Genomic DNA, 210,000 nt, shown 5'->3' with positions numbered 1-210,000 from the left:
GATAACATAAGACAGATAATATATCTTAATATATAATAACCTCATGATAATATTATGTCAAAATAACGCAAGCATAACTGGCCAACCTGCTTCATCTTGTGCAAGTGAACGCTGCTTGTATAAAGACGCATACTGTTTATAGCACAGTGCAATAATCCATCTCTGGTGTGTACGCAGAATTAGTGGATGCATCGTGTGTGGTTGTGTGTGTGTGTGTCTGTGGTTGTGAGTAGGTTTGTGCGTGCGTGTGTGTGTGTGTCTGTGTCTGTGTGGCTGTGTGTGTGTGTGTGTGTGTGTGTGTGTGTGTGTGTGTGTGTGTGTTCCAGCTGTGCCTGGTTTAGATTCAAACCCTCAGACGTAACATTAAGAGCCTTCACATTAACAGACTTCACGCTGTTTTACTGGGAGAACCCATCTACGCCCGTGCACCGTTCGCCTCACACACTAATAGACGGCTCAAAGACACTAATAGACTCTAAGACATTCAGCAGATGCCAAAGCAACACTATAGCGGTTTGTGGAAGAGCCCGGGGCTTGTCTGGGGGAGGATTCTGCTCATCCTTGATGCGTCACGAATAGATACTATACAAAACCAAACATCCTCGCAGCGCCTTGTATGCAGACAACCCCACAGAGACACAACGTACAGCGCTTCATGGGACCGCATGCTGCAAAGAGTAGAGTAAGAGAGTGAGAGTAGGAGTAAGGTATGGGGTCACTCACGTCTCGGCACTGCAGCCAGTCCAGAAGGGCCCGGGCCGTCTCCTCAGGCAGCTGGCAGCGCAGGCCCTCCCGGTCCCCCTGGCTGGGCTGCAGGTCCAGGGACAGCCGCAGCTCCTCGGCCAGCTGGACCACCTGCAGCGGGCCGCAGCTGACCGGGGAGCCCAGGTCGTACACACCGCTGGAGAGCTCGGTGGCAGAGGCACGGGAACCTGGAGGAGAGGGGGGGGGGGGGTGGAGAGAGGAAGAGACACAGTGTCAGCAGCAGGGAGAGTACACCAGATAGAGGGGGAGAGTGAATTGATTTTGAAGAGCTAAAGCACTTTAGAGCATGTGACGCTCTAATGCAAATTAAGGTTTTAAAAATGTGTTTTTAAGTCATCTATTAAATATACGAGTATCCACAAGCAACTTCATCAGTAAGGAGCAAATAATCCTAGCTGAGTGTCTACCCACAATGTGACAATGTGTATCCTGGCTCATTTCATTTTCGCTTTCTCACACACAGGCCTGCACACACGCATTCCTTTTGAGGAATTTGTGCACAATGATTGAGGAACCCTCAATCATTGTACGCTGTATCAAGGCCAACATTTAATGAACAGCAAATGATGGAAGAAAAGCATAATTATATTCTTTGTTTAATGCCCTAGAAGGAGTGAATATTCCAACAGGCCTGCATAACAACAGAAATAAATGAGACAAGAGCAGCAAGCCTTTTAAGAGGGGAAAATAATTATATAAATAAACAGCAAAAAAAAAACACTAATTATATAAATTGTTATGTAGCCAGTTGTACACGTTGTTCATTTTAAATGTTGGGGTTTGTATGAACTTTATGAGAATGTAGATCATCAACTAAGTTAAATCAATTTAAACTTGCTATTTAATTAATTGAATTAAGGTCAATGTTTCAACTTATTAAAATGTGTATGAAGCTTGAGTGTGTTAATTGACCTAATGAAACCGTCAATCATCATGTCTCCTAAGACATGTCCAACGACCCACCCTAACCCTAACCCTAACCTACACGATGGTCTACCAACAAACTTTGGATGAGTGAATTAGCTCAATGAGTCAATGATGTTAAGGAGTATTGCTGATGAAGAAAACACAGACATGTAGCAGGATCAATCATTGACTCACAGATAAACAGAGATCAATCAGTCAGGTACTATTTCATCCCCGGGGTCAGTATGAGTTGACCCAACCATCACAACCTACCATATCAGTAATCATATTACATTTCCATCATTAGACAAGGGAACATCTCTCAGGTGCAATAATCTATCATAATCTATTCCATCACACCTCCGACAACAAACTACAATATGTGGAATGAAATGAATTTTTTTTTATTTCACTGCTTCTCCTTTAAAGGGACACTGTGTAACATTTTAGGTCATTTATTACCTCAAATCAACGCATTCATTCATAAATAAGTCCTCATTGGTGTAAAATTATCTCTGCCAAAAATCGCACTTATCCTCCTGAGCGAAGAATAATTAATATGTAGTTACATAGGACGGGTAAGCTTCATGGAGGCTTCCATGTTCTTCCGGTCTGTGAACTGCCGAGAGGGACAAAAAGCCCTACGTGGTACAGGAAATGCAAACGCGTTTTCACTCTGAGCCAGCTTGAATGATGACTGAAATAATTCACTATCTTGCTCGAGGAGTAATTACTCATACATCATTAGCTTACATTAATGATTCACTGCAGTTTGAAATTTGTTTGAAATAACGAACCTCATCATCACTCGAATGACTCGATGAGGTAGTATTGGATGTCATGACACATCTTCTTGGCACATACTGCCCACCGTAGTTTTTGAACAAGCGAGCACTATTAGTTTGAATGCAATATACAATTGTACCAATAGTTGGGAGTAATTTTTACACAGTGTCCCTTTAATGTTCCTGTTCTATTTCCCAGCTGTTATATGTTTGAAGCACGCCACTAGATGGCAGTACTCCAGCATATTCTGTTCTCTATAATATCCAGAGTGTGGACCAGATCGGGGATTAAACATCATTTTGAAATGCAATTTGAAAAACATATCAGATTACCTCAGATAAGTGGTTGAACTTTTCTTGTTGGCCATTCTCTAATTATGAATCTAATGGGATTTGTAATGCACTTATATTTCTGGCTGCTGAAAAGGAGCATCAACTCGATGAACTAGATGAGGTCACACATGTTCTGCATCAAGAGCATATTTACGAGGGATAAACCGGTTTTCACTATAAAATAAAGACAGTTGTGAAGAAGCAATTGCCAGTTATTGAAGGGAAACTAACTGTCACTCTCCATTTCATTCCAAGTGTTTATCTGATTGGAGACTCTGGTGTTATTGGCTCATGAGATTGTTTTTCCTTGGCAAACACACACACACACACACACACGCATACACAAACACACACACACGTCTGTTAGTTGGCCACATTAAACATTAACACCTCATTAGTCAAATCATGTTGGCAATGGCTGAGTTAACTGGAGGATACTACCCCCGCAATGCAAACCCAAATACGCACACACACACACACACACACACACACACACACACACACACACACACACACACACACACACACACACACACACACACACACACACACACACACACACACACACACACACACACACACACACAGCCCAAAACATGTCACCCAGCCTTTAACCAACGCTTGACTCTAATTTGCTCATGTTGTTTTCCCCATCGCACATGCACAGACACATACACACAAACACAAAGACACATTGAAAATGGTAAAACAAGGAAACCCGCCCTGCCAACCCACACGTCAATGTGGTATATTTATTCATCCCAAGGAGACAACAGCCCACGCCCCATACACACACACACACACACACACACACACACACACACACACACACACACACACACACACACACACACACACACACACACACACACACACACACACACACACACACACACACACACACACACCACACCTGTGAGGTTGTCCCTCCTACATCCTTACCTGCGATGATACCATCCATCTGCTCCAGGGCCGCCTCTAGCATGTGACTGGCCTCTGACTCCATGGCGATGGATCCAAGCATCAGACCTCCACTCCTAATGTGTCCTACAGAATGGCGGAAACACCACAAGTACATTTCTGGGCTTCATGTCACACAAACACAAACACACACACACACACATACACATTCACACACACTTACAGTAGACGTTGTCCTACTCATCACGACACAGAGCTGAACAACACAATGATGTGCCTTAATGCGACTGTAATCAGTCGTGCTTCACTGACGTGCACACACACTGCTCACTCAGATCCATCATGGCCAGACACTAAGTTATTCCACAGCAGGTGGCAGGGACATTTTGAAACTTAACAATATTTTTCTAACAGAGCATCCTCCAGACATGTTTAGAAAAGTTCTTATCGATGTACAGTCACAGACACTGAAATGTATAGGATGCCATATTTTCATTATTTGTTCACATTGAGAGGAGACAGGATGGTGGCAACTTAAATGTCTTTATTACTCTTGATAGTATTGTAACCTTGTTTACTGTGGTTTGATTTGTAACTTGACGTTTGGATACATAACTGATGTCAGCAGTTCATATGGAGGGCAGATTATGACCTAATTTATGTAATAAGCTTTGACCTGGGTGGTTGACCTTTCGAGCAAGTGGCATTTTCCTTGGGTAAGAGATATGACTCGCTCACATACACAAACACACACACACACACACACACACACAAAACACACACCATCTTTGTCGTCATGGCCTCACCTATCTGCCCCCGTTGTAGCTCCTCCTTCTCCCCCCTCAAGGAATTATAATGTGGGTGAAATCCTCCCACCCCCCCACCTCACCCCCTACTGCTGTCACCCTTGATCATGGCTGTGCTAATCTCCCATATTCTGTCATCCCTACTGGAAGCCCCGGCTGCCAGCCTGACTCACAGAGAGAGGACTGTGACATGCAGGCGCTAAAGTCAAGAGGACAGTGATATAATGTACCGATGCAACAGCCTCCAGGAACATAAACACAAGCACACCCCCGCAAACCCACACATCCCCCCTCCCAAACACACCCACATTCAGACCCGCTCAAAGACACAATCTGCACACACATACACTAGGGGTGTGTAACGATACATCGATGTAGATCGATACATCGATTGATTGGCGAACGATCCAGCTGCATCGATGCAACGCCCAAACATCGATGCATATCGCTGTATTACACGCTTTTATTATTATATATCTCCTTTCGCGGGTGTTTCTGCGCAAAGCGCCAAGCCGCTCGTATCCATTCGCCGGTTAAGCAACAGCGAGCACATGTGCGAGTGCGAGGATGTCTAGTTTCGTTTTGTGTTGCCAGATTGGGCATACGTCCCGTTTTTCCAGCCTAACGTGATTAATTTTTCAGCCAAATCGGGCTGAAAAATGTGCCCAATCTGGCAACACGGACGGCTTATCTTTACAGCCAAGATGATTTCGAGGGATGTTTTGTTTTTAGAAGAAAACTATCCACACAGATCGGTTGGGAATGGTCTACGTTCAAAATGAAAGATCATTACAGGCTCTTTAATTTAAGCCATAAAAAACCTTTGGCACTTAAATGCAATTATGTGGCACTTTATTATTTGTATTAAAAATTGATTGTTTTTGTTTTAAATATCCGGAAGAGCAAATAAAATGATGAAATTATAATTAAGTTGATGTGAGTTGATGTGATTGTAAGAGGTTTTGTTAAATGGGCATATGATATCGTCTCATATCGATCGCATGCCCCTGAATCAAATCGTATCGTATCGTATCGCGGCAGACTTTTGATATCGGCAAATATCGTATCGTTGTCCAATGAATCGATATAATATCGTATCGTGATGAAACCAGAGATTTACACCCCTACATGCACACAACCACAAACACACTCAGCCCCCCCCAGACTCGTTCATGTACAGAGCCTAAAAACACACACGCATGCAGCCACACATACACACACGCACACACAAATATATACACACAGAGGACACTCATGCTTGCGTTTTATCAGCTAGTTAAATACAGTGTTTGCAGTCAGGAGTTAGTTTTAATTAATAACACAGAAGATTGGGCATGGCCCTCCTCAATTACATGTATAAATATACCATCCAAAATATCATATATTTCAGAGTACACACACACAAATGCACACGCACCCGCACACACACACACACACACACACACACACACACACACACACACACACACACACACACACACACACACACACACACTCACTCCCCACAGAGTATCCTAATGCACATTGTCATTAATGGCTCTTTCCCGGAGAAAGAAAATCTCAAAGGCAGACGCAGGCGATTTTCCCTGCAGAGCTGAAGAGGAAGTGCATGTTCCCACTAAGCTGCCGTCGGGGCAGTTGTGTTGGTCGGTTTTTGCATGTGTCACATCATGCAATGCATGCTGGGTGTCATGTGTATGCACACATGCTTGACCGCCACATCTTGACTGCCCTGACTTGTATGCGTGTGCACTGTGTCTGTACATATAGTACTGTGTAATGGGCATACGTGCCTCTGCATCACTGTGTCTTAATGTGAAAATTCTCAAGAACACCCCAAGTATTTCCCCGTTTATGCATTCAACCCTTTCCAGGAGCCTACACACAATAACCAAAGGTAACACCCTGGTGTGCATTCATTGGAGTGTCGTGATGTTTTGCGTGCATGCGGGCATACGTATGCATCTCTACAATACTTAAAATACCTAGGCATCTCCATTGTTAATTGTGAATGGGTCTATGTTTGGAGGAAGAGGGGAGAGCCCTATTCAGCCTACATGACAAACTGACTCTGTTCCACCACACAGAGGAAAACTTAACAAAGCTTGCTGTAGTGTTTATGGATTTGGGTGTGTCAGAGTGTGGAGACAAGAGTAAGAGGAGGGAGAAGGAGAGAGAAAGAGAGAGAGAGCGATAGAGCGATATCTTAAAGTAAATAAAAACGATGGGTTTTGCCAATAAACATGTATACTCCCTCCTGAATAACATCGCAGTCGAGTTTAGCTCAGTGTAAGTTGCTTTGGATAATAGCACCTGCTAAATGACTAAATAGTAGGCTGAATAGTATTATGTAAAGCTAAAGAACAGATGACCTGATATTTGTGTCTAGTCTGTCCCTCAGCATGCATGTTAAGACCCTCCTGATTAGGGATTAGTGGTTTTCTAAAGTCCAGAGGGTGTACACTGACTCAAAAGACATGTGGGGAAGATTGAAGATAACTCCCTTTGTCTCCAAACAACATTTTGCATTGTAGAATGACACAGCAGCACACGCGGTACCTTCCATGCAATAGTTAAGTGCTTGTGCAACACACCCTTTCCGAGAGTTAACAAAATTCACGAAAGCTAGTATAAAATACATTTTTGAAGATTTCTAATGATGATTGTTACAGCAAGTTTGTGTTCTGAATGGTTTTCTGTGTATGCGTATTTCTATGTGTGTGATAGCATGTGTGTGCGAGAGTTTCCCAGTCAAGGATCGGTCAATCTCTTCATTATCTCCAACACGGTGTGTCAGTCTGTGTCATACACATAGCTCTGCGTGGATAAGGCTGAACAACAGTAGGCTGAACACTAAAGCTGACATTAGAACCATTGTCAGCTGCTCCAGACTATTAACTGAGGCCATCATTTCTGTCTTTCTTTACCCTAACTGGGTTTTGTTATAGGTTTGTCTTGGTTATCTGTGAGATTATTAAAGAGAGCTCATGATAAACAAGGTTAAATAGTTCACATGCAAAGCTCAAACAATGGTGGTAAGAATTCCCCTGAATAAACTGTTTGAATCAATTTAATTAATACTTCTTGAATTACAAAATTATTTGTACATCAAATATATTTCAGTACATCAGCATAACTTATTTTGAATATTCATTTTGTTTTCATACTGCAATCTTCCAGACAACATTGAGATGGCACTGTGGTCGAACAGGTAAGATAGGCATGTTTCGAAGGACTGAAATACAGGCAAGAAAAACTTGTTTGTCAAACGGCTCCACAATGTTTGACTTGTTCCTGCCAGCTCTGTTCATTTAATTGACAGCACTTCTTGTGCCTCTCCCGAAGCAAGGTGGACACTCCTGCTTTACGTTGCCTTCGCCAACAAGAGTATTTTGCTAGCTGATAAAACGTTGTGAGTTAGGTAAGCTTCTCACTAAAGACCCTTTAAATCCATCACCCTGCACATCAAGCACATTTCTCTCATGGATACAAAAAGCCCCCCCCCCCCCCCCCCACCCACCACCACCACCAACACCACCTTGCTGTGATAGCTAAATGCTAGAATGCAGCTACAGCAAATACTCTGAAGTGTCCGTCGTAGGCAAAGGTAGAGTCAGAAACTGACTTTCTGCTGTGTGCTGCCATTTTCTACATTCCCCTGGCTCTGTTCTTCAATGCTTTGTGTTCTTACAGGATCCGCTTGAAGACTTTTGTGTTATCCTATTTAAATCTCCACAGCTGTAAATCATTCTTGCTTATGTGTTTTGTGAAAATGTTCTCAGCGTGGAACAGTCCAACTGGAGAAAACAGCTGATCCTGTGTCATTTGAGACACGCCTATCTGTGGCGCTGCTGATAATCAAGGAAGCATCAGGAACATGTTCAGGCAACAACATCAAACGTGTGTTTTGTTTTAATCCACAGGTGTTATAACTCTAACTTTTTTTTTATTGGTTAGAAAAAAGTGTGTTAAAAAATATAACCAGCTCTATATAGCACATAATGGGAACCTGAATTTATGAATTGGTTGGAGTCATGGAATAAACAGGTCACGGCTTAATGCTTCCTTATGTCAAAACTACAAGACTAATCTAACGCTCCAACTTCATATTCATCTTCTAACTGATACAAAAAACACTATGATAGAAGTATCTTATTAAATCCAGTTGATATTTTATTCCAGGTAAATTGTTCTGCTTTTATAGTTGTTTTTGAACACCTTTTGTATTAGCTGTGACTGACATTCCTGAAATTTCCAAATGGCAATATAGTGATGTTATTGCAACAGCGACAGGCTAGGCAGCAGAAAGTCTCACTAATGGAAACAACTAGGAAGGGCTCCTTGTTGTCCGACAACACCAAGCATTAACTCCATCATCCTGACCGCACACAATGACATTACTCACCATCAGACAGAATAACAGTAATTACAATAGGGAGGGGAGAGGAAGTAGGAGAACAATATTATGCTGTATTTCTAGCACTTTTGTAAGCTTATTTTTTGTAGTCGCCTCATCATTTGTTGTTATATGGTGTACGGCAGGTAAGCACACGTTTTGGTTTGATTGATCCATTGATAAAGGGCATCTGATGATCAGACTCAAACCAGGTTATCATCACTTCAAATCAAGTTGGCAAACCGGATGCATGCTGTTCAATTTTGCCATACAATGAGTTCTGCCCTTAACTGAAGCCAAAAACCCCTACACTACTATGAATATGACACATTACTTCTATTACTATTACTAATTTTGTTATAAATCCTGCAACTGCAACTACTACCACCACCACCACCATCAATACTATCCACCCCATTTACATCTCAAAAACACTACAGGTCTAAAGTTCAGTTCACACAGTGAATCAAAGGGAGCTTTGTAATCAATAACATGGGAACAGATTAGGGTCAGTTTTGGATTCTCACAAAGTTAGTCATTGAGTGAATCTTCTTGTCAAACATCTACAAATTACGTTTTTCCTGCTTTTTCAAAACAGGAGTCCTTGACACTAAACCGCCCCACCGAAACCTGGAGAAGGGCTTCTAGTCAGATAGGTCTGTGAGAACAAGAAATACCAGAATGCATGCAAACGAGCAGAGAAAAGTGCCTACACACACATATATCCACACACACACACACACACACACACACACACACACACACACACACACACACACACACACACACACACACACACACACACACACACACACACACACACACACACACACACACACACACACGGTTGTGTGAGTTTGCTGTTCCTCTTCATTTGGCTTAGGCTGGGCCTGTTTGGATTAGTGTCACCCGGCCAGACTAAAGCCTCACAGGACCCCAGTCGATTGAGGTAAATAAACATCCGTGTGCACCAGAATGTCAGTGTGTCTACGTGTGTGTGTGTGTGTGTGTGTGTGTGTGTGTGTGTGTGTAGGTGTGTGTGTGTGTGTGTGTGTGTGTAGGTGTGTGTGTGTGTGTGTGTGTGTGTGTGTGTGTGTGTGTGTGTGTGTGTGTGTGTGTGTGTGTGTGTGTGTGTGTGTGTGTGGAGAAACAGGGTGGGAAGGTCTCAAAGCAGGCTCAGAGGAAACACCAGAATTTCCAAAATTACAATCAATTTGGAACTAAGATTGATTGTGACATAAAGGATCAGTGGATTATTCAAATAGTTCAGTCTTCCGCCCTATCCCTCGATTCTTAATAGTTTTTCAACTATTTGGTCTTTCATTTTACTCACCATCTTAGTTGTTAAGTTCACACAATAACATATAATTAACTAAAACATAATATTTCCATTTGATTCTTCGTAATCTCTGTCTTTGTGGTCCATCAACAGGAGTTGTTGTCCATCTGTGACCTCAGCCAAGGTCTAAGTTTATTTGATAATACATAAGGTGGCCCCACACAATATAACAGCTTTTGGTTTTTAGATATAGAGGGCTCTCTATTTCCGGGCAGAGAAAACATACGCTTACAAATAATATGTATTTTTTAATTTCCGTTGAGGTAAGATATCAAACAAACATCACATGATATGTCTGCTAAAGTAAACACTTCTCGGTAACACAACAGGAGAGAGTAAACTGTACTTAGCATTCACCATAAACCGCTTGCCAAATCCTAGTCACTCCTATTATCCTTCTATTCTTGTCAATATGTTTACCGCTTTCAATGACTGATTACACAAACGCCTCAAAATAAATCAGAAAGGTATTGAGTCATTCTGAATACAACTTCATAATGCAAATTAATCCGAGCAACCCCTACCTGTACATCCTGCACTCAGGGACAGAACATACAGTTAACGACAAGAATGTTGTCATGCCAAATTGGTGAGGGGCAAGGGGTAAATACAAAAAAAAACTATGACCCACTTCAACAGCCCTGGGTCTCGAAACCAGAAACCAGTGAGAGACTCAAACACCACCACCAGCAGGCCAGCCGAACGACATGTCAACACCACTTCATACATACACATCACACGACCTGACAATTTGAGCTAACACAGGGAGCAGCCAACTAGCTGCCAGCTTGAGGAGCAAAGCGCCAATCGGAAGCCCTGTGACGAGATGAACAACAGACCCACTTCTAAGTGGTCCCATTCTGCCACCTAGACATATCAACGTTCTGTGATGTTCCCAACCTACATCGCTATTAATAGGCTGATAAGCGACTTTGTCATCGTCTCCGTGAAGTGACGGGGTGTATGGCGAAACAGTTTGTATACGCAGCACAAACAACACAGACAACCGGCTCAACTGGAAGGGAGTCTCGAGTTACAGAGTCAAAGTATCAACCCTACAAAAAGGTATCCAGACAAGAACCCAGTCTCCTATTGCATTACTGGATAATATTTCAGATAACCATGTGTGTGTGTGGGTTTGTGTCAGTGTGTGTGTGTCTGTGTCTCAGTGTGTGGTGTGTTCATGGTGTGTGTGTGTGTGTGTGTGTGTGTGTGTGTGTGTGTGTGTCACACGCTTGCATGCATTTGTGTGTGTGTTTCTCAAGTAGAGCAGATACAAGCAAATGTCATCCAGAGGCAGGTACAGACAGATGAGTCATACACGAATACATGCATGCACAAACACGCGCGCGCGCACACACACACACACACACACACACACACACACACACACACACACACACACACACACACACACACACACACACACACACACACACACACACACACACACACACACACACACACAGAAAGAGAAACCAGTTCACATGAATGATGGACTTTGGCTAGATCCGGCTTAGATGCCATACACGTGGGGAGGACAGGGCAAAGGGATGCTGATGATGGCTAGCATTGTCTCCCCCTGTATGGTACTCAACCCTTTCTGGTTAGCCCCTTCCACTAACTGCTCGTTCTCCCTCAGCAGGTCCTTGCCTCCCCTGCCCTTGCTGTCGGCGGTGGCAGATTGCTCTGACACTTCTGGGCCACAATAGACTGCAGGGATGCTCCTCACAGGGCCCTGCATCAGGGAACGTTGCATGAGAAGAATTCTGGTGCGAGGGTATTAGTGCAGCAGGCTCTAGGTGAGATATAGATGAGCCCTTTTGACTAGAATGATGTCTTGTTTATAGGAAAGCGTTTTGATCCTAGAGCCCCAGGGGGAGACCCTTGTAAGCAAATAAGTGTGTGAACAATGGGCTGTGTTCCTCACACACTGACTGTGTGATGAGCTGTCTTCCTCACACACTGACTGTGTGCTGCAGATCTTTAAATTTGTGTGCCTGAATATAAAAAGTGTTAACATCTCAATGACGGCCGTGTTCTGCCGAAAAGGTATTTAACAATGCTTACTCTTTCCCTCCCTATATCCCTCCCTATCTCCCACTCTCTCCCACTTGCGCTCCCTCCCTCTGTCTCAAGCCATCCATCTCTCTCAATCTCTCTCCCTCTCACTCTTTCCCTCCCTCTCTCTCTCATTTGTATCATCTTGCACTCGCTCTCTCTCTTCTCTCCCCCTACAACCTTCTTCATGCTCCTTTATTTCTGCAAACTGAGTAAATCAGTCTCCCACCAAACACGCACACACAAATATACACACACACAAACACTGGATTACTATGCATTCTTTCATTTTGTCATGTCATATTCATATTTCTCCTTACCACTGCTGTTTTTATTTCTAACTCTTCTCCCTTATGTAATGGACACCCTTGCGACACCCTCTCTCTGATGTCTTTCTGCTGCCCTGACTACTTCCCCCTGGTTATCAGAAAATAGGGATTACCCTTGATTCATGCAGTAGCAGTTTCATTGTTAAGCATGAGCTCAACAGTGGTTAGTTGACAGAGCAATCATCTCAACCTTATGCCACAGGAAGAAGAAGAAGGAGAAGAAGGAGAAGAAGAAGAAGAAGAAGAAGAAGAAGAAGAAGAAGAAGAAGAAGAAGAAGAAGAAGAAGAAGAAGAAGAAGAAGAAGAAGAAGAAAATAATCCAATGTCTTTTTGCCCATGTGTGACCTATGCTCAGATGTGTCTGAGTCGAGAGCACTATGTACAAGAGACACAGGTTAACAGTATGCCCACCTGCACAATGACATGCATGCATGCATACGCACCCTCGTTACCCCTGAATATATATATATATATATAACAAAAAAACACTGCTCACACCACATGTCTCCTGCACGTCACTAGCCTGCAAACGATCTTTGTGTACTTGAGCTCTGGGCAGCACATGAACAAAAGTAATATGCATGTCAAGGGCCATGTGATCGTTCTAAAATGTCTCTCCCTCATAATGAGATTTGCAATGGAAAAGAGACACCAGCGCGTGGCGTTAAGTAGCGGGAGTCTGCAGCTCAAAGGCCTTGTTCATATGAAAGTATCCCTCAAGTAGCAGAACACACACACACACACACACACACACACACACACACACACACACACACACACACACACACACACACACACACACACACACACACACACACACACACACACACACACACACACACACACACACACACGTGTGTGATGCAGCAGATGTTTCAGCCAACGGGAGTCACATATCTGACATCATTAGCATACCCCCAGCATACCCGCTAAAACGGATGATCATCCATTTTCACAGCATGTCTCTAAAAAACTCATCAATTATCAACAATACACATGTAGTGAAAGGCCAACCATGGGCAAATAGAACATAATTTAATAGAAATAGAAAGGCTAGTGCAATTTCCTGAGGACCGCTTATTGATGAATTCAGCGTAAGTTCAGAGTGCATAGGACCTTATCTACTTGCAACATATCGATCAACATTTTTTGATATTTTTAACCCATAATAGTAGTTGAATCGTTAGTTACGACCAATTACTTCATATCGTTTATTACGCTCAGGTATTCGGAATATGACAGTGAAACACCTGTAGATCAGTCTATGCAAACCTATCCCGCGGTTTGTAGGGTTTTGTGTTAATTATATTCAGTAAGAACAACTCAATTCTACTTATAACTTTAAACAAAACAAAAAGGTGGGCTATATTAGATATTCAGTAATAAAACAGGTACATTTACGACCAGGCTTATTTGAAAGTAATAATAAAAAGAAACAGTCCCAGTCAAGGTAGGTCACTTACCTTATCTGACCTATGGGAAGATAATCCGTAACAATGCTCCAATGTTGGTGGATAAAAGCCGAACCGTACACTTATTTGAATAGCGTTAGCACAACTGCACCCGGCTAATAAAAAAATGTATGTGCGTCGTATCTCCAGCGCTCCCTCGGACGCTCCCTCGGCTCTATCGCGTGTCCTATACCCACAATGATCACCAGCCTGTAGGGGCGGGCTACCAACTTTTCTTCCCCCCTAAAGACCAAATCCTCAATGCACATTGTAAATTTAGATCACTATTATTTACGGTTTCCTGCTTAACTTGTTTCAGGAAAAACACATTGAGAAGTCACGCATTTTTTTCTTCTTTTATGCTTATACCTAAAATAGGCCTCAATCGTTTTACACTTTGTCAGACATTACAAAAGTTATACATATTTTGCAATAACATCTATATTTGTACGCTAAATTTGTTAGGCTACGTTATTATTTAATATTTCAAAGGACAACTCAACAGTGCCATCTGTTGGTAAATTATATATCCACAGAGTTTTACATGCAAGATTTGTAGTTGTTTAAAGTTTATGTTTATTGATTATTTCCTACTGATAAACAATCATGACCTCTAAAATAATAAAGGGAATATTTTTTATAGAAAAAAAAAAAAGTAAGGTCAAAGTTTTTGGTAGGCTTATAAATACGTCTCAACATTGCCATCTTTTGGACTATCAGTAAAATTCTGTATGGATATTAAGAAGCAGAATCAAATTCACAACATATGAACTAGGTAACGAGAACGAGATAATTAATTTATAGGTTGCATCTTATTTTGATTATTTTATAGGAAAAACAAAATATCCCCATCCATCCATTGCAAGCTTTTCAAAAACGGTCGTATAGCCATCATGATGGCTCAAGCACGTGTATTACTGTGCATACCGGCAAATAATTGGGATGGTTTCCTTTGAACTGTGAACGCATTTGTGATCTACAGTTTACCACAAAGTTGTTCAACTCAGCGACGAATTTCAATTAATGAAGGCAGGAGGATCCCAAGCCCCTCATGACGAGTTGGCTGGCCTAAAAACCCGCAGACCCTCTGTGGCAGAGTATAGTGTGTTGGCGGATGTGAGTCTGTTAGAATAAAAAAATACACTTCAAGGCCGCTTCTCTTCTCAGACCCTAGTTTGCCCTTTTTTCAATTGTGTAGTCCGTTTTCAGATGTTTAGACAAACCCTCTGCTATACTGTAGGCCTATTTGTTTCATAAAGGGGATTTTTTTTTTGAATTTTTGGCTTCATTGTTAAACTACACCAACATAATTCAATAGGCCTACTACATTCTTAAATAAATTATGCAAAAATTACAAAAATCTCTAATATTTGCGCAGAACATTTTTCACGCAACATACAGTAAGACACTCATTATTGCTGTCGGATTATTGTTTGTAGGGACAAATTAATGCTTATGCGAGTTTTTTTGTAGTTGTATTATGCAAGATACATATGCGTATTTTTCTTTCGAAAATGCTTACAAAAATTCTACGTTTTTGTAGCCTAATATTATTATTATTATTATTCAAAGTATACAAAGTCAATTGTAAATTAAATCTGATTTTATTCCTTAATGCCCTGCGTTTTGTGGTAATTAGCCTATTCTTACATCCTTATGAAAAAAATGATATGCAAGGCAAATCTCAGGCCTTCTTATAATAAAACCATGGGCCGACTACTTCAAAGAGAGCACACACGATGGCGCACGCACCAGATAACATATTTGCCAAAAACTCTATGGCTGCATCCGAATACCTAGTACATACTATTTCTGTCTAGTGTCTACTACTTGACCATACTACACTTGACTGTGTAGTACGGTCTACAGACATGCGTAGAATGCCTCCGAACGCCGCCGAAACTCCACCGGATGTTTGGAGATGACGTATCTCCCCCCAGATGGCGGCAAAATTTACCTGTTTTCCGTCTTGTTATCGTTGCTATTAAATAAAAAAATGTCTCTTTCTACGCGAATGTCTCTTGAAATGGATATCTCTGCTAGAAGGCGTCGTCGTCGGTCATCTCGTAGAGCGACTTACCGGCAGGTTATGTTGTATATATGTGGAAATTTGGTAAGTCATTTTTTTGGAATAATAATAATACATTTACAGTTATTTGTTACTCCGTGAAAAAGACGATTGAAGTTCATTTTTCCTTTTTTATTGAACACACACACACACACACACACGAATAAAAAGCCGCTGTTGGTGGTGTCGGGTCAGCCATCTCTTCTTCGTTTGTTACCAGACTCCGGTTGCATTGTGGGATAGCGTAGTGTGGTCCGTGGTTCACTTTGGCGGTAGTATGCATTCGGAAATGACTTCCGTACTACAGAATGCATACTACAGTATTCGGACGCGCTAGATTTTTCGCATACTACAAAATGCATACTATATAGTATGCAAGTACGAGTATTCGGATGCAGCCTATTTTACATAGACAACAAAATGTAAAGTTCCTTTCCCGGCTGACTCTCATTGGCCTACGTACACGCCCGTCATATTTTTCTTTGCTGAACTTATTTCTAATTGGCTAGAGCCCTGCGCATAGTAGTTCCCATAAGTCCATTGGTTGAAAAACTAGGTTAGTGGTCCGACAGGCATGACGGGGAATAGAAACTAGGTCACCGATTGAAAAGCGTCTGTGTCACAGTTGTAACGTTGCAATTACATTTTACCTAGCGATTTATAATGGACAGACCTTTCTCCTTATATCTAATGTAAGTATACTTAAATAAATGCATTGGATGTCTTCGTTATGTATCCTTGTAGCTGTGATAGTTTGGTTGGTTATATATGCTCGTTATTTTCCCTGTGCGGTGGTCATGTCAGTGTGATTCTGTAGAACAAGAGGAGGGACATAGCCTTGCTTGCCAAGTATTTTCTCTTGACAGTCTTCTGTAACTAGCAAATGGGCTAACGTTAGCCAACTGCGCAAAATCTGAAGATGTATTTACGGTTTTGAATTCATAAACATGATGTCAAGCGATGTTGCGGGAGCCAGGAATAGCTGCTTTGCAATGTATGTGACCTATACTAGAACTATACGTTGTGTTATCTAAGCAGCGAGCGCCATAGGTGTACATGTCTACCACATGCTATGGACTTCTATGTAAACAGGCCTGGTCACCGTGTCTCCCCTCCTACTCAAGCCACTGCGTAGCCTCTATCCTGGGGATGTTGTGGCAACAGCTACGGATCGCTAACATATTCAGTGTAAAATCAGTACTACTAACACACATGTTAACATCATGGGCTATGGCGGACAAATATCCTCTTGACACTAATGTAATAGTATGAAGTGGTCGTATATCTGGACCACTCTGGGTCTCCAACGTGTTTTCTAAACGATGAGTATCACACGCACCTGGCGTGAGAGATCCGCTTGTTCTGGCTTCTTGCGGCACGTCGTGTATGTGTACACTCTTTTCATGCGTTATCATTATTCCCCCACCTCATTGGCATATGTTTAGCAATTAGTTTAATGCATCTATTACCAATGTCGATGTATTTGTTTTCAACAAATGTATTTGCTGCTTGTTTCCTTAAAATGGCTGCTCCACATCATTATCAACAATTTTGGTAGGCCACTACAGATTTATATGTGAGAATTTAAACACTTATTTTTAAATTGCTTGATCTTCATTGTTTCCTCAGCAGACGGGCCAACGTTTTCAATTCTAAATGATATGCCTGTTTGGGGAAAATGAAGCTTATCAGATCAGCTTTCTAAATACCGTACCGTTAAAGACTCTTATTCCTGCATCCTTATCCTTTAAAAATGAAATAATATAGAATCTTGAAAGGTCTAGTCAACTTAATGAATGTGTGCAATAATTTTGTGTTGCTAATTAACTAATACAAGCAGGTAACCATGGCTGCTCCAGTCGTGATTTTAAAGCCCAATGAGGGCATTCAACGCCTATAGGCTAATATCAAAACAACATATTTTAGAGATTAAAATGCGTTACAATGTTAAAGTTGACATTATGTGAATCATCATTTGGGCAAGGTTTATGATAGATCAATTTCTTCGGGGCCGAACTTGATCTCACACAATATATTATAACACTAGTTGGTTTAGAATAATGTCTCGGTGCAATCACATTTCAAGGGGTAAGCCTAATGTATTTTAAACAGCCATAATCACTGGCCAGTTGCCTCATGACTGACTTGAGTTTGTGCACGTTATCATTTAGGTTATGGAAATATATAGCCTCATGGCTTGCTGACTCACTTACAAAGTAGTGGAAGCTGAGTTGGTGGATGAAAATGAGGCCAGCCTTTTGAGACTAAGAGTGACGAGCTGACCCACTTTCCACTCCAGCACAATTTCCTTCCAGCAAGCTGTAATGACAGTGGTTTTTTTCTCCTGGCCAAGAGCTTTGTCCCTGTAAAACATCTAACCAAGCCGGGCCTGACCAGGTATCGTGTTAAAAATAAATAAATAGCTGAGCTCACACATTCCCAGCATGCATATGTTAGATCAAAACAGGGCAATTTTGTCAGTGGTTCAGCAGTTATCAGTATTGTTCACAATGATAGCCCCTGCTTGTGTAAAGAGGAATGTTTACCAAAACACAAATTAGTGGCTTGGAATCCATCCAACCAGGCCATAAAACGGGTGAGAAGTGAATATGTGAAAAGATAGAGTTGAGAGTTGGGATCCTACGTTTAATAACTCGATAAGATTCCTCAAACCTGTCCATTGTGTTCACTTTAGCTGCTCAAACTATCTTAGTCTTGGGGTAGTCTATCTGGCAAAGCTCTGACTTATAGACCCTGATTAACAGAAGATATCTGCTGCTTCACTATGGATATCATGTGTGCCAGTAATATTTAACCTATTCTGGGTATTTTATAGAACATCATCGATTTCCAGTGATGAAGTGGTGAATCAATGCATTTATATATGATCAACATATTCTAACTAAAAGTATTTGTTGTATCTCTTAAATTGCTTACATTTTGATCCTTGCTTTCCTGAAGGAAACGTTGTACTATAAACCAATCCGGATTTAGTCATATAAACCACTGCCTCTGCACAGCCACGCAGAATTGCATGCACTGATGCCTCTTGTCAGCTGTGCCGCAAATAAGATCCAAAAAAGGAACTGTAAATAGTTGAATTTGCATACAAAAGTTAAGTGTATTGTCCATTATTTGTATTTAATTTTTATTTTGTAGTGTCTGCATGTTTGCACAACATTTGTACCTACTGTTGTTTATTTATATGGAAATAAACAGTCGTTTATTTCATTCATGCGTACTGGCATCTTTGAGCAAAATACCCCCAAAATTTTTCGGCGCAGCGCGCCAACAACACCACCGACTGCTTACCACCTTGACTGAGACATTTACTGGGGGAAACACTGCACATGTATACGCAGAGCCACTTAAGCTGCCAGGCACCATATACATTGAATGGTAGACTGTATGAAAGACAGAGTTTAATGAAAAGGATATTGAAGCCAAATTCTCCTGGTCATCACACTCCTTCTCATGACACACCTATTCAACAAAAGCATAGAGATCTTCTCTATCCCGTTAGTCAATGGTGTATTTTGTATTAATTTTTTCTCCTGTCTTTATATCTCATGTACTTCGAACTCTAATCAATTGCTGGGTGTGTACATTTGTACAAAATAATTGTTAAAGAATTTGCCGGATTCGATAGGCCTTATTTAAGGCGCTCTCTTCCTATCCACAGGTAGACCAGATATGCAAGGGACTAAGAGAAACCGATGAAAAAAGTTAATTGGAATTTTTCCATTTTCAGTCCAGACCAGTCCAGGCTGGAACAGACCAGATTGATCAAGGCATTTTCACACCAGACCGAGAGGCTAGATTTTGCTCTCTAACAAGGTACTTGTTTGTTTTTTATTCTATGGATGTGCAATGAGGCTTAGCCAGCTCAGGCAGTACTTAGAAATCGATCTTGCCGTTGGTGTTGTCTTGCACTATGGAATTCCAAGAAGTGAAACGATAAACAACTTAGACGCTTCTCCAGGTTAGCACTTAATTTTGCCAAGTGCTGAATAAGGAAGTCATCAACTATTTATTAATGGCATAGGTGGTGAGAAGGGACAATGTGTATATAAAGTGAAGGATCGAACACTGATCTGTTTCACTGTGCTCACAAGTCTCAAGTATTAAATATAATCTTATCAAGTATTGTTTGTAACATTTGACTCGAGTGTTTGTGATATATTCACTGATGGAAATGCTTGTAACCGGCGACGCCAAGCCAACCATCAAAGGGAGTCCGGGGCTGCCTTTTTATTAAAGGCATCGGAAATAAGCAATTTGGCTGCCTAAAAGTGGGTCACGATCAGCGACGGGAGTATGAATGATTTTTATGTGTCTGTGACCACCATCACCAAAGACATGGTCTATTTCTACTTTAAAACTGATATGGAGTACCCGTACACATTATAAGAGCGGGTTAGAAAGGTAATTAATGAATTCCTGTTATGTCCAACGTTCTCATACCGATCAGTGAGGTGTTCCCATGGTGATGTTGTGCTCCTTGGATGTGGGCCCACCTTTGTGTTGTGTCTTCTGTTGCTCCATAGTGCTTAATGTCTAATTCAATGAAGCAAACCTAGTTTTAACTTCTTATATCCGGTTTATTTGTTTTGCCTCCACAGTCAAGGTCTTCAGAGTGGATGGAAGGAGATGATTTTAGTACAGATGCAGTGATGAACATCTGTGGTGAGTGTGACATCTTTTTGTTTCATTCAAAGAGCAGCTGTTGTTACACCTCTTGAGCTTTGGTCGCCCCAGTCAGAGGATTTACCCAAATTGGGGTCTCTATCCTCTATATTTTAATTAATTTTTTTATGTTAAATATATCACTTATTTCGCCTATCAGAATCATACAATATTTATATTTGATTGGCCTTCTCTATATTGGCAGTTAAGAAATGGTCCATTTCATTGTTTTCTCTTTCAAAAGCTGTTCTCCTAGCAGAGGTGTTTGCTTCTTGGCTGCAGATGATCTGATGGCTGACCAAAGGATGGACATCTCGTCTACCATGACCGACTTCATGTCTTCCGGCTCGACCGACCTCATCTCCAACACCACCAGCACACCCGGCCTGGACTACACCCGCAAAAGGAAGGGGAGCACCACTGACTACCAGTACGGACACACCAGATCAAAACACACACACACACATGCTCATTTTTGGATTGGAATACTAGGACAAGGGCAGAGCTGTACTGCTCAATTGCTTATAATCTGTAAAGAGTTTTTAATAAAACTAAGCTTTCTTCTAGTGTACAACCTGTAATAAACTAATAACCGTTTGTATGTGTTGTTAATTGTTCGATGTTCTCTTGCAGGATCGATGGCTTTTCTTTTGAGTAAGTTGTAATATGATTATACTGGTCGAACATTATTTCAGTAATGGAGAAAAAATGCATTTATTTATAATAATAATAATAATACATTTAATTTAGAGGCACCTTTCAAGGCACCCAAGGTCACCTTACAGAGCATAAAGTCATCATAAATCGTTTAAAAACAAAACATTGTGAAAAAATCAACAATAATAATAAATAAATAAATACAGTGATGATCAGATTTTATATTGAAACTTATTCTTACTAATTGTATTACTTGTTGTATATCCTTAGTGACATGGACCCGGACAAGGATAAAATGGGAAGGTAAGAGTCCTGTTTGTGGTATAAACAAAATACAAATGTTAGTCTAAACAAAGCCAATAACCCAGCAGCAAATGCCATAATCACATCAAATTGGATTTTACAGACTTGGGCTAGATTTTGCTCTATGGACTTTTTCCAATTTCATAATTGCGAGTCCCTAAGAGGCCTAATTGCCTGATCCGGTTTCATAATACATGGTTGAGCTGCAGCTCACCCATGATGGATCCCCGCCAACATTCAGGCTCATAAGGGGTTAATACATCTGATTCATCATCCGGATGATGTCAGAGGTCGTCCTTTAAAGGTCTCGCAGATTCAATCCCATTACCATTCAAAAGGGTAATATTTTCCTAGTTCTAAACCCATGACTACTCTGGTAGGATCACTTGGTTCTATGTTCTGGTTGATGGTGAAGTGTTAGTTTCTAAATAAACCTGGAACATGGTATTCCAAAAAGGAATGATCCGATTTGTATTGTTCTTTTATGATAAAGGCATTATCAGAAACCTTCCTATGGTTCTACTTTGCCTTATTTATGTCATTGAGTGTGTCATCGGGGGCATTAAGGCATAACATTTGCACCATAAATTAAATTTCCATTGCATCACTGGTGTTACAGCTAAATTTAGCCTCAAGCTGTACCCTGTTGCACAAGCATTGTTCATTCAGCAAGCACAGTTCCAGGAGAGAGCGATTTTGTACCTTCTTTCTGACCTAGTTTCTTCTTGTTCGCCTTGCCCAACATCTGCCCCTCCCTTGACCTTTCTTTACCTAATACTGCCGCTGTGCTAGACGGCTTGTGTAATAGTCTTGTGTTACTTACTACCTGGGTAAGAATCTGGCGGTAACCCTCCTCCTTTAATCCTTCTCTCTGTTTTTCTCCAGTGACCCACATGGCCGGATAAAGAATGCCAGGTAATTTGTGGCATGTTTGTGCATGTGTCTTTGTGTGACAGCACTGCAATCACCTTTTCTTATGTATTTGTACGTTCGGACGAGACAATTAGTTGTATTACTTTGCATCTTTCAATTTCATAAAATATAAATGATAACGTCAGAAGGGAATAGATCAGAGTATAGCTGATGGCTAACAGTAAGATAAGCTGTAATTACTGTAATAATTTTCTTGGAGAGCCGAATGGTTGGACTTTCACAGAAGTCATGGAGGGACAAAACACTTAACACTCCCCCTCAGCTCCTATTAAATGCCCCCCTTGGTCCAAATTATAAAAACAATGATATCTCCTAACCCAACTATGCAGCTGCTCTGCTGCTCTACACTGGCTTCCTATTGGCTGGACGATTGAGTTAAAGACAACAACTTATAGTCCATAAAGGACCCCACAGTTCAGGAGGCAAAAAAACATATCTGCTCTGTTTGTGTGTTATGATCCCGCTAGAGCTCTTAGGCCACCAGAGACCATAAATAAACTTACCATGGCTCCATTCTCCCACGCCTTGTCCCATAGGGAGGCCCACAGTCAGATTGAGAAACGGAGGCGGGACAAGATGAACAGCTTCATCGACGAGCTGGCGTCATTGGTGCCCACCTGCAACGCCATGTCCAGGAAACTGGACAAGCTGACGGTCCTGCGCATGGCCGTGCAGCACATGAAGACCTTACGGGGTAAGGGGGAGAGGTTCAGAGTCAAGGGGAATACAATTACCTATAGCCTAGATACGTATGGGCTAGAGCAGAGAAGGTATCTTAGGCTTAGCAGTGTTAAATAAATAGAAGACGTATCACTCTCTTTCCAAGAGGATGATCCGAGATCTTAACATGGCGGCAGGTACTGCCGCGCAGGGAGAAAGGCTCGAGTGACACATGCCTTTGTCCTCCTAGGTGCAGCCAACCCTTACACAGAAGCCAACTACAAGCCCTCGTTTCTGACAGACGACGAACTGAAGCATTTGATCCTAAGGGTGAGTGCAACCAGGGATTCTTACTATTATCAGAGGTGAGGGGGCAGGGGGTTGAACACAAGTCATCATGAGGATAATCAAACGTTTGGTTGTTGATTATTATTATTTTTTCTATGTGTACATATAGGCTGCTGATGGGTTTCTGTTTGTGGTTGGATGTGACCGTGGCAAGATTCTGTTTGTCTCCGAGTCTGTCTACAAGATTCTGAACTACAGCCAGGTAAGAGTCCAAACTTTTGATGTGATTTTGTTATATCAAGTTGACTCAAATGTAACTAACAAAATAATCTAAACGGCAGATTTATGAGAAAAGGTGAACTAACTAAAAAGTGAACTAAGTTAACTTGCCCTCTCAAATTTGAAAGGACACGTTAACTTTTAGTAACCCAACACCAAGTCAAACAGTCTACATAAGGAGAACCTGTCCCTCTCTTGTATTAACTCCTCCTCCCCATGTGTGGTCCACTGCAGAACGATCTGATAGGCCAGAGTCTGTTCGATTACCTTCACCCCAAGGACATCGCCAAAGTCAAGGAGCAGCTGTCCTCCTCGGACACAGCCCCGCGCGAGAGGCTCATCGACGCTAAAAGTAAGTGGCAGCGTCTGACGCACGGGCCCGTGTGTGTGTGTGTGTGTGTGTGTGTGTGTGTGTGTGTGTGTGTGTGTGTGTGTGTGTGTGTGTGTGTGTGTGTGTGTGTGTGTGTGTGTGTGTGTGTGTGTGTGTGTGTGTGTGTGTGTAACTATACGACATAACAAAAACCTCACAAGCAGATGCGTGTACATCGGTGCTGAACTTGAATACGCAACAAAGGATCAGCAACTCACCTTGGTTTAACGTTAACAGTTCAAACCAGAGTTAAAGCCCAATGGTCCCAAAGGAGCGACCTGGAGAAGAGCCACTGCGTTCATGTGTCAATCTCATGGCCTTTTCTTGGTGGTGCGTTGCAGCGGGTCTGCCGGTGAAGACGGACATCGCCCCCAGCCCGTCCAGGCTCTGCTCTGGGGCCCGACGCTCCTTCTTCTGTAGGATGAAGTGCAACAGGCCCTCGGTCAAAGTAGAGGAGAAGGACTTCCCTTCCACCTGCTCAAAAAAGAAAGGTACTGACCATAGTCTCTCCTCTCCCTCTCACTCACCCATACACACATCATGGCTATCTGTGGGCATCCTTTCAGTGATAGTGTTGCAGATTGGTTAATTGGGTATTCACAGAGTATCTGTGGATATACCTATTTTTATTGTTGTAATTATTACTTTTATTTGTTCAAGTTTCTCAGACCCTTAGGTATCCCTCTAACTTAGTTATTGGAGAAGTTTGGTACTGAATTTCCCATAGAGGGAAATATAACTTCTGATCTTAGTTAAACATCCGTCACAGCTGCCCCAATGGTGAACATGCTGAAGATTGCCATTGCCATTCCATTGGGACCCATAATGTCCGTCAGGATATATTTTGCTGCACAGTGAAAATTTCATAGACATTTCGTGCACAAAATTGCATACACATGATCTATGGACACGCTTTACCCAACACTATAATTTAAATTCGGAGGGCAGAAAAAGTAATATTCATTGCACGACGAAAGCTAAAAAGAATGAGGTCACCGTGTCGATTTGAATAAATGCAGATCTAGCTCTAATGCTCCTTTTTTCCATCGCAAGTCTGCGTATAAAGGAGGCAGGAACTGAAACTTGCCAAGAATGTAGAGGACAATTTGCCCACAGTTTGGAAAACGTGTTGTGTTGATAGGTCATTCCACGACGCCCCAGTGTCCAGTACAGTAATTGCTCTTAAGAGAAACCACTTTGCGGTGCGTGCGTGCGTACAACCTACTACAACCGCGATTGGCTTGTAAAAAGGGGGCGCTGGGATAGGCGGTGCGTGAATACCTCTGGGACTGCTTTCAGTCTCAGCATTGCTGTATTTTAAATACTTTCTTGAAAAATGTTGCCGTGACACACCCTTTTTCCACATACCGTTTTCCTTGTAAGACACTTCTACATAGTGAAGTCGTAGCCTTTGTGTTTGCCTTTTGTCTATACGTTGTCATCCGCTGAAAGCCTTTCACCTCTGGTTTAGTATTTTAAGAAAGGTTCTATTTAAACCTCTGTGTTCCACTATGTTCAGTGGAGCGTCCTCGGGATGTACAGTCCAGTAACCACAGGAGAGAGCCTTATACAAGCACCAAGGAAGTAGCCTCACTTACACTCGCTTTTAAATCTAACACAGTCTCCCTGTGGATTTCCAGAACTTAAAAGGCCATCTCTACGTCCTGAACTTTCCCTAATAAAGTCAACAATCCCTCTTGTATTTGAAATACTTTGAGCTACTCAACCCCTCCGCATATTGCCAGTTGTCCTTTTAGTTAGTTAAGCCTCTGGGCTCATCAGCTGTACTGTGACGTTTCCCAGGGCCTCAGAGGGCCACATTGAGATGACGTCTATTGCTGGGCTCTCTAAAGGCTAAGCACATGACTGCTGCTTGCACATTTGGCATGCCACTTTTACTCAACAGCTTGCTTTTATTTTTATTTTAAACCACCAATTGGTTAAGGAATTTCAAAGGCATTTGGAAGCTGTTGCACAACTCACAAAAACTGTCACGGCTGTTGAATATTTGATGAAGCTAAACTTTCCCCTCTCTTTTAATGTGCCATTTTTATTTTACTTTGCGCTTTGTGAAATGTAAAGGTTAACTTCACAATTCACCACAAGAATCTCACCATCTTAGTGCCAGTATAAGTTTGGCCCGGACCCACATCTCTTGTTCTGTACTCCCACTTCAGGTGCCAGCAGCAATCCATTTCATATGGTATATATGGTATATATAGTATACACACGTTGTTGATGGATTCTAGCACCTTCTGTCCTCCTTGGTTTTACATCTCACCAACATGCTATTTTGAATCCAATCCAAGTTCAGCCTCTTTCCCTCAATAATTCTATGTGTGTGTGTTTGTGTGCATATGAACGACTAAATGTCGACTGCTCCATCTCTCTCCGCAGTGGACCGCAAGAGCTTCTGCACCATCCACAGTACGGGCTACCTGAAGAGCTGGCCGCCCACCAAGATGGGCCTGGACGAGGACAACGAGCCCGACAACGAGGGCTGCAACCTGAGCTGCCTGGTGGCCATCGGCCGGCTGCACCCCCACATCGTGCCTCAGCCCCCCACCGCCGACATCCGGGTCAAGCCCACCGAGTACGTCTCGCGCCACGCCATCGACGGGAAGTTCGTCTTCGTCGACCAGAGGTGAGATCCAGCGCTCGGTGGCTCAGTCCGTGTTCTTCTTTAAATGGGATGTCTGTAACGGCTTTCTTTCACAATAGACCCGGCACAGAGGCGCCATCGTAGGATTAACAATCAGTGGCGTCTCTGGCCTTTCTGGCACTCTTGGCAACATGTGCTGAATTAGTGCCCCCTCTCGCCCTGCTGGTGGCGCCCTAGGCGACCGCTTAGGTTGCCTAGGTATGCCTGGAAACGCCCCTGACAAATTAATTATGACTCTATTATGTACCAGGGTAACATAATAGCATTATGAGCAATGATATAACGCCTCTGTTAAAGGGTTCTATTATTTCAAACATATTAGGCCTAATTATTTGAATTGAGATCTAGAATTTGAGATCCGTTAACACCGTCTCTGTCTCTTTCCGCTCTCCCCATCTCTTCTGTCTCCTCGTCCGTCTCTCTCTATCACACTCCCTCTCCTCCATCTGCCTCCCCGTCTCGTCTCCAGGGCGACGGCCATCCTGGCCTACCTCCCCCAAGAGCTGCTGGGGACCTCCTTCTACGAGTACTTCCACCAGGACGACATCGGCCACCTCGCCGAGTGCCACAGACAAGGTAGCGGTCCACCTCATGGATCCCCATGAGGTGTATGAATACAGATCTGTATATGAGTAACCAAACGTTTAGGTTTAAGTGTAGCTATGAACAAAGTGGGGGTGTGTGTGCGCAGTCCTCCAGATGAGGGAAAAGATCAACACAAACTGTTACAAGTTCAAGATCAAGGACGGCTCGTTCATCACACTGCGGAGCCGCTGGTTCAGCTTCATGAACCCCTGGACCAAGGAGGTGGAGTACATCGTCTCCACCAACACCGTGGTCTCGTGAGTAGTCCCTGTGTGTGTGTGTGTGTGTGTGTGTGTGTGTGTGTGTGTGTGTGTGTGTGTGTGTGATCATATTTATTCAAAGTTGTGCTTATTAAAAAGGGTTGATTTGGACCTTGATTCTCTCGGACGGCGTGTGATCCAAGATGATCTGTCAGCGTTGCTCTGCTAATATGATGATTAACAACAATAAAACACTCCAGTTAAGCGTTTGAGTGTAATTATCCTTATTCATTGATGCCAAGTCCAACTTCACGAGTTAACCGTCTGGGGTCAATGCTAGTATGATGATTACTTACCTGCCTAAGGTGAACCTTGGTGTTGACGGCTCTCCCTCTGTGTTCAGCTGTCCTATGGTGGAGGGATCAGACTACCCTCAGTCAGCCGCCTCTCCACAGAGCATGGACAGTGCGCTCACCTCTGAGGGTAAGGCTCCAGCCCATCCCACCACCACCACCACGGTGCTTTTACCTGCTGCTCGCTTCAGGTCCACAAGCACAGCCACTGTTACTTCGGGAAAACCTGCAAGTCGACCAAAAAAATAAATCATTTAGTTGGATTAACTGTAGTTTAACTGAGACGGTAACTTGTAAACATATGAACATTTTATGATCTCGATTTTAGCTGTTGCGTTCAAAGATGCACATGTATGGCACATGTTTCCCTGGCCTTGAAGTGTTGTCTTAAGAGTTTGGATCATTATTACATTGTAATGAATGGACTCTCTCTCCAAGCATGCTGCTGTAACAATGAACAATGTCCTCCTGGTTGGTTCTGTGGACGTAGGCGGGGGCCGGAGGGTGCTGCAGACAGTTCCTGGAATCCCAGGGGGCACGAGGGCCGGGGCCGGGAAGATAGGACGCATGATCGCAGAAGAGGTGATGGAGATCCAGAGGTGAGACACGACCGCCGGTCCAGGCCCCGAACACAAAGTGATCTCCACTCATCATTCCTGTCCAGGTTTTCTTTTTCATATGCTGTGGCACCCAGCTGCCCCAATGGGCCGAGTTCCACGTATGAATCACACCTTGAGCGAGGGTTAAGCCGCATTCGGCATTTATTGCATACAACTTAAATCATAAAATGTAATTGCGGTCTCTAGGGCCTCCGTGGGCCTCTAGTCGCTCGCGGACCAGAGCGCTTCCTTCTTCCTCGCTCCCGCCCTCCAAATGTCAGTCCTCCTGCTCCTTTTAAAATGGCTCCTCTGCCTCCGGCCAGGTGTCCCCCAAGCTCGCTGATTGGGGAGAGAGTGATGCTCTTCGTCGCCACTCAGTGGGTAGCTGCGGTACACGCCGTCAATCACCCCACCTCAGACCCGCCCGGCCCGAGGTTTAAGTGGCGGAATGCCACAACGCTCGCTTAGAGAAGCAAATACAGAAATGTTGCAACGAGGCCGGGTTATTTTTGTCAACACAATTTCAGCACTTTTACAGCATAAATGTTTTAGCGCTGCCTTTTATATTGTATGTGTTGCATTATGTGTGGAACAACATCGGGGCTATTTTGAACCTCTTTGCTTATTCACGTCGTTAGGATCAGAGGCTCCTCTCCTTCCAGCTCGGGCTCCAGCCCTCTGAACATCACCAGCACCCCGCCTCCAGACACCGGCTCCCCGGGCGGCAAGAAAGTAAGTTGAAGTGAACTTGGTTATGATTGCCGTTCTGCATCGAGGCACTTGCACTGTGATTGTTGCCGTGTTTCAAAGCTAATCCGACGCCACTGTCACTGTAGATCCAGAACGGGACTCCGGACCTGCCGTCAACCGGGATCCTCACCGGACCCGACTCCATAGGGTACCCCTACTCTAACCAGTCCATCATGAGTAAGTGGGAAACGCACACGCCCGCAGAGACAGGCGCAGAGACAGACACAGACACATAGACACACAGAGATGTCATTTCACAGCATTGTGTAATGCTCTGGTTTTCAAACTGGGGGGGCGCGCCCCCTAGGGGGGGCCCAGAGTTATGACAGAGGGGGGGGAGCTGCGCGAGGTGGGACACGGCGTGCGGCACGCGAGGCTAAATATAAATTATATGCGCACATTTTTCTTCTTCACGGCTAGCTAGCAAATCATGGAAAGGTTTGTGAAAGTACTGCCAGGTGAACGTAAAGCAGAAGGTGAATCCACACCAAATGACTCGACTACTGAAAAGAAAGACAAGAAAATATGATGAGGCATATCTCACCCTCGGTTTCACCAGTACAACGGTGGATAATGAAGAGAGACCGCAGTGGGTTGTGTGTCTCCAAATATTGGCTTCTGACAGTATGAGGCCGAACAAGTTAAGACCCCCTTTGGAGACTCACTAATTGCTTTTCTGCAAACGTGTAACTACCAGAGCAACTGCAGACAAGTTGTTCAAAATCATTGACTATTTCTTGATAGATGCTGATCTGAAACGGGAGCACTGTGTGGGGATCTGCACAGCTGGGGCTCAGGCAATGGCAGGGAAACTAGGAGGGCTGCAAGCGCTAATCAAGCGCGTCTCCCCCAATGTTCAGTGGACACACTTATGATACACCGAGAGGCGCTAGCGTCCAAACAATTGAGTCCCGAGCTGAATCATGTAATGACCGACATCATTGCCACTGTAAACTACATTAAAACAAGGGAGCCCCTCTTATAATGGTTTGGTGTGTGTGTGTGTGTGTGTGTGTGTTTGTTGTGGTCTCATCAGGCGACAACTCCCACCTGAGCATCGACATCATGGACGAGCCAGGCTCCAGTAGCCCCAGCAACGATGAGGCGGCCATGGCGGTCATCATGTCCCTTCTGGAGGCCGATGCCGGCCTGGGAGGACCAGTAGACTTTAGCGACTTGCCCTGGCCTTTGTGAGACCCACCTGTGTTTATGTGTTTGTGTGTAGGGGTGGGGCAGGGGTTCTACCTGTGCTACCTGCTGCCCCTCCCCCCTCCCCACCCCTACGTACGTGTGTCCAGAGGGTGGGTCTGACGGGGGCATCGCCACGTGCCGCCCCCCCCTGCTCTCATCTGGTGTGTACCGTCACATGCAGGACAACAGCCCCTCCATAGACGGCGCAAAAAGGGAGTTTTTCTTGAACACGTAGCTTCACGAAAAGAAAGAAAACCGTATCGACTCCACCAGATGTCCAGAACGGCCTCCTCCTATGAAGGTTAGCGGGATATGACCGAAGAGTGCTGTGGCGAAGAGCAAGGCCCCTCTTCAGACTGTCAGAGGGGCAGCACACATACCCCCCCCCCGCCCCCCACAGGAGCCTCCGCACTGAGGACGGATCTCTAGGACCCCAGGGCTCGGGAACAAGAGCCCTCTGCTGCCGTTTTGTTTTTATCAATGAAACTGTCAAGGTTTGTTTGGAGTCCGATGCCATATTAACTACTACCTACCTAATGCTACCTGTTGTATTCTTTATCTTGATGCTATCCTAAGCTAGTCAGTAATACTATTTCCAGATGACCTACTTTGTTCTTGCGAAGCCCTTATAATGAGTCAATAAGTGACACAGGAAAGGTGGATACTGATCGATTGGAAATACAATATCAGAGTTATGAGTGGCATTGTGTAAATTGCCAAAGTGCTGTATTTTCATACCTGGCAAAAACCTGCATCATTACTGTCAAGGTTTTTACTGTGCTTGTATTAAACAACGCCATCCCTTGACAACAGGGTATCTGTGCATTTAAGAAAAGGATTTGGACTATTTTGGTCAGACAAACTAAGCAACATGTGTCATAATAAGCAGGGTCAAAAAAGGGCCACTCCTTTGGAACACAGACCTTCATTCAACAGAAGTATTACTAAACTGAGTATCCCTAACAGTTGTTCTCGTGGGAAGGGAACAAGGATGAAGAGATCATCCTTGGAACAGATTGTTCTTCCTAACTGATTACGTTGTTTTTTTTAAATGAAAGGCAATTTCTAACAGCTTGTATGCCTTGGCCAGGTTGAAAATGTGTTTATTTGGAAGTTAAGATTACTAGTCAAAATGTTAAAAAATTTAACCTGAACATGATACCTCTTTTAGTGATCTTATTTGTTGGTAAATTATAATCCCACGAGAATCATAAATCAGAAGGGACATTTATGAGCATCTGAAAATATTTCTTAATTTCTGTGTTCCCTTTTCAAATTGTAGATTTGTATTTGCCAATATAACCATATGCTCAGAATATCTAGAGTTAAATCAGAATCTCTATGTTCCTACTCAGCGATGTTCTATGTTCTAATCCCCCTGCATGACTATCAAAGGTAGTCACTTAGAATCCATCCCATATAGAACAGGACTGAGGCCGAAGCTCCATTTAGGGTCAAATGAAACCCGCATGCCTTTTTCACTTCTGTCTCATCAGATTGGTATCCATGGTGGTAGAAAAGGACAAATTTGCCATGTCAAATTTCCTCAAAGGTCACTCAAATATTAACTTCAAGATGACGTGAATTTAACCAGTGAGTTATTGAATAAAATGATTTCAATGTTTTCACTTAATTTGATTTCAATCGATATTGTTGTAATATTGTACAGTTTTTCTACCTCTTATAAATGGTATACAATGCTACAAGTACCGGTCAAAAAACAGTTTTTGTTGGACAAAAATCATTACCATCTTTTTCACCTTGCAACGATGTAACTGAACAGACTTAAGTGGTTTTATTCTTGAATCAAAAATGTGTTTCAACAATTGCTTCTTAACCAGGTTAGAGAAGTATTGACTGAAGGAGTTTGAACGGGGTATGTATAATGTTCAAAAGGTGATTGTTGCCGGCGTCCTCACACACTTGCTGGTGATGCTGTATCTCCTTGTCTCTGAACAGTTCTCTCGCAATGCTTTCACACTACACACAACCAACAAGATTTACCCTTGTTAATATACTGCCTCTTTCCCACCCCACAGTAATGTATCAGATCTTTAAATTTGTTGAGAGTATACTTTATGCAAATATATATATATATATAAGTATGATGTGTAATGTATCTGCTGTCAAATATTTTTCAAATAAAAATAGGTTTCTGTCGTTGAGCCAGTTAGTGTACTGTTTTTTTGAACGCTATTATTTTAAGAGAAGGATCAAACATAGAATCACTAATTTTATTTCATGAGTACGATAGCAGCAAATTATTCACATCTATATTGTTTGCTCCTTTCATGAGCACATGGCTTCAAATTTTTCACCACAAACATTAATTTGGCTTTTTACCTGTCTAGGAACTAGGGATTATACTCAATACCCTCTCAGCTTGTCAGTACAATGAAACATGTTGATATCCTAGCTAGATACGTCACACCATGTTGAGGCGCTCCCGAGTTCTACGGGACACTATGGAGAACTAATTGGTAGTCTTGTTGTGACCCAGGTGTAAACAGCATTTTACTACTACAATGTGTGTATCTGTCTGTATGTCCCCAAACATAAGGCTGATTTATGTTTCAGTGAATTAAATAACTACATTATCTCTTGGGGTGAGCATAAAAAAGCATTTGGAAAACAAGCCAACATGAGTTTCTGGGATGTAGGCCAATCAAAGCCGTCTAGAAGGGTGGCCATGTGTCGAAAACTTGGAATAGAAAAGTGAACCATCCCATTCAGCGAACTGTCGAACAGCATAGTGATCACCTCAGTGTAAGGTACGGTGTTGCGTATCCACCCCATCTACCGACATGCAGACGCATATCCAGAGTATCACAGCATCCTAATTCCGAAGTACTACTTACATGCAGACGCATATCCCAGGTAATATCGAATCCTAATCTGAGGAACTTTCTCCTTCCGATGTGGACGTACAAACAATGCTGCCAAAAACATCTCCTTTGGTCGGTAAAAAAAGTCGGCACAAATAAAACATAGGGTGGGGGTTTTCCATGTGCGTACTGTGCTTTGATCCGTCGGCGGCGGCGTGTGTCAAGTGCTAATTCCTCTCAACAGTCTTTCTGCTTTGAGGTCGCATGTGTGCAAGAGAAGGCAAAAGGGCCGATGGCCAGGCGCAATGGGGGGACATGGGGGTGGGGCGTGGTCGTTGGGGGGGTAGTCCGTTTCATGCAGAGGGTGACGGAGAGTCAGGGTCTGGCTCATAGTGGTAGGCCGACTGAGAGGGGGGGTTGGGGCTGTGTTGTTGTTGCTGCTGCTGTTGGCTACTGCTAGCCAGGGGGTGTGGCAGCAGGCCGGGGCCATCTGCAGCCGGGGGCTGGTGGTGGTGGTGGCTGCCCATGTCGTGAGCGTGCACCGGGGGGTGGGCGGCCGCGGCTCCTCCGCCCTCTGGGCTGGCGGGTTGGAGCAGCGAGGCCGGGGGCTGGAGGCCCACCGAGACCGCGTCGTGGCCCGGCACCCGCTGGTGGAGGTAGAGGCTTTCAGAGCCCGGGGGGGGCAGCGGTGGGGGCAGGGGGGGGTGGTGCCCCGGCAGGGTGTCCAGCTCGTCCACCGGGGGCCCGGAGGGCTGCAGGACCACCAGCTGGTCCTGGGGGATGTCGGCGGCCGCGGCCGCCAGGTTGGTGGTGGACTTGGACTTGACGCACTGGAAGTCCACGTGGCGGCTCTTGCCCTCCTCCTTCTCCCAGGACATGCGGATGAAGGGCCGCTGGACGTAGTTGTAGATGACCTCCGGGCGACCCCCGGGCCGCCGCTTCACCTTCTCCTTGTAGGTCGGGTAGCCTGGGGGAGAGCAATTAGAAAACATTGCATAACTTGACTTGGACAAAAAATAAATATGAAATGGTATGCAAAAATTAAATATTCAGAGACATACAAGCATTTAAATCTTGTGCCGACACGAATGGAACTATAATCATCTCGTACATTTTGTTTGTATAGCACCTTTACGTTGGGGACTATCCAATAAATTGGATAAGGCAATATTATTTAGGGGGAGACAGAGCAGACTGCTGATCTGTTGAGCAGAGCTCGGTGCTGGGTGTGTGGAGGGGAACACGGTGAAGGTTTGTTGCAATGGATTCATAGGAAGGTTAATAGGAGGGTTTGGCAGATTTTATGCTCGACCAAACCTATCTCAGAAAATCAAGTCCAGGGGGAAATGCGGTCCAATGACCATGGCTAGATTAATACATGAGCGTTCTTCATATAGTGCCACCATCTGGCCGATCTGGATCATTTTAGTTTAAGAAGCCATTCACTGTAAATATATCTATGAAAGGTTCATCACTGTAGCAAGGGAATGGCAAAATTTTAAGCATGATTGTAGTGTCGCTTCTAGGAATAAATGAAGCAGTGTGCGTGCGTTTGTTGGCACCTTCTATGCCCAGCCGGATCTTCTTCAGGCCCCTGTCCTTGAGCACAGACTTGGCCACATCGCGGTTCTCGATGTACTTGAAGAAGCGGTACAGCTTGGTGCTGTAGATGACTGGTGACAACACAGGAAGAGAGGCAACTCTTTAAAACATCATCCATCACATTCTCTGTTGAACAGCTGTTTCTACCCAGTGGGTATGTTGGTTTATAGTGACCGTTTTATTCTGGCGATATTTTGATTTATGTTGTTCCTTTCATGCTGAGGGAAAAGCTTGAGGGGATAATTGTGTGACCATGAAAATTTAATTTGCTTTTATGGCACTATTTAAACCTGCATCATAAACTTATTTTCTACAGCAGTCATCACTTTTTGTAAATTAGATTTCACTCCAAACAGCAAAATGATAAAGAGCGAGGGGTTTAGTTTGGTTTCAAATTAAAAATGTGCAGTGAAAAGGTGACATAGATTAAGGATTTCCGCCTTTACTAGAAGAGTCTACTCTCACAGGACGCAAAATGTGATTCTTTCACACACACACACACACACACACACACACACACACACACACACACACACACACACACACACACACACACACACACACACACACACACACACACACACACACACACACACACACACACACACACACACAATATAAGATGGCAGTAATTCAATCAGCAGAACGATGCTTCACAACAACGTCTACTCTCCTAATGTCAACTCCTGGTAGGGCAAGTCTATCCTCCCGGGGGGAGTGCCACTACCGAGCAGGAAGCCCCACTCACTCTGAGAGTACTCCTCTCCCATCTGGGGCGGGTACTCCTCGTCCCAGTCCACCACGTCGTCGTCCGTGAGCACCACCACGTGACACTCGCGCTCGCCGCTCTGAGCGCTGGCCACCATCAGCGGCAGCACCATCTCCTCCAGGTAGCACTCGAACTGACGCCGCGCCCCGTCGTTGGACAGCTCGTGCATCAGGGCGCCTGGGGGGGGGGGGGGATAAGAGACCGGCTGTTAGTGGTTGGTGGCCCTGGAGGGGCCGGGGGGAGTTCCAGGAATTGACGATGCTGCCGGTTCTTTGAACGTTTCCATGCAAAAGGCTTGTGATGCACTTCAGGGCCTTGATTTGCTCCAGCCTAGCGATGGCGATAAAAAGCACGCTGAACTTGGGACGTTGTTCGGTTATCTTTTCTTTATGGAAGGAGGCATTCAGAGAGGCAGGGTGGCTAATGCTGCAACACCACTGCTCTCTGTTTGGTTTCAGAGAATTCAGCGATTACGGCTGATTCTTTGCTTCCTCAGCCACGTTTAAACCTCCATCATCCGATCAAATGTATACTTAACACATACTACTACAACATAGTACTTGTACTACTTCTGTGAACTTCCTTGTTTGAGGAATGTTTTATTGGGAATGTGAAAAAAAAATTATACAGACGTGTTAATATGAGGCGAAGACAGAAATGGACCAAAGAATTGGGAACAATCAAATATATATATATATAAAAAAGCAGAAAAACACTTATAGCCCAAAATATCTGCCAGTGAAAACCAACACACTGTTAGGGTCAACAAGCTTCTGCTGCGGAGAGAGTAATTCTCAAAGCTAATCATGACCTACTTAGCACACACACACACACACACACGCACACACACACACACACACACACACACAGCTTAGCAGGGTACAGCTCCTCCTCCTACTTACACCCCTGTCCACTGGTAGAGCCACAGAAACAAACAGGCTGCTGCGCGCACACACATACACACACACACACACACACAAAAACACACACACAAGCACTGTGTAACAGAGCAGTACGAAGAAAACAATGGCGTCAGGGATCGCGGTCTGCCTCGTCTCGGACTCAAACCACAGTAGCGGGATGAGCCCTGCCCCGCATCATCTCTTCAGAAGGATTGAAACAGCTAAAAATAACTTCACTATGTAGGCGCGTTTAAACACACACACGCAGTATCCTCTGAGCTCTGCTTACCATCTAGTGAATAATTCACCATCGTGACTATCGGCTGCTCGCTTCCGTAGCATTATCATCTTAGAAAAGTAATTAACGCCTGTGTTAATTCCGTCAACAACAAACACGTGTTACATAACCACAACAACTCACCCCGGTGTTTATCTCAGCCCGCTACATGGTGAACACGGAGCCTCTACATGCTATCCCTTCGGTGTCGATGATGAGCGTGCTGGGTGGGTGGGTGGGTGGGTGGGGGGGGGTGGGCTAAGGGTCCTCCGAGCAACAACTTTGTTCGCCGGTACTCACTGAGGTCTCTGCACTTGATGGTGCTGTAGTTGAAGGAGATGCAGAGGTAGTCACACGCCTCCCTCAGCTCGGGAATGGAGACGCCATCCGGGCAGCGGATTATCCCAGACTTGTAGTAATCCTGCCATGTTGGCCCGGCGCACGGACCCACACACAGACGCAGGCATACGGCACGCACACACGCGCACACACACACGCACAACGCAAAACATGAAACACCACGCGGCGGAGCGGGAGAACCGAGGTCGTTCACGCACGCACGGGAGAGAGAAAAAGACAGCGCCATTAGTAACGCTGCCGGAACGCACGCACGCACGCACGCACGCACGCACGCACGCACGCACGCACGCACACACACACACACACACACACACACACACACACACACACACACACACACACACACACACACACACACACACACACACACACACACACACACACACACACACACACACACATAAAAGAGAGCGAGAGTGAGTGAGTGGGCAAGAGGAGAGAGAGTGTGTGGTGGGGGTGGAGGTTGAGTGAGAATGCAGAGAGAGGAGGGGAACAGAGCAGGGACAAGCACGATGGTGAATCGAGCCAATGGAAGCCAATACGGCAACCGTTTCTCCATTATGACCATGCTGTATGGCTTGTTTACATGTTGCGTTGCGAAATGTACAACTTTAATTGAAACGCCTCCTGCTCCTCAACCCTTCCTGCTAGATTATACTACAGAATAAAACCTCTGCGTAAGGACTACCATGTGATAGCATCATCTGCGTCATTGCCTACGTAGCGTTGTGAAAACACGGCACATACCAGTATTAAATACTGATCCCCGGTACGCGCACATCATAGTAAATTAACAGGTAGCCGTTCTTCTTCTTCCTAGCATGGTTATTATACACGCCCACTGATTGGGGTGATTCTCCTTCCCTAGGAGCGCTATCCCGGTTGGCTGATCTATTGCCACTGCTATTCTAGATTAATTGGAAACCCAAAACAAGCTGCGGGTAAACCCCAAAACAACCAGGGTAATATAATGATTGTGGAACACATGTGGTCGTGTGAGATCGGTCACTAACCAGATTGTGGCACCATGCACAGATTTCAGAAAATTAACAAGGACGAAAACAATAACCAGTGTTTCAGATGGGGTTGGGCCACCTCCTGTGACTACATTGTAGGGGTTAACCTCGCTGAGACGACGGGTGACCCGGTTAGAATTGTAGGTAGCACCTGATCCAGGAGCCAACATGTTCAAATGGAGCTATTAGTACCACCACTAATTATTACCAGCAGCTGTTGGACAGCGAGCAGCTTGTTGACACTTTTCAGCTGCGTCATGAACAGACCAGAAATGGCCACTGGGAACACTTTCACTCAGAATTAGTTTTAGGATTACATTTCCACGTTAAATATTCAGAGTTTCGCAATATCCAATTCCTACAGTGAGGATCGTTACTCCGTTATGCCAACAGAAAGCAGACATTCAGCCATGTACAAAGGACATTTTTTGGGTCCTTACCCCTGAACCAGCTGACTTGAACGAACAGATGAGTCTCCAGAAAAACACCAAAGGTGGCTATATTGCCAAGCCCTGCCGAAACGGTAAGACTTATCCTGGGATTAGACGCCTGCCAATGTCTGTATGTTTTGTCCACTTCGCCAGTGCACTTCAGTCAAGTCCACAGTCGTGATCTTGACACCACAGAATATAGATATGAATGCACGAGCGAAAGAAGAAAGACATTCAAATCAATGGAGCTATCGGTATATTACGCAATGTTGTTGCAACCATCAACCTTCAACAAAAAAAAAAAGAAAAGGGAGAAAAGGGGCAAACACTAACCCTGCCGAGTTGGTAGTGGAAACAGCGGCAAGGCAACCAGATTGAAAAAACTGCACTGTCAACACTCAAAAAGACACTAGATGAGCACTTGACATTTTGCTCCCTCACAACAGGAATAGACAAGGAGTATTGTCTGTTACAGACAATACGCATTCTCTGTTGGAGTACACAACAATATAATTCTCAGTTTGATTCCCATTTGATTTGATATGTTGCCCTTCCAACAGCATTGAAATCAGAAAATAACAGAGGAAGGAAGGAAAGAAGGAATGAGGTGTTTCAGGAACAGTGGGTGTGTCTCACGGAACAAGCATCCAATCACAATTCAGAATGATGTGTGCTACACCTCATGGAACCATAACAAAATAAATACATGGAGGCAATGGGTGAGACAGCTAGAAAGAGTGAGGCAATACATAATACAAATAAAGCACAGCAAAAAGTATGAAAACATTCAAATAAATTCCTTGTGAAAAGGAATGAGGTCAAAGCCCTCCTTCTTACCAGTATAGCCCTGAAGACTGTGGAGCTGATTCCATCCGCAACCTCAAACTCTCCTTTCTCATTGGGTCGTGTGAAGTTGTGATCTCGCCCAGAACCAAACATCCTATAGAAAAAGGAGTAAACGTTAGAGATCAATGCTTGTGTTATCGTGTCCCTGCAACATTGGAACAAGAAATAATTCAAAACCAATCAATTATCAATAATCATCTCTGCTGAGATCATCTGCGTTCACATCAAATCTTAAACTGATCACGACGGCCTTAGACGCAAGGACAAAGGAAAAAACTGGGTGTCACGCTGGACCCCCCCGCTGGACCCTCACCTGCCCAGCATGGTGTTGGGCTGGGCCGTGAAGATGGCGGGGTCCACCACGAATCGGGTGTTGTCCACGATGAGCGTGACCCTCTCTCCGGCTCGCAGCACGCCGCGCGGACCCTCCTTGGGGCCCACGTCGTACACGTAGATCATGTCGCAGGGCCCGTGGGCGAGGGACACGCCCAGGGGTTTGGGGTGGGGCAGCACGCCCATCAGGGCTCCTCCGATGGGGGAGAAGGGCAGCTGGGCCCTGGGGGGCCGGGGGCTGGACGACCTCGAGGAGGAGCCCCCGTCGCCGCGCTCGCGGTCTGGAAGAGACCAGGGAGACGAGGCGACATGTGAGAGAGGGTAGGTGGCAGGGCTCTGTGGAATGGATCAAATATCTGCATCTTTGACCAAATACCTCAATACTGAGACCATACTGCAGGGAGGACTATCTGTGTTTTCAACAAATATTTACACAATGATTTTGATAAATAATTTAGGCCATGTGGACTTAATGACCAAGTTGGATAAGGCAAATGATGTATTTTCCAACTCTGGTGAGTTCAGAAACCAACATCGCTTTTCCGTAATTCAGCCATTAAAACAAGGGAAAGTCATGTTACGATATCCATAAACTAAAAACTATATCGGGTCTCATATCAAGTTATCGATATATCGGCCAGCGTGCACCCGCTATTAAATCCTGCCATAGTCTGCAAGCCTCTTTTTTTACACACCCTTTTCGCAGTCTTTCTGCAAGCTCCACCCCCCGAGGTCTCATCTCTGAGTTAGAGTATCTTCCATCCCTGGTAATTCGCAGGTGTCCAGCAGTAGTACTCAGTGTTCAACTCCCGCCCGAAAAAGGTTCTTGGGTCAAACCTCAACCCCCATTGTCTGCAGCCTGCCTCCTCCTTGTGCAACACGTCCCGATGCTTCATGCCCTTCACTAAATCCCACACAGGTGTAATGGCTAAACCACAACGGACTGATGCGTCCCGCTGCCCCTCACCGTGCTGCCGCGTCGGCGAGGTGACGTTCCTGATGCAGGGCGTGAGCTGGCACTCTCCGCGCTCGTGGGAGGAGTCCCGGGAGCGGTCGCCGGAGCGCCGCCGCTGGTGCTCCCTGTAGTGATCGGCAGCGCCGCCGCCGCCACCGCCGGCCGCACCGAACGCGGACGCGCCCGCTCCGTACGCACTCATGCCGCTGGCGGGATGCTGCTGTGGGTCGGGATGGTCCGGAACGGACGAGCCACGATGCTGCTCACTGTGGAGAGAGAGGGGGGGGGGGGGGGGGGGGAGTTTTACTGTTCAGTCGCGCGTGACGGACTGGTGGAGGCGGCCTCAAGCGGGAGACCAGTTCACTTCGTCTTTGCTCCCCCAGGCCAACAACTGGCACAAAAAGACACGAATGCACGCCATGCCAATGCCTCAATGCAACGAATGACCAACTTAAATATGTGGTAAGGAAATAGATTTCTCAAGAGTTTTTTGCCTGTGTTTAGGAAGGCATTTGCGCAAACATACAACCAGGAAGGAATTGAATATCCTGTGTTGATAGGAGGCCTGGTGCAGCTTCGCCTCCTGACTGGTTAAGAGACCTCTGAGCAGGACAGTAACCGGTGCTGCCTTGTCAGCACATGGGGGCCTGAGAGACTGACTTCTACATCTGTACCTGCTGCAAGGTACCTCATCTCAACTCATCTTCATCCGCTTATCCGGGGTCGGCTGTAAATGTGATGATGCCCATTGGAGTACCATAACCAGTACGTGACGGAAACTCTGGAGCGAGTAAAGGTGATCCATGCTTTTATGTGGTTTTTACACCAAATGAAGATGGAGCACCTAATGAGCATACTCAGATAGTGGCCAGGACTATCTTTGCCTTCTTCGATTAAATCTTCCACAGGCACCCGTTTCGCAACAACAGGGATAGACATGAATCCAAACAATGTCGACATGAACTGGAAAATGGCACAGTAAAACACACAATCATGTAATTAAGCCCATCCCTCTCACCATCAAATCATGAAAGATCAATATGAATCAATTGCTCATCGGTTCTAGGTTAACACGTGCCTGCATAAATCAAATCATATCTACAAAAATTCGCTTTCAGTGTATTTTTGGTAACGCGTCTTGAATTAACGAGACAAAGTCTGGTTTGCTTTTTACAACCATACAGTAAGAAATGCGAACTTGATATAAATGCAAACCACCTTGAATTGCTTTGTGCAACTCACTGTCCAGATACACTATACCTTTCATAGTGTTTCAAAGTAAGTCATGCATAGCTGGCTTACTAACTTAATGTGTGGATCCAATCTTTCAGGTTGCAACCTTTCAGGATGGATCTTACTGTATTTTGAAAAAAACAACAGTAAATTATCGTGATTTACGTTTTTAGCTGCAGAAGCACACCCATCAAGGTCCAACATCGAAGACGAACACTCCTAGCCCAACCCCCAGATTAACATCGGGTATTATATGACATGTCTGCTAGAATTAGATACACTGAACTGGGCAAACAAAGAAAAAATAAAGATCTGCTGCAGTCTTTAACCAACAAATGCAAATGACTCAGTCACTTGGCCACCCAATTGTTGATAACCTATAGAAAATCTTTTTTTCTATCTTCCCCCCAACCGTGTGCCCACTTCATAGTCTGTGCCCACATCATAGTGCCAGATGTCCATTGTGCAAACTGGTGGTGTCCTTGAAGATTAGGGTCACCATAGCAGCACACACACACGCACACGCACACGCACACACACACAAAATGAGTAGGGCAAGTGATTCTAGTTATGACATATCAATAACTCGCTCATTGTCCTATCCGAATGCGGATCGTATAGCATATGCTGCGTCCTGCAGCTTGCCAGGAACTCGGGTGCTCTTCCATCGGTCATAGAAAGAACAAAGGAGGTAGGGGAATGCTCATCCTGCAAAAGGTGTTGCAAAAACACCGATAGCGAGATTTTTCAGGACAAAAAAAAAAGATACATCATGTTTTTACATTTTACCTCGCTGCCGGGCCGACCTACGACAGGTGTAATGTATAAAACCCAATATTAAGCCACTAGGCAAAATCAGGCAAAGAAATATGTCGCTCCAAGTCTATTTTAAGCACTGGTCGTGAGCAGTGCCAGTGAAAGTAAAGGGTCCCATTCAATATTTATACTGCTGACACTGCTAGCGTTGAACCGAAAGAAAGGTGCAGCTCAAATCCAAATATATTGTCAACGAAGATACAATTACCACAGCCATCGTTGTCATTTGAATTTGAATATATAATTCAAGTTCAAACATAGGTAGTGAAGGAGCCTTGTAATGATCCTAAATGCTTAACACATGACAATAAAAACACGATGTACAGAGCGGCATGTCATCCACCTACCAGTCAGGATCACCGGGCAAACTAAAGACAAAGCAGCAGGGGACGAGCTGCGGAATGACAGCGGCGCAGAAGGCTTGTGCTCCTCCGAACAAAGCGGGCTTGCCAGCAGGTTCAGCATCCTCGCTCATTACTTGCCAACTTCTGCATTATTTCACAGACTCCATTGTGCCAAACTCATTCGCTGTTCCTACGCATCCTCAACTGCAAAGGCTGGTCTCCGATTCTGACAACAAAAAATATACAAGGAGGCGTGAAAAAAAGAGAGGGCGCCCCTTGCCATTCAGAGTCACTGGTACCTTCAAATATGAATGGCCGCGTGCTCGGCGGGGCAATGTGGGCATGCATGCATGCACGAACTGAGCACATCCGCTGACGTAGAGTGCCCGACCTCATTGGCCGTCTGCAAATGATATAGCTCATTGACAGATACCTTATTCTCCTTCTTCCGATTGCATTGTGCCTCTGCAAATTATATGGTTGATGTGGCCATTTTTTTCTTTCAGATCATACCTATTTTTCGTCCGCAAATAGCACTGAGTGAGACACTGGTCTCACTCCAGCATCTATACGTTTTACCTTTCCTTATCGGAGACCGAAACGTTATACTAACTTTCCTATTTTTCCTTCAGCAATGCAGGGTCCATTTGTACATTTAACCTAAGAGACAAACATTGAAACCCCACACGAGCCGACTAGTACGTTCTTACATACCGAAGGCTGCCATTTCAGGACCCCACTCAAAGACTGCTTTATTTATTTATTTATTTCGTTTATTTTACCATGGATGGCGAAAAATCGAAGTGGTTCATTAAAACTTGATGAAACACAACCAGTTACCCTTATCTATATTTTAAAATACGTTAACTTGCATTAACTATAACCATCTCTAACCTAATACCTAAACATAACAATCTCTGACAACCCAATCATTTCTAACCTAACAATTCTAACTTAACCATCCCTAGTATAATATTTAAAACCCAACCATCCTTACCTAATACCTGCCTAATCTTCTGCCTCCGGTATTGCAGGAACTTACTATTATTACTATATTATTATAGTACTACTATTGCACGAGCCAGGGCAATGGCGTCGTTGCGACACTAGGGGACTGTTACACCATCGTTTCTCCAGCCGGCAGGGCAATACAAACAGGTCATCCCTGTCACGTTCAAACCCGATTAAAGTCGTTTAACCTGGGTTAACCGCGGCATTTTTTCCCTCAAATTCAATGTTCAGGTTCCAAGTTGTTTTAAGTGGACCACTTCGGCCAAGCTATTCTCTAAACAAGCTTGATGATTATCGGGAAGCCAGATAAGGCATGGAGAGGATTATGCTTCAAAACATCTGCTACATTCACACACTGTCAGTTCCCCTGACAGTATAACGAATCTAGTGGGCAGATCACCGATGTTTTCCTGCTCTTGCATTGGGAATATAACACACGGTAAAGCTGGTATAACATTCGCATTTTTGATGTCACCAACAGGCCATTCGATTCAGCCCACTATGGTAGCGAATATACATTCAGTGTCCGGTTAGAGATACAAAATTAGACAAGTAAAATACAAAAAAAAAAAACGAAAAGCCCCGTTCCCACCGTCTGCAGATCATAACATTGATGGGTTTTAAAATATTAGCAGAAACTTATGTTCAGAAATGAGCATGGGCGATATTGAGCTTTTTAGACACTATTTTGAGAGGCAACACACCAGTCATAGCAACGATCAACCCTGGAAACAATAAACAGCAAATTAAAGTTAAGTTAAATCTTGAAACGTAACGTTATGACAAACAAGACTAACAGTAATGTTATATAAACTAAAGACAGCCTACAGAGCTACGTCGGCTAGCGCTAGCCAACACATACATACGAGAGAGTGTGGATTACCTCTTCGAGTTACATTCCAAGGAAAATATGTATGTTGCAGTCTATAATCCCATATGCAATTGCTGAATTAGTCAATGAGGACTGACTACCCCTTTTTGTTTTTTTCCTCCAAAAACTTGCCGAAGACCATTTGTTTGGGTTTTAAAAGCGGACTTGGTAGAATAATATCGCGAGAACTCAAAGTACCGAGAGAACCGTCGTGGTTTTGTTCCAGTTTTATTTTTATTTTGTTCGACAGGGTTTTTTCGGGTTCTCTCAACGTTCAAACAGATTTTAGCTATATTCTTGTTGAACTCAAATGTAGCATCCCTGTCAACTCATTACTCTTTGTAAAGGTTCGTAAAGCAACAAATCTCTCTGTAGTAAAAGTCTACATTCGTTATAATTAAGTATAATAGGCCAACATAAATATACAAACACAGATATGACATTGAATATCATCGCTGTAACAACTGGTCTAACATTCAACGCTATCCAGCTGCGAGTGCAAAAAAATATTAAAAAAAGTATTGGTATATCAGACGCGTCTGCCACCTGATGGTCTACAATAATATAAGTAGGCTAAGAAAAATTACCTTTTTTGTACAGACCCACAAAAAAGTTGGTCCTAGGAGTGTTTCTCATAATCATTTGTGTAGGCATATTCTATTTATTATCCAATAATTTCCTGCTTATACGCCAAATTCAGAATTCTGACGTATTTGCAATATGGATATTTTTCATGTTCAAAAGGCTCCCGATTATATCCCCGTTATCAACAATAGACACATATAAACTCTGCTTAGAAAATAACACTAGACATAGAAAAACTAAACTAAAAACAAAAATCGTATTTTCTCATTGGGCAGCATAAAAAGGCTAGGCCTATTATAAATAAGTAGGCACATTAAATAAATCGGCCAAGTATAGGCCTAGCCTATGCTTTAAGTATTTCAGGGGTTGAATCATGGCATTTATGGTTGGTATTAATGCAAGTGTCTTGAGTTCAAATCCAAAAGGTTCATATCCAATGTGATTTGCTCGGGCGATAGGTCCTTGGAATCAGGGGGGGTCAAAAGAAGAGGACCTTTCCCCGTTCGTCCCGCGCTGCTGATCGATCCGGTGTGAATGTTTCCCAGTTTCATTTGAAGCCAATCCTGACGGTCTAGCGCGTGCTTGTGCTCCCACACGTTGTGCATAAGTTGAACTTCACTCACCGACCTTTTCCTTTATGGAGAAAAAACATGCCAACGTGAAGGTTAGTTGAATGTATTCAATTGGCATTATTTCATCACAAAATTATTCCGGGCACCTTTATGTGAATGTGGAATTGAAATTAAGCAAATACCTGAGTGGTTGTGCCCCGCAATGTGCCAGAATGTACAAGCCAACGAAGAGGACGATATGCAGCCTTTTAGCCACATCTTTTATTTGCATCTTGATACTCATGTTCTGAAAAAAGAAAGTGCTTTAGCATGAGAACCACAAAATCCGTCTGATTGATTATGAAATGCTTATTAATAACACAAAGTAAGCTCCTACGTTTAGGTAACTTAGAAAAATAACAACATACCTTTGAAAAAAGTACAGTCTCTGTGCTGGTGTCAATATATGGTTTAAAAAAAAATCTAAAGAAAGAAAAATGCTTGAGTTTGTTTCATAGCAGATCGAATAAGCACTGAGCTCCTCTAGGTTCTTTTATAGTGAGACCCTTCATTGTTGCTGCTGATGTCACTCTTACAGTCCATGATGGGGATAGGGTAGAATAGGGTAGGGTGGGGTAGGGTATGGTATGGGAACGAGAACAGGAATGGTCATATTGAGATGGGGTAGCCGTGATGCCCGTAGCCTGAAATGGCCCAATATCTTTATTGAAAGTTGACTTGACGAATAATAGCTTTCTGGTAGTTTAATGGTGGGCCTTTATTTTTTTAAAGGCTTCATATATCTATATTGTATTATATCATAATTATGCATTATAGAGATAGTAATTAACTGAGTTTTATGGCCCAAACATGTGTTTTCGTCATTGCCCTTCTTAATCATTGAAGAATCATTACCCTTAATACCCGTGGTGACACCTGGCTGACCTATGGGCATCTTCCTTTGTGTAGCTACGCACGTCACTTTGGAATTCCGCGCACGCTCCTTTAATTTTGCCACATATTAAAACCTACCGGAACTATTTGTCTACTTCTGATGTGCTCTTTAAGGTTGTCTTCCCGCGTGGGCCAGGCCATGGGGCCAGGCCTTCTTCACTGCATTAGGGCCAACATTTCAGCAGATTTACGACCCTCGTTGGCTATTATTGTATAGCCATGGTAACACGCCTGATTCCTTGGGAATTGACGTCGTTCTAATCTGTTCACTAAAAGAACCTTTAAAAATCGAAGACGTCAGAGAAAACGTCATCAAAGGCACCAACGGAATTTCGGGTGGCATGTAGGGGTTCATGTCGTCATGCTCTTATGGTCATTACAGGTTCAATGGCTGAAACCGATGCGTGCTCTGTCTGGGCTGCATTTTTGTGTGGTCTTTGACCATTTGTTAAATTGGGACCATTTCTATTTCTTTAATTCTGGATCTCGGAATATCAAAAATATATTCTATTGTTTATAGTAAGTATTTAATTGGTTACAATATATCATATTTTACTAAATACAAAGTAGGCTATACAATTAATACGAGTAGTATTATTTTTCCTCTCAAAAATAGTGGAGGTTAGGCCATATAATGGTTAGATTACAATATCTTTATTGTGAGTGCGATTGTGACCGAAAACACAATTGCTTTTTTAATCTAACAAACCCAATCTCTCTCTTTCTCTCTTTTTCTCTCTCACACTCTATTTTTCTCTCTCACACACACCCAAGGTGTGGGTGTATCATAAAACATAAGCGTTATTTGCATCATGAAGTCAGGGAAGTCGCCTCTGGTCTTCTGTTTGAGCCAGGGACATCCATCCCTTCAATGGGCTCCAGTCACGGTCATCCATTTTATCTCTCTGCCCCCTGCCTTCTCTACCTCACCCCTCACCCTCAGGTCCTCCCAAGGGGACCATTCCATGGGACCGGGGTTCTAAAGAGGAGTGTACTTATTTTTGTCACAGCCACTACATTAGGTAACCATAAGGATATGAATTTTCTAAATATGGAAGAAGGTAGGAATGACTGTGTCGTGACACATAGTCTCTGTTTACACAGGATCCTTTTTAGTTTTTAATTTATTTGTGGAGTTGAGACTTAAGAAATTGTACCTGGTATCTTAAATTGTATCAGTCATGTTGCCTAGTTTTTCTATCTTATGGTCATTTAGGCGGTTGGTGGGTTTGGTAGTCTTATCAAAATAAAGACAATATATAGGTATTGATTGATCCAGGGGAAAGAGACAGACCTGCCAAACCACTAGGGCCTGAATAGAAAACACACCTGATCATCCGCTGCCAGTGCACCTGCCGGTGTTAGCACAAGTTTCACAAAATTGATGATGGTCAGAGTTGCCTGTCCAGCCCAAGGTGACCTATTAACCCTACCTCGCTTTCCCAGGATACTATTACCAACTGGGTTAGCCCTGGTCTATTCAGATGACACCCACCAAACATAACAACCTTTGAACTTAGGATCCTCAACCCTGTAATGGCATTACCTCATGCTGGTTCAATCTTGACTATGCCGCCAATGGCATTGCCTGCGGCATTGAGCATGAGAGTCAAGCAAACAACATTTGGATCCTTCAGAACCAGAGGTAAATCGGAAATGTCTAATAGCCACAATGTTTTTCAAGCGTGACTAGATTTTAACATCACTCAGTAACTATTTTAAGGGACACTTTAAGAAAGAACTCTCAACTCATGTGCTCCAAATACTCATTAGGAATACATCACATACTCATCGTTAGTGTCTGCCAATCATTTAAAACTCCTGTCAGTTGCACCGCCAAGTTAGGCTGGTCACGTCATTTCAGGAATAGTCCCGGTGGTGTAAATAAAGACTGCTCCAGTTCTATCTCAGTGTAAACGTTGATTTTTATTGAATACTGGCCTATACCAAGCCGACCAAGGAAGATATATAAATAAGCAGAAATGATTCTCTTGGGTCTTTCAAAATAGACAGAAAACAAGCAAACCTTCTAAAGTACATGGTTTAACCTCAAATTTAACTTGGAATCAAGAGTCAATTATTAAATCTTGAGTTGTTTTGTGATGTGTTTGTGTATCCTTCTAAGGAATTCTGAAGACACAACTTCACATTTGATGTTCAAATTCGTTAAGTCGGTTGACAGCAGGTGCTTGTAACGTGCAAATAGTAACTGAAATAAATACAATGTTGATACAAATATTTTGAGCCACTTTTACTTTTCAAATATTTTATTAAATGTTTTTCCAGCAAAAAGCAGATTGTTTTCAAGAAAAACTTGAAAATATTGATATGGATTATCCGGTTGCCCTTCTTTTAATTAACCAGGATCATTAAATGTGTTTTCCAGGTACATTCAGGTTAGGAAAAGAGCTTACAGTGACTGTGATTGCCTTAAAGGTCCCATGACATGCTATTTTATGTATTCTTTAATATAGGTATTAGTGGGCAACTAACACAGTATTCAAAGACGTTCCCTAAATTCAGCCGTGGTGCAGAGTTACAGCCACTCCGAGCCAGTCGCACATTGAGCTTCCCCCAAATGCGCTGTTTCGGTGGGCGTGTCAAGGAGGAGGGTGGGGGTGTGGCCCTGAGCAGCTTGCAGCCATCAACGCTCTGTTTACAGTGGATGTATCGCAATGGCGAGGCGCACACAGCCTTTAGCCGTGTTCTGTAAATATTCTAGAACACACGGGAGTCCTGGAGCTCTATATCTAAATATTATCATATAGCCTACACAGATATCTATATCATATAATATATATTATCACGGCCAAAAGCTGTGTGAGCCGATATTATGAATCTCAAACGAACGCGTTGGGTTCTCCGACGTTCCTGGTTCTTCAACGTCCACATCAATGTGAATACACACACTGTAACGCAAGTGTTTCTTGTCGGTTCTTTGACGTGTCTTGTATTTCCACAACGAGACTGTCATGGGGGTTATCTGAGCCATGGTTGAGAAGGAATTGGGGGAAAGGAACTTTGGTTTGACTCGCTGAAGTACATGAACTGCGACGTGCCGCCGGTTGCCGCGAGGCACCATCGCCCGGCAGCGGGCAGCCGGCAGCGGGCAGCCGGCAGCAGGCGGCGCGCGGTTCAGTCGACTTCAGGTTGATGTGAAAGTGGAAGAACCAGAGACGTCGCAGAACCCGACAAAGTCGTTTGTGATTCATAATATCGTCTGGAGGCGCACACAATATGTTATATGATATAGATATCTATGTATTATATGATATTATTTAGATATAGAGCTCCAGGACTGTGACGCAAGTGTTGTACACTTCCTTGTTATTTGGATAACCGTTCTGCTGTTGGTGTGATGGCGCATAACACGTCGGACTCTCGTATCTGGTATTTCTATCTATGTATTATATTTCATATAATACATAGATATCTATATCGTATAACATATTGTGTGCGCCTCCAGACGATATTATGAATCACAAACGACTTTGTCGGGTTCTGCGACGTCTCTGGTTCTTCCACTTTCACATCAACCTGAAGTCGACTGAACCGCGCGCTGCCTGCTGCCGGCTGTCCGCTGCCGGGCGATGGTGCCTCGCGGCAACCGGCGGCATGTTGCAGTTCATGTACTTCAGCGAGTCAAACCAAAGTTCCTTTCCCCCAATTCCTTCTCAACCATGGCTCAGATAACCCCCACGACAGTCTCGTTGTGGAAATACAAGACACGTCAAAGAACCGACAAGAAACACTTGCGTTACAGTGTGTGTATTCACACACACACATGTGGCGCTCGCACGGTCGAGTCTCATTGGCGGGCCAACGTCTCTGGGCGGGCCAGGCAGAGTAAGGGGAGGAGCTGAGATTCCTGATGACGTCATGAGCACAGACATTCCAAACCGCGCGCTTGAGCCTCCGTTTTTTCAAAGGCGAGCAGAACAGCTAGTGCTAGTTTTACACCAAACGCAAGTTTTAGCCACTGGGGGACCATAGGCAGGCTAGGGGAACTCATATTTATGTTAGAAAACCTCCCAAAGTGAGATTTTCATGTCATGGGACCTTTAACAGGAACCACTATGGGAGGATTTATGTCACGTGGGTCATGTATAGCAGTATTTTAACAGTCAGTGAGCTCATCCAGGTCTCACTTACAAGCAGTCCGTTCCTCTTGCTGTTGTGGACTTAGAACTGGTTTCCCAGACATGGTCATTCACCTCATATGTAGACGGGCAATTACCATTTTGAGTTATTTTGTCAATGTAGGGCAAAATGATGAGAATGAGAAGAATTAGCTAAGAGTGTTTCTGTGTGTGTGTGTGTGTGTGTGTGTGTGTGTGTGTGTGTGTGTGTGTGTGTGTGTGTGTGTGTGTGTGTGTGTGTGTGTGCAGTGGCGTTTCTACATGTAAAAAACAGGTGGGGCTAGGATAATATTTTTTATTCCTTTGAATGACGAACCAGTGTGACGTCACCCGTTTATTTTCACAGTCGTGACGATCTTTGTAGACGTTGACTCCGCCTGCTCCCGGCTATCCTGCACAACACAGGACTGTATGTGAAAATCTAGTTCAACACCTGCCCTGTGAAGGGCAGTCATACGCTAATCAGCGTCTAAACTGCCGAAATCTTCAACAAAAATGGTAGACCCCTTCACTTTTATTATTGTTTCTACTGGCTTTTCAGGCATACAGACATCCATCCAAACAAATTATGGGGCATTTTAATTTTGTTTGAAATTCATTTTTGGAAAAAGTTACAGCCCTAATATATTACAAATAAAAATGGTAATTTTCATAAAAAAGCAAAAGTATTTCAAAATAGAGATTGAGCTTCCTTCATTGGTCTTACTTACTCAGTGTCCCACCATGCTGTTTGTAGCCCTGGCTTGGTGTTTCCCATTCTCTATTCAGCCCTCAGCTCCACCCACAAGGACCTGCCAGGACAGCTGGGGCCATCACAACCATTACAAATAAAAATATACTTAACACTATTCAGTATGCTGGGCTTTTTGTTTTTTAACTAAGTGACTGTTTTCCATGTATCAGATATATATATATATATATATATATATATATATATATATATATATATATATATATATATATATATATATATTCAATTAATAAAGTACATTAGTGCAGCTTTTAATCTTTTATTGATGACATCAAAACATTGCAATAATGAAAGTATAGTTTTTAAAAGTTTTTAAACTTTAAACTAAGCTTCCGTAAACCTCAGAATAAAATTAAACTACTGCAAACAGCTGTAAGAGCTACTATAAGAACCCAATATCATTTTACCATGGAGTACACCTCCCATAGGCCTAAGCAGTGTCCTGAAGGAGAAATCAAAGAAAAAAAGTTGTGAAAGAAAAGATTCAGAATGGCCTGCCTTGGTTTAAAGCCCACTCGCCACCACGACAAGGCGCAGGCCAGCAGTGGGTACATATAAGACTGGAAAAACATGAATAGACTGAAGAGCACAAGACATAAGGCGTTTACCTCCAATTTTTCCTCCAGACTAAGGGTCTCAAATGCTCCAATGATCTACCACATTCATGTTGTCAATTCGTTTTCGTTTGTGTGCCTCCGGCATGTTTATTTGCAAAGTTATCATTCTCCTTCTCTTCTTCGCTACAGGGCTTCTTGCGCACGGCACGTGACGTAAGGTAAGGTGGGAGGTCACCGTCCATGGAGGTCACTCGAGTCATGAAATTGACTCATCACGTGCCTCACCCTACAGCCAATGAACTGTGAAAAACGAAATGACACTGTAGTGGAACGAATCATATATGTCCATGGCGGTCCCGGTGGGGCTAGCCCCATCAGCAGTAAAATAATCTCCGTTCACTTCAACAGAGAAACACTCTGAGCATGCGCATTTCAAATGTTTCAAGTCCAATACATTGCATTGGGCTGGTGGGGCTAGAGGCCCTCTTGCCCCTCCGGAAGAACTCAGCCGGAAAAAGCAATCCAGGGGCGACTAAAAATGAAATAAAAGCGCCGAACTTATTATTTTACAGTACTTTCAGGGGCCATACATTTTTTAATATATATATATATATATATATATATATATATATATAAAATAAATTATATTATATTTTTTATAGATTTTTTTTTTTTCTTGCCCCTAATGACCAGTCGCCACTGTGTGTGTGTGTGTGTGTGTGTGTGTGTGTGTGTGTGTGTGTGTGTGTGTGTGTGTGTGTGTGTGTGTATTATATATATATATATATATATATATATATATATATATATATAAAATATAATATATTGGTTAGGAAACTACATTCAATCTCTTTCTTAACCTACTTCTATAGAGGCAGATCAATGTAATAAAAAAAATAATTTAGATGAAATTAAGCGCTTCTGACAAGTTGACAACGACCACCTCACATTGGCGCGAGACATCGCAGGGCTTGCTCCCTGGGCGATTTTTAAACTCAGCAGGTTTACACCCTGGTGGATAATATACTTTTGTGAGGTAGGTTTTCGACTTTATTTCCTTTCCAAATGTATTTCGTGTTGATACAGTATGTACAGGGTCTGTGATACAGTGTGAACATACTCCTGGTGACATACATACTAGCTTCCTCTGATCTGATGGTAAAGGCGCGATTTCACAAGCCTTTTTTTCGTCTTTACTCCTTTGATCTTCTTGTTTGAGCTCATAAGTTTATTTAGACAAAAAAACGCATATCTTTCGTAAAAGTAAGTACAAAATTAAACTGTGCTAAAATATTTGAAACACTTTGCAGTGCTACGGACAGCTCGAGCTAACTACAAGTGACCCAGTCCTTCAATACGATACAATGTTCAACAATTTATTCATTTCTGACATGGACGTCTTTAAAAGAGTATTAAAAGGGTCAAAGAAAAAGTATACGAGAATGTAACGATGAAGCAAAGTTCTCTGTCTGGTCTGTGTAGTGACTGGGGCTAATAGTGCTATTTATTTTTCTTTTGCATCACCCTTTTGAGTAATTAAGGTTTTAGTTTTTTTGTACAACGACAGTTACTCTGTTGACTTTTTGCACTATTACAAGTAATGCTTCCTGTAAATAGCATTTTAAATATGATATAATTAGGCCTAGTAAGAACTAAGGCAGGTTTCAGAGTAATTCAGGAAGTGCGTATTTTTATTTGAAGGCCCACATTATCTTTGTTATCCTTTGATACAGGATAATGACTGATCTTGAAGTCCGCGATTTCGAGGTGCCCGGGCAAAACTACACTTTACCCAGTACTGGCAAAAAAGTTAAGAAACCAAAGAAGGACCACAAGCGGAAGGACAAAAGTGGCGTAGCCATGAAAAAAGAAGGTATCCAAAAGAAAAAGGAAAAGAAAAAATTAAGAGAAGCAATGAAAGGAATGAAGGACAAAAAGAAGAAAAGGAAAAAGGATAGGGCAATGAAATTAGCAGTTGAAGTAGATTTCATTTCAACACAAGCCAACAGTGCATTACAAGAAAGTCAGCCGTTGCCTAAAACGGATGAAACATTGGTGAAGAAATTGGAAAGCTCCCGTCCACATTGCTGTGATCTACCATCTCAAGACGGGTCTCCCAGTATCCTTAGACATCGGAAGGTCACCAAAAAGAAGAAGAAAGTAGCATTTGAATTGGGGTATGGTTCCTTTGTTGCCAAATATCCCAAGGTTGTAGCTCCATCCACTCAATCGCCTGAAGTTAACGTCAGCTCCTCCATGCAGAGTGAAGGGTCCATGGGTTCTGACATTTTGGTGGAAGGTGCATTAAATAAACATTTTAAGACTGAGCCACAAAACAACGATGATTCTCAGTGCACAAGTGATGATATAAACAGCCAGGATCTTTTCATAACCCAGAAGAGGTTCAGAGCACCATCCCTCGACCAGTCCAGTGAGGAAATCACAGAAGAAGGTATTGGTAGAATGCGTCATGTCCATCAATATGGAGAGATGCGAGAGAAGGTTAGAGCTAAAGTACCCAAAAAACAACAGGGACACCACAGGCTGGCACTTGAAGAACCCTCCGAGCGTACAGAGAAAGCCTCAACAAGTTTCCAGAAATTGGAGATGATGTTACTAGAGGAGGACATGAGTCTCAAACCAATATCAAGCAGGTGTATTGCATTACATTCACAACCCAAACAGGATGCTAAAACAATACAGCCGGCACCCCTTACACCCAAAAGGATGTCATATATAGTGAACCCGAAACCATTGAGCTTGTCTAATGAAGTGATGAAGTCGCCAGAAGTCCTTGTTTCCGAACCAGCCATTCTTGAGCCACTCCCAACTTGCAAGGTTTCTACCTCGGACACTTCCACACAGACTGAGAACTTCTTCTCCACCGAGCTCTGCAGTTACCTTAAGTTTTATCAACAAAGTAGATTGGATAACAACCGATTGGACTTAATAGCACTAGACCTAAGCCTACCTCCGAAAATGAGAACAGACCCTGGAAAGTCCTTGTTGGACTCGGTGAAGACGTCAGCTCTCAAGGTTAAAAGTGTAGTTGGGGCGACAGGTACAAAGACATTACCCCCTATTCGATCAGCGTTTAGACCTGGGAAGCATAAGGACTTCAGTGTGCCTCCACCAAGCTCCACTCAAGTAAAAGTGAGTAAGGAAACCCTTGCCAGTCAGGCCCCTTGTACTGCTCAAGGTAAAGTTGAAACAACTCCAAGCCCCCAGTCGGAGGCAGAGCCAAAGTCTTCAGACACAACAGTGTCCAGTGAGGAAAGCATCCGCAGTGGCAGAGCTGACCTAGTCCAGGTATTAAAAATATGTTCTATGTGTAAGAGGAAAGTTTAAGAGACAATTGATTCAGTCTCCACTGTTGTTAATGCAATGCTGATTTTATGTGCATATCTTCAGGTGAAGGCAGTCCAGATGAGACTCAACGAGTCATTTTTCTTCAGGTCAAAAGGAGAGGGACTTTCACCCAGACCAGAGTCACCACTGATGAAACTCATACAAGGCAGGGAGAAGAAAAGCAGAAAGAAGCGCTAAAGCTTTGTTACATATGAATGATTTTATATATTAACAGCTACAACTTGACTGATGCAAACAGTATAAAGTAGCATGGCTGAGCATTTTTTTCAGCCATAAGGTTTTTGCATATTTATTCAGCAGTAACTGTTAGCATGAACATGAGGAACACAGTATTGCAATAGTTGTTCATTTTAAAGTCTTTCTCATGTGTTTAAATCTATAAAGTTGTTAAACTCAATTTGTTTATTTCAAATAGATTCCCATTCTTGCAACATTAACACATTTTGTGTTGAACTACAAATAAAGTTAACTACACACAAAGTGAACAGGTTTTCAATTTATTTGAACTGCCATCACATAGTGAATCAACTGTCACACTAATATACCACATTAGTATACATTTGTGTGTGTTTTTATTTACACCAGATTTAGTTACCATAAACAAGTTTCCACCATATCCTCTTTACAACACACATTAATTTGAGAACAAACAAAGACACTAGTTGTGTCTGAAGAGCTTAATTCCCATCCAGCTCCAGAGGTGGAAGAAGACGAAGACGGGAATGGTGACTGGCAGCAGCAGGCTATAGAAACACAGGCTGCTGCTGCTAGTACATCCCTGGGGGAAGTTATCATCCACCGCAGCGGAAAATAACAAACCACACAGTGAAACAATAGGGATCAGCACCACCAGGTTGGCGAGGGAAAACATGTTAGCAGATACAAGTTGAAAGTGTCTAGTGTCTACTATGGTTGTACTAACACAATTGTACAGGCAAATGTATAGTCTTCAAGGAGCATACATCCACAAATGACAATATAGCAATAAGTATAACTGTTATTTAAACAAAATAAAAGTATCCCAATTGTAAAGTAAAGATTAACTATAGGTGATGTGCGTGAGGTCCTGTGTTTCTATCCCTGAGTGGGGTCAGCGGGCATGTCGGTGTCCTTCTGTAAGAGTCGAGCATCCTGGGGTATCATATTGGGAATGCCATCAATGATGGGGTAGGCAATGCCAAGCTCCTCGTTGATTAGCTCATTGGTCGTCACCTCATACCTAAGGTAACAAAGCACAACACATGCAACATGTTTCAATAAATTCAGCTTCTAATATCGTTCAAAGCTAAGCTAGATTGCATATACATAAATCAATCATCGAAATGACGCTGTACATGACAAGGACAAGGTATATTGTATTTAGGTAGCGTTACAGCTTTTGAAGATGCAGAAACATTTATATTAAATACATCATATTTAGGATGTTACGATATTCCATTGTATTGTTCCTAAAGCGCTGACACTCACCTCAAGGGCTTCTTAGACAGCGGGCATACAAGGAAGTCGAGGAGCGAAGTGTCAAACGGCTGCTCCCCGTCGTCCTTCACATTTGTAAAGTTTCTGGTTGACACAAATGCAAATGGTACAGAATGGAAGGAAGGCGCATATCTTACATATCGTTGAATACTGCGCGTTTCAGTCGTCAATCTACGCAAAGCATGTTGAAACATGACCAAAACAATCGAATAACTCCTGGGGTACCAAACAGGAAGCGCTACACGATATTGGTGTAACAAAAATATATCTCCCTCTTCAAACACACATCATCGAGGACTAATAGTCTTTCCACTTCCCGATTTAATTTAAATTACCAGGTATAATATTATTTTTTTTGCTATTTTCTCATCATTTTAATTCCATGAAAATTAACAGGGTTAGGAAACTGTCCGTTTTATATATACTATATATATGGGCAATACTATATCTGCCCATATGAGGGCAGCGTTATACAGTTGAACATGACAAATCCCGCTATCGCGTTGATGTAAATGTAATGTGATAATAAATAACGACTGCTTGCAGTGTCACACATTAATGAATATTCATGTGTGCATAATTTAATTATAACTTCTTCAATATTTGGTTGAGCACCACACACAGCTCGCCTAGTTATATACACAGCATCCTTCCATTACACTGAACACACACACACACACACACACACACACACACACACACACACACACACACACACACACACACACACACACACACACACACACACACACACACTATTCACATATTTCTTATATTTTTCATTGAAGGCTTGCACATGTCCTGAACATGATTTCCTAAATCTATAAAATATAAACGTTTTCAGTGCTTTATTCCAGGAAGAACAGACTGCATTCTTTGCACATCATGCAGGGGATATTGGATACTTAGAAACCTTAGAAACGAGAGAAATGCTCCTAGCTTTGATACATCCCAGTTCTCTGTGGCCTGAAAAACCTGTTAATATATAGTCACTGCTTCCACTGTGTGATATACAAGTTAACCAATGCTGTATACCTACAGCAGTGGTTGTTGTCCTCTTTCCAACCCCACAAAGGGATCCATAAACTCTGGGTAGGCCTATAGACATTTTTAAGTGTGCATAAGTTGATAAGTAAAAGAGAGAAGTATCATTTTCTTCATGAAGGTGACCCAGAAAAAAGGGTGGCAGACATACAAACAGACCGATCAGTATTATCCTTAGGGGATATTAGTTTGATCTGGCTCACTCTCTGGTTTATGAGTTTGTTCAAAGTGGACAAACATTCTTTGTGCATCAAGGATGGTGACATGAAGTACTGACTGGAGTATAGTATTGAGATCAAACCACTGGGGGTCCTAGTCACCAGTATTTGATCTCAGGGTTCAAGTTTCCAGAGAAGTAATTTCAAAAGTCTCCACTTCAGAGCTCCCACACTCTTATACCTTACGGCACAAACAGGAATGCTCTTCTCTCTCTCTCTCTCTCTCTCTCTCTCTCTCTCTCTCTCTCTCTCTCTCTCTCTCTCTCTCTCTCTCTCTCTCTCTCTCTCTCTCTCTCTCTCTCTCTCTCTCTCTCTCAAGTAGCGGGTCTTCCACTCCATCTACGTCTTGTAAGTATACCACTGATATGTTTCTGTCCCCCTGTGTTGGAGGAGGGTCAGAAAGATCTGTGCTTTGACTTTTCACCTGGAGTGGCTCTGCTCTCCGAGCCTCTTTATCAACCACATGCTACGGTGCATTTTAAAACCGCTATTCCCAAAGCCACACTCCCGCAGCTCTCCAGACCTTCCCCAATCAGTCACCTGTACGGACAGAACCAAGGTTATTCTCCTGTACGGACACCGACAGCCGTGCAGGGCCCATAGAAGCCCCATTCGGTCAACGTCCCGCTCTTTTGTGATAAATATTTGCTTTTAATTGTGTTATAGTTATCCCCTGTGTGTCTATATACATATTTATTTCTTCAAGATATCTTGGTAGGTATGCGTGCCGTTGTTGTTATGATCCTTTTCTTCAATGGAATTCTGCTGTCTGGTTGGCCAGGATAATATAATATGTGGGCCTACTTGTTTTTTTGACTTTGGGTTGGATGCATGAGGTTTTCATGTATAAAAACACTTACATTCAATATCCTCTCACATCACGTTTAAACGACAAAAAGGATTAAAAAAGCGAGACTCAGAGGAAAAACGTCTGGATAATAAGAATGGGTTTAACCAGGGGTGCAGCAAAAAATCTGGGCCCGAAACAAAAACAGTCTCTGTGGGACCCCTCCCACTCTTGATCCATGTTTGCAAAAAAATATCTCAAATAATTGGGCAAACAAGAGCACATACATCTTTCCTCACATCCTCAGTAACCCTGGAGATGAAGAGGGACCTGCCACTGTTCCACTCTCTGTGGCTGGGCTGCTTCTGAAACTAAGGGCCATGTGTTTCATTATGTTAAGCTTGGCTAGGTATTTTATTTATGCTAGGTTTTTGTTTATTTGATGGATATGGCATATGACATTGTAGCTATGATGCTGATTGATCTATGATATTGCATTAGCAGTCACTCATCTCAAGTTTAGTTGCATTACTGTTTTCGGGAATCCTTGTGCAGTAGTTCAATTAATTTGCACCCTCTGTATTGGGTGACAGTGAACCTCCACTGTTCATTTTTTAGAAACAAAGTTCAAAACCTTTTATTAAATTTATTAAAAGTGTCAATGTCATCCCAGGCTTTTCGAGGGTCCTCCCCCCATTGTAGCGCCCCCCCCCCCACACACACACACACACTATGACACCCCTGGTCTTACTAATAGGTAAAAGGGTGGGGGGGCGGGATTCAAAATACCAGGAACCATAATAATCTCTAGAGAACTGCTGGGGCGCTTGATCCAAAGAACAAAGACTGACTGGCACAGAGGGAGGAACGCACTGACTAAATACACAAGGAGGGGAATATTAATGAGGGACAGGTGAAAACAATGAAGGTGAGGGAGGACAATCACAGATGCGGGAAAACACAAGTGCAGGGCGTGAAGTACAAATTAGATTCAATCGCTTTTTATTTAAAGTCCCAATGTATAAGATTGAACAACTTCCAGTTAGTTCCAGTTCCAGTTGGTTAGCAAGCGGGAGACTTTCAGAATATATATATTTTTAATAACAGTCTTCTGTCCACTTCAATTGGTTGGCTAATGTTTCCTATAGCGTAGCTAAGCTGGCTCGGTGGTCTTATTAGGAGGGGTTTTGGGAGTGTCTTGTGAAAAAAGAAAAGGGGGGCTGGCCAGTCATTTATATTTGAGTAATAGGATCGTTTGTATGCTAGAATGTGAATTTATCGATCAAATGATTGAAATCCCTATCAATCAGCATTAACTACAGATGTGTCCAGGTTACTTTAAGCAACGTGCTAATTGAAGTGTGATGTTACACATTGTGACTAGAATTTTATTTTGGGAAGAAATTAATAAATTAGACTGTGTGTGTGGATACAATGTCACTGTAGGCAGAGCAGATCATAATGCTCTAGCTCAGGTCAGGTTTTATCCAATTAGAACCAGGAGATTTTGCCTTTCCTGCCAGCGAGCTCTTAATCCCTTGATAAAAAAGACTACTGAGCCAGCATTTACTCCTTCTGATAATCAGATCCCCAAGGGCTGCCTTTCCTCCCGCTCTCGCTTTGCACCTTTAATCCCCTTCGCCCCCTCTCCAGCTCTTGCTCTCTCATTTTAGTTCTGAACCCCTTATCTTCCTCTGACTGAAATGTTTCCCTTTCCGATTGAATTTATCAGCTCACCACAAACCTCCTTCTCCTTAACCGTCCACAAACTCTGTTTCTGCCATTGTCCTTTCTTATGCCCCAACTTCATACTATTATTCATTTTTAATTATCCACCCATCCCAAGAAATGCTCAGAATCAAAACAGACAGAAAAGCTTTATTAATGACCATGGCCAATGGCTTGGCCCCACTTCTAATAGAACAGCAAGCTCTAATTGTCTCTCCCCCAGTCACCTGGCAACGGTGTTAACACAGTGTAATCATCCAATTAAATCTTGACAGTTCCTCACTAGGAGGGAGAGTGTGAATAAGCCGAGGCCAGGGATCACCAGCGCATCATTATATCTCATCCATACACGAGGGGAACTTGCCAACACAGCCTTGTGACTACACTTCATGCTGGTTCCTGTGCCCTTGAGTTTACAAGTGTGCACGTGCATGTAGGCCAAGCATTGTATAGGACATCATCCCCTCCCGGCATTGCCTGGTTAATGAGGATTGCATGAGAACTCTGAGTTGCTTATTACGAGAACCAATAGTTGTCATGTTTACATAGTTGGAAGGGTACAGTGTAAAGTGATCCATATTATAGATAGCTAAAGATAGCTCAGAACGTGCATTAGAGGGGAGAGTGGGGGACACACGGAGACAGATCCTGAGTGGGGAGAAGAAAAAAAAAAAGAGATGCAGCCAACCTTTCAGTGTGCTAATGAGTGTGTAGCATAGGATGTCTCCAGGGTAGTCATTATTAGTTTATACTCACGGGCACTTGAGCTGCATTGTGCCAGACATCTGACATGAGATTTGTCTCACTACAGATGCTGCACAGAGAGCGAGAGAGAGAGAGAGAGAGAGAGAGAGAGAGAGAGAGAGAGAGAGAGAGAGAGAGAGAGAGAGAGAGAGAGAGAGAGATTTTTTTAAATAAGGGAGGTAGAATCACAGAGATGTGTAGAACATTCCTGTGTCTGCTTTAAGGTATATGAGTGTATGAGAGAGTGTAACCATCCAATGTAATCCAATACATAAGACAATAGATGCTTACTAAATAATGAGTTTTAAAAAAAAAAGTTGTTTTTTTAAATTACTTATTTGTAGCAGACGTCATAACCCTAGCACCAATGAAGGCATTCTAAATATGCTCTGAAACTGTGTTTTAAAAAAATAAATAATTTTAGCTTAGCTTTGAGTGTGTTTGGTGATATTACTATTACCATTGCTAGCTATGTTCACAGAGTAATCATCTTATTTATGTTTGTTTGAGCCAAGCACTTTAAGTTCAACAATGACAAGGAATGCTTAAGAGGTTTCAGCACTTTAACACTGTCCATCATTCAAGGTATTTATTGTAGAGGCAGTCACATTACTCTGCAAAGGCAAGACTCTGCAAATATCTATGCACATTCATGTTTCGTATACACTTGAAACAATGAATCACTGTAATTAGTTTACCCTTGACTGATATTTTCATCACATCTGTACAAGTTGCTAGCAATCACCATCATAACAAAAATAAAAATGCTTTTGAAATCTATAGCACTATAGCAAACAAGTACTTTTCTTAGCACCAAATATGCTTTACAGGAAAACATAAAACAATGTTTAATATATAAACTTGAAATTATGTGTGGTTGCTTTCTGTGTGACAAGCTAAGATCAACAAAAAAAAAGGCTCTGGGAACTTAAGGGTTTGTTGTCACTGCATGGCAGGTCCACACACATTTACACACAAATCAGTAATCTTGTTGACACCCTATCACCTGGTGTCATTTTGTTTACTGCGAAGGGGGCACAGAACAACATGGTACATGGTGTCAGAGTCACTTCCAGTGTTCTAGAATGACAACCACCCAGACAGATGGAAAACACCAGATTGACATCAGTAGTTTGTAACACAGTAATTGTTTATTGGTATATATTATTTTTTATAGATAACACAGGTATCTTTAAGTAAGATCTTTTTTAAATACAATAGCAAAATATCTTAAAGTTATGTTCAGGACTTTGTACAAGAGCTCCCCAGGAATTGAGATAGTAGCCAGATTATTCAGGTTTAACATACCTGACAAATAGCTCAAAATAAGATGAAACAAAGATAATAAACATAAATACAACAATAAGTCGTCATAGGTAATAGATGCTACACGGTAGCAGAAGGTAGATCAAAAGAAAATAACAATGACACACACAATACACACAATGAAAACCCTCATTAGGAAAATGCTTTTATTTTTGTCTTGTGTTGAATTATTGATATTCATTCTGGGGGTTTTGTAATAATTGCGAGACGCAAACGATACTAATGGTGTTTATAAGTGGGCTTTTTATGCAAGAAAGATTGCCAAAGATGAATAGCTGGCCCCGCAGGGCAAGCACAGCATTAAATATGAGGTTTGCCTGGTGGGTTCCACACTCACCTTGAGACAGAGGATTCAAAGTGTGTACCAAGTGAACCTGGTAACTAGTTAAATAAAGATTCTTTATCAAGAATCCCAATCTCCACAAATAAAAAAACACTGTATATCAGAATACAATTGCACACACATACACACAAACACACACACACACACACACACACACACACACACACACACACACAGACACGCACGCACACGCACCCACACGCACCCACACGCCTTAATTCTGAAAGACGAGTTCAAACTGTCTTTTTAGGGTTAAAGTCTCTGATAGATTAAAGAAATTGCCTTTTTTTTCTTTTAAATCAAATTAGAGGAACGTATTTTTAATTTGGTCGAGGCGGGCCTTGCAATGCACTTGCATCACCGTAACCACTAGCGACAGAGGCAGTCAATGATTAAAGACATCTGGTTTAATTTACTTTCCTCTCCCTCTGCAAGTGTAGCATGAGTTTATTTTGCAGAGTTTTAGTTGGGTTTTCGGGTTCATGGGCATCCTATGGAAGCCTAACTTAGTGAGTGCTCCACTGTCAGCTGGAAACACACACGACCAGGGAGGTTACGGTAGCTTAACATGGACATCCACCACGACGCCTCACCTCCTCCATTCACTCGTGTTGTAAGCAGCCTCTGTTCTCCTCCATGAGCTCCCTGTCCGTCGTCACGGTGAGCCCCGTTAACAGACGGTCCACATCTCCCTGCCGCTGGTCCCACCACGAGGCTGAGGGTAACCTTCAAAATAATAAGGATACATCTGCTTTGTTTTATTGCAGCGGGTCAGGGGGTCTTCCGGAGGAGGTCAGTGGCTCAGCTCCGTCCCTGTGGGCAGCACCACTGTCCGTCCAGGCATCCACCGAGGGGTCCCTGCTGATGAGCTCGGCCCCCCGGCCTCGGGACCCTGCGGACCCCCCCGCTCCCCGGACAACCTGCAGTGTGTTCAGGGTGGTGGGTGCCGGGGTCACTGCGGGAGGACCGTCAGTATGTTGGTGATGGTCCACTTCTGACCAGAGCAGTCCTGAATGGCCAGCTGGTAGCTGAACTCTGATTGGCTGCTGTTCACCAGCTCCAGACACCGCTGGGACTCGTTGTTCTGAATGGAGCCGTCCTGGGAGAGAGGGGGGAAGAGGGGGATTAGGAGCACGAGAGTTCATACCGGGTGAGTGTGTGTGTGTGTGTGTGTGTGTGTGTGTGTGTGTGTGTGTGTGTGTGTGTGTGTGTGTGTGTGTGTGTGTGTGCGTGTGCGTGCGTGCGTGCGTGTTGGTGATTTAAAGCTTTGTTGAGAGAAAGGGTGTTCTATATTAAAATCAGTCCAAGCTTGATTTACTGTGGGTGCACATTCACAAACTTTAGTTTGAACAAAGCACCACAGTTTAATCTGTGAATCGGTCAGGATTCAGCACCACACACATCGGTAAGCAAATAGCAGAGCACCTCAGCTCTCCAGCACCAAGGCCAGCTCTGCCCAGCGGAACTAAAAATACCAGCCAAAGCCTCTGGAGAGGAGGCGGGGAGGGGAGAGCTATTCCTTCCAGGCCTCTGTTGTTGTGGTGGTTGTTGTTGTTGTTGTGTCTCCAAACAGAATGCTCGGAAAACTCAGCTCACACTCACAAAGAGAAGGGAATGGAAACAATGACGTTTCCATCAAACAACCAACATCAGTTATTTCGATTTTGCCAGCACAGAATTCCTCCGCTTTGCTCTGACAAATTTAGGTTGGAGTCATTTGCATTGTATTGTAGTCAGAGCCCTATATACACTATATATATAGCACTAGGTCTTGTGCTATATATAGCACGGCTAGGTCTACCATAAGGTAGTCTGTAAAAGTTGACAATCTCCGGGAATGCAATAAAAGACCAGCAGAACAATAAAATGACAACTGTCCGTTGAATATACATCCATTTCAGGTTTTCCTGCAAAGTGCACACACACACACACACACACACACACACACACACACACACACACACACACACACACACACACACACACACACACACACACACACACACACACACACACACACACACACACACACACACACACAAACAATAAAACCCTCTGGCTTTCTTGGCAGTTTGACACTGTGCTTCCAGTGTGTTTTCTCTCTAACAGGCAGAAGGACCGACAGGCAGACAGATTAGATGGACAGATGGATAGAGGCATTTGGCCGGTGTCCTCTAGCTTGTCCTTGATGTGGCCACTACAGCAGCAGAGTGCAGCTGAACTATCGATCTCTTCATATTAAGGCGGGAAGGCCACATATTCAGGCTGTCAACCAGCCAGACAAAACTGTCATTGGTCACTCAGGCAGGCAGTTCACATTCAGCAAGCTGCTTAGTCATCAATGACTTCACCTTAAGGAAAGGTGTGTCCCTTCGGAGCTCTTGTTCAGAACACTTATCCTAATGCAAGTCATTAAGGCTGCAAAGAACAGTCTGCAATACCTCGTCTCCATTTCCCCATCCCCATTAACTCTAAGTGCCTTTCTAAGGCAGCCTTCTGTATTAATTGCATTGGTCCTTGCATCTTTTGATACCAAGAACTCACTATATCAAGTTTCAATACATTCCCCTTTTCAAGAACTCATGTGCAGTCATACTCAATCCAAAACATGATCCGATCATATAAGCAAGCACGATCTACCGCTGAGCCTACATCAGCACTTGTACACCGAGGCCTTGTGCGCATAAAGGTTTGTGAACCTGGAAGGCATTTTTCCCCTGCCTGCTATTTTTACTGCAGTTAACGGTCCATGAGGCAGCGGATCAATATCCCACCGCCGCAGAGCGCTGCGCTAGTGTCTGCTCTGAAGGAACATGCTAGAGCCGCGTGGCGCCCCAGAGGGGGGCCTCACAGCCATCTACCTCCTCCTGAGGTCCATACAGTCCCGTTAATCCTGTCTGAGTCTAAGCTGTATGGTCGTCGTCGTCCCCCCCCCCCCTAACCCTGCATGTCAATGTTTTTTAAGAGCACAGCTTTCTACTAACATCTAAAAACACATCTGTCAGGTGCACTGGAACTCCTCTCTGTGTGTGGGGGGCGGCACTAGCTCAGGAGGTAGAGCGGGTGGACTGGCAACCGGAAGGTTGCTAGTTCAATCCCCGGCTCCTCCTAGCTGAGTGTTGAGGTGTCTCTGAGCAACACACCTCGCCCTAACTGCTCTCGACAAGCTGGCTGTCACCCTGCGTGGTGGACTGGTGTGTGAATCAGTGAATTAAATGTTGTAAATCCCTTTGGTTAAAAGTGTTAAGCAAAATCCCCTAAATGTAAATGTGTGTGTGTAGTCATGTAGCGAACTAGCACCTTATCTAGGGGTTCAGTGAGTCGTTCTCACTAAAACCACCAGCCGTTCACAGGTATCATTGTATTGGGCTACTGAAATGCCAGCTATACTTCTCTGATTGTATTTAAAAAGTATTGTATTGCAAGATACGCTGGATGTGTGCAGCTTTTATATTTGTAACCCATCAGCATTAATCGATCATCGACTTCCTGTAATTTCAACCTAACCAAACTCTATCTCTCTCTCTCGTTCTTTCTCTCAATCCAGTGTTCCCTCGGGGTCAGGCTCTGTTCAATATGGTTAAAGATCTATGGATCAATAATTCACACTTACAGATTGACCACTCTCTCTCTCAAACTGCCTCTCTCTCTCACTCGTTCTCTGACTCTGCCATTACTTTCTCATTCCCTTCCTGTTATCCTCTTATGCTGTCCTCTATTCGTCACCCCCCATCAACTCTTCCCATTTCTCACCCTCCTCTGTCACACATCATCATCCTTTGTCTGACTCCCCTTTGCCTGCTCCCTCCCCTCCCGGTAGAGGGAGGGAGACCTGAACCCTGGAACACATCTAAGCCCTGTGTCAGATCCTTAGGCATGGGAGGGCTTAACATTCTCCCTGGAGTGGTTGCTCTGTTGCTAGACACAGAGCAAACTGACACTGTGACACCCACACCCACCCCCCCCCCCCCCCCCCACACACACACACACACACACAGTGACTGACGCCAATTAGAAGTGTCCCTGTCAGTACATTAAGTCAGTCACTAATGTTGCCCAGGGACTGAAGGATGTAAGATGAAGGTAGACACTCATAGTTATAGAGTGGGAGCAATAGAAAAAGTAAGCAGAGGTCTAACAGGGTCTGATATCTCAATGATAATCTACCACGCACACAAACCCACACATGGGGTGTGAAGATTTCCTTTGATGAAAAATATGAATGATTGAAAAGCTGAAATTAAATAATGTACATTTCAGTGGATACGTCTGAATTATAAGATCACTGGAGAAGAAGGACAGGGCACTCAATGCGACATAATTAGTTTCCGTTTGAATATTGAATCTAAAAAGATATTGATAGAAATGTGATGTTCTTTGATAGAAACATGAACCTGCCGACATTGTACGGCATAGGCTTCAACAGAATACCAATGAGGGAGACTGCATGGACAACTGGGGTGACCATGGACTAAAGATATTAAGTGGAAGAATGAGAATGTTGCAAAGGCTTTCAAGCGACAGAGAGATGACCGACTATGGTTCAACAACCGTCCATGAAAAGCATTCTATATCAGACGGACACCCTAAGGTAATGCAATACAGGGGTTCAGTCAGCTGAAACTGCTGCATTTCTGATAGGTTTTCAGCTGTTGCAGCGTATTTCTTAGTGGCCTAGCGACATACATGTTCAAATGGTAGACAGACTGCATTCATATTGTGTTTTTTACTGAAGTGCTTAAATGACTCACGATCTGTGTGTGTTTGTGTGGTGTTTTTATTAGTGGCAGCGGAGCGCATAATAGGAGAAAAACACTTGGAAAGTAATTTGTACGCTCCGAATTAAACAGACAACAACAAACAACAACCAGGCGCACGAGGAGGCCATGGAAGTGCTCTCGGAAAAGACTCGGCACGCTGTTCAACTACATTGTCTTGCCCGCATTCTGTGATTTCATTTTTGCGCGTGTCTGTGCCAAGTGTCGGCTCTCCCTAGACACATGTGGCTCCTCGTAGCGCCCGGGTAGGGCGGGGGTTTTATGATTGATTTGACGATCAATTTAGAAGACGATAGAAGGTAATGTGCAAAACGTCCGTAAAGGTGTGGAGTGCCTCTTCTGAGCGGGAGGCACAAGGGAGATGACTCAAAGACTATCGCCACGGAAGTTATCCGTGCTGCGGTCGGTGACACTAGCCAAGCGGCACCAAGAGCTGGGCGCTGATGTTCAGTCTCTGACGGACACAAAACATGTGTGTGTGCGTGCGCTTGCACGTCCCTGGGCTGTGCATGTGTACGTTTAACATAGTGTATATGTTTTCATGTATGTATATATTGGTATATATTTGACAATAATTGTATAATATTGAATGTTTAATTAGATATTATTAAAAGATAACTTGACAATATTATTAGATAAATACGAAGGTGGTAATGAATTGTATCATATTGTAAACTAATGTATATTAATATATAATTATTTTTTGATGATCATTATATAAGGAAGCTAATACTCATTATAGATAAATAAATTAGGGAGAAGGGGTCAGATTAAATAAGTTTTCTTCTTCTCACCCCTTTTCGAACAGGTAAAGCAAGTGTAAGACAGTTTCTTCTTTTGTGATTTTCATTGTGTGTAAACATTACTTTATTGTAACTGTCCACTTGTTTCATTTATTTGATTGTTTATTATTGCATTTTTTTTTATTATTATTCACTTGTTTGAAATAAAAACTTTTTCAATTCAATTCAATGTTTGCGTGTGTGCGTGTGTTACCTGAGTGAAGGTCCAGGTGAGCTTCAGGTGCTTGTTGGAGGCGTAGCTGCACTCCAGCAGCCGGGGCCGGCTGTTCACCTCCACCAGACACTTGTTGTCGTCATCGTCGATGGTGGGGCTGAGCACCCCCAGGTGCAGCTGCTGGGAGCTGGTGTAGTACACATTCTGAGGAGAGGGACGGGACGCGTCAACAGAGCTGTCCTCTCCCGCTTCTCTTCCTAACTCTCGGGAGGTTACTCGCTCCATTCGGTTCCATCTAAGGTCGGTGTGTTCTTCGAGCTGTGGATGCGTCTGAGACGGCTCTTTTGAGGAGAGGGAATACATTAACCATCCCTGGTGGCAACGGCTCGCGGCCGGTAGTGGAGGCAGAGGACACCACCGGAGAGGAACTCCAGAATACTGTTCATTTTCTACCTGCATTGATACTTTCACCTGAGCCCCGTCTTATGCAAATACATATACACAGTTAACTAGTGAAGATATAAGGGCTAGGAATACTGATGACAGATCTAGTTGTTTTAAATGGTGTTTTGGATCAAAGCCCTCAGCATTAGAATAGAAGAATAGAATGCAAGAATACAACAGGCCGCATGCATATCTCACCTCAATAAAGAAACTGCATAGTAAGGGATTTAACGATCCAATTATGCGATACAAGACAAAACCAAACACAAAATAATTAAAAAGATTAGAAACAAATACAAGCAGTGGTTGAGACGATAAACAAAATATTAGTTAGTATGAGTGTGTGTGTGTGTGTGTGTGTGTGTGTGTGTGTGTGTGTGTGTGTGTGTGTGTGTGTGTGTGTGTGTGTGTGTGTGTGTGTGTGTGTGTGTGTGTGTGTGTGTGTGTGTGTGTGTTGCTGAATAAAGAGTGCATGTCTGTTGTGAATCCTCCTTGTCCCTGGCATTGCAGCCACCAGCAGAGGTTATACTTTACAAGGCCTCCTCTGCTGCAACAGTCTGTCCAGGTAGCAACAGTCACACAGAGCTCTGGGGAATCTGTTTAACAGTGCACAGCAAATATTGTGGACAATAATTTAAGTGTTTGTGTGTGTGCATGCTATAGTGAGAGAGAGAGAGAAAGTGTGCGTGAATTTTCACCACCTTTCTTTAACCATGTAAAAAGCCACTAGATAAGGATTAGGGCAGAATATGTGTAAGAGTGTGTGTATGTGTGTGTGTTTGCCTGTTCGTGCATGCGTGCGTGTACACCCATTGCAATAGCAGTATCTGACCTAATGGTTTGGACAAGGTAGGTGTCAGGAATGTGTGTGTGTGTGTGTGTGTGTGTGTGTGTGTGTGTGAATCTAATAGTGAACATTTGAAACCTCAATAATGACGGTGATTAAATGCCCATCTGTCTATGCTGATTGCCCACTGTTCAGTGGAGGGCTCCTGCCAGCTCCCCTTCCGCTAAGCCTCTCCGGGAAACCTTAAACGGGAGGATCAGTGGTGACATCATGTCAGATGGTTTACAACATCTGCTGACACAAGTCCATTTGTACACCCTCTTAGCATACGTCCAGTCCCGAGGGGGCTGGCATTCTGTGAGACGAGAAACGATCCCCTCCTAGCCCAGCGCCCTGAAACAGCAGGGAAAAGCCCTGCGAAACCCAGTGGGAATGCTTTACAAGATTAGACATGATATCACTATTGGCTTTGATATCATATCAAAAAAGAAAAGAAAAAGAAACAAAGGAAATATAATTGTATTAAAATAAAATAATATTGCATTCTTCTCTCCGGTTTAAATTATGACAATCAACACCTGAGTAGTTGTCAAATAACAAACAGCAAAATTGCTTCTAGATGGATTCTAGCTAGTCCTTGGGTGTGTCCTGGGGCCTAGCAGGGGCTCACTGCGCCGTTCAGGAGCCCTGCAGAGGGGAGTCTGGGGAGCTGGTTGGTACACGAGGCGTGGGTTCCAGTCCCTCGGGGCCGTGCGTGGGGGATGCGGTGTTGTGACTCCAGCGACTCCTAAAAGCAGCCTTCAATGATCAGAGGAGCTTGCAGCTCCAGGGGGCTAGTGGAGCGAAATGAGGGGAGGCGTAACCCATGCATGCCTCACTTGGCTGAAGAGCCAAGACGCCATAGCTACTTTGGGAAATATAGTCTGCATTTATATAACTTTAAACCTCGGCAGAACAGCCTCCTGGATCCTTGGTAACCAAGGACCGAAGACAGAAAATATAATATTCCTCCTGACACCTCCTTGATGCTAAAATGTCAAATGTCAACTTTGACAGAGTGCTGGGTTCCAATGAGATATGGCCATGGTTATAAATCACAGAGGGTGATAGGCCAGGGTGCTCATTAGTGCTACACTGCTGCACTTCAGATTGAAAAAAAGAAAGGAGGTAACCAGAAATGTCCCCAAGGACATCAATCTTTCTAGCTGGGTCATTGGCTAATTGTGGTCGTAAACCTTCTTGCAGCTCGGTTATATCCAGGGAATGATCGATCGGTTGAGTCAGCATCTGACATTGTGTATCGCTAGTTTACATAGCGGCCATGCTGGTTTCTCTCACTGGTATTCACTTGGCTGTAGCTTGGAAACAATTCATGTGAGCCGTCGTACGTTGTTCAAAAATATCCAGCCAATCGTATTTAATAACTAAGTGACTCTCATACTCTCTCTTCATTCCAGCTGAATCTGGTTGGAAGTAAAGCAAAAATATCTTTCTCCCATGATGAAAGCATTCCGTGCACATTTCTGATCATCCTGACATTGTTTTTCAACTGTTGCGCTTCTTGTTTGAAATGAACAGAAAACATCTCCCCAAAACACTGATCAGTCCCATCACACAAGACTGGCCTGCAGAGAGAAACATAATGTGAACTCAGGATAGTCCCATGAGGCTTGGGGCTAGCAGCAGCTGCTATAAGTTAAATATTGATTTGAGAATTATTGTTATTCAAAGGCTTAAGCCATGGCGACTGGTACACACACAAGTGCACATACACAAGAATGCCTGAGTGTGCATCGAAAGGCTATACATTACACAGCTACTTGTTGCAAGAATATCTGAAAGGGGCAAACAACCAACTTGTCCTCATAAATAATGAAGATACACATCATAGTGAGAAAGAGACCAAGTGTCGGGAAGGTAGAGATAATATAGAGAAAACATGTGAATTGAGATTGATTGGAGCATTTCAAGTGGATCATTTGGGGAAGGCAGTTGCCTTAAGGATGCAATCAAATTATTTATTGTAATTCATTTTTAATTTCTCTCTCTTGGTCCAACTCTCACAAAGCACATCCAAAAACACGCACACACACCTTAAAATACCCTATCGATGAAGCCCAAAATATATATCTTTCCAGACACCCACACTACTGAGGAAACGATCAACAACAGCTATTTTTAAAGCTAGGGTAGGCAATTTGGAGAAACCAGCCAGAGTTAGCAAGATTTAGAAGAATATTGAAAGATTTTTTAAATCTCACTCCTCTCTTCAGGCCTTACTCCAAAGCCATTCCCATAAAAAACATGACTAGCTAACTAGCTTTAGCAACAGGTCTGCCCAGCCTTGTGAGAGACTCCAGTCGTGCCCAATGAGTGAACAGGCAGTGTTCACAGGTAGCCGGATAGGTAGGTAGACAAGACAGCTAGGTAGGCCATCCAATCATTTCCTTTGGGCCGAATTAAGTGATTACATGCTAGCATTTGATATATTGATGGCTGTAGGGATGTAAAGGCAATTTCAACAAATATGAAAAAAAAATGCTTCTAGAATAAAATGCATTCTCTAGCTTTAAGTTATCGAAAAAATTTCTATGTCCTGGAAAAGTGAGTGATTAATACGAGTGAGAAATTGAGAGTTTGCAAATACAGCAAGGGGTTAGAGCAAAGGAAGTGTATTTAGTCAACGATGTCAACTGCAACACAAACTTTATACTTATTGTGTCTTTAGGTTTCCAGCAGTATAGATACACAGTTGTTAATCATGGCTTTTCCTTTTTTGCAGCAGCAGCAATCGTTTTAGAAACTACAAATAGAAAAGAAAAAGCTAAAGAGAGAATACAACTAAATAAAAAAAGAGAATAGGGGAAGCATTGGTTGTCTTCTGCAGGATGAAATCAATCGATTCAATATCCAATATCATTCAAATACATCCGGTTGTAGGTTTAAAGAAATGCAAACGGTTCCATTTTAAACACTAATAAGAGCCTATATTCGGTTAGGCTCAAGCGCCATCTCTGCTGATTTCAAGAACTATCACTAAATCCTTTTAACAGAATATAACAATAACAGGGTCAGCTACGTCATGGAAAAACAAAATGTCATGCCCACTTCACTGCATGGCCAAATCCGCACATTGATTTAGCTTTTCTCTGTTCCTGCCTGTCCCTCTATTCGTATTCCCTTGATTTCCTGGTCTACGGGAACCACAGATTAATATTATGCATTGCTGACATTCGACATCTCATCAAGTATTCATAAGCACATCCCTCTATCCCACGGGCACCCACGGGCACACACACACACACACACACACACACACACACACACACACACACACACACACACACACACACACACACACACACACACACACACACACACACACACACACACACACACACACACACACACCAGCAGCAGCAGCAGCATGGCTTTACTATAACAGACTGTAATGAACGCATAATAAATACAATTATACCTAAAGAATACAGGAGGTATTGGTTCCCCAGTCTGAATGTATCTTTTATGGCCTACAGACAGAGTTGATAGGGCTCCATTATAAATGGTATATTCTCACAGTTATCAGTTTCTTTTGCTTTGATCGTTGGATAATGTGATGACTTAATCCAAAAATACTCGTAAGGATAACTATAAAATAAAATAGTAGACAAATGTCGGATAGGTATCACGGAAAACAGGGAACACATGTACAAGTGTGTGAGTGTGTACATATTTTTAATTGCTACATATTGTTGTGATGTATAGAGATGCGTGATGGAGTGAGTTTTCTACAGCTGTCACAAAACAAAACACAGGCCTCACAGGTAAAACACAAACACATACTGACAAACAGTGAACGAGAGAGAGAGAATGTAAAAAAGTAATTGGGGTTTGTGGGATTGATAGTGTATGTGTCGCAGGGAATGCCTGGCACTTGTGTGAGAAACAAAACAATTCACAATGTGTATTGCAAACAAAGGTTTTCTTTTGAAAGGGAGCATCAACAGTAGAGATTAATCTATAACATTGTCTGAATTCTAACCGTGTCATTTCAAAGTCTGTGCTGCCCTGCGCCTGTCAACATCATGCTAATGGTATTGGAGACAAATCCAATGAGATCCCATTTAGACTGTTACCACTCTCTGTTCATCTGCAGACATCATCAGACAGTTCATCTACCAGATGAGCCTTTCTACTCTTTGGAAGCCAAGTGTGACATCAGCCCACCACTTCTAACAGAGACTCTCTAACAGAGAGATCTGTAGAAGTGTTTGTTGTTCATTGATCATCATCAAGGTCATCTTGCTGTTTGGAGAACATATCACTGCAGCATGTTGAAAGTATTCCTTCTTCTCGCTCAAGAAGGCATGCAGTTGTGTTACATCAACTGTATTTTGGATGCCAAAAAGAAACTTCAGGCTTCTCTAGGTGGACCCTCAGCCTATTGCAGGAGCCTTTTCTATCCGAATGAGCTCCCTGCCATGGGGTGAAATCATTTACCTGGAGTGTTCTTTTGTCTGGTGTCCTCCTCCCCACCAACCTTCACCATTAAATGCTACAATAAAAACAGCAATCTCTTAATCAGTTAAGAAAGTTTGCAACACGGTAAAGCACTCGCCTTTGTCTCAAAGATTCTAGGTTCACCATTGTTAAATCCCTGTGTAAAGATACGGAGAGCCCATTCAACTGAAGACAACCAATCTCAGGCCCCAGCTGAAGAACACCTTGGAGCCATTGTGCTAACCCAGCTAATATATAAGTATAAAGTTGTAAAATGAAGGGAATGAAGGTAAAGAAGAAAATTGTCTGCAACGAAAAGTCCCCCATACAGCGCCTTTCACCTTCTATTGACTACTGCAGTAAAAAAAGACAATTGCAAACAGCTATTCCACCGGCTCACCAGTGTCTTGATTGACAGGTGGAGAATACGTGGTCTTCAGATATGGAAATGGAGATGGACGAAAATAGACGCGAGGACCCAGATAGCAAGTCAGAGAGGTTTGGAACAACCAGCTGCGGCAAAAGTGTTGGGAGGGGCAACAGTGACACATGGTCCAATCACGACACTCTCAGAAATGAGTCTCTATGGACTGTCAAGCCAGGCCCCATCGCGTTTCCCATCATGCCGCGGTGTTTATTGTTCCCGGGATTAGAGTGTGACAAGTTGTCACATTGCAGTTGATAGAGAGAGACATGGAAATGACAAATTATGGCGAAGCAGAATTATGTAGTCATTTGACATGCACAGCGGGCGTCTGGGGGAGCGGAGTGGCTTACACATTCACCAGGCCTGGGATTAGCATACCCATTCAATGCAATTCTGTCGCAAAAATAAACGCCTTGACTGCGGCAGCAAAAGGGGTGTATGTTGAAATACGAGGCAGTGCTGAGGACTGCAGGATGAGGCCTCTTACCTGGGGGGTCATGCCGTGACACAGGTACATGATGGGAGCGTTGTCTGTGTCGGGCCCCTGGTCCAGGCAGAGGTCCCCTCTCAGACTGTTCTTCACCTGGAGAAGACGACGACGGAGGATGAACGGCGCGCAACATGGAAGGAAGAAGAAGACCGACATTGAAAACACAAACACAAGGAGGACAGAGACACAGAACTTCAGCACCGCAGGATGCGTTAATTAAACACAGAGGAGGGCAGACTTCTTTGTTTTTCTCTCCTCTTCAGCTGTGTGCCTGTTTTTCTGAATACGTTATCCAGAGTGTTCAGAGGCAGCTGGGGTCAGAGGTGAAACTGCTGCAATGGACACCGGCTCTTTCCATAACAATACAAAAACCCCTTAGAGAGAGAGAGCGAGAGCGCAAAAGAGCGAGAGACATTCTTTAGAAAGACAGGGTGAGAGAGGATGAGAGGAGAGAGATAATACAAGCATTGGCCGTTCCAGCAGCCTCCTTTTTATTGCCGACACCCTGTCTGGACAGCATCTCCTGTGTGACACAGGAGAGCGATACGTCCGCCTTGCCCATCGATATCCAGGGAGGAGAACACGGGCCGACCTTTGGGGAACGCCCATTGAGCTGTGCTCCAATAGGCAACGGTTCACGTGGGATTTTGTGGTGGTTAAAGTAGTTAGGCCCCTGCTCCGTGCATACCTTCCTTGCGCCAAAGGTGCAAAGACATCTCTGTGCATCTCTGTTGGACATACAGAGCCGCCATCGCATCCACACCAAGGATTTGCGCTCTCCCCCCCTGCGTCCTCTCAACAACAACGTAGTCCGGCGTGCTCACAGTCGTGCCCATGTCTTCCACTGCTGTGACCAAACACGTACCCACCACATACCGACGCTCCACGTCCGTGCCTGGCGACTCAAACCCAGCCAAACAGAGTTCAGGAGCATGGAGTACCTGGGCGTCTTCCGCCGGGAAAACATCTCTGGGTATCCCCCCCCACACGTGGTGCCAAAGTCGGACGGCGGCTACCAGCCGTGCATCGATTACCGCCGTCTCAACAACTCCACCACCCCAGACAATCCAACACATCAAGGACTTTTGGGCCCTGCTGGCTTGACAGGTAGTGTTCTCCGAGGTGGATCTGGTCCGGGGCTACAACAAAGTACGGGTTTGTCCAAACAACACCCCTAAGACTGCGGCCATCCCGACGTTCCGTCTTTTTTCGTGTTCATGCATAGGAAAAAAACATGCAGCACAAGCTCTCCAGTGTCTAATGGTCCGTGCTGAGTGAACCCTCCTTCCTTTTCGACAAGCTGGCCGACATCCTCATCGCCAACACGTCCAGGATGGAGCCCTGTCCCACCTTTGGATCCTCTTTGAATGCCTCAAACAAGACGGCCCTTTTGTGAAGGTGCCATCGACTTCCTGGGGCATTACCAGGGATGGAGCTGTAACACTGCCTTCGGAAGAGGCCCAGTGACAGATTTCCTAAAACCCTGCAAGACCAGCCCTGCATAGACATCCTGCTAAGGATGCTGTTGCCTGGTCAGAGGAGATTGTCAAGGAGTTTCAGACATGAAAGGGGCCCTGGCAACGTGACGCGCCCATCGCCCTCACGACCAACACATCGGATTACGCCATGGGCGCCTTCCACCAACAGCCTGGCAACCGCTCGCATTCTTCAGCCACCAGCTCCGCCCCAACCATCGGGAACATAGTGCTCTTGACCGCAGGCACTTTTTGACCGCTGCTCCCTGTTTCCTGCTGGAGGCCCGCCCATTCAGTGTTGGTCAGCCACAAGCCCCTTGTGTTTTCATAGCCAAGGTCGCTGACCTGTGATCTGCCCGCCAGCAGAGGCACCTCGCTTTCATCTCTGAGTTCACTTTAGACATCAGACATAACGTGGGAAAAAAATGCCGTTGTGGACCGCCTCTCCGAGTGGTCTTCGTTGCTGTGAATTTGGACATTGACTAAGCCAAAATGGCTGCTGGCCAGGCCTCCAGCCCAGAAGTCAAGGCCTACAGGACCGCCATCACGAGTCTGCAGCTATCTGTCCAGAGCGCTAACGTTTCGCTGCTATGCGACATTTCCACCGGTCAGCCACGCCCCATCATTCCCGGGAGTGGAGGACGGCGGGTTTGCGATGTGCTCCAAGGGCTCTCATGATGGTTTCACTTAACTCCCCATGCTGCATAGGGGGCCGGAGCTGATGGCGACTTCATCCCCGAGGCCAATGCTCCCTGGTCGGCGACTGTGCTGTGCTCCGCCCCCTCCGGCCTCTTCCGGTCCTGCGTCCCACATGAACTGCTCAACGCACACAGGAGCCCCCTTCAGCCACCCTACGACGGGCCATTCTGCGTTCTGGAGCTAGCTGATAAAACCTACGTATGGGTGGACCGCCTAATGCCCGCTCCCCTGGACTTGGAACAACCCGTTGCTTCGGCTCAGTCCCCATGCCACGGACGTCCTCCCTCCCGTTCTCCCAGCGACAGTGACCCCAGACAGACCCAGGGCTCTTGTGGTGGCTCAGGCGCTACCTCCAGTCCCCGCCCAGGGGTTCACCAAGAGGTTTGGCTGCGTAGTCCGGCCCCCTGGTGTTTGTGAATTCTGGGGGAGTGGTGAGCAAGCACACAGACTCGAAAGACATGATTCACCACAAGCCTCAAGGTCAGGAATTACAGAGAGGCTGCCCGTGTACATTGCCTTTCGGAGCGTCTGTAGGCAATGAGGCGTTGGAGCGGAGGTCATACAGTGTGTTTGTGTTGATTGTTTTTTTTTGTGTTCAAAAGCCACGGTACAACGGCTTCGGCTCACGCTGTAACCCAATTCACTCGGCATTCATTTTGTTTTTATAAACCCGCCTCACTGGCAAAGATTCATCTCCATGTTTAGCAATAATCTGCCAGCTGCCGGAAAATCAGAAAACCCATAAGAATACCTGTGTTATGAATAAAACTCTAGCTTAAAAAATGTATTCGCTGCATTCGTCAGGGTTGCCTTTCTTCTTTCATGTTAGAGTGATGCACTGATTCCAACACCGACATCTCTCTCTGTCATCTGAAGGAGTTCACAGGCAGGAGTTTGTTGTTTTCCTCCAATATGTAAACTTCTAACCCATCTACATTCGTCAGATGCTGCTCGGCAACAACTCTTTCATCTCTCGAATCAGAGCAGGGCGCGGCGGCCCCACACACACACTTACTGGAAGCACCAAGTACGTCCATCTCCCGCGCTCCTGCACTGGCGAGTGTTTATCAGAATAGCAAACATTAGAGGTGAGAGGAGAGAGGCTCTGGGGAGCGAGAGAGAGCGCATCGCAAACGATGGCGCTGAAGACGTAACAGGAAACCGGCGGATGACCCGTTTTCAATGGAATAAATTCTTCTCCCGTAGTGCCCTTTATTCAAGCTTCAGGGCGACGTCTACAGCAGCCACAGAAAGAAGGGAAAAAAAGCCCTCTTTTAGACTAGAAGCATATCGCTTATTATTGAGTTACTTTAGCTAAAAAGGTTGAGAACAACTGAATCCAAAGCTCTTATTTTTCCCATTAAATGCAGCATTAAGTGCAAGGGATAATTTTGAACAAAACAACATGTTTATTTCCAACGCCTGCCACACATCCCCAGAGATGGGCTATGATAAAATGATGCTAAGAGGTTCAACACACTCCAGAAGCCATCAGCAGCTGGCTCTTTCACCCTGCTTCTCACACCACAACCTCTAATGTTGATGCAGAAGACAGTGTTAGGAGTTTTAATGGGAATATGTTTAGACAGAGGTATGTGTGGTATAGCAGCACTCCATCAGTGGCCTAAAGGAATGAAATATAGAAATGGGCATGCAGAATTGGATTGTGTAGGTTACTAATGCATCATCCATGTTATGTTGCGTGGAGCATGCTTCAATCAAATATAACAACAATGAAAAAGTTGAAAAAATAACCTTTTCCTTCTTATTTTTTTCGGAAAATGTAATAGTTGTATATGATCTTCAACATAATTATCGATGCCATTTGTCACTGTAACTAAAATAAGGCCGTAATCTATTTATTTTATTTTTTTAAAGCTCTCACCTTCTGCAATTTAATTTAAGTCAATGAAACAGACAGTATTGTGAACACTTCTTCATACAAGATGTAAAAGTATTAAAATATCCACAGCAGTACTGCTATGTTCAGACATGAGATAAAGTCAAATCCATGCTGGTAATAGCCACCAGAATGTTTAATTCTTCCTCTGTCTCCGTCCAAGTTTGTTAGAGATTTAAGAGCTCTTGCATACTTGATCAACTGTACCAACAAGGTTTTGTGAGAAGGACCAACTCTTTGGTAAAGATTGGATTGGGTGGATGTAACATGAGATGGCAAACCTTTTCCCCGATGTATCATGCACACATTAGAATCTTTCCATCTTGGGATCTTTTTGCCGAGAGATTGAGACTGTGTGATAAGAGCGTAGCACTAACATCGATTCCCACTGGCGCCCACCATGCCGAGGATGAATGCACTCACATCATCCTGAGAGGCTTTGGATGAACGCGGCTACCAAACGGCATATCTGTTCTATATTTGTTTGTTAAGAGGTTGCAAGTTTCGAAGAAAATATGAAGGACAAAAAAAGAAAATAAAGCAGAACTCACTACTCCGTAAGCGAGGGTGTCTCTGTAGGAACGCAGCTCAGGATAGATGTTGGTCAGAAACCAGGTGAAAGGTCGACAGCCGAGGCGAGCACGCAGGGCCTTCCTCTCAGAGAGGTCCCCTATGTCTATGCCTGAGTTCTGCAGAGAGCGGACAAAAACATACAGACTGAAGTGGAGAGAAACGACATGTCTACTGCAGAGAAATAACAACAAGTAAGGGATTAAGACATGCGTATCGTATTTCATTTTTTTTTTAACACAGTGAGATCCTTCGAGCTGCACTGGTTGGGTAGTAGGGGGGCAGACAAGGCAGTGCTGCATTGTTCGGTCCTCTTCTCCACATTCACAGGTGGTTTGGCCAGTTTCATAACTCCCTCTGGCCATGGCAGCTTTTGACCGCCCTGTTCCTGTTCTCAGGCGGTTGAGCGTCTTCCCTATGGATCATATGGATATGATCCAGGTCATAAAGACATCCACAGATAACTCCCTACCTGTTGAGGGATGTTCCAGGCCATGTAGACGTGACTCTTGTGCTGGTCCATCCAGACCTCCGCCACCCTGAGAGCGTTGCGGCGCACATGGGCGGTCAGGTTGCTGGTATAGGGCTTGTGCGCACGCTCAATGTGCGCAATCCTGGAGCAGGGTAGGACCTCCACACTGCCTCCGCACTGCCACACCTTAGTGCAAATAAAATACGCACACACACACACACACACACACACACACACACACACACACACACACACACACACACACACACACACACACACACACACACACACACACACACACACACACACACACACTTTAAGCAAATAATTAAGAAGCACTCTGATTGAAAATGCAGGTTTTGACAAGAGAAAGGCCGGGGGACGAGCTCATGAAGCTAGGAGGGGACTTGACAGTTATTATCTCCTGCAGCATGATGTCCCAAGGCAGGGGCCTGGCAAGCTCATCAGGAGAGCTGCCTCTTTTGTTGGGTTGAACAGAGGTAAATCCGCCCTGCTCTGGAGACAGAGGTCCTATCAAGTGTTTTTTTTCTTAGACAGGGGATATAACCGTAACTATAGAAACGACTCAGTTTACATTATTTTCATTAAAGCTACCCATGTATTCCATTGGTCTGGCTGTAAATCATCCACTGATTGTGAAGTGGAGAATTTAAAAGAAAATCTCAAAAGTTGAGGGCAAGTCAACTCAGGCCAATGACACGGGCGGGTGGGCTTCTGTGTGATGGGAGGAGCAGGCAGAGAGCTCTGAGGAGAATGAGCCCCCTTCTGGCTCCGCTTCTCTGACTTGCAGCCCCGTCTCCATTCCCCGCTTGATTGATCACTGCATATTAATAGAGTGTGGGGCTGGATTACCGTTTCGCCGGCTAAAAATGCCCTTAAGATAACTACAGTCCTCAATCTGCTGCGCTCCCCGCTGCTGCTGCCCACTTCACAGTAAACCAGCAACAGAGTTTCCGAGCATGCACTCCATTCCCTTTATCTCCTTAACTAGCCTTACCCCAGCACCGAGCCATCAATGTGAAACCATCGTCAGGTCTGTATAACGTTTATCCCCTGCTGCGTGAAAGCACATTTAAACCACTGACGGACAGGCGTCCGTCTGTGTAAGCCAGGCGGCCGGAGCTAAAGGTTTCTCTCAGCAGTGAACCAAACACTGAAGTGGTGCTCAGAAGCCTCAGCTGGACCTCATGAGTAAAGGTCTCCACACATTCAGGAATACACTTCCTCTGGCTCCCTCTGGTCTCCTCGAAGAGAGCGGAGGAGTGCACTGCTGGACAAGAGCTTTGAACGCACAGTCAGAGCATTCATGAATAAATCAATATACAAACTAACAAAGGAAAAAAGGAAGGGCCGGACAGCTCAGACAGCGTGGATAGGAGATGTGGAAGAATCCCAAACACAGTCAGGGGGTTGGAGGGAAGGGGGGGTGACACTGCCAGGGAGAGCGGGTCAGATGCCTGGGAGACACTTGGCAGAGGAGAGCCAGGAGGCTGATAGACACTTGTTATAAAGAGTCTTTATAACCATTACAGTCCCAGAGGTCTGACTCACAGGGCTGCTTTCCAATCGGATTTGAAAGAACCCTCTCACCCCCATCAAAGCTCACAGAGATAACCACATACTGGCTAACCGACTGGACATGGTGATAACGGAGAAAGAAGAACGGCAGCGGAGATAAACGCAGAGATGTGATTGCACCGTCAAAAAAGGAGGACAGGGAAGAGGCTGAATTTCTGGCTGAAAGAGAAAATAGAAAGGAAAAAACAAGAATTGTTGCATCTCATTCTTGCCATTTCTAAAAGGTAAGACCAGACAAAAGAACCTTTTCTGTCTTCACGTGTTCACATTATCCAGAAACCATGCTGATCTCTCACTGCAGAAAAGCGTTTTTCCAGCAGCAAGGAAAGGAGCAGACTCCAGCCAGTGGCCTGTTGCCCAGAGACGAGCCGACTTCCTCGCCAGCCCCTGAGTTATACTTCACGCTTGGCCTCAGAAAGCAGGGCCTCAGCATATCCTCGCAAGGATTTACCACGCAGGGTTTACGGTGCAAGGGACCGCTCCGACAGAGAACATATCCTGTCTCCGGGCATGGGGGTAGTGCAGGGGAAGGATAGAGACTCGGGAGTAGAGAGACAAAGAGAGGCGACAGAAAGAGGGATGGATAAAGAAAAAAAAGAAGATAATAAAAAAGTAAAATACAAAAAAAAGAGAGAGTGGGGTGGTCAAGACGGAGATATAATAAGACCGGGAAGCTGTTGACAGGTAGTATTCAGCAGCAACATTCTCATCCATTTCTTATCAGAGTTTGTCCCATCCCTTTGTGTGTTTGTACATGTGCGGCTGTGTCTGTGGGCGGGTGCCTGTGCGTGTGTGTGCGTACATGGCGAATCGCGTAAAACTCAGCCAGCCTATTACATATGCTAATCGTTTTTAAGTCTGTCTTCCTCGGTTTCGGGCAAAACAAATGAAGTTCTTCCCCCCATGGGGTTTATAAATCCACAAATGAAGTTGTAAATTATTAATGACATGCTTTCCTAGGGCGATAAAGGTTTTCAATCAACACAAACTAAAACAATGGAGTGGCATGGCAGGGACTAAACCAAGAGATCCATTGAGTAGCTTCAATCACAATAGAAGCTTGTGGCCAACATAGATAGGATTCCTCTCTGTACAGACCTACCATACAATGCAAAAAAAACACAAATCATTAGAGCTGGGGCGATACCACAGAGACTAATGTGAAGAAATAATTTGGTAAAAGGACATGATGGATTAATATAAGCATGGACTTGTTGCAGTGTGTTAGACTTGCTCTTCTTTTGCTGTCTTTGCAAGTGCATGTGTGCATGCATGTGTATCTGTATGTCATAGGGTCAAATCGGTCGCATTGCTTCAGAACATGAGTTACCCAACTCTCATTACTACCGCACTTAACTGCTAAATTATATATAAATTATCTTTTGAAGATAAATTATCTTTTGCACGTATAATCCTACCTTGTCTCCAAAGGCCCTGGACTGCAAATCATCAGACTCCCAAGAAGCCATGCTGGTGTTCAAATAATTTCCCCGGACATGTCTCCATGTCGGCTCAATCAGAAATCTACCATTGCTGCTTCTGTCGCAAGGTTGGATAAGCTCTACTGCGCAATAAAAAGATTTCTCTGGAAATCATTCTTACACTGCTGCTGTACCACTTTTAAATATGGAAATATGTATATATTTCTGTCAAAAATGCTGTAAAATAAAACTGAATCAATTGAAAATCAAGGTTAGGGTTAGAATTCAAAATCACTGTTAATTAGCGATCCTGTACAGTACGTCCCACGCAATGAAACGGGCAATGCTGCTAACCATGATATCCAACAAACAAAATAAGTACACCTCTACTATTGGATGGTACCAGTTGGTTCAATACAAACAGCCCATTTGAAACGAGTTATTGCAGTGTGTATTGGGCATTAGACAACAAACTGAAGAAAAGGAACGTACTCTGATTCCCAGCTCCACGTTCTCCCCTCCGTAGATCTCCATTCCTTCGTCCAGCAGGCCAATCTCCTCAAAGTACTTCCTGTCCACGACAAAGCAGCCAATAAGGGCAGGGCTCCTGAAATGATAAAAAAAAAAAAAAATTGATCGATCAAGTATTTCAAATTCAAGCGCAGAGGATAAAGGAGTTTAAAAACAAGGCCAAAGGACTTGATGGTGACTGGAGACTCGGGGTGAAAAAGAAAAAATATCATTAACATTTTCTATTATCATACATTGGAGTCATAATTAGTCATTAGTCAGTTTGTGGTTTCATGCCACCATCAACATAAATCTAAAGCTTTTTCTAAAGATCCAGGAGAAAATAAGCAAACATGCTAAAGAGATGAATGGATGTTTTTATTGCTATTACTCTATCTGTGACTTATATTCACCTTCTTCTCATGTTCCTGTGCAATATTAAAGATATAAAGAAACTTGACAGCTTGCGTGTCTTATTTTTTACCTCTTTACAACCATCTCACTGTCGATGAGTGAGTACTACTTCAATGATGGCAACTTGACGGTCACACGCCATTATAAATCCTTTTCTACTGCACAGCGATGACACCTGTATATGTTTGACTGACATTTTGTGGTTGGGTGTAAACTGTATGTAGAGTAGCTTCATTACAGCCATTGTGGTGGGTTAGGATTTATGCCATTATCCTGTACAAGCAGATAGGATAGTGTAGTAGCTAGGGTGTTTGAATCCCTACCAAAGGCATTAGGTTCGATCCCCAACATCTTAAATCACTCCATTTTGGATACAAGCAATACTCTACCCAGTTTAATGACTTCAGGAGAACAAAACCACAAGGCTTTATCGCACGAAGCTCCAAAGCCTCAGTGATGAGCTGTTACCTTATGGGGGCCGTTTGGTTCCGCAGAGCCCACCAGGACTTGGGTGGGTTGAGGTAGCGGCACCACAGCTCCCAGTCGAAGCCCTGCGCAGACAGAGGGTACTCCTCCACCTCAAAGGTGTCGAACTTGATGTTGTCAAAGGACGGCGACACCACGCGCGTGCGGTCCTCTTTGATGCGCTGCAGAATGGGCTCTGCCCTGGGGGAAGGCACAGGAGTTAAAACCCTGCGGGGGAATGGTAGCCCTGATCATGTTAGCGCAACGGTGATGTAAGATGATCCTTAATTGCCAACATTAAAACGGGCGCAAACCATTGGCGAAACCCAACCTCTTTCCAGTCGTTACATCAGTAGCAATGTTGGTCATTTTGTGGGTAATTTAGGAAGAATGCAGCAGTGAAGGCAATTACAGCGACTGCAGTGTGACCCGAATATTACTGCGAGGAGTAAACTGAATTCAAATGAAACACATTCAAGAAACTAAGCGAGGTGAAAGCCTGCGGACTGTAGCAATTGGAGATGTGAAACTCTTCTTTTTTTTTAAAAAAACCCAACTTAGAATTATTGAAGCCAATCAAGTTGTTGAGCCAAGGAATGTCCATTTGATTGACTCATTTGGCAGAGGGGTCAATTGTAGCTTTTGTCCTGCACCTCTTGGTCTCTTGCAGGGCTCTGTTTTACGGATGAGTTTGAAAATCTTCTAAGGGAAGACCACATACAACCAGCTTTGGTTGTATTTCTTTAGCTGGAATACCTTCATCTTCATGTCAAATACTCTCCAACTTATTCTTTATTAATAAGTACTCAGATGACAGAATCTCTGAATTCCTGATCATTAGGATCTATTAGTGTTTCAGAAGTTTAATCAAAGCCTTGAAGCCAAATTTGACCTTTCCACTAGACATTAAATTTCCAATGGCACGGCAGGTAAACACCACTAGATCATGAATTATCCATGACTATTAGTTAAGCTGCATCTACATTTTTGTAGAAAATGAATCAATTATAACGAGATGAATTCTGCCAACATTAAATCCCTCAAATGGGCAGAAGAAACCCTCTGATCTAAAACCCTGCAGAAGTAAATACGCCATTGGCTAGACAGTGAAACCCGATAGCAGAGTTCAGCCTTTGTAACTCAGGCATAGCCAGTTTGTTGAATACATTTGAGGTTATTCATTCAATGTGGGTCACTGGTGTTCACTTTGTAGCACAAGCCACATAAACAGCAAACTATTTTATGTGAAGAACTACCTTTGAGTGTTCTAAAAGTAAACGGCCAAAAAATGAAAAAAAGCAAACACACAAAACAAACAAACAGCTAATGTGTTTTGGAGTTTCTCTTTGTTATCATTAGTCTCTGATTCATACTTAGGCAGAGCAGCGTCCACCTTCAGCTGTATGCTCAAAAACACCCTCTCCCAAGCTCCACTGATGAAATGCATTCCACTGAGGCCCATGAAACCCAGGAGAGTCATCCAATTAGCTAGACCTTTACATAGGAGGGAGGCCGTACCACTCGGCAGAGCAATGTAGCACCCACACGATTTACTACCCGGAGAGTTACTCTGCTAAATGTAGAATGAAACCGCGCGCGCACACACACACACACACACACACACACACACACACACACACACACACACACACACACACACACACACACACACACACACACACACACACACACACACACACACACACACACACACACACACACACACACACACACACACGTTAAAAATCACCGGAAATGTATCATGAGGGGTTGGCACACATTCTAAAGATTATTAGAATTGCAGTACATTTCTGATAAATCAAAGTTACATTATTATTTCACGACTAGAAATTGCAAGAGTGAGATAATTGCATAGTAGAGAAGGAAGTTGCACAGGTCTTTTGAATATAGCAAAGTGCTTTCAAAATCTCTTCCTGCTATTATGCTATGTCTATCTCTCACACACACACACACACACACACACACACACACACACACACACACACACACACACACACACACACACACACACACACACACACACACACACACACACACACACACACACACACACACACCATCCCCCCCCCCCCCCCCGCCCCCCCAAGAAATTGACACAGAAGGATAAGAGCACAGGAACAGAAAGAACCAGGTTTGAGGAGAAGGAGGGAAGCACACAACTGAAAAGGAGATCTTGAGAAAAACAAGTGTGATGTGTGTGTTTGTTCGTGGTCATGTCTGTTAAGTTTAATGGAATATCTCTAGGAGAGCTGTGTGTGGAGTTCAAACAAAGATGAATAAGTCATAATCAGATTAAACACACATGGGGGCCCTATTTTAACGGTTCGAAACGCAAGTGTGAAGTGCCAAGCGCAAGTAGCTTTGTGGGCGGTTCTATGGCGATGTTGCTATTTTATTGGTGCATAAATGGCTCTTGCGCCCGGCGCCAATCTAAAATGGGGTTGGTCTGAAGTAGCCTAATAACCTGTAGGTGTGGTTTGGGCGTAACGTGCAATAAACCAATGAGAGTGGCAGCTCCTATCTCGTTTAAGAGCCATTAGCGCATTTGAATCTGACGAGTTGATATTTTGACCGATGAGACAGATGCATGACTACATGAATTTCAAACTTCAAATGGCTCAGTCTATGGCCAAATAATATGACCTAATTCACACATGAAATAGCGTTTCCTTCCACAAACTTCAGAAAAACTAAATCCTCAAATAAATTTAAAATAAGAAAACTTAACACACATATGATATTCAGTAACTGTGGTTCTATTGAATGATCGCAATACATTAACAAACATTGTTTCTTACCAGTATTGTATGCATTATCGTTATCGACTTGTGTTCCTAATATGCATGTGTAGGCCTGTCGCGATATGCAATAAATCAATTAATTGCGCGATAAATTATAATGAGCGATAATTTTTTGCCGGCCGCAATAATTTCCATTCGCACTCTTTTTTTAAATCATTGCTTTATTGGCCTAATCTGAGAAGAAATCTATGCCATAAACATAAATATTATAGGCCTTTATTACACGGGTCTTCTCAATGCCGTGGAACGCTCCGTTCACTTGCATAGATAGTCCGGTAATTTTTTGTCAACCCCCACGTCTTCGTTTGCTAAGCAACGTCAACGTCTTTGAAGGACTATTTCTTTGCTGATCAACACTACGAATGCTGCTAACGAATAAATTGTAAAAAGACACACCATGTGAAGTTATTTTTTCGTCTTGGCAAGTAGCCTTGTAATAAGCGGGATGATGTAGGTTTATTGATCTTCGAAAGGGTGTACTTAATCATTATATTAGTTGAAAAACGGCAATATTATCGCTTATTGCAATAATTCCTGGGGCAATTAATCGCCCAGAAAAATTTGTTATCGTGACAGGCCTATGCATGTGTCCCCCCGTTAATATAAATTTTCATGTACTGTATTATGCGTTCCGTGTTTAGTTTGCGTGTGTTTAAACAGATGGACGCACACACGTGCGCCCGCTTTCATTAATTATTGTACACATACACACACGTGCCCGCATTCATTAATTTTTTTTAACACTCACTCGCAGCAAAACAATGTTTTCTCACGATCCAATACTCATCAATCCTAAAAGTTATGTGCTTGTACACGATGTCTGTGTCTAGAAGATATGTGTTTGCTGTACGGTGTTTGCAGATGCATTGATTTAAAAGAACAACGTATTACCGCTGTATCAGCTGTTCTTTCCTTTTTAAACGTCTTTTTCAAAGATGACGTTACGTATACAAATAATTTGTGATCAACAACTCACATGTGTGTTCTCTTAGTTACAACTGTAATTTAATATATATGTTGGATGATTGAGCTGTTTTTTAACTTTGAACGTAAGTCGACATCTTTTCAAACGTTTCAAACGCCCCGCCTAGTCGGAACGTTTGAAACACATCCGTATGGCAAGCCGAATTGACATTTATTAACTAAGTTTGACTATCCGGAATTTACACTGTAGATATCAACAACTTCATTCAAGATATCTGTTACGTAGTTGTGACTAGTCGAAACGACAGTTAGAGATATCTCACGGAAAACGACATTCAACTCGTCACACATCTTAAATGACAATTGCAGATATCTGTAATTCAGTTTCGCCTAGGCAGAATGAAAGTTAAAGATATCTCAAACGTCATTTGAGTGTTGGGCATTACGTTTTAGATATCCAGAAATACGTAATTTCCCCTTGCCGCCATAATCAAAGAAGAAGTGGGTTCATTTCCGAATGGAATAAGAAAGGAGCAGTCATGGCGTTGGCTGTGATCGAAAAGATCACGAGAAAATGCCATGAAATTGAACAAGCCCACACACAGGGGATGTGTGGAGAGAGAGAACGTCGTTCTATTGAAAGCTGTCAAAGAAATATATGCTATATGGAGCGATGTAATCAGTGTGAATGATGATTGAACGAGGAGATGCTCCGCTCCCGCTTAAAGTAAACGCTCCTATAATATGTCATTACAGATATCTGAAACGTCATTACAGATATCTGAAACGTCATTAGAGATATCTGAAACGTCATTAGAGATATCTGAAACGTCATTTCGCCTAGTCAAAACTCGAATTCAAGATATCTTTATTTCAGTTTCGCCTAGGCAGAATGAAAGTTAAAGATATCTACAATTGTAGATATCTCTAATCAAAATTCCTTTCAAGATATCTATAACTTGATATTAGATATCTACAACGTCATTTCGCCTAGTCGTAACTCCAGTTAGAGATATCTACAACGTCATTTTGACTAGTCGTAACTCCAGTTAGAGATATCTACAACTTAATTTCGCCTAGTCAAAACTTAATTTAAGATATCTGAAAAGGGACATGTAGATATCTTGAATTGAGGTGAATTAAAGATATCTTGAACTGGAATTATGACTAGTCAGAATCAAATTGTAGATATCTCAAACTGGAATTACAGATATCTAATTCACAAAGTGGATATCCGCAACTGAATTGTAGATATCCGCAATGAGAAACCCCATAGACATGAATGGCGAAAATGACGTCATTTCGCCTAGGAGGAATGTCTTTGTGGATATCTGAAATTACAATTGCGGATATCCGAAATGTTACTTTTGACTAGGCAAAACTGAATTGCAGATATCTGCAATGTAAATTCCGGATAGTCAAACTGAGTTAATAAATGACAATTCGGCTTGCCATACATGCGGGACGAATGAAACAGCATATTTTAAAAATAAACTATTGACCTTACTCTTGTTTTTATGCAACCAGTCATATTATTATGGCATGAAACAAAAAACACAACTATTTATTACAAAAAAACTACCGCAGGAAGGATTTTACTTAGCGCTCTCGAAAACAGGTTTGGGGGATAACATTTGAACGGTGGGACGTCATTACACGAAATTTGACGTGAAAGCCTTCTGTGGTTTTCGAGGAAATCGCTGTGTTTCAATCGTCCCGTGTTTCAATCGACCCGGATCTCCCCTACCATAAAAATCTCCACGAACACAGATGAAGAACTCATTCATAAAAAGGGTGCTACTTCAGTTGTATGGAAGTGGTTCGGGTACAAGCAGTCAGACATAGAACAAACTGTTCCGTGTAAGGTTTGTAGAAAGTCGATCACTTTTTACAAGTCTTTCAGGGATGGCCTACAAGATCTTTTTTTTCAGTTTGATATAAATAAATCTTTGCACAATAATGACAGCCAAGTGGTGCTGATTTTATTTTTTATCCTCGAACAACTGATTGGTTCACATAGGCCTAGATTACTTGGTAATCTCATTTATTTTTATTGTGTTAATAAAGAAAATATGTATTTAAATTTTGCCTTGGTCTTTTTAATTTGTTTAGAGAAAAACAGAAAAAAAAAATCGAGGTTTAAATCGTAAATTGTCCTTTAGTTAGAAAAAATTGAGATTTTATTTTAAGGCCAAATCGCCCAGCCATAGTTCATTCCCTAATTTACAGGCGCGTGGCGGTGGAGGGAAAAGAACACTCTGCGCCAGTTGCAAACTAGCAACGACACATGCGTCGGTGTAGAAAGTAAATTGCGCCGGATGCAAGAAAGGGCCTATGGAATCATAAATGAGAAACACTGGGAAACAGAGACGTCACAATCAAAGAGATTGAGACGGAGTGGGTCGATGAATACTGGGGCAAAAACCCATTCAATATATGCTTTTTATTGGACCGGATTTTAACAAACGCTGTTGTTGATGTTTTTATTGACAGTAGCAGATTTTAAGGCTCTACTGAGGATAATGATCTTACCAAATACCCTGGCAAACAAGTTTGTTCCAAGTTTCTAAGCAGGCAGTTGCTAAGCAAGCAGCCATCGGGCCACCTACGGTATATGCAACTGCAGCGTGTTTATCTTCTATAACCTAGAGTTAGATGCCTAGCCCCTCTTATGTCAGCAAGGTACCCTCCAGCTCTCCTTACGGCCCCTTGAGCCTAGTTTAAGACCTTGGATGAGTGCAATGACTGATGGTGTCCGGTGGCCAACGTGGCCCCAACGCTGAGCTGTCCCTGCAAGGTGCACCGCCCATTCATTCACACGGAGAGCTGGGAAGCATGAACTCAATCCCAGGGCTCCTCCACAAGGCGTTCAGTGCAGCAACGAGTCAATACAAAAATAACGCAAGAGAAAAGTTTGATTGATTGACATTTACTCTCTTTGATAGGTGGACCGATTCCCTCATCACTGCTGCGGCTCGTGCTAGGATTCGGAGTGGGGGAAGCATTATGCGTCAAGCGGACGAGTGGTGGACTCTTGCTGTGGTACTTAGAAGCACAACTTGTGCTTGGTTTTTTTCAGGATGGTCTTGATGTAAAATAAGTGTGGTTTGGGACAAGTGGACTGAAAGTAACCGCGGGCTGGATTGCAGAAGTCTAAATTGAAGGATACTTTCAGTGTTCTATAATGCAGTAGCTTAGCGGTTGCTAATTGTTGTTGAGAAACTTTAAAACTTAACTGCAAACTTATTTTGCAGCTTATGGGTAATGAGTCAGCAAAACCGGGTTACGAGAACACTAAATAACAGACGAGGCAGAGGCCATTACAGAAAGCGTAGGCAGTTAACCGCACAGGCATCAATATACACAACAGTGTAATGATAGGGCCTTCTGGTAGCAATCTTTCCTCAATCTTGTACAATTGGAGAACCATTCAAATTGTTTTTCAATGGTGTGAATTATTTAGGAGTATTTATTTTCAGTCCAGTTTATTTCACAGTTTAAGTCTGAATAAGCTCCAAAGGCCCACATTAAAATGGAAAAACAATGAATAGCTGACCCGAGAACAGAAACAAAAGAGGAAGCCAATATCATGTAAATCCTATTGAATGTGTATTAAATATATATTACATTAATCCTAAATCTTTATTTGATAATATATTTAAGGATGCTTAATCTGAAGTCATTGTATTTACTGGCAATCATCTCTCTTATGTTAATTGACAGTGTTTGGACAATGAGTGCAAAAATAAAAAGTTTTAAGTTCCAAGAGACTGTGTCAAAGTCAAAGATGCCATTATAACACCTAACCTTCACTACTTGTTACTCCTTCTTTACACATTCATCCCTCAGTGGCAATTAAAAATCTCTTTCACACAAGCACAATGCGCATTGATATAGCGCATTACCAACTTGAGCCTCCCATTCACCCATTCATAAACCCACCCAGGTGTTGACCATGCAAGGTGGAGGGTTCCGATTCTAGCTCAGGGGGACATGTACCCTCCAATAGGAGGAGCCGGTGATCTAACCAGCAGCCCGTCGCCCTGCTCTTACTGAGCTGCTGCCCCCCCATCATCCACCAAATTGAGCTGCTCCTAAACAATGTCAGCTCTTGCTGTATTCAGCAATACTGTTATTAAGGGTCAAAGCAGCATCCGAAGAATTGATTTGCAGACAAGCAAAATAAGGAGCTATAAAGCAAGACATTTAAAACCGGTTATTTTCGGCAGTCGTGGGGCCCTCACACTGAGGCACAATGATCAAAGGAGCTAAACTCTCGAAGCCTGTCGTTGACTTGAAGAGAAGAATCTACACATCACACAAGGGCTCTTCTGCCAGGTTTTCAAGTAAGTCTGGCTGCTTCACACAAACATTCTCTGGCATTCACTGCCATGGGAAAACAGTATGTATACAGTACGTGTCTTTGTTTCTTCCCGATCCATTAACGTTGTTTCATTGTGTATCAACCAAGCCTCTTCCTTAGATTGATAAATTGAAGCTACACATACGAGGCCAACGATCAGACCACTAAGGACTACCAGACCATTTCATGTGTGAATCCAGATATGGGTGATTAAGGAAGGTTTATCCCTGAATACAGATCATGCAGATTAATAGGGTGCAGGAAGGGGTTAAACAGTAAATACAGATCATGTAGGTCATTAGAGAACAGGAAAGGGTTGAACGTTAAATACAAATCACACAGGTCGTTAGAAGGCAGGAAGGGGTTGGACAGTAAATACAGATCATGGAGATCATTACAGAGCAGGAAGGGGTTAAACAGTGAATACAGGTCACACAGGTCATAAGGAAGCAGGAAGGGGTTAAACAGTAAGAACAGATCACACAGGTCGTTAGAGAGCAGGAATGGGTTGTGGATTATCTCACGCATTCTTCAAAGACCCATTCATGGCCTTCGAATCGGGGATCAAACGAAAAAGCCCTTCGACCGGCCCTCCGAAACACCCTAACCGCTCCACTTTCATTCCCATCACGTAGAGATCCCCTCCTAAACGTCCCCCTCCTCCCTGCTCACCAGCCCGTGTTGAACTCCACGTGGGCGTCGAAGAGGGCCACGACGGGGGCCGAGGCGGCCCTCCAGCCGCTGACCCGGGAGCGGATCAGCCCCTCCTGCTTGTGGTGGCGGACCATCTTGATGAAGCCGGGCCCGTGCTGCGCGTTGCTCTCGTCCACAAAGCGCTGCAGGTTCTCCTTCAGCTCCGCTGGAGAGGAGCACACATGCATTAAAGCTAATGCTGTCACGCTGCTGCTGAATCCCTGCACTCATCAGCCACGCTCCGCTGGAGGTCCTCACACCAGGAGGAAATGTTATACGAGTGCCGATAAAAAATAAAAGATATGCACACAGCGGGGCGGGGATAATCCCATTCAATCATTTCAATGCATCACATAAAGGCAGTAATTCATTGGAAATAATTTAATTCTTTTAGACGCACCGATAATTCCAAGTATTGGTCTCTTGAAATAAGGTAATCGAGTTGAAATGTGCATTTCAAGCTTCACAGATTCCTCAACGCGATGGGGAAAAACAAATCAACATCGAAAAAATACATTGAAAAAGTCATCCATCAGATATTCTGTGTGAAGTGATAATACATTTCAAAGCAAGTGTCTAATCTGAAACGACTGGAAGCCAAAACCAACTAAATCAGAATAATTAATAACTAACAACTTCCGCTTAAACATAGAACAAAATCCCACATTGAGGTAGATTCATACACATTTGGACATTCTGAATCTTTATTGCCTCAATGTATCATTCCAGTTATATTATTCTCTATCTCCCTTTCTTTCTCTCGTATCTAATGTGCTATAGTATATCCATGACCGTAGACATACAATAGACAAACTTTCACAAAGTTTTGGGGAGAAAGGGTGAAAGACAACTAGAACATCTATCATCCCGTGACAATTTATATCTTTAACGTTTAACTACCAACCCACATTTTCAACAAGTTTGGTCCAGCTTTCCCTTTGTTAACTTTTGGCCTGGCATGAACTGGTCACACAATAGCCTTCTGGGGAGCGGGTTAAACTGTTTTCGGGGCTCACTCAGTTAGAGACTGGTTTATGCATACATTCAATTGGTTATTATTTCTAAAACTATTGTGTGCATTTTCGCATTTAGAAGTCTCATCTGTCCTCGAAGCATAATCTCACAAAGGAATTGCCACGACTCTATTCACAGGAATATAATTCCGTTCCGAGATCTGAGGGAACTGCCTAAAAGATTTAAAAAGCAGATAAAAGGCAGAAAATGTGAATAAAATAAAGCAGAGGCATGGTCCAAAACTGAATGTAAAGACTCTTCAGAACACATAACGTAATGCTAGAGCAGACTTTGCACCTGTTGCATGACTGGCCTAATGGGAGGAGGGATAATATGTTCCTTCCTCAGGTTTCTTCTTCATCTTTTTTTTCCCACTGGCTTTGGAAAATGCCCCTTGCCCAGGTAAGGTCAAAGGTCAAATATAGGCATTTGGAGCATGTTTATGAATACAACTTTTATGAATCACAGTAAAAATCAAATGATTAAGTTTAAATTTGATTTTCACAATTTATCCTGTTGTTTTATCCTGTGTCAGACTAGGTGGATTTCTAGTTATTATACAATGGCAGATTAAAACAGTTAACCCAAGAAGTTAGTTATGACAGGAGATGATAGAAAATACTGCAGTAGTCAATCAGAAGTATTAAAATGTGTAATTAAATTCTTGGCGAAGGAACTTCATTATATCATACGGACACAAAAAACGTTCAGTGCATCAATCACGCAGGCTGCTATGATCAGCATTCAAGGGTGTGTGGCAGCCATAACTAAGCTAGCTGATACATTATTGAAGAACAGCGATAAGAGAGTGAGAGAATCCATTTCCATTTCCAAAGGACGGTGGTGGGGACATATTTCTCATAAAAGGTAATTATATGTAGGGCAGCGGTAAAATATGTCGTCCGCTATACGTGACGAAAATAACAAAGGCGCATCATTCCTCAGAGAAAGTGCTCCGATGCATCGGGGAATGAGATATTAATCTGTTTCTCCTCACTTAGGAGCTTTCCAACGGCCCCTTATGTCTGTTTCTTCCCGGACACAGAGTGTGAAATAATCGGGACACCAAATGCAACCTCTCTCTCTCTCTCTCTTTCTCTCTCAAAAGATTTAGTGCTTGAGTCCTGGATCCAGCACCTGGCTTCCGTTGATATAAAGCCGAACTGAAGGAACATGTTCATCGAGCTGGAGCGGGACAAGCGAAATTTTGGGGACATTTCTTTAGAGAATCCATCTTTTGATAAGTTTAGAAAAAAGATTCTAAACCAAAATTACATTCAAATTTCAGTCAAGACGCTTTTATCCAATGCAACTTAAAAGGGAGAAGGATAGATAATATATAGATGGATCCAAGCCATTTAGTAGATTTTTATAATTCAGATTTATTGCTCAGATCTGATTTTTTCGTTTGGGTGATTTGTTGTTTTGCTGTACTGTGCCACATACACAGAACAATACTGAAAGACGTCATACCAGCAGCTGTGCTACCGAGTAAAAAATAGAGGCTAGTGAAGTTAGCTTTGATGGTTTAATTTATAAGTTGCAGTGCAGTGGAAGCCATTGAATTTGCGATCAGATGATAATGACGGCTTTTTGGGAGCACTGGCTGAAACTTCTCTATGGAAATGTATGTGTATGTGTGTTGATGTGGAGTCAGAGCCAGGACTGGTGCGATTGTGCCGTAAATGTCTGTAAATGTCTTTACGGAAACAGATTACATCCAAAAAAATCTGGATGTGAAGGGTTACATTTAACTACATAGCTAATATTGACTCCTATTTTCAATATCCCTCCATAGACTTCCTGCAAACGCAGTGACTCCCGCCAACGAATGTTGATCTAGAGTGTAATAAAAAGGCGCGTGGATTCCGATACGACTGTTCAGTCATGCATCTGATTCAGACCTCTAAACAATGGGGTTTCTGCTGTTCAGACCGTCCCTGTTTGTGTTCTTGCAGTGTGAACGAGGCCTTGGGTTGAAGGCTGCTCTTACGGCTGTTGCTGTGGTCGTCCACCAGTATGACCTCTCTGAGCAGGTGGGCGGGGGTCCTCTGGATGACCGTGTGCACCGAGCGCAGCAGCACAGACAACGCCTCGTTCACGAAGATGAAGATGACGCTGAGCTGGGGGAGGTCCGGGGAATACACCATGTTCCTGCAGCTGACGAGAGACAAACACAAACCCCAAGGGATCGGACCATCGACGCGATTGCGCATTCTGCAGCAGAAATAAGCAATTTTTGACATTCTATCACTTTTTTCGGAAAACAAATCTTTCTTTATGAATACATTCAATACCTCTGTTGGAAATAATCTACCAGAAATAGTATGATTTTGCTTAACAATGTTGCGTATAAAAAAAAATCATAGACATTTCATTGATGAGCAGTTAGCTCTACAGGTTATTTCCAGACATTGGGATTCTAACCCATAACCCTTTCACTGGGAGTCATCAATCAACCCTATCCCCAACACTATCCTGTCAGACTTCTACTATCCACACTTCAGCATAGCCAATAAACGATGCACTGACTCATCCTGTCTGTAGTCCGGTATGGGTCGTGTGAGCGACACGCGGTCGCTGAGGTAACCGTTGTAGCCGTAGTACTGGAACTTCTGCAGGGCAGCCCTGCGGCTCTCAGGCCCAAGGTCGTGACCCCAGTGCAGAAACAGGGAGGTGGCCAGGTCCGAGGCGGGGTCTGACAGAGAGTCTTCACCGTCCTTCAGAGGTCTGTCTGCAATGACAGAGAGACACAGACCAACGGGGAGGGAGAAAGCGATGGCGAGAGTTAGAGAGAGAACTTCTGTGTCAGTAATGGCATTTAGACCGTTAAAATACAGTCCAAAAAAAAACACAGCTCTGTTTAACACAAGAAAATGTCGTTTTTAGCTAAATAATATATATAGAAAATGCCCTCCATCTGGGGGGGAAATAATAATGATGAGCAGAATAGGAGACAGCGCCAGACTGAAATAGCGCCAGGCAGACAAAGACGGCCATTGTTAGCACAAATAAGGCAGCCTAGCAATCATACAACCGCTTCTTGCAGGGTGGAGATTGGGTTTTGGAGACTGAATGCCCCCATATCCCCAGAAGAAATCATTTAGAGTTTGGTTCTGCATTGTGGGTTCACTAACTGTAAGCACAACAAATTTGCCACACCTATTCCAAAACAATTTTGATTCTCTGGTGAGAGACTATTCTGCCTATGCAGACTTGCAGAGGAGATAGAGCCTCGTATGGTGAAGCTCATCAGAACAACCCTCATAGCCTGCAGCAGCCTCACCTGGTCAAGAGGGAGCAGCAGAACAAACGCAACATACTGCCAATCAAAGCTTCGCTGCCAGCAGCATGATATGTAGGGACGACTCCTGTAAGCAGGAACAGCGCCTTCAGCTCATTTGAACGCATGTCTTGTTTGGTTGTGCTTGTGCATCACAAAATGAGTCCCTCCGAGTGTCGACAGAGCTGTAGCTTGTTGTTCTGGGCTTTTGGTTTTGCGGGCCCAGCGCCAGACCTGACATGTTGCGTAATGTATTCATCAGGAGGACCTGAGCTGTTGGTGCTTCGCACCGCTCCGGGGCTCAGCACCCCAACAGGCCGCCCAGCGCTAACACGACAGGAACTCAAGAGGGAGAGGACGGATGGGAGGCGTGCATCAATTTCGCTCACAGTTAGCCTGTGTGTGTGAGTGTGACGTGCGTGTGTATGTGCATGTTTGGGAGGCAGTTGAGTGGAGAAAAAGTAAGCAATTTATTCTGTCTGTTGTGGATGAGGCTATTTGGCGACATTGTTTTTTTTTAGCGCCCAGTGATTTGCTTCTGCACATAGTTTGACAAGGCATTAAGAGTAGTGTGTGTGTGTGTGTGTGTGTGTGTGTGTGTGTGTGTGTGTGTGTGTGTGTGTGTGTGTGTGTGTGTGTGTGTGTGTGTGTGTGTGTGTGTGTGTGTGTGAGAGCTCCAGTATGGACAGCTTGTTAGAATAAGGAAAACAAGTCAGGCAATAAACTTCTGTAGTTGAGCTGGAATATGTTTTGCCTGATTGTGTGTGTAGCCAATAACAAGCTTCTGCAAATCCTGCTGTACAAAAAAGAAAGAAAATGTGTATGTGTATGTGTGTGTGTGTGTGTGCATGCTTGCGTGGGTGCGTGCGTGCATGACATATCGCTCTACTCAGCATGAAGGCAATGCCAACATACTTCTAGGTGTGATTTGATGCTGACGTCTCCAAATGCATTCTAAAACATCCATCTCCTTTCCCTGCTTAGACACACTGTGTCCCAGCATGCAACATAAATACGTGTTCCCCGCCTGGGGATCTGCACCTTTAGATTTGTGACATGGAGGCAGAGAACCTAACCAATGCTTCATGGTGCCTCCCTGCTTAAGCTCAAATCATCTCGGAAATTGTTCTGGGAAGAAAAACTAGGGTCAGGACTCTCGCTGCACAGGTACAGTGACGATTGGCTATGTTGACCGAAATAAAACTTGTTTACAGAGAGGCGTACGTACACTGTATCAATGTGTTTCAATGCTGGTTAGAGCTGCAGGAACATATCGTCCCATAGTGACAGACTGAAGGAATCAGCCAACTGCATGATCCAACAATCCACAATCTAACATTTGTTATTGGAATTCATTATACTTCAATTGTATTCATCGGTACTCATGACCTCATCATAAACATGTCCCCATTTATAAATCAATGAGGAACCTTGAATGGGATACATGCAGTTTGGAATATCATATTTGAGTCATCTCACACTCAAAAGTCATACAGACAGAGCAATATCTTTAAAATATGAAACGGCAGCTATGCGGCAACTTCAAACCTGTTCAATGAACACACTCACCCACTCATAGCAGGGCAGAGATTATCTGGTTCTGCATAGAAGATCTAATTTGGGCTGCAAGCATTGCAACATTTACTCTGCAAAGTGTGTCTGCCTTCAAGATAGGTTGAATGTGAAGAAATAAATAGAAAAAGGTTTGGAAACTCAAGGAATCTCATAGTTTACATGGTGGTCATGGTCAGTGCACAAAAAAGATTCTATTCAAAGTATTTGAGTATTCAAAATGGACTGTAAATGTGTTCATATGTTGTATTTTATAGAATAGTAATTAAAGAAATGGGCCACCACAAACTAACAACACACACCTAACAGAGACTAAGATACAATTTACAACAGAGCTGGTGGTTGATTGGGGCTTCGACTATGATATGATTACACACAGAGCAAATGTACAGACTAGAGGTAGATTTGGGTATTGTATGTAAACAGCTCCAAAACATTTGGGAAGAACATTTTTGGCTGCGTAGTAAATCAATTTGGTTGCAAATTCTGGTCTTTCATAGGGCTGAACGAATAATCAAACTGAAACTGAAATCTTGATGTAATAGAATGCAATATTCAAATCACAAAGGCGGAAAGAAAACCATTTTTTTTGGGATTGGTTACTGTTACTGACTGGAGATTAGTACGATTTGTATTTATTTTTTATTTTACAATTCAATAGTTAAATAAAGATGATATATCAATTCATGCATCAATTCATCTCAACACAGGCCTGGCATGAAGGAAAGAGCAGTTCATATGTTTTGTTGACTGCTTCCAATGTTGTGTTGGTCACAAGAGACAGCACTCATCCGGCACATTACCTGTTCGACCTGCTACCGGTGCTACAGGTCCATCAGAACCAGAACAAAGAGCTACTTTCCACAAGTCATCACTGCACACACACACACACACACACACACACACACACACACACACACACACACACACACACACACACACACACACACACACACACACACACACACACACACACACACACACACACACACACACACACACAAGGAAAATGTGCAATAATTGTAAAAACACTGTACATTCATCTGCATACAATGCACTACTGCCTTATACTTTTTGCTGAATATTTTTATGTTGTGTGTATACTTGGATGCTGCTACAATTTCGTTGTACACTGTACAATGAGAATAAAAGGATATTATATTCTATAGTCATACTATAGAATGATTTATTACTTTTTTAGTGAATAATACAGAACATAAGGAACTTATGGAAAAATCACATACTAAATCACAGTAGCAATATTGGTAGAAATAATCGCAATTAAATTATTTCCTAATCGTTCAGCCCTAGTCTTTTGCTTGCACTTTTGACCCCCTACCAGTGGGCAGGCTTTAGAGGGAGTGGTAGTCCTATATCATGTAGGCTATGCCATCTAGGCTTCGCCTTATGGGCTTGTCCTGTGCAGAAACTGAAAAATTCAGCAATGCACCGATCAACATGGGCAATGCCCACGTTCCCCACGGCACCGTTTACATAACGCAGCACACATCAGCGCCTCCCCTTTCTTTCAGCGTTTGCCTGGATCACTTGACGAAGACTAAAGACTTCCAGCAATAGCGGCTTGGCGGAGCCAGCCGGGGAACGACCCACTGCAGGGTCTCTCTGCTCCCCTGGCCTGGCATCTCTCCTGACAGCTGCCAGGCACCGGCCTATCCATTTCACTGAATAAGGTAAATAAGCTGTACAAAATTTGGCTCATTGATAATACCCTGAGATTAAACACCACTGATGTTGTTGGAGTGTATATTCTACAAATATGATATCATGACAAAATCCCTGATAAGAGGCAATCTCTTCCTGTGAAGATACTGATCATCAGGCTTAGCTAAACAATGCATGGACGTCCATGATGAACCTGTAGCAACAAATACACATTAACACCCGCCTGCTCCAATGCTGGACCCGTTAACCAGATTCTTGACCACAACACCATTAATAAGAGCATTCCTACAGGAAAAGTTTCACCCATCTTCTCTCTGGTTTACTAATAGTGTTCATAGTGTGCTCCTAATCATGGATATGAATAACGTCACATATTCTAAATGGCTGCTGTGGTGATGAAGGACTCTCCATTGTAATGCATGGCTGAAAGGTTGAAATGTGACAAAGATAATCAACTCTCTGTTGAGACACAAAAACATCTCCTAACCACATAATACCGTCTCTAGTTCACATTTGTTCACGGCCTTTTTACAGAAAGTTATATAAATGCAGTGTATGTGTGTGTGTTTGTGTGACATAGACCTTGAGACTTTATGTCCTTAAAACGTACTAATAAGGAAGTCATGGATGCCTGTGTAACACTGTGTAATGAGCTCAAGTTGTACAGAAAAAATAAGAAAAAAATACAACTTTAGCACAACTTAAACACAACGCACACTTGTTGCCGGAGGCTGTGGAAGTTCTTTAACAGTATCGGGGCAAGCCTGCCAACGATGGCCGTGAAATGACTAGCACAGTCTGAACCTCAGTGTATGCATGTTCCTCCCAACGGGCCGCAACACCGTGTTCCGACTTCGCTCCAAAGCAGGGACACTAGTGTTCTCAAGCGCTTCATCAGCATGAGTCTGACAAGACATCGCTGGTCCAAAGGTAGAGAACTGAATCCAAAAATAACCGCAAGCGGTGATTAACGGGGTCCGAGAAAAATGAAAAGTCAAGAACACACTAATGGAAGATATATTAATGACATTTAATTATGAAGGTAAGATGTTGATGTTCCCCTTAATGCCAAACTGTGCCTCTGCTTTCAGGTGACTGGGTTGCAGAGCAATGGCCAAATGTCATGTTCAGCAAAATTGTCTAATCGGGATTCGAACTCTCAAACTAAGGAACACCCGTACAAGGCATTATCCCACTGAGCCACTGACCAACCTGAAATGTAGACTCATTCACATGGTAAAAATGTCTATTGATAAGCACACAACATCCAGAAAACTCGAAGCATACATTTCTCAAATGAATTAAGGGCTTTCTTAAAAGCAAATACCTGAAAAATCTTTGAAATTCTGGGGAAATTAAACATTTGTTGTCAAGAACACTAACGGAAGAAGTATTAATATGACAGAGTTCATTATGAAGGATAAATGGTTTACGAAGAAGTTCCCCTTAATGCAATACTGTGTCTTGGCAGTCAGATTCTTGGAAACTAATGAGCCGGAATGTTGATTGATGAGTGCCAATGACAGAATGTCATGTTCAGCTTGTTCAAAATGCTCTAATCAGGAATCGAACACTCAACCTAAGGAACACCAGTACACGGCATTATCCCTTGGAGCCACAGACATTCCTGAATTGCATGAAGCCTCGTTCACATAGTGAAAATGTCTATCGATAAGCACACACCATCACAAAGAGAATTAAGGGCTTTCTTAAAAAAGTACAGATCTGAATATTTGCACTGTTAATGGTATCCACCCAATGATAGTCGAATGGTAGTTATACAACAACAAAATTGTCATATAGGCAAAATGGGTTGAGACAGTGGACGTTTGGCTTTTCTATGAAATTGTGGGAAAAGTAAAAAATTTTAGAGCAGAAGACCAGGGTGAAAAAGATGCATTAGATTTTAGAGATTAATATGATGAAAGAATTTTGAGTCCAGGTCAATCTCGTAAGGAGAAATAAGGCTAGTTCATATTTTTTTTAAATAGCACCACCTTTGGGTGCAGTACCCCAATTTGGGTTTATTAGTAGTGGGGGGTATTGGTATCCACCTAATAATAGTCATATGTTTGAACATAATGGTCATGTAAGAAAAATGGGCTAACTGCTCCAATTTTATTGGCCAATATTTCTCAAATAGAACTAAGTAAATCAAATTCTGTTCGATGATTTTTGTGAGGCTGGGTCTAAAGATTTTATGTGGTGATTTTGGTGAATTTTTGATTATTTTTGTAGCCTGTGAATCTTTTTATCATGTTTAGCTTTAATAGGGTTTTATAAATGAGTCTGATTCCATAGATTCATATTCTGAAAGAATTTTGAGTGCAGGTCAATCTGGTGAGGAGAAATGAGCCTAATTCATGATTTTTTACAATAGCGCCACCTTTGGGTGCAGTACCACAAATTTGGGTTATGGGTAGTTGGGGTTATTGGTAACCATACCTTCAAGAGTTTTCGACTTACGGTATAGGCTGCAGTATGACTTTTACAGAATTTGAGGGAAAAAAAAAACCGTTACAGAAACAATAGGGGCCAAGCGGCCACTGTGTCAAGTGGCCACTGTGACACGTGTAGCGGTGGCAAGTGAAGTCAGGGAGATACGTCCTCATGTTTTTGAATATATATATATATATATATATATATATATATATATATATATATATATATATATATATATATATATATATATATATATATTGTAGCGGGCCAGTGGGTGTGGGGTTTCCCCGCCACCAAATTGAACAGAAAAACACACAATAAACAGAGCAGTACACAGTCGGGGTGATTTATTTACCAGGTAAATAACAATCACCAGGGTGGGAAAAGGGTAATCCACAATCCGTATCCAGGGGTCGTCGACAGAAGGGTCCTCAAACAAAGCGGTCGGTACACAGTTGGGGTAGCTCAGTGCTCAGAAGATCACTCAGATGCTGCCTGTAGTTTTCTAGCCCTACCTCTCCCATGTGGTAACCTGGGCTGTTTCCCAATGTCAAGGAAGCATGCTCAACGGCCGCCCTTTTAAGGACGCTACGTCATAGAACGCCGACAAGCACTGTTCCAATGTTGAGGACACTAGAAAGCCGCGCCATTTTTGCGTCCTTTGTTTTGGAGAATTCCGAGATTTTTCAAGGATGCATCGCTGCATCCTAGATGAGCCAAAACTACCCACAATCCTCTGCGTTCACTGGGCGGGTTCTTGAAAATGGCAGAGCAGTACACGTTCGAATGAAGTGAAGTTGTATTAGTTTTCAGAAATATTTTGTGCCGTATTGCTTTTTATAGATTCATCATGTTAATGCAAATAATCAAGCCTAAAGACCCGTGTCACTTTTCAAACGTTTTTGCAACTTAATGATACGTTGCTATATTTTGCATGGACGTAGCTGGTGTTAAACACCACTGTCACCAATGTCAATTTACTCGCTCACAAGATTACATTATTTATATATACCTATTTATGTTTACATAAATAGGTATTTATGTATGTTTTGTATACCTATTTTATTTAACAATTTCTCTTCCTGAAAATGTTTCTGCTCTCTGAACAGAGTGCATAAAATAATCAGATGAACAATAAAAAAAACAAAAGAAACATTCACTTTTGTTTGAAAAAAGAATGAATACATAATATAATATGCATCTTCTATAAGGAGGTGGTAAATATAGGATGCAACTCATGCAGTGTGAACCACAGTGGTATAGAGGGGGCTGGGGGGGGCTACCTAACTCTGCGAACTAGGTGTCTGTGGTCTATTTTGCATTCTGCAAGTCAAAATATAATCGACTACTGAGTTCAAAGCACAATGTGGAAGTGTGACACAAGCCCATCACTGCAGATCTAAAACATTATTTGCGTATTTAACATATTATTTCCATGATTGCCATGACACTGAAACACATTGAATATGCTTCCATCCGCACATATATAAAATGGACATAAACAAATACCGGTATGCAAAGATAAAGAATAAAAGAATGTATTCATTTTCAATCAATTCCGATTAGAATTTATAACGTGAAAACTTTATTTATATTAGTTACATTCTTTATCCAACAGGTATTGCACAAAGCTATTGAACTGGTAGATTTCAGCTTATTTCTAAACTGTTTGTATTCTAATGCGTTGTGGTCAAATAAATATCGATCAGCTTGATTGCTGCCATGTTTTATTCATAAGCGCACATGTGTTTACAAGCGGACACGCAGTATTAAAAAGCGGAAGCGGAAGTGCTTCCACACTACCAAGTCGTTCCCAAAGTCCGACGTAACAAACGCTAGGAAGCACTCGAGCTAGCACTCTAGTCTCATCTCCATAGGACGCGACTAGCAAGGACGCGTCCTAGCAAGGCTGCAGCCTTCACTTTGGGAAACAGCCCTGCTCTCCCCTTTAACCCCAAGCACTCCTTCCTAATGCTCCTCAGGCTTACATCGTTACAGGGAGGAATCCATGCAAGGCTTGGGGGTGGAGCCAGCAGGTTGCCAGTAATCTAATCTCCCTTTAATTACCACTCCCCTCACTCCTCCCTGCCGTCTGCCACAACATATAAATATACACACACAGGTGCAACAGAAAGTGGTAGGTGGAACCTACCTATCATGATGAAGTCTCTCTCTCTCTCTCTCTCTCTCTCTCTCTCTCTCTCTCTCTCTCCTCTCTCTCTCTCTCTCTCTCTCTCTCTCTCTCTCTCTCTCTCTCCTCTCTCTCTCTCTCTCTCTCTCTCTCCTCTCTCTCTCTCCTCTCCTCTCTCCTCTCTCATCTCTCTCTCTCTCTCTCTCTCTCTCTCTCCTCTCTCTCTCTCTCTCTCTCTCTCTCTCTTCCCCCCCCCCCCACCTTGGGGGAAGCGGGTGTAATCTATCCCTTGATTGCAGTTTGGCTGCTGCCAGGAAGCTCCAGACCAGCCGCTTCCTCAGATCGATACAGGTGGTCATAGCAGGTTCCCTCCCCCTCCCCCTCCTCCTCCTCATCATCCACCCTCCCCTGCACCACTCTTCCTTTCCTTCTCCTCCATCACACTGTCCCGCTCCTCCCCTACTCCATCTCCTCCTCCACCACCATAACCCCACTCTGCCACTTCTCTACCTCCTCAACAACACTCTCCCTTTCTACACCTTAACCACTCTCCCTCTCCTCCACTCTCTCCTCCTCCACTACCACCACTCTCAGCCACCACTCTTCTTCTCTTCAAACAATCTCCTCAACTCACCCCATCACTGTCCCGCTCCTCCTCCTCACTCTCCCTCTCCTCCTCTCTCTCCCTCTCCTCCTCACTCTCCCTCTCCTCCTCTCTCTCCCTCTCCTCCTCTCTCTCCCTCTCCTCCTCTCTCTCCCTCTCCCCTACCACTCTCCCTCTCCCCTACCACTCTCCCTCTCCCCTACCACTCTCCCTCTCCTCTACCACTCTCCCTCTCCTCCTCACTCTCCCTCTCCCCTACCACTCTCCCTCTCCCCTACCACTCTCCCTCTCCCCTACCACTCTCCCTCTCCCCTACCACTCTCCCTCTCCCCTACCACTCTCCCTCTCCTCCTCACTCTCCCTCTCCCCTACCACTCTCCCTCTCCCCTACCACTCTCCCTCTCCTCTACCACTCTCCCTCTCCTCCTCACTCTCCCTCTCCTCCTCACTCTCCCTCTCCTCCTCACTCTCCCTCTCCTCCTCACTCTCCCTCTCCCCTACCACTCTCCCTCTCCCCTACCACTCTCCCTCTCCTCTACCACTCTCCCTCTCCTCCTCACTCTCCCTCTCCTCCTCACTCTCCCTCTCCTCCTCACTCTCCCTCTCCTCCTCACTCTCCCTCTCCTCCTCACTCTCCCTCTCCCCTACCACTCTCCCTCTCCTCCTCACTCTCCCTCTCCTCCTCACTCTCCCTCTCCTCCTCACTCTCCCTCTCCTCCTCACTCTCCCTCTCCTCCTCACTCTCCCTCTCCCCTACCACTCTCCCTCTCCTCTACCACTCTCCCTCTCCTCTACCACTCCCCCTCTCCTCTACCACTCTCCCTCTCCTCCTCACTCTCCCTCTCCTCCTCACTCTCCCTCTCCTCCTCACTCTCCCTCTCCTCCTCACTCTCCCTCTCCTCCTCACTCTCCCTCTCCCCTACCACTCTCCCTCTCCTCTACCACTCCAGCGTCCCTCTACACACGCCTCCTCCACCACAGCCTCACTGCCAAGAGAAGAGCTTCTGGCGCATCTTAAATAATTCTGTTAGCGCCACTGCCGATAAGCTTTCCCTGTCAACCCAAGGAGATAGTTCGGGAAGGGGGCGAGGCATAAACCAGGGCATTTAGACACAGAGATAAACATAAAGGGAAACACAAAAAAACTAAGGGTATTCATTATGCAATAATAGTATAACGTTTATTTTTTCTTTCCACAAAAATACGATTAAAAGTAAAACATTGTGAACTAAAGGGTGACTAAGGTAAAAGATTAAACATAGCGATATTAATTACAGCATTTTTATCGCTCTCAAATAAATACTTTATTTGAAAGCTGATTGCATTCCATCGTGCCAACAAAAAATAATTCTGTGTGTTGGCAAGTATGGAGGAGAGTAGCCTCACAAGTCAGTCTAGATCACATCTTGGTGAACAGGGCGTTAAGCTTTCTTTTGAGTCCAATTTGTTTCAGAAAGTCATGTTACTGGAAGCAGGGATCTGTAAACTTAATGCATGTTTATCTTTTTCCCAGTTTCTTATCACAACTCGGTGGGAATCACTGTACTCCGCCGAGTTGATATTTGCAATATGTATTACTTGGTGCCCTTTTTCCATCATGTAAATGCACTTTCGAAAGGTTTAAAAGTATATTATTCCTAAAAGAGTTAATCAAGCATGCAACTTCAAGATGGAAATTAAGTGAGCCCCCTCCAACTTTCCTTCGTGGTTCAAATATATGATTTAATACAGAATGAATGCTCCCCTTCAGATGGATACTTCTGTCACACGCAAGGTCGTCATGCCTCGCTCGTTTGAAAATAAGCACTTTGCAGGACACACTGCACCGCTCATGATAAAATATGCAAAACAGACTAAAAAGACATTCTGCATGGCATTTTTTCTGTAATCCCTCAGAACATGACATTTGCATTTGCAGTGATGGCAAATGCCACTTCTGGCTTCTAGAGACCTAGGCAAACGCCTGGGTTCTCTAAAACCATCGGGGTCAGCCTGGAAAGAAACGTTTAGTAAACAGCTGAGTGAGGATCATGGAGAGGGGAGAGAGATGAGGAGAGATAGAGATCGATGAGGAATGATCAGATATACCAGAGAGAGCTGAGAGATGAGAAGAGAACAGAGAGATCGACAAAGGGAGAAAGAGTTAAAGTCAAAGTACTGACCTCTGTACTTTTTTATAGTACAGACCGAATTACATCAACACTACTAGTAGCTATTTAATTTAAATCAAATCACTGCAAATATCACAAATGAGGGCGCACTCAGACTAGGCCATCTGTACCGTACTATCTTTGCCCCCTAAAGTCTAGATCGTTTGGCTAGTGTGAGCACACCATCCGTACTCAAGTACAATTCAATTCCGTGGCCTGAGTACACTTCGGAGGTGTGCTCAGGTACAGATGCTAATAAGCGGACATGCTCACACGCACAGATCCGCAACCTGAGCTGGATGATGTATAGTCCATGCGACCCTTCTACCCCATTAAACAATAAACATGGCGGCAAGCGGTTAACGAGTGGGTTTAGGTTGGCGCGATGGTGAAGTTGGGTGTTAAATAAAAAATCCCCCGTTCGTCACGGCGGGGGCTTATGTGGTTCACTGGAGAAGGCGCGGTTGCGCACAGAGTCTAGACTTCCTTAGAATAATTTGCATACTAGCGAATGTTTTTATATTTTTTATGAATGAAGACAACCACATGCAAGAATAAGTTCACGTCTGAGTGTAGGCTACAAACGTGATTATCTATTTACAAGTGCAAAAACGCCAACATATTCTTTATTTTGCTGACCACTCGATTTTTATCCCGACAAAAGCCTCGTAAGGACAATTCCTCAGCGTCTCTCTCGTAGATCGCGCCATCTTTCAACGTCTTTGTTTAATGCGATTGCATCACCTTCTCTCACATGATCAGCAGCTCGCAGATTTCACTTTCTCTCCAGTTAGAACTGCTCATGATGATATCACTGCATTGTCTCTGTGGAGACAGCGCCGCAACACCCCTACCAAGCCCCCCCCCCCTGGAACCACGGAACCGTCGCATTTACAAAAGAATGAAACCCAATAAACCGCCATTGTGTGCTGGGTCCGGGAGGGTAAATTGGGGTGCAAGCTCAAGCAGGCATTTTACCTCGGGCAGTGCAAACGCGAGGGCTGTGCCGCGAAAAAGGAGTACATAAAACGGCATATTTGGCAATGTAAAAACGCTCAGTGAGAGAGGCCTATATCTGAGTAGTAGCTCCAAATAAGCAACAAAGTCAGTAAAGTGCCAATTGTGTTCTCTGGTTTGTTCTCCATTGTTGTTCTACTAAGCAGCGGAGGCTTGGGGATGACGTATTACGACGTGATGACGTATGTACAAGAGGCAACCGTACTCAGGCCTAGTTGAGATTGCCTGTGTGAGGACAGGCCAGCGGCACAGGAGGGGTTGAGGCAATTGTACTTGAGTATAGTACAGGGCAACTTTGCCTAGTGTGAGTGCGCCCTAAGTCATAGGTTGATCCATTGAGATCCAACACGGTCAGGGCAATGGAGAGCTGAAAGTGGGGTGGTTTAAACTTTTCCAAAACTGACGAAGACAACCTTTGCTTCAATAGTTGTAATGCGAAATGCAAAACTGGCCATGAAAACATATCTTACCTGAGTTAACAACTGGTTAAACACAGAATAAATCTAAAAGGAGGGTATCTTGTTTGACAGCCTTACATTTGATAGCCCCACAGCTAACGTTAGCACACCAGACGCCAGTGCTGCATGACGACCAAACTGTGGCATCGACAGCTTCATCAAAATCTTCTATTTATTTATTGGCTAGCTGGAGATAACCAGCCTTGTTTTTGTAGATAACCAGCCTTTCTTCACTGTCTTGGTTATTGTAGATTATAATTTTTTAGTTTAGCAAACCTTACTATGGAACCAATAGTACGTGAAATATATATACTTACTAGGGGGAAATATTAAAGTATGGGACAGCGAATGACCTTGAAACACATGTACACAATACATAGACGAACAAATCAATTTAAGTTGCATAAGATTTCACTGTTTTGTCTGTTTTGGAATACAAATTATATATTTATATAATTGTTGTTATTATCATCAGTAATCAACTTGTGAGTTGTGTTGTTAACACTCTTGCTTCCATTTAAAGGTCTACCAGTCCCTTTCTGTCGTGTCACGGTGAGAGCCCCCGGGCTACACTGACGTTGTTACTCCACCTCACTCGCTGATACGACTCCTACATCTCGTGAAAGTTATCACATGTGCCTCCTCCGTGCTCACACGAGGATGACATAATGCGATAGGATGGAGGTTGTAAGGACAGGTTCGGGAGAAGAAGGTAGGGTAGGGTTTTAGTTTGTGTGTCGCACAAAATGTTCAAAATCAATGAAAATGTTTGAATTGAGAAGTTGTTATTTTTACAACTGAAATCACATATTTGTTATGATCGATTGTAAAGTATAGAAAAACATGATGTTGGTACAGGCATGTAGTTCCAGTTATGGGTTCAAATGTGAATGGTACCCAAACCTGTGTGGTGTGTGCGCGTGTGCGTGTGTGTGTGTGTGTGTGTGTGTGTGTGTGTGTGTGTGTGTGTGTGTGTGTGATGAGGAGAGACCAGAGAGAGAGAGATGAGGGGAGACCAGAGAGAGAGATGAGGTGAACAGGATTAACACATTGACAGGAGAGGTGATGAGAGGAAATGAGAGCAGAGGAGATGAGATAAGAAACCACAGAGAACATGTCGATTGGAGGGGGAGAAGGAGAGAGTAAATTAAATTAGAGGAGAAAGGAAATAGACCAGAAGGAGACATTGACAGCAGGGGAGAGGAAAAAGAGAAGAGAGGGGAGAGAGGGGAGGGACGGGAGGGACGGGAGGGATGAGAGGAGAGAACAAGCTTAAAGCCCAAGAAAAAGAGAGCACATATCTTTACTTTGAACTACCAGGTTTTGAGATGACGAGGTGTTCATTCAGAAGGTAAAACATGATTTCAGAAGCATTGTTTAACTTGTGTACGTTTAAACAATGGCTGCTATGGGTCCGATTCACTAATTCACTAATATATATTAAAAAGGGGGAGGCTATGCAGAGTCTAGGTGAACTCTGTACGAGTAACTCTTAAGTCTTTTGCGGAAGCTGGTGAGCGACTCTTACGCTGTTGTTGATCTTGGAGATGCATCCAGGATGCATCTCACAGGGCTTCATTCTCCCAGTGTTCTGTTTAGTTTTCTGATGTAGGTTTGCGCTAAACGTTGTAAACTTGGACTTGTTGTTGCTCACACATCCCCATGTTGGTTGAAACTACTGAAGTACATAATTTTTACAATGTGAATTAAAGGGTTTCTTGACCCCTAGACTTCATAAGAGCGCTGTCCTCTGGAGCTGGCCCTCTGAGATCATGAGGAGCCGTAGACCGCGCTCCTTTTATGGGCACGGATGTCCCAAAGGGACGATGTGTTACGTGAATACAGTATGCGCTTCCATTGTATACTTTGAATTGAATAATGATATCTGCAGAGACTGTATCACAGCCCATACTGTTACATGTGATTCTATGTTGGATAACGTGTTATCTTATAGAAACAGTCAGAAAACCTTGTGGCTCAGCTCTTAATTAGTCCAAACTAACCTCTGTAGTGCTCTATGTTTGAATGCCATCACGTCTCTTCTTAAAGGACGCAGTGACATGGCCCAACCCGTCATGTGTTCATGCCCATGTTCGAGGTTAGTGTGGATGCAACTATGCTGAAGGATGTCTTTCATAATGCGACCTATCAGACAAGGGACGCCTCATCATTTGGTTTAATGAGAGTTGTGATGGTGTTGGGCATCGCGCGCGTGTGTGTGTGTGTGTGTGTGTGTGTGTGTGTGTGTGTGTGTGTGTGTGTGTGTGTGTGTGTGTGTGTGTGTGTGTGTGTGTGTGTGTGTGTGTGTGTGTGTGTGTGTGTGTGTGTGTGTGTGTGTGTGTGTGTGTGTGTGTGCGTGTGCACATGGTGATAATTGGATTGCCTGAGGAATTGAGAGGGAGGGCACTGCAAACGGGGTTGTGTGTGTGCATACGTGCGTGTGTGCATATGTGCGTGTGCGTGCGCGTGTCTGGGAGTGGAAAGGAATAAATATATGCAGTGCCTTGCTGGTTTGTAGGCCGTGGGTTGTCTGTGATAGTGAAGCGGACAGAGCGGTCGGGCAGACAGGGTCGAGACTGAACTGAAGATGTCGAGTTAAGGAGGGACAGATGAGTCGGGGGCAGCACTGTGTCCTTGACCGAGGAAGAAAACTCCTGGCTTGATCATGGATTCTGGTACATGATTAAATACCAGCAGGTAACGGTTGAAACAAAATAAAAGCCACACAATCCAAAAAAAGTCTGAACAATTATAACTAACAATTATAAATATATACAAATTTTTCAGACGACTTACGTTTGTGCAGACTATATACAAGTGCGGCCTATATGCTAAGGTGCATGGCCAACATCGCTCAGCGACAATTTTGCCGAGTGGCCATTTTTCTCCTCGTGATTATGCCCTGTACTCTATACAAATGCCTTTCAAAACGTTTCTGACAGGATCAATATAAGACTAATGGAAATCCCCCACTGGCACAAACAGGTTGAACAAGTGAGGCTACCTTCTAATAATAACAGGCTGCTAATTGGGTACTATACTCCAAATAGGTATATTCTTATTCTTTTCTGGTGATCCTTCATCCAGAATAGTGCATTTATTGTCTTTCTTGAATAACACTACTGCTGCGGTACAATTTCATTGAATCTTTGCACGATCTACAAATAAACGACCTTTTTGTTTTATGGTCAAAACAGTGTGTCTTCCTTGGAACTTAAGTGGGTCGTGTATCCAAACAGAGCAGTCACCACGGCACCAGCAAACAGCTGCATTATATCTTCCAACACCGCTTTGAACGTGGCGTCCATCGTAGCACCATTAACCCAACTCATTATATTAAACTCAGAACAAGACCATACAATCTTCCGACGTGCGTAATATCTATATTCTACGTGGCGCTGCCCGACCTGGCTCTCTGTGGCTCGCCTAGTGTGACCTGCTCTACATGATTGAAGCTCTTCTGTAACCGAGCTGGACTCGCACCAAGAGTGGATCTGATACCCCCCTGACTGTCTCCCAACAGCATTAACACACTGGCAGTAAGCGCACTGTGGCCGATCAAGATAATATATACATATATATGTATACTGTATATATTATATATATTATTTATTTAAGCACACGAGTGGCGGTGGTGTTCACGAGCTGCATGGTGAAATACACCACCTAATGTGGAGGAGACTCCCATTTTAAATTATATTATGATGGCATAATGGATTTAGCTGTCATGAATATGAGCAAATGGGACAACACAATGCCTTGGAGACCCGTCCTCACCCAAATTGTCGCTGTTAAGCAACATGACATTATTCATCTCTCTACCCCTCCCTCCCTCTATCTCTCTCTCTCTCAATGTCTCTCTACGTCTCTGTCTCAGAATAGACCTAAAACACCCATGGCATTTATTACACATTTATGGATGCAACGAATTAAAAAAAAACGAATGCAAATGAAAATATAACAAGCGAGAAACGTATAATACTCGTGTCAAGCAATGGAAAAGGGCTGCTGAGGTATTGTGTGTGTAGGGACACCAGGGCGCTTAATCTGTGGGCTGGGCAGTCGGCGGTGACAGCAGAGGAGTTAGGGTGCAGTGATATTAAATCATTGAGATAATGTGGAGACCCAGGGTGATCCGAGATGGCGATGACCTCAGCATTACAGAGAGCAGTGAGAGGATGGGACTGGACGGCCAATACGGGGCACACATGCATGCACACGCACACATTGAACCAAGCAACAATAACGCCACATACAAAAACACAGTGGGACAAGGATGCATGCTACTCACACACAACTAACAAGAACGCAAGGACAACAAGTAATAAATAAGCTGAGAGAAGAGGGGGAGATAAAGGAAAACTTGGAGGGAACAGAAGCTGGGTGATCAGGGTGGCTACACACATATCTGATGGATTAATATTTAATTCCGTTCTGCCAGTGAGACACAGGAGCCAACCGTCTCTGAGGAGAAGCCGTGTCCACTGGGGATATAATAATTTGTTTTTATACAGAAAGGGAACAGTAGCAGGAAGATGATCTGGGTTTGGGTTCTGCTGTGACGGATAATTAATTGAAAAACCTCTTGTCTGTAGTGTTTAGTGCTGCACTTCTCAGTGTAATCAGCATGGGAGTAGAAGGGAGAAACAGGGTTTGAAACAACACGTACGGCTAAATTCGTCTTGACTTGATCTTACAGTCCAGCAAGCATCTCACACACACACACACACACACACACACACACACACACACACACACACACACACACACACACACACACACACACACACACACACACACACACACACACACACACACACACACACACACAGCTTTATTTCAAACATAATTTATAATAATCACTATACATTTTCAGAGCTTACCATTAACAATAAATGTAACAAAACTAACTCATTCATAGAGCAAATGCAAATAAGGTCAAAGACACAAAAGAAATGAGTCACAGAAAACAGCAACCCAAGGACTAAGTCAAGTGGGAAAAAATGACTCAAGCGAGCATACAAATGCTGTCATGGCTCAGCCCCCTCAACCCCCACCAACAAACACAAAGTTCAGAACGCATCAGACCGACATGTTTGGCCCCAAACACAGACGCACACACACAGTGGTCACCATCCAACCCCAAAAAGGCACACACCACACAAACACACAAGGATATCTTCTGGTTTTTATATAGAATTTGTATTTGTTTACCTGACTGCGAGACTGTCACCTGAGCGAGAGCGAGGCCTAGACACAAATTGGAAAATTCTCCAATGCTGCTGGCAGAGCAACAGAGGGTCGCGCACTGCTAAAACACACTACCACCTTCGGTCGGCAGGAGAGGGTGTTTTGTTGCACATATATTTGATGGACGCGTGCTACAAAATAGCGACTCACTTCATTAATAATTTGGTGTCTACGCGAATGAGTTTCTGGATATGAGTCATTACTGAGAGCCTGTTGCAAGACCATGCCAAGAACCCCTTACTAAGTTCACATAGTACACACAATGTGTACAAGCACACTACAGATGAAACAACAAAACAGAAAAGAAAACCGCCTTACAAAACTGTGCAATGCATTTTACATCAAAACATTTGAATACACAATGAACCTTTTTAAGGTGTTGACAGAAACAACAACAGTAACAGCATCAACAACAACAATCAGGAGCTGAGCTTTGGCTGTGGGATATCACCACATGAATTCCAGTTGAAAGGTTGGCGTGACATTTTTAAATCTTCCCCGTTACTCATCCTCAACCAGAGACCTCAGTTAGCTTGTGGTTTCTACTGTTTAACAATATGTAGCTCCCCGTCTGCTTGGCTTGTCTTAAATGTGCCCCCTTTACAGAGGACAAAATGTCACGATACACAGAAGAGCTGTGGAGCTATGGAGAAATGCATGGGATGGTTCCTAACAGCACCACAGGCATTCTTCTGCCGGGAACCACAGCATAAAAGACAAATAACGAATGACCATATTGAGTTTTCATCCATCATCATGTAGGCATGCGTGTCTTGTGCTGTTTCTGGACTGTGTTTAATCTAATTGGCCCGAGTGGTCAGGCCATCTGTCACCTATGACCCACCCTCAGACAGCACGGCCCGGTCCTAATGACCACACAGAGGGGGGACCGGAGGCAAGGGGACGAGAGGAAAGGAGATGAGAGGAGGTAAGAGAAGCAGAGATGCATAAGATGAGGGGAAGCAGGAGATCAAGGGAGATATACACAAAGGATAAGAGAAGAGGACGTGAGGAGACATTAGGGAGGGCTGAGGAGTAATGGGAGAGCAGAAGGGAGAGAACAAGGAGAAGGCAACGGCAGTCGACCAAGTGAGTGGGGAGGTAATAAAAGAGGAAAGCATTGACAAGTGAAGAGAGAGGAGAAGCTCAGGAAGGGATAAAAGATGCAGGGAGGGCCAAGGCATGCAGGGAACTATAGCCCCTCATAAAGAAATGACGCACTCACATGGAGATAGGGCAGACAGAGAACAGATCTAATCTTGCATGAATCAAAGGGCCTCTGGCGTTTTGCAAACCAAGGACTTCTTTACATGACTGACATGACAACGTACACCCAGGGGATTTATGACCGCAATGACCGTACAGTGCTCCTGTGGAGATCTGAAAAGGTCACACACAACCCCACAGCCCAAGATACGAACGTGTACTATTCCAGTATTGGTTTGGGTCGCACCAAATAGAGCAACAGCAGCGGAAGGGGCGACGTCGATGCAAAGGTTCCAGATTGTGAATATAAATAGGTATGTAATGTAAACCTTCAAAGACATACTCAATGCCTTTCCATCTGATGCATGCAAGTCGGTAATCACTCAGTAATAAGTTCTGTGTTTGGATGAGTGTGGTACGTGCAACGCAAAGCTAACCTTAACAAGACCATACGTCAACTCAAGGGAGAGAGAGACCAAGTGGCTGACTCCTACAGTTTGTATAGCTGAGGAGCTCAGGCAGCATGGGTGTTAGCCATTACACTGATCACCTCCTGGGAGCCAGGCAATCAGGAGGTGCCAGAGGGCTGTCACATATGTGACAAATAAAAACCTTTGAATCTTTGAATCTTGGATCTTGTGCTGATGCAGGGCCAGAGCAAGTGTCCAGGCTCTTTCCCTCATGCACATGTTGATTAGTGCAAAGAAAACACAGCCCTGTGCGATGTATCCCCTCACTGCATCCGTCTTTATTCCTCTGTGATCAGTCTGTCCCTCACCGCTCTCTCGGTTATCTGTTGTGATGTTTGGGTTCCCTCTCTTCCTCTGTTAGTCTTATTTTTTCTTTCTGCGCAGTGTCTACTCCCACCTCATTTGTTCATTGTGTAGTCTAAGTACACCCACAGATGTAAGGGTCTGTCTGTCTCTTCGTCTCTCCGTCTGTCTGTCCTTATTTTGGTCCTTAAAAATCGGATGGTGTTTGAAGTCCACTATCTACATGAGGTAGACAACTGTTAACGTCAAGTGAACACCAGGATTCAGTTGAAATCCCAACACTGAGACTTAAACAAAGGCGTTTGGGCTAAGAGTTCTGGGTAGGAAGTGGTAGTAAGTGTAACCTCTCGCTGCCGTTGTCCCATCATCGTGACCTCATGGTGCCTCAGAATTGGTTCTTCAGTGCCCCGAAAGTACGCAAACGTAGCTTTCACCGACAAATTGGCAGAGACAAAACCATAGGATTGTACGTACCCTTTTTCGCCAAATAAAAGAGAGTTGAGTCACATTGACCACAGGAAGCAGAACACTATGTTTAAGATCCTACAAGATATAGTATCAGGTTTGAAACAATAAAAAGGTTTCAAGGGTTCACTCACTGGCCTCCAGTGAAATACTTGCACTGAAGTCAAGAATACTAGGGACTATATATATAACTTTTCCCAAACCATGAACCACACTGTGTAAAATAGTTTTCTCGACGCACATGGTTGTTGTTAAAAAGCTTATTTTTACTAAAAACACATAGCACAACCGTCGAGTCACTTGCACAACTCAAGCCTCCCTCCATTCTAAGGCCCCGTTTACACGAGGACGCTTGTGGGTGAAAACGACAAAATATTTTATCGGAAGTGCCTTTCGTTTAGACGGTGACGGCGTTTTTGGGGCATGAAAACGCATAAATCTGAAACCACCCTCCAGGGTGGAAAAGTTGAATACGCTCCGCCGTAGCGTTTCCGTCTAAATTGTCAAGACACAAAACACTGCTCAGATCTGCTCACGTCGCGTACGCGTTTACGTCACATACATGTGCCAGTACAAGGAAATAAACAAACATTATTATCAGATTATTTCCATGCGTCTGACCTTCCAGTTGCTCTGGCAGCTCTAACAAGCATACAGGAGTATTTCCACGAAATGTACAGGATATCTACAGATAGTATTACTGAACAGAGAAGGATCTTTTTGGTTTTTGCGGCACGGATAAGAGAAGAAGGAATATTCTACGCATGCGCTCAGACATGGCGGTGTTGTGTGATAGTGTATCACACCACCACCTAGCCGCCTGGCATGCATACCCAATCGAATTTCACACACTTTTGCGTCACCGTATGCACGCAGATTTCCTCCCGAAAACGCTCGTCTAAACACAGAATAAAAAGTGAAGACGCAACGCCACTTTTGCGTCTTCTGTTCAGACCGTCATCGTGTAAACGTAGCCTAAAACTCTGGCCCTCTTAAGGAGCACCAGAATGGCTGTGGCTCACTTAGCCTATGAGCCACAGCTGCAGACTATTATGGCTAACAGCCAGACAGGAATATGTGCATCTTTTAAAACGTGGTTTAAAACAGTGAAGATGCCATTCACATCTTCACACACACATAATCTGAAATAATCCATTCAGATTTTTCAAAAGGCAAAATTCAATTCAGTTCGATTTGCTAATTTAAACTGTAAATACATTATCCTCACCATGTTTTACTTCCGTTTTTTTCTCTCATATGGAGAGTTTAAATGTTATAACCAAATGTCTGTGTAAGTGGTAGCCACCAGCGGAAAATGGTGGTGGATGGATGGATAGTTAACCTTTTTGGCCACAATTTCAATTAGAGGAGAGGCCCTCAGGGAGGGTAAGGTAGACCCAGCGGAGGGAATCTGCCTGGGAAGACAGAGGGTCGGAGACCCCATCCAACACCTGCCCACTGCCAGCAGCTAGTACAGACATCAAGCGCCACAGAAGTGGATTCAGGTTGAAAGGATTTGGAGTTGGAGGAATTGAGGATTATTGTGCAGGTTAGATAGAGGGAGAAAATGAGAAACAAACAAACTATATCAAATTATTGTACCATTTCTGTAAATTATGATAATTTTTTAACCAAAATAACCAAATGACTAGTTTCCCCTTTTCTTCTTTATTTCGAAGTGATGTTGAGCAGAATTGTCTTCTGTCAGTTTGTTTTAAGTTTCAGAAATCTCCAGTTTTGCATTGACAGTTAAGTTAATAAGTACATGAATTACAATAATACAAACACACACAACGTACTGATCACCCTCTCTCGGACGTGATCATCAAAATCAATTGCTGTACAGAATGATCTACACATACGCACAATAATGAATATTTTAAACTCGTTTGAGTTTCTCTTTCCTTTTCATCTATTCCCTTTAACGTAGGTCACATCTTTTGACTTCTCTGACTTTTGCGGGGACGTTTGTTCTGTTTCACACTCCTCCCTGTTATTCCTCTGTATTCGTCAAGCATGTTTAGTAAAGTAAAGCGAGGTCAGAATGATGTAAAATGCTGCCGTAAAGTAAAATAGAGGCATCTATTGATTTTTCTCTCGTCCCCCGATGTATATCTTCATATCAAACAGCCTTACTGCCGTGTATGAAAGGAAGAGAGGGAGTGCCGTGAGGATGGGAATGGAGGTGGCAGCTGCACCTGGCCATTAAGTTGCATTTCAAGTTGCTGGGATACACAGATGCCCCCCCCCCCCCCCCCACCCCCCTTCAGCACATCCCCCACTACCCCTACCTACACTTCTTTCAAAAATAAATGTGTCGGCACCTGGCCCACCTGCAGATGTTCTGCCATAAATAATAGCCATGTGGGAAGGAGCTAACCCATTGGCCCTGTCAACAACCTCCAAGAAATTATGGGATGGTTAGAAGCTGTTTCAATCAGAAACAAGTTTTAGGGTCATCTGAGTATTTCACTACATAAGGTACAGTAGCTAGATAGCTTTGTATAAATATATTCATGGTTATAGCATGAAAGCCACAACAACAATAACAGCTTTCTGCTTTTTATGTTACCTTTTCAGTTTCTCGGTGGTAGCGACAACAAACTACACATACACTTTGATCAAATGAGACAGGTGGCATATTGGGCTTGCTTACAGAAACTGAGTATGTTTGTTTATAAAATCATAGAGCACTATTAAGCTGTGTGTGTGTGTGTGTGTGTGTGTGTGTGTGTGTGTGTGTGTGTGTGTGTGTGTGTGTGTGTGTGTGTGTGTGTGTGTGTGTGTGTGTGTGTGTGCTTGCGCGTATGTATTTCCAGGTGTGAGTGTGTTTGCAGCAGTCCTTATGGTGTTTTAGCTCTTAGCGTTCCCATCAGGGACAGGGCTATAAAACTTCCCAACAGTGACCGGGGATTTCTGGACTTTATGGGACAGAGGAACACCAACGCATCCCCACCATCCCCCTATCTTGACCTTGGGGGCCAGTAACACATAAATGCACTTGATTTATTCCACCTCTACTTGCTCCCAACATACTTGCGTGATTGTTTGTTTATCTAAAAGCCAGGTCAATAAAGAAGCAAAGTCAAGAAATGTGTGCTGGAATGTGGATATATACAGTATTACAGTATTATGTTATAAATATATTTAACGTATTGATAGAAACCTATTTTTTGCTTGTGCCAATTTTCGATCGGATTGTATATTGGCAATTGAAGGAATGATCAACCTTTTTTGTTTCAACGCCAATATTAGGACGTCAATTATGCCTCACATAAGCATGTAACTAATGCTGTCCTCTGATTCTAATGGTAAAATGACCAGTGATAGGCTCAAAAACAACAGGCAACAGCTACATCAATGATTCACTCCTTGGCCTGGGAACTTAAGGGGCCGCAAGACCTGTGCAAGCTGGAAGCACTTCACATCGAGTTAGGGAGTGAAAAATATGGTGTGTGGAGGATTTAATTAGTGTAAATAAACCATGACTGCCATGGAAAGATGTACTTCTATGCTCGTAAGGCTGAGATTCCCCCATGATAGAAACGTGTAGCAGGCGTTCCTAGTGCCTGGGGCCAGTCGGCCGAGATTGGGTCCGGCTGACGGTAAAAGACGGGAGTGATGGGAGAAGAGAATTAAAAGAGACAGCAACAGGATGAACAGCGAGAGACAGAGAGAGGAGGGAGGGGAGAGAAGGACACAAATGAGAAAAGTGACAAGTGACGGAGAGCAGACGTAGCGAACGAGTGACAGAGAAAGAGAGAGGGCGAGAGAGAGACAGCGAGAGTTTCCAGGTCATTGCAGCCTCATTGCTGCCTATCCGCAGCGGGATAAGGATTATAGTCAAAAATATTAAATGCAAAGATGGGTGGATGGGGACACACACGCACACACACACACACACACAACCCCACACGCACACCAAAGCTGACATCAAAGGGCCGTTGAAACGGCATACTTTACTTATAGAAAGACAGGTGTGTTTCTCTGCCCACGTTGCTTAAATAAAAAACATATATAGATTGCTAATGACCCGTTTGCAGCTGCAATTATTGGTAGTGACTCAGATTAATCAATGTTGATTCTCCTCCACAAATTCTAAATCAGAATAATATGCATGGTTGATGAGGCCTTGCTGCCAGGGAAGAATCAGTACCAGTATCTAACATCTGTTACAAGGCGAAAGACATTGTGCGACAACGGGAAATATCTTCGACACAAAAATCGAAACATCCATGTTGTGGATGGAAAAACCCATGATGTGAGTTAGGATGGTTCTTAGCCATTCTGTGTTCTAAGGACCCTCACATGAATGGATCCATTTAATTTGCGCTCTTACAAGACTGCTGCTTTTGAACTCGGGGGCTGATTGATCCATCTCCTCTTTTCGACTCTCATTAAAACTAAAGCATCATGCATCAGTGCTTAAAATATACCATAGCTAGCTATAGTCTTTAAATTTGAACTAATTTCATTATCATAACAGTTACTTCGTCCAATTTCATCTCCCGCTGAGTTTAAATACCCAGCGGTGCATTGTTGGCACGAAGGGACACTGTACAATGCTGTCTAACAAATCCTCCCAATATATTCAGCAAGCACGCTGCAGAGCAGAAATCCTAGTGGGAGAAGGTAAAGCAGGCACCTCCGAGTGGCTTTGTCGGCTGAACATGTTCCATTGTGACTCAATGAGATTAAAGCAGAAAAGCAGGGCCATTCATTTTTGCCTGCCTTTTTTCCAAATGTTCTTTGTGCTAATTCCGCTCCCCCTCACGTTTCCTCTCGGGGATGAGCGCAGGTGAGTGAATCATCTTCCAATCCCCCCCCCGCCCCCCCACACTATCTTCCTCAGCTCTTCATTGCTGTGTCCCATTATTCATATTTTCCCTCCATCTCTCCCTTATGCCACATCATCATATATTGACTCTCCTTCTTTCTCTATTGGCATCTGAAGCTTACGTTACGGTGACTGTCTGGTTGTGACCTCAGCTTTTTGGGACAGATAAACCTGTGAGGGGTAAACTGAGGGACCACAAGAGCCCAATCACCTCCCTCCTTCTCCATTCTCTCCCAGCCGAATAAAACTGGAAGAACAACCAGAGGAGAAGCCCTTTCCAGCCACAGACGTGAAGATATATGACTTCGCGATTAGTTCCTGTTACATTTTACATTTTGTAGGTCTGCTCAAGTATATCCATAACATTCCACTGTAAATGGAAATTTTACAGGATTTTGGCTCAACACAAATCATATTAGTGGGGAAACATGATCCCTCTCTCTTATTGAAGGAAAATGGGCAAGTAAAAATCTATATGGAAAAGTCCATTAGAAGGTTTCTTATCAGATGATAATTTTATACAGGATCTAATTTGACCCTCGTATAAAAAGTAAAGTGCTGAGCAGGCACTTTCAGTGTGCTAACGTTAGCACACTGGCCCATCAACGACAGTCCATTCCATTGTTTTTATTTATATGTTGTGCTTGACTAGGTGTTTTTCTGGTCAGCTTTTCATTGTGCAGTACAACTGCGTGTAAAACAACCACACTTTTGTCTCTGCATTGGACTGACTGTGTTAAGAACGTAAAACTGCAATTTCTCTTATAATTTGGTTGATAAAATTTAAAGTATCGACTCTGTACCCAACGCTACTCTGCGAACCACAAGACGTCTTCCAGAACGCTGTACACAAGATCACAAGAACTGCGGAACGTGGCGATCGTTATTCCCATATTTTTAATTGGACAAAAGGAGACAAAAAAAAAAAGTCCTGTATATTCGTGCAATAGGCGCACTACATATGAGGTTGCCAAAAAGGGCATTGATTCTAGAATGAATGCCTGTTAAAATCATGTTTACCCTATGTAACCTACGAGTGATGCTGCAAACAACGAAAGCAACCAATGCAGGAGCAAAAAATGTGCTGTAGGAACAGGATTCCAAATTCAACAAGTGCAAGATAGATGTAGGAGAAGGGTTGGTTTTTTATCCATTATGATTTTATTGATTTCATTAGGAATGACTTTTTTGTTTTTCTTTGAATTGCTTCATTTTATGCAATAACCAACAGTATGCCAACAGCAGCACCAGAGTCATGCACAAGGCTGAAACAAAACAGTTGGCAAGTTAAAGCTAAAGTGAGGTTTAGGTTTAGTTAGGCTTGTGAGGGACAGACCACAATGAGCCGGGTAGCTTTTATCAACCGTCAAGGGAACACGCAAAATAATAACCTTTTGATTAAGATCCTGTTCCAGATCTCAGACAGCCAGGCTGTTCTTTGTCGACAACAGACACTTGGAATGATGCAATGAAGTCAGGGGAGTATTTCACGTTGCTGCCCTGAGTGCAATGTCAATGATGTTCACCTGACGCACGTGGCTACAGGGAGGCAATGGAGTGAGACAAAGAGATGTAATTAGTGCTTGCTTTGGTCGGTCCACGGAGAGGCGACGTGCCACTGCCTGTTGAATCATCTGCAGCGGTTACACAACGTAGACCAGCTGCATTAATATTTACATTCCCTTTATGTAAATCCAACTAGTGTTTAGTGATGTGGGTCAAGGTGTCATAGACACAGATTTTATGCAGGATGATTCATGAATCATCAACTATAACGCTTTGTATCTGAATGTCTTATGTGATGCACTCTGTTTGTGAGGTCAAAGTTGGGGTCGTAGTTCATATATTTGCCACTGCTTCGGTGCATGATCACATTCATTGTTGAATTATCCTGAGGAGCAGTGAAGGCAGTTCACCCCGGCAGATAAGAATGCTTTAAGCAATGAATGAGGAAAAAACAACTACAAGTTGTAATATAGTTTTGTTTTATGCCCTCACAAGGGAAGATGTAATTGATTTGACATAAATCGCTACAACACCGCTAGCAGCAGTGGTAGCTGAAGGGCTCACAGCAGTCGGCACCAGAGTTCAGCTACAAACGGACACTAACTTGAATAAAACGCACCCCACTCCGCAGAGAGGAGTCCAAACCGGAGAGGGAGAGAGATAGCTTGCTGTACATGCATAACACCAGCACCATGCTGACTATATCTTCAAGGTTGCCAAGGTAAAATAATTGGAAAAGAATCATGCCTATGATGTGATTAATTAATTTATGCATACTAATTAACAATGTTTATATTCTCACATTGTTTTAGCAACAGTAAACACAACATAATCTACGCACACACAAAGTATGTGGGTGGCATGAATTAGCAACACACACACACACACACACACACACACACACACACACACACACACACACACACACACACACACACACACACACACACACACACACACACACACACACACACACACACACACACACACACACACACACACACACACACACACACACACAAATGGGAGATAAACATCATTGTTTGCATAGAGTGTGTGCGTGTGAGCGAGAGAGAAGCATATTGTTTTGTAATCTTTTCTTCAGATCCTAGAGGAAAGTACAATACCTGATTATGAAAGGGAGTCAAGGGGAAACGTTGTGGCCCCAATGAAAATCCTTTTTACCTCCCTGTGGTTTTCTTTGCCATTTGTTGCCATCTCTGCCCTTCATCCTCTTCCCTTTATCTCTTTCATCAATCATGGACCCCCCCCCCACCCCCCTGCTCCAATGAGCCCCATCACCTGGAGACACAATCCAACCTCTCTCTTTCTCTCCTCCTTTCCTGTTTCATATTGTTCACATTCTAGGGTTTGTTTGATTTATCAGATATCTGGTATATCAGCACGATATTGGAGGTTTATTCAATATTGGATATTGGCCGGTGAACGTCATCCACCTCCGATATTACGAGTAATGTGTGTCCCCTATAGCTTGTATGAATTAAACTGCTGCACTGCACTGCTGGAATGTTATCTTCTCTCCTCACTTTGTCTTCTCCTCAATGTGAGGTTAGGGTAGTTTTCATGTCTGCCAAACATACCATAATCAAAAACTATATTTTTCATTATATTTCTGTAGGTTGGTAAGCGTTCAACATAAAGGAAGCTAATAATTGAGGCTGTAGGGAAATCGATTAATTATTAATTACCCTGTTCAGCCCACTCTGTCCAAAATACATCCACATCAGCCGTTAATAATTGATCAGTGAATGTAGCCATATTAACTAACATAAGTTAGTTAATATTCAATAACTTAACAGATTGGTACCTTGAACCTTGCATTAGTTAAACAATATCACCCAAAACTGATTCTAGTTATATTCTTATGTGATTATCGAATAGCCTACGTATGAACGGAAAAACCCTCGCTATAATCAAAGGTACAAGGTTTTCCTTTGTAAACCTTTGTAAACCTAGTACAGAGTGCTCTGTCATATTCGTTCTCGCTAGTCCACGCTGTGCAATGCTTTAAGAAACGTTAGGGCTTGTTCAAATGTATTTAATTCCAATCATAAGAATGCATTTAATTAAACTCACACAACTTTTAATTATGTCTTCACCTTCTTATAATACATCCATGGTCTAGAAGTAAAGTCAAATGATACTTGTGTCTCGCCACTTTTCTTTCTCTTAGATCTTCAATTCAAAGGCAGTTATTTATCCTTGAAGCAACTTTATTTTTGTATTTGGCATAAATTGTTTTGTTTGAAACAATATGCATATTGGCGCAGAATATCTGCAGTCGCAGTCCAAGTCAATAAAATATCGTATCCAAAAGCCATATTGGATGTTCCCTAATTCATATGCTGCATTTCCCTTCTTAATTGTTCACACTCTCTCTCACATACTGGCTATCCATGATTTCTGGTAGATGGAAATGTAGAGAATTGTGTGTTTAATCTGTTAATCTGTTAGAGAACATGATTTCCACAACAACAAAACAAGCTTCCAAAAGATAATCTCAAGGCCCTCATTTCCTTTTATTTTGGTATCAAGACAAACAAATTGAATAGAGGGCTTACCCATCCAATTTGATGGGGATTTGAATTATTTTAAAATCCATTCCTGGAAGATTTGCAATGGGTTTCAAGATCTGCTGTGGCGAGGGAGGTGGTATTGTAAGGTGAATGACTCATGCTGTGTGTTTTGCCACATTCACCCTCAGCTACTGGCATTCCGTCGCTGTGGTTCAGTTGGATTTAATTTCCCACATGAGTCAGAGCATGTTCACGATATAAATGCTATGAATTAACTAAGTTTGGCAAACAGATGACCTTGAATGTTCCAGAGTCCTAGTTTTCTACATTTTCACCCATACTCACAACCACACACACTCCTGGGGGCAAATGCAGCACTTGTACAATCAGTAACAAGAGTGTGCCACAACAGTCAAAACAATCAAGTTCAATCTATAAACGTTTTAACACTGCCAAATATGCCCGTCTTATGCCCGCCTTTTTCCCAGCATGGTCCGCGCGTTTACACTGACCGAGGTAATATACCAGCTTGATTTCGCTCCCCAATTTACCCTCTCAGACCCTACACATATTGGGGGTTTAATTTTCATGTAAATGCGATTAGACGGCTCGTGGTTCAAGGGTTAGTGGGTAGAGGTGTCGCTGCGTTGTCTCTACAACAGAGACAACGCAGCGATATCAACATGAGTAGTTCTAACTGGAGAGACGGTGAAATCTGCGACATGCTGACCATCATGAGAGAGAAGGTGATGCAGTCGCATTTAACAAAGACGTTAAAAGATGATGTTATCTACTAGTAAGACGCGGGGAACTTTCAGGAAAAAGTTTGGCCCTTCCCTTTCAACACACACACACCTCATATTGGATCAAGATTGACAAGGCAATCATAAGGAGGTGTGGAGTGCAAGACCAAAGAGTTAAATTGTAGGACTTAGGTTTGAAACAGTGCTCAAGAGCTGCACGAGGGCCATCGCAACAACTTCACATTGCACAGAGTGTGAGGGTGAGTATCAAAATTGCACATAAGAACCCTTTCAGAATCAAACATTAGAGCGTCCTCTGACTAACCCTATCGCATCCCTAGTAGATTGTCCCAATAGTGAATGACAGGGCCCATTCTGTCTTTTATGTTTCTGTAATCGTTACCGACTGAGATGATTAGTTTATGAAAAAAAAAAAATTGCAAAAATCTAATGAATAATACCAGTACTTTTTCAAGGCAAGATAATTTAAAACATTTCTTAATATTCTGGTGCTTTGGGATTAGCATTTGCCGTTATTTATGACCTTTTAGGGACTAAATAAAGATTGATCGATAATGAGGGTTAGGGTTACACACATGCTTATTGGTTGCCTGCCTCCCTTGTGTCTTCAAATAATTACAGTTACTCAGGAAACTGACCATGACACAATAACTCTTTCTGATGATACCTTGTCCCATGTGAGAGATATCCAACACACTTTAAATCATGCTGAAGGCCATTTGTCGGAGTAAAGCAACACCACTACACCTCGTTGTCATAGAGACAGAACACTGATTCAGGGGGTGACGGCAGCAGAGAGTGACAGATGCATCCACCCCTTCAGAGCCCCCGCCCCAACGGGCCAATACTAGCTCATCTCATTTCCAGTCGGTTCCACCTTTGCCGAAAGCCCAGCATCACAACTAATCAATCACTCCAGCAGCACCACTTTCTGCGTGGTAGAGAGGGACACAATATTGAAGACGACACCAAGACATAAACAATACTATTCAGTGTGGCTCAGTTCCACTTCAGTATGGGAGGTTTCATAGGAGGGGGAAGAGTTGCACAGCCAGTTAGTTGGACAGAACATTCTGAAAGTCTTACCCTTACTAACAGGGAGGGGCTAAATCATACACATTGCGTCTTTAAAATAAATACAGTCTTTGTAAAAAGACACAGGAGAACAATATATATACAGCCATTAATGCATATGTTCAAGAGGAAATATTGAACTCCTCTTTTCAAGAAAATATTACATCTGGATAATTATTGATCAAAAGACATGACAAGCATTTTGATAAGAATCTGCTGGAACAAGATTGTCCATGAAAGTACATTTGTAATCTTCACCAGTTCTCATTTAAAGGTCCCGCAGTGTGCCCGAAAACAACTCTCCCTATTTCCCAAGCTGTCCATGAAGATCCCAGCTTAGAGGTTTTAATCTCTTGGAACAAAAAAATTAAAGCCTCACAGAAACCACACACATACTGGGAACGAGGTGTGTGTGTGTGTGTGTGTGTGTGTGTGTGTGTGTGTGTGTGTGTGTGTGTGTGTGTGTGTGTGTGTGTGTGTGTGTGTGTGTGTGTGTGTGTGTGTGTGTGTGTGTGTGTGTGTGTGTGTGTGTGTGTGTGTGTGTGTGTGTGCGCGTGTTGTGCTGACCACCTGCAGAGCAACTGATAGTGACGCCTGAGGCTAAATACATTTCAGATCAAAGCAGCCTTACTAACTTTTTGTGTTTCATATCCTACTATTATGTAACAGTTTCCTAACCAGAGAATGAAAATAGATCCAAGCCCTTATAAAATAAGTATCTGCCATGCCTATTGTAATTATTGTTAAGCTGTGCATTGAACTCAAATTAAATTAATCTTTAACACTACCCCTTTACCAATGACACACATGTATGAATGCATGCATGCATGAAAGCTGGTTTGGATACCACGGATACACACAACTCACCCATTTCCCGCGCCTGTGAGCACATCCTACATGACTCTCAAATGCCTGGCTGTGTAGAGCTGCGTGGCTACTGCATGTGGGCAATGGACGGTGCAACACAATCGCGGTGATGATCTAAATGACTGTGTACATTGTGGCTGTGAAAGTGTTCAGAAGCATCTTCTTGCTGACACGCTCCCGCTCACTGACTCTTTCCGAATGACCCCTGTGGCTAGCAGCACATCTCTGAACATTGGCTTCAGTCCCTCCACATCCCTATGGGCCAACACCTCTGGGGACAGACTTTGAAGGGAAATGGGCACATTTGTACATTCCTCTACTTTGATGCCCATGTCATCTGCTACAATGCATTGTAGGGCTGGCCCAAATAAATAATTTCAGGATTTTAATATTCCTTAGGTGCAAAAATGCATGTCATAGTGTGTATATCTTTCCCTGCCTAAATCGAAGCCAATTCACATTTTTTAATAAACCAATAATCTTTTCCTTCAAATTTCAGAAGCGGTTAAATTCATTAACTTGTGTTATAATCCACTCATCGGTCCGAGTCTGAATCACTTACATCAGAGAATGAAGGCTTAAAGTTTATGAATAGACACGGCTTACATAGTATCAATTTAGGCCTGCTTTTAATTATCACAAAACAAATGGGTGGTTTGAAGATTGGGCAACTTTTCTTATGAAAATGCAGCGCTATTTGTGCCCTTACATATATCATTTTTGAATAACTCAATAATAGCTATAGGGTATTCGGACGAAAAGTAACCAAACCTTCAACCTGCTGTTTGCAAACATGAATAAGCATTAAAAAAGTAGGAAGTATTTGAATAATACTGAATTGATATGAAAAACCTATTCCCAAAAAATCCAAAATCCAAGCCTAGAACTACTTGTATAGAAATATGAGTCAGGCAGAGCAATTGTGTACTATTTGTAAAACAATCTGTGAAAATAAGTTTAAAAAAATGAAAGTATGAGTGGGCAGATTGAAAAAACACCAAAGAACACTATAACTGCCACCCCCCCGATGAAAAAAATCAATAACAGTCTAGTCCATGAGACAAAAAGTTGTATAATTTATATATTGATCAGTCTGCACCTGTGTAATTTGCCAGTAGGCTAGCAGAACCTAAGCCTTCTGCTGAACCCTTGCCAGTGTGGAATACCCAATCTGTTGTTGGGTGTTAAGCTATAAATGATGCATGCTTATGTAAGGGGATTGAAAACCTAGAGGTTTCATTTCAATCAGGTGGAAATCAACACAGTGAACCAAGAGGAAGCCAAACAACACAGGTATGTTTAAAGAGTTTATCAACCTGACAATCTGGAGATTAAAATGTTTATAAAAGCTTAAAAATGTATCTAAAATCAATTCCCAAAGTCCCCTTAAAGTCCATATTCTATAGTGATATCCACTAGTCTGCCATGTGCTGGCATCCTCGCTGATGCACTTCCCTGTCAGACAGTCCGTGTGTCCGTGTACAGAAGCTACACTTTCCCACCTCTCACACTTCCGCGACCTTCGACCTTAATATGAAAATGTAGGAACTATTTTAGTGGTTTGCTATTGATTCTCATTTCCCCCAGAATGCATTGCATGACGTCACGTTGGGGAGACACGGACCAAAGCCGCATTGAGACCCTAGAGAGTAGAGACTAGTAGGAGAGTGTTCAGCAGATTATACAGATACATAGATAACATATATATAGTTAGTATATGCTACACGTGAACCTCCTAAAATGGCGCAATTTGATTGGTTCACTATCTCGGGATATTGGGCAATATCCCATGATGATTGACATCTCAAACTCGATATTGCTCTCATCGCAAAATGTCTGCTAAAAACAAATAAACCGCTAATAAAAACAAATAAATCCCGGCAAAAAGTGTTATCTTGTTTATTTTTGGAGTGTTCACGTGTAGTATATACTAAAACATTTAATTAACAATTATTCGCCAAAGGCGAAGTGAATAGTGGGGAACAGCCCCCGAGACCGAAGGCCGAGGGGGCTGTTCCCCACTATTCACTTCGCCTTTGGCTACGAAGCTAAACCAGACTGTATCAATCACATACTTTGGGTCCATTCTAACTTATGGTAAGAGGATAGTCTTTAAATCTTTGCAGTGACTGAATGTTGATGATAAAACGGATTGTTTTGCATAAGATGAGTGTGTGCGACTTGTGCTGTGTCATTTCAAGCTTCGGCATACTGCATGGTTATGAAGGCCTTGTGGTTAGTTGTGGTCTTATTGAAGCAGCCTAGCCTTGGAGTTGGATAAGTTGGAGTGATTGTGTACGGGCATGCAAGAGTGACAGAGAGAGCACACCCACCGTGGTGATGTTTGGCTTGTTGTGGGCTGTCTGTCAGCATCCGCCGGGTTGGACGATGTGCTTTGTGTATGCGTTCAATGTACATCTGTCTGGTCGTATTTGCGGTAGATTGATGGTTAAATAATGTCACACCACGTCGATCGGTTATACTTGCAGGCACTAATTTGCAAGTGCACTGATTGCGTGTCCGATAGGCTAAGTTAGCCCATAGCTATCATTATGCCTTCTGTTTCTAGATTTTCTGACTAAGTTTACCTGTACTTATCTGAACGACATAATCGCTGTCACTAGATATAAAGAAAAGTTGACTTTCACTCGGTGCAATTCACTGACAGTAAAAATAAATAAAAGTGTTGTTATTCTGTGCACTGCTGTTCATTGACTAGCTCCAGCGCTCATTGCTGCATTGCTAAATGATAGCAATTCTCCACTCATTCTCCTTTGACCATGCATTTAATTGGCTTTGACCGCCATCAGTTCTCGGCAATTCCTCATTCGCCCTCTCACGTCTGACAGGTTTGAAATTATACGGCTGTGCCGTGGGCCATCATACATGTTATTTGTGGTTCTTGCCACCTCTTAGACGCCATATAATAGTTCTAGTACTAGGCTGAGGCTACCTTCCGCCACGTCTCCCCAACATGACGTCATCGCCGAATGGCGTTAGAAAACACCCGTTACTGCCAAAAACCAAAAACTGGACTTTAACACTATTTTGGAGACATTTTATACACATATTCTGAGTGCCTTATGTACCCATTAATCAAAACTTCCGGTTAACCTGCACGTAGGCCTTTAACTTTCCCCGTTCTCTCTGCGCCGTCCCTTCTATCGCCATGTCCCAGATCCCCGCCTTTCTCCTTCTCATTGGTCAAAAGAGGTGACCATCGATCATGCAGTCACATACCCAATTCCAATAAAAACAACATGCAAGTAAAACCATACACGAAAATAAACTTTGTCTACCCAATAAAACACACAAGAAAACCTGAAGATAATAAAAGCTTTACAAACACAATATATGAAAAAAATATGCACTATAGCAAAAAAAGGTATAAATATAACAACCCATACTTCCGCCGTGCAACACTTATGCTCTCCTACCCACTCTCCGTGCTCCATTTTCTCCCCCAAATCTCCGTTCTATGCAACTGTGCACAGCAGGGCATCCGCCTCCACCGAGCTGAGACAGCGCTGTATTGGCCAAGCCCCACTGAACATAAACTGTTTGCGTCAAGTTGTGGTGCTTTGCGGCCAAAATAAAGGAAATCACTGCAATGAGTAATTCAAGCAATTACTTGCAGGGAGTCAAATTTTGGAGAGTTTCCTTTTACTTTATAAAACCCTGGCCTGGCAGCAGAACATCAGCCTTTACACAAAACAACTGGCCGTCATATTGTTGTTGTTGCAAAACAGGGGAAAGCTATTGAATTTAATTGTGTCGTTAGGCGAATACTCCTGGTTTGAAAGGGAGTCAGCAAGTCGGCACCAAGTCATCTCGCACAGCTAATTTCTCATTAGTCAATCACAGTACTAGTTAGAAAGCTTTTCCAGCCCCCATAAAGCTGTTATTGTTTCCTCCAGGCTTATGTACCCTGGAATAGAAAACCCAATGAATTTTTTTCAGTGATCTCAGGCGGAAAATACTAAGTTAATAGGCATGCATAAATGGCTCCCGAAGCTAGGAAACAAGAGGACACAACCTCTAAAACTTGGATCATGTGTAGAGCTCAAATCATGTGACAAACTTTTCAGTAGTTCTAAAGACTGTGAATGCTAAAGATGGGTATAAATTACATGGAAAGCCAAAGCACCAAACTATTTTGGGTACCTTTGCCAGTGTTGCGCCATACAAACGGGGTCCCAACGGATTTATATTCCCAAATCATTATATAACGATTAATTATTATTTCTTCTTATCGCAATATGTATCGCAGAAAGATAAAATATTGCAATATCCTGCAGACCTATCTACAACTCATCTAAACTCAGCAGCTCAACGCTACTTTGAATGATCAATTTAACTAACGTTAGGCTTATTCATTTCAAGGAAATTACATTGCGTGATTAAATGTAACGTGAATAAAACTTTCATACATTACCTCCGTATTACTTTGCGTCATGGTATAAGTATAAACTCACAATATGTATCTGAACCTTAAATAACAAGAAACAGTGAGAGTTAAGAAAAGGAGCTATAATGGCATACCATTGACTGTATGGATAATACACAACCACGACAGATTTAACCTGAATTAACATTCAGTGAAACGACAAACAAACCAATATGTGCAGACAGAGAAACAAACAGCTATGCTGTTCTCTGTCCTCTACCTCTGTTGTAGTTACTAAGCTTTGGATAAATGTATTTATAGAATAAATGTTTAAAGGATTTGACTGGATGGTTTTGGATTGTTGCTGAAAACTGTGCGATTTCCAACGTACGTGTGTGCATAACACACTGTTAGTGTTTAGCTAAATAGTAAATATTAATAATAGGCAAAAATTTGAGCAGTACAAATTTGAATACAATTACATTATTTTAAATAATTAGGTGGACAGCTCTATTGTCTGAGTGTGACTAAAGCATGACGTCGTATACTCAAGTCCACTTCTCTGCTGTCTAAACACCCTTGTTGGTTTGCAACATACGCACAATGAATGCATATTAACGTCCATCAAAAAAATATGTAAACAAAGAATTAAAAAAATACATAATGGGATCCACGCTTACTATTAATAACCTTAATGACCGAAGGGTCTGAATCAAAAAGGAGATTTACACATAGTTAAGAAGCTTTTGCAACCGAAATGGCAATCGGCGGTTGTGGTAACATTTAACATTTCATATACGTTTTAAAAAAGGTCAGAGAATGTCACCAGCACTATGAGTCTTTCGATGCCATTACTCATCTCAACATATTAGCACTTACTAAGCAGTAGCCATTATACATAGCCACACATTTAAAAAATAAACCCTACTCGATTTTTATGCCAGAATCCATAATTTGCTCTTCACATGCCAATTTTCCAAATCAGGCGGCTCAAATTCTCTCAAAGCCAACCTGGTCATGCAAGTCTGGATTTCAGTCCCTTTGTATCACTGAGCAAACACATGTGAACAAATCATATGGCAGGTAATGTAATCTGAAACGACCTCTGTGGACCAGTCAGTACATGTGGAGGACTGCGGCCAAGCAAGCACCCCTAGGTCTGCATGAACCCACTAGCTGTAAGCTCTGGAGTTATACAGAAGGGCCGAGCAGGCTGGGCCAATCGTTATCCCAGGTTTCAGCCTACACCTGTTATGAGATGCACTTACTTTTCTTTATAAATCAGGGACTTTCAAAACGAATCGCACAGAAAGAACATTTCTGGCAGAGGGAAAGGCAGGGGGGGAATATGGTGGCATTTGCATGAGAATGGCAACCTGATACGCTAGTTTTAACTACTAGGAGTAAAAGTAATTCTGGAAACATTCAAAACGTAACTAAACGTGTCCCACTTGATTAGCAATGAAGCTTCATAATAAATAATAGATAATGATAATAATGGCAAAAAAGTGTGAATTACACTGGTTGGTATGGTTTTTAAAGTATCTGCAATCACAAGGCTTCAAATAGCACATTTGGAGAAAGGAACCGTGTAATTCCGCATTGGCGGCACATCTCCACGTAATCTGCTAGGCTCCATAAAAATGAAATCTTCTTATCGGTGAAGCAAGCAGAAACAGAGATTACCCAGCTAGGCTAGGCTACCGTACAGCCAGCCTACACACATAAACCCTAGGCCTGCACACAGAACACAGAACATTGCCAAAGAACAGGTAAGATTTGCAGGCAATGCTAGAAAATTCCACATTCAGACCTTGAGGCCGGCCAGTGCCAGGAACAGAGTATTCATACATGGCATGTGAACCCCAGAAGTGAGTGAAATTGCTGTCATGTCAACACACACATTTTACAGTCAGCAAGAAAATTTTCATTCATGGTATAATCTGGAGGAAATCCATGGAGGTTGCTGGAATAATAAATCATACCATATTTCATCAAAACATGCATCCGCAGGTGTTTCATTTCCCCACAACCAAGAAACTCCCTCACTTTGAATTTGTTATTTCATTAGTCAGATGGAGAGGCAAAAATGACCAGTTTTACTGCTCAGACCCACATCAAGTGGGGAAGGCGGATGAGGACGATAGGAGGAGATTGAAGAGGTGGGGCACATCGCAAACCTCTTATGTTGGCCGATGCAGATCACAGACGGTACCATGCTCAGGTAGCCTGGGACCCAGACGAATCCCGCAAGCTCATGTTTCTTCTGCTCTGCAGATAAGGACTGGCTCCCCTCTCGGACAAAAATATTTCTGCTCGGTGCGAGGTAGACCGACCAATCACAAGCGTTTATCTAATAAGCGACGGGATAAATACGATAATTATGCAGAGGTAGGCACAACAACAGATGGAGGCCTCTGTCAACTATCTGTTGAATCTGCTACTTGGGCACTATAGAACGAAATGGAAGGCATATTTTCGCAGTTAAGAAGAACAAACGACTGCAATTCGTCATTCAGTGCTGCATCAGCCGTTCCGTTGCTTACGAGGTACGAGGTTACAATGAATGTTTCACATTTAACTCGGACCTACAAACTCACTGTGCCGAGTTCAAGTTGCCGGAGTTGGCCCTATAGGCCCCACGGCAATTTGATCTGTTCGTTTTGAGACTAGTCAATTATTGACCTGACATCATAGAGTAGGCTACATAAGATAAAAACGGGATATGAAAAATAAAAAAGGGTGAATAGAGTTATTAAATTAGAAAAGGTCCTGATCTTTTACTGGAGAACATCAGATATATATCTAAAAAAAAACTGATGCATCAGCCTATGAAAAATGAAGAAGTAACGTCTTAGACAGTTGAAAGCATTAAAGTCTAAGCAATCAGCATTGATTCCAGGGAAACCGAATTATATGGAGCAAGCCTACAACGAGATGTTAAACAAGTTGGTAAACAAGTTCAGCATTTCTAGCAGTCTGTCTGCTTTTCACTGTCTCGATTTGTCTTATATTTGCAAAGGAAAGATTGAATGACGACCCATGTGTTTGACTCAATGTGTTCATTCAAAGTGCTTTCCAAGTTGCGCAGACATAAATTCGAATGCAACGTAGGTAAATATCTGTTGGTATAGCCTCTGGACGGGTGTTGACGTGATGTAAATCGATTATTTAAGTTGGTCCTGTATACACCAGTAATATGCTATGAATAAAAATTATGGACTAAACGTCCTTCGCCTCAGATATAGCTCCAATAGCGGGAGAGCGGTTTTGCTTACCTTTGATGTGTTCGTTCACGACGCTCTCGAGCTTGTCCAGTCTCTCGATGATCTTCAGAGTTTCCCCCCTGCTTTCGTCCTCTAACTTTCTCTCCAACTCGCTGTTTTCCGCAACTTTCGGACTTACGTTAGCCACGTAGTTAGTAATCCAGCCGACGTACAGCAAGCACACTATGTTGGTCATCCCGCTCAGTATCACGCATGTGGACACCAAAGTTTTGGTTCTCCGTGAGCACAGCATCGCTGAATCGCATCCATTCGTTTTCCAGATGAGTAGGTATAAGCAAGCTGTATGCTCCGGGGTTTTAGAATTAAGTACAGTGAGATACTCCTTTCATGGCCAGCCTAAGTCACAATCTCGAACTTGTTGCAGCATCCCTGTCGGACGGAAAGAGGTCATTCGTATCACTGGGAGTGAAGCCCTCCATTCACGAAACAGCGAGTTCTCAAATGCTTGACAAGCAAGTAAGTGGATGCTGCGCGTGGAACCATCCCGCTCCGCATGCAACTATGAGCAAAGGGGGCACGCCCCTAGTCACTACACAGCCAATGGGAGGGCTGGAGGCGTGTTCTGCTTTCACAAGTCTCATCATCACAACTGGTGTGCGCGTGTGTGTGTGATGCCTAATTAGTTGCTGTGTCCACTTTCATGAGTCTGAAAAACACATTTCCGCACGTGCGCACACACATTGCATACTTTAATAACCTACAGTTTGTTTATGCACAGGAATGCATGCACACACACACACACACACACACACACACACACACACACACACACACACACACACACACACACACACACACACACACACACACACACACACACACACACACACACACACACACAGTTGCCCATGTCTGATTCCTGGCCACCTATGGTGCCTTTACCTTAGCTAAGTGCTAGAGTCACTTCAGAGGCTGATCCAACAGATCTCCGAGTACAGACAGCCTCCAGGCGCCTGCTTTCATCTCTGTCTTTCATCCCATGTTTAGTCAATCGCATGCACACAATGACACACGCACACACACACACACACACACACACACACACACACACACACACACACACACACACACACACACACACACACACACACTCAAACAACCGTCCATGCAAGGGCGTGTGCGTGTAACGTTCCTCTTAACCCAAGAGAAGCCTGGGGATACAGTTGACTTGCGAGGGCATAAATAAAACATTAGATGTCCAATATTAAGGCTCCAGGCCCCTGTCTCTCCCTCTCTCTTGACTAACTGACAGACAGATAGACGGACTGACTTGCTGTCCAGCCGCCTAATTGTTGTTTACCTAACGTGTGAGTCGGCCTGTTGTCGGCCAATCCAAGCCCAAACAAATGATTATTTTCTCTGGGGAAATGAGATTTGAAAGCGAACCACGCAAAATACAGTGTTTTATTAGGACACTGCTACTTACATCCTTTTCCTTTTGCCCATTGTGTGCAGCCACTTTCACTTTTCATTGCGTTCAACGTGAAATCCATTGGTGTTGATCAATAAGCAGCCTATGTCGGACTCACATTCAATGAAGATCTTACATTAGTTTGGAGCACATTCATTATCATTGTCCTTGGGAGTAACACACTGGTTGACATTATTCTGTTATTTGTCTGAACTATTTGAAATCCTCTTACTTGGAGATGTATAGAGTAATTCAATACACTCTGAACGATTCATGGTATAGAATCTGGGGATTTGGCAAAAGCGGCATTTCATCGTGGTGGATTCTTGGGATAACTCAAAAAATAAAATACAGCAATGTAGAGCTTCCAGTTGGATTCTATTCTCATGACATATAAGAAGACTAGAACATTGCTATCTTTCTGAATATTTTTAGCCCAAGTTCATTGGAAGTGCTTTGAATACGAATTATTTAATTACTTCTGTTCTCATACTTACTTTATTCCAATGAGGTATGAGGAGAATTCGTAGTGCTAGAGTACATACTATTTTATTCATATGGAATTTAAAGAATGGTCTTCTTCTCTGTTTTCCACTTAAGTATGCTCTGTCTCTATTTCTCAACGTTATTTCTCAATGCTATTTCTCACCACCAGTTTGTTTTCCAACTGTATAAAGTAAGAATCACAAATACTTACCAGTGTTCAAGGACACTGTCAAACTGTCAAGCTGTCAAGGCAAACACAAAATCAATTCCAGTTTTATCAGTCTATGAGCTGTTCACTGTCACACAGATCTGTTTTGGTCGACCCCATTTGCTCTCTGCAGTTTCACCAAAGCTGCCATTCGACAGATCGTTTTCAGTCTACCCACGCAACTATGGCGGATGAACCCTGACCTTTAGAAATAATTTCATCCTGGCCTACAGAGCAGACCCTGCTGTGTTAAAAAAATGTGCAATATTTGTATCTTAATGTCAGTCGGGCTACTTGGAGAAACAGCCCTCAGCAGCAGCAGCTTGCTGCCAGATGTTCCAGTGATGATGGAAGATGCCCTGGTGCTTTAGGGGCAGGAGTCTCTACTTTTCGGTCTGAGTTATGAAAATTATTAATATAGTGCTCTTCAAGGCAATAAAGGTAGTTCACACAGTGTGTGTGTGTGTGTGTGTGTGTGTGTGTGTGTGTGTGTGTGTGTGTGTGTGTGTGTGTGTGTGTGTGTGTGTGTGTGTGTGTGTGTGTGTGTGTGTGTGTGTGTGTGTGTGTGTGTTTGTCTCTCTGCATATGGGTGTCATCCCATAATGTAAATTAATCGATGCTATTGTATTTATCAGTGAAACTAAATAAACATTTTAAGTAGGACATTCAATAGTTTTTATGTGTCTGTGATCTGTTTTATACTCAGCATATTAAACTATTAATATGTGTATAGTGACAGAAAACCATTCATAAAGAAGAGCTAATTGGTTACTAGATTGATTGATAACAAGAAAGAGGGAGATAAAAATGTATAATTAATCTTGACATGTCTGGATTCTATTGGCATTTTTAACCATGAACTGTCTCTGAGCCACGTCAGGATATGTGACAATATTAAATAATAATTCTAACCAATCGCCTGCACTATCAGGACTCCAAACTGGAGATCATATCATCAATTGGGGAGATTTGTGGAGGCCGCTCTGCGTTCTGTTAATTTCCACATCACTCTGTTTAAGACGGGGCCCTTGGGAGCCACAGCCAACGTTGGTTTACGAGTGTTGTGACCTTGCCAAATGTAATGATTTGTGAAATTTGAAAGTGCTACCACCTGTTGAATGGCTAATGAAATGGAAGGTCTTATTGGTACATTGCTACATGCATATAATATGTTAATAAGGAGGCTTCCATTACTACATTTGATCACCAAAAAGCGAATAAGCACACCACTGCCCCACTGCAATTTAAACACCATATTATTCCCCTGCTTTAACTTCCAAATCCAATTATTGTTTTGTTTTCTTAACCTCATCCATTCCCACAAAACATTGTCATTTTCAGGTCCAAATGGTCACTCCTCTTGCTTCAATCAATGCTAGACATTCCTACGTTAACATACTGACTTCTGATTGTCAGAAGCATCCTGAAAGCTTCCATCACTTCCAACTGGCAGTTGCTTACGTTTTGGCCCTTACTTTAAAGGGCGCTTTTTTGTTTTTATTTTACACAAATGATGCACTCTCAGGACGCTGACACAGACAGGACTCTGGCTGGCTTGCGTATGTGTCAGTATGTGTTTGTGTTTGCCTGGGTGCATGTTTGTATGTGTGTGTGTGTGTGTGTTCATGTGTGTGTGTGTGTTTGCATGCCCGTAGCCAGCTATGAGGTCACCGAGGTTCGGACCTCTGCCATTTTTGGAGAGCGAAAGATAAAACTGGAAACAAAAAAGGTTTAGAACTTTTCTGAGATGAGTGCATGCTTAATGAAGTTTGGACTTGTTACTTTGTGTCCGCTGTGTGTGACATGTAGTCGTGCGTATGCGAGCGGAAAACAACCTGCGACAACAAATTGTGTCAATTCCTTCTAGATTGGAACGGTCTACCAGTTGCCACAAAGTCATTAAATACAGTTCAATAAGGAGAGACTAGTATTTTAAATCAACCACAACTTTTGTTGATAACACATTTGTGAATAAGACCTCAAATTATTATTATGACTATGGATGGAGTTCAAAGGCCTTATAAGCCATCCCTTTCTCCGTAGAGAGGTGGGGCTTAATCCTGGAGGTAAAGGGGGCGGAGGGGGGCTCCAACCAGTCTCAAACAGTCAGGTTGTCTCAGAGTAAAGTTGCATTCCTCAGGAGAGGAATCCAGTGGTCTCAGGATAATGTAAATATTGAAAAGTGATCTGTGCATACGGTTTATGAAAGCTGCAAGCAAATTGATTAATGATAATATCCACTTTAAAAATCATGTTATACCAGTGTCGTTTTTGGGCATCCCATAAATGACGGTGGTAGGAAGACAAGGTGAGCTTCTTAATTGAGAAAGGTACGGTGATTTAGGTATTGGTTCTCTCAAAGTATGGCAGTAGTTAAGAGGATACATGTATCTCTATACCTGGACTCTCCCGGCAGCTCCCAGCTAGGAGAGGCTGGACACAGGCCCCAGCTGACCTCTCACCTCTCCTCCTCTGCTACTTATAGTTCGGATCCTCCTGATCTCCCTCCTCTCCTCTCTGTCCCCCAGGGATTAATAAAGTCGGATCTAATCGTATTTTCCTCCATGCACCGTCCATCATGCTCACGGCGCTCCCTTAGATCTGCTGGGAGGACTGTGCGTGCGTGTATTTGTGTGTGTATGTGTGTCTTTGTGTGTGCGTGTGTGTGTAAGTGAGATAAGACGGAGACCTACGAAAATGGAATATGTGAGAAATAATTCAAGTTTTCTCCCAAGCACAGATAGCGCACAGGGACACACGAGAAAACACACATAGACACGAACACATCCACAAAAAAATATCCCAGAGGAACAGAGACTTTGTGAACTTTTTGATTTACGAGAAGTGGAGAATGAATCTCATTTTCTTTTATACTGTCCCTTCCATGATAAACTAAGAGTACCTTTTGTAATTGAACTGTTTGCTCAAAGCTCTGAAATATTTTTGAGCAATGATGATGAATGTTTGTTTACTTTTAATGTTTATAAGTTAGTCTCTTTTGTTGAAACTTCAGGATGGTTTATATCGTTAATGTTAGCATTGTTCAGCATCTACTTTTGGTTTTTGGTCTCTCTATGTTTTATGATGGTGTCTTGTAAGCCCTTGTGGGCTCGGCATGCTAATGCATGACACACTTATAAAAAATTCAATTCAATTCGATTCATTCCACACACACGATAACACACTCAGAAACACAAACAAAGCCAGAGGACCAAAGTGATGAGTCATTTCAAAACTCGTACTGACCTGCAAAGTGAATAAAATAAAAGAACGATATTGGTGATCCAATTGATTAATTGGAAAACAGATCAGGATGCTCATAGAGAGCGTTTTTTTCCATCGTCTCAGCTTATGCGATGATTCAGTTAGTATTTTCTTTTTACAACATGATTAACCCATTGCAGTTAGCTGGAGGATTGGGACTCTGGGATCCTGCGGCCATGACGGTGCCCCTCTACTGTTCTCCGTCACTTTAAACAGTTTGTTGTTGTTGACTGCAGTGGTTTTCGCGTCGTCTCGATGGCTTTTGACTTCTCCCCTCCTCTCTGCCATATTCTCTTTCAATTGCGTCCAATATCTTAATTCTTCTTGTGGAATTTAGACTCTAGCAGTCTTCTCTGTTCCTCCATCTGAAACAGTTTGGTTCCTCCATCTCAAAATGTTAAATGGTGCCAGAATCACACACGACTCAGAGACGAATGAGCAATTCATTTCACTCCATCTCGTCGGACTGTCGGAGTGGAAGATGTAATGTGACGAGGAAGATCCGGTTCTCGTCCCATTAGCAGACTAGAGGAGGAGATGCCAGAATTATTAAACAGACAATCCATCAGAAGTATAACACATTGGCATGGTAAGAAAGAGAGTGAGTGTGAAATGGAAATGCACAGACTCGTGTTGTTCACAGAAACCTGTAGATTAGTTGGCATGATAAACAGATAAGCAACAGCACGTATTTATGACAACCTGTGTCGTTCTGAATATTGTATACATGGTTGATTACAAGTCACCCAATTTGCCATTTATTGCTCGGATATACCTGTACAATATTAAAGAGAGCCTTTAAGCAGGGATTTACAGTTTACTGAACCTCAATCAGATGTATGCATGACGATGAGGCTGAGAAAGAAGACTGCCTGTACATTGAAATACACTCGCATACACACTCATAGCTGCTCTCAGAGAACAGGGAGGCATTGCTCTGGTTACCGGATGTCATAACGTTATGATTTCTAATTCAAAGCATCTCATTTAAATCTATTGTAATCCATAGCTGGATTGGAATAAGAACATTAGAAACACTGAAAGCCCATGCATGTTTACGTCAGCTAACAGATAACAAAGGGGATGTTTCAGACAGCAGTTAAATGTAGCTCAATTCACAATGCATCCACATGAGTCTAAAGCCCTATGTTATTGGCATGACAACAGGAGCGGGGTTGAGGTTTGTACAGCCATCATTACTGATCTGCTGCTCCTGTAGTTCCCGGGCCTTCTCCAAAGCTTTCTGTCATTCCTAAAATGCCAATACAGTCAGGTTATGGGCCTATTTACACAGACCAGCACACGCAAACACATACACACACACATTCAGACAAACAAACACACACACACACACACACACACACACACACACACACACACACACACACACACTGGCTCATGGCGGTCCATCGCATTCGAGGATGACGTTGCTCCAGTTGAGCTGGGTTATGTGGGGGGTTTAGCTGTTATTTTTTGTTACAAAATAAGTATGCTTCAATTATATTCAACTTGCATGAATCATTTCATGTAAGGTTATTTTAACTTATTGAAGACAGATAATTCAATTAAGGTTCATATTATTTCTGCAAATTACTTGAACTGGAAGCATCCCAGTGCATTTGTGCTCAGAGAGCCTTGATACAGTATGGACCATAATGTATGAATAATGACACACATAATAATCATGCTTTTCCATTAAATAATGAGGTGATGTTTCCTCCCCACTTGCTCCTGATCGTGTTTACCCTGTTCAACCTCCTCTTCTCCCGCGTGAACAGCTTGCGCTCAGGAAGTCTCTGATGTAACAGCCTCATCGCTGCCCTGGCGAACGTGACTAAAAAAGCATGAAAAATAACACTTCCGTTACAGTATCTCTTTTCCCGCCTCAATACTGGTTTGCAGCGCAGCCTTCTGCCGCTCACATCTGAACACCTAAGAAATCCTTGATAGAAAGAAAAAAAGATTTATATCATTTTATCATATCGGTCGACAAGACGGTGGATCGATATAGATAACCATTTAATCTGTTCGGCGAAAATGGTGGGGTTACCAATTATGGATGTTAGTAATGATGATTAATATTCTGTTTCATTGCAGTTTTTGAGCTTCTGTTGTCATGATTAGGAGAGTGATAGCACTATCCTTTTACATTGATTTAGAGGACGGTGGACATACATTTGTTTTTTTTTGTGCTACTATGGATATAGGTTCAGCGAAAGGGACACACACCAGGCAACAAAAATCAACAAATGCTATAGCTTTAATTATTGTGTTAGGTTCATAAAGGAAAACACATGAACAGGACTAAATATACCTCACGGCTCACTCAAGCAGGGGTCGGGTTAGCTCAGGTTAACATTTAACTGCAAGGTTGCTAGTTCGATCCCGGGAGGGCAAGGTGTCCCTGAGCAAGGCACCTAACCCTAACTATTCCCGACGAACTGGCTGTCGCCTTGCATCGCCGCTGACACCGCCATCGGTGTGTGCATGAATGGGTGAATGTTAGGAAGCGCTTTAGATTAATGAACTTTTAAATGCAGTCCATTTACCATGCAAGCAAAACAATTAGGCTCAAGGCCAAATCAAACTAGGTAGGGCATTACTGAATCAATAGTTTAGCATTATAGCCAGTTTGCCTATAGATAAAGACTAGACGTTCCTTCTAACTAAGTTTGTTTATATTCTTGAACCCCTGCCAAGTCTTCAGAGGGAATAAAGTATAAATGGTAGGTCAGTCTTAGTTATTTTCAATGCTACATTTTACAAAATTGAGGCTTCTTCGAGGGCTCTATTGGTCTAAGGATTGTGTAAATTATTATTAAGCTACTCTCTCATGATGCTTATCCTCAAGGATTCTAAATAAGAGTAATATTTCACGCTGTCTTATTGACAAAGCCATTGACCAACAAAGCCTAATATTGACGCATCACTCCCTGAAAAAGCACATAATGACCAGTCTCCACCGGCAAACAGCAGATATTGAAAGTAGCTAAGCAAGAATAATGTTTCTCATGTTTTCTTTTAGAATAATTCGTCTAGGTTTGTGCGATATCCCACGGACCTGATCCGGAGCTGTGGTTATTGGACAGCTCACAGACGGTGGTAATTCCCATGGTGCACATGAGAAGATTACACATATAGATACCAGTTCAAATTATATAAAATTTAATCATGAACTGTAAAAAAACACATACACAATACATCTCAAATGTGTGGAGAAGGAAGAACATTTGTGTTTTACATCTTGTCATTGCATACACACTTCTAAAGATATATTCAAGTTTTTAATGTTTTCACATTTGAAACATTGGCTCGATGCGCTGTCATACATTAATTGTTTAAAGCCTTTTTCTTATGAAAGGTGCATTCTATTTTGTGTGCAAGAAATATATATGCAGAAATAAACTGTATAAAAAAATCTTATAAAGAGCTTACTTCTGGCACCATAAAAGGCTTTCATAGACTTTAAGACAAGAGGAGCAATCCGCTATTTTCCTTTTAGTTATTTTTGACAGCTTAAAAACCCTTACATATTTATTTATCAATTCCTTTATTCATTATTATTTTTCAATAAAAATATAAACAATTGTTTGTCAGACTTCAGCAAGAAATGACATGTCATCAAAACTGGGTCACACAGTGATACCTAGGATGAGAGGTTTGCCCGCTGTGGCATCTTTTCTACCCCCACTGCAATATTCTCCAAACACCTCGTGTTGATCCTGCAGAGTAAATGTCACAGACCTGCCTTTGTGAAGCCTTTCTATATACGGTGCTTTCTTTTTTCCTTGTTTTTCCCCCTGGTTTAAATCTTTTTGGCACGATCACTTCCGGGCACCCAAATAAAAATTCCACTTAACTGCCTCATGTAAATTTAACCTGACAGGTAATACTCAACACAGGAAACCATGGAAACAACGAAGAGAAACACTAGTGGGAAAGAGTTTCCTTGGTCCTGAGATTGAGTCTTCTGGTTTCTTCACTATCCAACATCCGTGAACTGCTGTTTGTGATCGTCGGCTGTAAAGAAGCAGCTCTAAATTTTCCATAACCCTACTTGAATATGGGTATTTTCTACTTGAAAACATTTATCTGGAAGAGAAGACACCTCCAGGATTTGTTTAATAGTGCTGTTCATGCTATATGACAGAGATGGGCTAAATTTCTCAAGAATTCTGTGTTGTTTCTTGGCAGCTGAACTAGATGAAGAATGTTTTCCTTGATTTGATTTCATATCAAATCAAGGAAATGTTGGCAATTTTGTATGCCAACATAGCCATACTATGTTGAGACGTATAGACTATTTGTAAATCACACCAGATATCTATCTTCTATCTGGTAACAAGGTGATTACTTACTTTAACAACACACAGGTACAGTCAAAAGAAGGCACAGACACCATCACACTAAGTCCTTTTTTATTAACAGCAAGTTACGACATATTGGCCCAGGCACCACAGTGTCAGGCAATATCCCTTCAACAGCTGGGACACCTGACGAGCAGGGGAAGTCCCACTGGTCATATGCATTATAATGGGCAGGTAGTGGCAACCGTTTCGATCCCAATAGGACAGATCTGGGACTATTGAACTCCTATCCAATATTGCCGTGATCAATGTGGACAAAAATAACAACTTGCAGTAAACCGTCAAAATGGCATAATCATTTCTCAAAATTGTCCATGCAAGATCCAAGTTCTCTTCTAGATTGTATGAAGAACAAAGAACACCTTCCTCCCCCTCCCCCGGCCTTCCAATGTGACACTCAGTCGAGGGCTCTTGACATTTAAAGGCAGAAGAGCTGCTGCTGTTTGACATGTTGCTCCTGTTCCCAGGGAACTGATGGCTTCATCTCCACATCTCCACGGCCTTTGATCACACGGCCCCACTCTGGTGGCCCGTGTGTCATCGTTATACAGCTAAGAGGACCATCTCTCTGTTGGCAACTAGTGGCACGCGCACACACACACACACACGCACACGCACACGCACACGCACACACACACACACACACACACACACACACACACACATATTCCCACACAGACAGACACACACCCACACACACACACAAACATATCTAAGCACTTACAAACACACATGTATATTCCCACACACATACATAAATACACACACGCACAAACACACGCACAAACACACGAACGCACGTGTGTATAGTGTGATTCTCACCACAGGGGGCCTTTGGTCCGCACACGGGCTGGCTCCATGTTCGTGCCTCATCACAAAATCCCACACACGCACTGCAACCCATGCACACTGATTGAACGGGGCGAGCTGAAAATGAAACAAAATGAGGTATTGACTGGTTGTCACAGAGGCAAACATCATCATTCACCCACAGCAGGGTGACACCCAGAGGAGTCAATCACAGAGAGAGAGAGAGGGAGGGAGAGAGAGACGGAGGCATAGGGAGTGAGAGGGAAGGGGAGGGAGAGCATGTCCCTCCCCTTCTAAGATTGAAAATAATGAAAGACAGAGAGAGAGAGAGATAGAGAGAGAGAGAGAGAGAGAGAGAGAGAGAGAGAGAGAGAGGAGAGAGAGAGAGAGAGAGATAGAGAGAGAGAAGAGAGAGAGAGAGGAGAGAGATAGAGAGAGAGAGAGAGAGAGAGAAGAGAGAGAGAGAGAGAGAGAGAGAGAGAGAGAGAGAGAGAGAGAGAGAGAGAGAGAGAGAGAGAGAGAGACAGAGATTGAGAGAAAGGGAGGAAAGATCGAGAAAAAATAGGAAAATACACAGAATGATAGAGGGATGGATAAATGGAGGGATGGATAGAGAGAGACGGAGGAAGGGATTCGAGGGCCAATAGTGAAAATAAATGGGGAAAAAAAAGCTAATAACTGCTGACCCAACTAAACGGGCATGGTGTCGGCGTGATACGGTGTGAACAAATACTGAGCTGGGCGGCCACCCAAAGGCACCACCAGAGGTTCAATGCCGCCTCATCAGTCTCTCATCATTCTCTCATCATTCCCTCCCTGTTAGCAGCTTCCCCTTCGAACTCCCCTGCTAACGGTTAGCAGCTTCCCCTGCTAAGGGTGCTTATCCCATTCCTGAAGTGCCACCATATGAATAAGTGCATTGCAACGCTCAGCCTTCACGTTGTACTTTGTGGGTTATGCTCATTGAGAAGGTGCAGAGATAAGGCGACAAGGCGGTGAAGTTGATGGAGTGGAGCAAATGATGCATGCCTTTTACCAAGGTTCTCATGTGCTGGAGCCAACCTATGCCCCCATGTTGACAGGGCTATTTAACACACGTGATGATACCGCCCATGAATAAATCACCGTTATCGGGTACGCACTCATTATCTGCAGCTTAAAACCTGCAGAATACAAAAGCTGAATAAATACAGAACAATAAATGAGCGTGCCCTTCGAGGAGATCCATCTTCATTAGGCCGGGAGCACGCGTGAAGAGCTTGTTGCGCTGGAAGGCACGACCAAGGCCCGGGTTCAATCTGTAATCCCCCACCGGCTTGTCTGGTTGTGACTGGTATACAAATCACCGCCTGTTGGCCAAGGATGCATACAAAGTTTGTTTTACAAGAGCACGCACACACACACACACACACACACACACACACAGACACAAATACACACACACACACACACACACACACACACACATACACACACAAACACAGTGTGTGCAACTGAACATTTGTTTTGTGTGGTTGATGATGTCTTCAGCATAGTTTTTATAATATTAAGTTTGAAAGACCAGTTACCTTGCCACCAGATACAGCTGAAGATGATGAGGGGGAAATATGTAAGTTCAACTGTGTCCTTTGTCCAAACTGCAACACCATTTGTGATTGTTTTGCCAATCTGCTTCAGATGACTCCCTCTCTGTAGGTTAAACACTTGCTATTGCATGCATAACCGGTTACTCTTTCCCAAGTCACCTGCTGTATTACCAACCGCATACTCGGATTTCAGTGGAGAGATAATATTGAATTTCACTGCCTGCTATCTGAGTAGGTGGCTTTAATGTACATTTAAGCTCTACATTGGATAGTGTTAGTAAGACGTTGGAAGACACATGGCGGAAGGCACAAGTCAAGGCTTTGGTTGGTGAGTGTAGATGCTGGCCGTGCCACAAGTTTTCAAGCGGGTCAAGGCAGCCTGTTATGTCCTGAACTGACATGGGTGTCGGCTGTCATGTAATTTTGAGTGCGATGTATTGGGTTCAAATACCTTGAGAAGTGATCCTTTCCCCGTACTCAGTATGTGAGGGGTAAATCTGCTGTGGGAGACTATTGGAAGGGAATGACCATTTGATTTTAGGAAGGCAGATGGTGGTAAAGCAATCTCTGTTGTCTGCTGCTACTGAGGCGGTTCCCTGAAAGGCTACTTTGATGCCAGGAAGATATTTCCGTGGTGGAATCAGGTATGTGATGAGGTGGTAAAGAATAGGGCTTATAGGAGGTTAAGGAGCTTCTCTCTATCTGCCAAGAGGACTCGTTGGAGAGATTCATAGAAGAATGGGCCAGTTTATGAAATGGAGATGTCTGTAGTGCACAAAGATGTTGACAAGTCCAGAATGCTGGCGGAAGGTATAAAAAACCTGTTCTTGACTATGGGTGTTTGGCTTTTGGGTCGTTGTTCAGGCTTCAGCTTTGTTCATCTGCTTTTTCGCCGAACCTCAGTGCATGCCCTGTGTGGGGAGGCTCCCCTCGAGCTAAGGCAGATGAAGCTGGGTCTTAGGCAGTGGCTTAGGTTAGGAAGTCAGGCAGGGGGGAGTCCAGCATCTGTTATGCTGAGGGTTGGGGAGGACTCTGTGTATGGGGGAGATATTGAGGACCAGGGACACAGAAGTGGCGCCCCAGCAGGCAGTTGAGAAACCTCTTATGAGTGACTTGTCTTCTTCTCTTCAGGTGTATACTACTAGACTGGGGTTCCCTGGTTTGGGAGCACTGATGCGGGTTATAAAGCATCAAGATCGGTGCTGAGTGTGGAAGGCTTGTTCTACTGTACTGCAAGATATATAAGAAGGAGAGGGGGGTATTGCTTCGCTCTTTGGCAGACCTTGGTGTGACCCCTATCGCAATGCGCATACTGTGGGATCCTGCTGATGATGAATCAGAGGTTCAGGCTTTAGTTTTTGAAATACTAAGCACTACAGGAATGTCTAACAGGGTGCGATTTCTTATTTATTTTTGGTTGGTTGGTTTATGAATTTCCACAGTACTGACCTCCAAACCAGTGGATGGCAACAATAAGCTAAGAACAATGAGCTAAAGTGATATGAAGAAGCAGACACAGACACAGAAGATGATAGTTGACACCAGCTGATTAAGCATTGATGCCACACACCAGTCATCTTAAAAAGGCCTTTCATCTCCCATATATTCAATAACGGCAATAAGGAATCTGTGGTTCAGCTATGTATGAATTTTGTTAACGTGCCTTAAAGTAAATGATAACAGTCCCTGGACCCTGGCTACAACAATGTGCCACGTTCTGGTACTTCTGCAGCTTATTTGCTACCTGAATCCATATATATACCTCAGGGGCATATAACTGATTTAACCAGGTCGGAAATCCTCAATCTGATTACAAAGGGAAATCATATCAATCAATGTATACACCAAATTCCACCCTATTAATTAATAGGGTGGAGAAATTTCTACAGAAACTAATAGTGAGTTAATCGTATTAACAACTGATAAAAATCACAAATAAAGCACCACTTTCGGTAACGGAAAAGTGGACAAGCTAGCTCATCAGTACTGACCTACATGTATGAACAGATCTTTCCTCCCTCTGTTCCGAACTTCCGATGCCATATGACAAGGCCCAGCATGGGTTGACCAATCTGCCAGTCAGTCCCAGTGGAAATAAGTACAGCAAAGGTCAAACACAACAGACCCTCAGTGACTCCCAAACGGCTGCTTCTGAACAGGAAAACGATGGCAGAATCATGCTTCAGTTTAGCAATGGCCAGGAGGGAGCTGCATCTTTTATCCTATTTTAGCTCCCTCACAATATCCTCAAATATCTAGGCCTATATACCCAGGCACCACGCATCAGGGAAAGGACAATGCAGTGGTGATGGTATTTAAACCCCCTACCTCTGCCAGTTGATCATTTATGTTAGAATTGAACATGGATAAAAGTGAAAAGACATTTCCTGGTCACTTTAGAGCTGTTGAACAGCAACCTCCACCTCTTATGTGTTACCCTGGAACAGGCCAGATTGGATGGCAGAACTCCCTTTACTGAACCTGTTATGGAACCAGATTATAGTTTGAACTCTGATGGGTATACTGGATATCGTGAGTGTTTTTCCCCTCCAGTCAAGCCCATTTATAGCGCTGCTGGTGGAAACCTATCTAAACTGTCCCAACTGGATACACTTGGACCTGTGTCTGAATACGCAGATACCTCCCCTTCAGGTTTGGCAGGCTACAGCCCTAATCATTTAAATCGACCATCACAGATGCAGCCTCTCTACATGGGATACTGAACTTAACAGCAGGGCCATAACAGACATGGTGCCTCAGCCTCTGAAACTTGCCAACTCAACCACTAGCATCTGATAATCATGCCCCCGTTTACAACTCCCTACCAATGCAGACCATCCAAGATCTTCAAGATACAGCCTACTTTCAAACTGCTAATTAATACACACATGACCGTGGTAACTATGGGTCTATCCAAGCAGCTTCTGGACATTCTGCACTTGTGCCACTGAAAACCATCTCTAAACCTCAGTGGTAAACTACTTCTATAAGCAAAGGCATCTCTGCAGAGCAAAATACAATATATTACCAACATAACAGTCTCCATTATATAAATTCGCAACCACAGATTCTCTTTGAATCCACTTAACTTCTTAAGCGACAACCTCTTGCCCCTTACCGTGTACAGAATGCATCTACGACTCTCCAGTCTTCCCTCTTACCGCTAAATATGAATGAAATGGGAAAGTGGATCCTTTTTACAGGAAACTACTTTTCTATTTTCAAACAGGTTGTTCCGGGAAACATGATCTTTGGGTTAGAAGGAAGATCCTAATCAAATAAGTTGGTTTGATAGTCTAGTTCATTGTCTATAACAGTGTTTTTCAACTGGTCCAGCCTAAGTACACACATACGTCATGGATACATAAAAAATGTAATAACAAATATTGCAAGATTAAAAATGTCATCATGTACTTTTAAACATGTTGAGCAAGCAAAAATGTGGAAAAATAGGCACTAAACTCAATAAAATAGTATGAAATTGAAATATAAATTGATACTGAAACATTTGTTAAATCATGGGCTGCTTTCTGAAAGTTTAAGTTTGCCATATGCTCACTCAAAATGCCCAAATGGCTCGCAACCCACCAGTTTCAAATCACTGGTCTATGCAACAATATTTGGAAACAAATCTGAAATGGCTTACTTTTACATTGAGTTTACCGTGGCCTGGTCAGGTGTGAATGTTATATTTCATAATCGAATGTCAAATCATATTTTAACCTGTTAAAGATCCAAAAAAATAAATAAGCTATTATCACATGTGAATGCGTTAAATTTTTATTGTCGTGTTTTATTTCCCATGTGATGTACAAACACAGCGTCTGATCGAACTTTTTATGGGTTCGTTTTCATTGACTTCACAGCGCCTCTCAAAAGAAAGCATGAATCTGGCGCCCCCTGCTGTCCATAGTTTCTTCATAATATTTATTATGGTTTCTGTCTCAACTAGTTTGCTTTAGTACAAATGACTGAGAACACCATTTGTTGAACTGAAACCGTAACCGTGATATAGGTTATAACATGTGCTTTGTGTTGTTTATAGGCCTACCTCTAATACAAATGTGTGCATTCTCATATAAAATGCGAGTTATGTACAACCCTGTGGGGATAAGGATATGTATGTATCACATGGGTCTATGTATGTATTTTATGTTAGTATGTTATGGATATATATGTATTATAGGGTAATGTACCTATTTTATGTGTATAATATAATGGGATAAGTATATTATATGTGTCTAGTATTGTAAAGGGTTAGGTATGTCTGTATTATATATGTAGATATTCTATAGGTATGTTTTATATGGGCTTAGATAGGTATTATGTTAAGGGTTAGGTATATGAACCTATATGTGTCAATGTATTCTATATGGTTAGATATGTATATTGTTATATGTATGTATTCTTTAGGGTTTGGTATGTATTATATGGGTCTCTGTATGTTTTGAATAGGGAAATGTATTAGATGGGTCTATGGGTTATAGGGTTAGATATATGTAATGTATTGGTCTATGTATGCATTATAAAGGGATGTGTATACATTATATGGGTCTATTTATTTGTTAAATAGGGTTGGTAGGTATTATATAGATCTATTCATGTATTGTATAGGGATATGTATGCATTATATGGTTAGGTATATGGATCTATTATGTGTCTTTATGTGTCATATAGGGTCAGGTATACGTATATTATATAGTTGTATGAATTTATTATCGGGTTAGGCATATGGATCTATTATATGGGTCTATGTATTTATTATAGGGTTAGGTATATGGATCTATTATATGGGTCTATGTATTTATTATAGGGTTAGGTGTATGGATCTATTATATGGGTCTATGTATTTATTATAGGGTTAGGTATATGGATCTATAATATGTGTATATGTATTTATTATAGGGTTAGGTATATGGATCTATTATATGGGTCTATGTATTTATTATAGGGTTAGGTATATGGATCTATTATATGGGTCTATGTATTTATTATAGGGTTAGGTATATGGATCTATTATATGGGTCTATGTATTTATTATAGGGTTAGGTGTATGGATCTATTATATGGGTCTATGTATTTATTAAAGGGTTAGGTATATGGATCTATTATATGGGTCTATGTATTATAGGGTTAGGTGTATGGATCTATTATATGGGTCTATGTATTTATTATAGGGTTAGGTATATGTATCTTTAATATGTGTCTATGTATTTATTATAGGGTTAGGTATATGGATCTATTATATGGGTCTATGTATTTATTATAGGGTTAGGTATATGGATCTTATATGGGTCGATGTATTTATTATAGGGTTAGGTGTATGGATCTATTATATGGGTCTATGTATTTATTATAGGGTTAGGTATATGGATCTATTATTTGGGTCTATGTATTTATTATAGGGTTAGGTATATGGATCTATTATATGGGTCTATGTATTTATTATAGGGTTAGGTGTATGGATCTATTATATGGGTCTATGTATTTATTATAGGGTTAGGTATATGGATCTATAATATGTGTCTATGTATTTATTATAGGGTTAGGTATATGGATCTATTATATGGGTCTATGTATTTATTATAGGGTTAGGTATATGGATCTATTATATGGGTCTATGTATATTATAGGGTTAGGTATATGGATCTATTATATGGGTCTATGTATTTATTATAGGGTTAGGTGTATGGATCTATTATATGGGTCTATGTATTTATTATAGGGTTAGGTATATGTATCTTTAATATGTGTCTATGTATTTATTATAGGGTTAGGTATATGGATCTATTATATGGGTCTATGTATTTATTATAGGGTTAGGTATATGGATCTATTATATGGGTCGATGTATTTATTATAGGGTTAGGTGTATGGATCTATTATATGGGTCTATGTATTTATTATAGGGTTAGGTATATGGATCTATTATTTGGGTCTATGTATTTATTATAGGGTTAGGTATATGGATCTATTATATGGGTCTATGTAAGGTAAATGCAAACCTTTGTGTGGACGTCACTCTTTCTTCTATTGTTCTCTCCATTTGTCATTATCTGGAGGCCAGGCCCTGCCCCTGAATGGAGCATGAGTGAGTGTGTGTGTGTATGTGTGTGTGAGTGTGTGTGTGTGTGTGTGCGTGTGTGTGTGTTATGCTGACATGGGCCTGATGCGATGACGGGCACGTGGGTGAGGGGTGCTCCCCTGCTGTGCTCACCCAAAGGCTGTGACGGGGAGGAGGAGGAGGGGGAGGAAAAGTACCGACAGGGATGAAGAAAGAGAGCTCAGAGCTGTGCCAAACTCCAGGAACGTGAGGCAGAACAATCATAGTAGAATACACAGGCACAGGTAAACAAGGTGGGAAAACAACCCAGGGATGTACAGGTCAAGAGGAAAGCAGTAGCTCTACAGTTTGATCAACCACCACGGAGACTCCGAAGGATTACTGTTATACCCTCTGAGCCATCACTATGGACTAGAGCCTGGACGCCACCAACACACTCCATCGCTCTCCCTCGCTCTAGCTCGCACGGCGTCTCCAGGCTGCCCAGGGCCTCGTGGTGTTTCTTCCCCCAGCGTGGGTTCGAAGTGGGACTGAAGCAGTGGAGATTATGCAGGAGTCTCCGGGCGCCGCTGGCGTGGACGGGATCTACGCCAGCAATGTCCCTGCCTTCCTCACCAAGCTGTGGACTCTGGTGGAGGACCCAGACACCAACCAGCTCATCTGCTGGAGCGCTGTGAGCCTTTTGGTTTTGTTTTGACGTCTTTATTGATTAAGTACACTGACAAAGTGAATTATATATAAATAAATAAGACATGTTATTTTTGCGACTCAACTGTATTGTTGTCAGAATACAGATTTATTGTCACTTGGGTCCCATGTAATAAATTATTTTGTTATTTAAAATCGTACTCTGATGTTTCAGAAAAAAAGCTGACAAACAGTTATGTTGAACAAACATTGACACATTTATCTGTTAATACAAAATCAGAAATTGTAAATGGCATATTCGTCATATTGAACTACTTTAAAATCCAAATTCTTTGATTATGATATCAGATTATATTTGTCTACACCTCAGTGAAATGATTCAATAATGTGTTCAATTCAGTCCTCAGTCCAAATCAAAGATAGCCAGAATGGGTATGCTACTAGAAATTAATATTGTATTTAATCACCATTTCATTATGAATAAGACGCCAATATGTGATTAATATAGGATACATATCACACCTATTGTCATCTCAAAGTTCTCCTGGTAGTTTTTATTGTGAAATCTTCATACTATAATGCTATAAAGTGCAATAAAAGGTAGATAAAACATACTACATTTTTGAATGGTACTGACATTATGTTCCTTGTGATCTTCCTTCAGACTGGAACAAGTTTCCACGTCTTTGACCAGGGCCGGTTTGCCAAAGAGGTTCTTCCCAAATACTTTAAGCACAATAACATGGCCAGCTTCGTTCGACAGCTCAACATGTGTGAGTACCATCCTTCTATCTTCCTTACTGTACCGACAGCGATATATTGTTTCACCTTCTTCAGACAATTGTACTTGTTGTAAGTCGCTTTGGTTAAAAGTGTCTGCTAAATGACCTAAATGTAAATGTTCCCTCGCACATAGTTTGTTTGATTCCCATGACTTTTACTTTTGCTTCAACTGAACATTTTCAAGTATGGCTATTCTGTTATACTATACAGACTTTCAATTTAGCTTCCCCCCACAATTGCCTGCACAATAATAACAGCCCTTGGACCTAAAGTATCAAATAATATATATATTATCTGAATGTTTCAGTCTCTGCGTGTGTGTATCTTGTCTTATTCAGACGGTTTCCGTAAGGTTGTGAACATTGAGCAGAGTGGTCTGGTGAAGCCGGAGAGAGACGACACTGAGTTCCAACACCTGTACTTCCTCCAAGGCCATGAGCACCTGCTGGAACACATCAAGAGGAAGGTGAGGTCAGCACCACCCCCACACACACACAACACACACACACACACACACACACACACACACACACACACACACACACACACACACACACACACACACACACACACACACACACACATGTCAAACACACACGTCAAACACAAACACACGTAAATCACACAGGTCAAACACACGCACACACACACGCGTCAAACATACACATCAGACACAAACACACACGCACACACACACGTCAAACACACACACATGTCAAACACATGTCTGCCCTGTGTGACCAGGTGTCCATTGTGAAGAGTGAGGAGACCAAGGTGAGACAGGAGGACCTCAGCAAGCTGCTCTACGAGGTGCAGCTCCTGAGGACCCAGCAAGACAACATGGAGTGTCAGATGCAGGACATGAAACAGTGAGTAGCAGTGTGTGTGTGCGTGTGCCTGTGTGCGTGTGCCTGTGTGCGTGTGTGTGTGTGTGTGTGTGTGGTGTGGTGTGTGTGTGTGTGTGTGTGTGTGTGTGTGTGTGTGTGTGTGTGGTGTGCGTGTGTACGTGTGTGGTGTGTGTTGTGGTGTGTGTGTGTGCGTTTGTGCGTGTGTGTCTGTGTGTCTGTGTCTTTGTGTGTGTGTCTGTGTGTGTGTGTGTGTGTGTGTGTGTGTGTGTGTGTGTGTGTGTGTGTGTGTGTGTGTGTGTGTGTGTGGAAATGCTTCAAGTATTTCGTTTTGGGTCCCAAAATCATCAGGCTCCAACCACTGAAGAGGAACCAGTGGTTATAGTTAGAACTGATAGTTAATTTTCTGTTTAGCCAATTCAACACATTCCATTCCATCTTCAAAGTTACTTCAAGGTATACAGCACAAAGGCTTTTATTCAGGTATTTCATATTTCTCTGATTGAAAACCTGATTCTAGCATCATTGTTAGGATCCTGCTGCATAGGGTAGTATGTGTAGATACAGATCATGCTCCTAATGGTCTCAGCTTCTCTATATACTTAACAGCATGACGCATGGATGACTAGCAGGCCCTTCAAACCATTACAGGAGGAGGTTCGGGAGGTGGGTTGGACATCATCATGATGTCATAAAGACTACCCCGATGTCTTGTTGGCTCATAAAGACCACCCCTAGGTCTTGTTGGCTCATAAAGACCACCCCTATGTCTTATTCGCTCATAAAGACCACCCCTATGTCTTGTTGGCTCAAAAAGATTACCCCTATGTCTTATTGGTTCATAAAGGCAACCCCTATGTCTTGCTTCAATGTGATTGGATGATGAAGGTGGGCATGTACTTAAGGATAACATGATGATGAAAGTGGGCATGTCACAGCTGGTATCCAATCTGCAGGTGCACAAAATCCATCCATAAATACTCACCTTTCCCCTTTCCACCTGTAACCCCTTTCAGAGGTGACTCCCCCTCTGGGCGGATCACCCAATTGTTCCTCTAGGGCCTATTATTGCAGGACTATTTTCAGCCACAGCAGCTTTGTGCTTTGTGTGGTGCTTTATGTCATGGTATTGTTTCTAATCAGCTGAGAGAATGTTCACCTGCCTGCTCACCTGACCACCACACACACACACGCAGACGCACACACACACACGCACACACATACACACACGCACACACACGCACACACACACACACACACACACACACACACACACACACACACACACACACACACACACACACACACACACACACACATACACACACACACAAATATGTCATCACCAGTCGTACTTACAAACTCACAAAAAAATAAAATGATATATCGTCCTTTAAAATGATTATGACAACAAATGTAATTCGTCGTCAACTATAGTCTTATCTCTCTCTCCCTTCCTCTCTCTCTCTCTGTAGGCAGAATGAGATTTTATGGCGAGAAGTTGTGTCACTGAGACAGAACCACACACAACAGCAGAAAGTCATGAACAAGGTCAGTGTGTGTGTTTATGTGTGTGTGTGTGTGTGTGTGTGTGTGTGTGTGTGTGTGTGTGTGTGTGTGTGTGTGTGTGGTGTGGTGTGTGGTGTGTGTGTGTGGTGTGTGTGTGGTGGTGTGTGTGGTGGTGTTGGTGAATACATTTGTGAAATACTACTTAACTTCCCAGATGACAAAATATCTCCTTCCATCCTGGGAAAATGAATGAAAAAACTGAGTGAATTGTTGGGGCAGACCACATCCCACACATAAATGATGACATATCTGTTCAGTATGATAATGACAGGGGCCAGAGCACTGCTCCACCTGCCGTAGGCTATACTGGTTCTGCATAATCATGGTTCCCAAAAGCCAACATTTCCATCTCCGTTTGTCACATATTCAGTCCAACTTTTCTGCAGCAAAGTGCAAACACCTTCTCTGTATTACAGTTATAAAACATGAATATATTGTGAAGCCATGTTGGAGATGGAGAGTTTAGTTTTCATAAACTACCTACAACAGCTTTTGGTTGCTATGGCATAGGTAGCACTCCTGCTTCAGTATATTATTCACAACATAATCAAATGTGTGTTTATGGTGGGGGTGAAAAGAGGAGTGTGTGTCAGAGTAAGCGACAGACAGAGAGGATACATGAGGAGGGGGAGGCTGATTCATGCTCATGCATCTCTCTCTCTCTCTCTGTCTCTCTCCGTCTATCAGCTGATTCAGTTTCTGTTCAGCCAGATGCAACCCAACTCACCCAGCTCTGTGGGCCTGAAGAGAAAGCTGTGAGTAATGATGCGTACACACACGCGCACACACACACACACACACTTCAGAGAGGGACAAATCATCAAAAGTGCGACAATCACAGGCCAAGTGGAACACAGGGAAGGGCTGGCTCAGCTGACCCTCTGAACAATCCGTCCACTATGAATGAGCTGCTGAGTCAGACCACACACACACACACACACACACACACACGCACACACGACACACACACACACACACACACACACCACACACACACACACACACACACACACACACCACACACACACACACACACACACACACACACACACACGCACACACACACACACAGTGAGGCAGAGCAGAGAGCGTGACCTAGCTCCAGGCTGTATGTGAAGTGCTGATTCAGCTCTGCCACTGTGGGTGGCGTGTGAACAAACATTGCATGAGTTACAATATGTACTACGTAGGTTGAAGCCAAGAACAGAATAGAGATGTTTCATACCTATTAGTAAGCAAATGTTCATTTTTGGCAGGTTGATATGTGAACAGATAGGATCCAGTATACTGCATTAAAAAAACGTTATTTTAGATTTTCAGGTGTGCTTGTACATCGTGATGTCACATCACAATGCCTCCAATACAAAGGCCCAGGAGCTATGTTATTGCTAGTAATAGTGTTTTGGTCATTGTTAATTAATTATGGGGTCATTATGGGGTGAAATCGTTGAATTTGAAACTGCCACAGCGTTTCCCATGTGGCAAAACAAAGTTTTGATAAGCCTAGGTAATTGTATATTTAGGTTTTTTGAGGATTTCACAGTACTACAACCCTGTTGAGTCATTAGAAAATGGTGGCCATCAAAAAATCAGATGATGCATTATGATGTACAATCCCTATTTCATTAAATAAACATTGTTAGTTATCTAAGACTCAACAAGGGGAAACAGGACTTTATCACAGAGGTGTAATGGTAGGGGTAATCACAGGTGTATCTCACAAAGTTAATTAAATTGGCATTGGCATGTCTTCGTAAGCTTAATGAGCTACACCTGTTTGTGCAACAATTATTATACCTGTGTGATGAAGGCCAGAGAACATTAATACGTGCGGGCAAATAAGACACATTGCACAGACAAGAAGAAATCTTGAGTTGGGAGTGTGTGTGCAACTAATATCAGTTTAATTTGACAGTTGTTGTTAATGTTGGATTTGTAGAGCATTGATTTGGAACTTTAGAAAGGAAGAGGTGTCCCATTATTGAAAAACGAATCCTCTAAACATCACGATTTCAAGCAAATGCCCACTTGATAATTAAATACTATTGAATAGGAATAACCTGCATTTGTATTTTTTCTCCAAATAAAATGCTCGCCCTTCTAATATTAAAATTTTAATAAAAAAAATAAGAATAATTAAAATATGGTATCCACACATGACGGTTACATAGGGCAGCTGCTTGCTAGGTAGAATAGTCATATCTGGCTGTTTCTCTAGGCCTCTGATGTTAGATGAGGGCTCTCCCAGTCCTCCTGCCTCTAAGTTCAGCCATAGCCACACCCTGGAGAACCTACAGGAGCCATTCTACATACAGTCGGTAAGAAGACTGCACTTAACACACACCAGACTGTCTGATATCTATACATAGCTTAGTTAAACCCTGAGTTCTCAACATAAATGTTGTTTCATCCAGCTTGAATGTGTTTTAATAGAAATATATATAAAATGGAATAACTTGAAACTGTGTGTGTGGTCAGCTGTGGATACACTCTTCAAATGTATCCACCTTTGATTAGATATTTAATTGTATAATTTAAATAAAACTCTTCTGATACAATCAGTGAGAAAATACCTGTACATTGACAAATTGATTAAGATTATATTATATCTAAATACTTGTTTGTTTTTTAATCATGGGGCCTAAATGGTATGTTGTTCATGAAACTAACATCAGAGGGAGACATTTCAACCCACAAACCAAAGATCAAGTTATTAAATACACATTAAGATGTAAACTCCACAGCCCCATATATTGACATGGTAATTAAAGGTGAACTTCGGGATCTTTCAACCTGTACCCTATTTTCCCATCATTTTGGGACTATACTACAAATGTGATCATTATTCAAAGGATTGCAATGCAGCCCGTTTTGAAAGATTATGGCTGCAATACTGGACCAATTTTTTTAATGTTTGTCCGCATTAGTCCCTTAGACCGAAGATTATCAGAAAGTAATGAGGGTCCCGGTTAAATAATCCTAGGTTAAATACGCCATAATCCTATGGTATTGTATTACTTTCTGAAGACCTGTGAGCTTTAGATTTGATTGCCTTTTCTCCTATTTTCTTTGTCAGCCATCAAATGAAGGGGCGTCTTGCTCTACGAGTGGGATAACCGGGGGACCGATCATATCAGATGTCACTGACATGTCCCAGCCAACCAGCATGGACCTCCAGTTGCAGACGAATGAGTCAAGGTAATTGATTGAGAGTACTAATATAATGAGAGTAGTAAACAGTAATAATACATTTTTTTCAGATATTTTGTGAGAGCGAGAGAGACCTCCCCCCAAGCAGGTCAAACACTTAGCCGTGTTGTAATGTGCCGCAGTAGCTCACCGCTGCGTGGGGGGCTACGTGTGAGAGACCCTACAGAGTGTGGTTTCCCTCCACAGGGACAAGTGCCTGATGCTCATCAAGGAGGAGCCAGTCAGTCCAGGAGTCAGAGGGGGGGGAGGAGGAGCCGTTGTGGGGGCAGAAGCCGGGCTGCTCCCCGCCTCCTGTGAGGTGTGCTCTGGGGAGCCCCCCGTCCTCCCCGTGGCCATGGTCCAGTCCGTCCTGGAGGGGAGGGGCTCGGTGAGCTCGCTGGTGGAGAGGCGGAGCAAGAGAGGTGCCCTGGAGAGGTGGGCACGCACCAACACACTCACAGGCACACACGCACAAGGACATGCACGGGCAAAGACACTAGTTACATGTTTCGCACTCCGAGCAACATGAAAACTTAATAGTAAGTTTGAAAATGATGCATAATATGTTTGAGTTTGTTTAAAATACAATATAATCACAGGCATGGAAATGTAGAGCGGCACAGCTGTGTTACCACGTGTGCGTGTGTGTGTGTGGTTGTTGTGGTGTGTGTGTGTGTTTGTGTGTGCGTGTGTGTGTGCGTGCGTGTGTCTGTCTGTGCGTGTGTTTGTGTGTGCGCGTGTGTGTGTGTGTGTTTGTGTGTGTGTGTGTGTGCGTATGTGTGTGTGTGTGCACACAGGGGGGAGGTGTCTGACACAGTGGAGAACGTGGACATGAATCTGGAGGACTTGCAGCAGCTCCTGCTTAGGAGCCACCAGCCAGGCCCCGTGGAGACCGGGACCACGACCGTCATGGACGTCAGTACACACACCACACATGTCTGCACACAACGTACCGGGATGATACGTTTGGAAATACATTAAAATACAAATTGGACTAACGATATGTGATACTATTTATGGGAGGGAACATGGGCAGAAACCGTGAGGGATACACTCACACACGCATACAGATACACACATACACAGACACACACACACCCACACACACACACACACACACACACACACACACACGCACACACACGCACACACACACACACACCACACACACACACACACACACACACACACACACACACACACACACACACACACACACCAACGCAAGCATACAGAAACAGGTAGCACATATCGTTGTGAATGCTGAAAATGACACTTTTTGTGTTTTCTATGTGTCTTCTTCTTCTTTGCTTCCTTTGCACAACAGCCCTTCAATCTAAGCCTGCCTCTTACAGAGTGGAACTTCACTGAGATGGAGTCCAACCTGAAATCAGTGAGTCCAGAACAACACATTTATACAGACAGACTGAATGACGACTGTACACTATGGGGGAATTAACTTTGTGATGAATGGGATAATGGAAGACATGGATTTACCCTGCATAACGCTGCCGGTGTGCATTCTGTTGTAGTACATGTTCCAGAACCAGGAAGCTGAAGCCTTTTCCACTAGTGGCTGTGAGGAGCAATGACGGACCAACCACAGGCCAAAGATTGACCGAGTAAGAAGTAGAAGCCAGTGTAAGAGTAGGGGTGAAGTCTCTATCACCGCTCTCTATCTTCTTCCTCTATGAAGAACATGTGAATGTGAGTCTTTCTGTCCGCCAAACCAAAGAAGCTGCCATCCCCCTACATATGCTGCCATTCATTCATGCAAAACTCCCAGCAGTTTTAATAGAAGACAATGGAGCCTGGAGAAGTACATTGGAATCATCTTGCAGTCATCTTTTCAGACCCTCCTCTTCATATCTCCAATTGACAAAAAAGAAAAAATACTTCCATACACCGACAGCTGTGTGGTGGACCCACAGCTCTGTGTGAGGACCCATGCTGCTAGGAGAACCAGATGATCAGTTCAGGACAACACCGACAAGTCCCTGGGCCTCAGAGGCCACGGGACTTCTTTGAAACCGGATGGATTCTTCATCACACCATCACTGTTTCACCACATGGGAAATGATAAGGGGCTGATGTGCTGCAGTGCTTGCTCCATGGCAATGGCAGGGTACTTCCTCACAGCGATGGGCAGTATGTCAGTTAATTGGTGGCGGTGGTGGCGGTGATGGTAAACAATGACAGTGTTTTTACTGATGAGCACTATGTGCATGGTGACAACAACAGCAACTCAGCTCGCCAGGCGCAATGAGGGCTTATCAGCTGTTGATCAGGGATACTTCAGCAGGCGACCAGAAGGAGCCAATCATGGGAGCCACCAGTAACCCTTCCAGGTACTAGGGGACCCCGCCCACTGACATTCATAGACTATGGTTGGTAAGGTTGTAACTCAAAGTGGTTATTCCAACACCAACATTGGGGGTGTTTATAACCAGATCCCAATAACCACACAGATTACTGGAGAATGTAACAGAAGAAATAATACTTGGTTTGTATGCACTTTAGTCATTGTGTGTTAGTGTGAGTGTTCTTGCTTATGGAGGTGACGTTTGGAGATGAATATTTGGAGGTGGATATTTGGTAACACTTTATGATAACGTTTGGTCTTATTGTGCGTTCACACCAGAAGCGAATATTTGCAATGGGCCGTGTGTTTGCGCAAGCAAACAAACTTTACTAAACTTTACACCAACGTTTTTTTCCAACCATTCATTCTAAATAATGGTTGGGATAACCGCCAGCACGAGTCTTTTCTTGTTTTGGAAGTACCAGACTTGCATTGACTTTGTATTGATTATCGCCGTGCCTTCGTTCGCAGTGTGAACACACAATAAAGTAATTTAGAAACCTTTAGTTAATGGTTAACCAAACATTAATAAACATTTGTAGATTATTAATAAGTGCTATGGATATCAACAGTCTACCAGCCTACTGTTGATCTATCCATCATACATCTGGGCGGACACACTTTTTATCACTAGAGGGTCAATTTAGAATACATGGTTTGTAATGTCAAAACAACATCACTGTGTTAGTGTACATTAATGTGCTAGTGTACATTAATGTTTGGTTAATGATTACTTTCTCAATAACTAAAGCATTATAAATTAATCCTTTCTTAATTATTAGGTCGTTATTAATTAAGGCTTTTAAATTACTTATGACATAACATTATTATAAGATGTCACCGGGCATTTTTTTTTGCATTATTTTCATGGTCCACAAGATATGTTAATTATGTTTACAAAAATCTTAAAAAAAAAATATATATATTGAAATACAATGATAAAGCGCTCCTTCGTGACGCATTACCCTTTGAAAACAATAACTGTCTATTTGCCAGCCTTTTATACAGGCATTGATAAACATTGTACTCTCAGTCTATTTCAATGTTATGGGTCAAAATGGATTGGAAGGATTTTTCATATATAGCAATAATATTATATTGCATCTTTGCACATGTTGTATCTATCTTTTGAGGAAGAGCTCAAGTATACAGAATGCATACTATATTTTTCTTGAAATGGCCTGGGGCTACCTTGACCTGACAGAGTGAGAAAACTCTGGCTCTGCCTGTCTTAATGTCACAGACAGGACTTTTATTTCAAAATTTGATAGTTAAAACAGCAACAGGAAACTGCAATGCTCACAGCTATTTGCTATGTTCCATTACATTTGGGGTTCCCAGTTCTGTGTTCAGTGTACTTTAAAATACATCCACTAATGTAATAGGTCTTTATGGACAACTCAATCAGCAACCAAATAATAAGAACTTCGAAAATACATTTAGATTTCTATGGTATTTACTTCCAAGCTTTGAATAGTTTGTATCATTAAATTATCGCAAATCCATTTTACGTCATCGGTGAGCTGCGCCCTGGATGCAGGTTCATATTTCTAAAAAAAGCATGCCTTTAATACATATACTACTTTTGGAAAACTAGAACCAGTTCTTAACATACTCCATTGTGCAATATTAAACTCAGTCATTAAGGTTCTGAAGCTGCAACACATTAATGACATGAGGAATGTATTGAGGGGCAATAGCATTGCAGTTGGGTATGTAATAGTTGGTTAAAATAGTACTGCCTAACAGAATCGTAGCTTTCTAATAATTGCAATGGCTGTGGCAGGTACTCTATGTTAGCTTTTTATCTTAAGTATGTGTTAGAAATTATGTCCCAACCTATTCTCAAAAACGTGTTCAGATTATTACAGTTCTAAAAATAATATACCAGTAGATACTATACATTTTTGTTTCATACAAACTATTTTCGGCCTTATTAAACTAGATCTTTTAACCAATTACGATTGCTCCTAAACATTCACAAAAGGTCAAAGGGTGAATTGTAACCTCACTTAAAGGGATACGCCAAGTTATCTGTAAATACCTTTTTGCCTATTTGACCAGATTAAGATTAATTGTTTCATCAAAATTCATCATTGTTTGTCCTGAAGGGGATTTTTCTGGGTTATATTTGCTTTCCGTTTGCCAACTTAATTAACTTGCAGAGCTACAGTAGCCTCGCTCCTGTTCATGTGAGGGGTCTACGCAGGGAATGGAAATGTAGACCGAATAAATCCCCTTCTGGATGTACAATGATGAATTTGGCATTAAACAACTCATCTGAATTTGGGTAAAACAGGCCAACACCAATTTACAGACACCTCGGTGTAACCCTTTAAGGTAAGTTATTATTTTCATGGGTAGTGTGCATGTTTGGTGGAAAGGGTAGCAAACCATGGTGTATTACAAACGATATTGCACTAAGAATTACACTTGTATGATGGTATGACGGTTCATTTTTCAATGAATTTATTTTTGTTCTTCCAGTTAAATTATAATATGCGTGTCGTTGAGGTTTTATTTTTTTCCATACGAGTGATATACAAATTAACTTGCTCTTTTGTTCAGCATTTTTTGTTTTTAATTTCATGCCCTTGCACTGGTAATTATCCACTGTGTATTCAAATGAACTTTACGCTTGTCACATTGCTGATTATGAATATTTTGTTGGTTAACTAACTTGGAGTATTCCTCTCTTGTAATGAAGCCTATAGCGTCCCAAAAGCATCTTTGCACTACGCTCCTACAATGCAATATGATCACATTTCCTCCGCCATTGCCTGATATAATACATGACAATCCAACAGATAAACAGTAGGCCTACTTCCACGCATACACAATCCCTCATACATACAACATTACAACAATACCAATCCATTGATGGACATTGTTTCGATATTTAACTTCTTTAATTCCTTTTTCCAGTAATTTTCGGGGTGAATCGGTTAATCGGCTGAGTCACTTCATCCATTTCAATTTGAGTGAGTTGGGCAATGAGTGCCATTCTGCTGTTGCTTTTGCTAAAGTAAGCCTCTTGATGCTGCTGGATAGGTTAATTATTTAACACTATCTACATTAATTAGTGTATATTACAGTTTATTGCAAAAGAGTCTTGAACATGTATGCTACATTTGTATGAAAAAATACATTCAAAGGTTAATTAAAAGTGTTTCATCCTTGCATCGATCTTTTATTTATGTTAATCTCTCACTGAATTCAATTTACAAAGAGCATGACAGTGCCAAACGATTTATCAGAGGAATCGTTGTGATTCCAAACGCACATTTCATGTGGAATATTATTTGCTATGAACCACTATTGACATGACTTAAGAAGATTTTTTTTGTGGATTCAAAAGTAAAAATATTTGATTGCCCAGGCGACAAACAGGAAATTGTGTAGGTTGCAGTGCATACCTTATGCAAACCTTTCAACAAACAACATAATAACAGGTGAAAGGTATGACTGCAAAGCAAACGGTTATATATCAGGGGAGAAGCTGTGAAGGTCTAGCATTTCCCACTCTGGTTTACTGGCCCGGCTCAGAATGGTTCAACTCGGCCTGGCAGCCTGGTGCATCTGAGATTTGCATTGCCATGACAACCGGGCTACCCGCTTGAAGTTGTGTCTGTGACTGATGACACGCTTGTTGATGACACGAAAACACATAGTGTCACAACTTGTTCCATTGAAATTGTGCATAGCAAAAAAGTACATTCAGTGTTCCAAGTGCGGACTGACAACCACTGAGTCACTCTTGACCCAGTCCCACTGTCAGGGGAGAGCACAACATACATGAGTATATATAGTCCTGAACCTCATTAGGCTCACACGCCACAGCTGCATCTGTCCCTGAGATTGAGCCGCCCTGCCCACCTGTCTGCAGCTCCCGCCCCCCTCACGTCACAATAGGCTATGTGTTTATGTCACTCAACACAAGTAGCCAAGCAATGTTATGAGACAGCTTCAGAGCTGATATTGTTGAGAAAGAATGTCTTTCTTGTTTAATGCATTACCATTTATTTATCTTTGAGGCATCTTTGTGTCTCGAATGTTTGCCAACGAGGACTCTGGTTGTCATATTCATGGATGTGATTTCCCTGAATGTGTTGAACTGTCCATGAGTGTGGTGGCCACACGTTCTGTTGTTACTGCTCTCTGCCACAGCTGCTGGTTCATGTTGGAGTGCTGGGTCTCAGATGGCAGCACTTTAAAGCACCCATCAGCCAGAAAGCCTGAGTAACAGAGGGCTGGGAAACACTCAACGTTAACCAGGCCACGGTGAGGAGCATTAGAGTGAAGATAACTCGATCTGTCTGATCATCTGTCCATATATCCATCTATCGGTACGTCCATTCATCCATGTTGCCTCAAGATCGCACAAGGCAGTTCCTCCCATAGCTATTAGTATTGTAGAAAGCTTTCAAAGCAGGCATTTCAGGAAATCCTTTTATCTCTCATCCACTTTCTTGGAAAAAGTTTGGATTAGTGCACCAGAGTAGTATCTGCACCTCCAGATTGGCTTCAGCGTTACCCTCCTTCTTCCGTGTTCCACTCCGTCTTGCACCGACAGCCATCCCCGACTCCTCTCTCTTTAATTCTCATCCATATTCATCTCTTCTTTTCCAGGCAGCAAGCCTCTTTCAACCCAAACTTCACACCAAAACCCCCCCCCCCCCCCCCACATATCCCCCACACACAAACACAGTGTCACACACACACACCACACACCACACACCACACACACCACACACACACACACACACACACACAAACACACACACACACACACACACACACACAAAAAAAGACAGACACACACACACACACACACCTTATTATCACCCCCCACCCCCTCATCCACCCATTCCTGTGATTGGTTTCAGCTCCATCTCCCTGGTCACCCGTTTTCCAGTCACTCCATGACAGTGTGTCACTCAAGCCGCCTCCTTTTCTTCCTCTGCCTCCTGCGTCTTCCTCTGGCACCTGTTTGCCCCTCTCTCTTTCCCTCTTCTCCCTCTTCCCCATGTGCAGGTCCTCCACTCCTTCCTTGCTGCTCCCTCTCAATGCATAATTCAGGTTGCGTGCTGTCTGGAACGCTAAACTCACTGGACGCACATGCAAGCACACACGCACGCACACGCACATGCACAAAGCACAAATAAACCCACACAAACGCATGCCCTTTTCCTCTGTATGAAGAAGGGCACGGCAGCACAGGGCAACATGCAAACAACACATACGTGTACTGTTTCTCTATGTGCCTGCTTCTTGCAATTTGTCTCGCTGTATTTAATTGGTTTGTTTAAAACATAGATCACTGGGTTGCTGTAACATGGCCAGCTGTAAGTTAGAAATGGTAAGACTGGAATGGTAAGGCAGCGTGTTTCATATATAACAACAGCAGCATGCAGTGGACATGCTGAACCACAGCCAGCAGCACAATAAGCCCAGCCGAAACTAGACAGAACGAATGTCTAGAGTTAAAGAAAGCCTTACTGGAAGATGGGAGAAAAAAAGCTGCTTAGCAAGAATGTTGACATCTCCCTTCCTGCGTGTGTTGTGCGTCATCACAAACTCAGAGAGATAAGAGGTCTAATAGAGAATTCATGTGACTTCCCCACTTCTTAGCGATCATAGCAGTTAACACAATTAATCTTAATGCTGAATATTAGGAGAGGCTGAGTACAAAGATTAAACCCTAGCAGAGATAGAAAAACTGAAATAGTGATTTTATATTAAATTGACAACCATTACACACAGTGTCACTGACGATATCAGACAAAGATTTACTTTACTCATTGCAGATATGTCTTTACACATATTTCCCATGCTAACCAACAACTCAACCAACTTCTTGAGCTACCAAACTATTAAAGACGCAGACTCAATTTATATGTTAAAAAGATTAGGGAAAATTCAAATTCCCTGTAATTTGAATGTGAGAATAGGTTGATGAATGAGATAATAGGTTGTTGGAACAGGTCGTCTAAAGTGACCCATCTGAACGTTTTAGCTCCCTATCGACTGGTCCAAGAAACAACCATACGTCACGTATGTCAGGGTTCTGCCTGCCAAAATAAAATGGGTGACAATCGTTTCCAAACGTTAATTTTGTGCATTTTGTTGTACAAGATAATCATGACCGTTTTTTAGGTTGTTGAAGTTTTAATCCATCAATAAAGTAAAAGGAAGACAAAAAGGACTTTCAAAAGGACGCTAACATTTTGAACATGGGGGTTGTAGATATACAGGAACTAATGTGAACTCGCATTACTTCCTGGACTTCCAGGACTTTTGACAGAGCCTCTCAGACGTGTGCGAGACCTAGTTGATCAGAACGTGTCTTCTTGGACCACTGGGCTATGTGCAGCGACCTTGTCTTACGTTGCTGACCATAGCCCCCTTTTTCCATTTCCACAGAGCTATCCCACGACGCTCCCTGATCCATAGGCCTAATGTCCAAATTCCTATCTCTTTCCAATTACTTTAGAGGAATTTATTGGATGCCTTTTATTTCCAATGTGTTTCGCTGGCGCATTTGATGATGCTTTGTAAGTCACTTCATGTAGGGCTAGAGCCACCAAATTGAATAGCATATATCCTTGAGGCCCTCTTTCATATAAAAGAGGCCCTATAGGTCTACCCATAGAAGAAGAAGAAATGTCATCCCTGCGTCACTTGAAAATCCAAGTATATATTGAAAGATCATCGTCTTGTGAAACAAAATTAATTCAGAAAAATGAACCGTTGAAATGGATTTCTATCAGTGGAAGAAAAATGAACATCAACCTCTGTACCACAAGCGCCCCAATCCGTCCACAAAGAAGAATTAATTTCCTCCCTGGGTCACTCAAATTTTTCTTTATTTGAAAGAACATCACAAAGACATTGATTCAAACAACATGCAAGCTGAGGGGTTTCAGGGATAACAGCGCCGTCCACATGAACCACCAAGGCCATGATATAAAACGTTACACTAACTATTTAATAGTCAACATCATATACCTCCACTGACTAAAGATGATGAAAATATGTGCATCTTATTGGTACAAATTAAATCAAAACACAGGTACGTTCACACCGAAAGCTGTAAAAGATGCAAAATCGCAGAATAGCTCTAAACGCAACACCAAAATATTTATATCGCTCTTGTCGCTCATCACGTGAACCATATGAATGTTCTTTCTTGCTCCTCAATACATTCCGATTGGTTGTCGGGTCATTTAAAGCTAAATCGCTGACAGCTATTTGCATAAAGTTGAGCTGTTTTCTACTCTCATTTACAGCTTTACAGCTATCGCTCAAGCGTTTTATCGCTCCTATCGCTTTATTGCTCATGTCTTATATAAAGTCAATTGCCGTTTATCGCTCATAACACTTTATAGCTTTTGGTCTGAACGTACAGTAGCCTAATGCTGAAACTCTCGTAAAATGTTTCATTTTCATGTCATCCATTTTGTCTTTGCCACGACAGAACCTCGACATACGGGACATATTGGTCGTTCTTCCAACAGTTGATAGGGAGCTAAAATATTCATAGGCTATGGGTCGTTTTGGATGACCTATACAAATGAGCTATTCTATCGTTTTGGTTGGGGGACATGCTGAGCAGAGAGTGGGCTCCCTGAACAAGATTATGCTGATGATCGCTCACACCATCTGCTGGCACCTCTGGAGGCACAATATGTGAACACAGTTTGGAGCCAGAGGCGTGTTTAGGGAGCTGCAGCCCCGTCCTCAACGATAGTTTACCAGCTTCAGCATCGGCCAGCTGTTCCAAGAGCAGTGCAGCACATAATGATGCAGAGAAAGACCTGCTGATGGATTGTATCGACCTGTTTTCGTTGCTCAGACTGCTCCCACATAGAGTTTCTGGCAACAACAGACTGAATCAGCAGATAATGTAAGTATAGATGATGATGGCTGTTACTATGGGGATATAATGAAGAATATCCTGATGAACCGCAGGTTCAGCGCACTTTCAAATAGAAATGCAAATTAAAGAGCCAAAATGAACGTTTGTTGACACAGGCTAAATATTTATTTGCAACAGTTCTGCTACTTCTTCATAATATAAAAGAAACAAAATAAATCAACTGGTTTAAGGTTTTATGAACCTATTTCTGGAATAAGCTACAGCGAAATCGGAACTTCAAATACCCTTCCCTTGGAGGGGCCTGAAAACGTTACTTGCAAATAGCCTAAAGGTGCGGCCACACTGAACGCGTTACTGTGCGTTCACACCAAACGCTATGGGGCAACAAGATCCCATACAAAGTGAACATAGAGACGCGTATCAGGCGAATTTTCGCGAGAGAAAACCGGCGACAAGTTTTGATTTGTCACGCCACACTTTCGCCGTGCACAGGCGAGCGCGTTCACGAGGATTTGTGACACGACAAATTCGCTCGAGTTGAAATATTTCAACTTTGACGCGAATTTCGCGTAATGACAGCCAATCAGCGTTCAACAGCGGGCCACGGAGTACATGTGTAACGTAACAGCCAATCAGCGTTCAACCGTCAAACTCAGTGCAGTGCAGTCCGGGGTGTACTGCATCATGGAGGAGAAAGTGATTGTTGCCGTTTGCGACTCCCGGAGCTCTATATATAATAGTATATAATATAATTGTATACATAATATCACGGCCAAAAGCTCTGTGCGCCTCCGGATGGCCGTAGCGCGGGGAGCACTCATAGAGATTGGGCTTCTCGGGGTTTGTTTACCGGCGTTGCTATGGTTTCCAGTCTTGTGTGTTCCAACTAGAGCTGTAGCGACACGTCGATGATGTCGACGCGTCAACGTCAAAAATTCGTCGACGTCAAATTTCTCCGTCAACGATTTTCGTGGACAATGGACAACAACACAGAGAACAGTTCGCACTTTGCTGAGTCTGTTGCTTATTTGGATATATGTTTACCGTTTAATGGGAAAGAAGGCTCGTCGCCTTTATTATGTCCGTGGTCGTCGCATGGACTATACGTCATCCAGCTCAGGTTGCGTAGCCGTGCGTGTGCGCGTGTCGGCTCATTAGCATCTGTACCGTAGCGGCCCTTACAGTAGCAGCACACCTCTCCCAAGTGGCCAAATTGGCCTGGCCTGGCCAGAATGGCCACACTCACACTGGCAGATTTGAGCACGGTTAGGTGTGAAAACGGCCACGGCCAGATGGCCTAGTGTGAGTGCAACCTTAAACACTCAGGAATGTCTGTACTGTGCACTGGACAGTGTTAGTTTTTGCACTGCATTTTATTGATCTTTTGTACAGGAGAGATTTATGTTGGGACTGTTACTGAAAACAGGAATTTTATATTGTGTTAAACACTCTGGACACTGGAATGTCTACTGTGCACTGCACAGTGTTTTTTTTGCACTACAACTTTTGAATTTTTTGAACAAGAGTTATGTTGGTACTGTGAAAGAGTAAACGGGCATGGCCTTTCATTTTGTATAACAGTGAAACTATTTTTTATTTTATTTTGTGTAAGCAGAAGTTTTTTTGCTGTGCAAACTGTTGTTAAAATAAAGTATATTATTAAGAATTTTTTGGTATTTATTTGAGATACATGATGGTTTTTATTAATCGAGCAACAGAAATAGATAATCATCCAATTAGTCATTAGATTAGTCGACTAATCGATGAAATAATCGCCCGATTAATCGTTTAATAAATAATCGTTTACCCCCAGCCCTAGTTCCAACGGTTTATTAGGTAGGCCTATCTAAAAAATCTCTGTCTAATCGATACTTCATTCACTGCCTCTTCCGTGGTCATTACAATATTATGAATAGACGGCGTCAGGTCCTCCGACGTCTCTCTCTCTTCCACAAAAGGTAAAGACATGCAATGGTGGTTATCTTGTTGTGGCGCGACAAATTCGACAAAACTTGCACAGCGACAGATTATGATTTGTGGCGCGACGAACGGGCGACAAATGTCGCGTTTGGTGTGAACGCACAGTTACGCGCGTTAGAGGCGTTGAAAATCTGCATTTTTTGCATAGGGAACCATTGGTTTAGGCGCGTAGATGCGTTACACGCGCTAAAGCAGCGCGTTACTGTGCGTTCACACCAAACGCAGCGGGGCGACAAGATCCCATACAAAGTGAACGTAGAGATGCGTATCGGGCAAATTTTTCGTAAGAGAAAACCGGCGACAAGTTTTGATTTGTCGCGCCACACTTTCGCCGTGCACAGGCGAGCGCGTTCACGAGGATTTGAGGTGACAAATTTGCTCGAGTTGAAATATTTCAATTTATATATTTCAACTTTATATATTTCAACTTTCACTTTCTCCTCCATGCTGCAGTTCAGCCCGGACTGCACTGCACTGAGTTTGATGGTTGAACGCTGATTCTCTGTTACGTTACACATGTCACTCAGTGGCCACGCTGTTGAATGCTGATTGGCAGTCATCACGGAAATTCGCGTCAAAGTTGAAATATTTCAACTCAAGCGAATTTGTTGCGCCACAAATCCTCGTGAACGCGCTCGCCTGTGCACGGCGAAAGTGTGGCTAATCAAAACTATTCGCCCGATACGCTTCTCTACGTTCATGGGATCTTGTCGCCCCGTATGGGATCTTGTCGCCCCGTCGCGTTTGGTGTGAATGCACCGTAACGCGTTCAGTGTGGCCGCACCTTAACCTGTGAAGGTTTGATTGATGTGTTGATTCATGGGTACATTTCTTGTTTGTGAGTCTTTCTGTTAAATTAAGGTAAAAAAAAAGGGTCCTCATTCTCATCGTGAATCCGCTTACCCGGGGTCAGGTCGCGGGTCAGCAGCTCAAGCAGGAGGCCCCAGACTTCCCTTTCCCGGGCCACATTGACCGGCTCTGACGGGGGGATCCCGAAGCGTTCCCAGTGTTGAGATATAATCTCTCCACCTAGTCCTGGGTCTTCCCCGAGGTCCCCTCCCAACTGGCCAGTGGGCATCCTTACCAGGTATAAAATATAATAAATATGTATAAGTCTATAAAACACCACAATGGTGTCGTTAGCTTGAGTGGTGTATGTGCTAGCCCCGTCAGAAATTGGACACTAACATACACACTCACACACAAAAGCAATGCATATGCATATCGAACTAACTTATCCTAACCTAAATGTCCCCCTCCAGGCAGTGAAACATGTGCTGTAAATCATGAACGTTTGGTTATTTGAGGTGTGTGTGTGTGTGTGTGTGTATGTGTGTGTGCGCGTGTGTGTGTGTGTGTGTGTGTGTGTGTGTGTGTGTGTGTGTGTGTGTGTGTGTGTGTGTGTGTGTGTGTGTGTGTGTGGGTGTGCGTGTGTGTGTGTATGCGTGTTTGTTTATGCGTGTGTGTAATTAATTATACGGTAATACAACATATGAACAATACAGTAAATGTTACATAGTTGGAGACATACGTTTGCATAAATTATCATTGACTAAGAAGTATTGGACATTCACTTGTAGGACTACTTTGAAAATGGATGACTTATGACTTTACACTTACTTATTAACTTTCTGTGGATCTTAAGCATTAAAATACAACCTCTTCCGCCCCCTTGTGGCCACATCCTCTTGAACAATGGAACAATGACAGGCCCTGATCATATCAGTTCTTAATTTCTTGATTAAATAACAGTCATGGGAACATGATTAAGATGAATCATGTTTCCTTGACTTCAGGAATAGACAGAGGCGTAGCAACCGATCTCTCCTCCCTCCCTAATCTCGACACAGATTTCAATATTTGGTCGGCTTAAATAACTTGTGTGCTATCGTTTTATGAAGGCTGACATATTTAAGTATTTAACCTTTATACTCAACGAATAAAGGCCAAAACATCGTTTTTATAAATGTTTGAGCAAATTGAGGATAAACTTCCTCAGTGCAGTCAAAATATTACAAGTGAAAGGCAGAAAACGCTAGAAAACTGAATGTATTTCTTTCAACAGAATCAACCAATGTTATTATTGTTATAATGAAGAGATATTAATTAAGGATTTTAAAGGAATGTTAATTACCTGTTCGTAATGCACCCTTCTGCAAGTATTTCCTAATGTATCTACCTCTTAACAAAAATATGTAACGTTGTATTTAGATACAAAGCTTGATCTTGGGTGGAGAAAGATATTAATGCAAAGCTTTTACTCCACACAGACAAACACGCACACAGAAGCGCACGCATGCACTTATTTGCATAATTTGAATAAAAAGGTACTACTAAGTAATATAAAATAGGCTACTAGATAATCTTTGTGAATTTATCAAAACAACGTTGAGTCGAATAAGGAAGTTAATAGGAAGAAGACCAATCTTAATTGGTTGTGAATAGTAGCGAATGTGTCTCTGAAACCTTGGCCCTCTGACCGCTCTTCCCCGTTAGGAAAAAACTGACCACCGGCTTATCATACTGTTTCCTCTCAATAATAGCTTACTGTGTCCTCTCTATAGTTCTGCATAAGATAACTATGGCCATTCTAGCTCTGAAACAAAAAAATAATACGCAGGTCCAGCCTTTGCAATTCATCGAGCAAAGAGCATTTTTCTCGATGCATTGTTGTTCCGTGCTGATCCCGTCATCAACGGGTATCGCGATAGTTGGTGGAGTTGAAATGCCTTTCAGAAGCTTTGGTTGTCTGAACCAATTTTACCTCCTGTTACTACTCCAACTTTGTAGCGAGAGATAACCTAGAAAACGGCATAGGTAATATATCTGAAACAATGTCCTCCTCGCTAGCGGTTACATTAGTCGAGGCGGCTGCCATCGTGAAGTAAACCAAATCACGCCCATAATCTAGCTAGTTTATTGGATTTGTGTCCCTCACAGCAGGCGGAACTACTCATAAAGTTAGCGATAACAAAGCCCACCCATTTAGAGGGAAGAAATGATTGGTCAATTTCACTGTCATTGGAAATAAGTAATTGGATTAAATTACTCAACCTCTCTGAAAGAAAGCGGGACAACCAATCACAAAGCTGCATTCTTTAATTTGTATACATTTATACTTGATACTCTGTTTTGTACTTTCTCTGAGATAATTCTCTGTTTCAGCCTGGTATGGTTTACCTCCGGTTCCAGTCCTTCCATCCCTAACCACCACTAATGGTAGTTGTGTGGCATAGCCCCATTTCCATCTTCCTGCCAGTGGTGTCCAAGATAAATGGGTCCTGCCCTGTAGTGCAGAAGCCATCAGCTATTTTAGGAGGAGTCTGATTGAAAGTCCTTTCCAACTACTTGGGCTACGGTCTAATATCCAAAAATTGACATCCTATGTCCTGTCCTAACAACTTTTCCTTTACATTGATAGAAAACTTATTGAGGTCAAGGAAAGATGTGAAGAAATTAGGAAAAGACCCCCGCAGTGTTTAGAGAATGCAAATGCAGTTACACTAGGCTTCATAATGATGTGACGGCAGATGTTGGTCTGCCATAGTAAAATTACAATGATCGGAAAGATGTAATACTTCGCTCTGTTTCTTCTTAGCCTGTTGTTAAACACAAGCTATATGAACGTGAACAACCCAGGGGAAATTATTACTTAATAACAAGTTTGGAATTGAAATAATAAAAAAAAAAAAAGATATAACATAGTTTATAGTAGGCCTAGTCACTAACGTGAAATGAAAAGGTGATCACATTGAGATGAGTTGCTCACGCTCACCGTCCTGGCCACTTATATTTAGTGACACAGATCGTATGATGATTGTATGAAAATAATTGTCGGTCATGTTGATCGTTTGTTTTCATGAACGGCAAAATGGTGGGTTGCTTTAAAGGTTTAAATGGATGGCATTATCTAATTTCCTTAGTAAAGTATGCCCAGTAGGCCTATAGGCTATACTAGGCCAAAGAGGATGAAAAAGGTAAAACTGAAGTACCCTCCCTTAGCATTAACATAATCTTAACAGCTCTTATCATGGCTGACATTAAGATACCCAGGTAATTTCACTCAGTTAGGAACCAACAAAGCAAAAATGGCTAATCAACAGCAGCCCAAGAAGAATCTTCTCAACTATATGTCATTATACGTCTTTCATGTATTTAAATTTGAAATCTGCGGTTGACATTAACAAACAAAAAATAAGTGCTGTGTGCCTGTGTTATTAGTGTTGCCATGGCAGTTAAACCATTAATGCAACACGTGTGCTTAATATATATTATTTGATAGGTCTGCTTGATTATTTCCTCCACTCCTTCACAGTGAGCAGGTGCCCTCCTCCAACACATTGGCTCTGGGCAGGATCTGTGACCACCACACACCACGCCAGCCCACCCACCATGGGAAAAGAGATCGGGAAGCAAACTCAGGCCTCATCCAATATCCTCTGATATTAGTTTTGGCCGTAATCCAGCATCACTGGCAGTTCATTCAATTAATTTCATTAAATTGACCTGATCCTTTTGCATTGCAAAAAAATGTGCCACTCAGTGGACTTACGGCTTATTCATGGTGTAATATCTGCAGATTTATAAGAACTGTGAATGATTCTCTTCTTTTTTTAAGAGTCATGAGCACAATATAATTTTCAAGACTCACCGTCTTTACTGTCTATATTGAAACTTTTATAAACCCTAACCCATTCAATTTAAATAAAAAATAATAAAATGTATTCAATACTTCAATCATTTATTTATTGTAGTCCTGTAGTCTATCAAAGTCCAACCAAAGGTGCACCATCTCTCAATACTATAAAAAGTCCAAAACCCTTATAAAGAGATAAATTAACGTTACACTGTACTTACACGTATTAACAATGTGGAGGATATGTTCAATAGTGCAATCATTGCCAACAGACTTCAAAGGAATGAGTGGAATGTGGAATGAGTAAGTTTATGGGGAGTTTGAGGTCCTTCTCTCATTCCAACAGGTGACGAATCTGGCTGCTGTGATTGAACATTGTTGTATTTCTCCAAACAGGGCAGTTTGTTAGCATCTGGACTGTTTTCAAAGTCCTTGCATGCCCGTGTCCGTGTGAAGTGTGTGTTCCTGATGTCTTGGTATGAGGAGGGCAGTTCAGTTGCAGTGTGTTTTATGTTCAGTGGGAGCATAGCCTGTCTTATCTTGGGAGCAAGGTCTGCCTGTGGCGGCCCTTCCCGGTGGCCAGGCTGTGTCTCAGTCTTCATTTGGTCAAAGATTTTCTCAGCTTTCGGATCGGTCGCGGTGGTCAGGTATTCTGCAACTATGTATTCTCTGTTAAGGGAAAAAGTACCATGCCAATTTACTCAGATCTTTGGTGGATTCTTTCCAATGTGCCAAATAGTTTACTTTTTGTTTTCTATAATTTTGGTTTTCCTGATGTGGTAGGCCTAGTTGTTTTGTGTCGGACTGAGTCCCCAGGACAAGCTGGCTAAGAGGGCCGTTTCTTGGATGTCAGTGTGCCGCTGTCACTTATCTTCCTCTCTTATCTAAAAAAAATCTCTCTCTCTCTCTCTCTCTCTCTCTCTCTCTCTCTCTCTCTCTCTCTCTCTCTCTCTCTCTCTCTCTCTCTCTCTCTCTCTCTCTCTCTCTCTCTCTCTCTCTCTCTCTCTCTCTCTCTCTCTCTCTCTCTCTCTCTCTCTCTCTCTCTCTCTCTCTCTCATTCCTTCATCCGTGATTCCTCTGTCTTGGATAGGGTATACGTTTCCCTGGTTTACAGTGCTCCGCTGTAGGTTGATATTTTTTCTTCTTCTGACGTCACAAACCAGCAAGCGAGCCCAATCGAATGTGCTGGGATTCGTGGCATCTATGCTGAGCTAGATCCTGCCGCCCAGGATAAACGTCCATTGTGAGCAGGAGTTGTGCTTTAACAAAACTATGCGAGTGCTGCCTGCTTCTGTCGCCGCCGCCCAGTAACACAAGAAGACAAGAGGAAAGAGTGGACCCTCGGGGACCGTGATTTTGACGTGGACTGGCGGAACCACGACAGAGATTGAACACATTAGAAAGTATCCGAGACATCTCGTTGCGTATTTTACCTTAAGTCTTGCTGTAAACCACGTCGACTGGATTTTAAATGTTTTAGCGGTGCTATCTACCCGATTTGAGCAAGCGCCAGGGGCCGATCTGTCCAACCGACGAGAGACAGAGAGAGGATAGAAGGATCACAGGCAGTGCCGACCCGAGGAAAAGGAGGAAGAAAAGGGGATCGCCCCGACTGTGTTTTACACACTTATCTTCGTATTATTTGGTGGGGGAATCCAGTACCTCTAACGCTACCAAGCTGTGTTCGCTAGCCATGGGATGTACTTTGAGCGCAGAGGAGAGGGCGGCTCTCGACCGAAGCAAAGCCATCGAGAAAAACCTCAAGGAAGATGGTGTTACCATGGCTAAAGACGTTAAACTACTGCTACTCGGTAAGACAAGCAGAGACGAGATTTAACTACGTAAAAACACAATCATCGTTTGGAAAAGTCACTTTTCCTTTCATGAAATGGTCTGTTTGAGGGCGATTTGTGTATGCGATGATTTACCGTTATTTTCGAGTCCAAATAGCCAGTAGTCCCGTTTTACTGTGGACACGTAGGCCACGCTTTTATTTGTGTAAATGTTAATTAAGTTATGACTGTATTGTAGCCTTTTTGTGAACCAGACAACCCCACAACACGACGCACTTGTCCCTTCCCCCGATGTCTTTAGTTAGGCCTAATGGTATAGCAGGTGGTGGGGGTCGGCAACGGTGGGTATGTGGCCGAGTGTCTCCATCTTCAACCATCTCTGGACTATTTAGGGTCTTGCTTCTTCCAACCACTCCACCACTTAACAATCGACATCATGTGATGTCTTTCTCCTCTTTACCAGGGGCTGGGGAGTCGGGCAAAAGCACCATTGTCAAACAGATGAAGTAAGTGTACATTTATGAACCTAAATTAGTTGTGTGTGGATGTGTGCTTCACTACTTGTGAAACATTATACACACCCAGTGCATTTGAAACAATGTGTTACTTCCTCCGTCTAACGAACTTGTTCCTGTTTCTGTCGAAGATTGCCTATGATCTGCATTTCTAGAAATAATATTATGGTAGATTTAGTTTTTGAGCTATTACGTCATGATACCTAAGCTTACGTCGCATAAACAACAAGCACAACTATTTTGAATTGAGTGAATCGTGAGGATGTGGGATGGGGCGTCTCTATATTCTCTTCTGCAGCCTTACCGCTCCCTGCACCTCTGTTTCCTATCACAAGCCCATGTGTTTATGTTTGAGAGAGAGGGGGAGAATGTGACACGAAGCACCACAGTGAGCTCACTTCATTCCAATTGGCGTCTTTCTCGCGTTAATTGTATGCTCCCACTTTATACTGGTTATTATGAAGCCCTGCCTCGCCTGTTTGATAGCAACACACCTGAATTACAAATACAACAAAGCACTGGCTTTTTATGGTAGCAGCATTGCCTCTTTCAGAGAGATAGAGAGAGATTTTTGTTTCCCAACATTAAAAGTAGGGTTTAGTGAAGGCTTATCTATTATCTTATTCTTAATACTATAGCCCTTTGCAAGCTTCACTGTGTGTGAGGGTGTTGCACGAGAGACATTGCGGCAGGAGAGAGAAGGGACCATTGAGAGAATGATCAGCCAACTTGTGAAATCACTCTGCATTCATGCTGAGGCACGGCATCTGTCACAGAGAGAGAGAGAGAGAGAGAGAGAGAGAGAGAGAGAGAGAGAGAGAGAGAGAGAGAGAGAGAGAGAGAGAGAGAGAGGAGAGTGACCCACACACACACACACACAACACACACACACACACACAACACACACCACACACACACACACAACACACACACACACACACACACACACACACACACACACACGCACACACAAACACTGACAAACTGACAAACAGTCTCTCTGTCACAGACAGTGACAGAGTTTTTGTGTGAAAGGCCAGCAAAGAAGACAAATAGTAGGCTGGATAGTTGGATGTAAGAAGTATCAAGAGAAAGAAAGAAAGGTGTAAAGAAAGTTCGTAAGCAAGATTGTGTTCATTTTTGAATATAGTTTTTTAGGCAGGTGTAGTGGAGGGCTATAATGTGTGCGTATGTGACAATGTGATATGCAACTCACGAATCTGCCATGTGTGAACAGCATATTCCTCACTTACTCTCTCTGGTCCCAGTGTGCATGTGAGTGTAAGCATGTTACCATCTGTTTGAGAGGGATATTTGTGTGTGTGGGCTTTTAGGCATGTGTGAAAGTTCTCCGGCCGCCCAGCTGGCAAAGCCGGCCTCCAGAGTGTACTCTTTACCATGTGTGTTTGTGTGTTTCATTAAATATATATAACTCCCTCAACCTTCTACCTTCTACCCCTTATTGCAGAAATATCATAAATGTATTGTATACTCATTCTTTCTTGTCCCCTCTTGCTGGTTCCGTTCAAGTGAGGTGGGAGTGTATGCACCTTGTGATTGCCAACTTAATTCCCTCCTCTTTTCACACAATAAAAAGCTGGTTTTCCGGTAAGATAACCGACACAAATAAATAAGTTTGTATTTGGTTTTAGTGGTGTCTATGTGAGGCTACATAGGCTCTCCTGAAACCCAATGGGTTTATTTGGAGAGATCTCTACTCTATCTGTACTGCTGGGATTATAACCATTTCCTGTATTGCTTGCTCTGAGGGTGCAGCAAGGCAGGAGAACAGGGCTTCCATTTCCTGTGTCTGTGTGTTTAAGAAAACATTGCATCCACACTGGGAGGCCATTCGGGAGGTCGTTCACACATGTGTTGAGTCAGAAACAGAGAAACCAAGAGGTAGATAGATATAATAGACTGTAGATATCTCAAACTCATGATTATCTTACATGAGGGAAAGAGAAGAAAAAGGAAATGTTTGTGATGTTGCGCTAGCCACCCTGTTGCATGCTAATGGAATCTACGGTGTCCGACTGCAAGGAAGCGCAAATACACATCTAGTGATCCCCTCGTGGCTACACTCTTTCCCACAGGGCTGTGCTACATCACGTGCACAAAGCTTGAGGTCCTGGCCTGGGGTTGTGCACATCTGCTTTCTGCTGTGTATTCATCTGCATGCGCGTGTGTGTGTTTGCACTCTAGAACAGGGTCTTATTAGGTTTAATCCCATTAGAAATGGGAAAAGGTTAGGGGTTGGGCGTTGTGAATACAAAGAGCGACAGATAAACAGAGAAAGTTAGTTTGATTTAAACAGGGAGAGATGTAGGAAGGGTGGAGGTGAGGGGAAGTGTTGATGATAGGGATAAGTCCAGGTTTAAAGAGCAAAGTAACAGTTTGATGGGTTGGGGGTGGGAGGAGCTTAGAATTAGGTTGCGCTAAATTATATTCCGGCTTGGTGTTTGTGTTTGGTTAACACAAACAACCAGTAGGAAATAACAGAAATGTATTATGTATACAGTGTTTACATATGTCAGCGTGTGTGTGTCTTTATGCATCAAAGTGCATTGGTTTAGTGTGTGTTACCATACATGCTGTTTGTGTGTGCCTGCAAACCTTTTTGTAATATAAGGTTAATATTTACAACCAATAGCTGGGTTGTTGTCGTCAAGCACACACAGACAAGGCCTACTTTTGCACAAAAACACATTTCCCCTTATACTGTCCTCCATCACTTCCTCTATCCTTTCCTTTGATTTCCTCACGCCATTGCGCTCATCTGGCTTTTTTCTCATTTCCTTTTTCAACATGATACACATCATAACCCCTGTCCCTTTCCTGTAATGTTTACATTTCTATCTCCCTTGGCCAAGAAAGATAGTTTGTTTTTAGTTGCTTGTGTAGTTTATTATTTCTTTTTTTGTGAATTTGGTTTGGTAACACACAAATTATGTATTAATGGTAAATGTTTTGCGTTCTTCAATGTTTATGCTACAACTTTGTTACTTCTGCCAGCGTTTCTGTGTTTGTGTATGGTTGTTTGTTGGTGCGGCCCATCCACTCTGCGCTACATATGGGGAACAAAGATCTTTTGTTTGAGGACAGTGTGGCTGTGTCCATCGTGAGTGTACGTGTGGTTTTGCTGGAGTCAAAGCAGTTCAACAAACCATAGCAACTATCAAAGAAGTTTTGTTACTGTGGCAACACATTGGCCACACTAGTCAGCTGGAGTCAGCTGATGGCAACTTGAGTTAAAAAAAGCTTTTTTATGTGGCTTTAAACCCCCTGTACTCACTGTATTTTCTATTCTGACCTGATCTGTTCCTATTTTTCCTGCTGTGTTCATTGTTGAACCCTCCTTGTAATTACTTACAATTGATACGTAGGAAGACAGATGGTAGAATAATTACATTTTGGCCTCAAACCTTGAGTGACCCTATTACATGTCTGCCTCTATATTTCTATCCTCCCTCATCGTTTTGCTGATTTAATAGTGTGGTTGCAAAGCAAGCCAAAAATAAATAAGCATATATAGACAGGATGTACAGAGGTCTCAAAAAGGTTGTGAGCCGCTTTGACTACAGGGGGCGCTATCACTAGTGGTCAAACCTTTACGGCTGTGAGCCACACCCAGTTCTATAAAGATTAATGAAACTTGGTTTCTGCTCCTTATTTGACATGCTGAATCTTTTTCCAATTGCGTGCTCGCTCATTAGCCTCGGTAGCATTAGAATTTCAGAACCAGAACCATTTCACAACCAGAGGCAGAACATTTCAGCCTTGAGTTTCCATGCACTTCTTCCAAGGCCCCCCGGTCTGGTCCATCAATTGCCATCTTGGAACACACATCCAAGTACCTCTCCTGAAGTCTGTTGGGGAGGGGTGCTAACCTTTTAAAAAAGCAATTCATGCATTAAGAATCATTTAATTATTCTGATACGGACATGAATTCCAATGGGGTTCTCAGACATTATTTTCAGGCTTCATGTCTGTAGGCGATTGTGTCAGCAAGGCTCAGGGTGGAATACAGCTCAGATGATTCCTCAGATACAAGCTAAATAATCACCTATATAATACCTTCAGATCAGGATTTCTCACTGTAAGAGTCCCACTCATACACAAGGTCAGACTCCCTCAATCTTGGGAACTGTTTTGCCTGGGTCCTCATCTCAGCATTCCCATACTCGATCTGGGAGAGAACAAAGTGAAGACAGATAAGCTGCTGGTGTTCAGTTCTCAATGTTCTCTGTCAGTGCAGGTGGAAATGGGTCCATCTCCTGTAGAAGATTTTAACACATTTCAATAAAACAGTTGGTGAGTCCACATTAAATAATCGAAACAATCATACTTAACCATACTTAACCTTGAACCTCTCCCAGACAACTTATTTGAACTATGCAAGGATCTCATCATATCCTCCTGAGTCTTCAGACCAGCGTCTGATTGGAGGCATGCCCGCCAGCAGTTCTTAACTATGCTGTTCCCTCTCAGCTTGGTCAGGGATGTCTTCAGCCTACTAAATGACAAAAGCGAAAGTAAATCTGTGAATAATCTAGCGTTGAATACTGATATAACCTGCAGCTTGATTTGGGGTTCAAAAAGCCTCTCCATTTCCTTGAGATTGCTGGTCTTGTTGCTGGAGGCCTGTAGAACCAGAAGATTGTTCCGACAGTCCTGGCATATTTGGTGCGGTAGGGTACTCCCCTCTGTCCTTAATGCAGTCTGACACAGCCAGATTGAGGCGATGTGCCGCACAGTTATAAGGCCAGGAAATGAGTCATGGAGTCTCTTGCCAACTCCAGTATATCTCCATTAGAGATTTCAAAATGATCACCATGACAATCTCCGTCACTGGCGACGGAGGGCAGCTTGGTAGTTGGTAGTGTCTTGTCATCCCCGATGACTTTCAGTATGGTCTCATACAAAGTTGCAACATACCCAGCAGACACTTCACGCAGCACTTTGATTTTAACAACAGTGCTTCTGACTTTGTAAGGTCCCCTAAAAACTATAAAATCATCTAAGAATTTTAAATTTCAACAAGACCCACCTGCTAAATGACAGATATGTCCATGGTCTCATCAACCATTGCTCCACAAACTGGGGAATTTGACAACTCTTCCACCAGCCAAATCCAAAATCTGTCCGGTGAACTCCTCCATTGCGTCATTGATGATAGCACTGACCTAGGGGAAGAAAAGTAATTAGGTTGGCCCACTTGACAGTAACTGTGTGGAGATGTTCAATTTACAATCATGTAATTAAATGGCTGCAGAATTTCATTCAAACCATCAAAATAATCACAGCTCAATCGCTTGCAGAAGCGATTGATTGGTCCATAGTTGCTGTTGTGGGGTTAGTTTTGTGGCTTTGGCATGCTGTAGTTCTATAAAGATTTTTTTACTATTTTTTATTCTTTTTTTGTAGGCCGCTGTCTCACGAAGCCAGCAGCAAGTGGCAGCGTGGGGACACAATGCCTTTTGCATAGATTTCATGTCGTGGCCTCTTCATCAGTCTTATCCAGGTTAATGTGTTCAGCCATTGAATATCCTAATTCCTAACCACTTGCTCTGTGTTTTTGAGAAGATCTATACAGATAAATAAAAGGTTAATCAGCAAAGACGTCAATGTAATAATCACGTAACAGTCGGCCTTGCTTTTATACACTCCTAATGACTTGACAACAGAATCTTCTCGCCTTGACTCCTGTCCTACATCTTGACTCTGATCTTATCTATCACCGGAACCTTCCTCTTCTTGTGTCTGTGCACTACTATAAAGAGAGGTAGTGGAGCCCTGCAGTCAGGCTCTCTTGCTACTTCCAGACCTGAAAATTTACCACATCTCTTCAGTAACAAAGATTTTTTAAGTTTCAACTGCTAGAAATAATCAGATGATGCCTGCACTGTTTCACCTGCCCTCATGATTTTTCTGGTGAATTGCTAACCCAATTTTACCAGCCATATCCGCAAAGCTGAAAACAATACACTTATTGTGGATGGACTTTAAAGGACTGTATTCTGACGCGCTGCTGTGTACAGGCATGGCAGGCAACTGCTTGGGGCCCCCAGTCCCCAAGCTAATTTTAACTCCTAATGTGGCCATTCCTAGAGTAGACCTTTTGTATGAGACACCGGTAGTTTCCATTATTGAAGGCAACAAATTAATGGATTGATTTGGAAGGGAAAAAAACACTAGATAATAGCTGTTTCTGTAACTGATGAAAGTTGGGTCAGAGCTAAGCATGAATAATGAAATCTATGTCCAAGGAGAACATTTAAAGGTGAGCTTAAGGATTTCTTATTCTACAATGAGAAAGCATTAGGAATTTACTTTATTAACATGATAGTTTAGCCAAATGGCCATGAAAAATGGGGAGAAGACACAGCGAATATGGCTTCTGTATTCAGTTAGCACAGACTCAGCCTTCTGTTTTAAGTCCTTTTGGAAAACTGGACATTGCATTAACCAAAGCGGCCTTTAGTAATTGGAAGAACCTTGCTAGTCATTAAAGGAACATGAGTATTCAAAGACACAAATTACCAATATGAAGAGTTGGCAAGAACTCCAGAAGTGCTGCATTTGAGAGGTGTATACACTGAATACACTGACATTGGCATAATTTGACACCTCGCTTTGAGAGGGCATATAAATGTCCTATATGAATCACATAATGACACATTTCTATCATAGGTCGTATTATGGCACAATTTGATTCAGTCATGAGTGAACATCTGAGAAGGATTCATAAACAAAAGTGCACTTCCTCAGCAGTCAAATGGTGCATTGGATGAGAGATGCCTGCTAATTAATGATAACGTGATAGGTATCATTAATGATGCTGCATGATTCGGTTATTATCACACGTACTTAGGAAGAATGCAGAGTCTATGGATCTTTCTTATGGGACCTTTACCTGCAGGTTTAACTGTAAAGAAGCAAACATGGCCAGCACATCCCCTTGAATACTTAATGGCAATTTACATCTAAATTAGGCTAAAGCCTAACTTAGAGGATTCTGTCAACCTTTTCTTCTACTTTGAGGACGTTGATTGGCAGTAGCAAAATCATGACCCTTAAACCCCGGCCCTCGGACCCCTCTACCCCGTCGTGAAAAAGCAAACCACTGGCTTATCGAACTTTGTCTTCTCTATACTAGCTTACAGTGTCTTCTCTGTAGTACTGGATAAGTTTACTATGACAATTCTAACTCTGAATAAAAAATGTACGCTGGTCCGGCCTTAGCAATACAACGACCAAACAGCAAGGAGAGAGTGAGAGTTATCACCAAAACAATATAACAGCTATCTCTGCAAGCAAAATGACAAATGATCACATCATCACACCAACTTTAAAGCTTTTGCTCCTTGCTGATCTCCTCATCCACGGGTATCGTGATAGTTGAAATGCCTTTCAAATAGTTGAAATGCCTTTCAAAAGCTTTGGTTTTCTGAACCAATTTTAGCTCTGGTGTGGATCTTTCTGTTATTATCTCCAACTTTTTATTAAGAGTTAAGATAGAAAAAATGGCCTGGAAAATGTCCTCCTCACTAGCGATGACGTTTATCGCGGCAGCTGCCACCAAGGAGTCAACCAAATCACGCCCATAATCTAGCTAGTTTATTGGATTTGTGTCCCTCAGAGCAGACGGAACTTCTCATAAAGTTAGCGATAACAAAGCCCACCCATTTAGAGGGAAGATATGAATGGTCATTTGAAATTAATCTCATTGGCTTACATTACTCGACCTGTGTGAAATTAAAGCGGGACCACCAATCATAAAGCTGCATGTCATTTTCCTTCCCAACGACTGCAGAGTCAGCAGCACTCTTATAAAAGGGGCTTTTTTCACTTAACCCTTAACAATCCAACACAAATTGAATAGGCCTTTTGAAGGGTATATTTCCTCAGAAACGTCTTTGTTTGGATGTTGATTGTGAAAATATTAATTAATAAAACAAAATTAGAATATCTTAGGCTAGATGGCCCTGATGGTTCCCCTCCGGTGGATGGAGACTGTCAACATCTATCGTAGATTGCGCACATTAATTATTCAAGACACAAATCACTGAGGGCAGTCTGCACAGAGACATGATAGACGGGATACGCCAGCTCACTGTGTAAGTCTTCATCGGTGGAAGTCTTCATCACGGATACGCCAGCTCAACGGTGGAAGGCTTCATCACATTTGTTCAACCCTAAGTAGTGGGCATTAAGGGAGACATAGTATTTCAACAACCATATCCTTGTAACGTTTTCTCACTTTACTTTGCAGGTATGCTCTTAGAGGCCTTTAGCAATGCGACAAACTAGTGATGCCCTGATTGATCGACCAGCCACCAATCATTATCGGCCAATACACAACCAAAACACTTCATAGGTCAACTTGAAATTTGCAGATTGCAGGAGCCGATCACGTGACTTGAAAACTACTGTGCACAAACCCTATCATTAGATTCAGTCACTGAGACAATTAATGTCATCCTGCTTTTACATTATTCATCATTCAATTACCCTGACTTTCAATAATGACAGGCTTCGCTTATGGTTTATTATCGGAAATCCCTATAAACAATAAATGTCCATTATCCCCATAGGCTATTGCCGACTTAGTTATCATCTTAAGATTATAACACATGAGACCTTCAGCCTTTCCAATTGATAGCCTATGTGCAACGCATTTGTATATCTGGATAATAGGCCTATGCCAATAGAATGTACATGGATTATTTGTCCATGCATTAAGCCCATGTGCATATCACCTCAAACTGCCGGCCAGCTTATACCAATGTGTTACTTGGCAGTTGGCACTAGGGCTGTCAACGAATATTCGAAGTTCGAATATTCGTTCGAAATGTATCCAAAAACGCGAATTCGAACGTGAAAATTAATATTCGAATGTGAAAAAACACTCCCGCGGTACAAGCGCCTCTATCTGCTTTCTGAATTAGCCTCTGTCTGTTCGCGATGTCCCTCATAATATTCGAATGTGAAAAACACTCCCGCGGTACAAGTGTAACAGACTAGTATTGTGAAGAGCGAATGTATTTTATCCCCTCGGGGTTTCCGTACTTGGATATAGGTATTCCAGCTCTCACGCTGTGACTGGGTGACTTCTGATAGGTACTAAGTAAACGAGACTATTTTCCCTTCCACGCTTGTGTCATTCTTGTCATATAAATATCTAAGTGCCAACGCTCGGTTACACAAGCGCCTATCTGCTTTGTGAGTGAGCCTCTGTCTGTTCGCGATGTCCCTCATAATATTCGAATGTGAAAAAACACTCCCGCGGTACAAGCGCCTAACTGCTTTGTGAATGAGCCTCCGTCTGTTCGCGATGTCCCTCGTTTTAAAGTAAGGAAATGCCCAGCAGGAAGCCGCCGCCCTATATAGGATATATATATCCCACTAATTGAACCATGGTTTTGTCGCATTATTGACATATTGACGGCAACTGCGTAAAATAGGCAACCAGATATTCGAATAGTTCGAATTCGTGATTTTTTTCCAAACGAACATTCGAATGTCATTTTTGAGCAATTTTGACAGCCCTAGTTGGCACTGTTGCTTTTTTTGTTCTGGGATGTTGAGTGTGTGCTGCAGGGTGCTGCAGCAGCAGCACCATGACTCCCTGACAGAGCAGGGAGGTGAGGCCTGATGGAAGAGGGTATGTACTATGTATGTGTTCAGGTTGTCCCAGGTTGACCTTAAGGCGAGAAACAAAATGCTCAGAGATCACAGCGAGTGTTGTGTGTGTGTGTGTGTGTGTGTGTGTGTTGTGAGTGTGTGTGTTGTGTGTGTGTGTGTGTGTGTGTGTGTGTGTGTGTGTGTGTGTGTGTGTGTGTGTGTGTGTGTCGGCGAAGCGGACAGTGAGAGTGCTGGGTAGGGTTGGGGTTTGTGTTGCTGGCACCTTGGGGTTATTTATAGTTATTCTCTCTGGTTTTCCTTCTCTATGTCCCTATCCGCCTCCTGTCCTCTTCTCCCCTCACGTCCATTATCTCCCAACACATTCCTGGCTCTCTCGCGGTCCTCTCGCTGTCCTTCTGAGATACAGTGTTGCACACACTCACACACGCATCAGTACTCCCTGAACACATACACACACACACATACATAGGGTGTAAGTAACCAATTCCAGTAGTTTTTGATAAGACTTTGTCTGTGGGCGCTGGCCATGTCAAAGCTTCACTACCTGAGGTTGGGTCGGGCACCATGACATCCTATGAGATGATGTCGATATTAACTTGGCTATGAAACGCCACTAGATATAATTAGAAACAATACAATAATGATGCTGGAGCATAATGGGAACCACATGGTTTCCGTACTGTGCAAAAGCAATTTTAATTGTCATCGCACCAAGGTCCATTTTTTAATGCCCTAGCTTGTGAATAATCAGTTTATCTTACCACGTTCTTTTTTCATAGTCACCATGGTCACTGTGCTAGTGTAGGAGGACATGTTAGAGGTAATCGCTTATTACGTTACCCAACACACAGTCCAATTATTGCATACATAGCGGTAAACTACATTCATAGACCTATAATTATCGCTATCTGTATTATGAATCAATAATTTATCTCGATAGCAGTCAGCTCTACAAGCCAATGTTTATTTGCACTGTGGTATGTAAATATAGGGTTTGCACTAGACTATTCATTTTAAAAGGTTCAGGGTCGAATCCATCAGTATTCTTAAAGGGGACATATTATGAAAACAACACTTTTCCTGGGATCTGTGTTGTTTTGGGTCTCTGGTGCTCCCACACGCATAAAAACTTTGAAAAATCAGTATATGATTTTTGGAGTGAGATATGTATTTCAGAAAGTACCCCGCCTACAGTTACCAAACGAGCAAGTCAGTTTCGGCGCCCCCTCCTACGTAGGAAGGGGGCACAGTTGAATATTACCTCCCACTTCCCCACTGCCCTCCAATCAGAGCATTGCTAAGATTTTGTGGACCAGCGGACGAGCAGAGCTGCCGGACTGCCGCCGAGCTACCCCCGCCGGACTTTTCAGCTCCCGGAGAACACCGCCTGAGCTGCCGGACTGCCGCCGAAGCATCGGTGGCAGCCGGACGGCTTCGGGGGCGGCCGGACGGCTTCAACGGCGGCCGGAGTACAATCCCTTTCTCCTCCATGTTGCGGTTCATGGTCTTCAGGGAATCAAGGCCAAAGTTACTTTCCCCCGATTCTTCTCAACCATGGCTGAGATATCCCCCACTACGAGTCTTTTCTTGTTGTGGAAGTGCCAGAGACGTCAGACGCAGTCTTTATGATTCATAATATGATCCGAGGAGCACATAGCTTTTGGCCGTGATATTAGATATAATATTATATAAATACCCATATATAATATTAGTATTATTATATTATATTATATTATATTATATTATATTATATTATATTATATTATATTATATTATATTATATTATATTATATAGATATAGAGCTCCAGGAGTCCGCAAACGGCAACAATCCCTTCTCCTGCATGCTGTGGTTCAGTCTGACAGCTCATTGGTCGATGGACAGCAGCTCATTTGCATTAAAGTTACAGACACCAGAAACAGCGCATTCTGACGGGACTGAAACAGAGGGGATTAGTGGTAGGCGAGATATTTCCAGCAAACAGTTTCAAAAACATGTTTTCTGGAGCTCAAATACTATGTTTACTTGTTGTTAAAACACCATAATATGTCTCCTTTAAATAGTGTGATTCTTATTCTATTCTTATTTAAAAAATCAACATCTTCCAAATGACTGAAACTATTGGAATATTATTTTAAATAGTCCTACTATATATTTTTTTGTAGGCCTACTTGAGCTAGTGTTATGTATTTAAAGAGACGATTGCACAGCAATGCACTCTACGTTTGTTTATTTTTATGTAAAGGGTGTTCAGTTGCAACTGAAAGGAAATGGATACTCAAAGACTGATTTATGTTTGTGTCTATGTTCACATTGGACAGTGTGTGGCTTACAGTATTAGACACAAATATAAAAAAACTGTGGCTAATACAAGAGGCAATATGTGAGCTAATGCTGGAGAGGTTGTGAGTGAAAGTACGAAGGTTGACATGCTCTTTGCTATATCTGTCATCGTTTAAGACAGAATATGTTTGGGGGCAGAGATGCACTTCCTCATGAACGTCGTCATTTGTTTTTTTCTCTCTTTTTTTGCCAACAGTCATCTCGTGAATTTAAAATGTGCTTCTGCGGTGACTGCATCCTTAACGGATTGACTAGATTCTGATTTTGACGAGATTATCGAAAATATGTCTCAACACCAGTTACATTACAATGAAACCATCTATAGTGTATCAGCAGCCCAACATGATGGTGATGGCCTGTAGTAACTGATATTCTGGGTGACTTATATCTTTGAAGAAGACGAGATCTTGCATGACACCCATTGGCTGTCATGCAAGATTGCCACCGTTCTGCTGATGTCAGAGAATACTATGGAAAAACTGCCCATATGCCTTTCTGTCTCCCTGACGCAGTGTGAAATTAAAACTATGTTTCAGGTCAACACTCTGTGTGGGACAGGGGCCACATTTACACTCAACACACACACAGACACACACAGACAAACACACATACAGAAGAACCCACACACATACACACAGCACTCTCATTGCTGACAGAAGGGCTTGTAGAGTGGGTAATGAGAAAAGGTTCTCATGCATGAAAGCCTACGTTAGTGATTCAGTCAGCAACACAAACACCAGAGCCCGACCGTAACTGGATTTCAGGGGCCAATGCCAATGCTGATATTAGTGAGTAAGATATTACCGATATTCAAAATATAGATGTATCGGCTGTTTTAAAAAATATATATTTTGGTATCCGGGGGGTAAAGCAGCTCTTTGGGATTTGCATCTCGCCCTACTCAAATGCTTTGGGCCAAATCGGCATAACATTTAGACCATGAGCTTCAGGAACCAATTCACTGTATGATTAGGAGCTAAAAACCGTGACACAGAAAATAATGTATAACATCTAGTGGATTATGTGGATGTGCTTTTAGAATTTAGACGTTCAACCACCAAAGTGGAGGGATTCTAAAGAGGTAATTACATCTATAAATCAACCCCATTTCTAAGGCTTTCATATCGGCACATATCGGCACATATCGGCAAACATATTCAACGATACCGACAAATCTGTGACAGGACAATATCGGCCTGCCGATATATCGGGCGGGCTCTGTCACAAACATGCACACACAATTGTCTTTCTTTCTTTCTTTCTTTCTCTTTCTTTCTTTCTTTCTTTCTTTCTTTCTTTTTCTTCTTTTCTTTCTTTCTTTTTCTTTCTTTCTTTCTTTCTTTCTTTCTTTCTTTCTTTTCTTTCTTTTCTTTCTTTCTTTCTTTCTTTCTTTCTTTCTTTCTTTCTTTCTTTCTTTCTTTCTTTCTTTCTTTCTTTCTTTAGGATCTATTGAGCCTTAATATGGGTGTCTGTTAATTTAATTAGATTAATAGCTCCATCAAAAACCTCTTCACTTCACATCACATTTGAGCACTCTTAAAGGAGAAATCCGGTGTAAAATGGATCTGGGATATGTTTAGTATGATAACAAGTTGGAATGTTCGTTTGGGAGCAAAAAAGCACATATAGATTAGATGCATTCTTAAGTTGGCTGTTTTTAGCCAATTCTACCAAAACGCTATAAACTTGGAACGATAGGGGCATGTCTCATGGTAAAATCTAAATCGCTATTTTAAACCACTAACAAGGATAGAAGTAGCCCAACACTTCTTTGGTAGTATAATAAGGTTCTTAACATATAAAACGAGGTATTGATAACTTTGTAAGTGTACAGATTGTTTTTTTAAAAAGGACATTTTATACACACAATACCATTAGTAGTTCACCGGTCGACACCATCTTGTCTTTAAGACTTGATAAGTAGATTGGCGAACACAGAGCTTGGCTGTTGTTGACAAATGTCACAAGCTCTGTGCTCGCCAATCTACTTATCAAGTCTTAAAGACAAGATGGTGCTGACAGGTGAACTACTTATTAAAGCAGCATTATGAAATGCTCTTTGTCTTTTTTGTGTATGGAGAATTCTGTCCTGTTTGACAATCTGTATCTGTTTGTTGAGTGCTTCACCTGGTGTATCCATGCTACAGGCTGCCTTCTAAGAGAGTTAAGAAGTCTTGAGAGAATTGCACACTATGTAAAAAGTGTGTGCCACTTTTATCGGCCATTAGCAAACGTTTCTTCCGTTTCTTCCAGCTCTATCCCAAGGTCCAAATGGTCTTAAAATAAAGGAAAGCAGTACACAATGCTTTATCCGTGTTGCTGCATGGATGGGTGTCCATGTGTTGGTATCACCAGTGTATTCGCAGTTTGAGTAGTGTGATCCTAGTATTCAAAGAGAACCCTCATATAAACTGGTCCCAATCCTGTCCTGTCCTGTTACTACTATAGCTTAGTGCCACTATTTCGGTGGTGTGATCACATCCCTAAAGTAGCATTGAGGCCATGATACAGTGAGGAGATGTAGCTTTTAATCAGTGTTATTCGACCTGTGGGTACTGGTAGTACGAAGGATTTTTTCCTTCTATAGAAAAATGTACAATAATAATTAGAGATGCACCGATCAATCGGCCGCCGATTAAAAAAGCCGGTTTTGTATCCAATCGGCCACAATCGGTGACCTGCCGGTCACTGTCGTAATTTCCGTTTTCGGCCGATCAAACTCACCCGCATGCGCGTGCGTAGCACTCAAGGCGCCCAGAGCGCGGAAAGAAAACATGTCGCATTAAATCTGAAAGGACGCACTAAACTCACTATCCACGCGTCCCGGGGACGCATCTCATTTTCCCCATGAAACGATACATTTGAACCTTAAACAACTCGTGTTTAATGTACAGTAACTGGCCAAAGAAACCTTCTTGTGAGCAGGCCGGACAAGCGCTGTTTCAACCCTCTGCGCATCTACTCGACGCAGACGTGATCCCCTGTACAAAGTATCGCGACATGCTAATTTAGCCGCTACCAAAACAACTAGCTCGTCACCGCTGATTTAATTTCAACAATTAAAATACGAACTTCATAGTAATAAACCCACGTTTCCACTGCTCGGTGCTGTGCTCATTCGTGTCGATTATGTTTAACGTTTAGGGACGTGCTGTAATGAAATAAATGAAACATAATCCGGTGGTGGTGATGAAAACGACATTGAACGGCAGCCGCCATAAAGCCGAAACACATTTTTTAAACTGGGGAGTCGGGACCCATTGAATTTCTCAGGGACCCACCCAACTCGCCACCTGTGGGTCCCGGGGACTCCTACATTGAAAACCTATCAACATCACGCTATTATATATATAATTATTTCTTAGAAAATCGGTATCGGAAAAACCGGTTTTGGCAGGTCTACCTCCTTAAAACCGGAAATCGGTATCGGCCAAGAATTTTGCAATCGGTGCATCTCTAATAATAATAATAATAATAATTATAATAAAATATTATAGATATTTGAAAATGTTGTAAACATCATTCAGTAAAATATACTAAATAAAGATATAATTAGAGCTTTTTTAAATAGTTTAGTTTCTTGCGACACTAGGTTTTCCATTGTTCTGTTTCTATTGAAATCATGGAATCATTTATGTTTGCTAAATAAACTCACTGGGATCATAAGTGTTGCTGACTCTTTCTTCCCTCTTGTTCGCACCGGCCATGGCCTTCTTGCAGTAATAGTTACTCAGCCACTATATCACTTATCTTTGTTTAATCGTTTGAATTTTAGTTGATTGCGAAAGGTCTTGAAACCCATAAAAAAATACAAAACTTATTAAACTGAAAAGACTTCCATGAATCTGTATCTAAATCTAATAAGGTTATGATTGTCTTTGCTTTTTAATGCAAAAATGTGCTGAGACATAGTTGTGTGTGTGTGTGTGTGTCGAGTGCCACTACTGTTATAATTGCGGATGTGCGGTAAATGGTGTAGTCGTCACAGACCCTGAGATGATTACCACTCCCATCCAAGGTAGCTGGGGTATTGGCTATGGCTGTGTCTATGGTGTCTGTCTCTCTGTGTCAGAGAGGTAAAGTTTAGTTTCAATTGTGAAAATTAGGCAAAACAATTATACCAGAACTTGAATTTTAGCGTCTCATCCAGAAATGTATATAAATATTACATATGTCGTTATATAACTATAGTATACCGTTGTGTACGGTCCCCGGAGCAAGAAGAACAAGAATCAAAATGCAGTTTTGAGGAAACATTCGACAAAATAATATCCGAAACACTTCACCGAATATCCCTCAATCAAAAGTCCCTTCTTCTCCTCCGCCTCTCGCTGCTATCCCTTGTATCTGAACTCTCCCCGGTGACGCCCTTTTTGAGAGAGAGAGGTGTTGAAGAGGATTGTAACCAGATACGGACACTGAAAGCATCCTCTTCCAGGCGTAACGTTGCAGACGATGAGAATGCCTGGGAACAAAGTTAATAGCAACCCATTACGCGCCTGATCCCCTTTATTCATTACTTGAAGCCATTATAATGTTTGAGATCTATGCTCTTATTATGTTGTTGATGGAAATATGACTGAGAGGGTCGGACTGGTTCAAAAGTCGCAGATAAAAATCCAAACAAAGAAGAGCAATGGGATTTAATTCAGAATAATCTTTGTACAGGTCTTAGTAATGCACAGTATTTGTGGGACTCTAAACGTATCTTCCATTCATACTTTAGGTACATTAGTTACTAATTAGTAATGCCACTTAGTCATTATGTACACACAGACACACATTCTGTTGCTGACAAGTGGTCACCCATCACCCCAAGAACCCCAAGACGATGCAGGTTATAATCAGAGGCTTTTATTCCTCTGTTATTATGATCACTTTTTGGTTTTCTCTTCACTTTTTTCTTTCTGTCTGTGTTTCTGTCCTGTTGGTTGCTGTGAAAAAAGCATGACATTTGGAACAGCAGGGCGGGGAGCTGTTAGCACTGTGGACTTAAATGTCAGCCTAGCCTGTCAGTGATTCAAGAACACGCACGCACGCACACACACACACACACACACACACACACACACACACACAACACACACACACACACACACCACACACCACACACACACACACACACACACACACACAGCGCACACACACACACACACACACACACACACACACACACACACACACACACTAGGGCTGAACGATTAATCAAGTTCAAATCAAAATCACGATGTAATAGAACACAATATGCAAATCGCAAAGGCTGCGATAAAAAAGTAACAAAAAAAAGTAACACTTGTAGTATATTTGTATTTTTTGGGGGGGTTGTTACCGTTACCACACACACACACACACACACACACACACACACACACACACACACACACACACACATAAAACCCATGTACACACATACATAGGGGCATTAAACTGTATCCCATTGATACTTTTATCTTGCCTCCATGTTAATCCCCCTTAGTCTTTTCACATCTTACTTTATCTTTGAAATTTTGGGCTTGGACACATTAGTTTCTCCTACCCTTATCTCCAGTCCTCATCCCTCTCTAACTACTCTTTATTCATGTCCATTATTCTCCACGGGCTCTGTTCTTCTTCTTTCTTCTCCTCTTCCCATTGTCTCTCTCTTTCACTCTCTTCTCTCTCCCCTCATTTTAACCACCTCACTCTCACAGAGGTTTATGTGTTTTCCAGGAATAACCTACAGGAAGGCCCATTATAACAGACATATAGTAGAGGCCAGACAGACAGACATACATATGTTTCTCTCTCTCTCTCTCTCTCTCTCTCTCTCTCTCTCTCTCTCTCTCTCTCTCTCTCTCCTCTCTCCTCTCTCTCTCTCTCTCTCTCTTCTCTCCTCTCTCTCTCTCTCTCTCTCGTCTCTCTCTCCTCCCCTCTCTCTCTCGCTCTCTCTCTCTCTCTCTCTCTCTCTCCCCTCTCTCTCTCTCTCTCCCTCCTCTCCTCTCTCTCTCTCTCTCCTTCCCTCCATCAGAGAATGGTTTACTCTTGAAAGTAGGTTCAGGCTTTGGTCAGTGAGCACGGAGATGGAGAACATACAGATGCTTGGAGGAAAGTAATTTGTGCATGTGGGTCATTTGAGACCAGCTGACAGCACTTCCATGCGAATACACAGAAAGAGACGCACACAAACACAGACGGGCAGACCCACACGGGCTGACGGATCCATACACACACACACACACACACACACACACACACACACACACACACACACACACACACACACACACACACACACACACACACACACACACATTCACACACACATCCAACCAGCCATGCATGCATACACAGTGTTTCCCACAGACATTTTGGAGACTATGGGGGGGGGGGGGTATGGAGCGATTGTTGACGGGGGGGGGGGGGGGGTATGGAGCGATTGTTGACGGACGGAACGGGGGGGGTGGTATGAGCGATTGTTGACGGGGGGGGGGTGGTATGGAGCGATTGTTGACGGGGGGGGGGGGTTGTATGTCTTCAAACTTCGTCTGAGCAAAAGAAATTTTTTTTTTTTTTTTTTTAATAATAATAATTCATGTGCACGCAGAGACTATGGCGGCCGAAAGACTATGGCGGGGCGCCATAGTCTCGTCAATGTGTGGGAAACACTGATACACACAGACACACACACACAAATGCACACAACCTATACTAACACAGTAAAACAGTAAAAACACACACACATTCGCCCTATTTTTATGTCCTTCAGTGGTTCATCTCCATGCCTCAGCACTAATGAGTGAACGTGTGGTGAGTGTTCTTGTAAAGTTATAAAAACCCTTTTAAAGGCTTAATAATTTTTTACCATCATGTGATTGTGTGTGTGTGTGTGTGTGTGTGTATATTTCTGTGTGTTTGCATTTGTTTAACTCATTATTGTTTATCTGGCAGGATCATTCACGAGGATGGTTTCTCAGGCGATGACGTCAAGCAGTACAAGCCAGTCGTCTATAGCAACACCATCCAGTCCCTGGCCGCCATCGTCCGTGCCATGGACACGCTCGTCCTGGATTACGGGGACAAGGAGCGCAAGGTCAGCCACGCTTTTTAATGTTACACGACGCTGCACAATGCACACACACTCACCCATTCAAGGAGAAAGCTCTTCATAGCTCCACACACACAAGCAGTGCACAAATATGTATTTCCAAAACATATTTGATTCAATCACAAGGCTACAATAAAACGAACAATGTTATTGTGTGCAAAGCGATATTTTTGAACTCTTTGTTTTTTCTTATTGGACCAAGTATTAAATGTATATGAATGACTAAAGCCAAAGAAAGCCTTTGGTAAGAGATGTTATTGAAAGGGAAGTTAATGTCCCACTAACAAAACCACATTGCATCTCTGCTGTCAACCATGTGGAACAAAGACACTCATATGCTAACCATGCACAAATACCGTATACAGATGCTTGCTGTTCAAGAAATGACAGAATGAGGCCGGCATTTAGTTACCCTGTGAATAAGTTGCAATGGTAAGTTTAGGTAAAAGTTACTTGGTTCAGTTTTTCGTTTGCTACACAAAAAGGTATTGGATTTGCCTTGTTGACCGTCATTTGAGTTTCAAAGAAGTTACATTCTAAAGTGATTGCTTATTTTCACACTTTATATAACAGTTGATATACTTTTCATGCAGTTCGTTCAGTGTACCCAGTTAATGTTCGGTAAATTGGCCACTTCACCCATACTGAACACATATTCAGCATTTTGTAGTCATGGTTTTTGCACAAGCTCATTTGCTCAGGCTTTTGCAGCCAAGCAGAAAAGCATAGGCAAAGGACAGCTCAGCCTTTCAAGAATAACGCTTTGGTTAATCTCCACATCCAAATATATTTATAAAAATATAGAAAAAAATATTAATAAAAACCTAAAACTCTGTGTACCTGACTCCCCATAGTTGAAACCCAGGTTTTTAATCTGGTGAAATTGTATTACCCAGCGCCCTTTTTGCAAAGGAGATTTTAAGATAGGATGTATATCTGTAGGAGGGTTCCTCGTGTTTTTTAACAAGCCTTACATCGTTTCCTGGCAGTTCGCTAGATAGAAAATGAGTGCATAACCCTGTAATATTTATTGAAATGAGCATCAAAGGAACGCGTCATCAATCTCGTTGATACACTGACGGCCCAGAAACTGTGCTGGAATGCAGAAATATCCTGAAGAAGGCCCCCCTTGGTTTGGTTCATTCTGGCTGGTTTTGAACATGTTATGGAACTCTGCAGCACAAAAAAACAACACTCATCTTAATTCAACCCTAATTGAGCGCAACAGGCCTTTGACTTGTGGAAAGCAGTACATTCTTCAATTAAATTCATGGCTGTTTAAAGTTGTTTTTTCCAGCATATCTGTGGAAAAGACTAAGACGAACTGGGAGTAGAAGTGGGATGCCTTGTGAATACGTATTTTGGGAAGCATGTGTACTTCATGTTGAGCTCTATGTTTATCTGACTGGTCCTTTTTGTATGGCAAATACAAACAAGTTTTACTGGTGCATCTTTATGTCAGTTTACTTTGATGATATAATAATGTACAAGGAGCCGGCTAGTCCTTGGGAAACGCTTCAGTCCCCGTCGTCACAATGCTCAAATCCTTAGCCCCCAGCCGTTCTTTCATACGTCCTTCAATCAATAACTGAGCCAACATAAACATAACCAAAAAGGGCTCCTCAATGTCAATGCAATGAAGGGGGTTATTTTAATGAGTACTTGCCACATATCTAACTGGTATTCAAATAACTTTTAGTCTATCTTTCTTTCAAACTATTTTTAACTTTTAGATTTTAGGCCTTGTGTAAGCAAACCACACTAGTGAAAATGGAAAATATAAAGTATGACCACCCTGTTGGTTCACATTAAGGTCATTCAACTCTCAGTGTGATCTTGTTTGTTTTGTTTGAATGTGTCACAACTTGATATTTATCATGTTGATCGTGATGGCTACATTATGGCAACAAAATTTACATATAGAATGAATAGCTAGCCTGACCTCTGTATGATCCTACTTAGGCTCGAATACATTGAAGTTGTGCACACTGCTGCGTTATATAAACCAAGAAGAAACCGCACACAAGCACACGCATGCACACACGCACAAATTCACGTAAACACACACACAAACACAGCACAGACACTGAATCATTCTTTTAAAGCAGGGATTATATTTAATCCCAATTAGAGAATTTATATTTTGAGTAGAAGGGCTGTGTAACAGTATCAATAAGGAATTTGTGTGTGTAGCAGTTTTAGTTTCTTTTATTGAAAGGCAACCAATGCAACATTTTTAATTTTCTTATGAGGTCAATTAAACCAATTAGGCTGAACACAAAAAATATCATAATAAGCATAAAACGGCAACAAAGAAAGGCTTTAGCCAAATAGCCTATTTCATAAAGCATTCCTCAACATTTGTTTAACAACCTGCCATGGCTTCCATTCTTTTAAAAAGGGAAAGTTGCTCTCTATCTACACTTGTTCACGGTGCAGAGAATTAGGCTTGTGCTGCTTCTGCACGCACAGGAAGCTGTCCTTTTCCTTTCAGAAAGTAGCGGCTGTGTACTTTGTGGGATAATTGGTTCTGACAAGTAGAGGTTCATCTGCGAAGCGGTTTGGTTGCTGGGGTTGCCGCCACCATGTTCCACATCTTCATCCAGAAATTCAGCATACATAGCCTGCAAAGAGCTAGCTCTTGGTGCTTTCTCTGGAGGTTTAGAGCTGCTCACCACCGAACTGTTACCAAACATCCTGCCGTTCTGGGCCGGGGCCTGGACAGGTGGCCAGTATACCCAGAAGCAGAAAACATAGCTGTGGCTCGAGTGAGTGTGGGAAACTTTTTAATTATTAAAAATAAAAGAAAACATAAGGTTTATTTTATGCATTTCGTAGGTTAGGATCTCTGTGTTTTTATAGCTGATCATATTACATTTGAGTTTTACAACGCAGCCTTCGATGAATTTTAAGAAAATGACAAATATTTTCTAAGGACAGCCTACTTATTTTTTATCAGTCATTTTGCCCTCATAACAGAAATATTTAGCCTCCTAAGGTGTTTTCTTTTTCCCACCTGCTCAGGGTCAATGTCACTGACCTTCCAACATAGAGGCTTCGATGGTTGTAGCACCTTTGTCCATCCCTGCTGTTCTCTCAAGGAGACGCGAGAGAGCTCTAATAAATGGTGTAATATCTGCAGCTGATGCAGTTATCTGTGGCATCAGCTCTTTGAATGGTGCGTGGAGGGATATCATATTTTCGATTAATTTCCACAGATTAACGGAGAACGTTGGAGGCAAGTCGTAGTCGGCTGCATGTCCGTTTCTGTAGTAGGAGTCTCTGTAGAATATGAAAAGTGCTTTTCGAACTAGTTTTTACATCCGGCTGCAGTCTTTCTGTAGGCTGGCCCAGTTGTTGCTGAATAGTTTGGAGTCTGGAGTACGCTAACGTGGAATGCTTCAAATGACAGACGATATGTCTCCATGCTGCTGTTATATCTAAGATGCTTCGCTGTGGCTAGTGGTATCCCTTAGTATAATGTGCAGTGTTTCCCCTACAATTGTTCAGGCCAACGAGCGCCCCCGCCAGGCCAACAACCGGCCAAAAAAAGAAAAAAAATGAAAAAGAGAAAAAAAAAAAAATGAAAAAAAAAAAAATCATTTTTTTTTTATTATTATTATTATTATTAGCCATAATATCATAACCATCCAAGCTCACCACCAGCTATCTCAATATGTATTGGTGCTTTATGCTCCTGTACATGAAATTAGTTTATGTTAAATCAGCTTTGTTTTTAGAAAAACACTGTTTATTCTCCGGCAGAAGAACTATACCACGAACCGATCGCGTAAATGCGACGTCTGATTGGTTCAGCCCGCCGTTACCATGGACATTTTTACCGCCCCCGCGAAACACAAGCCTCGTTCTTTATATGTCCATAACTTAACCAACTTCTGATGGCTAAGCAAGTGTTTTATATGGAAATAACCAACAAATACTCTAGCATCCCGTGAAAAATGTGTAACAAATCACACTATCAGCTCTTACCACCGGGCCTAAAAAAAATTCTAGGGGAAACACTGATGTGTACCTATATTCCTGGATTCCCCCGGATCAGAACATATAACTAAACGGGGCAGCCAGGGGCTCTGCTGTGTGTGAGCCTGTGAATACTTGACGATGGAGAACAACGTTGGTTTGTGAGTTTTGATCAATAAAGTACCCTGGTAAACTTAACATGGACATGGGGCATGCACTGGAACTCCAGATGTCACTCGTAGAACAAATGAATGTGACGTTATCGTTTAAAAGGCTCAATATGTGTACACACTGTTTGGTATAACTGAGGCTTGCATACGTATGTAAAATATTGAGGTCCTGGAAGGAGATAGCGTGGACCTAAGAAGGTAACGAGTGGACTCAGAACCATTCCTCTTCCACTACAGAGAGAGGTTGCTGATGAAGGCCAATGTATTCCTAACTTTGAAGATTGGTTGACAAATTGGTTGACATACACATTAATCAAAATGCTGTCCGTGTATGGCAAAAGACTGTGTGCCATGCATAGACAAACATGACACACATTACTATGACATTATCAAAAGGATAATGTCACCAGAACCAGTGCAATTCATTCCTGTCACCCTTATGCCATGAATTCATGAAAATCTAATATCTAAATATTTTATTTAATTGCGTGGTGGTTTGAGATAGGTAGGCACATGTAACTGACATGATGAAATTAAACTAGCAGCTATTTAGCAGCTATCACTCTTTATGCTTTCTGTCCTTTCTCTCTCTCCCTCCACCCCCCGTCCAAACAGCCTTTTCTCTGGGCCTGACCAGTTGCTATGGCAACTCTGTGTTTTGTCTTCCTCTCAACACATTCCGCAAGACCGTGTCTAATGGTGGTGTGACATAGACACACACGCACGCACACACACACACACACGCCAAACGCACACACACACACACACACAAAGCTTGAAGCAGGTTTCTCAACAGTCCGTAACCGAACAGTTTTTTTATTTTTTGGTCGTGTGACATGAAGGAACATGGGACATGACTGCACTCCATTCTCCATACTGCTTCTGAGGCAAACCATGATGAGGTGTTGAATAAGCATTATATGTGAAGAAGTGCACATGCTTCTAGTGATTATTAGGGATTTAGATTTAAAAACATTTGCCAGTTGTGCGTAAGCCTGTTTGAGGATTAAATGACGTGGATGGGGTGAATATCATAACATATTTTTGGTTGAAAGTTAACCTTAGCACTTACAACCACATACAAGCATTAATACCACTAATTGCTGCAAAACATCTACTGACAGTACTGTGTAGAAGCATTAGTGTGGTGTGCTTGTGTGTGTGTGTGTGTGTGTGTGTGTGTGTGTGTGTGTGGTGTGTGTGTGTGTGTGTGTGTGTGTGTGTGGTGTGTGTGTGTGTGTGTGTGTGTGTGTGTGTGTGTGTGTGTGTGTGTGTGTGTGTGCGCGTGTGTGTGTATGGGGAGGGGGGTTGGCTATGGTTGGCAGGATGTGTCTACTCCTACATGTCCCATGAGATCAAACACAAATTATGAGTAAGCTGGATGTTTCTGACTGACTGCTGGCAGAAGTGGGCAGTCAGCATAATACTTGTTGGAACCCGCAGGTTGAAAAACTGTTATTATATGAAAAACGATGCTCTGAGTTTTGTATTATTATTTTTTATTATTATGTCTGTGATCGGGCCTCATCATCTCTATTGCCGGGTAGCAATCAACACAGTGGTTAAGTTATAACTGCTCTTCGGTGTCTGGATGAATCTCTTAAAAACATCAGTTTCATAACCAATTTATATTGATTTCTTTGTGATTTCTCTTTCCAGTCATGAGTTAAAAAGGCCTGGGTCTGGGAGCATACTAGCAGTCTAAAATAGAAGCTTATAGCAACAGTGCAGTGCAGTGTGTGTGTGTGTGTGTGTGTGTGTGTGTGTGTGTGTGTGTGTGTGTGTGTGTGTGTGTGTGTGTGTGTGTGTGTGTGTGTGTGTGTGTGTGTGTGTGTGTGTGTGTGTGTGCGCATTCGTGCAATGCTTTTCGTTCTGCTATATGTCTCTATGGTGATTGCTTCAAAAAGTTGGCAGTCCTTTGGATTTAGCCATGCTTGACCCTATGTGTATGCTTTCAGCATGTTGTATATTCAGAGTTTGTGGGTTTGTGTGTGTGGGGGCTTGTAGCCAGGCAGTCTGATCAAATTGCCTTACGTTATTTACATCCACACCCACACCAAAACACATATACACAGTCACACACACACATATATATATATATATATGTATATATATATATATACACACACAAACCACACACACAAACACAAAGATACACACAAGCAGATACACACTCCCCCGTGCAGAAACACACAGGATAAGGCTCAAATGCAATAAACATTTTCTCAGCTCTTGCTGTCGGACTTAGTATATATAAAGCATCAAATTGCCCAAAATGTAAAAAATTTCCATCAAACCATGAGTCCTTTTATTAACATAGGTTGAGTGAGGATATTTCTCAGTTTTGTCAGGACAAGGAAAGGTAATGAAAAACACACACCTGCTGTATTTTCCACCATCAAGTGTGTAATATGAATTGTTTAGTATTGTTCCTGTTATAATGCCCATCCTGGTTGTCATTAACTGTACTATATACTGCGTGCTGTGGCTCTTAATGAAACACATTGACAGGGCCACGGCTTCAAGGCCACAGCTGTTATGGAAACCGGCTAATTATCCTCTTGGGTTTCTCTGCCTGTGCCGGTCCGGGTTTCTGTCTGTCTGTCTCCCTGTCCGCGTGATGTGAGCATCTTCTCTGTGATGATGACGTCTATGTCAAGTAAAGATAAATAAGTATTAATATTAGGTTACTATAAGGCAAATTAAAAAAGGTTGCTATAACAAATATAGCAAAGTAGCGATATATCTTTTTCTGAAAATCCATATGAGGTAAAGGCGTACAGAGTTGACTCACTGACTATGATTCATTGTACTCTACTAGTATTCAGTAACCTTTGTGTTTACTTTCTAACTGAAGTTAAGGTACTTGCATTGCCACTGTAGCCACGAAGTGTGATACTAAGGCCAAGCCAATCTCCTGTCCTCTTTGAGGTGTAGATTCCTTTAATTGTCTTGCATCCTTGCAAGACAGTCAAACATGGCCACTACTCGCCGAGATTGTATTGCAAATGAACTTGTTCTCTCCAGCCATGGCTGACATCAGCCATGGCCAATCCCAAACTCTCCACGATGATCACTCCCCCTCGCCTTGGTTTCCTTTCTTGTTACTGCCAACAATGGGAAAGTTACCCTATAAGAATCATGAGCACCCATTGGCTCATTAAATATATGCTTGATCAATTGTAATTTTAGAGTTATGCTTAATAAAACAGTTACACCTACAGTTACTCCAAACGCTACAAAGTGCTACAAATACGGACGATTATCCCAGTTTTCCATCAATGCCACTGTGTGACAGTCCAAAGCCGAATTGCACACGCTTGTCTGGGTGAGGATGGCCTTGGGGAAGTCATTCGTAAGACCTCTGTGAGCGTGAGTTATTGAGATTAGCTGCAAAGAAATTGGCAAATTGACCCAGTCGTCATTGTTGCCCTTTCACGTAGTATTGGCCTTTGACTGAGCCCCTTCAGATGGACAGATGGAGATCAGCCCCGCTGCATGTGACATTTGTCCTCAGCCCTGCTTAGCCATCACAATAGAATGGGACTGTGGAGGCAGGCCATTGCTGTGTGTGTGTGTGTGTGTGTGTGGTGTGTGTGTGTGTGGTGTGTGTGTGTTGTGTGGGTGTGTGTGTTTGTGTGTGTGTGTGTGTGTGTGTGTGTGTGTTGTGTGTGTGTGTGTGTGTGTGTGTGTGTGTGTGTGTGTGTGTGACAGACATGTGTTGTTTTCAGGTGGTTCACCAGGTTGCTGTTGTTTCCACCTCTGGTTAAAACAACACAGCGACACAACTTACAAAGTATCGTCTCTTGGTCGAGGTCGTAGACCTTCAAACCAAACCCCAAACCCTTTGTTTTTAAACAATTCATCGTCTTTTTCCTGATTGGGATCATCATCAATGTCAACTTGCCTGTCTGCCTGTTTTCTCATTTATAAAATTAAGTGTGTCGATTTTATTTTTGTTGTTTACTGTGTTAGCGAACAGCTGCTGCCTACACACAATTGTTGTTGCTACATTCGTGCAAGGAATGCATGCTACATCACTCCACAAAATAGGTCAACATGCTTATTGTTTACCGAAACAGTATGTTTTCATTAAAAATACAAATTGAAGAAGCTACTAACTACTATCACGATGTGACATTAGAACAAAACAATATGAACGCAAAATTAGAATTTATGAATATATTTCATTATCCATGGTATCGTCAAATCTAGATCATGGTGCAACATAATACCGATATCCCAGTTCATACCGGTATACCGTCCAGCACTACTGTGTGTGTGCTTCTACTGCTTGCATGTGTGCAAGCAGTATGTCCATACATGAAAGTTAACGAGCATTGACTGCACACCTTTGAAGCTTTGTGAGTGTGCGTGCGTCTATGTGTGTGCTGACTGTTATTTGATCCCCCTCTCTCTTCCTTTATACTGTCAATATCTTCTCCCAATGCTCTCTACTCAGAGAGTCTCTCCGTCGCAAATGTCTCTCGCTTATTATATTTGTATCATTTAATAATTCATTCT

General features: G+C 42.7%; 8 protein-coding genes and 2 long non-coding RNA genes across 22 annotated transcripts in view; 4 read left to right on the top strand and 6 right to left on the bottom strand.

The window, feature by feature from the left end:
- Nucleotides 1-14,320, bottom strand: part of ppfibp2b (PPFIA binding protein 2b) — a 52,252-nt gene extending 37,932 nt beyond the window's left edge. For 3 of the 5 annotated variants that reach the window (XM_056598081.1, XM_056598084.1, XM_056598085.1), the window contains exons 1-3: nt 14,105-14,319; nt 3,732-3,836; nt 724-932 (exon numbers count right to left, since the gene is read on the bottom strand). In XM_056598081.1, the coding sequence (XP_056454056.1) occupies nt 724-932; nt 3,732-3,813 (291 nt within the window). In that variant the 5' untranslated portion in view covers nt 3,814-3,836; nt 14,105-14,319. Of the gene's footprint in view, nt 1-723; nt 933-3,731; nt 3,837-14,104 lie in introns of all 5 variants that reach the window. The other 2 variants (XM_056598083.1, XM_056598086.1) reach the window with 2 other exon arrangements.
- Nucleotides 14,321-16,630: 2,310 nt separating this feature from the next.
- bmal1a (basic helix-loop-helix ARNT like 1a) lies at nt 16,631-32,895 on the top strand. Of its 5 annotated transcripts, none has more exons than XM_056598029.1 (20): nt 16,631-16,852; nt 19,912-19,997; nt 20,783-20,846; nt 21,091-21,276; nt 21,480-21,500; nt 21,774-21,806; nt 22,692-22,721; nt 23,276-23,433; nt 23,650-23,729; nt 23,857-23,949; nt 24,201-24,318; nt 24,678-24,827; nt 26,734-26,980; nt 27,468-27,574; nt 27,690-27,840; nt 28,187-28,266; nt 28,627-28,735; nt 29,374-29,467; nt 29,572-29,662; nt 30,522-32,895. In XM_056598029.1, the coding sequence occupies exons 4-20, from the start codon at nt 21,137-21,139 to the stop codon at nt 30,677-30,679; spliced, it is 1,860 nt and encodes a 619-aa protein (XP_056454004.1). In that variant the 5' UTR covers nt 16,631-16,852; nt 19,912-19,997; nt 20,783-20,846; nt 21,091-21,136; the 3' UTR covers nt 30,680-32,895. The 5 variants fall into 5 exon arrangements, with proteins under 5 accessions (XP_056454004.1, XP_056454001.1, XP_056454003.1 ...); XM_056598026.1 differs by having other exon boundaries at nt 21,129-21,276; nt 30,522-32,894; XM_056598028.1 differs by lacking the exon at nt 19,912-19,997 and having other exon boundaries at nt 21,129-21,276; nt 30,522-32,894.
- Nucleotides 20,727-29,439, bottom strand: LOC130388619 (uncharacterized). Of its 2 annotated transcripts, none has more exons than XR_008896444.1 (6): nt 28,547-29,439; nt 28,312-28,362; nt 28,140-28,191; nt 24,555-24,750; nt 23,243-23,425; nt 20,727-21,237 (listed from the first exon to the last, which is right to left on the bottom strand). It is a non-coding gene; the product is annotated as an uncharacterized LOC130388619 (long non-coding RNA). The 2 variants fall into 2 exon arrangements; XR_008896443.1 differs by lacking the exon at nt 20,727-21,237 and adding an exon at nt 21,755-21,815.
- On the bottom strand, nt 31,125-45,478 carry btbd10a (BTB (POZ) domain containing 10a). Of its 2 annotated transcripts, none has more exons than XM_056598031.1 (8): nt 43,389-45,271; nt 41,005-41,258; nt 40,018-40,318; nt 39,696-39,798; nt 37,352-37,472; nt 35,852-36,049; nt 35,064-35,174; nt 31,125-34,468 (listed from the first exon to the last, which is right to left on the bottom strand). In XM_056598031.1, the coding sequence occupies exons 1-8, from the start codon at nt 43,514-43,516 to the stop codon at nt 33,855-33,857; spliced, it is 1,830 nt and encodes a 609-aa protein (XP_056454006.1). In that variant the 5' UTR covers nt 43,517-45,271; the 3' UTR covers nt 31,125-33,854. The 2 variants fall into 2 exon arrangements, with proteins under 2 accessions (XP_056454006.1, XP_056454007.1); XM_056598032.1 differs by lacking the exon at nt 43,389-45,271 and adding an exon at nt 45,280-45,478 and having other exon boundaries at nt 31,127-34,468.
- Nucleotides 45,479-51,782: 6,304 nt separating this feature from the next.
- LOC130388576 (uncharacterized) lies at nt 51,783-52,998 on the bottom strand. The gene is made up of 3 exons (XR_008896439.1): nt 52,856-52,998; nt 52,207-52,299; nt 51,783-51,888 (listed from the first exon to the last, which is right to left on the bottom strand). It is a non-coding gene; the product is annotated as an uncharacterized LOC130388576 (long non-coding RNA).
- Nucleotides 52,999-53,739: 741 nt separating this feature from the next.
- Nucleotides 53,740-56,656, top strand: si:ch211-176l24.4 (uncharacterized). Its single transcript, XM_056598493.1, has 3 exons — nt 53,740-53,840; nt 54,538-56,113; nt 56,216-56,656. The coding sequence occupies exons 2-3, from the start codon at nt 54,542-54,544 to the stop codon at nt 56,348-56,350; spliced, it is 1,707 nt and encodes a 568-aa protein (XP_056454468.1). The 5' UTR covers nt 53,740-53,840; nt 54,538-54,541; the 3' UTR covers nt 56,351-56,656.
- On the bottom strand, nt 56,635-57,247 carry zgc:162634 (uncharacterized protein LOC555881 homolog). The gene has a single exon (XM_056598492.1). The coding sequence runs from the start codon at nt 57,042-57,044 to the stop codon at nt 56,832-56,834; it is 213 nt and encodes a 70-aa protein (XP_056454467.1). The 5' UTR covers nt 57,045-57,247; the 3' UTR covers nt 56,635-56,831.
- A 5,500-nt stretch (nt 57,248-62,747) lies between these two features.
- On the bottom strand, nt 62,748-138,331 carry LOC130389435 (polypeptide N-acetylgalactosaminyltransferase 18-like). The gene is made up of 11 exons (XM_056599218.1): nt 137,848-138,331; nt 98,096-98,297; nt 97,557-97,723; nt 94,529-94,715; nt 85,751-85,948; nt 84,851-84,965; nt 81,339-81,524; nt 80,848-80,985; nt 76,220-76,315; nt 69,614-69,778; nt 62,748-64,938 (listed from the first exon to the last, which is right to left on the bottom strand). Exons 1-11 carry the CDS (start codon nt 138,086-138,088, stop codon nt 64,792-64,794), a joined length of 1,842 nt encoding a protein of 613 aa, XP_056455193.1. The 5' UTR covers nt 138,089-138,331; the 3' UTR covers nt 62,748-64,791.
- An 18,268-nt stretch (nt 138,332-156,599) lies between these two features.
- On the top strand, nt 156,600-166,122 carry hsf4 (heat shock transcription factor 4). The gene is made up of 12 exons (XM_056599202.1): nt 156,600-156,725; nt 157,365-157,473; nt 157,822-157,949; nt 158,228-158,352; nt 159,804-159,879; nt 160,585-160,652; nt 162,116-162,215; nt 162,974-163,095; nt 163,294-163,521; nt 163,884-164,001; nt 164,414-164,479; nt 164,619-166,122. The coding sequence occupies exons 1-12, from the start codon at nt 156,600-156,602 to the stop codon at nt 164,676-164,678; spliced, it is 1,326 nt and encodes a 441-aa protein (XP_056455177.1). The 3' UTR covers nt 164,679-166,122.
- A 14,901-nt stretch (nt 166,123-181,023) lies between these two features.
- Nucleotides 181,024-210,000, top strand: part of gnao1a (guanine nucleotide binding protein (G protein), alpha activating activity polypeptide O, a) — a 69,087-nt gene continuing 40,110 nt past the window's right edge. For all 3 annotated transcript variants that reach the window (XM_056599458.1, XM_056599459.1, XM_056599457.1), the window contains exons 1-3: nt 181,024-181,754; nt 182,200-182,242; nt 201,169-201,310. In XM_056599458.1, the coding sequence (XP_056455433.1) occupies nt 181,637-181,754; nt 182,200-182,242; nt 201,169-201,310 (303 nt within the window). In that variant the 5' untranslated portion in view covers nt 181,024-181,636. The remainder of the gene's footprint in view (nt 181,755-182,199; nt 182,243-201,168; nt 201,311-210,000) is intronic.

Source organism: Gadus chalcogrammus, chromosome 9, assembly GCF_026213295.1.
Source record: "Gadus chalcogrammus isolate NIFS_2021 chromosome 9, NIFS_Gcha_1.0, whole genome shotgun sequence".
Classification (NCBI taxonomy): Eukaryota; Metazoa; Chordata; class Actinopteri; order Gadiformes; family Gadidae; genus Gadus; species Gadus chalcogrammus.
The sequence above is the reverse complement of the archived record's forward strand: the minus strand, read 5'-3'. Positions and strand labels throughout refer to the sequence as shown.

What these genes read in the sequence shown, in the direction of transcription:
- bmal1a (XM_056598028.1), top strand. Translation starts at nt 20,801, where the DNA reads ATGGAAGGAGATGATTTTAGTACAGATGCAGTGATGAACATCTGTG. An exon ending in AGATTCTGAACTACAGCCAG is followed by an intron (nt 23,950 to 24,200) that starts GTAAGAGTCCAA and finishes GGTCCACTGCAG; the next exon opens with AACGATCTGATAGGCCAGAG. An exon ending in TTCGTCTTCGTCGACCAGAG is followed by an intron (nt 26,981 to 27,467) that starts GTGAGATCCAGC and finishes TCTCGTCTCCAG; the next exon opens with GGCGACGGCCATCCTGGCCT.
- btbd10a (XM_056598031.1), bottom strand. Translation starts at nt 43,516, where the DNA reads ATGAGCGAGGATGCTGAACCTGCTGGCAAGCCCGCTTTGTTCGGAGGA. An exon ending in CTCGCCGACGCGGCAGCACG is followed by an intron (nt 40,319 to 41,004) that starts GTGAGGGGCAGC and finishes GGTCTCTTCCAG; the next exon opens with ACCGCGAGCGCGGCGACGGG. An exon ending in CAGTCTTCAGGGCTATACTG is followed by an intron (nt 37,473 to 39,695) that starts GTAAGAAGGAGG and finishes CCAACATGGCAG; the next exon opens with GATTACTACAAGTCTGGGAT.
- si:ch211-176l24.4 (XM_056598493.1), top strand. Translation starts at nt 54,542, where the DNA reads ATGACTGATCTTGAAGTCCGCGATTTCGAGGTGCCCGGGCAAAACTAC. An exon ending in GCAGAGCTGACCTAGTCCAG is followed by an intron (nt 56,114 to 56,215) that starts GTATTAAAAATA and finishes GCATATCTTCAG; the next exon opens with GTGAAGGCAGTCCAGATGAG.
- zgc:162634 (XM_056598492.1), bottom strand. Translation starts at nt 57,044, where the DNA reads ATGTTTTCCCTCGCCAACCTGGTGGTGCTGATCCCTATTGTTTCACTG.
- LOC130389435 (XM_056599218.1), bottom strand. Translation starts at nt 138,088, where the DNA reads ATGCTGTGCTCACGGAGAACCAAAACTTTGGTGTCCACATGCGTGATA. An exon ending in CGTGAACGAACACATCAAAG is followed by an intron (nt 98,298 to 137,847) that starts GTAAGCAAAACC and finishes CTGTCATTGCAG; the next exon opens with ACAGACCTCTGAAGGACGGT. An exon ending in CCGGACTACAGACAGGATGA is followed by an intron (nt 97,724 to 98,095) that starts GTCAGTGCATCG and finishes GTCTCTCGTCAG; the next exon opens with CTGCAGGAACATGGTGTATT.
- hsf4 (XM_056599202.1), top strand. Translation starts at nt 156,600, where the DNA reads ATGCAGGAGTCTCCGGGCGCCGCTGGCGTGGACGGGATCTACGCCAGC. An exon ending in TGGAACACATCAAGAGGAAG is followed by an intron (nt 157,950 to 158,227) that starts GTGAGGTCAGCA and finishes CTGTGTGACCAG; the next exon opens with GTGTCCATTGTGAAGAGTGA. An exon ending in AGCCATTCTACATACAGTCG is followed by an intron (nt 162,216 to 162,973) that starts GTAAGAAGACTG and finishes TTTCTTTGTCAG; the next exon opens with CCATCAAATGAAGGGGCGTC.